Raw genomic sequence first — 288,358 nt, 5'->3', positions numbered from 1 at the left:
GCATAGGGATCCTAAACCTGGAGCTGCCAGGAGATTAGTGATTCCTCAGGAGTACAGAAAGTTCCTCCTAACACTGGCACATGACATTCCCTTAGTTGGGCACCTGGGTCAAATGAAAACTTGGGACAGATTGGTACCATTGTTTCATTGGCCTAGGATGTCTGAGGACACAAAGGAATTTTGTAAGTCCTGTGAAACCTGTCAAGCCAGTGGCAAGACAGGTGGCACCCCAAAGGCACCCCTTATCCCACTGCCTGTGGTTGGGGTTCCCTTTGAAAGGGTAGGGGTTGACATAGTTGCCCCCCTTGACCCTCCTACTGCTTCAGGCAATAGGTTTATCTTGGTGGTAGTGGACCATGCCACAAGATATCCTGAAGCTATTCCTTTAAGGACCACTATAGCTCCTGCAGTGGCAAAGGCCCTCCTGGGAATATTTTCCAGGGTGGGCTTCCCAAAGGAAGTAGTATCAGACAGAGGAAGCAATTTCATGTCTGCATACTTAAAGGCCATGTGGAAGGAGTGTGGTGTAACTTACAAGTTCACAACACCCTATCATCCACAAACAAATGGACTGGTGGAGAGATTTAATAAAACTCTCAAAGGCATGATTATGGGTCTCCCTGAAAAACTCCGCAGGAGATGGGATATCCTTCTACCATGCCTCCTTTTTGCCTACAGGGAGGTACCCCAGAAAGGAGTGGGCTTCAGCCCCTTTGAACTTCTTTTTGGACACCCTGTTAGGGGTCCACTCACACTTGTAAAGGAGGGTTGGGAACAACCTTTAAAAGCTCCTAAGCAGGATATTGTGGATTATGTACTTGGCCTCAGATCAAGGATGGCTGAGTACATGAAAAAGGCCAGTAAAAACCTTCAGGCCAGCCAAGAGCTCCAGAAGCAATGGCATGACCAGAAGGCTGTTTTGGTTCAGTACCAACCAGGGCAGAAAGTGTGGGTCTTGGAGCCTGTGGCCCCAAGAGCACTCCAAGATAAATGGAGTGGTCCCCACACAATTGTTGAAAAGAAGGGTGAAGTCACCTACTTGGTTGACTTAGGCACTGCCAGGAGTCCCCTTAGGGTGCTCCATGTCAACCGCCTGAAACCCTACTATGACAGGGCTGATCTCACCCTGCTCATGGCAACAGATGAGGGACAGGAAGAAGACAGTGATCCTCTACCTGATCTCTTCTCTTCCACAGATCAAGATGCTCTTGTGGAAGGTGTAGTTTTGGCTGATTGTCTTACTGCTGAGCAGAAAGACAATTGCATAAACCTCCTAGGACAATTTTCAGAACTCTTCTCCACTGTGCCAGGCACCACTTCTTGGTGTGAGCACACTATAGATACTGGAGACAGTTTACCTGTCAAAAGTAAGATCTATAGGCAGCCTGACCATGTCAGGGACTGCATAAAGCAAGAAGTTCAGAAAATGTTGGAACTAGGAGTAGTTGAGCACTCTGACAGTCCATGGGCTTCTCCTGTGGTACTGGTACCAAAACCCAATTCTAAAGATGGAAAGAAAGAAATGCGGTTTTGTGTAGACTATAGAGGTCTCAACTTGGTAACCAAAACTGATGCTCACCTATACCCAGGGCAGATGAGCTTATAGATACACTGGCATCTGCCAAGTATCTAAGCACTTTTGATTTGACTGCAGGGTATTGGCAGATCAAATTGTCAGAAGATGCTAAACCTAAGACTGCATTTTCTACCATTGGAGGACATTACCAGTTTACTGTAATGCCTTTTGGTTTGAAAAATGCACCTGCCACTTTTCAGAGGTTGGTGAACACAGTCCTGCAAGGGCTGGAAGCTTTCAGTGCAGCATATTTGGACGATATAGCTGTCTTTAGCTCCAGCTGGGATGATCACCTGGTCCACCTATGGAAAGTTTTGGAGGCTCTGCAAAAGGCAGGCCTCACTATCAAGGCTTCAAAGTGCCAGATAGGGCAGGGTAAGGTGGTTTATCTGGGACACCTTGTTGGTGGGGAACAGATTGCACCACTTCAGGGGAAAATCCAAACTATTATTGATTGGGTTCCCCCTACCACTCAGACTCAGGTGAGAGCCTTCCTAGGCCTCACTGGGTATTACAGGAGGTTCATTAAGAACTATGGCTCCATTGCAGCCCCTCTTAATGACCTCACATCCAAGAAAATGCCTAAAAAGGTATTATGGACAGCAAGCTGTCAGAAAGCTTTTGAGGAGCTGAAGCAGGCCATGTGCTCTGCACCTGTCCTGAAAAGCCCTTGTTACTCTAAAAAATTCTATGTCCAAACTGATGCATCTGAATTAGGAGTAGGGGCAGTCCTATCACAACTTAATTCTGAGGGCCAGGATCAACCTGTTGCTTTTATTAGTAGAAGGTTGACCCCTAGAGAAAAGCGTTGGTCTGCCATTGAGAGGGAGGCCTTTGCTGTGGTCTGGGCTCTGAAGAAGTTGAGGCCATACCTGTTTGGCACTCACTTCATTGTTCAGACAGACCACAAACCTCTACTTTGGCTAAAACAAATGAAAGGTGAAAATCCAAAATTGTTGAGGTGGTCCATATCCCTACAGGGAATGGACTATACAGTGGAACATAGACCTGGGAGTAGCCACTCCAATGCAGATGGACTCTCCAGATATTTCCACTTAGACAATGAAGACTCGTCAGGTCATGGCTAGTCTTATTGTCCTTCGTTTGGGGGGGGGTTGTGTAGGAAAGTACCATCTTGCCTGGCATGTTACCCCCATTTTTCACTGTATATATGTTGTTTTAGTTGTATGTGTCACTGGGACCCTGGTAACCCAGGGCCCCAGTGCTCATAAGTGTGCCTGAATGTGTTACCTGTGTAGTGACTAACTGTCTCACTGAGGCTCTGCTAATCAGAACCTCAGTGGTTATGCTCTCTCATTTCTTTCCAAATTGTCACTGACAGGCTAGTGACCATTTTTACCAATTTACATTGGCTTACTGGAACACCCTTATAATTCCCTAGTATATGGTACTGAGGTACCCAGGGTATTGGGGTTCCAGGAGATCCCTATGGGCTGCAGCATTTCTTTTGCCACCCATAGGGAGCTCTGACAATTCTTACACAGGCCTGCCACAGCAGCCTGAGTGAAATAACGTCCACGTTATTTCACAGCCATTTTACACTGCACTTAAGTAACTTATAAGTCACCTATATGTCTAACCTTTACCTGGTAAAGGTTAGGTGCAAAGTTACTTAGTGTGAGGGCACCCTGACACTAGCCAAGGTGCCCCCACATTGTTCAGAGCCAATTCCCTGAACTTTGTGAGTGCGGGGACACCATTACACTCGTGCACTACATATAGGTCACTACCTATGTGTAGCTTCACCATGGTAACTCCGAATATGGCCATGTAACATGTCTATGATCATGGAATTGCCCCCTCTATGCCATCCTGGCATTGTTGGTACAATTCCATGATCCCAGTGGTCTGTAGCACAGACCCTGGTACTGCCAAACTGACCTTCCTGGGGTTTCACTGCAGCTGCTGCTGCTGCCAACCCCTCAGACAGGCATCTGCCCTCCTGGCCCAGGATGGCAGAACAAAGAACTTCCTCTGAGAGGGGGTGTGACACCCTCTCCCTTTGGAAAATGGTGTGAAGGCAGGGGAGGAGTAGCCTCCCCCAGCCTCTGGAAATGCTTTCTTGGGCACAGATGTGCCCAATTCTGCATAAGCCAGTCTACACCGGTTCAGGGACCCCTTAGCCCCTGCTCTGGCGCGAAACTGGACAAAGGAAAGGGGAGTGACCACTCCCCTGACCTGCACCTCCCCTGGGAGGTGTCCAGAGCTCCTCCAGTGTGCTCCAGACCTCTGCCATCTTGGAAACAGAGGTGCTGCTGGCACACTGGACTGCTCTGAGTGGCCAGTGCCACCAGGTGACGTCAGAGACTCCTGCTGATAGGCTCCTTCAGGTGTTAGTAGCCTATCCTCTCTCCTAGGTAGCCAAACCCTCTTTTCTGGCTATTTAGGGTCTCTGTCTCTGGGGAAACTTTAGATAACGAATGCATGAGCTCAGCCGAGTTCCTCTGCATCTCTCTCTTCACCTTCTGATAAGGAAACGACCGCTGACCGCGCTGGAAGCCTGCAAACCTGCAACATAGTAGCAAAGACGACTACTGCAACTCTGTAACGCTGATCCTGCCGCCTTCTCGACTGTTTTCCTGCTTGTGCATGCTGTGGGGGTAGCCTGCCTCCTCTCTGCACCAGAAGCTCCGAAGAAATCTCCCGTGGGTCGACGGAATCTTCCCCCTGCAACCGCAGGCACCAAAAAGCTGCATTACCGGTCCCTTGGGTCTCCTCTCAGCACGACGAGCGAGGTCCCTCGAATCCAGCGACTCTGTCCAAGTGACCCCCACAGTCCAGTGACTCTTCAGCCCAAGTTTGGTGGAGGTAAGTCCTTGCCTCACCTCGCTGGGCTGCATTGCTGGGAACCGCGACTTTGCAGCTACTCCAGCCCCTGTGCACTTCCGGCGGAAATCCTTCGTGCACAGCCAAGCCTGGGTCCACGGCACTCTAACCTGCATTGCACGACTTTCTAAGTTGGTCTCCGGCGACGTGGGACTCCTTTGTGCAGCTTCGGCGAGCACCGTTTCACGCATCCTCATAGTGCCTGTTTCTGGCACTTCTCCGGGTGCTACCTGCTTCAGTGAGGGCTCTTTGTCTTGCTCGACGTCCCCTCTCTCTGCAGGTCCAATTTGCGACCTCCTGGGCCCCAGCAGCGTCCAAAAACGCCAAACGCACGATTTGCGTGTAGCAAGGCTTGTTGGCGTCCTTCCGGCGGGAAAACACTTCTGCACGACTCTCCAAGGCGAGAGGGATCCGTCCACCAAAGGGGAAGTCTCTAGCCCTTTTCGTTCCTGCAGAAACCTCAGCTTCTTCTGTCCAGTCGAAGCTTCTTTGCACCCGCAGCTGGCATTTCCTGGGCATCTGCCCATCTCCGACTTGCTTGTGACTTTTGGACTTGGTCCCCTTGTTCCACAGGTACCCTAGATTGGAAATCCACAGTTATTGCATTGCTGGTTTGTGTCTTTCCTGCATTATTCCTCTAACACGACTATTTTGTCCTTAGGGGAACTTTAGTGCACTTTGCACTCACTTTTCAGGGTCTTGGGGAGGGTTATTTTTCTAACTCTCACTATTTTCTAATAGTCCCAGCGACCCTCTACAAGGTCACATAGGTTTGGGGTCCATTCGTGGTTCGCATTCCACTTTTGGAGTATATGGTTTGTGTTGCCCCTATCCCTATGTTTCCCCATTGCATCCTATTGTAACTATACATTGTTTGCACTGTTTTCTAAGACTATACTGCATATTTTTGCTATTGTGTATATATATCTTGTGTATATTTCCTATCCTCTCACTGAGGGTACACTTGAAGATACTTTGGCATATTGTCATAAAAATAAAGTACCTTTATTTTTAGTATAACTGTGTATTGTGTTTTCTTATGATATTGTGCATATGACACTAAGTGGTACTGTAGTAGCTTCACACGTCTCCTAGTTCAGCCTAAGCTGCTCTGCTAAGCTACCATTATCTATCAGCCTAAGCTGCTAGACACCCTATACACTAATAAGGGATAACTGGGCCTGGTGCAAGGTGCAAGTACCCCTTGGTACTCACTACAAGCCAGTCCAGCCTCCTACAGTACGGGCAACTCGCAGAGGGGCTACTGGGAGGGCGGTGCTGGTACGTGGGGTGACACCTGTACCTGCAGCTGGAGTGGTCACAGAGATGTCTGCCACCACCAGGGAGCTTCCATCGGAGAAGGTATCTGAGTCAGTGTTGTCACCTCCAGTCTCTGCTGTGGTGCTCCCCTTGCTCTCCGTCCCACTGGTTCCCTCGGTGTCTGTGGACTCTGCCTCCTGGACCCTGTGGGATGCAGCTCCCTCTGTCGCCGGTGCGCCTGCTCCTCCGTCAGATGATGCTAATGCAAACATGGAGAGGATGACAGAAGAAAAAAGGGGGAAGAGAGAGAAAAGGAACACTGGGTCAAAAACCACACCAACACTACAGTTGGCATACACAGCACCGTCATACACAGGGATCAGGATTGAGCACTATGCATTGCACCGCCATTGATTTAGCTAAATGCCACAGCAAGATGAGGGCCAAACACCTCCAACTGCAAACCTCCTGGGATCCACAAAGCCCTGACCGACATGGAATGTAAATGAGCTAGGTTACCTGCATTTGCCATACACCCATTACCCTTGAGCTGGATCACGCTGCAATGTCTGACCTGGCATTAAGGGGCACCCACTAACTCACACGTACCACTCAGATCCCATGCCACCTACCAATTATTGTAGTAACGCCCACTGTACTCACCCCCTTGTGGCTGCTGTGATGCCCTCAAGTGCCCATCCAGCTCTGGGTAGGCCACCGCCGGTATGCGGGCCATCAGGGGGGTCAGGTTCCGACAGGCACCCCTTCCTCTTTGGGAGGCCATCCCCAGATGGGCCTCCGTGGTCTTCCGTGCTCAGCGTCTCAGGCCCTACCACCATTTCCTGCAGTGGGTCATCCACCTGCTGTAGACCCCCACGGTCCACACGTCCTTGGTGATGGCACACCACAATCCCTTCTTTTGATGGGCGCTGACCTGCAGAGGGAATGCAGACAGGAGGACACCATTACACATACAATCCAGCCTGTCACACATATGGCCCACCAATGTTTCCATCACCATTGGAACACACATCGTCTGGCACCCACCATGTACACTACCACCAGACATTCCCCCCTGATGACATGATGCTTGCACACACATCTTCATGCATCCTTCCCACATGCATTATGCCCAAGGTGTACTCACTTGTTGGTCTGGAGGCCCATACAGAAATCCATACTGGGGTAGGACCCCATCCATCAGTCGCTCCAAGTCCTCTGAAGTGAAGGCAGGGTCCTTTCTCCCGTTACACGGGCCATGGTAGGTTCCAGGCACAGGTCACAGCAGCACAGGCATTGTAGGTGTTGTCCTGTGAAAAGTCAGGTAATAAGTGAGGATTTAGATAGAAAATGGCTGTCATGTCCGCAGCGGTGTACACCGTCACCACCTGCGCTGATCCCCATTAGCCACTGTACACCAGATAGCCCCATATTAGCCAATGAGGAATTGCACAGTGACCAGTACATCTCACACATCACAGCCAAGTATCCTGGGTCAGTGCATGACGCCTTTGTCCTGAGGAATAGCAGCATCCCAAATGTGATGGCCCAACTACAGAGGCACAGGGTGTGGCTAATAGGTGGACCAGAGTCCCCACCCACTGTATGTCAGTGTATGCCTTCCGGTGTTATCCCCATAGCATTGTGTTAGGCTAATGTTTTTCCCTCAATACTTGCAGTTGACTTTGGCTACCCAAACCTATTGTGTCTCCTGACCCCAGTGAGGATGCCAGGACAGGGGCTGAGAACTGTTATAAACAGGCACATGGGCGAACCAGAAGAATAATCGAAAGGACCTTCGGCCTCCTGAAGGCCAGGTTCAGGTGCCTCCATCTGACAGGTGGATCCCTGTGCTACTCACACACAAAGGTCAGCCAGATATTAGTAGCATGCTGCATGTTGCACAACCTTGTCCTGAGACGCCATGTGCCTTTTCTGCAGGAGGAGGAGGGTGAAGATGCCTGTGTGGCAGTAGTGGACCCTGAGGACAGTGAGGATATTTAGGGCTTACCCTAGGGGTGACTTATATGTATTAAAAAGGAAAGTTGAGGCCTTGTGTTAGATCTTGCATCCTTGGCGTGGTTTCCCCTATCTTTTTGCTTCTACTGCCTGTGTTTTAGACTGTGTGCTGGACTTCGTTTTTGCTAGCCTGGTACTCTGGGCACTTCACCACTGCTGACCAGTGTTAAAGTGCAAGTGCTCTCTGTGTAAACTGGATGTGTAATTGGCTTTTCCATGACTGCCATATTTGATTTACTAGTAAGTCCCTAGTAAAGTGCACTAGAGGTGCACTTTACAGGCCAGGGCCTGTAAATTAAATGGTACAATTGGGCCTGCAGTACTGATTGTGCCATCCACATGAATAGCCCTGTAAACATGTCTCAGACCTGTCACTGCAGTGTCTGTGTGTGCAATTTTAAACTACCAATTTGACCTGGCAAGTGCACTCACTTGCCAGGCCTAAACCTTACCTTTTTGTACATGTAAGGCACCCCCTAAGATAGGTCCTAGTTAACCCCATGGGCAGGGTGCAGTGCATGTTAAAGGTAGGACATGCACTGTGTTGTTTTACATGTCCAAATTCGTTTTTCACTATTGCAAGGCCTTTGTATCTTATAGGTTAACATGGGGACTGCCTTTAATGTATTTTAAGTACAGTTTCCCATTGGGAGCAGATAGAGATATGGAATTTGGGGTCTCTGTACTCACAATTTATAAAAACATCTTGTGGCCAAGTTGGATTTTAGATTGTCAATTTGAAAATGCCACTTTTAGAAAATGGGCATTTTCTAGCTTAACCATTCTGTGCCTCTGCCTGCTTGTGGAATCCAGGTTTGGGTCAGACTGACAGTTGGGCTTTTTGTGGAAGTGACACAAAAGGAGCTCAGGAGTGTCCTGAATATCCTGATATGTTTCTTGGGCTAAAGAGGGGAGGAAGGAGCTGACACTTACACCTGAAAGGGCTGTGCCTGCCCTCACACAATGCAGTCTCCAACCCCCTTGTGTGTGTCTGGGGCCAGGCCTAGGCAAGGCAGGATCTTGTGAACAACATAGACTTTCCTTTGAAGTATGCCTACTTCAAACGCAGAAATGGGTATAAGTAGTTGACCCCAAACCCCAGACTTTTAGATTACTTCTGGATCTAGAGGAACCTCTGCCAAGCAGAAGAGCTGGAGGAGGACTACTGCCCCTTTGTCTGTGAGTGCGCTTTGCTGGGTAGGCCTGCAGTTGCTGCTTATACCTTAGAGAGGGCAAAGACTGGAGTTTGCTATGGTTTCTTGCATGTGAAGTGACTCCAAGGGCTTAGACTGAGCTTGCCCCCTGTTTTAAAGTTTCAGGCCCATCAAAGGCTTCCTCTGCCAGCACATGGACTCTCTTGCTGAGACTCCTACCCAGCCAAATGGTACCCTATCCAGTCCCTGGGCCCTTGAAAGGTGAAGCTGATGGAACCAAGACTGAAATCCATGCACAGGAGCCAAGCGGAAGAAAGATTTACGCAGCACCTGCCTCGTGGATGAAAAATCGATGCACCACCAGCATCGGGCTGGAAAATCGCCGCAACACCAGCATGGCTCTTCACCACCATGAGTCAGGATTTTGTATGCATCATCACTGGGCGTCAAAACCACAGTCAACCTGCACGGACCCGAGGCTGCTCCCATGGAAATCGAGGCATTGCTCATTGCAGGAGAGAGAAACAACACCTCGCCAACCCAACCGGAGAAGAATCTACGCACAACCTCACTTGCAAGTCAGTTATTGACGTATTGCTTACTTTTCTGATGCACACTTGTCCGTGCAGCTTTATTTTTTATACATACCAGGTACTTTGTGTAAAAACAAGACATTAATTGGTTTCTATGGATTTAGACTCATATTTCTGCTTGTGTATGTTGGATTTTTATTGATTTGGGCTTGTCTGATTTAGATAAATGTTGGCTATTTTTTTTAACTGGTGTGTTCCTTTTCTAGTGTTTTCACTGTATTACTGTGAGTGTTGGTACAAATCCTTTACACATTGCCCTGAGATAAGCTTGACTGCTTGTGCCAAACTACCATAGGGGTGAGCAGGGGCTATCCCAGCTGTGTATTTCCCTTACCCTGATTGGAGTTACGGTCCCTCCTTGGACAGAGTGCAAACTGGCTGCCAGCCAGAGACCCCACTTCTAACACTGGTGATCAGTGGTGAGGATGGGACTTGTATTTGTACTTGACATACAGTGATTGGTGTACACTACTGTTTCAGGGCAGACCATTACGTGACCACATACTTATTGTTTTTCTTCTTGTGGATTTTTTTCTTCTTCCTTTTTGTTCTTTTTTTCCCTTGGGATCTCTCTGCCTTTTTGGAACTCTCACATCTTTATTGAACCTCACCCACAAGCATGTCTCAATTTGGGGATGCACCAGCTGTTGCTACAAAAGATGTGTTTGAGTTGGAGAAACTGGAGTGTATATAGTGGCTCGGCTTAAACAGTTTTGCAAAGAACTCTCCTACCCAATCAAAAGCTCCACTAGGAAGGATGAGCTGCTAAAGGTGCAGAGGGCCTGGTTGGTAGCTAAGGGGGCAGGAGGTACACAGAGGAGGAGAATGTGGATGGGGAGGTGCAGGACATACATGATGTTGTGTTGGGTATTCATGATCTGCATGGGGGGAGGGCCTTCAGGGCAGGCGGAAGTGTTTCTTCCAAAGATCTGACCCCAGAGGAGCTTCAGGACAGACTAGCAGGGAGAATGCACCAATTCGAGTTAGAGAAGCTTAAAATGGAAATGGAAGAGACAAGATTAGCCATGGAAGAGGATAAGATGCTTTTGGCTCATGAGTTAGGTTTGAGAGAGCTGGACCAAATGAGCCAGTCCAGCAGAGATGGTGGCAACAATATCACAGTCCAGCCTGAAAGAAGGGTACACATTCCAAAGGATTTAGTGAAGGATTACAAAAAGGAGGATTATATATACCTGTGGTTCATGGGGTACGAGCCAGATCTCCAAATGAACATGGTCTCTGGGTGGCGGGTCTCTGGAGACACATTGAGGTAGAGGGGAGGGACACCCTGACATCCTTAGGGGATCCCCAGGGACTCACCTATTCTATCAAGAAAGGACGCCCTAATCACTAGGTATGATCAAACCCCTGAGCAGTACAAAGAAAAGTGTAGATCCTATAAGAAAAAGAAATACCAAACTTGGTTGGAATGTGTAGATTCTTTCTATAGGTCAGTGGATGGTTTGGTGAAGGGCAGTAATGTAACAACTTATCGAGGCTGTACAATTTGATTGTATGGGAGCACTTGTGTAGTCTTTCTTCTCCAGAGCTGCGCCAGCACCTAATTGACAGCAAGCTGACTGACCCAAAAAAGCTTGCCAAGGAAGCGGACCAGTGGGAGGGCACTAGGGTCCAAAGTGGTATGGGGAGACTCTGCCAAGGGTGGGCAGGGTCCCAATCAGAAGAAGTGGGGGGTAAGGGTAAACATGGGGAGTTCTCTAAAGGGCCCCAACTTAATTCCTAGGGAAAGGATTCCCAGCCCCCAAGCGAGAAGAAACCATGGGTCTCTACAGGGAAACCTGCAAAGAAGGGTCCCCACAAGTGTTTTGCATGTGATCAGATGGGACACATGAACGGGGGCCCAAATGTCCCAAGTGGACACCAGCACCCACTGGTGTTCAGTCACAGGGTTAATCCAGTGTAGCTTTGGGAAGGAGTTGGTTCCAGGAGAAGGTTGGGAGCCATCTGAGATTACCCTTGTCTCACTAGGGGACAGTGAGATCGCCAGAGCACCCTTGTGCCTGAGAACACTAAGAAGTACAGGCAGTGGGTGACTATCAGTGGACAGAGGGTGGAGGCTCTGAGAGACACAGGAGTCAGTGGGACTATTGTGAGGTGTCACCTGGTGCCTGAAGAGCAAGTAGTTCCTCATGTACTTCATCAAGTAGTTGCGGTAGACAACTCAGAGTGTCTGTGTATGGTGGCACAGGTTCCCTTTGAATGGGGTGGTCTCAGGTTCATTGAGGGTAGCTTTGAGTCCAACCATGCCCGTTGATTGTCTGCTAGGCAATGACCTGGAGGATTCCCCATAGAGTGAGGTGGAACGCCGGTCACACCTGGTGATCTTGGGTCTGCCTGGCTGGGCGTGTGTGACCACTCCAGGGCCACCTGATCATCCCGTCAGGGTGATCAGATGGCCTTGCAACTTGAAAGAGTGACCCAGGTGCCTGCCAGGAACAGGAAGGGCAAGGGGCACGGGAAACCCACCCCGAAGTTCCCCTCAGTCTGGGAAGAGGCTGAACTTGAGGGGGAAGCCATGGAGCCTACAAGGGAACACGTGGCTGAACTGGGAGAGTTGCCCGAGCTGAACCATTGGCAGCACAAAGGGGTTCCACCAGGGAAGAATTCTTTTGAGGCACAGAAGTCATGCCCTACTCTTGAGGGTCTGCAGTGACAGGTTGCAGACCAGGCATCTGGCAAGGAGTCTGGATCACAGTGGATCTATTGGGAGGATGGCCTCCTGTCTAGTGAGCCTAAGGTTGGTGAGCCTGGGGCAGCCCATGTGCTGGTGATACCCCAGCACTTCAGAGCCTTGCAATTGGGTCTGGCTCATGATGTGCCTTTAGCAGGACATTTGGGGCAGGACAAGACCTTTGTAAGGCTTGTCACCCACTTTTACTGGTCCCAAATGCACACCCACTATGACGCACCTTGCAGGGCTTGCCAAACTTGTCACACAAGTGGCAAGGGTGGGAGGAAGTGCAAGGCCCCCTCCAACCTTTTCACGTCGTGAGCACCCCTTTTGAGCTGGTAGGCATTGACATTGTGGGGCCTCTGGATCCCAAGACATCCATGGGCAACAGGTTTATCCTGGTCTTGGTAGACCACCAGGTACCTGGAGGCCATCCCTCTGAGGTCAATGGCAGCCTCTGTGGTGGACCGGGAATTGATGGGGATTTTTACCCGCATGGTGTTTCACAAAGAGATGGTATCTGACCGGGGTACCAACTTCATACCTATATGAAGTCTCTTACCACCCACAATGAAATGGATTGGTTGAAAGATTTTACCACACCCTGAAGTGCATGATTATGGGTCTGTCAGAACCCCTGAGGCGTAAGAGGACGTCCTCTTGCCATGCCCTCTCTTTGCTTACAGGGAGGTACCACAGAAGGGACTTGAATTTAGCCACTTTGAGTTGCTGTATGCCACCCTGTGAGGGGACCTTTGAGTCTGGTAATGGAGGGCTTGGAGAAAACCTCCAGTAAGCCCCTCAGGACATGTTTAGCTACGTACTCATCTTTAGAAACTAGACTTCACTCCAGAAAACTCGCTCAGGCGAAACTAGAAGCTAGCCAGGAGGGCGTGAAGCATTGGTACGACCAGAATGCCACTCTGATCAAGTTTCAGCCTGCCCAGAATGTGTGAGTCATGGCCCCAGTGGAGCCCCGTGCTCTCCAGGACAAGTGGACTGGGCCTTTTGAGGTGGTGAAGCACAAGAGTGGTGTCACCTATCTGATAAACTGGCAAACTCCCAGGAACCCTTTGAGGGTCCTGCATGAGAACCGCCTCAAAACTCACTTTGAGAGGTCTGAACTGACTATGCTCTTGGCAACAGATGATGGGGTGGATGAGGAGAGTGAGCCTTGTTCTGACCTCCTGTCTGCCCATGAGAAAGATGGGTCTTGTCAGGAATCTCCAAGGTGCCTCCTGCATTATCTGTCAGCACACCCTGGGATTAGGGTTAAATCATATCTCTGTTCTTGGTTAAACCTTCATGTTTCTAGGTAAACAAGATGTGCTGTGTTACACAATTGGCTTGATCAATGCTTGTTTTACCAATGCTTGTTTGCTAATGTGAGCGGGTGTAGACATGTGCTTCTTATTGGTTGTGGTGTAGACATGTGCTTCTAATTGGGTGTGGTGACTCATCCACATGTGGAAACTCATCTGCTTTCCTGATTGGCTATAAATAGCAGAGTGAAGCATGCCTCCCTGCTTGGCTTTGTTTTGCTTCCTGAGCTCAGCATCTGATTTGGCAGTCCAGCCCCTGCTGTCATCCTCTTATTCAGGACTTTTGAGGCAATTATTTTCTTCGTTCCTGTACCAGCTGACACCAGGCATTCCTCCAGCACTCCGGAAAAGACTGCAGCTAAGTGACTAGTATTCTCCAGGGAGTTTGTTCTTTGAATGCCGTGCTTTCCTAGAACAGCTGGTGTATTTCAGCCCTCGTATTTTGGCAGAGTGCTTATCTTGAAGAGACAAATGCATTTCTGAACATTCTACATTATTATTGTAGTTACTTGCCTAAATGTGCTTCAGGAAATCTGTTGAGCTCAAGTACTACAAAAAGTGACAGTGCAATTTTAAAAGAGCATCTACGTGACTTTACTTTCTCTAATAGCATAACTCTTGGATTTAAATTGTGTCATTCATGCTTGTGTTTCAGGTTTGAGGAATTTGCTTTTGAAGGGTTTATTATACACACAGTAAAACCAAACCAAACTGTGCCACCCTAACTGTTTGAACCCAGAGTGGACATTTGTATTTCTTGGATTGTTTTTGTTCCTTTTAGTTTAACCCTATGCATGCAGGAAAGTTGTACGTGATATAATTAATGCCTTTGTTTGTCTTTCTTGTACATGATAAGTGCAACCACAGTTCTAATTGTAGTGTGCAACAGTGAATCTCTGTGAAGCCAGCCCTAGTGTTGCAGTACTTATTGTTATGGTACTCAGTTTCGGTTTTTGGTAATGCAGTGTTAGTAATTGTGCCAACAGTTATTATTGTTATCCAAGAAAAGTGCTGGAGCATCCCAGTGTTCTTCTACCGCTCCCGTGCCCATATCAGAAAGAGAGATTCAGTTTCAAGGAAGTTGAGTGCACTAACTCTACTATCACTCTGTCAACAACGACCTGCCCCCCGAAGATACAGGGTGCCTGGCTGGACCGGCAAGATGTGGCAGTGTTTTGTCTCTTTCTCTTCCACTCACCCTTTCATTTTGGGACACCTGCCGGGGTTTCTGTGTCCACCAGGAAGTGCCGAGAGGTGTTCCAGGAGGTCGGGACATACCATCGCCTCTGCAGACATCCTGCTTTTCAGGTGAGTGGCCCCATTGCGACATAGGTTTAGCACAGGCTTTACCAGCTGATCAGGGTGCTCCATCTTTATTAGATTTAACTAGGGCCCTAGTGGGATTACAGAAGGAAATTATTTCCTTAAAGCAAGAGAACCTGGAGTTGCACACTGAACTACAGCGGTATAAACCACAAGACACCCCCTGGGGAGGAGTCAAACTAAAACAAAGATCTCCAGTACTACAGGCTCCTCGGTTTGACCCGTTTATTTATGTTCCTAGACCCGATTCAGGCCCAACAACTTCTACCACACAACCCATGCAGGTAATGGTCACACCACCAACCCCTGTGCCCTTAGCTCCTCCAGAAAGGTTTTTTTGGAGATAGTGCCAAGTTCACAATTTTTCTTAACCAGTGCTAGCTACAGTTTTTGTGTCGGGCAGCTGCATTCCCCAACGATGCTGCAAAGGTAGCTTTTAATATCTCTTGTTTGGGAGGAAATGCAGCTAATTGGTCTTTTCCGCTGGTGGAGCGCAATGACCCTATACTGTATAATTTCAACCGGTTCAAGGAAGCCTTGCGGAAACTGTTCGCCAAACACCTCTTCGTGCAAGCCAGTGACAATGAGTTGCTGAATTTGCACCAGGGAAACATGGATCTACTGTCCTATATCACCTCTTTCAATCGGTTGGTGGCAGAGACTGAGTGGCTGGAGGAGGAGAAGACCTCCCTCTTCTATTGTGGCCTTCGGGACGATCTCAAGGATGTTCTAGCCCAAATTGTGGAACCTCCTACGGAGTGTTCCGAGTAAATTGACCTGGTAGTACGATTGGATCACCGCTTGAGTGAAGGTAAGGGAGAAAAATTCTGGGGTGACACACGCTTAGTGGTGCTCAAAACTGAGAAGAAGGAGTCCACCATTCCCACTCATGATACACCTGATCCCATGCAAATTGGCAGTGTGCGGGGCCCACTATCAAAGGAAGAGAAAGAATGTAGGAAAAAATTGAAACTGTGTTTATACTGCGGTAAGGCAGGGCATTTTGCTCAGGAATGTCCTACCAAACCTACTGCTCCAAAGAAAGCCATCGGAGCGCTATCAGGGCCTGAATTCTCTCTTCCTGACCAGGCGGAAAACGAACAGGCTCGATAACTTCTGAGACTATTTTATCGAGCGCTACTTTCAACATGGTCTCACATCTTCCGGCTAATACCACCAGTCCAGTACCTCGACATCTAATTCTTATTGTTAAGTTAGTGTTGTCCCCTCAGGTTTGTAAGGTCATTCCCATATTGTTTGACTCTGGGGCTACCAGAAACTTTTTAGACTTGGGTTTGGCTAAAACCCTAAGTCTTGCGACTGTCAGAAAAGATGTCCCTGAATCAGTCAGAGCCGTGGATGGCTCAGAATTGTCATCCGGGCTTATCATTCATCAAACAACACCCTTGTCCATGCTTTGTGCAAATAACCATACAGAATAAATTCAGTTTGACCTCATAGACACCCCAGTATTTGGAGCCATTTTGGGGATACCCTGGCTTCAGTTACACAATCCCAAAATTGACTGGGCAGCAAGGAAAGTGACATTAGACTCTAAACATTGGTGGCACTCCTGTTACCAAGACAAACCATTACTAGTGACACCCTTGCATTGTGGGTCCACACATAGTTCAGCTATCAAGCTGGACAACACACTGGCCATTCCTGCACCGTATGAAGACTTCCATGATGTCTTTAGTGAACAGAAGGCCACCCAGCTGCAGCCACATAAGTCATACGATTGTCGTATAGACTTGATTGCAGGGGCAACGCTACCATGTAGTAGGGAGTATGCTCTTTCTGAGCCTGAGAATCGATACCTGCAAGACTACCTGGATGATCTATTGGCTAAGGGTTTCATTCGTCATTCAATGCCACCAGTATCATTGTCTTTGTTCTTCATGCCCAAGAAGAATCTAGAGTTGCGCTCCTGTATAGATTATCGCGCAGTGAACAAATTGACCATAAAAAATCGATATCCACCTCTGTCGGTACTTTTAGATCAGGTACGTCAGTCGACCATTTATACTAAACTCGACCTCCTGGGCGCCAACTACTTGATCTGAGTGATGAAGGGGGATGAGTGGAAGATGGTGTTCTGAACTAAATTCGGACTCTTCGAGTACACAGTTATGCCCTTCCGGTTGTGTAACGCTCCTGCAGCATTTACATTTTTCATGAAGAACTGCAGGAGTTTCTGGATATCTGGGTAGTGGATTACATAGATGACATTTTGATCTATTCGTCTTCCACTGAGGAACATACAGGGCATGTAAGAGCGGTTTTACAATGGCTTCATGAGCATCACCTCTTCGCCAAGCTGGAAAAATGTGTTTTTCACGCTACAACAGTAGAATTCCTGGGATATGAGATCACTCCCGATGGAATTGCCATAGATAGGTCCAAGGTACAGGCCATCCTGGATTGGGTAGCCCCAAGATCCATCAAGGAAGTGAAACAGTTTTTGGGCTTCGCAAATTTTTATCAGAGATTTATACCCCACTTTTCTACTGTGGTATCTCCCGTAACCAGTCTTCTATGAAAGGGGGTTAATTTCCTCTGGGATGCAGAAGCTGAGAAAGCCTTCCAACATCTTAAAAACACATTCACTGAAGCACCCATTCTCCACTATCCCGACCAGACTCAGCCATTTTTCATGGAAGCAGACGCTTCCCAAATGGCAGTGGGTGGTGTCTTGTCCCAACGAGATGCTGAGTCTTGGCATTTCCATCCAGTATCTTACTTCTCAAAGAAATTGCTACCCGCAGAGCAAAATTACATGGTGGCGGAGCGGGAACTTCTGGCCATCAAGCTTGCATTGCAGGAATGGCGTCACCACCTATTAGGAGCTAGACACACCGTAACTATTTACACAGATCACCGTAATTTACAGTTTTTTCAAGTGACCAAGGCCCCGACACCTCGTCAATTATGCTGGCTTCTATACTATAAAGAGTTTGACTTTGTAATCACCTATAGGCCCGGTACTACACAACAAAAGGCAGACACATTGTCTAGGATGGGTTTCTCCTTTGATCTTGCACTAGAACAGGTCAGAATCATTATACCCCCAGAAAAAACTGTGGCTGTGTGCACTTCTCAAGAGTTCCTTGAGAAAATACGAGTAGCCCAACATAAGGTTCAACTTATGTGTATGAAAAAGAGGGTTTACTATACCATGCTGATCAGTTGTACTTCCCTTCCAAAGAATTATGGGATACAGTGTTACATTGGGGACATGATTCTGTCCTCGCAAGTCACCCGGGTGAGAAAAAGATGTTAGATCTCTGTCAAAGATGGTTTTGGTGGCCCACACTTGTGCAGGATGTCAGAAGCTACGTCCAGACTTGTTCCACCTGTGTTCGGGCTAAAACCCCACATACTCCAGCCACAGGATTGTTATTTCCCATGCCAATTCTGGTGGCCGCATGGCATACCATAAGTATAGATTTTATTTCTGATCTCCCAGCTTCCAATGGGCAAACTGTCACATGGGTGGTTGTCGATTACCTAACTAAAATGGCTCATTTTGTTCCATTAAAATGCCTCCCTATGGCTTCCAAACTCTCTGATTTGTTTGTCCAACACATTGTACAGCTTCATGGGTTGCCCACCACAATTGTTTCCGATCATGGACCCCAAATTATTTCACAGTTTTGGTGTAGCTTCTTTTCCTCTGTTGGTATGGCTGTCCACTTGTCCTCTGCATATCATCCACAAATGGATGAGCAGACGGAACATGCCAACCAATCGCTGAAGCAAATCCTGAGATGTTACATTGACACATGGTCTACTGAGTGGGCTTTACCTCTTGTTGAATTTGTATATAACAACAGTGTCCACATGGCTACAGGAGTATCTCCATTTTACTGTTTGTTTGGTCTGCACCCAAGAATGCTACCTATAACTGGGTCCCAAACATCCACAAGAGTCCCATCAGTACAGAAACACCTTAAAGAGTTACAGAAGATTCAAAAACAAGTACAACACCATTTAAAACTCTACCAAGCTCAAGTAAAAAAAACAAGCAGACAAAAGAAGGAGACCTGCTCCCTCTTATCAGATAGGAGATCAAGTGTGGCTCTCATCAAAAAATCTCCATCTTGCAGGATCCATTAAATTAAACCCCCGATTTCTAGGCCCCTTTCCTATTGCCAAAATCATCAATCCTGTGGTAGTAGAACTGACATTGCCAGATGATTTCAAGGTGCACCCCGTGTTTCATGTGTCGTTACTCCATCCCTATTCCCCTAATACCTGCAATGCCCCACCACCTCCCCCAGTAAAAGTAACCGGGCAATGGGAATTTTAAGTGGCCAAAATTCTTGACTCCAGGCATGTCCGTGGTGTTCTACACTATTTATTGGCTTGGAAAGGCTATGGGCCGGAGGACAATTCCTGGGAACCCGCATTCCCAGTTCATGCTCCACGTCTTACTAGAAAATTCTATCTCCTGCACCCTTCCAAGCCCCGCCATTTCAGAAGGTCCTTGGTGGGGAAGACTGTCAGGAATCCCCAAGGTGCCTCCTGCGTTATCTGTCAGCATCCCCAGGGATTAGGGTTAAATCATATCTCTGTTCTTGGTTAAACCTTCATCTTTCTAAGTAAACATAATGTGCTGTGTTACACAATTGGTTTTACCAATGCTTGTTTTACCAATGCTTGTTTGCTAATGTGAGCAGGCTTCTAATTGGGTGTGCTGTAGACATGTGCTTCTAATTGGGTGTGGTGACTCATCCACATGTGGATACTCAACTGCTTTCCTGACTGGCTATAAATCGCAGAGTGAAGCATGCCTCTCTGCTTGGCTTTGTTTTGCTTCCTGATCTTAGCATCTGATTTGGCAGTCAAGCCCCTAGTGTCATCCTCGTATTCAGGACTTTTGAGGCAATTCTTTTCTGCATTCCTGTACCAGCTGACACCAGGCATTCCTCCAGCACTCCAGAAAAGACTGCAGCTAAGTGACTAGTATTCTCCAGGGAGTTTGTTCTTTGAGCGCCACACTTTTCTAGAACAGCTGGTGTATTTCAGACCTCGTATTTTGGCAGAGTGCTTATCTTGAAGAGACAAATGCATTTCTGAACATTCTACATTATTATTGTAGTTACTTGCCTAAATGTGCTTCAGGAAATCTGCTTGAGTTCAAGTACTACAAAACGTACCAGTGCAATTTTAAAAGACCATTTATATGACTTTTCTTTCTCTAATAGCATAACTCTTGGATTTAAATTGTGCCATTCATGTCTGTGTTTCAGGTTTGAGGAATTTGCTCTTGAAGGGTTTTTCACACACAGAGTGAAACCAAACCAAACTGCGCCACTCTAACTGTTGAAACCCAGAGTTGACCCTTGTATTTCTTGGATTGTTTTCGTTCCTTTTAGTTTAACCCTATGCATGCAGGAAAGTTATATGTGCTATAATTAATGCCCTTGTTTGTCTTTCTTGTACATGATAAGTGCAACCACAGTTCTAATTGTAGTGTGTAACAGTGAATCTCTGTGAAGCCAGCCCTAATGTTGCAGTACTTATTGTTATGGTATTCAGTTTGGGTTTTTGGTAATGCAGTGTTAGTAATTGTGCCCACAGTTATTATTATCCAAGAAAAGTGCTGGAGCATCCCTGTGTTCTTCTTAAAAATCGCAAATGCTATTACCAAATCGCAAATTGCGATACCGGCCCCATTCGCACCTATGGGCCTGTATGGCCCATATTTGTGAATTTTTTACATTTCTAAAATTGCGAATTCAGAACTGGAATTCGCAATTTTGGAAATGCAAAACCCCAGGGTGCTGGGGGCCTAAGGCCCCCTCTGCTGCACCCCAAAACGTTTTTTTGGACATGTTAGGCGCACACATGCCAAAGGGGCATGTGTGCGTTACATGTCAATTTTAAAAATGCAGTCTTAATGCATTTTTTAATTTTGCACATGGTTACCACCAAGGTTTACTTGGTGGTAATAGCGATTCCTTAATGCCCAATTCGCATTTAGGAAAAGCTTGATACATGTGCTTAAGAAATCGCAAATAAGGATTCCTTATTTACGATTTCTTATTTAGAGAGTCGCAATTTGCGACTCTCTAAACAGGGTCGCAATTTTAAGGAATCACTATTTTAGCGATTCCTTAAAATTGCATTAAGAATGCCCTTGATACATTCTGAAATGGCTTTTTGCATTCGCAAACGGGCATTCGCACCGTTTGTGAAAGCAAAAAGCTTTGATACATCTGGCCCCAAGTCTTTTTAGTGTGTGCAGAGTGAGAAGAAGATGAAGAAGATGATTTATCCCCACCCCCTGAGGAGTGTTTTGAACCTGAAGAAGGATCTTTGTGCTTACTTTTATCCCCATGCTTGTCATGAGATTTTTCACCATCCTATTATTTGCTATCCTTGTCACCCCCTGTATGAGCTTTTCCACTCACCCTTGTTCTGACCCATTTGTCTGCCTTCTTTCCCAATTCTTGGGGAGAGTTCAGATCTGTGTCCACAAGATACTGCTGCAACAAATCACACACACAACTGTTCAATATGTGCTCTCTAAGGATTACGTTATATGGGCTTTCATAGTCGAAGGGGTCCACCGCCTGTGTTCCAGGGAGCACGCGCGTCCTCAGGAGAGGAGTCCCAGAGAACCAGTTGTCGTCTTAGAAGGTTCCTGCTGGAGCAGGGAAGTGACCCTGTCACTCCACAGGAGATTTCTTCGGTCCTTCTGGTGCAGGGTGATGACAGGGAGTTCGCCACAAAAGTGGAGGGGCACTTCAGTACAGCCCAGAAACAACCTGTAGGATAGTGGCGACATGTGCGATCTTGCACAATATAGCTACCACCAGGGGCATAGCTGTGGAACTATTGGAGCCAGACTCTGATGAGGATGATGATCCTATACCACCCCTACAGCCAGCAGACAGGACCAGTGCAGCAAAGGGCAGGAAAAGGCGTGCTGACATCACGCACAACCATTTCAGATGTAAGTAATGACAACACAACCTCATTGACATGTGTTCTGGTAGTTAGCACCTTTATTACCTTAACTTCAGGTAACATACGTGTCACTAGGAAAAAAAAATAAACAGGCGTCATTAATGAGCCATTTACAGTGTCGCACTATTGTCTTCATAGTTTACTGTAAATCAACATGTGCAGTCAGTCCCCTGTGGCCATCAAAGTCACTTTTTACGGCCACGCATTCCACTCGAGTGCCCAGTGGCCTCACCGCCACCTCTTGTATTTGCCTCAGTGGCAGTGCTGTGCCTAGCACTGCGACGCCTAGGGTCCGTCATGGGAACTGCAAGGCTGCTGAGGCTAGATGACTCCTCATTATCCCCTAGTCCAAGTTCACTGGGTGTAGCACTGCGATTATCCAGCATAGTATCCAGAACGTTTGTAATCTGGACCAGTCCCTGGGCTACATCCCGACTGCTGTGTGCTGCTTCCACCTGTGCGGCCACAGCACGCTGTGAAATGAGGGCAGTAGATGTCTCAAGGCGATTGACTGATCTACAAAAGCCACTAAACATCCCCAAGAATTGCCTTTCATGCCTGCGGTGGCTGACTCTCTCATACCTGATCTCTGTACAGAGTTCCTTCACTGCATTGGTCAGTTCCCTGGTGTTCTCTGCAGGTGTAAGCTGTCCCTCATGCTGCTTGCAAATGTTTGTATTAAGGCACTCCAACTGCTTCTGCAGCCCCCCCATGTTGGCATTGTGTGCCTGCATCTGCCTGTGCATTGCCCTAATGTTCTTGTTTTGCAGGTGCTGCACTTTAAGCATTGATGATTCCAGGCCACCAAAGAATGATGGGCCCTCACCTACTTCCACGTGCTGTGTGCCTGCATCGTGCGGCCTTCTGCGGGGTGTTGAGTGACGTTGGGGCAGGGACTGCTGCCTTACGGTGGATCTGGCTTCTGGGGATGGAGTGTGACCTTCATCCCACATGTCATCCGGCTCAAATCGGGGAGAGGTACAACCCTTGCCCTGCGTCTGATTGGCACAATACGCTGGTGTTGGAGTCTGATGGAGGCTGTGTTTCAGCATCCCCCACAATGGCACATTCTGCTGCTGCTGGGCCTGGGCTATCTGCAACAACAATGTGCAGCATGTCATTTATGTATGTATCACCAAATGTTGCAAAATGGTAATAAATGTACAGTTACATCGTATCACTATGTAGTAGGTGTTGTGTTCTTCTGGATGTCGCTCTACTTAATTACATGCTATGTGCTACTTTCAGCTCTGGGTTGTGGACTACCACTCCCATAAGGCATTGTTGTGCCGCTTCTAAGATGTGGAATGGACTACTTATCACAATGCTTTGCACTACTTACTAATCCCTAAGGGGCCTTTGTACATACACATATGGGGTTACATTTCATTATTGGACTTACCTTTACTGGTGCTGGGTTTGCCAGATCTGTCTATGTCAGTGACCCAACTGACAGCTTCTGGGAGCAGTGTCGACTCCACCGGGTCTTCCATGGGGTGGAGGGAGTCTTGGTGGATGGTCCGCCTCCTGTGCTCCTTGCCTCCTGTAGTGTGCTGGCCACCCTCTCCTTGGCAGGGAACGCAGGTCGTACCACCTCTTTCTTATCTCCTCCACTGAGCGCTGCGCAACCCCCACTGCGCAGATTTTGGTCTGTATGTCAGCCCAGAGTTTGCGCTTCACACTCTCTGGGACCTGGAGTGAACTCTTCCCAAAAAGCCAGTCATGGCTCCTCACCACCTTCTCAGTGAGCACCTCCAGTTCCTGCTCACTGAACTTCAGTTTTCTCTTCCTCTCTCCCTTCTCCATCCCATTAGCAGCATTGGCCATGGTGATATAAAGTCCTGGCTTGCTCACAGACTAGCTCCCTGGGGCTGGCCTGTGTCTCTCTCACTGCTCCTTTGGGTGTGGCACCTAGAAACAGCCTGGGCTGACTCACTTCCTGCTTGTGATGTCATCAGGCTGTGCCGGGTGTGCGTTTTCGCAATTTGCGATTTTCAAATACCGAATTGCAATTTTTTTGTGATTCAGTATTCGGGCCTCGCATTTTTTAAGAAATCACTATTTCCGATTTGCAATTTTGTTACATTGCATTTTGCGACTCAGAAATAGCGATTTCTTAAAAATCGCTATTTCCGATTCGCAAATGGTTTTTTTTCATACATCTGGCCCCTAGTTAGGTTCTGAGGTAAGTAGGATAAGGTCACAAAGATTTCTGGAATAGAGCAAGTAGGTGTCAGTATCATAAAGACTACAGTAGAAGTCTCCAGAAATAAAGCAACTGATGTTAGCATGAAGCTATGAAGGCAGCAGGGTGCTAAGAGATCTCTACCTCTCAAAGTCTAAAGGAAACTGATGTAGCTCTTCCAAAGGGAACACTAACTTAAAGTGGAAAGTTTAATGAGCAACTGTATCTCCCAATAAGTCACCAGAAACCCAGTTATTTCTCTTTCTCATGGAGCACAGGCACAACATCGGATGAATCTCCCATCTCACAGAGCTCCAACGACCAGGTTAACCTTGAATGTTTTCAAACCAGATATTCGATGAATAGGAGGCGTTTTTGCTCAATAAATCGTCCAGTCCATGTCAAGACTTCTCTTCTCAAGCCCCTCTATCTCTAATAAATAATACTCTTTTCTCTAGCTAAAAAATCACGAATGTGCACCTGCAAAAGAAAAACATGCAGAGCATGGAAAAATACATCTCATGTTATGTTAAGACCTAGTTAGGCCAACTTTAGAAATCATTGCCAGCATGCTCTTTTAATACACCATTACACGCACTAGCATCATGTCAGAATAAATGAAAAACATTAATAAATTAATTTTTGATTACATATACAATGTGCTTTTCAATAAAGGAAACATTTCAAAACACAAGTGTAGGAAGATGGCTCTGTATGTACTATTTCAAAGTAAGAAATAGCATGCACAGAGTCCAAGGGTTCCCCTTAGAGGTAAGATAGTGGCAAAAAGAGATTATTCTAATGCTCTATTTTGTGGTAGTGCGGTCGAGCAGTAGGCTTATCAGAGGGTCGTGTTAAGCATTTGCTGTACACACACAGGCAATAAATGAGGAACACACACTCAAAGACAATTCCAGGCCAATAGTTTTTTTTATAGAAAAATATATTTTCTTACTTTATTTTAAGAACCACAGGTTCAAGATTTACAATCAATACTTCAAATGAAAGGTACTTCACTTAGGTATCATAGGAACTTTGAATCAGCAAAATAGCATGTACGGTTTTGGCAAAAATGGCAATAAGCTATTTTAAAACTAGACAGTGCAAATTTCAACAGTTTCTGGGGGAGGTAAGTATTTGTTAGTTTTGCAGGTAAGTAAACCACTTACAGGGTTCAAAGTTGGGTCCAAGGTAGCCCACCGTTGGGGGTTCAGTGCAACCCCAAAGTTACCACACCAGCAGCTCAGGGCATGTCAGGTGCAGAGGTCAAAGTGGTGCCCAAAACGCATAGGCTTCAATGGAGAAGGGGGTGCCCCGGTTCCAGTCTGCCAGCAGGTAGGTACCCGCGACTTCGGAGGGCAGACCAGGGGGGTTTTGTAGGGCACCGGGGGGGACACAAGTCAGCACAAAAAGTACACCCTCAGCGGCACGGGGGCGGCCGGGTGCAGAGTGCAAACAGGTGTCGGGTTTGCAATGGAGTTCAATGGGAAACCCAGGGGTCTCTTCAGCGAAGCAGGCAGGCAAGGGGGGGCTCCTCGGGGTAGCCACCACCTGGGAGAGGGCCACCTGGGGGTCACTCCTGCACTGGAGGTCGGATCCTTCAGGTGCTGGGGCTGCGGGTGCAGTGTCTTTACCAGGCGTCGTCGGGTTCTTAGAAGCAGGCAGTCGCGGTCAGGGGGAGCCTCAGGATCCCCTCTGCAGGCGTCGCTGGGGGGCTCAGGGGGGTCAACTTTGGCTACTCACAGGGTTGCAGTCGCCGGGGAGTCCTCCCTGTAGTGTTGGTTCTCCGTAGGTCGAGCCAGGGGGCATCGGGTGCAGAGTGGAAAGTCTCACGCTTCTGGCAGGAAACATGCAGTCCTTTAAAGTTTGTTTCTTTGTTTCAAAGTTGTGTCTTCTTTGGAGCAGAGCCGCTGTCCTCAGGAGTTCTTGGCCCTTTTAGATGCAGGGTAGTCCTCTGAGGCTTCAGAGGTCGCTGGACCCTGGGGGCGCGTCGCTGTTGCAATTTTTCTTGAAGTGGGAAGACAGGCCGGTGGGCTGGGGCCAAAGCAGTTGGTGTCTCCGTCTTCTCTGCAGGGCTTCAGGTCAGCAGTCCTTCTTCGTCTTCAGGTTGCAGGAATCCAGTTTCCTAGGTTCTGGGGAGCCCCTAAATACTGAATTTAGGGGTGTGTTTAGGTCTGGGAGGGCAGTAGGCAATGGCTACTGTCCTTGAGGGTGGCTCAAACCTGAGGGGAGGGGGGCACATCCCTATTGCTATTGGGGGAATCCTCCAAAATCAAGATGGAGGATTTCTAAAGGCAGGGGTCACCTCAGCTCAGGACACCTAAGGGGCTGTCCTGACTGGTGGGTGACTCCTCCTTGTTTTTCTCATTATCTCCCCTGGACTTGCCGCCAAAAGTGGGGGCTGTGTCCAGGGGGCAGGCATCTCCACTAGCTGGAGTGCCCTGGGGCATTGTAACACGAATCCTGAGCCTTTGAGGCTCACTGCTAGGTGTTACAGTTCCTGAAGGGGGGATGTGTGAAGCACCTCCACCCAGAGCAGGCTTTTGTTTCTGTCCTCAGAGAGCACAAAGGCCCTCGCCACATGGGGTCAGAAACTCGTCGCTCAGCAGCAGGCTGGCACAGACCAGTCAGTCCTGCACAGAAGGATTGGGTAAAATACAGGGGGCATCTCTAAGATGCCCTCTGTGTGCATTTTTTAATAAATCCAACACTGGTATCAGTGTGGGTTTATTATTCTGAGAATTTTGATACCAAATTTCCCAGTATTCGATGTAGCCATTATGGAGCTGTGGAGTTTGTTTTTGACAAACTCCCAGACCATATACTTAATATGGCCACACTGTACTTACAATGTCTAAGAATAGACTTAGACACTGTAGGGGCATATTGCTCATGCAGCTATGCCCTCACCTGTGATATAGTGCACCCTGCCTTAGGGCTGCAAGGCCTGCTAGAGGGGTGACTTACCTATGCCACAGGCAGCATTTTGTGGGCATGGCATCCTGAGGGGGCTGCCATGTCGACTTTGCCTTTTTCTCCCCACCAACACACACAATCTACAATGGCAGTGTGCATGTGTTAGGTGAGGGGTTTCTAAGGGTGGCAACAAATGTGCTGCAGCCCTTAGGGACCTTCCTTGGTCACAGGGCCCTTGATACCACTGGTACCTTTTACAAGGGACTTATCTGTGTGCCAGGGGTGTGCCAGTTGTGGAAACAGTGGTATATTTTAGGTGAAAGAACACTGGTGCTGGGGCCTGGTTAGCAGGATCCCAGCACACTTCTCAGTCAAGTCAGCATCAGTATAAGGCAAAAAGTGGGGGGTAACTGCAACAGGGAGCCATTTCCGTAAAACAAGTGTAAATGTGGATGGGAACTACAAGTCATGTTGAGACTAAACCTTAGAACGCACACGCATATATGAAAACCCTGGTTTCGACAGTGAATGCACCTTCAATGGTATGTTTTGATGCTTCACTTTATATTAATAATGTTAAGGCACTCAGGATATATGATGTTGATTACATAATTGTATTACTCCGTTAAAGTGTAGGGGAGCAGCCACAATTACGCTGCTCCTGATGAATCACATTGGGCCTGTAGATGACCATTTCTTTAACTGATACGATATTAGTGGCACCTAGATCCAAAAATCATGGCAGTCATTAGGCAGCCAGCTGCAAGTGGTTATGTCACCCAAAACAAAAGATATCAGGTCAGTAATGCAGTGCTTAATTGGTGCCTGTGGTTGCAGGTGAAGGGTACTGATACACATTTTGGAGAAACAGTGCTTACTTTTCATCATTAGACTTTGACCTAGAGCAGGAGAGAGAAAGGCAGAAAGATGAAATAGACAGGGAACAATACTATAGAAAAACAGCAGCAAGGAAAGTGGGGCTGGAAAAGAATCAGCAAGAGGAAGATAAAGAAACAAGAAAAGTAGGGTTGTGGGAACAAGACACATGAGATTGAAACAAATCTATGCAGCCTTGGTGTTCAGCAACTACAGCCATCGGAATCACCAACAGCAGGCTATGAAAAACATCGGACCCTTTCGCTGATATATAGTTTTTTTCTACACATGAAAAACGGGGAGCTGGGTAATCATATCAAAGTCTAATGCCAGCACTGCTGCTGGGGTATGCTTCTTTACCCAGCTACTTAGGAATTTGCCAAGGCAGCCTAGAATTAAAAGTTAGGGAGATCTGGTTCAGAAAGTGGCCTGTAGTATCATAAAATATGTAAGAGTAACGTGCAATGTAAAATGCTTTGAAATCACAAAACTGCGGCACCACCTGCCATTTAACAATAAGTTGATCTTACACAAAACGCATGCTTGTTCACGTGGTGCCACAGAATTGTGATTGTTCAATTTCCGGAAGATGTACCTGCGAGCTATGTTTGCTCTGAACGCCTGCAAAGGAAGTAGCGTATTGAGACCCTTCCCCCACCCCAAAAAAGAAGAAAAATCTTGAAAAGCTTAAACTGGGGGTTGCTACCGGTTAGGGTGACCATGCGTCATGGATTTGCCGGGACAGTCCCTGCTTTTCACTTGCGCTGTCCCGGCAGATTTTGGCAAATTTGGCTTATATCCCAGTTTTTCAAGGGGAGTCGACCGAAAACAGTGAAAGGCACTTTTTTGATGTACGAAAGATGTGGTAATTAGCAGATTTTATAATTAAGCAATGTAATTAACAGGTATGATGCTGGTTTTCAAAATTACTTATTATTTATTTTCCTAGTGCCTCTCCTGTGTTCTTAAATTGATGAGAGCTGTCATTCAGGGGTGCTCCATTGACGTAAAATTGTAGTCCTTCTTCTATTTTTGCAAAATGTCCCGGTTTTTCGTTCTCAAGATCTGGTCACCCTACTACCGGTGCCAGTGTCCGAGGAGCTAACTAGGATGATGGAAACAAGGAGAGAGCACTGTTGAACATTCTAACGAGACAGAGTCAAAAATAGAGAATGACGGAAAACGAAAAGAAACAACGACAAACCAAGGACACAAAAAGAACAGTGAGAAGAAAGAGGGAGATCTAGAAAGGGGAACGGAAGTACGCACGCCATAACCCCAACTCCTCCGTGGTGGGGTAGTCTCAGCACATTGGCCGTGCTTTGATATTTTCCTAATATTTCATGAGTGTCGCATTCAAAACCGGTTTGAAGACAGTTCGCTCTTAGGTCAAATGTTTTTAAGAAATTGTATGATAATATATCATTTTCTGGATTCTTCCTTGTGCAATGGTGAAGAACCAGTATTTGCTTTCCATCTCCCGGAGAGGAAGGAGTCTCAGCGGAGCTCACCCGCTGCCAGCTGCTCTTCCATCACCAGCTGAAACTGAACACCCACTGCCCCCCGCTATCCCCGCTCGCCTCTCAAAGTGACTTTGTGTTCCTTAAATGCAGAACAAACCTTTTTTACCGATCTGGCACAGTGCTAAAAAGCCGCCTCTTAAGAGCCGTCACCGCCGCTAAAAACAAATTTACTTAAAGTATTAATTACACCTACAGTTGCGAAAAGTGGGATCGATAGACAGCTCCGACCCTGAGCGGAGGAAGGAGGGGGCACTGCGTGGTAAATTATTAATCTAAGGGCAGATGCGCGATGCGTCAGTGTACGGCCTCTGACTGTATTCTCAGCCATGAGGGCAGAGAAGTAAGATGGACGGCCTAGTGACAGTAAATGTCCGTCTGCCAGGCAGTGAGGAATACGAGTAGAAACTGTATGCCTTTCAAACACGGGGGCCGAGGAAGTCTTACAGCAATTTATACTCAAGGAGAAGTAAAACAAATACACGAGGAAAGACTGGTGCCATTCAAAGGTGAAATGGTCCGTGGAATACGGGATGAACACAGTGGAGAGAATGGGGCCTTCTTTAGTAAGCAGGAGAGACTATATGGTAAATACGACATAGAACGTGTGGACGGGGCCTTCCTTGGCAGGACAGAGAGACTGTGTCACAAATAGGACACATGGCCACAGAATGAGGCCTTTCTTAGGCGTCAGGGCAATGTCGAGTAGGGCACGTTCTTAGGGGAGAGAATAAGTGGTAGTGCAACACTGTATCACGGTCAGTAAAGTCGGTGTACAGTTATTGCACACCCGGTACATCGCCCATTGCTACATGGTAGGCATATTATTATTTCTCCCCACATCATATACATATCCCTGTTAGCTATTTTATTCTTCTATTATTATACTTATCAATACTTACCTTGCAATGCTGTGGTCAGGTCGTTATATTAAATGCAATAAAGAGATATAATATATGAAATGTGGTGGTGGGTGTATCCTATGAGGCTTCCCTGAGCAAATGGGAGAGACTCTATGGGAACACATGGGGAAGGAATGATGCCATCTTTGGGTAGCAGAGTCCTCTGGAATATGGGTATGTTTAGGGAAGAGGCAGGAGGGAGACAGACTATGGTGAAAAGTCCATACAGGAAGAGAATGAGGTCTTCCCTAGGCAACAGGAAGCATTTTGTGGGAAACAGGAGAGATGGCCAGAGTAGGGCCTTTACTAGCCACTGCATAGATTTGAGTATGGTAATGGCACGAGAACAAGGCCTTCTTTAGGTAGGAGGGAGGAACTCTGTTGTGAATGTGGCAATAAGGGTGAGATTGAGGCCTTCTTTAGACTTCAAGGAACTATGGAATCCGAGGTCATCATAGTGAAGGGAATGAGGTCTGCCTTAGGCAGTAGGAAAAAGCTGTATTGTGAATTGGACACATGGGGACAGAATGAGGCAAGGGATGGATGCTATGGTCAATATGACACACGGGGAGAGAATGGGGTCTTTATTGGGCAGGAAACAGATGGTTTATGGTGAACAGGTCACATATGGGAGAACGAGAGACATATCCATTTGACTGGTAAATATTTCTAGTCCATAAAAAAGCATGCTTAGGCATGCAGTTCAGGCCAGATTGCCGAGGGGGAAGAATCTTGGGAATTGTCAGCTAGGAACTGCAGAGACCAGGAAGCAATTCTCTGGAGCACACAAGCCGTCTGTGCATCTATTGCTCTACAAGGCACTGGCTGCAGACGCCCAGTATGTAATTAGTTCACCGTATTTAGTTCATGAGAGATGAGCAGTGATCCTACTTTCAACTACTACTTAATTTGTTACACAGACTGTTGGCAGCAGGTCGAAGGGTGTCATATTCAAGGGGGGAGGAGTAGGAACAATGAAAGCACGTACCCATCAAGTAGGAATATCATCTATACCGTGAGGCTATTGTACTGTAGTCGGACAAAGCTCAAGTTAAGAGGCCAGATTTAGAAAATGGCTTTTAAATACATGGGGGTTATTAGAACTTTGGAGGAGGTGTTAATCCATCCCAAAAGTGACGGTAAAGTGACGGATATACCACCAGCCAACGAGTTCCATAGGATATAATGGACTCGTAATACGGCTGGTGGTATATCCGTCACTTTACCGTCACTTTTGGGACAGATTAACACCTCCTCCAAAGTTGTAATAACCCCCAAAATGTTTATACCGGGACCTTCTTGATAATTTTAGTTAACTATATGTGAATGTTTTCATGTTGTTGTCCTGGAAACCGTCATGACGCCATCCCTCTTGACCCACGATGGACACCCTTGTTCTTTGTGAAACCAGATCAGGGACGTCAGTAAGGGGTGTCAGGGGTTATCCATGGCTCAGGCTTCGGTACCAACGGCTCTGCCCGTGTTACCTCTGGTCTCGGGTCATACGACGATGACTGGTATAGAAAGTAGCAGGAACTACACGAGCCCTTATACTTTTTGTTGATGTTATTCCTTCGTGTGCCATCGTCTCTAAATAGTAAAGAGGAGGCTCGATGTTATTTATGTGAAAATAGTAGTCAGCCCTGAAAGGGGTCAAAGGGTGTATGATGACACTTCAGCTACCACTCGCATTTTGGCGGATTGATGCTCACACAATCAATTATTTGTTTTTTTTCCCCAGCTTTCTTGGTTGATTAGTTAGCTTCCTGTTTGTTTTGTCATTTTCAAATGGTTGTGTTATATCTTTACACCTCTTTACTGTTAAATGTTTAGACGCTGGCTCTTGAGTCCGAGCCCAACCCCCTGACTCACTGACTTCTCATTCATTACCAATTGAACCACCGCTACAAGTGGCCAGAGGAGCAGCACAGATTCGCTAAGGGATATTAAAAGACTGCGAGGAGGCAGGGATAAGCGTGCACGACGGGCGAGACATCTGCGCCAGCCATCGGCAACGCGCCACTGGATACTGGGGAAGCGCCGCCGGCTCGACAGCCTGGTGAGGCAGGCGGTGACTGACGACAGTACATTTCCTCAGTCGTTCAGCCCCACACCTGCCTCCTTACCCCACTGTGCAGCTTGGACTGAGGTCCCCACGGAAAAGAGCAATTGCTAAAAAATCTCTAATTGGCCTGTTTGTTAGAGCAAATCCTTTTCTGTAAGAGATACCCTCTGGGGGCGTGAAGGCTGACACCACGACCCCTCTCAATGAAAATGATTCCAGAACAAGGTTGCATTAATTGCTTTCCCGGAAACTTGAAATGGACCAATCACTGCTAGGGGAAGTCGCAGGCCATTCTGGTGTGCGCATTTTAAAATGCAGTCATATGTCTGTCTAAGACCGAAAGAGGGAAAACAAATCTGAATTAATATAATAATGTGCACAACCGAAGAAACAAGCATTGGCAAAGCCAATATGTCTGGTGTTGGCTGCCTTTGGCTTCGTTATTGCTTGTGTTTTTATGTCATGGTTTCTGCAAAACTTAATTGTTGGAGAAGCTGCCGGGTCCAAATTTATCTACCAAAAAAAGGAAAAATTAGCTGATGCCCAAAAATATTTTTGGTCTGAAAAAAACACATCGCACTGGCGCTTAAGAGAACTACTTTGTGTGCCTCTTGTGAAAGGGCGGAATAACCTCTCTCACTGGGAAATTAGTTATTGCCGGAAATGCAGCTGACCATTTGCCCCAGGCTTTATGCTGTAGTGGGCAGATGAAGAATGTGAAGGACATAATAGACCAATGGCTGAAGCAGGCTGGATGAAAGGATCTATATGTAAGTATATCATACAAATACATTTAGTAAAATCAAAACTTCTTGTCAGGCCTAAAAAGATAGCTTTTTCTCTGGTCATACATCAGAAGAGTCTCTAACTTGGGAAAAAATGATGGGTAGAATTAATCTCAGCCACTGGTAATTAGATAGCTGCAATCCAAGTCCATCATTGTTTGCCCACTAAGGAAAACAGAGACCAGTCATATGGAAATCAGACTTAAGGTCTGATATAGATATTATTGGACGGGTTACTACGTCACAACGGTGATGGATATCCCGTCCGCCGAAATATAAATCCCATTATGTCCTATGGGATCTAGATTTCAGCGGAGAGGATATCCGTTACCACTGTGACAGAGCAACCCATCTGCTGATATCTAAATAAGGACCTTAGCCTGGCTATGCATGGTTTCATCGCCTCTTAATAGGAATAAAAGCAACCCTAGACTAGTTTTGGTATTTTTGGAATTACGAGCTAGCACGGGACATTGTGTTTCAGGCTTTGGATCTTTTTAACAGCTGGGTCCCTAAAATATGTTTTTATTGTTAAAATGTTTACTAGCAGTGTTGCACTCCAAATATTGTGATACTGCCGTAGTTCTGCCAGGAATCTTTGTTCCAGGTTGTATCAGGGTACTATTTCTGTACAAAGAGGGACCCCAGGACGGAGGCGATGTAGTCTAGGGCTCACTGAAATCATGAATATCTGTTTTTAATCAGAGCATTAACACTCTTTTCTTCTTCTTTGTCCTTTCATTATGAGAACTTACCAAATAGTTAGAAGTTTTCAATTGACATCCTTTGGCAACCAGTCATGTTTAGGCCCCAGACTCTGGCAGAATGGCTAAGGAAAGCTGTGTCATACAAATGACTGAAGCATCCAGAAGATCACATTTGCTGTCCTTGGATAGTCTACCCAATCTGGTGTGGTGCTGAACAAATAAAAGCATTATGGACAGGGCCATTGGAATAATGCAACAGGGGAGCATCAAATTATGCAGCAGTGTTGACTACGTTATGCAGTAAGAAAAGGCTAAATATGCAGCATAATGCTGCACATTTTTTTATAGTATTATTTCTCTATTTTGTAATTTTTAAACATAGATATACTGTCCGGGCAAAGATTTCTTCTCATTAGTACCAGTTTAATAAACAAATACATAAATAAACAACTGAAAGATGACCAGTTAACCTTTATCCTTCCATCGAATGCAAACAAATATCATCATGTTTTTAATAACTTTTGATCTGTTTGAGCTAGAACCAATTTGTTTCCTAAAACCTGCAGATTCTGCTGCAGATGATTAATTATGTGGCAAATGCATCAAATCCTTAAATATGTAAACATGCAAACAAAAAAAGTGAAAAAAGCAGCTGCTGCAGAATCAAATAATCCCAGTGACCCTGATCATAGATGACTAAACCGAGACTACTGCCAAACAAAGGCACATAAAGATAGCTAGAGGAGTCTACCATGTACAGATCACTTCTGAGCTGGCTCAGGCTCGTGCACACTGAAGATGGAAAGGAAAATAAAAGACTCCCAGGAAAGCAAAAGAAATCCTCAAAAACAAAGACCGAATTCTCCGAGAGTTACAAGCTGAGCAACCCAGCAAATAATAGATGCTACAGAACATAGATGTACCTCAGACTAGAGGAGGGACTGGATGGCAAATATCAAAACCTATGAGATGAAGTCGGTATAATTAACCAGTAGAGAATTAAGGGAGAAAACGTATAAATTGACTGTCGCCCACACCATCGGGCACATAAAATCATTCTGGTAACATGCCTCCTGTTGTCGCACTGTGAACATGAACCTCTTAGAGGCAAAAAAGCTGAAAAAGTTTACCTACTATCCTAGGAAGACCTCTGTGCTCTGCAAACATGTCACAGAATGCATTACACCAAAAAAAATACCTTGAGGAACTATGACAGTATGTGACAAACTGGACATGCTAGTAAGCATTCTCAGACCTGTAGCCAAAACTCAGTTAAGTAAAAGAGGTTACGGATCAGACCTGGACCATCGTTTGAATCCCAAACCTGCTCTTACACAGTCTAGGAACATTGATCTTGAGAGAACTCTGTTTACTCCAGTACATTTGTTTTCTTACTTGCCTCATGTTAACTCAGATGGGAAGTCATACTACATAGTCTCAGTTTTGGGAAGGGTTTTGGAGGTGCTATGCCTCCATTTTTATATTACTGTGGATTTGTAACAGGTGTGTTCTCTTGCTGTTGGACGTTAATGAAAAGCTTCCTCAAGTGTTGATGGTTCCTGGGTATGGCATATGGTAGATGGTCCAGATCTGGTGCAAGGATAAAGGCCATCAATGCAGAGTGCAACTGTGGTATTTTGCCATTCCCCTGTCCATGAAATGTTTTTTCCTTTTGTGTGTCTCATTCACGCTCATGGCGGCCGTCAGCTAGCTTATGTGAAACTGTTTTACTTTTAATTTTATGTGGCAAGAAAAGTCTGGTTAGGAGTTTACAACGCTAAGAGCTCTAACTCAAGCAAATGCAAGACCTAACGCATTGCAAATGCTTGTTTGTTTTGTGGCCACAGGTTAAGGGACCCTTGACCCAGAGGGACTCCTCAAACTGCCAATTGGCAGATTAGGCCTCTTCGTTTTTTTTTTTTTTTGTGTGATGTTTGCAAACTTTATGTCATAAAGTTTTGCACTATTCTTGTAATTAATAGAACGTGTGCAAACAGTAAATGCATCAAAAATACTATTACAGTAATGCAACTATTTTTGGATTTACTTGTAGCTATTCACAAATATTGGCTTCAATAAGAAGGAAGGCTGCCCCACACGCCGAACGGTCCCATCCCCCACTTCTTCCAATGGTTCTTTGTTTTGAGGCCTGGCTGGAAGGAATAAAGAACCCCCCTGGGAGATGTAACTGGTCATCTGCATCTAAGCAGTGAAGGCTGCAAACAGTTTTAAGGACAGGACGTTCACTATTCTCTGAGGAGGGAAACTGCGCTACAGCCTAGTTGGCTAGACACTATGCCTTGCAGATGCACTATTATTAGCAGGGGGTTGTTGCTCAACTGCCTATACTTGGACATATGAGCTCCAGATTCCCTGCAGCTGGTGGAACACCTCTTGGGTACTGACCTGCATGGATCCTGCTGCTCTTGGTGCTTCCAGGGCATGGAGTTCAGTGCTGCTGTGATGAGCCGCTCACAATTTGTGCCGACTGACACCCCTAACCCTTAATAAAGGATTTAGGGGTGTCTTCTTGGAGCCTGTAAGTGCACTTTCCGAACTCGGAAGCATAATCCACTTCTTTTTCTTTTCTCTAGTTAGTGCCATACATTTTTCTTTGTTTATGATTGTTTTAGGTGTTCTTGAATACTGGTATTGCGAACAGCACACATTTCTGACTCGTAGCAAATCAGTTTTAGAATTTGAGGTTTGTGATTCTCCATTTTGGAGCCTATTGAGCGTGGTGAACTAATGGTTGCAATCATTCATTGTTTCACACTCTTGCTTAACCTTACCAACGGTTCCCTAACCACATTGCTATCCGACTGAGCTCTTGAAGTCTTTGGGCTAATCTTTAAGTGATTACAACCAGCGTAACCCGGAGACTAGGGCCAGCCTTTAGCATGCTTGGCCCAAGCCCGGGACGCCGATCTCGGGGGGGGTTCTGGAGCTCCCTGAAGCTGTCTCCCTACGACTTACGTCAGAAGAAAGGGGTATTTAATCAAGTCTTCTGAAGGCTGCAGGAGCCCTTGTCTGCTTGTATTTATTGTCATGGCGCTCCCTGATCTTTCATACCTCACCCTTCTCCTACTCCTCCCAAACTTTCAATTAACAGACAACAGAGGACGTGTGGGAGAAGGTGTCAAATTTGTTTTTACACTCTCTGGGCAAAGGTTAGCCCTGCCCAGGTCCCTCTTTTTTTACTAATACATTGTGTTATACCCATCTTTAATTGTGTTTTTGTGGTTTCTCAACTTTGAATTTTCATTGTTACTGTACAAATATTTATATTTTCTGGAATGATTACCATAATGTTATGTACTAACAACTCTGGTTGGATGTTTTTACTGACACTGTGGTGATTTTGCCGTAGTGCAGCTGCCCACCTCCACTTCATGGTGGCCTTGACTGCGCACTACGTCTACTCACAGGGTCACCGAGTCTTGAGGTTCACTTTCCACTGCAGACCGAGTCCTCGGTGCCATGTTTATCAGGAATCCGTAGCATTTTCACTTCTAGATTGGCAGTTGGCTCTTCCAACCGTCTGACCCTCAGAAAAGCCCGACTTCTGGGCAAAAACCTCCTGTGCTGAAATCTAAGAACATGTACCCAGGAGCCACAACCTTGGTGCGAAGGGGGCAGAGAACGAAAAGGCTGGAGTCAGGAAGATGTGAGGCAGTGCAATTGTTTGGCAACGTTTATGGGTCACAAAAGTTACTTTAAAGCATCTGCATCAGAGATCTATGCAGATTGGGTGCGTTTCAGGGAATAAAACTGGTACGATAGTTCTGATGGTTACTGCACTTGCTGCAGAGCTCTGGGCCTAGGAGGAAGAGCGAAGAGCACAGACCGAACAAGGGGTGGTAGCAGGTTTTCGCACTTTTTGAAGGCACAGCTTTTGGTTCTCAGTCCGACCTTGAATATACAATGAATGTGCCAACTTCAGCCCCACAACTGTGTCACAATAACGGCGTATGATATTGTGCCCTGACACAGTTGCGACACTCAGGGGCATATTTATACTCCGTTTGCCCCGAATTTGTGTCATTTTTTTCGACGCAATTTCGGCGCAAAACTAACGCCATATTTATACTTTGGCGTTAGACGCGTCTAGCGCCAAAGTATGAGGAATGAGCGTCATTTTTTTGCGTGAACGCCTTCCTTGCGTTAATGAGATGCAAGGTAGGCGTTCCGTCTAAAAAAATGACTGCGACGCAAATGCGTCGTATTTATACTCCCGGGCAAAAATCACGCCCGGGAGTGGGCGGGGCAAAACCCCCCGCATTTGCGCCTCTTTTTAACGCCTGGGTCAGGGCAGGCGTTAAGGGACCTGTGGGCTCAAAATGAGCCCACAGCTGCCCTCCCATGCCCCCAGAGACCCCCCCTGCCACCCTTGCCCACCCCAGGAGGACACCCAAGGATGGAGGGACCCATCCCAGGGACATTCAGGTAAGTTCAGGTAAGTCAATTTTTTTTTTTTTTTAATATTTTTTTGGGGCATAGGGGGGCCTGATTTGTGCCCCCCTACATGCCACAATGCACAATGACCATGCCCAGGGGACATAAGTCCCCTGGGCATGGCCATTGGGCAAGGGGGCATGACTCCTGTCTTTACTAAGACAGGAGTCATGTAATTGGCGTCTGGGCGTCGTTAAAAATGGCGCAAATCGGGTGGAGGCGATTTTTTTGCCTCAACCTGACTTGCCCCATTTTAAGACGCCCTAACGCCATTTTCCCCAACGCCGGCGCTGCCTGGTGTACGTGGTTTTTTTCCACGCACACCAGGCAGTGCCGGACTGCTAGCGCCGGCTAACGCCATTCAATAAATACGGCGCCCGCATGGCGCTTCAGAATGGCGTTAGCCGGCGCTAATTTTTTTGGCGCAAAACTGCGATAGCGCAGTTTTGCGTCAAAAAGTATAAATATGGCCCTCAGTACCTGCGGGTTCTCACCCTATGCCAGCATCAACTGTTGCCAGGAAGGAGAACAAAATACCAGTGCTCTGACTGAGTCCACCCTTAACCTGCAAATCTCTGAGAGCAGTCAGTGCTATACACTGCCGGCTCCCTAGCACGCTGGGAGTGGCGCTACGCAAAATGGCGGGGGCCCCTGCGGAAAGTGAACGCAAAACACGGGGCCCTTCTGCCGAATGTTACGGGGGCCCCTGAGTCTGCTATTTCGCAGAGATATTCATTGATCTACCGCTGAATGGGGTCCTTTGAGGGGCTGGGAGACCCCTGGATGCTTGCGAGATCGCCTGCGTCTCAGCGCCGGCATTACCCCCCCCCCCACCCCCCACCGCATGCTGGTGCACACGCTTCGAGAACATTCGTCGCTGAATGCGGAATCCTCATCACATATCAGCTTTTCAGAAGCGAACATCCCCTCCCTAAGGTCTATAGAGAGATTCCAGAAAGACCTACAGCAAGGGCACCTCGGCAAAATAAATAAGGGTCTTAAGTCTTGTATGTCTTTCATGAACAGACTGGAAAGTGCTTATTTGAGCTGGTGTATGAAGGAGGGGCCCACCATCATTCGTGTTTGGGAGGCAGCACTTATTTTTCTCCTTGAGACTTTAACGTAAAGCAAAAGCTGAAAAAACAGAAACGGAAAACAAGGAGGAAGAAAAAGAAGGGAAAACTGTGACAAAGAAAGCAGGGGTGAAACGACTTGAAGGATTGAGACAAAGGTGCTTGGTGCGTTACAGAGACATGAGATGGACGCGAAACGCAGTCTTGGAATTCGTCGCCCCCGACATTTAACCCAGGTCTCTGGTTTCTGCGCGAAACTTTGGGTACCAGCATTTATTGCCACGAAACTCCTCTGTAACTTAAAAAACCCTCAAACTGTAAGACATGGGTACTTTTGTCCCATGTCTAAAGACCACATCTTCTGTTTTTATTTCATTTTCGTTGCTAGTATTGGGCAGTAAAGGAGAGAACATTGTGTTACAATTTTGGCTGTGAAGTTAGTAGGTTTGGGGACAGGTTGCAGGCGATTTATCTTTAGGCAGACCATTTATATAGTAACTCTTTTTAGCACACTCCTGCAAGCTCAAAGCCCCGATTACAGCGGTGGATTTCTTTATTAAGATGTTAATCATTTAGGGCCATATTTATACTCTTTGACGCAAAACTGCGCTAACGCAGTTTAGCGCCCAAAAAATTAGCGCCGGCTAACGCCATTCTGAAGCGCCATGCGGGCGCCGTATTTATTGAATGGCGTTAGCCGGCGTTAGCCGACCGGCGCTGCCTGGTGTGCGTGAAAAAAAAACACGTACACCAGGCAGCGCCGGCGTAGGGAAAAATGGCGTTTGGGCGTCCAAAAATGGGGCAAGTCAGGCTGAGGCAAAAAAATCGTCTTAACCCGATTTGCGCCATTTTTTTTGGGCGCCCAGACGCCATTAACATGACAAAGACAGGAGTCATGCCCCCTTGCCCAATGGCCGTGCCCAGGGGACTTCTGTACCCTGGGCATGGTCATTGGGCATAGTGGCATATAGGGGGGCACAAATCAGGCCCCCCTATGCCACAAAAAAAAAAAAAATAAATACTTACCACAACTTACCTTTTCTTCCCTGGGATGGGTCCCTCCATCCTTGGGTGTCCTCCTGGGGTGGGCAAGGGTGCAGGGGGTGTCCCTGGGGGCTTGGGAGGGCACCTCTGGGCTCATTCTGAGCCCACAGGTCCCTTGACGCCTGCCCTGACCCAGGCGCTAAAATCCGGCGCAAATGCGGGTTTTTTTGTCCCGCCCACTCCCGGGTGTCATTTTTGCCCGGGAGTATAAATACGACGCATATGCATCGCAGTCATTTTTTAAGACGGGAACGCCTACCTTGCATCTCATTAACGCAAGGAAGGTGTTCACGCAAAAAAATGACGCTAACTCCACGAACTTTGGCGCTAGACGCGTCTAACGGCAAAGTATAAATATGGAGTTAGTTTTGCGTCGAATTTGCGTCGAAAAAAACGACGCAAATTCGGCGCAAACGGAGTATAAATATGCCCCTTAATCTCTTCAGACACTTTAAGCACACCATCACAGCTATTATTAAGCTTTTTTCTTTGAGGACCGAAGCCTTTAAAAATGCTTTTTGATGTTTTTATCACAAGTAAACCCGCGCAGTTCATATGGAAAGGCATGCCTCTGAGGTGTGCGAACAACAGATTTTGCAACATAATACACCACATTCAGAATCAGGAATGACGGACTGGTTGTTTTTCGTGGGCCCCCATCTGTGAATTTGGAGTATTTTCCTCTGGTCTGCTTGCAGGTCTGTAGTCTGCAATGCAACTCCCAGCTGTCATTTCCAACTGTCTTTCCCTTATTCATCAATGCGCTAGAGTTATGAGAGGGCCTTTACACTGAAAGCTGTGTCCAACGTGAAATTTAGATATGAGTTGAGAAAGTGAAGATCGCAGTGAAGAAATTCCGAGGTATTAAGAAACGATTAGGCAGACATTAGAGCTAGATCATAGTGGACCAATTACAAATACTTTTTATGTTACCTAGCTGCATGGATTTTTGGACATTGGCCTACATAACCAATAGAACATACAATAGGAAGTAAATATACTTGATGAAAATACCAGCCCTCATTGGGCACCAATGAAAAGATTTATGTTAGGAACTAGTTAAAATGCGCAACAAGAAACAACTAGAGTAGTCCTCTAGGTTATATTTTCTATTTAATTAATATTTGTTTTTGTCTCTTTAGTGCTTTGGAATATTTCAGATTATATTTCAGGTTATATATAGAGTGCGTGACAGCAAGGCCCATCTGAGAATAATAGTGTTTTCTGCTTCAGCACAGAGAGTTTCTGTTGAGGGGACACTGTGCCATTGCTGGCGGTGACCGGGCCAAAATTCTCAGCGTCTTCCAAGAACGTAAGCGTGGCCCAGCTGTTGTCACTCTTCCTTTCTGTTCACAGGCGTTGAGCCATGTTGCCAGGTGCCCTAGAAAGTGGAGAAGGTACGTAGTGGACCCAAAGCATGCCCCACCCCCGCCACACAAGTCCACCCCCTCGAGAGAGTAAACTACCAATCCAAAAGTGATCATTTTCGAGGAGATTTGGCAACAAGGCTGAGCAACTCAGTGACCAGTCTGAAGATCTGTTGAAATGTATTTTGTATCTTTTTCAAGACAGTAACAACACACCAACAGCTTGCAATACTTGTCAGCAACAAGTGACAGGTCCTTGAAAATTGATATACTTGTTGGCCCCTCATTTCAGCTGTGGGTCACACATAGTATTTTGTTGGATAATGCCAGGATCTGTATTCCTGTGGACTATGCGGAATATGGACAAGAGCATTTGTTTCATTGCATCAGAAGAGAATTAGCCATCTAGTTTCCATGACCTCACCTTTTATGGTAAAACTATCATCTCTTAAAAGGCTCTGATGTAATTTAGAGAAACTGGATATCTCTGCTGACTCAATGCTTGGGCATTGTACATGGCGGGTTGGGACATCTTGTTGGGAAAGGGAAACCGGCAGATGCAGCTCGGGCCGATGCCAGGGAAATGGAGTGGTCGAATGGTAGTTGTGGAGAAGGGAGAGGGGGGAGGGTGGTGAAGACTTTGAACAAACAGTAACCTTTATATAGAAATTGCATTCACGGTCACTTGGCGTAGAGTGAGATCTTATAGCTAGTCTACAGGAGGGATATCCGAGGTGTTAGGATGAAAAATGAACTGTTGAGAGGAAAAATTATGATTCCCAGTTTCAGTATGTTACGTCACACCAGGGGTGGCTCATTCGCTATGGCAAAGGAGCATCGTCCCCTGGCTAAGAGCCAGCAGCTGAAAAATAAAACAATATTAAAATATTGTTTTATTTTTCAGCTTCTGGCCCAGCCAGCAGGTGCAGGAAGGGGTGGGGCTGGTCCAGGGGAGGGGGGATGAGGGTGAGTGGAGTGACATGCACACTTAGGTTCTCCAACCCGGCTGCGTTACACAGCCGGGGTGGCGAAACTGTACAGACTCCCATGCAGTGTCTGAGTGGCAGAACAAGCCGCTCAGACCAATCCTGGCACTCCTGTCATGCTAGGCATAGCATTAGAGCAGCACCAGGATTGCATGGGCAGGCAGTGTTGGTGTCCCAGGGGCTGCTGGGACACCAGGAGAGAAGAGGAGCAATGCAGCAGGAGGCGTTGGAAAGGTATGTTTTAAAAAACATTTTTTTTTGTTCCCCTGTCCACCCCACCCCTCTCCTGACCCTCCCCTTGAGATTTGCAGTGGCCGCTGCTGCGTTACACGATTTTTAAATAGCACACATCCAGCAATTATTTGGTCCCTCAATGATTTTGCATGCAGATGTATGTGTCTGTAGTTGCGGTTTGATCTGGAGGGATTCTCCATTGGTGTGCCAAGGACCCCATGTGATTCCTGTGGTGTTTTGATAATGTTGGACTTTTTATTTAGTTGTGTCACCCCAATAACGTAAATGGGGTCACTGGGACTCACCAAGAGTGGACTGTGCACTACAATGGAAGCAAGGCTTTCTCAAAATGCCTAGATACTGCGACAATCATTAGCTCTTTCACCCTAAATGAAGACGATCTGACTTTTCTCCTAAGAAGCAGTGCACATGTCAAAACCTTCCCTCAGGATGTTGCAATACTCAGATACAAGACCTAGTTAAAGACAATATATGCATACATCACTCACCTATGTATGGGCACTTGTAAAATAGGAGCATTCAAGGTAATACAATGTCCACTTTGTACGTGTAACATTTTCCAGATGTAGGTGGTACATTGCCAAGTGTGGACAGCTTTCACGACTTACAAACTAAACTAAGAAGCAGATTACAAAGCAAGCTGCCCATAGAAAGGAGCCAGCATGAGGGACAATTATTATTTATTAATTTATTAATTAATTAGTGAAAATTTTGAGCACCAACCCATACCAATCAGTTGATTAAGCAGATCACTGTGAAATATTATGCCATCAACACTGTTATTGATAATACACGTGCATGTGTGTGAATATTGTGTGTATAAGGTCCTTTTTAGTGTCCTCAGCCGTGATTGTGATGTATCATTTGAAAGCACTCTCTTTTACCACTGATTATACCAGGTATGTAATATTATTCCATTCCAACTGGAAATCCAAATTGTGCCCTTCCCTTGTCCACTCTATCGGGTTCTGCTGGCTGAAGAGAAGTTTCAATGAGTGAAAGGCAGGGAGTGGAATATGTTTCCAGAATTTTAGATATTCTTGTTCTTGGCACTGGGAAAAAAATGCCCAATGATAAAGACCACAGGAAAACAGCAGAATAAAACAAAGGAATGATAAGGTGAGTGGAATATTGGCATTGGCCTGGCCAAGTGAGGAGCTAAAAGGGAGGAAAGACATTGGCTATCATAAACACTGTAGTTTCGTAGAACTATGTGTGCTAGAACCCTCATGATTGTAGGCAGACTCAATATAGGAATTATGTAACTCATTTGGACATGTTAAGGTGTGGTTATTAGCGGTTATGACATAATCAGAGTGCAGTGTGTGATCGTATGCTGAGAAATAAAGACGTCCACTGCAGAGCTCTGTCAACTGTGAGAAAAAGAGCATTTACTCACAATCAAGAAGGACGACGATGATCTACGACCTCCGATCAAACATGTTGACCCACGTGTGAGCTCACGGCTGGTTCCTGCAAAGGTTACCATTCCAGGTAAACAGCAGTAGTCATCTGAACAGTGTGTGCTCTCAAGGGTAGTAGAAAAGAGCATGAGGTACAATATAGCTGTGTTTCTGAAACCACCACCACCATTGGACACTGCCAAAAACAAAATATTGGCACGAGATAGACTGCATGGATCGAGGCGTTCGATGACTACATAGATGTCCTAGAAAAAGTAGATGACAAGAAAATCATTGAGTAATTAAAGTATATTCCTGTGCCATGTCCTAATTGATCAAACACGAAGGTATACACCTGGGCTGCTTCTAAACCATTGCAGAGTCAAGAGTCATTCATAGCGCCATTGCAACATAAAGCAGTATCAGTGCAAGGGCCAATATGTATTCTTCAAGGAACTTCACCGAGCGCATGCCTATTCAGTATTGCCGCTGCTGCTGACATTGGACTGATATCTCTCAATTACAGCCTTCACACTCAATCTGAAATTGTTAGACAGTTTCCTTCATTGTTTCATAGCTTAGGAAGGCTCAACACAATAAAAGTGCCACTTCACATTAAGGAGGACATTTACCCTGTTGCCCGATGGCACTGCGGAGTCACTTTTCACTTGAAAGAAGCTGTTGAGAAAGAACTAGACATGCTGTTGCAGCATGACATCATTGAGTGCTCCACCAGTCCTACACCATAGGTTTTGCTCTTAGTGGTGGTGCCAATAAAGGACAGTGGAGGTGCAGTGTGCATCTGTGTTGATATGCACCAGGCCAACAAAGCAATCAAAAGAGAAAGACATCTTGGTCCACACACAGCGAACATGATCACTCAACTGAACAGTGTAAAATACTTCTCCCTTCTTAACCTGAGCAAGGGGTACCACAACTCGATTTGGAGAGAACTGAAGGTGCATCAGTACTTTTTCAATTCATGTTGGTTTATTCAGATACAAAAGATTAAGTGTAAGAGTGTCGTCAGCTGCAGAAATATTTCACGACGTTATACGTTGAATAATTCAACCTGTCACACATGCTTTTAATTAGAGCGATGACTTACTGGTATTTAAGCAACTCAAGAGGAGCATGACAATGCTCTTATACAAGTGTGCCAGTTACTTGCTGATGCAGGTATCACTCTGAATGCAGCAAAGTGTGAGTTTCACAAGATCAATTTGGGCACATATTCTCTTATGGCACAATGATGCCTGACCCAGATAAAGAGCAAGCACTGTCACCTACTAGCTCCCCCACAAGATGTCACCATGCTGCAATCCTTCTTCAGTTATTGCCTCTTGTCTTTGCTACAGTGTGTGCCCATTTAAGATGCTTGAAAAAACAAAATGTCCCTTTCTAGTGGTCTGCTGAGTGTGAGCAAAGCTTCATAAGAATAAAACAAGCAATTGAGAATGCAACAGATTTGGCCTATTTTTACCCCAAGTTACATACTGAGATTAGAGTAGCTGCGAGCCCAGTGGGGATGAGAGCAATCCATGCTCAACATAATGGTCATCCGAATCCTCAGAGACACATTGTGGCCTGTGCCATTCGAAGGCTGACATAGAATATGCAAATTCTCAGCCAGAGAAGGAGAGTTTGGCTGTAGTGTGGGCCTGTGGACATTTTCATGTGTTTCTATACAAAAAACGTTTCACTATTGTAAGGAAATACCTCCTTGGCATGGTTACCCCCTGACTTTTTGCCTTTGCTGATGCCAAGTTATGATTTGAAAGTGTGCTGAGGCCTGCTAATCAGGCCCCAGTACCGGTGTTCTTTCACTAACCTGTACTGCACACCCTGGCATCCAGCTTAGTACCTTGTAACTGGTACCCCTGGTACCAAGGGCCCTGATGCCAGGGAAGGTCTCTAAGGGCTGCAGCATATCTTATGCCACCCTGGGGACCCCTCACTCAGCACAGACACACTGCTTGCCAGCTTGTGTGTGCTAGTGGGGATAAAAAGACTAAGTCGACAAGGCACTCCCCTCAGGGTGCCATGCCAACCTCACACTGCCTATAGGTATAGATAAGTCACACCTCTAGCAGGCCTTACAGCCCTAAGGCAGGGTGCACTATACCCTAGGTGAGGGCATAAGTGCATGAGCCCTATGCCCCTACAGTGTCTAAGCAAAACCTTAGACATTGTAAGTGCAGGGTAGCCATAAGAGTATATGGTCTGGGAGTCTGCCATGCACGAACTCCACAGCACCATAATGGCTACACTGAAAACTGTGAAGTTTGGTATGAAACTTCTCAGCACAATAAGTGCACACTGATGCCAGTGTACATTTTATTATAACATACACCCCAGAAGGCACCTTAGAGGTGCCCCCGAAACCTTAACCGACTACCCGTGTAGGCTGACTGGTTTTAGCAGCCTGCCACACACCAGACATGTTACTGGCCACATGGGGAGAGTGCCTTTGTCACTCTGTGGCTAGTAACAAAGCCTGTACTGGGTGGAGATGCTTATCACCTCCCCCTGCAGGAACTGTAACACCTGGCGGTGAGCCTCAAAAGCTCACCCCCTTTGTTACAGCACCCCAGGGCACTCCAGCTAGTGGAATTGCCCACTCCCTCCGGTCACGGCCCCACTTTTGGCGGCAAGATAATGAGAAAAACAAGGAGGAGTCACTGGCCAGTCAGGACAGCCCCTAAGGTGCCCTGAGCTGAAGTGACGCTGACTTTTAGAAATCCTCCATCTTGCAGATGGAGGATTCCCGCAATAGGGATAGGAATGTGCCCCCCTCCCCACAGGGAGGAGGCACAAAGAGGGTGTAGCCACCCTCAAGGACAGTAGCCATTGGCTACTGCCCTCCCAGACCTAAACACACCCTTAAATTTAGTATTTAAGGGCTCCCCAGAACCTAGGAAACTAGATTCCTGCAACCTAAGAAGAAGAGGACTGCTGAACTGAAAACCTGCAGAGAAGACGGAGACACAAACTGCTTTGGCCCCAGCTCTACCGGCCTGTCTCCCCACTTCTAAAGACACTGCTCCAGCGACACGTTCCACAGGGACCAGCGACCTCTGAAGCCTCAGAGGACTGCCCTGCATCTAGAAGGACCAAGAACTCCTGAGGACAGCGGCTCTGTTCCACAAAGACTGCAACTTTGCAACAAACAAGCAACTTTGAAACAACACACGTTTCCCGCCTGAAGCGTGAGACTTTGCACTCTGCACCCGACGCCCCCGGCTCGACTTGTGGAGAACAAACACCACAGGGAGGACTCCCCGGCGACTACGAGACCGTGCATAGCCAGAGTTGACCCCCCTGAGCCCACACAGCGACGTCTGCAGAGGGAATCCCGAGGCCCCCCTGACCGTGACTGCCTGCTTCAAAGACCCGACACCTGGTAAAGACACTGCACCCGCAGCCCCCAGGACCTGAAGGATCCGACCTCCAGTGCAGGAGCGACCCCCAGGTGACCCTCTCCCTTGCCCAGGTGGTGGCTACCCCGAGGAGTCCCCCCTTGCCTGCCTGCATCGCTGAAGAGACCCCTTGGTCTCCCAATGAATCCTATTGCGAACCCGACTCTTGTTTGCACACTGCACCTGGCCGCCCCCGTGCCGCTGAGGGTGTACTTTCTGTGTGGACTTGTGTCCCCCCCGGTGCCCTACAAAACCCCCCTGGTCTGCCCTCCGAAGATGCGAGTACTTACCTGCTGGCAGACTGGAACCGGGGCACCCCCTTCTCCATTGAAGCCTATGCGTTTTGGGCACCACTTTGACCTCTGCACCCGACCGGCCCTGAGCTGCTGGTGTGGTAACTTTGGGGTTGCTCTGAACCCCCAACGGTGGGCTACCTTGGACCCAAGTTTGAACCCCGTAGGTGGTTTACTTACCTGCAAAAACTAACAAACACTTACCTCCCCCAGGAACTGTTGAAAATTGCACTGTCTAGTTTTAAAATAGCTATATGTCATTTATGTGAAAACTGTATATGCTATTTTGCTAATTCAAAGTTCCTAAAGTTCCTAAGTGAAGTACCTTTCATTTAAAGCATTTCTTGTAAATCTTGAACCTGTTCTTAAAATAAACTAAGAAAATATATTTTTCTATACAAAAACCTATTGGCCTGGAATTGTCTCTGAGTGTGTGTTCCTCATTTATTGCCTGTGTGTGTACAACAAATGCTTAACACTACCCTCTGATAAGCCTACTGCTCGACCACACTATCACAAAATAGAGCATTAGAATTATCTCTTTTTACCACTATCTTACCTCTAAGGGGAACCCTTGGACTCTGTGCATGCTATTTCTTACTTTGAAATAATACATAAAGAGCCAACTTCCTACATTGGAGGATCATCAGTGGGGTACAAGACTTTGCATTTGCTGGACTACTCAGCCAATACCTGATCACACAAATAAATTCCAAAACTTGTCATTAGAAACAGATTTTTGAAATTTGAGCTATTTTTTTAAATTTTTAAAAGTCCTGCTAGGGCCTTGTGTTAGTCCCTGTTAGCATTTCTTTTAGAGTTTAAAAGTTTTGTAAAAGTTAGAATTAAGTTCTAGAGATAGTTTTAGATTCTTAAAAAGTATTCCAACTTTTAGAAACATGGGGGGTGATTCTGACCGCGGCGGACGGCGGTCGCCGCCCGCCACGCGGTTCCCGCCGAAAGACCGCTCCGCGGTCAAAAGACCGCGGCGGTCATTCTGGCTTTCCCACTGTGCTGGCGGGCGACCGCCGAAAGTCCGCCCGCCAGCCCAGCGGGAAACACCCTTCCCACGAGGACGCCGGCTCAGAATTGAGCCGGCGGAGTGGGAAGGTGCGACGGGTGCAGTTGCACCCGTCGCGAATTTCAGTGTCTGCTAGGCAGACACTGAAATTCTTTTTTGGGCCCTCTTACGGGGGCCCCTGCAGTGCCCATGCCATTGGCATGGGCACTGCAGGGGCCCCCAGGGGCCCCGCGGCACCCCCTACCGCCATCCTGTTCCCGGCGGGAGAACCGCCAGGAACTGGATGGCGGTAGGGGGTGTCAGAATCCCCATGGCGGCGGAGCGCGCTCCGCCGCCATGGAGGATTCTCAAGGGCAGCGGAAAGTCGGCGGTCAGAATGCCCAGCGGTGCACCGCCAGCCTGTTGGCGGTGCTACCGCCGACCTCCGCCATGGCGGTAATTACCACCAGGGTCAGAATGACCCCCATAATGTCTAATGCAGAAGAGAATGTGATGGAACTCAACATCACCCCTTACCTGAATCTTAGGATGAAAGAGTTAAGGTCTCTCTGCAAAACAAAAAAGATTAGAACTGGTTCAAACCCTACCAAAATACAGCTCCAGGAGCTTTTGGCAGAGTTTGCCAAGAACAACCCCTCTGAGGATGACCTCACAGAGGAGGAAGCTAGTGATGTGGAGGAAGTCCCACCTCCAGTCCTAGTTAGGGAGACCAGGGCTCCTAAAGCCCTGACTCCAAATGTGATAGTCAGAGATACTGGTTCTCTCAAAGGAGAGTCCAGCAACTCTGGAAACATTGAGGACAGCCTCAATGAAGAGGACCTCCTGCTAGCCAGATGGCCAAAAGATTGGCTTTAGAGAGACAGCTCCTAGCCATAGAAAGGGAAAGACAAGAGATGGGTTTTGGTCCCATCAATGGTGGCAGCAACATAAATAGGGTCAGAGATTCTCCTGACATGTTGAAAATCCCTAAAGGGATTGTGACTAAATATGAAGATGGTGATGACATCACCAAATGGTTCACAGCTTTTGAGAGGGCTTGTGCAACCAGAAAAGTGAACAGATCTCACTGGGGTGCTCTCCTTTGGGAAATGTTCACTGGAAAGTGTAGGGATAGACTCCTCACACTATCTGGAAAAGATGCAGAATCCTATGACCTCATGAAGGCTACCCTGATTGAGGGCTTTGGATTCTCCACTGAGGAGTATAGAATTAGGTTAAGGGGGGGCTCAAAAATCCTCGAGCCAGACCTGGGTTGATTTTGTTGACTACTCAGTGAAAACACTGGATGGTTGGATTCAAGGCAGTGGTGTAAATGATTATGATGGGCTGTACAATGTATTTGTGAAAGAACACCTGTTAAGTAATTGTTTCAATGATAAACTGCATCAGCCCCTGGTTGACCTAGGACCAATTTCTCCCCAAGAATTGGGAAAGAAGGCAGACCATTGGGTCAAGACTAGGGTGACCAAGACTTCCACAGGGGGTGACCAAAAGAAAGGGGTCACAAAGACTCCCCAGGGGAAGAGTGTTGAGACATCCAAAGGGAAAAATAGTAAAGAGTCTTCTACAGGGCCCCAAAAACCTGCTAAGGAGGGAGGGCCCAGAACCTCTTCACAATCCAATTTTGGGTACAAGAGTAAAAACTTTGATCCCAAAAAGGCCTGGTGTCGTAGCTGTAATCAGCCAGGACACCAAACTGGAGACAAGGCCTGTCCCAAGAAAGGTTCTACTTCTAACTCTACTCCAGCTAACACTGGAATGGCCATTCTCCAAGTGGGGTCAACAGTGTGCCCAGAGCAAATCAGGGTTCACACTGAAGCTACATTAGTCTCTGAGGGTGGGGTGGATTTAGCCACACTGGCTGCCTGGCCCCCTAACATGCAAAATTACAGGCAGCAGCTCTTAATTAATGGGAAAAGTGTAGAAGGCCTGAGGGATACAGGTGCCAGTGTCACCATGGTGACAGAGAAACTGGTTTCCCCTGGTCAATACCTGGCTGGACAAACTTATCCAGTCACCAACGCTGACAATCAGACTAAAGTACATCCCATGGCTATGGTAACTTTAGAGTGGGGAGGGGTTAATAGCCTGAAACAGGTGGTGGTCTCCTCAAATATACCTGTAGACTGTTTGCTTGGAAATGACCTGGAGTCCTCAGCATAGGCTGAGGTAGAACTCAAAACCCATGCAGCCATGCTGGGTATCCCTGAACTGGTGTGTGTCAAGACAAGGGCACAGTGCAAGGCTCAGGGTGAAAAAGTGGTGTTGGAGGCTGGAAAAAGGGCCCAACCCTCCAAGAGAAAAGGAAAGACAATTGGGGAACCAGTTGCAACACAACAAGAAAAAGAAAACCTCTCTTCTCAGGAAGAAGTTCTGCCCTCTGAGGGAACTGAGCCCATTGAGTTAGAACCTTATCAGGTTGAGCTCCTGGGCCCAGGGGGACCCTCAAGGGAACAGTTGTGTAAAGGGCAAGAAACCTGTCCCTCTCTTGAAGGCCTTAGGCAGCAAGCTGCTAAAGAGTCCAATGGAAAAATAACAGGAACAAATAGAGTCTATTGGGAAGATGGACTCCTTTACACTGAGGCAAGATATCCCAAACCTGGTGCCACTAGGAGAGTGGTAGTGCCTCTGGAGTTTAGGGAGTTCATTCTGACCTTAGCTCATGATATTCCTCTTGCTGGGCATTTGGGACAGACCAAGACGTGGGAGAGACTAGTCAACCACTTCTATTGGCCCAACATGTCCCAGAAGGTCAAGGAGTTTTGTGTCTCCTGTGCCACCTGTCAAGCCAGTGGTAAGACAGGTGGACACCCAAAGGCCCCCCTCATTCCACTTCCAGTGGTGGGGGTCCCCTTTGAAAGAGTGGGTGTGGACATAGTGGGTCCACTTGAACCTCCCACAGCCTCAGGGAACCAAACATACTAGTAGTAGTGGATCATGCTACTAGATACCCTGAAGCAATTCCCCTTAGGCCGACTACTGCCCCTGCAGTAGCCAAAGCACTCATTGGTATTTTTACCAGAGTGGGATTTCCTAAGGAGGTGGTGTCTGACAGAGGTACCAACTTTATGTCAGCATACCTAAAACACATGTGGAATGAGTGTGGGGTGACTTACAAATTCACCACACCATACCATCCACAGACCAATGGTCTTGTTGAAAGGTTTAACAAGACATTGAAAGGCATGATCATGGGGCTCTCTGAAAAACTCAAAAGGAGATGGGATGTCCTCGTGCCATGTCTGCTTTTCGCCTACAGAGAGGTGCCTCAGAAGGGAGTAGGGTTTTCCCCCTTTGAACTTCTGTTTGGCCATCCTGTAAGGGGACCACTGGCTCTTGTGAAAGAAGGCTGGGAGAGACCTCTTCATGAGCCTAAGCAAGATATAGTGGACTATGTACTAGGCCTACGTTCAAGGATGGCAGAGTATATGGAAAAGGCAAGTAAAAACTTTGAGGCCAGCCAACAGCTCCAGAAGTTTTGGTATGACCAAAAGGCTGCTATGGTTGAATTTCAGCCAGGACAGAAAGTCTGGGTTTTGGAGCCTGTGGCTCCCAGGGCACTTCAGGACAGATGGAGTGGCCCTTACCCAGTGTTATAAAAAAAGAGTCAGGTCACCTACCTGGTGGACCTAGGCACTAGCAGGGCCCCCAAAAGGGTGATCCATGTGAACCGCCTTAAGCTCTTCCACAACAGGGCAGATGTGAATCTGTTGATGGTAACAGATGAGGACCAGGAAGCTGAGAGTGAACCTCTCCCTGATCTCCTCTCCACAGACCCTAAAGATGGCTCAGTTGATGAAGTGATCTATTCAGACACCCTCTCTGGCCAACAGCAATCTGACTGTAGGAAGGTCCTGCAACAGTTTGCTGAGCTCTTTTCCCTAACCCCTGGTCAGACACACCTGTGTACCCATGATGTGGACACAGGAGACAGCATGCCTGTCAAAAACAAAATATTCAGACAGTCTGACCAAGTTAAGGAAAGCATCAAGGTGGAAGTCCACAAGATGCTGGAATTGGGAGTCATTGAGCACTCTGACAGCCCCTGGGCTAGCCCAGTGGTCTTAGTCCCCAAACCTCACACCAAAGATGGAAAGAGAGAGATGAGGTTTTGTGTGGACTACAGAGGACTTAATTCTGTCACCAAGACAGATGCCCATCCCATTCCAAGGGCAGATGAACTGATTGACAAACTAGGTGCTGCCAAATTCTTAAGTACCTTTGACTTAACAGCAGGGTACTGGCAAATCAAAATGGCACCAGGAGCAAAAGAAAAGACAGCCTTCTCCACACCTGATGGGCATTATCAGTTTACTGTTATGCCCTTTGGTTTAAAGAATGCCCCTGCCACCTTCCAAAGGTTGGTGAATCAAGTCCTTGCTGGCTTGGAGTCCTTTAGTGTAGCTTATCTTGATGATATTGCTGTCTTTAGCTCCAGCTGGCAGGATCATCTGGTCCACCTGAAGAAGGTTTTGAAGGCTCTGCAAGCAGCAGGCCTCTCTATCAAGGCCTCCAAATGCCAGATAGGGCAGGGAACTGTGGTTTAATTGGGACACCTTATAGGTGGAGGCCAAGTTCAGCCACTCCACCCTAAGATCCAGACTATTCTGGACTGGGCAGCTCCAAAAACCCAGACTCAAGTCAGGGCATTGCTTGGCTTGACTGGGTACTACAGGAGGTTTGTGAAGGGATATGGATCCATAGTGACAGCCCTCACAGAACTTACCTCCAAGAAAATGCCCAAGAAGGTAAACTGGACTGTAGATTGCCAACAGGCCTTTGACACCCTGAAACAAGCAATGTGCACAGCACCAGTTCTCAAAGCTCCAGATTACTCCAAGCAGTTCATTGTGCAGACTGATGCCACTGAATATGGGATAGGGGCAGTTTTGTCCCAAACAAATGATGATGGCCTTGACCAGCCTGTTGTTTTCATTAGCAGGAGGTTACTCCCCAGGGAGCAGCGTTGGAGTGCCATTGAGAGGGAGGCCTTTGCTGTGGTTTGGTCCCTGAAGAAGCTGAGACCATACCTCTTTGGTACTCACTTTGTAGTTCAGACTGACCACAGACCTCTCAGATGGCTAATGCAAATGAAAGGTGAAAATCCAAAACTGTTGAGGTGGTCCATCTCCCTACAGGGAATGGACTTTATAGTGGAACACAGGCCTGGGGCTGCCCATGCCAATGCAGATGGCCTTTCCAGGTTCTTCCACTTAGAAAATGAAGACTCTCTTGGGAAAGGTTACTCTCATCCTCTTTCGTTTGGGGAGGGGGGTTGTGTAAGGAAATGCCTCCTTGGCATGGTTACCCCCTGACTTTTTGCCTTTGCTGATGCCAAGTTATGATTTGAAAGTGTGCTGAGGCCTGCTAATCAGGCCCCAGCACCAGAGTTCTTTCCCTAACCTGTACTTTTGTTTCCACAATTGGCACACCCTGGCATCCAGGTAAGTCCCTTGTAACTGGTACCCCTGGTACCAAGGGTCCTGATGCCAGGGAAGGTCTCTAAGGGCTGCTGCATATCTTATGCCACCCTGGGGACCCCTCACTCAGCACAGACACACTGCTTGCCAGCTTGTGTGTGCTAGTGGCGATAAAAAGAATAAGTCGACATGGCACTCCCCTCAGGGTGCCATGCCAACCTCATACTGCCTACAGGTACAGATAAGTCACCCCTCTAGCAGGCCTTACAGCCCTAAGGCAGGGTGCACTATACCCTAGGTGAGGGCATAAGTGCATGAGCACTATGCCCCTACAGTGTCTAAGCACAACCTTAGACATTGTAAGTGCAGGGTAGCCATAAGAGTATATGGTCTGGGAGTCTGTCATGCACGAACTCCACAGCACCATAATGGCTACACTGAAAACTGTGAAGTTTGGTATCAAACTTCTCAGCACAATAAGTGCACACTGATGCCAGTGTACATTTTATTGTAACATACACCCCAGAGGGCACCTTAGAGGTGCCCCCTGAAACCTTAACCGACTACCCGTGTAGGCTGACTGGTTTTAGCAGCCTGCCACACACCAGACATGTTGCTGGCCACATGGGGAGAGTGCCTTTGTCACTCTGTGGCCAGTAACAAAGCCTGTAATGGGTAGAGATGCTTATCACCTCCCCCTACAGGAACTGTAACACCTGGCGGTGAGCCTCAAAGGCTCACCCCCTTTGTTCCAGCACCTCAGGGCACTCCAGCTAGTGCAGTTGCCCGCCCTCTCCGGCCACGGCCCCACTTTTGGCGGCAAGGCCGGAGGAGATAATGAGAAAAACAAGGAGGAGTGTAGGAAAGTACCATCTTGCCTGGCATGTTACCCCCATTTTTCACTGTATATATGTTGTTTTAGTTGTATGTGTCACTGGGACCCTGCCAGACAGGGCCCCAGTACTCATAAGTGTGCCTGAATGTGTTACCTGTGTTATGACTAACTGTCTCACTGAGGCTCTGCTAATCAGAACCTCAGTGGTTATGCTCTCTCATTTCTTTCAAATTGTCACTAACAGGCTAGTGACCAATTTTACCAATTTATATTGGCTTACTGGAACACCCTTATAATTCCCTAGTATATGGTACTGAGGTACCCAGGGTATTGGGGTTCCAGGAGATCCCTATGGGCTGCAGCATTTCTTTTGCCACCCATAGGGAGCTCTGACAATTCTTACACAGGCCTGCCACTGCAGCCTGAGTGAAATAACGTCCACGTTATTTCACAGCCATTTTACACTGCACTTAAGTAACTTATAAGTCACCTATATGTCTAACCTTTACCTGGTAAAGGTTAGGTGCAAAGTTACTTAGTGTGAGGGCACCCTGGCACTAGCCAAGGTGCCCCCACATTGTTCAGGGCCAATTCCCCGGACTTTGTGAGTGCGGGGACACCATTACATGCGTGCACTACATATAGGTCACTACCTATATGTAGCTTCACAATGGTAACTCCGAATATGGCCATGTAACATGTCTATGATCATGGAATTGCCCCCTCTATGCCATCCTGGCATAGTTGGCACAATCCCATGATCCCAGTGGTCTGTAGCACAGACCCTGGTACTGCCAAACTGCCTTTCCCGGGGTTTCACTGCAGCTGCTGCCAACCCCTCAGACAGGCTTCTGCCCTCCTGGGGTCCAGCCAGGCCTGGCCCAGGAAGGCAGAACAAAGAACTTCCTCTGAGAGAGGGTGTTACACCCTCTCCCTTTGGAAAATGGTGTGTAGGCAGCGGAGGAGTAGCCTCCCCCAGCCTCTGGAAATGCTTTCATGGGCACACATGGTGCCCATTTCTGCATAAGCCAGTCTACACCGGTTCAGGGACCCCTCAGCCCTGCTCTGGCGCGAAACTGGACAAAGGAAAGGGGAGTGACCACTCCCCTGACCTGCACCTCCCCTGGGAGGTGCCCAGAGCTCCTCCAGTGTGCTCCAGACCTCTGCCATCTTGGAAACAGAGGTGCTGCTGGCACACTGGACTGCTCTGAGTGGCCAGGGCCAGCAGGTGACGTCAGAGACTCCTTCTGATAGGCTCCTTCAGGTGTTGCTAGCCTATCTTCTCTCCTTAGTAGCCAAACCCTCTTTTCTGGCTATTTAGGGTCTCTGCTTTGGGGATTTCCTTAGATAACGAATGCAAGAGCTCATCCGAGTTCCTCTGCATCTCTCTCTTCACCTTCTGCCAAGGAATCGACTGCTGACCGCGCTGGAAGCCTGCAAAACTGCAACAAAGTAGCGAAGACGACTACTGCAACTCTGTAACGCTGATCCTGCCGCCTTCTCGACTGCTTTCCTGGTGGTGCATGCTGTGGGGGTAGTTTGCCTCCTCTCTGCACTAGAAGCTCTGAAGAAATCTCCTGTGGGTCGATGGAATCATCCCCCTGCAACCGCAGGCACCAAAGAACTGCATCACCGGTACCCTGGGTCTCCTCTCAGCACGACAAGCGAGGTCCCTTGAATCCAGCAACTCTGTCCAAGTGACTCCCACAGTCCAGTGACTCTTCAGTCCAAGTTTGGTGGAGGTAAGTCCTTGCCTCCCCACACCAGACTGCATTGCTAGGAACCGCGACTTTTGCAGCTACTCCGGCCTCCGTGCACTTCCGGCGGAAATCCTTTGTGCACAGTCCAGCCTGGGTCCACGGCACTCTAACCTGCATTGCACGACCTCCTAAGTTGTCCTCCGGCGGCGTGGGACTCCTTTGTGCAACTTCGGGTGAGCACCGTTTCACTCCACTTCGTAGTGCCTGTTCTGGCACTTCTGCGGGTGCTGCCTGCTTCTGAGAGGGCTCCTTGTCTTGCTCGACACCCTCTCTGTCCCCAGACGCAATTGGCGACATCCTGGTCCCTCCTGGGCCACAGCAGCATCCAAAAACCCTAACCGCACGATCTGCAGCTAGCATGGCTTGTTGGCAGTCTTTCTTCAGGAAAACACTTTTGCACGACTCTCCACGGCGTGGGGGATCCATCCTCCAAAGGGGAAGTCTCTAGCCCTTGTCGTTCCTGCAGAACCTTCAGCTTCTACTGTCCAGTAGCAGCTTCTTTGCATCCACAGCTGGCATTTCCTGGGCATCTGCCCATCTCCGACTTGCTTGTGACTTTTGGACTTGGTCCCCTTGTTCCACAGGTACCCTCGACTGGAAATCCATCGTTGTTGCATTGCTGGTTGGGGCCTTCCTGCAGAATTCCCCTATCACGACTTCTATGTCATTTGGGGAACTTTAGTGCACTTTGCACTCACTTTGCAGGGTCTTGGGGTGGGCTATTTTTCTAACCCTAACTGTTTTCATACAGTCCCAGCGACCCTCTACAAGGTCACATAGGTTTGGGGTCCATTCGTGGTTCGCATTCCACTTTTGGAGTATATGGTTTGTGTTGCCCCTATCCCTATGTGTCCCCATTGCATCCTATTGTAACTATACATTGTTTGCACTGTTTTCTAATACTATTACTGCATATTTTGGTATTGTGTACATATATCTTGTGTATATTTGCTATCCTCATACTGAGGGTACTCACTGAGATACTTTTGGCATATTGTCATAAAAATAAAGTACCTTTATTTTTAGTATATCTGTGTATTGTGTTTTCTTATGATATTGTGCATATGACACGAGTGGTACTGTAGGAGCTTCACTCGTCTCCTAGTTCAGCCTAAGCTGCTCTGCTAAGCTACCATTATCTATCAGCCTAAGCTGCTAGACACCCTATACACTAATAAGGGATAACTGGGCCTGGTGCAAGGTGTAAAGTACCCCTTGGTACTCACTACAAGCCAGTCCAGCCTCCTACAAGGAGTCACTGGCCAGTCAGGACAGCCCCTAAAGGGCCCTGAGCTGAAGTGACTCTGACTTTTAGAAATCCTCCATCTTGCAGATGGAGGATTCCCCCAATAGGGATAGGAATGTGCCCCCCTCCCCACAGGGAGGAGGCACAAAGAGGGTGTAGCCACCCTCAAGGACAGTAGCCATTGGCTACTGCCCTCCCAGACCTAAACACACCCTCAAATGTAGTATTTAAGGGCTCCCCAGAACCTAGGAAACTAGATTCCTGCAACCTAAGAAGAAGAGGACTGCTGAACTGAAAACCTGCAGAGAAGACGGAGACACAAACTGCTTCGGCCCCAGCTCTACTGGCCTGTCTCCCCACTTCTAAAGACACTGCTCCAGCGACGCGTTCCACAGGGACCAGCGACCTCTGAAGCCTCAGAGGACTGCCCTGCATCTAGAAGGACCAAGAACTCCAGAGGACAGCGGCTCTGTTCCACAAAGACTGCAACTTTGCAACAAAGAAGCAACTTTGACACAACACACGTTTCCCGCCTGAAGCGTGAGACTTTGCACTCTGCACCCGATGCCCCCGGCTCGACTTGTGGAGAACAAACACCACAGGGAGGACTCCCTGGCGACTACGAGACCGTGAGTAGCCAGAGTTGACCCCCCTGAGCCCCCACAGCGACACCTGCAGAGGGAATCCCGAGACTCCCCCTGACCGCGACTGCCTGCTTCAAAGACCCGACACCTGGTAAAGACACTGCACCCGCAGCCCCCAGGACCTGAAGGATCCGACCTCCAGTGCAGTAGTGACCCCCAGGTGGCCCTCTCCCTTGCCCAGGTGGTGGCTACCCCGTGGAGCCCCCCCCTTGCCTGCCTGCATCGCTGAAGAGACCCTTTGGTCTCCCATTGAATCCTATTGCGAACCCGACGCTTGTTTGCACACTGCACCCGGCCGCCCCGTGCCGCTGATGGTGTACTTTCTGTGTTGACTTGTGTCCCCCCCGGTGCCCTACAAAACCCCCCTGGTCTGCCCTCCGAAGACACAGGTACTTACCTGCTGGCAGACTGGAACCGGGGCACCCCCTTCTCCATTCAAGCCTATGCGTTTTGGGCACCACTTTGACCTCTGCACCTGACCTGCCCTGAGCTGCTGTTGTGGTAACTTTGGGGTTGCTCTGAACCCCCAACGGTGGGCTACCTTGGACCCAAGTTTGAACCCCGTAGGTGGTTTACTTACCTGCAAAAACTAACAAACACTTACCTCCCCCAGGAACTGTTGAAAATTGCGCTGTCTAGTTTTAAAATAGCTAAATGTCATTTATGTGAAAACTGTATATGCTATTTTGCTAATTCAAAGTTCCTAAAGTTCCTAAGTGAAGTACCTTTCATTTAAATTATTTCTTGTAAATCTTGAACCTGTGGTTCTTAAAATAAACTAAGAAAATATATTTTTCTATACAAAAACCTATTGGCCTGGAATTGTCTCGGAGTGTGTGTTCCACATTTATTGCCTGTGTGTGTACAACAAATGCTTAACACTACCCTCTGATAAGCCTACTGCTCGACCACACTACCACAAAATAGAGCATTAGAATTATCTCTTTTTGCCACTATCTTACCTCTAAGGGGAACCCTTGGACTCTGTGCATGCCATTTCTTACTTTGAAATAGTACATACAGAGCCAACTTCCTACAACTATCATTACAGATCAACCAATCACTTCTCACTATTTTTGGAAACCCAAAACTCAAAATGCCCCCTAGCATTGACAGATGGGGACTGCGACTGCAAGAGTATAACTATGCCAATGTACACAAGCTGGGTAAAGATCAGAACCCTGCTGATTACTTTTCATGAGTATCAATACATCGTCACAGTGCAACTTCCAAAATGGCTGAGGAGTACATTAACTTCATTTTGAGGTCCAGCATGCTAACAGTCCTGTTCATTGAACAAATTATTGCTGCTACTAATGCCCATAAGAACATGCTTGTCCTCAAATATATCATTTCAACTCAATCATCGAATGAAGCACTAGACTTATTGCTGATGATGTTGAATTTCAAAAATTTAAAAAATGTACAGGATTAACTATTTGTGACCAAGAAAGTTGTTGTATTGATCGGCTTGAGAATCGTCATACCTGAGAGCCTAAGACAGATAGTAATTGAACTAGCCCATGAAAGACATCATGACATTGTAGCCACCAAAAGAGCCCTTGGAGACCGAGTGTGGTTCCCACACTTAGATGAGCGAGTTGGGAGGGAACTAAAAGAGCGTCATCTTTGCAACTGTCTTTCCCCAAAATATCTTCTTGCACAGGTTTGGGAAAGAGTTGCAATTCATTTATTTGGGCCCTTTGGAAACAGATGTCATCTCATGGTAGTCATTGATGAGTATTCACTCTTTCCTTTAGTAGGGGAACTATCATTAACAGCCCATGACAAGGTCATCAAGCAGCAGGACTACATTTTTGTAGCATGGGGTATCCCCGCCATTCTCAAATATGACAGCAGTCCGCTGGTAAATAGCAAAGAATTCAAGGAGTTTCTGATGAGACTGAGGCCCTCATTACAACATTGGCGGGCAGCTGAGGCCGCCCGCCAAGGTTGAACCGCCGGGCGCCCGCCAATGCGGCCGCACTCCCGCGGGGTCTATTGTGAGATCCCCGCTGGCAGGCGGGTGGAAACCTGGTTTCCGGCTGCCGGCCCGGCGGGGATCTCGGCCGCAACACGGGAGCCGGCTCCAAATGGGGCCGGCAGTGTTGCGGCCCGTCGCACTTTTCACTGTCTGCATAGCAGACAGTGAAAAGCTCCATGGGGCCCCCAGGGGCCATACGACTCCACTTTCCGCCAGCCTTTTCATGGTGGTTCAAACCGCCATGAAAAGGCTGGCGGGAAGGGGACTCGTAATCCCCTGGGCAGCGCTGCCCTGGAGGATTAAATCCGCCGGGACTAAAGTGGCGGTAAACCGACAGACCCGGCAGAGCGACCGCAGCGCTTCCGCCGCGTCGTAATCCTTCTGGAAGCACCGCCAGCCTGTTGGCGGTGCTTCCTCCAAAACAGCCCTGGCGGTCTTTTGACCCCCTAAATGTCAAGCATCAAAAGAGTACACCTCTCTGGCCCCAAGCCAATCGTGTTGTGGAACGATTCATGGGTACCCTCAAAAGAGTCATTCAAGGAGCATCGCTGGAAAGAATCCAGTTAAACCAGGACCTGTACCAAGCCCTCTGTGCCTATCTTCAACTCTTCACTCTGTGACTTGGGAGAGTCCTGCCACCTTGATATTTAGAAGCACCATTGGAACCAAACTGCCACAGTGGACAGGCCTTTAAATTCTGATACGGTTCATGTTACAGACACTTCTTGAAAGTGCAAAATGAAAACATATGCAGACCAGCATCGACTAGCTCAGGTAAGTATTCAATGAAGGTGGCTGGGTGCTGGTCAAACAGAAATGAAAGTGGAAAACAGACACTCTGTTTGCTGTCCATTCTTTGAGGGTGCTGACATGCTAAGGACACATGGGGACAGGACAGTCCATCACACCGGACTCATCACATTTTAAGTACCTACCTTGACATTTGTCAGCTCTTGCAGCTATGAATGAGATAACCCTGCCTAACAGTGCAGATCTAGCATCAGAACAGGTGCCATTGGCGCACACCAGAGTGCATCTCAACTACCTCGCATCACTCGATCTGGCTGACTAGTGCGAGCACCTTGACGACTTATTGAATAAATATAATGTAACTGTTGTTTATACTTTCTATTGAACAAAGGGGTAGATATAGTGTTGTGGGACTATGTGCGATTGGACCCTCGCGGTTCTAGCAGACTCAGTAGAGGAATTATGTAATTTGCTGGGAGGTGTTAAGGTGTGAGCATTAATGGTTATGATGCAATCAGAGTGCAGTGTGTGATTGCATGCTGAGAAATAAAGACATCTGCTACAGAGCTCTGTATGTGGCATGGTTCTTTTCATACTCTTGGGCTGGGAAAGATGCCGCAAACACAAAAGGCACAATGACATTAGACATGTAGTCTGCGAAAATATGATACACTTACCTCTATGGGTCCACAAGTTGGGATAGCAATTCAAGAGAGATTGTCTTTCTGCAGCCACAATGCAGGAAAGAAATGGTGGAGAGAATTCCCAAGAAGTGGGAACTTGTGGGAGGAAAGTGAGGAAAACTACAAAGGTGCACAACAAGGTGAAAGAACCACTTGTAACACGAGTAAAACCAAGAAAAAATGCTGTTGCCATAGACTGACCGAATGAGCATATCAGCTTCTTATACAGCTCAGATTCACATGACCCAGAAGAAGTGATTCTGTTTTTCTTCTGCTTGATAGTACTTGTTTGGGGCCATATTATAGTGGAGTTTGAACATCGTATGACGTATTCTTCAAGATGTAAACTTGTACAATTTAAGATGGCCTGCCCCAATGATACTGCACTTGTTATTTATGTGGCGTTTCTCATACAACAGTTGCCATGCTTTCTCTGGCCTCCAGATTCACCATGCCTCCAATAAGTAGAGTTGTTGATACGTGGTTACACTTTCATTGAGGAACAAGTTTAGAGTAACCTCTGGCACTATCCTTTCAGTGTGACATAAAAGGAGTCTGTGAGGCCCAAGCCGTAACACAGTTTTTGACACCTCAAAAGTGGATATGAAGAGGCACCTCCCTACTCCTAAAGAGACCCCTCACAGCAAAATCAACAGTGAAAAGCACCTCCCATGAATGGTGAAACTGACAGCAGTGTCACTGAAGGAGCTGAAATGAGACAAGGACAAGAATCACGAAGAAGTCCCTATGATTTGGACAATGGATCCAATCCTGGATGGGGCAGAAGATCTGTCCCCATGTTTCATTTTTGAAAGGGCCCACAGATCTCTGGCCATGAAGCCGACCCCGGTTGCTCCCCCAAGGTTGATGATAGAAAAATTCTTGAATTACAGAGACAGAGGAAGTACTGAGGGTGTACAGCCAAAGAGGTAGTTAATATTCCATTCAGGCCACATCCTGATATTCCCTGACTACACTTGACAGGTCCAGACAAGATGCAAATTTTATGAACATGTGAAGCAAAAACTATGGGCAATGCAGATAACCTAAATGCTCCTCTACCCTGCCAGACTGCACGTAATCCATAACCCCAAATCCTTCTTTTTTGACAACCTGGAGGAGGTTTGGACCTGGCTCACTAAGCAGCGCACCCTGACTGTGAACCAACCTCTGCAGTGGCAGTCCGCCACCCAGTCCAAGGCTAGTAAGTGCAGAAATGATGGAATAAAAGTGGACCGATGGAGTAAACATTCCCAGAAGAGGCGAGAAGGTGTGTTGGAAGTGGACACCTCTGCAGAATCGGATGGGGAGCAGCAAGACTCGGCCAAAACCGGGGGTGACGATGGTCAGGAAGGACCCTTGATTAATCAACTTATTGTGGAGGGAGGAGGTGTAGGCCAGGGTCCACTTGATGCCTGATGTTTCTACATAACCTCCTGGGAGTGGGGGGACTGTAATTCTTTACTTCTCTCCTTTTACCACACATGCACCACTGTATCCTTATAACAGACTTTCACAGACATGAGTCTACAGAAGCAGCTGTTGGATGCACCATCCCGACCATTAGATAACATTACTCACAAGTTGGTTCTGTATTGAGTTTGGGATGGGCGGCAGATGCTTCTTCAGTGTGGGAAGTATAGGGTGGGGGAGTTGGAGTTTGGAGGTTATGTGTTTAGTTGTTATATTATGCTCTTGGTTAACTATTTGTCTTGGTCACACATTAAGGCTAGATACACGGTTCACCCCTCACCTGCTTTACTGTGGCACTTGACTCCATGGCCTTACGGGCCCTTAGTACAGGAGATGATACCTAGCATCACACTCACACAGTTAATATGAGGGCCCACTCGGTCAAGTTGAGGACCGTTAATAGGCTGTTGGACCCAATTTAAAGGGGAGTTGTCCTACAATTCAACCACAGACATAAACCAGCCATCCTGTTTTTCCAGGAGACACATCCGCAGGGTCACAATAGTCCATTCCTGGTCTGAACAGAGTATACCACAAGGGTTATTCCCAAGGCTCATGGTGGTGCCATCCTGACCACCCTCCTGCATAAGTCCTAACCACAATTGGTCACAAATGTGACGAGGAATGCTCAGGGTTGATACATAGTTGTTGAGGGCAGTAACCATCAGCATGTACATTCCGCAGCCTTGCACCAACCCACACTCTCGGCCCTTTGAGACTTGGTCAGTGTTTTGCCACCCGGGGTCACTATCGTAGGGGGTGATTTCAGTGATTTTATGGAACCACAAGACCGTCACAAATTGAAAGACGGACCGCCGAGACACCGGAAGAGCCTGGCAGACAGGGTAGGGGAGCTTGGGATGAGTGACTCATGGCACATTTGGAATCCTGGGAAACGGGATTGCATCCACACATCTGTGCCACATGGCTCAATAGCCCACACTGATTATTTGTTTTTGCCAGCACAAACCTACTGTACACAACAGGGTCCCATATTTTACCCCTGGGCATATTGGATCACAACACAGTCATAACTCATTTTGGAACTCCAATGGCCGGAGACCATTCTGTGTGGAGACTCATTGCCTGGCTCCTCACTGATCCATTGGTTTGTTATTATGTGATTCACATTTTAATTCCACCTCCTACAGCATACAGAAAAAGGCCGTGGGTAAGCCCAATTCAGCCATAGGCAGCATACACTTTGAGTGATGGCATTGTGCTCTTTCATGTGGAGCACATCCACATAAAAAGTAGATCCCTTAAGTGCCAGGAACTGCTAGGGAAAGTGTGCTTTTTAAGACTCTCAAAATGTTTTGCTTTTGGCCAATTTTTTTTTTTTTTTTTTAATTGATGAGATCCCAGCAGCTTTCCCTAATATTAAGGTTTTGCAAAAACCACGACAAAAGAAAATATGCATTGACAAATCCAAAAGCTTGAACCGCATATGCTCTCAAGGGTAGTAGAAAAGAGCATGGGGTACTATATAGCTCTGTTTCTGAAACCACCATTCGACACCGCCAAAAAACAAAATATTGGCACCAGATAGACTGCATGGATCGAAGCAGTCGACCAGGTGCACACTTACTTTTTTGGGCTTGCTTTTCACTTTTTAAAAAAGTATATTTTAATTTAACATGAGTGTCAGCCTATTTGGAATGGTAAATTAAAAAAGGATCATCATGTGTCACAACCATGGACGTCGATTCACCAAAATCCCAGGGGAAGAGGATGTGACATGACCTGCCCTTTGACCACCCATACTTAAATCACAGGAAGTGACATCATACAAACTTTCATCTAATATCCTAGGAAGTGATGTTACATGACAATTTACTTTGTTGACACTGAGAAAAAGGACAGCACTACAGTTACAAACCATGCAATAAGCTCAAAGATAAAGAGGTTAGGTACTGCCTTGATGATCTCCCTCTTACCTGCGTCCCTCTCATTCAGCTGTCTCTTTCTCATCCATCTGCCTGTTTATCAAAGCACTCATATCTTCCCCTCAGCTCTCTCTCTCAACTTGTTACATTTCTGTTTCTGTTCTCTCGTCCCTCCCCTCTCCTGCAGCTGTCTGTCATCTGCATGTCACCTGACAATCTACTCTCTCAGCTCATTGTATCTAAACTGCTATCTCATTATCAGCCCTCACTCTCTCACTTGTCTACTTCTCTCTAAGTTATCACATCTGACTCTCTTTTCTGTTTCATCTATGCCATACTATTTCTCTTAATTAAGTCTTTCCCACCTGTTTCTTCCCTTTCACCCCATCTCCGAAATCTCTTTCTCACCTATCTCTCTCACCTGATTTCTTAGTACTTTTCCCACTGTTCTCACACCTCTCACTTCTACACTCATCTCTTTCCCTTTCTCACCTCTCTCTATCTACTAGCTTGCACCAGTAACTTTACCCACCCCTCTCTCATCTGCCTGTTACCTATCTATCACTTCTCTCGATTAAGTTCCACTCTCTCAGTGGTCTCCTTAGAAAATATTTCTCACCTGTCAATTCCCTCTCCGCTCAGATGTTTCTCTACCCTCCTTCTCACCTATACCCAATTTTTCTCTCTGCCTCTCTCTGAGCTTTCTCACACCAGTATTTCTAAATACCCTTTCTTACACCTACCTCCTACCCTCCAGCTCTGTCTCTTTATACTGCTTCCTACTCATCTGTTTGTCACCTATGTCTTAGTTGTCTCTTCTTCACCTAGTGCCCTCTCTGCAGTGCGTTTGTGGCCTCTCTCTTTTTTGGCCCTTTCCCCACACCTGTCTGCCTTCTATATATCAATTGCAGCTTTCTTATCTATATGCCTGTCACAACTCTTTCTTTCCCTCAGTCTGTCAGCTGTCTCTTTTTCACCACTCTGTCATAAACTTCTCTCTTTCTGTCATACCTGTCTGTCTTTATCTTTCCAAGTATATGTCTTTGTCTCTGTTGTATCTTTTTCATCTGTCTGTCACATTTCTGTCTTTCCCTCTGTCAGCTGTCTCAAAGTTCTCTCTTGTCTCTCCCTCTCTGTCACACCTGTCTGCCTCTCTCTCCAACATATACCTCTTTGTCTCTATTGTATCTTTCTCATCTGTCTTTCACATCTCGGTCTTTCCCTCTGTCAGCTTAACAATAAGCACTGTTTGTTATCGTTTCCTTGTAAAGGTTTTGCAGCCGTCGCTGCTGGCGGCGGGGACTGACGCCCCTCCGCTCTCATGGAGGAGCCGCCACTGCTAATCACTCCAACATATATCTCTTAATCTTCCCATGTCTCTCACTCTCTCTCTCTCTCTCACACACACACACATACACAAGCACACACATACATTGACCTTTGCTCCTGGACACCTATCTGTTGTGTCATCTTTATCTCCTCTGGTCCCTCTGCTGCTTCTTAGTTCCTCTCGTAACACTTCTTTTCCCTCTACTCTCTGCTGTATTTCCCCTTGTATTCCTCCTCTCCCCTGATATGTCCAGAGACAGCAAGAGATACATAGGCACCTTTTGCCGGGCCTTCTCAATCGGCATCAATACAGTATGTTGTAAGTTTTGTTATTTTCAGTTTAACACTGTTCTGGGTTCTTGCTGGAGATGGCATATAAGCAGCTCAGCCCATGTCCCAAAGGTCACAAATAGTAACATTTTGTTTCAGTGAGGTGTAGTTTCACTGCTGAATGATTTTATGGCATGCAACATGTTAATGTTGGCTGCGAGTTAAACATAATTAAAAGAAAAAAGCTCAGGAAAGCCCGTTTAGCATTCCCGACACTACATTAGTGATCTCCTAAGACAGGGGTCGCCAGGGTAGTACTAGGGGTCGCATAGGGCAAGCTATGGGTTGCAACTGCGACCCCTAGCAACCCCTAAATGATGCCCATGATCATAACATATGCAAATGCATATGTCACGTCGCATTCGCACATATGCATCTCAAGATAAATAGGTGCCTGACTCATCATGCATGCATAAGCTGTGGTAGCTACCTTGCAATATGTTTTCTTTAATACAAAACCCATTGCAAGATTGTAAGTTATACATCCACACGTCCCTTTATGCATGTATTTTGCATGCTCCTGCAAAAACCATTGGGGAAGTCAATACCATGGCCATTTAGAGCAGAAACCTATTGTATTTGTCATTATTTGTTGACCATGTGATGAGTACAACTCATGAAACATAAATACTAGATATAAGTGAGGGGATCCTAACAAAGTAAGCTCCTGCTCAAGGTAACCTGTTGAGTTCCTTGAAAGAAACACCGGACGGAATCATTTTAAAACACAAGGACCATTTAGAAGACATGCACAAACACCTTTGCTTCTAAAGCAAATAATATGCAATAGTAGAAATTCAATTTAAGAGAGATTTTACAACTTGGAAATTGTGTCACTAGTAAACATTTCTATACTAAAAATTCAAAAAAAGCCAGAAGATTACAATGCTAGACTTTATGACAACAGATGAGGGAGGCAGGCAACTTTAGTGCATTGGAAATCTCTACCATTTTTGAAGGTCCTACTTAGATAAGCACATGTATGTCTATGAAATCAAATTCTAGGTTTGGGCATAGTGGTTTGCAGTTCCATTATTGGCAAACTAAACTAGGTTTCTCTGTAACAGCCTCTGGCAAGCCAAACAGCGGATCTAAGCCACTGCCAAGAAAACCAAAGTACAGTTGCCATGCATGGCCCAAAAATCCATTGTGAAGGAGCCCCCTCCCTAACCCTCTCATTATCTGGCACTCCAGTGGAGATTGCTCCCTTCCCCTCCGAAACGCACTCGGGAACACCTAAAAGAAAGGACAACAACGGTGAGGCCAGGAAATTGACTAGTGTCAGGTTAAAGAAGAATTGGTTAATCAAGTGCCTGGAAAATAGGTCAGCCATTATGGGTTTCTTAACTTGACAAGTGAATACTTAAATCTCAGATTTAATGACAAGGGATTCCACAAGAAGAAGCCTTGAGTATGAAGAGCTCAGCCTCCAAATCTCTTGTGTCTAGTCGGTCAGGTAGTGAAGAAACATCTGTTAGCAAATCTGAGGCGGGTCAGTAGGTCAGGGATGAACTGTTCATTGAGGCTGCTTGATGATTGGCAATGGAACTTCTGATGTAGTAATCAGACAGGTTTGAAGGACACTATAGGCCTCATTATGAGTTTGGCGGGCGGCCTCTGCCGCCCGCCAAACTGTTCCTGCCATCAGGCCGCCTGTGTGGTCTGAACCCCGCCGGCCCTATTAGGAGTTCACCGCAGGTCCGGCTGTTTCCACCCACCGGCCCTGCAGGGAACAGGGCCTTAACACTGCAGCGGGCTCCTTATGGAGCCGGCTGCAATGGGGCGGTGCAGAGGGTGCAGCAGCACCCATCGTGCATTCCACTGCCCGTAATTCGAGCACTGGAATGGTGACTGGGCTGTGCATGGGGGGCCCTGCACTGCACATGCCAAGGGCATTGGCAGTGCAGGGCCCCCCAGGGGCCCACAGAGTCCCCCATTCCACAAGCCTTTCCATTGCAGTGTAAACTGCCATGGGCAGCCTGGAGGATGGGGACTCGTAGTCCCCAGGGCAGCACTGCTTGCAGCGCTGCCCTGGCTGATTACAACCGCTGGGACCTTCCCGGGACCGCCAGGCTGCAGACTGGCGGAACCCTGGTGGTGTTGGCAGTTGGACCGTAGGGCCTCAGCCACGGTCATAATGTTGTGGTCAGACCACCACTTTGACGGCGGTCCGACCATGACCCTGGCAGTCTGGTGACCGCCAGGGTCATAATGAGACCCTATATCTTTTGCTGGGAGTAAATTTAAAAATCTCAGAGCTCGAATGAGGTGGTCATGTCCGTCCAATACAAATAACAGGAGCAATGGTTGCACAGATTTGAACTCTCAGGAGTTTTGAGAGAATATGATTGTGGGGTGGCTGTGTATAAACTGTTGCAGTTGTCCAGACACAGCAACCATTAATGTGTGTTTCTGAGGACAGTAGGCCAATGGCAGGACCCAATGCAGCAGGTGCATTTAATGGAATGCAGTTTTGAAAACGGTGTTAAGATTGGCGGATAAATGATAAATCACTGTTAAATAGTAATTCTGAGCTGCAGGCTTTATCTACGAGGCTTGGTGAATTACTAATTTCTTCAGGCCAAGATAAAGGAAAGGTGGTTTATTGGAGGGGCCGAGGAGCAGGATTTCAGTTTTATCAACAGTGAAGCAAAGCCACTTATATGGTATTTGATGTTAAATCAATGTGAGGAAATGAGATAAATTGAGGACATTGCCAGGTTGATCATCAAGTTTGAGATGAAACTGTATGTTTTCAGCAAGGTGTGATTGCTCACTTTATAGGAGTTTGGAATAACAGCAAGGGGGTCATGTAAACAATAAATAGCACTGTAGGAAAGTACCATCTTGCCTGGCATGTTACCCCCATTTTTCACTGTATATATGTTGTTTTAGTTGTATGTGTCACTGGGACCCTGGTAACCCAGGGCCCCAGTGCTCATAAGTGTGCCTGTATGTGTTACCTGTGTAGTGACTAACTGTCTCACTGAGGCTCTGCTAATCAGAACCTCAGTGGTTATGCTCTCTCATTGCTTTCCAAATTGTCACTGACAGGCTAGTGACCATTTTTACCAATTTACATTGGCTTACTGGAACACCCTTATAATCCCCTAGTATATGGTACTGAGGTACCCAGGGTATTGGGGTTCCAGGAGATCCCTATGGGCTGCAGCATTTCTTTTGCCACCCATAGGGAGCTCTGACAATTCTTACACAGGCCTGCCACTGCAGCCTGAGTGAAATAACGTCCACGTTATTTCACAGCCATTTTACACTGCACTTAAGTAACTTATAAGTCACCTATATGTCTAACCTTTACCTGGTAAAGGTTAGGTGCAAAGTTACTTAGTGTGAGGGCACCCTGGCACTAGCCAAGGTGCCCCCACATTGTTCAGAGCCAATTCACTGAACTTTGTGAGTGCGGGGACACCATTACACGCGTGCACTACATATAGGTCACTACCTATATGTAGCTTCACCATGGTAACTCCGAATATGGCCATGTAACATGTCTATGATCATGGAATTGCCCCCTCTATGCCATCCTGGCATAGTTGGCACAATCCCATGATCCCAGTGGTCTGTAGCACAGACCCTGGTACTGCCAAACTGCCCTTCCTGGGGTTTCACTGCAGCTGCTGCTGCTGCCAACCCCTCAGACAGGCAGCTGCCCTCCTGGGGTCCAGCCAGGCCTGGCCCAGGATGGCAGAACAAAGAACTTCCTCTGAGAGAGGGTGTGACACCCTCTCCCTTTGGAAAATGGTGTGAAGGCAGGGGAGGAGTAGCCTCCCCCAGCCTCTGGAAATGCTTTGTTGGGCACAGAGGTGCCCAATTCTGCATAAGCCAGTCTACACCGGTTCAGGGACCCCTTAGCCCCTGCTCTGGCGCGAAACTGGACAAAGGAAAGGGGAGTGACCACTCCCCTGACCTGCACCTCCCCTGGGAGGTGTCCAGAGCTCCTCCAGTGTGCTCCAGACCTCTGCCATCTTGGAAACAGAGGTGCTGCTGGCACACTGGACTGCTCTGAGTGGCCAGTGCCACCAGGTGACGTCAGAGACTCCTTGTGATAGGCTCCTTCAGGTGTTAGTAGCCTTTCCTCTCTCCTAGGTAGCCAAACCCTCTTTTCTGGCTATTTAGGGTCTCTGTCTCTGGGGAAACTTTAGATAACGAATGCATGAGCTCAGCCGAGTTCCTCTGCATCTCCCTCTTCACCTTCTGATAAGGAATCGACCGCTGACCGCGCTGGAAGCCTGCAAACCTGCAACATAGTAGCAAAGACGACTACTGCAACTCTGTAACGCTGATCCTGCCGCCTTCTCGACTGTTTTCCTGCTTGTGCATGCTGTGGGGGTAGTCTGCCTCCTCTCTGCACCAGAAGCTCCGAAGAAATCTCCCGTGGGTCGACGGAATCTTCCCCCTGCAACCGCAGGCACCAAAAAGCTGCATCTCCGGTCCCTTGGGTCTCCTCTCAGCACGACGAGCGAGGTCCCTCGAATCCAGCGACACCGTCCAAGTGACCCCCACAGTCCAGTGACTCTTCAGCCCAAGTTTGGTGGAGGTAAGTCCTTGCCTCACCTCGCTGGGCTGCATTGCTGGGAACCGCGACTTTGCAAGCTTCTCCGGCCCCTGTGCACTTCCGGCGGAAATCCTTCGTGCACAGCCAAGCCTGGGTCCACGGCACTCTAACCTGCATTGCACGACTTTCTAAGTTGGTCTCCGGCGACGTGGGACTCCTTTGTGCAACTTCGGCGAGCACCGTTTCACGCATCCTCGTAGTGCCTGTTTCTGGCACTTCTCCGGGTGCTACCTGCTCCAGTGAGGGCTCTTTGTCTTGCTCGACGTCCCCTCTCTCTGCAGGTCCAATTTGCGACCTTCTGGTCCCTCCTGGGCCCCAGCAGCGTCCAAAAACGCCAAACGCACGATTTGCGTGTAGCAAGGCTTGTTGGCGTCCATCCGGCGGGAAAACACTTCTGCACGACTCTCCAAGGCGTGGGGGATCCATCCTCCAAAGGGGAAGTCTCTAGCCCTTGTCGTTCCTGCAGTATTCACAGTTCTTCAGCCTAGTAAGAGCTTCTTTGCACCAACCGCTGGCATTTCTTGGGCATCTGCCCATCTCCAAGCTGCTTGTGACTTTTGGACTTGGTCCCCTTGCTCCACAGGTACCTTCAGACAGGAATCCATCGTTGTTGCATTGCTGATTTGTGTTTTCCTTGCATTTTCCCTCTAACACGACTATTTTGTCCTTAGGGGAACTTTGGTGCACTTTGCACTCACTTTTCAGGGTCTTGGGGAGGGTTATTTTTCTAACTCTCACTATTTTCTAATAGTCCCAGCGACCCTCTACAAGGTCACATAGGTTTGGGGTCCATTCGTGGTTCACATTCCACTTTTGGAGTATATGGTTTGTGTTGCCCCTATCCCTATGTTTCCCCATTGCATCCTATTGTAATTATACATTGTTTGCACTGTTTTCTAAGACTATACTGCATATTTTTGCTATTGTGTATATATATCTTGTGTATATTTCCTATCCTCTCACTGAGGGTACACTCTAAGATACTTTGGCATATTGTCATAAAAATAAAGTACCTTTATTTTTAGTATAACTGTGTATTGTGTTTTCTTATGATATTGTGCATATGACACTAAGTGGTACTGTAGTAGCTTCACACGTCTCCTAGTTCAGCCTGAGCTGCTTTGCTAAGCTACCATTATCTATCAGCCTAAGCTGCTAGACACCCTATACACTAATAAGGGATAACTGGGCCTGGTGCAAGGTGCAAGTACCCCTTGGTACTCACTACAAGCCAGTCCAGCCTCCTACATTGGTTGTGCAGTGGTGGGATAAGTGCTTGAGACTACTTACCACTCTTGTCATTGTACTTTTCATAAGAGAAAAATATACAAAACAAGGTCAGTGTATATACACATAGCCAAAAAGTTTTGCATTTCCTCTTTTCACTCTTTTCTAAGTGCTGAAAAGTACTTCTAAACTTTCAAAAAGTTCTTAAAAAGTTTAAAAAGTTTTTTTCTGTCTTTCCAAAAAGTTCTGAAAACTTTTTTCTCTTTGTCTATCACTTTAACTCTCTCTAAAAAATGTCTGGCACAGGCCAAAAAGTTGAACTGTCCAAACTTGCATATGATCACCTTAGCTGGAAAGGAGCAAGGAGTCTCTGCATAGAGAGAGGTTTGAGTGTAGGGAAGAATCCTTCCTTAGAACTGTTAATTAATATGCTTAGAGTACAGGATAAGGCCATAAGTGCCCAATCTGTAGAAAAAGTAGCTAATGGTTCTCAATCTGATCCAGGGACTCCCCCAGGAAAAGGTTCTGGAAAGAAAATTCTCAGCCTGCCCATTACTAGACAGTCTAGCATAGTTGGTACAGAGGTTGAATCACATCATACTGATGATGTGCTCTCACATTATACTGGTAGCCAAGCTGTTAGGGTGCCCTCTGTAAGGGACAGGTCTCCTTCTGTTCATTCCCATCATACCTCTGTATCTAGAAATGTCCCTCCCACCCACCCTGATGACAGATTGTTGGAAAGGGAGCTCAATAGATTGAGAGTGGAGCAAACCAGACTGAAGCTCAAGAAGCAACAGCTGGATTTGGATAGACAATCTTTAGAAATAGAGAGGGAAAGACAGAAAATGGGTTTAGATACCCATGGTGGCAGCAGCAGTATTCCCCATAGTCATCCTGCAAAAGAGCATGATTCCAGGAATCTGCATAAGATAGTTCCCCCTTACAAGGAGGGGGATGACATTAACAAGTGGTTTGCTGCACTTGAGAGGGCCTGTGCTGTACAGGATGTCCCTCAAAGGCAGTGGGCTGCTATCCTATGGCTATCATTTACTGGAAAAGGTAGGGATAGGCTCCTTACTGTAAAAGAAAATGATGCTAACAATTTCCAAGTTCTTAAGAATGCACTCCAGGATGGTTATGGCTTAACCACTGAACAGTACAGGATCAAGTTCAGAGATACCAAAAAGGAGTCTTCACAAGACTGGGTTGATTTCATTGACCAGGCAGTGAAGGCCTTGGAGGGGTGGTTACATGGCAGTAAAGTTACTGATTATGACAGCCTGTATAACTTAATCCTGAGAGAGCATATTCTTAATAATTGTGTGTCTGATTTGTTGCACCAGTACTTGGTGGACTCTGATCTGACCTCTCCCCAAGAATTGGGAAAGAAGGCAGACAAATGGGTCAGAACAAGAGTGAACAGAAAAGTTCATACAGGGGGTGACAAAGATGGCAACAAAAAGAAGGATGGTAAGTCTTCTGACAAGGGTGGGGACAAATCTAAAAATGAGTCTTCATCAGGCCCACAAAAACACTCTGGTGGGGGTGGTGGGCCCAAACCCTCCTCTAATCAGAACAAGGAAAAGAAACCATGGTGCTATTTATGTAAGATAAAAGGCCATTGGACAACAGATCCCAGTTGTCCAAAGAAAGGCACCACAGCTCCTACCACTACAACCCCTACTGCTACACCTAGTGTCCCTACTAATAGCAGTGGTGGTGGGAGCAAACCTACTAATAGCCAATCCAAGGGAGTAGCTGGGCTCACTGTTGGTAATTTAGTTGGGGTTGGTCTGATTAGGGAGACCACAGAGGCTACTTTAGTCTCTGAAGGGGCTATTGACTTAGCCACTTTGGTTGCTTGCCCCCATAACTTGGAGAAGTACAAGCAACTAACCCTAATAAATGGTGTTGAGGTCCAGGCCTACAGGGACACAGGTGCCAGTGTCACAATGGTGATTGAGAAACTGGTGCACCCTGAACAACACATACTTGGACACCAGTACCAAGTAACCGATGCTCACAACATAACACAAAGCCACCCCATGGCTGTTGTAAATCTCAACTGGGGGGGGGTATCTGGTCCAAAGAAAGTTGTGGTAGCTTCAGATTTACCTGTAGACTGTCTATTAGGGAACGATTTGGAGACATCAGCTTGGTCAGATGTGGAGTTGGAGGCCCATGCAGCAATGCTGGGCATCCCAGGGCATATTTTTGCTTTGACAAGGGCTCAGGCCAAAAAGCAAAAAGGACAGGGAAGCTTGGATCCTGGAACAATGGACCAAGTGCTCCCTAAAGCTAGGGCTAGTAGAAGCAAACCACTTCCTACTATCCCTCCCTCTACAGTGGATTCTAATTCTGAGGAAGAAGAATTCCCTCCCTGTGCAGAACCTACACCAGAGGAGCTGGAAGCAGACACTGCTGAGCTTTTGGGTGAAGGGGGGCCTGCCAGAGAGGAGCTGAGTGTGGCACAGCAAACCTGTCCCACATTAGAGGGTCTCAGACAGCAAGCTGTCAAACAGGCTAATGGGGATGTCAGTGACTCACACAGAGTTTACTGGGAGGACAACCTCTTGTACACTGAGCAAAGGGATCCTAAACCTGGAGCTGCCAGGAGATTAGTGATTCCTCAGGAGTACAGAAAGTTCCTCCTAACACTGGCACATGACATTCCCTTAGCTGGGCACCTGGGTCAAATGAAAACTTGGGACAGATTGGTACCACTGTTTCATTGGCCTAGGATGTCTGAGGACACAAAAGATTTTTGTAAGTCCTGTGAAACCTGTCAAGCCAGTGGCAAGACAGGTAGCACTCCAAAGGCACCCCTTATCCCACTGCCTGTGGTTGGGGTTCCCTTTGAAAGGGTAGGGGTTGACATAGTTGGCCCCCTTGACCCTCCTACTGCTTCAGGCAATAGGTTTATCTTAGTGGTAGTGGACCATGCCACAAGGTATCCTGAAGCTATTCCTTTAAGGACCACTACAGCTCCTGCAGTGGCAAAGGCCCTCCTGGGAATATTTTCCAGGGTGGGCTTCCCAAAGGAAGTAGTATCAGACAGAGGAAGCAATTTCATGTCTGCATACTTAAAGGCCATGTGGAAGGAGTGTGGTGTAACTTACAAGTTCACAACACCCTATCATCCACAAACAAATGGACTGGTGGAGAGATTTAATAAAACTCTCAAAGGCATGATTATGGGACTCCCTGAAAAACTCCGCAGGAGATGGGATATCCTTCTACCATGCCTCCTTTTTGCCTACAGGGAGGTACCCCAGAAAGGAGTGGGCTTCAGCCCCTTTGAACTTCTTTTTGGACACCCTGTTAGGGGTCCACTCACACTTGTAAAGGAGGGTTGGGAACAACCTTTAAAAGCTCCTAAGCAGGATATTGTGGACTATGTACTTGGCCTCAGATCAAGGATGGCTGAGTACATGAAAAAGGCCAGTAAAAACCTTCAGGCCAGCCAAGAGCTCCAGAAGCAATGGCATGATCAGAAGGCTGTTTTGGTTCAGTACCAACCAGGGCAGAAAGTGTGGGTCTTGGAGCCTGTGGCCCCAAGAGCACTCCAAGATAAATGGAGTGGTCCACACACAATTGTTGAAAAGAAGGGTGAAGTCACCTACTTGGTTGACTTAGGCACTGCCAGGAGTCCCCTTAGGGTGCTCCATGTCAACCGCCTGAAACCCTACTATGACAGGGCTGATCTCACCCTGCTCATGGCAACAGATGAGGGACAGGAAGAAGACAGTGATCCTCTACCTGATCTCTTCTCTTCCACAGAACAAGATGCTCTTGTGGAAGGGGTAGTTTTGGCTGATTGTCTTACTGCTGAGCAGAAAGATAATTGCATAAATCTCCTAGGACAATTTTCAGAACTCTTCTCCATTGTGCCAGGCACCACTTCTTGGTGTGAGCACACTATAGATACTGGAGACAGTTTACCTGTCAAAAGTAAGATCTATAGGCAGCCTGACCATGTCAGGGACTGCATAAAGCAAGAAGTTCAGAAGATGTTGGAACTAGGAGTGGTTGAGCACTCTGACAGTCCATGGGCTTCTCCTGTGGTACTGGTACCAAAACCCAATTCTAAAGATGGAAAGAAGGAAATGAGGTTTTGTGTAGACTATAGAGGTCTCAACTTGGTAACCAAAACAGATGCTCACCCTATACCCAGGGCAGATGAGCTAATAGATACACTGGCATCTGCCAAGTATCTAAGCACTCTTGATTTGACTGCAGGGTATTGGCAGATCAAAATGTCAGAAGATGCTAAACCTAAGACTGCATTTTCTACCATTGGAGGACATTACCAGTTTACTGTAATGCCTTTTGGTTTGAAAAATGCACCTGCCACTTTTCAGAGGTTGGTGAACACAGTCCTGCAAGGGCTGGAAGCTTTCAGTGCAGCATATTTGGATGATATAGCTGTCTTTAGCTCCAGCTGGGATGATCACCTGGTCCACCTTTGGAAAGTTTTGGAGGCCCTGCAAAAGGCAGGCCTCACTATCAAGGCTTCAAAGTGCCAGATAGGGCAGGGTAAGGTGGTTTATCTGGGGCACCTTGTTGGTGGGGAACAGATTGCACCACTTCAGGGGAAAATCCAAACTATTATTGATTGGATTCCCCCTACCACTCAGACTCAGGTGAGAGCCTTCCTAGGCCTCACTGGGTATTACAGGAGGTTCATTAAGAACTATGGCTCCATTGCAGCCCCTCTTAATGACCTCACATCCAAGAAAATGCCTAAAAAGGTATTATGGACAGCAAACTGTCAGAAAGCTTTTGAGGAGCTGAAGCAGGCCATGTGCTCTGCACCTGTCCTGAAAAGCCCTTGTTACTCTAAAAAATTCTATGTCCAAACTGATGCATCTGAATTAGGAGTAGGGGCAGTCCTATCACAACTTAATTCTGAGGGCCAGGATCAACCTGTTGCTTTTATTAGTAGAAGGTTGACCCCTAGAGAAAAGCGTTGGTCTGCCATTGAGAGGGAGGCCTTTGCTGTGGTCTGGGCTCTGAAGAAGTTGAGGCCATACCTGTTTGGCACTCACTTCATTGTTCAGACAGACCACAAACCTCTACTTTGGCTAAAACAAATGAAAGGTGAAAATCCTAAATTGTTGAGGTGGTCCATATCCCTACAGGGAATGGACTATACAGTGGAACATAGACCTGGGAGTAGCCACTCCAATGCAGATGGACTCTCCAGATATTTCCACTTAGACAATGAAGACTCATCAGGTAATGGCTAGTCTTATTGTCCTTCGTTTGGGGGGGGGTTGTGTAGGAAAGTACCATCTTGCCTGGCATGTTACCCCCATTTTTCACTGTATATATGTTGTTTTAGTTGTATGTGTCACTGGGACCCTGGTAACCCAGGGCCCCAGTGCTCATAAGTGTGCCTGTATGTGTTACCTGTGTAGTGACTAACTGTCTCACTGAGGCTCTGCTAATCAGAACCTCAGTGGTTATGCTCTCTCATTGCTTTCCAAATTGTCACTGACAGGCTAGTGACCATTTTTACCAATTTACATTGGCTTACTGGAACACCCTTATAATCCCCTAGTATATGGTACTGAGGTACCCAGGGTATTGGGGTTCCAGGAGATCCCTATGGGCTGCAGCATTTCTTTTGCCACCCATAGGGAGCTCTGACAATTCTTACACAGGCCTGCCACTGCAGCCTGAGTGAAATAACGTCCACGTTATTTCACAGCCATTTTACACTGCACTTAAGTAACTTATAAGTCACCTATATGTCTAACCTTTACCTGGTAAAGGTTAGGTGCAAAGTTACTTAGTGTGAGGGCACCCTGGCACTAGCCAAGGTGCCCCCACATTGTTCAGAGCCAATTCACTGAACTTTGTGAGTGCGGGGACACCATTACACGCGTGCACTACATATAGGTCACTACCTATATGTAGCTTCACCATGGTAACTCCGAATATGGCCATGTAACATGTCTATGATCATGGAATTGCCCCCTCTATGCCATCCTGGCATAGTTGGCACAATCCCATGATCCCAGTGGTCTGTAGCACAGACCCTGGTACTGCCAAACTGCCCTTCCTGGGGTTTCACTGCAGCTGCTGCTGCTGCCAACCCCTCAGACAGGCAGCTGCCCTCCTGGGGTCCAGCCAGGCCTGGCCCAGGATGGCAGAACAAAGAACTTCCTCTGAGAGAGGGTGTGACACCCTCTCCCTTTGGAAAATGGTGTGAAGGCAGGGGAGGAGTAGCCTCCCCCAGCCTCTGGAAATGCTTTGTTGGGCACAGAGGTGCCCAATTCTGCATAAGCCAGTCTACACCGGTTCAGGGACCCCTTAGCCCCTGCTCTGGCGCGAAACTGGACAAAGGAAAGGGGAGTGACCACTCCCCTGACCTGCACCTCCCCTGGGAGGTGTCCAGAGCTCCTCCAGTGTGCTCCAGACCTCTGCCATCTTGGAAACAGAGGTGCTGCTGGCACACTGGACTGCTCTGAGTGGCCAGTGCCACCAGGTGACGTCAGAGACTCCTTGTGATAGGCTCCTTCAGGTGTTAGTAGCCTTTCCTCTCTCCTAGGTAGCCAAACCCTCTTTTCTGGCTATTTAGGGTCTCTGTCTCTGGGGAAACTTTAGATAACGAATGCATGAGCTCAGCCGAGTTCCTCTGCATCTCCCTCTTCACCTTCTGATAAGGAATCGACCGCTGACCGCGCTGGAAGCCTGCAAACCTGCAACATAGTAGCAAAGACGACTACTGCAACTCTGTAACGCTGATCCTGCCGCCTTCTCGACTGTTTTCCTGCTTGTGCATGCTGTGGGGGTAGTCTGCCTCCTCTCTGCACCAGAAGCTCCGAAGAAATCTCCCGTGGGTCGACGGAATCTTCCCCCTGCAACCGCAGGCACCAAAAAGCTGCATCTCCGGTCCCTTGGGTCTCCTCTCAGCACGACGAGCGAGGTCCCTCGAATCCAGCGACACCGTCCAAGTGACCCCCACAGTCCAGTGACTCTTCAGCCCAAGTTTGGTGGAGGTAAGTCCTTGCCTCACCTCGCTGGGCTGCATTGCTGGGAACCGCGACTTTGCAAGCTTCTCCGGCCCCTGTGCACTTCCGGCGGAAATCCTTCGTGCACAGCCAAGCCTGGGTCCACGGCACTCTAACCTGCATTGCACGACTTTCTAAGTTGGTCTCCGGCGACGTGGGACTCCTTTGTGCAACTTCGGCGAGCACCGTTTCACGCATCCTCGTAGTGCCTGTTTCTGGCACTTCTCCGGGTGCTACCTGCTCCAGTGAGGGCTCTTTGTCTTGCTCGACGTCCCCTCTCTCTGCAGGTCCAATTTGCGACCTTCTGGTCCCTCCTGGGCCCCAGCAGCGTCCAAAAACGCCAAACGCACGATTTGCGTGTAGCAAGGCTTGTTGGCGTCCATCCGGCGGGAAAACACTTCTGCACGACTCTCCAAGGCGTGGGGGATCCATCCTCCAAAGGGGAAGTCTCTAGCCCTTGTCGTTCCTGCAGTATTCACAGTTCTTCAGCCTAGTAAGAGCTTCTTTGCACCAACCGCTGGCATTTCTTGGGCATCTGCCCATCTCCAAGCTGCTTGTGACTTTTGGACTTGGTCCCCTTGCTCCACAGGTACCTTCAGACAGGAATCCATCGTTGTTGCATTGCTGATTTGTGTTTTCCTTGCATTTTCCCTCTAACACGACTATTTTGTCCTTAGGGGAACTTTGGTGCACTTTGCACTCACTTTTCAGGGTCTTGGGGAGGGTTATTTTTCTAACTCTCACTATTTTCTAATAGTCCCAGCGACCCTCTACAAGGTCACATAGGTTTGGGGTCCATTCGTGGTTCACATTCCACTTTTGGAGTATATGGTTTGTGTTGCCCCTATCCCTATGTTTCCCCATTGCATCCTATTGTAATTATACATTGTTTGCACTGTTTTCTAAGACTATACTGCATATTTTTGCTATTGTGTATATATATCTTGTGTATATTTCCTATCCTCTCACTGAGGGTACACTCTAAGATACTTTGGCATATTGTCATAAAAATAAAGTACCTTTATTTTTAGTATAACTGTGTATTGTGTTTTCTTATGATATTGTGCATATGACACTAAGTGGTACTGTAGTAGCTTCACACGTCTCCTAGTTCAGCCTGAGCTGCTTTGCTAAGCTACCATTATCTATCAGCCTAAGCTGCTAGACACCCTATACACTAATAAGGGATAACTGGGCCTGGTGCAAGGTGCAAGTACCCCTTGGTACTCACTACAAGCCAGTCCAGCCTCCTACAAGCACTGGTAACAACGCACAGCTCTTTGGAATGCTGCAATTGATGGGCTTTTGTGAAGATAAAGAAGCCCAGTTGGACTTGTTAGAAGTGTTTTTTTTCAGAACGACACAAACCATTACATTGCAGTTCTACTTAAGTGGGCTGAACATGGGCCACCTTTAGACTAGTAACCGATGGTGAAAGGGCCATCATAATCAATGCACATGAGTGGCCCTGGTCACAGGAGTTGAGTAGCTCCACCCTTAAAGTTGTAAAGGGTGGTTTTGTGCCCAGACCTGGTCTGAAGCCTCACCGAAAGTCACTCACTGGGCTATTTGTAGGGGGGTCAGTTGTTGAGTAAAGACTGCGACATTGCAGCTTTTCCAAGGAGGAGAAGCTTTTGTGAAAAAAGTCGAAAGGATGCAAATGTAAATTTCAGAGAATGGTACTAGTGCGGAAATGGGATCCATAGGTGCGTGTAAAAAGAGCTGGAGTCTGATCCATCACTCGAGGGGTAATGGGCGTGCTAGATGAAGAGCTGGAGAACATCTCTTAATAGATCTGGAACAGTTCCTTGGTTTAGTTTAATAATCATCGATGGGTGATTGAAAAAAGTCACATTTGGCTCAAAAGCCTTTTATATACAGTAAATAAAGTTTGATTTATGTATACCAAAAAACGCAGTTATGATAAAAACAATAAAAGATAGCTGTCATATTGAATCAAATGCAAATTCATTGACTAATAATACAATGCAGGAAACTAAAGGTGAAATCGGAGAAATTGGAAGTAATCAAAACAACTAATGCCATTCACTGCAAAAATTACGCTAGGATCTCCTTCTCGGCTGTGCCAATGAAAGTCAGATCTTGACTTGCAGGTCCAGATAAAGGAAACATGGGCAGTGGTATTGCAAGGTTGCCCTGAGCCTGGCTGCAACCGATGCAAACGGGCCATTTTACTGGTGGACAGCTCGTAAAATACAGCAGTAAATGGGTTCAATAGACTCCTCATACACGGGACCCCGGTGCCACTGCATCTGCTACATCAGTGGTAGCCACGCCCCTCAAAATAGACTGGTGTTATTTTATAGTGAGACACCTTTCTCCCCATCAATTAATTCTACCATGAAGAGAAAGTTTTCTGTGCCCGTGGACGATAAGGATGCAGTCATTATTAACTTCACACTCGGATATGGATTCTGTTAGGAGTGTTGAAGTATCTTGTCCAGACCAAGCCTGACCCTTCCCTCTCCTTCCAGGCCATCGCCCGTACTGTGCAAGGCCTGCCATGCTTCATGCCTTAACATCTTTATACATATAATGTTCTTATCGTGAATAGTAGATGACAACTCTGAATTTGCCATCAAGGGCAAGTTTCTTACGAATTTAAGAATTCTCCCTGAGTCTTGATTATCATTGAAGAGGAAAAGTTGGGAGCAGTTCATTGAGGTTGTTCTTATATTTATCGGCATCTGATATGGCTCTGCTAGAATTGACTTCGTAGATATCATGAGAAGAGAAATTTCCAGTAGATCGACAAAAAAGTGCAGGGAATAATCACTGGGTCCCCGCATCTACATGCTCGGTGTTTGAAAGTGTTCACACAGGTTGTGTAGCTGGCTAACCCCGCAATTGAGATTTTTCAAGTAACACCAAAGATGTCCCTTACCTTTTTAGGGACATGTATCAGCATAGCCTGGATATACTTAAGTGACAATTGGGCTTGTGTCTGGAATAATAATTGTTTCTGTGATTAATTTCCTTTGTGCTTCATGCCCCCGAGTTGCTTCTTGAGCATCCACTGTCCTCAAAAATGTCATCATGACCAGTCGTCTCCTACCTATTTTCCCTTCGTGCTTGCATGTTATTTTTCACTATTTTTATGCTGGGGACGCGTAGCGAGAGGTTTTTTGAGTTCGGCAAGTTTGTTTATTTAGACGCGCTCGTGGTCAGCGCGGTATGCTAAACAGTTGCTTCCCGGGATTGTAGCAAGCCGAGTCGCGCTCAAGCTAGAGGTATGTTCTTTTACTAATTATGCGCTCGTGTTAATGAGCGTTTTTTCAACTGGTGGTGCTCTGAGGATATCTTGCAGCTTACAGTATTGTTTCATACTTTTTGTGCTTTAATCAACAGCACACTAGTTTTGAATTAATTTTCACCGCCTCTGCAGTTGATGCATTTGTGCATCCATTGATTTAAGGTCAGTTCCTCTCTCTACGCTCTCCGCATATTCATAGATACATTTAAATATAATGATGCATAATTTTCTTTTAAAGGCTTATGTATTAGCATTGCACCTTATGGTTGCTTTAACATTATTTGTTGTTCTATCTCTGGGTTTGTTTTAGTTCATTTCCACTATATCTCTACTTTTAATTTATAGGGCTTTACATGCAATTCAGTCTTCTGTATTGGGCTAATAATACACTGTTTTCGCGCACTGGGTATTTTATGGTGAACAGGTGTGGTGTTCACTGCATCTGGTAGTGTATTTAGTGGTTGTATGTCACAATGGCTTTAAGTAACTTGCTGTTGCTGTATATACAGGCACCTCTTCCATTGTCCTGAGGAGGCCGGATTCTTTAAGGGCGAAACGCATCGACAGACAGTTACTTCAAAGGAGTGACCATTGGAATGTTTGAATTGTTGGACTTATATTTTGCAGATTGTATCGGATTTCTCTTCAGCGATTGGTTCCTCTCACTGAGGCCAGATACTTCCCTTGGACTATAGTCATTACCTTCTTTTGTGACTGCTTGCCACTGGATGGTTGTAGCAGCCTATGCTTTATGTATTATGGTGCCCGAATGGAATTGTTGGTTGTCTCTTTATGTATAGTATTTGTATATATTTTTGATTTTATTCTGTGTATTAGTTTTTGTTAGGAGCACAGGTCATTTGTTGACACTATGATTGAATTACTTTAACAATATTAAAGAAATTATATTTCAGTGAAAAATTGAGGTTTTCCCTTGGATAGTTGGGAAATTATTATTTCCTTCTGGAGATCTTGTTTGTAGTATTTAAGGCAATCTTGGCCACCCATAAAGCACTTTATGGCCCTTCAACATAGTACTTGTGACTGCTTGGACCCATATTGCCCTGTTACTGTTTTAAGATCTACATGCAAACATCTACTACTACCACCAACTTTTCAAAGAAAAGCCAGTGGACATCTGGTCATATCATTCTACATGATTGCCAACTGTAGCACAGCTTGTCACTAGATCTAAGAATCCAGCTACAGCGGCTGTCTTTCAAAAGACATAGGTATCTGAATAATTGAGCTTACTCATTAAACTGCAGGGCGTATAGTTGCCCTATTGTGGTTTTGCACTATATAAATGTGATTTTGAGTTTGAGTTGATATGAGCAAGCAGTTGATTACAGAATCGTGTCAATGCTGAGAAGTCAAACTGGGATGACATTTGGTCAAAACAAGGCAACTTAACTACTTCATCTCCATTCCTGGGGCATGCAGACAGGAACTCTCCAATGGCCATGTAACATATGGGGCTACATCCAAGCATACATCCTTCGTACAGCAGGGACCTGGATTAACAGTGACACACTCTAAAGGAATGGGGGCATACTAACACAGTCATTTATTAAATATGGTCCCCATGGGGTGTGCTGACCAAGGTGAAGTGGGAGTGTGACTAGTGCCTGTATAGGTGAGTTTAGGTTACCCTACGGTTTATAAGTCATTGATACAGTGTTGTGCCTTTCAATTAAAATACAGTAAATTGGAGTACTACACCCTCCTAGAAATATGTCTCCAGTACTCTCTAATCACTATGTGTCAGTGTGGCAGTCTATAGGCCAAACTATTCTGCATTCTGATCAATGGTTAATCAGCTTTCAATTGCCCCCCCAACACATACACACACACCACCAATCTTACAGACCAAGCTACGCCCGACCACTTTCTGTCCTGGTAAAAAATACAGTTTTTGGCTTGGATTTTTTTTTAGTGCGTGTGTGTCCGTTAAGCACACGTGGTGTATCTTACATGTGCATTACACCCTGCTACAGCTGTAGGAAAGTAGCCTCTTTCTAGCATGGTTACCCCCACTGTTGGCCTGTTTGTGAGTGTGTGTCAGTGTGTTTTTACTGGGTCACTGGGATCCTGCTAGCCAGGGGTGTTGCCCAGAGCTCCTCCAGTGTGTCCCAGACTTCAGCCATCTTGCTTTGCAAGGTGTGGGGCACTCTGGAGTCCTCTGAGTGACCAGTGCCAGCAGGTGACATCAAAGACTCCTCCTGATAGGTCCTTAGATGGTAAGGTAGCCAATCCCCCTCTCAGGGCTATTTAGGGTATCTCCTGTGGGTTCTCTTCAGATTGTGCTTGCAAGTTTCCTTCAGGAATCTTCTGCAACAACTTCAGACTCTTCTGACCTCGGATCAACCGCAGCCTGCTCCAAGAAACACTGTAACTACAACAAAGTGTCTACAAGAGACACTTTTCTTCAGCAACCTCGGCTCCAAGTCAGCAAAAGCAACAGTTTCCCCAGTGTGTATGCTCTGGGGACTCCCTGTCTTCATCCTGCACCAGAAGGACCAAAGAAATCTCCTGTTGAGTGACGGCGTCACTCCCCTGCTCCAAGCAGGCACCTTCAAAGGAGACGACCCGTACCCTGGGACTCCTCTCACAACGACGAGCGTGCTCCTAAGGACACAAAGGGTGGACATCATTGACTGTCCTGAGGTCCTGCTGATGCAATTTGGAGGAGGTAAGACCTTGTCTTCCCCGAGAGTGATGGTACTCCTGTGTATTGTGTCTTCCTCGCCTCCTGAGGCCTCTGTGCACTCTTTGCAAAATTCTTTCATGCACAGTCTGGCCCAGGTTCCCAGCACTCCATCCTGTGATGCTCAACTCGCTGCGTTGTTCTCCGGCAGTGTGGGACCTTCATTTGTTGTGCTGCATCAACTGCATTTTTCACCTCCTTTAAACCTGGATCCTGCAGCTTCTGGGGGTGTTGGCTGGCATCCGGAGGGCTCTCTAAAGTGCTAAGAGCCCTCTCTTCCTCCTCACACAGAATTGAGGCCCCCCAGGTCCCTCCTGGGTCCATCCAGTGCCATTTTGACACAAAACGCACTTTTGTCATAGCCAAGGCTTGTTGGCGCCTTCTAACATAGAATCTCATCTGCAACAATCTTCACGCCGTGGGACATCTTTTCCATTATGCAGAAACCCGCTGCATCTTCCTAGGGTGAATTTCTGCAGTCTTGGACTAACCAGGGACTCTTCTTTTGCACCCTCTTCTGGGTTGGCAGGGGCTCCTGTCCTTCCTGGAACTTGTTTCGACTTCTGGACTAGGTCCCCTTCCTTTGCAGGTCTTCAGGTCCAATAATCCAGCAGTTGCTCTTTGCAGACTTGGTTGGCTGCTGCAAAATCCCCAAAACGAGGTGTAGTCTGTCCTAAGGAAACTTGCAGTACTTTACTCCTGCTTTTCTGGGCTCTGGGGTGGGGTAATTTACTTACCTTTACTGTATTCTTACTCTCCCAGCGATTCTGCACACACTACACTTGTCAACAGGGTAATTCGTGATTCGCATTCCACTTTCTTAGTATATGGTTTGTGTTGCCCCTAGACCTATTTTCTCCCATTGCATTCGATAGAATTTCCTACTGTTTGCATGTGTTCTATGACTATTTACTTGTCTAATTTTGGTGTCTAGTGTATATATTGTGTATAATACTTACCTCCAGGAGGAGTATTGTCTCTAAGATATTTTGGTACTGTGTCACCCCAAATAAATACCTTTATTTTTGGTAACACTGAGTATTGTCTTTACTTGTGTATAAGTACTGTGTAACTATAAGTGGTATTGCATGAGCTTTGCATGTCTCCTAGTTCAGCCTAAGCTGCTCTGCTATAGCTACCTCTATCAGCCTAAGCTGCCAGAACATTACTACATTTCACTAATAAGAGATAACTGGACCTGGTGTAAGGTGTAAGTAGCCAAGGTACCCACTACAAACCAGGCCAGCCTCCTACAACAGCCCAACTCAATCAATTCACATAAGTGCATTGGGTGTTGTAATCCTGGCTTGCCTCCGTTGACTAGGTTGAAAAATTACCAGGTTTCAGTAGTTTGCAGACTAACGATCCCAGGCTGGCATTTTGCACACCTGATGTCATGTAGTCATGTGATAATTTGACCAATGAATTAGCTGAAAATCCAATCTTATCTCTAGTGGTGAAACAGAGAGGCTTTTTTGGGGGCGGGAATAAATTACTTTACTACAGTTCGCAAGATGACTCCATACCACCAGGGATACCATTTGCCACTAATGAGCATTTTTTTTCTTTTTTTTTAACAGCGAAGCATTCTGGGAGTTCTAGTTTTGCGCCGTCTTTTTTCAACTGAACCAACAGGGCGGACACACCGGAAAATAATGATCTGCAAATGGAAAGCCCATGATTGGAACATGGTGTCACTGATGACCTGGTGGCATATGGTAACCATATTGCTTCCTAGTACCATGTTTCCAATTTCGACATAAGAGATTTTCCGGTATCCGAGCTTTTGAGTTTTCTATGTCTACGCGTGAGAAGCTCGGCCAGTTCAGGTTTTTTCTGTGCCCTGTGAGGGTTCTAGTACTGATTTTATTATGAAACCAAACAAGACTACAAATTCCAAAATGCAAAGAAAAACCTGGCCTGGATGAGCGACAAGGGCACGGAGTGAAAAACTTGAGAGCCCCAGCTGTAAGGTGGTGATTATCAAACAGAAGCAAAGGATTGGTAACACGGCGTCGACAAGGAGTAAGGTGGAGCCCCTAAGGCCTTTCTGAGTCATTCTGTACCGGCTGTGATGGAACGTGAGGGTGCAGCCGCCCCGTGGGAAGCTGTGCCGGCAGGTAAGGCCTCACCTGCACTTCACCCTGCATGAAAGCAGCTGTTGTGGTGTCTGGACGAGACACCCTGAAGGAAGGAACGCGCTTGGGGATACCTGGAGTGAGATTTCAAAGAAAGTGCGGGGGGAGTCGAGAAGAGGGAGGCCTAGCGAAATGTAAGAGCTAACTAGTCTTTTATTATTTCACTTTATCACAATCAAATCTCAATTACAACTACGGCAGGTGATTTATGACACACGGGAGCGAGTTGAGGCACTGAGCCGTTTCTTCCTCACAGAAAGATGTTTAACTTTGCAAAATATAAAGCGTTTTAATGCCGCGGCAATAAGTAGGCAGCACGCGTTCCTGTTGATTTATCCCTTGGATATATACGAGTTGGAAAATCATAAACCTGATTCTGAATATAATTTGCAATCCTAAAGCTAGTGCAGCTTATTTTGTAACTACAAATTCCGAACTCGCGCTGCTCAAAAGTGCTTCGCGATTCGCCGCTTGCGATTCGCTAGGTAAAAGCAGAAGATAATGGTTGTCCACTCCTATGGTATTAAAAAAGGAACAGGCAGAAGCGTTTTCTGATCCCTTTGTACCGGCAAAGCATGGTGTGATCTGCGACTGCAAGTGGGAGGTGCATGGCTGCCAAGTTTCATAATCACAGCGTGTCACTTGTTGCGGTGTTGTGGCCATGTCCCTAGAAGAGAGCCCATACATTACAACTGTGTGGGTTGGGATGAAAGAGTGCTGTCCAATGCAGGCCACCATCACAGCACTCACAGGCGGTGACAAGAATCGCAAGCGAATTCCTACCACTTTCACATTAATCCTTTGTGCTGATCGCAGTGCAATGTCTGAAATCAAGGGAGTAGCCAGAAAATGAAAATACCCTCCACTTCAAACCAAAGCTCTTGTGGCACCAAGCAAATAAAGCAAGTCAACACAGCCCTCCTCAGAAGAGCTCTCTAGTCTCTTTCATCCAAGCATCTCACTATCCATCCTTTCATTCTTCCATCCACCTATCTACCATTTCGACCTTACATTCTGTCATCCATTCATTCCTACAACCATCATTCAGTCTTTCACCATTACATCCATCCTCTCAATCATATACAAACCTATCAATCCATCTCCAACTCTAAGCAGTAAACCTATCAACTCATCGTTTCACCTGTCTCCATCCACACTTTGTCATTCATCCCTCCTTTTGCTCATCCAGCCATTTACCCTTTCACTCCATTCATTCATCCACTTTCACTGAGCCATCCACCCTTTCACTAATCCATCCACCCACCCCTTCGCTCATCCATCCTTTCAATCACCTGTCCATTCATCCTCCCTTTAACTTATCCATCCTTTCATCTATCATTCCATCAACCCCCCTTTGACTCATCAATCCATTCGTTCACTCTTCCTTTCTATTATCCATCTATCGACCCTTTCACTCCGTCTATTCTCCCTTTTACTCTATCCATTATTTCTCTCCTCCATTATCCACCCTCCATTTCACTCATCCATCTATCCACCCTTTCACTTCGGCCATTCATACACCCTTTTACTCCATCCATCCTTTCACTCATACATCCATACTTTCACTCACTCATACATCCATCCTTTCAACATCCATTCACCCTTTCACTCATCCATCCTTTCATCCATCCACCCTCCCTTTCAGTCATCCATCCATTCACTTGTCCATCCACCCTTTATCCATCCATCCTCTTTAAGTCATCCACCATTCTTCCATTCATCTTTCCTTTCATCCACCCTTTCACTCACCCATACATCCACATCACGCACCCATCCTTTCACATTATTTATGAGCCTTTGTCTGCTGAGTTGCAGACAGAGAAGTACCATCAAGAACTCTACCCCTGCTGTAGCCGCTAAAGCGGGGTTTTCGATGCCCCTGTCTGAAATGTGAATATTGCGTTGTAACTACTCTTTTGAGAATCAAGACCCAGATGCAAAATTAACGGTAAACAGCACTTTAATTCTGGGAATGCTTAGTTTCGGTTTCCCCATTATTGGTTCTCTCAGCTGCTATGTAGGTGCTAATACTATCGGGCTCGTACTTTATCACCACAGATGATCTTTATTTAGTGTGATTTCGTTAGAATCTGTGGCTCCTTGACATAGCTTATAGCAGAGGTGCTATGTCTATAGCACATGAAAGCCCTCACCCAGTCCTAGCTTAGTAACCACCAGCACTTTATTTACTGCTGTTCTTTAAACCATACTTTTTTGTTTTTCAAACTACTTCAAAATAAAAAAAAGTGTTGGTACTCAGTACGAGACAAAACCGGCCCATTTAAAGCACTGATTATTATTATTATTAAGTATATATTGAATTTCTAAACTGATGTGCTCTGCTGAAAATAGGCAGACAGCACCACCACGAGGTGGACTGTCATAAACAAGTGCTAGTGTTAAGAATAACGTGCCAGTGCTAATTACCGGCAAACTCGGGCACAAATTAAGCCCTACTTAAAATGTAACCCCACTAACACAACACTGTTGGCAAAAGAGCAGGCTGGATGAAGACATCTCACTCATAGCGGCTTTGCTCATAAAGATTGATTTTAACCGTAGGTTGACTCACTATTTTCTTGAAATAATGTACATATTGAATCTGTGTATTAACATATCAGCAATGATTCAGGAACCTCAGATTGACAATTTTATGTTTTATAAGGTCATACAGCGTGGCTTCTCTTGATGTGCACCTTCATATGTTTGTCTGTGCTTAACTGCGTAAGGACAAAAAAGGATGAGAAGATACTTGCGTTAAGAGCGGTTTACAGCCCAAACATTGTCAAGATTGGAGGAGGAGATGTGGCCTAACGGCTAGAGCTGCCTAATTTGAACCTGTGGAATCAGGTTCGACTCCCAGCAATGGCTCAATGTCTTGATTCTAGGCAAATCCCTTAATCTCACTGTGCTGACAAAAATAACATTCAAACATGGCACTCATGCTCTGTGTCCACAGTTGGAGACATGACAGTACATCCTATAACTGATGGTCCTGCTACTAGATGGTTGTACAGATAAGGCATGAGTGGACTGAATACGAATGACGTTAGTTATAGCCAGCCTGTGGGGAACATAATGCAGAAGCACCGTTCCAAGTACAGTGTGGATATTATGCCAGTGGAACAAGTCACACTTTTGTTAAGAGGTTCTCTTGGAAAAAAATATCAGACTTAAATTAGCCCAATTCTTAAAAAGACAATAGGGGTTTGTGTTATACGGCACTTCACTCATTTGTATAACAGAATAATAATGGTGAAAAGTACAATGATTTCTTTCAGCATGAGGGATTCTGTGGGGGCTTTACACAGATACGTCACAAATGTGATGACACTTAAAGTTTTTTTTTACAATAGGAGCAATATGCCTGAACACTCGTCTCAGTTCAGAGTGAATGGGTTGCCTAATCCATATTTTGTCAGACGGAGGGGTGAATTACTCGCGAAGGCGGTGCAGGTGATGACACATTTTTCATCCTTTGCAGGAATCAAATGCACAATGAGGTTGACAGACCTTTGGACCCAGAAAGATGTCCGGTGAACCATTAACAATTACTTCAACACCACCCCAACAATTTAGACCTCAACCAATGTGACCACAGAAGGAAAACTCCAATCAGCAATATAGTTTAAAGGTTTATTACAAACACAAGCTCAAAGTCATATAGACAATGTGCAAAACCAAGATATCTAGATACATAATCAACAAGGTTTGTCCAAGGCAATGAAATAAGTTCAGACGTACTAACATCAGTAAAACCAAGCATTCAAGAAGAATAGTACAGAAAGTCAATAGTAATATTTGAGTCACAGAAATCACAGGATGCTCAGATTGCACAATCATTTAGTCAATTCAAGTTTAATAAATTAATCTATGGCTGGGCACAGGTCAATCCTAGCGCTAACCAAAACATGCAGTGCATGTGTGGGGCGAAGCACAAGCAGGCAAAATACATAAAAGGACAAAAGATATTTGGAAAAGAATAACTGGGGCTACAGAACACTAACTAAGAGGAAAAATAAAATAAGCATCTGCATAGTGGAGTTTTTAACCTTAAAGGGAATTTCAAGAGGCAATGGCAAACGGCAGAGAGGAAGATACTTCTCCAAGGGAGAGGATGTGGTAAAACGTCCAGAGCTGCCGACTTTGGAGTTGGGCAACCATGTTAGAGTCTTAGCGTTGGCTCAACATCCTGTGATTCTAGGCAAATCACTTAATCTCCCTGTGCCTACAAAAAACGAATGTCTCCTTGTGTAGCATAACTGGTGCTCATGTAAATGCTCCAATATCTTAGGGTTGAGTTTGCTCTACATAAAACCACAAAAAAATACAACATTCAGAGAATTTTCATCAGCAAAACATCTGGTCAGCAAGGCATCTGCAAGCATCAGGAAAGTGTCTGCCTCTGATCAAGACAAGACTGCTTTGAGCAAAGTTTGAAAAACCAATGCTATGTTATTCCACCTGAAACATTCTGATTTGTCCAAGGTGTTGGTCCATTGTGCATTGAAGGGGCATCATCCGATTAAAATCGATCTCCAGACTTCAGGTCGTAACAGTTCAACATTTTCCCAAGTCTGTATTGGGAACATCTCCTTTCCATGTGACTCCAAACAGGTTGAAACATTTGTATATAATCTCGGTCCGTATTCCTGTACTACAAACTTTCAAGGCCAAATGGGTACAGTTCTACTACAGTTAAACAATAGACTTTTTACAAATGGGACTTTGCTTCTCATGGGAACAAATTCTGAAAGAAGACCACACGTTATGAAAAAATAATGCACCACTTTTACATGACTGAGCAATGTAAGCTTTGTGGGCCTCAGTTATGCTGACAGAAGAAAATATAAAATGCGGTTGATTTAATACTTGTTAATAAAACACACAATATGCAAACTTATAAATTCATCATTAATAATATTTCATCAGTATAAGAAAACATTCTATTATAAATGGAAAATCTTTGTTATTGCATTTCAATAAGTATATCTGAGAACTTCATTTTTCTCAATTTGCTCTTGTTTTCAAAGTCATTTATCTTTCACTAAACACAAAATCCAACTTCGTTTCGACATGAGCTATTAGTTTGGAAACTAAATTATATTTTAACTTTCTAGCATAGGATTTACTTGAAAAAGCATCTATGTTAAACTGTGAAATTCAAGCAAATTGCACATTTAAAATGTGTGTCAGTGGAGCATTCTACTTTAGTTTTTCTCTCATTTTGCATTCATAAACCTAAACTTGTAACAATCTGCTGACTTTAGTGACACGAGAGACAGAGCTAAAATTTACATTATGACTAGGAATCGAGTCACTACAGATGCAAGACACAAACTCGAAGGGGGGCATGAGGGGCTCGGGGGCTGAGAGCGCAGCAGAGGACCCCAATTCTCTGTGCGATTTTGCCATCGCAGAGCAGTGTCTGCGGCAGCAAAACAGCAAGGCTGTGCTACTGCCCCTCTAGCTCAATACTTTACAGTTTGCAACCAAAACCTGAGCAGTCCATGCAGCTCAACCCACTCTCTTAAGGCCTGCAGAGGGCCAATGACCTGCTGCCTGCAGAGGAAGCTGCTCAAAGATCGCCAAAGACTACCTAAGGAAAAAGAATGGTGAGCTACATGCCTATCAGTCCTCTAACTACTCGCTGCTTGCTGCTCTCTTTGTCAGTGGACTAGTGAATCAGTGATTCAGCTAGCTGCACTAACTTACAGTCCTTCAGGTTGCAACCTGGTTTCTTGGTGTCTTTTACGTCTATCCTTAACTACTGGATTAATAGGCGAGTGAGACAGGTTGGCTTCTGCAGTTGCAGTTGCAGCATGCAGACTCAAGTCTGCTCGCAAAGTATATTGACTGATTATACTGACTTTAGACGCCAGACCATAACACTGTGAGTGACATATATACCACCGAACAGCTGAGGTCCGAAATAGGCAGAGCTGACAGCGGTGAAGCGCTGCAGAGAGGTTTAGCCCGGTAGACGTGGAGGCAGCCAGTCTAGCTCCGGTGCAGCTTGCATTCAATGGGTGTGCTCCCCCGACTGCCTGAGCATCCCCAGCTTTTTCTTTCTAAGGACATTGAAGACCAACACAGGGTCCCAGAAAAAGGTGAAGCTGGACTGTGGTGTTAGAATCGGAAAGAAAACAGAGAGACCCGCAGATCCTACTGCTTGCCCCCACCTCCAGTGCTGACTCCTTAGGTGAAAAGGAAAGAACCTTAGGTGGTAAGGAAATGACCCAAGCTCTAATAATGAGAACTCACAACTCAGAAAGTGTTATATGCTCCCAACAAGTATCTGGGGCCTCTTCCCTGAAAGTGGAAAAGAAGTATATCATCCCCCAAGATCTCTAGTCAATGAATAAGCAGGAATTGTCCAAAAATCCTGATAAGGTCCAGTAGCTCTCCCCAAGCACCAAGCAAAGCAAAAAAGAAGGGCACGCAAGAAGGGAGTTTTTCCCTACATTTGGCCACCAAACTAATAAGTCTGCCATGATAAGCCGGGGACTTCAACACTAACAACATCCTGAGAAGCCTGAAGGGGGCAGAATGTGGTCAAGGAGTGAAGGATGATTAAATGTGAAATGTGCAAATACGAGCCCTGTGGCGGCTAAAGTTCAAGATGGCCCGAATCATCAACCATTTAAACAAACCTCACCATTACTGCTAGGGGGATCCCACTAGTGACCTGCCAGGAGAACATTAAAAGTATTTGTTGGAAATGGCCCTTTTTACAGGGTCATCCCCAAACGTTTCGCTTCTGGCCTCCTGTTTTTGATCCTGTGCTGAATTTCGTTTTCGCTGCTTTTAGGACTCTGTACACTTTACCACTGCTGACCAGTGCTACAGTGCAATAACTCTCTGTCTAAATTGTATTGGTGATTGGTTTTTCCATGAATGGCATATTTGATTTACTCATAAGTCCCTAGTATAGTGCACCATGTGTGCCCAGGGCCTGTAAATCAAATGCTACTAGTGGGCCTGCAGCAGTGGTTGTGCCACCCACATGAGTAGCCCTGTAAACATGTACCAGACCTGCCACTGTAGTGTCTGTGTGTGCAGTTTTAAACTGCCATGTCGAATTGTGGCAGGAAATTTGTGAAATGCTAGAGAAAACTACAGTTATTGTGTATCATGTAGATGCCCAGTGTCCCACCGATTCACTAGTATGCTTGTTCAATTCCCTTGCAAATGACAAAGCCAACATTTCAGCGGCAGAGGTGGCAACAACGGATTCTGACTTGGTGGGGATACCTAAATGGGCGCACCAAAAATTTGGACATCTGGGAGAGAACGCCACTTACAGATCATACTACAAGGTGTCTATGGGCTGACTGCTGTGTGGTCTCCTTTCGGGCATGTGCGTGTGGAATCAGGAGGGACCAAAAAAACCCAACTCCAACCTGATTGATTGACCACATCGAGCGACACATTTACTGCACTTGACTGAAACTATTTGGACCCACCTGGCATGAGTCGTGCTCGAAAGGTCAGACGTTTGCATTGGATCCATGCAAAGTACAGTGGGTGTCCTATCTACATGTTTGATTGCAATACCCACACCTGCTAGTTTCATACTGGATATTTTTAATGCCACCAACCAGGATGGAGATGTTCAGGCACTTGATGCAATATCCCATTTCTGCCCCTACGATTATTGTAGGTCTTGCCAAGAGACCACCATCGAAAAATGGGACAATCATACACAAATAATTACTTAAAATATCCCTACTGGCGACGTTTGTTATCGGATGACTTGTAATTTTTATGCCATTGGGAAATGCGTTCAACTGCGTCTATAGGCAAAAACGAGGTCTCCTCAAGAGATACCGTGGGAACACCAAACTTTGTGTTATCATCGACCAGATAAACATTAAAAAAACATGACAAATAGCATGGCTTGCTTTCACATTGTAACTGCCGCTAGTCACATCAAACATGTGAAACTCCCAGTCGGATGGTTATTTTCCTGTGGAAACATCACTTGCACATACATTCCTGCTAATATAACCAGTGGACCGTGGACCTTTACACGGTTAGGGCTCATGATGTTTCCATTTTATTCTGTACATACTCACTATCCAAGTGACACTGTTCAATTAGATAAAGAATGTAATTCCGAAATTCAATTATTAATATATATATATATATATATATATATATATATATATATATATATTTATTTAAAATTGTATTTATTCGTTTCGAAAGAGCAAACAAAAAGCAGTGCCGTACAATCAGAAAAACACTGCGACAAGCAGATAGTAGACCAGCAATACAAATCATAAGTATTATTACTGTTGCCCGACAACAAACATACAGGCAATGGCTGGTAAATAACATTTAGACTGGGACAGATATTGTGACATCAATGGGGAGGATTTAACCCCAACTTGTGCTGTTCGAAGACTGTGATGTCGGCAGAGATGTGGCCAGTGTATTCAAATAATCCCGTAACGATTGCCAGATGTCTTTAGGCCTAGATGCCACAGGCTGTAGTGAAGCATAAAGCTCACTGTTAATCAATCAAATAATTTTTTAAGTGCACAACTCACCCGGTAGGGTCTCAAGGCGCTGGGGGGGGGGGGCAGTTACTGCTCGAAATCCATGTTTTTAGATGCTTTCTAAAGGTTAGGAGGTCCTGGGTCTTGCATAAGTTGGTGGGGAGGGAGTTCCAGGTCTTGGTGGCGAGGTGGGAGAAGGATCTGCTGCTGGAGGTGGTGCGTTGGATGCGGGGGACTGTAGCGAGGGCAGGGTCGGTGGAGCGGAGTTGGTATGTGGAAGTTGACTTGTTCGTTGAGGTAGGCCGGTCGAGTGTCGTGAAGGGCTTTGTGAGCGTGGACAAGGATTTTGAAAATTATCCTTTTGTTGATGGGCAGCCAGTGTAGGGATCTGAGGTGGGTGGATATGTGTTCGTGGCGAGGGAGGTTGAGAATGAGACATGCGGCTGCGTTCTGGATTCACTGGAGTTTTCTTTGAAGCTTGGCTATCGTCCCTGCATAGAGGGTGTTGCTTTAGTCCAGTCTGCTGCTTATGAGGGGGTGGGTGACTGTTCTTCTTGTTTCTAAAGGGATCCATTTGAAAGTCTTGCATAGCATGCGAAGGGTGTTGAAGCAGGAGGATGATATGGCGTTGATTTGCTGGGTCATGGAGAGAGACAAGTCCAGTATGATGCCAAGGTTGTGTGCGTGCTGGGTTCCTAGTGAGGGAGATGAGCTGGGTGTCATCAGCGTATGTAATGATGGTGATGCCGTGGGGGTGGAGGATGTTGGCGAGAGGAGCCATGTAGATGTTGAAGAGGGTGGGGTTGAGGTAGGATCCATGGGGGAGGGACCCGATAGATGATCTTGGTGGCTGTAGACTGGAAAGGAGGGAGGCAAACTTTGGGTTCTTTCGGAAGGGAAGGAGGTGAGCCAGTCCAGGGCTTTGTGGCGAATTCCAGCGTCGAAAAGGCACGCGCGGAGGGTTTGGTGGCATACAGTGTCAAAAGCTGCAGAGAGGTCTAGGAGGATGAGGGCGACGGTCTCGCCCTTGTCCAATCTGGTTCTGATGTCGTCTGTGAAGGCGATGAGGGCGGTTTCAGTGCTGTGGTTTTTGCGGAATCCAGACTGGGAGAATTCAAGTATGTTGTTGTCTTCTAGGAAGCGAGACAGTTGTATGTTTACTATCTTCTCCATGACCTTTGCGGGGAAGGGGAGAAGAGAAATGGGTTGGTAGTTTGTGAGGCCTTCAGGGTCTGCTTTGGGTTTTTTGAGAAGAGCGTTGACTTCGGCGTGCTTCCAAATATCTGGGAAGGTTGGGGTGTCAAAGGAACTGTTGATGACAGCCTGGAGCTGGGGAGCGATGATTTGGCTGGCTTTGTTATAGATGTGGTGGGGGCAAGGGTCTGTTGGGGAGCCTGAGTGGATGGAGCTCATGGTTTTGCCGATTTCTTCATCGTTGGTGGGGCTCCAGGTGTTCAGTAGGTTGGTGCGGCAGGGTGTTGGTTGTATCAGTAGTGGTGATGGTGGGTGCTGATGATGTGAAGCTGTTGTGTATGTCTGCGATTTTGTGGTGGAAGAAGTTGGAGAGGGAGTTGCAGAGGTCTTGGGATTGTTGAGGGTCGATGGTGCAGGTTATGGGTTTGGTGAGTTCTTTGATGGCAAAGAGTTCCTTGCTGTTGTGCGTGTTGTTGTCTATGCGTTCTTTGTAGAAGGACAGTTTGGTGGTCCGGATGAGTTGGTGGTGTTTGCGCATGGCTGTTTTGAGGGCGGAGAAGTTGCTCATTGAGGGTTCTTGGCCCCAGGCTTTCTCAATTTTTCGGCATTCTCGTTTGGAAGACTGAAGTTCTGTGGTGAACCAGGGGGCGGTCTTGATGGTGCGGGTGTTGTTTGTTTTCAAAGAGGCGAGGGAGACTGTGCAAGATTCTAGCCATCGTGTGAGGTTGAGGGCGGCCGTGTTGGGGTCGTTGGTGTGCGAGGTTGAAGATCAGGTGTTCTTTGGAGATCTTGTTCCACTTGCAGTAAAGTGTAGTGTGTTGTTGGTGGTGGGTTTCATGAAGAAGAAGTGGAAGCAGTGGTGTTCAGTCCAGTAGAGTTTGCTGGTGTAAGTGAAGGTGATGTGGCTGCTGGAGGTGAAGATGGCATCTAGCGTGTGTCCCGCGGAGTGGGTGGGTGAGGTGACCAGTTGCTTGAGCCTGAGGTCCACGAGGTTGTCCAGCAGGGCTGTGGAGTTGCAGTCGTGGGTGCTTTCCAGGTGAAAGTTAAGGTCACCAAAGAGTATGTAGTCTGTGGAGGTGAGGGCGTGGGAGCTGATGGTATCGGCGATGGTGTCACAGAATGGGGTGCGGGGTCCTGGTGGTCTGTATATGAGGGTTCCTCTAAGGAGGGTGTTGGCGTTGATGTGTACTTGAAAGTGTAGGTGTTCTGCGTTGTCTAGGGTGTTGTTGGTGGAAATTTTGATGGAGTTTTTGTGTATTATAGCGAAACCTCCTCCTGGTTTGTTGGTGCAGTCTCTACGAGCGATTTTGTAACCTTCTGGGATGGCTATGGCTACTGGTTCTGATGAGGAGTTCATCCATGTTTCAGTGAGGAAGGCGATGTCAGGAGACTTTGTGGTGAGCAGGTCCCAAAGCTTGATGGGGTGCTTGTGGACAGGGCGGGTGTTAAGGAGGATGCAGTTAAGGTGATTGCGGGGTTTGGTGTTGTTGCAGTGCTTGTTGGTGTTGCTTGTGTTGGTGTGAGTGCAGGAGAAATGGCATGAGTGGCATGTGAAAGGTCCATGTGTGTGTTTGGGGTTGACCTAGGCGCAGGCGGGGTGCTGGCCTGGGTTGAGAGCAAGGAGTTCTGTGGAGGAGTAGTGGCGCTTGGGGGGTCGGAAGAGCGTGTACCAGGGGGACGGGCACTGGGCGCGGTCCAGGCGAGGACAGGCACAGACGGGCTTTCCTATGGCGCACTAGCGGTGCGGCTGCCATTAAGAAGAGGAGGTGTAAGGGAGGAGCAGCTGGGAAGCGGAAAGTGGGAGGGAGTGTCCAATGGGGGCGCGAGGTGACGCAGCTACTGGGTTAGAGGAACAGGCAAGAGCCAGAAAAGAAAACGGGCACAATTATAAAGCGCAAATACAAAGCGGAGCACAAAATGGGCACAGTTTAGGGTAAAAACAGTATGAAAAATGAAAAACCAAATACAAGAAACGAAATACGAGCTATGGAACGAAATACACGGTATACTAGACACCCCTACCACTAGGCACCAGGGATGAGGCGCAGGCAGGTTTCTCCGGGTGGTGGAAGGCCTCATACTTCTTTTGCAGCAAAAACGGCGGGGTCAGGGGCACGGAGGCAGGCTGGTGGAGCTGAAGTTTACTCCTGGCCCAAAGCAGGTCAGGGGGGCGCACTAGGCACCGTGCAGCGGCCGCCATTAGGAAGGGGAGGTGGGAGGGAGGAGCAGCTGGGAGGTGGGAGGGAGTGTCCAATGGGGGTGTGAGGGGGGGTGGGCCATAGGGGACGCAGCGGGTGGGTTAGAGGAACCAGCGAAAGCCGGAAAAGAAAACTGGCACATTTATAAAGCGCAAATACAAAGGGGAGCACAAAATGGGCACAGTTTAGGGTAAAAACAGTATGAAAAACGAAAACCCAAATATAAGAAGTGAAATACGAGCTATGGAATGAAATACACAGTATACTAGACACGCCTACCACTAGGCACCAAGGATGAGGCGCAGATGGGTGCCTGCGGGTGGTGGAGGCCTCGACCTTCTTTGTCAGCAAAAACGGCGGGGTCAGCGGCACGGAGGCAGGCTGGTGGAGCCGAAGAGTACTCCTGGCCCAAAGCAGTTCATGGGGTCACACTAGGCGCCGCGCACGGGCCGCCATTAAGAACGGTAGATGGGAGGGAGGAGCAGGTGGGAGGGAGCGTCCAATGGGGGCGCAAGGGGGCGGGGCCGCAGGGGCCGCAGCTGCTGGATTAGAGGAACCGGCTAGAGCCGAAAAGAAAACGGGCACAATTATAAAGCGCAAATACAAAGCCGAGCACAAAATGGGCACAGTTTAGTGTAAAAACAGTATGAAAAACGAAAAAACAAATACAAGAAACAAAATACGAGCTATGGAACAAAATACACGGTATACTAGACACGCCTACCACTAGGCACCAGGGATGAGGCGCAGGCAGGTGCCTGCGGGTGGTGGAGGGCCTCGAACTTCTTTTGCAGCAAAAACGGCAGGGTCAGGGGCACGGAGGCAGGTTGGTGGAGTCGAAGTGTACTCCTGTCCCAAAGCAGGTCAGGGGGTCACTGTTAGTGTCACAATATGCAAGGCTAGCTATCCAGGAAGTGCAGTTTGTGCATTTTTGGACCCCCACCGGAGCGCTATATCTGTTAGCCAACAGGAGCAAAATCACAGTAAGGCATTTAATGGATTTCAGCAGATCACCAGTGTAGCCGAGAAGGGCCATAAGTGGGTCAGGACGCAGAGGCCAACTAACAATAACTGACAACCGGGCACACACCTCATTCCAGAATCAACTAACACTGGGACATGTCCAAGTCATGTGTGAAAAGTCAGCAATCGGTTCACAACATTTGGGGCATGTGGAGGAACGGCTAGGATCAATGTGGGCCCTGTCCCTAGGGGTGAAATAGGCCCTACTTAGGAATTTAAATGTAATCAGTTTGTGTCGCTGATTGAGTGAAACAAGCCGGCTCTGTGCACAACATGCCTCCCAAATGTTTTGTGACAGTGTACGACCCAGATCCCTTTCCCAGGATTCCCAGAGCTCAGCATCTGAAACGGAAAAAGCCTTAATACAAGCTTGATACATTTTGGACACCAAACGAGCCCCTGAGTCCATTGTAGTGACCAAGGTGAGTGGTGCAAACTCAGGAGGAGCCAGCAGAAATGTGCCAAAGCATATTGTAATCAACATAATACGAAGTGTTGCATATGTGAAGCATCAGTAAAACAAGCGTCTGTGGTACGGGAAAATATGTGGTCATCCGGGAAGACATCCCCGAGAATATGAAGCTGAAAAGTTCAAAATGTACACTGAACCAGTGTCTCCTGCACAATGTGTATAGAAGGATTGTTAATGTCCGTGCTGGGGAGTATAATGTGTCGCAGTGGAGAAGACAAGTCAGTTTACGCCAAGCCCAATTAGTTGTGGACAGAGTTTGGATATCTTTGCTATGCCCTGGAACACCCCAAAGCAAGAGGGCATTCAATGGGATGGGAGCCAACAGATCCCACTCGGGGATGGAGTAAGGAAGGATGGTTCCAGCTATGTGTATACTGACACTGTGCCACTAGGTAATAAAGCTGAAAGTGGGGGACCCCAAAACCTCCCTGCTCATAAGGGAGGATCGTGACCTCCTAGTGAATGCGTGGATGTCCATCTGCCCATACCAACCGAATGATAAGGGCTCTAAGTGTTGTAAATGAGGAGTGAGTAAGCGGCATCGGAATATTCATAAAAAGATACAATAATTGTGGGAGAACCACCATTTTAATGAGCGACATCCGACCCACCATGGAGAGCGGCAGCTTCACCCATCTGTCCACAAGGGCAGTGAGCTTCTCCACCACTGGACCATAGTTTAGCCATAGCACCTGTTCTGTGTCTCTGTGTATTTGAATACCTAAATATTTCGTAGAGTCGGAGCACCAGGGTAACGGGAACTCGATCACGGGCGGAAAAAGTTAACTTGTTCCAATTTATATGAAGCCCGGAGAATTCGCCAAAGCGAGTCACTTCCTCCAGTATGGGTGCAAGATTAGTGTCTGGGTGGCGAATAACCACCAATATATCATCTGCATATAGTGACACCAGGAACGGCCCACTGGTAAATTGCAGTCCCCTGTGTATGTGTCCGCTACGTAGGTGGTGCACCAGCGGGTCCATTGCTAGTATGAAGAGCAAAAGGGGCGACTCACGGGTGAGTAGTGCGCTTTACAAATCCCTGATTGATTGATTGACTGACTGACAACAGGCACCCCTGTTGTGTACCACGTATTATGGGGAAAAAGCTCACCATTGTCGTATAGCAGCAGTAGGGAGATCACATTAGTAAAGGTACGGGGGAGCCCGAGCTTACCCAAGACAGCATGCAAAAAGGGCCACTCAAGTGAATCAAATGCCTTTTCATCCAACAGGGCAATCGCCGCAGGAACCTCGGGGGACACTCTGTTAAGCACTGCAAAAGCAGTGAGAAGGTTGATGGAGGTGGAGAGGTGTGGAACAAAAACGGTCCGAGCGGAAGATATGATCACTTCTAACAAAAGGGAGAGGCGTGAAGCGACCATTTTGGTGAGAACCTTATTGTCAAAATTTAATAGTGAAAGGGGTTGATATGATCCACAATATTGAGGGTCCTTATCAGGTTTCAGCAAAAGTGTGATAACCGCCTCACACATTGACTCGGGGAGAACTCCAGCCTCCAAAGCCTCCGCATACAACTATACAGGGCAAGGGCTGAGTATATCCTTCTATTTCTTTTAGAATGCTCTGGTAAATCCATCCAGCCCCGAAGCACAAAAGACCGGTGGGCCAATATCGCCACAGAATAAGCGCCCCGCAATACTATTGCTGCAACTCCTTCTTAAAAATATCAATCATACTTCTATTGCTTTAGCTGAATTATTACTAAATGTACGAGGTACTAGGAAAGCTGCATTGCAAAACAGAGCTGCTATTGATTATCTATTGCTAAAGCATGATCATGGTTGCGCTGAATTTGAGGGTCTATGTTCTTTTTATCTGTCACACCAGTCTAAATCCATCCAGTCCCATATTGACACTTTACATGAATTGGTGAAAGGAGTAGAACAAAATGTGGATAAAGGGTGGTGGGATTGGGTATTCTAGTGGTTGCCTGATTTTGGACAATTATGTAATGTTTTGGGTGGGATATTTGTGGTAATTTCTATAGTTATAGCATTGTTGCTGTAGGAGGCTGGCCTAGTTTGTAGTGGGTACCACGGGTACTTACACCTTATACCAGGTCCAGTTATCCTTTATTAGTGAAATGTAGTAGTGTTCTAACAGCTTAGGCTGATCGAGGTAGCTATAGCAGAGCAGAGCAGCTTAGGCTGAACTAGGAGACACGCAAAGCTCCTGCAATACCACTAGAATTACACAGTAGTTATACACAATAAAAGGCAATACTCAGTGTTACCAAAACTAAAAGTGCTTTATTTTAGTGACACTAGACCAAAAATATCTTAGAGGCAATACTCCTTCTGGTGGTAAGTATTAAACACAATATATACACTAGAAACAGAAATCAGGCAAGTAAATAGTCACAGAATAGTGTAAACAGTAGAAAATACCATATAATGTAATAGGAAGAAATAGGCCTATTGGCAACAAGTGGAATGTGGATCACGAATCCCCCCCCCTAGGCAAGTGTAGTGTGTAGAGCGTCGCTGGGAATGTATGAAAACCACAAAGGTGAGTAAAATACCCACACCAGAGCCCATGAAAGTAGGAGTAAAGTACTTCAAGTTTCCCCAAGACACACTACAAGTCGTGATAAGAGTTATTGCAAGAACCAAGCAAGACTGCAAGCAACAAATGGTGGATTCTTGGACCTGAAGACCTGTGAAGAGAGGAGACCAAGTCCAGAAGTTGCAGTAGATTCCAGGAAGGACAGGAGCCCCTGCCAACCTAGAAGATGGTGCAAAAGAGGATTCTCCATTTGGAAGAAGTCTGCAGAAGAGCACCAAAGAAGATGGCTGCGGGTTCCTGCATGATGTAAAGGATGTCCCACGTCGCGATGTTGGATGCAGGCAAGTTGCAGCACTGGATTAGTCCAACAAGCCTTGGTTCAAGGAATGTCGCGGTTTGCATCAAAATGGCGCTGCCTGGACTCAGGAGGGACCTGGGTGCCTCAACTCAGACTGAGGAGGAGGCAGAGGGGGCTGCCAACACTGGAGGGAACCCACAAATGACCAGGCAGCACCCACGGGAGTTCCCGGACACGGGGAAAAAGAAGGTGCAAATTGCGGTTGCTGCAGCACTACTAAAGAAGGCCCCACGCTGCTAGAGAACAACTCAGCGAGTTGAGCATCACAGGATAGAGTGCTAGAGACCTGTGCCCGGCTGTGCATGAAGGATTCTTGCAAATAGTGCACAGAGGCCCCAGGAGGTAGAGAAGACACAGGGGTACTGTCAGAAACCGGAAAGGCACGCTCTTACGTCCTCCAAATTTGGATAGTTGGACCTTAAGACACTCTGGGTCGAAGGGGTCCACCACCTGTGTTCCAGGGAGCAAGCTTGTCCTCAGGAGAGGAGTCCCAGAGAACTAGATGTCGTCTTAGAAGGAGCCTGCTGGAGCAGGGAAGTGACCCTGTCACTCCACAGGAGATTTCTTCGGTCCTTCTGGTGCAGGGTGAAGACAGGGAGTCCTCCGAGCGTGCTCCCGTTGGAAACTGTTGCAGTTGCTGGCTGGAGCTGAAGGTGCAGTGTCATAGTAGCCTTCTTGGATACTTTGTTGCAGCAAAAACAGCGGGGTCAGGGACAAAGAGGCAGGCTGTGTCAGATCAGGATCAGATGTAGGATCAGGCTGAGATCTAGGGAGCTGCAGGGTCTCAAAGTTAAGGCGCGGTTGATGCTTATCTGCTTTCTGCATGATGAGAGGACACAGGCAATGTCCAGTTGGGGGCCCAGCACACAGATGTCACAGTAAATAAGACCAGGTGCAGAAATGAGTGGGCATCCCCACAACTACACCCCCACATCACCTGGTCCGCCCTAGTACTTCACTTATCCTCGAGACTGCAGCGATGATGTTTCAGGTGGTGATAATGTCGATCACCTTTTGAAGGACCTCACTTAGATGTGTACTCCAGAAAGGGTACGCGTCTGAGCGGCAACTTCTCAAACCCTCCACACAAAGCAGGCTTCCCAATAGAAATGAGACAGTCGCATTCAAGGGGCCACAGCAGGCCCGACTGGGCAGAGGCTCCGCACCCAGCCATGCCGCCAGCGTCATACAGCACCTCAAGCTGCATACCGTGAGTCAGACGGTTTCTCGAAAGATAGGTGACACACACATCCCAGCACTATGGCAAGCAGTGCAGTGTGGCCTAGCAGAGTATCGGGACATGGAGGGCCCAGCAGCAAGGTCAAGGTAGGTAGTTGGCGGGGGCCAACAAGAGACCGCACCGCCGGCCAGGCCCTGCACAGCATTGCATAGGCTGTAGGCTCCGCCAGCCCCCACAGCAGGCTGTGACTCACCTCCCTGCAGCTGCTGCCTCGTCTGCGCTCCCTAGGATCTTCCTCGCATGTGCCCTCCACTCCCAACTCCTCAGGGCTGTGCACTCCTCTTTCCAGTTCCAAACAGCAGAGGTCTCAAGTCTGTGGCAACAGTTAGCGCCATGCCAGCCAGTAAATCATACAGCACCTTCACCTCCACCAGGGCTCCTGCTTTCACCCGATGCAGTGCCCCATGGCGAAAGCGCAAGGATGTCAAACAGCAGTCGTACAGCCCACCTTCTGTACCGTGCCAAGCAAGAACCCACCAGTAGTTTGAGCGCGATCCCTGGCAGGTTACTTAACCGCCATCTTAGGCCTCACTCAGCAGCTGCTCAGGGCCAGTTATGGCATTCAGTTACTCCATTCTTTGGCTCTGAGGAGTGAGCAAAGCCGCGGGTGCCTCCCGCCTGTTGGGTATCAGTTTACTCAGTGAATATGTGCTGAATTCTAGGATATTAAGCAGATTTAGAATCTCCGCCAGCAAAGCTGCACTAGAGTGCGACCATCTTTTCGTGGGCTCACTAGCACCCCCCTTTACAAGGAGTCTTAAGTAAAAGTGCCAAAATGCCCAAAGCGTCTACTAGGAGTATCTGATTGCACCAGGCGCGGACAAAGTCACAAGTTCAGGCTGACCATGACAGAGCACAGCCAGACACAGGACTGAGTTTGGCCTTCTAGAAAGTGTACCAGGTTGTACTTGGGCTGAGAAGTGAGGTCCTGTGTCATGGTGTGTTGAGTTGCACAGCTCTCAGGCTTTCCCGAGGAGGCTGCTGATCAGGAGCTGTGAAGCACTGCAATGCAAGGTCCTACATTGAGTTTTGTTGATTTTCAGGGAAACCTCAGTTGCACAAGAAGGAGTACACCCTGATGGAAGCCAAGGGTGCAGGACCTGGAAGGCACCTCTTTGGTATCCAAACTAACTCCAGCAGAGGCCAGCAGTAGGGCACAGGTAGGTCCAGTTAAGTCTTGTCAGCTAGGCAAAAGCTGGACAGGTCTCTGGAACCTTTTATATCCCTGCTGATCCTGGATTCAAGGAGTATGTCCAATCTTCCTTCCACAGGCAACAGGGTATTTGTTCCAGCAGTAGGGCAGTCCATTTTCTGAAGCTTCCACGGGTCAGGAAGTGATTTAATGACTGGCTCAGGTGGTATACCTGTTGCCAGCCTTTGAAGTAGGTGTACTCCTTATATTATCCCCGCATCTGGTTCTGAAGAGTAATTCCCTTTGACTGTCAAGGCTCCACGAAATCTGGACAAAAGCATAGTGTCAGGATCCTTTGTGTATGCAGGAGTCAACGACCTTCGAAATGTAAATGAGGTTGGGTTCAGCTCTGCCCCAACCATCCTGTACTCACCTAAACAGCTTGCAGCCAGTGGAAACTCTTCAGGGTTACCACGCCCATGGTGTCCCGTGGTCTTGGGCACAGCAGCCTGGCAATTCTTCCCCATACCAAATGTGCTGCCTTCTCATCTGATAAGGAGCCAGATGACCATGCCACCACTTCTGATGCACCAAGGTCGCTCTCCAGTGAGTTATGTCTGTAGATGCAACATCGCAATGTAAATTATAATCCAATTTACTCTAACCTATCATACATAATTTACTAATCCGACCTATCATACATAACCTACCGTACCTATCATACCTATCTACTATAAGTATCACAACTACCACTTTTTAATAATTGTTTCTTGTTACATCTATGCTCCATCCCTTGTGCCATACCTGATCTACCATATCCACCATTTCTACCATAACTACTTCCCTGTCTACTCATCCTACCTATTTACCATATTTAATCTATCATGCCTGATCGTACCTACCTGCCTCCCTACCATAGCTAGCCTACGAAATATTCTACTGTACTTAGTTACTTACTACACATACCACACCTACATGCTTACTATAAATAACCTACCATATCTACCTACAAAGGTATAGGTTACACTTAATCTTCTTACAGCAGCTTCTTACAACATCTTACCACACCTTCTTTCCACATCAAACCTAAAATACCTAATCGGTCGTATCTACCACTGTACCATACTTAATGTAGCTAGCAGATCTTGATAAAGGTGACTCCTGTCTCCTCTTGATCTGTTGACTGCTTTTGACATGGTACATCACTCCTCAAGAATGGGATGGGGTTAAATTATCCTCCGGGGGAATTCTCAATTTACCGTGAAAACGGGTGTCAGCATGTAAACCTATTCATCACTCTCTCTTGTAAGCCACAGCTACAACACACTGCTCATAGTTTTCATCCCCCCTCCAATCTCTTTAATGTCTATATATAGAACAACTTGCCATTTCCCTCAAAACCTCACCCAACGGTCACCTCTTTAATGATGATGACATTCAGTACTTCCTGAAAAGTTCATTCCCCCTCAGACATTAAAACCTTTTGTCAAACTCAAACATACATCCAAGTCCTAATCCAAACCCGGCTCATCTTCTGCTCCTTGCTGATCTGTTAGCTTACCATTGATATTGCTGTTTTTGTGAATTGTAATGCCTTATGGCAATGAAAACTTGTATTTTTGCTAACACAAGACAAACTAGGCCTCGGACTCTATCTTTACTGTGTTGTCGTCTTCTATCACATGAAAAGATCTGTGTTTTCATGTCTCGCTAGAATACAAATTAAATGTATCCCACAGAGAAGCACAAATACTTTCACAGACCGTTCTGTATAAAGTGTACTTTTAGAGTCCCATGTGCCGGTGTTGCTCATCAGCAGCTCGATTTAGTAGAATAATGAGAATTTTGTTGAATGTATTCAGTTGTAAATGTTTAATTTTTTGTTTCATTCTGATTGGTTAAGAACCTATGAACCATGTACTACTGCAGTGAATGTATGAAATCCTTTGTTTGGAATCCTGTGTAAGAGTGTGGTTTCTTGATATAACAGGTATGCCCATTCCACTGACTTTAGAAATGTAATCTGTGCTGGAGCTCTTCCCACCTTATAGCCTGCATTTTGCTCATCTGAACTTTACTGAGATCTTGGTTGATTCAGTACTTTAACTGAGTTTGCACTCTGATTTATTGACTAATTGATTTTGACTACATTGAACTTGTTTGACTAAAAATCTTAAAATAAAGCCTTTTAGGTCAAAACTTCATTGTTTGTCATTTTTGTAGGATCAAATGTGTTCTATATTACTGCCATTTGAAATTGCCACCTGTTAAATTTCAAAGTTGAGACAAGTCTAGCGGGGGCACCAAAGTCCATCTAGGGCCAACACTTCTCTCGATCCATAAAGGTGTACTTCGGGGCAAGTTTAAATGGGTTTTGCGCACCGGCAGTCGCAACCTATGATAGAAAACAAGCTCAGATTTGATTTGTCTCAAAGGAATAAATTACAAAACAATTTCAGAACAACCATAAGCGATAAGGATTTGAAGGCAGTCAAGCTGCGAGGACTGAAAATCCATGTTAAGGAGTTGGTAAAGTGTACCAGAGAATGGAATGACTTGGAAAAGTACTGTTATTAGTGGTCCAAGAAAGAGAGGTTAAAGTAGATGACCGAATGTGTTGCAAAATTAATTCTAATGCAACCTGAATATTTGCTTTTTGATAACTGGGTTTTGGACTTTTTTGCTGTGGTTGTGTCTCACCCACGGTAATCTCATTGCAAGTGGACTGTGAATGTGTGCCACCAGTGTCGTCCTTCTAAGATAAGGCCTCTGCGACATAGGTAGGTTAAGGGGGCGCGTGGCTGGTAACAAGCACGCAAATTTGTGCGCACACGTGTGCGGGCTGCACATGTGAGACTACTTTGGGATGCAGCTCTGTAACAATGCATGTGTCCTGGTGAAATGGGAACTCTTCAAGGTTCAATAATGACCTGAAGTAGACCTTATAATATTAGTAGGCACTCATAGGGAAAGTCAGTATGGTTTACTGTTTGCCTGCAGTGAGCCTTTATAATACATAAAGTGAAATCTGCCTTAGAGTGCAATTTTGCTTCCTTTTGGCCTAGAAAGTCCATGACCATATCAAAATGGGGTGAAACATGCACTAAAATGCACTATGCAAATCCCAAGAAGATATATATGTACATCTTGTAGGTCACCCAGATTTGCCATTTTTCTCTAGCTCAGGTCTGGATCAGAGCCTAGGCCTTTTATCACCCTGCCGGGCCAAGTTATATACATTTTTCCCCGGCAGAAGGAACAAAGACTGCCTCACGCAAAAGAAGAAATTAACAGTGCTTCCATCAGCTCGATCAGCACCCTAGAATTGACCAGGAGTACCCAACGTCTAGAACCTTCCACCCTCCTTCAAAAACTCTTGCACAAGGGAGAGAAAGAGCAGTTGGAGCTTTTAGCTGCTGGACTCTGGGATTGCGACAGCCATAGGCAACTGGAAGAACAAGCCCTAAGATGCCCAAGAGGACCAAGGACTCTGCCGCAGTTGAACCCAGGACTAGTGAATCTCTTCAAAGGCCATTGAGGCTGCCCCCCTTGCATCCCCTGAGGATGAGTGGAGGAAAGATCTAGACTTCTGCACCCAGAGACACAGAAAGCTTGTGCGGGGAGCCATTGGAACCAGCTCCCTGCAAAGTACACTGCCTTGTAGGATGGAGGTCTGTCAAAACTGCTCCTGATGGGCAGATCTCACCACCATGAGTAAAATGAACTCAAGAACTTCAAATGTGGCCCATAGGGGCCTGACTCATGGTCATTTTAAGGTTGGTGATCTTTGGTCCACCTCAGGAAGATGAGCGCGTCCTGCTCCACTGATTTTTACTAAAATTACCCTTGGAGTGGGCAAGGATGTGGTGGTCAACATGAGGAGCATTCTTTGATTTTGAACCATTGGAAGAGGTGTACTTTGGACTCTCTACAGGGCCGTTTTTTGGATCAAAGGGGGCCTGGACCCCATCTCTGGGCTCCTGCCACCAAAAGGTGAATGGGGGAGCACTGTAACACCCTCCAAAGAAGCACAAGTGGAGCCCCAGACCTTAACGCAGATAGCAGCGGTGACACACTACTATGCTCCTCTGTGAGGAGAAGGAGGGGCCTGGGACCCCATCTCCGAGCCTTGGCAGTTGATGGAGAAGGGTGGGCACAACTGCACTTCCTCAAGTGGTGGTGGGCCTGTCCCCCGATACCATGCCTATGTCTGGGGGAGCAGGGTGGCCACCATAAAGGAGCCTCATGCCTGCCAGAGTGGGCAGGCGAGAAGAGCACTGTCTGCTCCCACACCGGCAGCAAAGGAGACCGGTGGGTGAGGAGCCTGTCGGACAGCCTGGGGTAGGCACCCTAGATGCCGAAAACAAATGGAGGCATGCTGGCTCCAAGTGGGACCGGGCTTCCCAAGAAAAAGGAAGAAAAGCCCTAAAAAATAAAAGTTGTGTGGCATGATGCGTGCAGTAGCTTGAAAAGAATGCTTCTGGAGCTGCTAGTTCAATATTTATCCCATCTTCTGCTGAAGCACCCCAGAGCACCCTGTGGGGCTAATATGGCCATGCTTACTTCTCTTATGGTGGCCCAAGAAAGAAAGGGGCATCACCAATAAAGCTAAAAGGTGTTGTGGAAGATGTATAAGTTACAGCAGCCTTGCCCACAATTAAGTTGAAAACTGACCCTACTTTTGGGAGGGGGGATTTCTAGGAAATTATGATGTCCCCTAGGATTTTCATCATTATGTAAGCACTGCCAAGGCTGGAGCACTTACTGTACAGATGGTAGTACAGTGCCCTCTATAGGTCAGTTCTTTGGCTGCATTTTGTGTGGCATAAAACTGATTAATGAAGACACAGGTATATGTTTAATTTGAATTCATTATTACCGATTTAATGCTGACAGTGACTGTTGAAATACTTTATTAACAATTATTGCATTTCCACATGATTATTATTGATTACACTGAAACAACGCTTTTGAACATGTGGATTACTTGCCTTTTAAAGTGATGACTCCATGATAAAGCGAATAGGCCTGTATTATTTAAAGTGATACCCACCTTAGAGTGTGATTTCTGTATGGTATATGTGGGAAGGGGTACTGTGATTTTGGAGATCATGACCCTTTAGGGGTCAAATATGATTACAGAAAGTCAACTAAGGTGTTTTTTATTTGCCTTACCTATATTTATTAGTTAATGCTTAGTATTTGGTAATGTGTGTGTGTATAATAAATGTACTTTCCCTTTTTATTAAAAGAAAAAGCACTGACTGGACACTCCTTTATTGAATTTATTATTACTTGCCACTGAATGGTGATGACTAGCTCACACCACCTCCCTGGAGTAGGCCTTGGACTGCTCTGCTTCTTTATCCTTAGTCAGCCAAGCGCTACAGTAGGATGCATGATTCACAGTAAGGGGAAAATGTAGACCTATTACTTGTACAGGCCTCACACCCTACACTAATTATAAACCAATTTCCTACAGAGGCAGAGAAGTGTGAAAACACTGAGACAGGTGCAAGATAATACCCCTTGAGAGAGGTGCAGGGAGAAGCATATGTGAATGTGTTATGGATTCGAGCCAGCCTTTTTCATTTCACAAACAGTCTACCGGATCTGAGACAACCCAGATAAATGGTACATCCGGGATGATCAAATTGTGACCATTTCAGAGGTTTTATGGGAACACTCACAGATGTTCGTTGAGGTGGTGGTTCCGAAAGTTTTGTGGGCTGAGTGGAAGCGAGTTGTGGACTAGCCCAATCAAGAGCCCCCAAGGGTATTGAACACTAATGCTGCTTCTCCTGTGGGAAGAGTCGGGTATGATGCAGTCCCTGCACATCTAAAAAGCAAAGGTGCTGCAGAAGAAGATGAATTGGCCCAAGTTTTTCAGGATGACACAAGAGCCAAACGAATAAGTGCATGCCTTCCTTGAGCAGTTGATGTAAGTGTACTCCAAACATAGTGGAATGAATGACCTGATTGGTGATAATATCGGAGGGTTCATCTAATCCTTTGTCTTTAGTTTGCATCCAGAGAGTCGATCTCCGGTACAGCAGAATGTGATTTGCTGGTAGACTAAGCCCCTTGACAAAATGTTACATAATGCAAAATACTATAGTGGCACTGTAGAGCTGAAAAAGAAGAGATTGAAAGAGACATTCATGATCGCACAGACCAAGTCTGTGCAGAATGGAGATGCAAAGGTCCAGCCATGATGGATTCAGTTTTGGATCTTACTGATGGGCCAGGTTTAAACATGCAGGGACCTGCCATGCAGTATGTGCAAGGAGGGAATGTAGTTCCGCAAGGGAGAGGTAGAGGAAATATAGGTGGCACAAATATTGATGCCTTAAGGAATTAACTAATTACCACATTTTTAACGTGGTCAGACGCTGGAAGACTAAATATGGCTCCAATGATACAGCCACAATTGCAGATTGGAGATTCTAATTCAAGTCCCATCCCAGAGTCCATCAGAACCCATTTGCAGTTATGTTCCAGGTCCCCAGGATGTTCGTGAGCACCATTTGACTTGATAAGTCACAATGATGGTGCCTGAAGGGGGTGAGGATTGCATGTTTGGCACTATTCTGGAAGAAGATCAGAGTGCCCCATATGTAGACGGTGAAATGAATGAGCACCCCCGTTTAATTTTTTTATTGATACAGGAGCCACTCGTTCAACTGTTAGGATGTTTGAGGTCCTGGACTCACCCCTCTCCGGAAGAGAAATCCAAGTTGTAGTTGTAACAAACCAGCAGTGCACAAATAAAGTTTCAGCCACAGTTCTGGTCAAAATAGTCCCAATCTGAGACAATCATCAGTTTGTGATTTGCGTTTTGAGTCCAGTGAACCTACTGGGAAGGGATCTGCTTAGAAAACTCAACTGCATGATTTGCTTTATGCTGGGAGGTGTGCAGATAGAGATACAGTCAGCCAAGGCAGAATTCATAATAAAATCCAAAGAATCCGTAACTAGGCTGTACCCTGTTCTCAACAAAGATCTACTTCCAGATTTAAACGAAATAATGAAAGAGGAAGTGCGATTATACTGACAAAGAGACCGGTCTGCTCAAAATTGCTCAATACCTCTAGATTACCTTAAGAACATATGCCGTTTACCCTCATACACCCCCATACAAGCTCTCACCAGAAGCAACAGCTGGTATAACCCCAACACTGAAAACATGATAGAGCAGAGCACTCTGAAAGAAGTCATTCGGATCTCATGCAACTCCCCTATTATGGTTTTGTAGAAATTAAAAAAATGGCAAAGAGTACATGATCGGAGGGCAATTAATAGGTTGTTCTATGCTACCCAGTGTTACCAAACCTCGCTGAAATCCATTTTCAAATTCCCCCTGAGACTAACTGGTTTACAGTCATTGACCTGTGTCAGGCATTTGTTTCGATTCTTCTTGACGAAGACAGACAGTATCTCTTTGCGTTGAAATTCCAAGATGAGACTCTAATGGGGTTTTGAGCTCCACAAAGGTATACAAAATGTCCCTCGTACATTATCCGATACTGTAGAGATCTTTAGAGATCCTACAGTTGTCTTGCAGTTCGACAGTGGTGCAATACACTGATGAGCAGGTTGTGGCATCAATGACAAAAGAGGCATGCAGGACTCAGTTGCCCTGCTCAAACACCTTGGTGAGAATGGGCACATAATCTCCCCAGAAAAATTGCAGTATTGCCAGTGAGAAGTTGGGTATTTAGAACATCAAATTTCAATAGCAGCAAAGAGATGTCACATAACCGAATCACAACAGTTCTGAAGATGAAATGGAGAGAGAGAGAGAGAGCAAGAGAGAAATGTTCTTGGGAATGGTGCCTACATTAGTCCATAGATTATCACTTTTTACCTTTTGGTGTAGCCCCTACAGAGCTCACACACAATAATTAAATGACCCGGTATCATTGGAGGAAGAAAGCGTGGAAGTGTTCCAAGAGCTCAAAAATGTTCTCTCAGTGCATCCGTTTGGAATACCAGACTACAACAAGGCATTTGTGCTATTTCATCATGAGCATGATGGTTGTGCGTTGTCTGTCTTGATGCAAACACAAGGGGAGGGGAAGTGACCTGTGGCTTATTCCTCAGCCACATCTTCTGCACTTCCAAGTTCTCTTAAAGCATTTACAGCAGTCTAAGTACACAGCAGAGTGAGGGTATTGAAATCGGCCAAACTCCTTGCAAGGGTCCACCACTCAATTGAGATTCTCATGAGTGGTACTTTAACTCAACACTTGGCAAATAGCTATCTCACACATTATCAAAGAGTCATTTTGGCTACTGAGTATGCCTCACTGCTGTGATGCAATATACTGAACCCTGTAACTCTATTGCCCACCCTTGAAGGAGGTGATGAGTATGAGTTTGACCTCAGTTGTAATGATGTGACCAAGTAATGCATGAAACTGAGACCAGATATTTTGGATGTACCCCTTTTGGAATCTGATCACACATTATTTCTTGATGGTTTTTGCTTCAGAAACAAATGTGGTATTTTAAGAGCAGCTGACGCCATCTGTACATCAAAAGGGGTTATGGAGACATTCTACTTGTGCCATGTAACCTCTGCACAAGTGGCAGAGCTGATGGTTTTAGAAGGGCATGCTAGTATCTGGCTCGTTGAGAGTTATCATTTACACCGACGGCCAGTGTGGATCAATGTTGTCCCTGACTTCAGACAATTATGATCACGAGATGGTTTCGGTCCTCCTCTGGTTTCCCTATTTGCAACAGTCTGTACATTATGAAATTGTTAAATGTACTCCAGTTGCAAAGGAAATAGCTGTTGTGAAGTGTGCTGCCCACAGGAGTGGCAATGATTTTGTTACCACAGGCAACATTTATGCAGACTGTTGGAAATTGGACTATTAGTTGTGTAGCCATCTGTTATACTTGGTATCCTTGGCATGGCCTACCCTAACATTTTGCCTCTGTTTCACAGGTTGTTGATGTATGCTGGACTCTGTTTTTGTTACTCTGGGCACTTTACCACTGCTATCCAGTGCGAAAGTGCAAGGGAGGAGTGTAAAATGTATATGTGATTGACTTTCCATGTTAGGCATCTTTGATTTACTAATAGTACAGTGTACTAGATGTGCCCAGGGCCTGTCAATCAAATGCTACTAGTGGGCCTGCAGAACTGGTTGTGCCACCCCCATTAGTAGCCCTGTAAACATGGCTCAGACCTGCCACTGTAGTGGCTGTGTGTGCAGTTTTAAACTGCCAATTCGACTTGGGAAGTGTACCCACTTGCCAGGCCTGAACCTTCCCTTTTTATACATGTAAGGCACTCCTAAGGTAGGCCCTAGGTAGCCCCATGGGCATGGGTAAGTAAAAAAATGGGTATGTAAAAGGTGTAAAAGGTAGATATGTACTTATGTGTTTTACACATCCTAAAAGTGAAATACTGGCAAATTCATTTTTCAATGTTGCAAGGCCTATCTCTCTCATAGGTTAACATGGAGGCTGCCTTTAAATATGATTGAAGTGCAGATTCCCTTTGGGAGCAGATAGAAATATGGAGTTTAGGGTCTCTGAGCTCACAATTAAAAAATATATATTTTAGTGAAGTTGGTTTATAGATTGTGTGTTTGAAAATGCCATTTTTAGAAAGTAGGCATTTTATTGCCTAAACCATTCTGTGACTCTGCCTGTTTGTAGATTCCCTGTCTGGGTCAGTTTGACAATTGGGCTGTTTGCACCTCTCTCTAGACAGTGACACAAAGGGAGCTGGGGTGTAGCCTGCATATCCTGACGAGCCATCTGTGCTGGGAGGGAGGGGAGGAGTGGTCACTTACACCTGCAAGGGATCTGCCTGCCCTCACACAATGCAGTCTCCAACCTATGGTGTGTGTCTGGGACCTATCCTGGGCAAGGCAGAATCTTGAAAACAACAGATATTTCTTTTTGAAGTATGCCTACTTCAAAGGCAGAAAGGGGTTTACGAAGGGCACCCAAAACCCCTGAGAATTAGATCACTTCTGGAATCAAGAGGAACCTCAGCCAAGGAGAAGAGCTGAGGAGAAGTGCTGCCCCTGCCTGTGCTTTGTTGGGCTATCCTGCAGTTGCTGCTTCTGCCTATGAAAGGGGACACAGACTGGGCTTTGTTGTGCATTCCTGCTTGAGAAGGATCTCCAAGAGCTTTGAACTGAGTTTGCCTCCTGTTGTTGAAGTCTCAGGGCCATCAGAGACTTCCCCTGCCAGCACCTGGATTCTCTGCTGAGACTCCTGCACCTGCCCAGTGGTGCCCTATCCAGTTCCTGGGTCCTTGAAAGAAGAAGTTGGCAGACAAGAACTGAAAATCCACGCACCAACCGCCATGGGGGAAATATTCGAAGCACTTTCCATGATAAAAGACATGACGCCGGCTTTGTGGCTGAAATCAACTCTCTACCTGCATTGCGGCTGGAGAAACGACACGCAACACCCACTAACGGAGGCTGATAACGATGCAAACCCCATGCAGCGTGGTTTTCTGATACTGTGCGACCGGATTTTCCACGCGTCGTCCCTGGGCGTCAAAGTCCACCCGACTCTGCACGGAACCAAAGTGCCCCTTCTGGAAATCGGCGCATCGCCAACCCGACTGGAGAAGGAAACGACGCACAGCCTCACTTGCGAGGAAGGAATCGACGCATTGCGACCCTTTTCCGACGCACACTCTCCCATGTGGCTTTATTTTTTACGTTAAGCAGGTAAATTGTGTAACAATAGCATTCTCACTGTTTTCTAAGTATTAAGACTCTTTTTTCTTTAGAAAATTCATATCTTGACTTGTGTAAGTTGGATTTTTGTTGTTTTTATATTTTTAGTTTTGATAAATATTGCCTATTTTCCTAAACCTGTGTTCTCATTTTATAGTGTTTTCACTGAGTTACTGTGTGTGTTGGTAAAAATACTTTACACATTGCTTCTGAAGTTAAGCCTGCCTGCCCATGCCAAGCTACCAAGGGAGTGAGCAGGGATTAACTAAGGGTGATTCTCCTTTACCCTGGCTAGAGTGAGGGTCCTTGCTTGGACAGTGAGTAACCTGACTGCCAACCAAAGACCCCATTTCTAACACCATCACAAGTAATAAATCCACAATTGTCCTCACCGGGAACCAAACATTCTACTGTAGCACTTGAATCTCACAGGGTAACGGAGCTGTCTAAGGCCTACTTAAGGGAGGTGGTGTGGGCTAGTAATCACCAATAACTGGCACACAATAATAATACTCAATAAATAAATGTCCAGTCAGTACTTTTCTCTTCCAAAAAAGGACAAGTACATTCTTTACACACACTACTGAATGCTACGCAGTAATTTATATAAATATATACATTGGGAGATGTAAAATACTTTAGATGACATTGTGTAGTCACTGTTGACCCCCTAGAGGGGTCACCCAATCATATCAAGTGAGTTCAGTCATTTGTGTTGCAATAAACACAGTACTTTTGCTGAAGTCATTGTCAATGTTGCGATAATGATGAACCAATAAAACCTGTTCAAGCGTTATGATAACCCAATAAAACATTTATCAGGAATTAACCTTGTGTTTGTGCATTCTTTCTCGTATTTTGACATTAAACTGTAATTGTCAAAACAGCCCCTAGAGGGTATCACATTGAAAAAGCATTGCATTGCAACCATTCAATAAGCCTCTAGAAGGCACAACAACATGAACATTATATTTCTCTGTTTTCAGGCCATCCTGAATGTTACCATACACATGGCCTCTAGAGGGCAAAACACTCCCGACTGCAGAGCAAAAGCACCAGTCATTGGAGAGCTTGAAAAGGCATTGAAATTCAGGTGAGGTGATCATTTTGGAGTTACCCCACTAACTTAGGCTGAGGACTCTGAAACTAACCTTCAAAGAAAGGCTGCATTGTGCTGAGTTGACTGGTGGTGGTCCAATTGTCCTGGGATCACCACAGTCAGAGATATGGGTGAAATGTGTTGAAATCAAAAGGCTCCACAAGGTATTATGGGGAGTTTCGTATAGAAGGTGGATTTCATAGTAGCGGCTCTCTCGCAGTGCCAGGTAGAACCACACTTTGTGTTTGCCCTTGTTTTGCTTTCGTTTAAGCAGCCTTGCGCCACGCTTTCTTTTGCCAACGGGGTGCCCGGTCACACCCAAGCACCCTATTTGCAGTTCTCATTGGAGGGCAGCTAAGGGGGCCGACTCCTGGCTACCCTCTCCTGCTCCCCCTGTTGGCAGCACGATCACGTGCCCCACCTCCATTGATGCCTGTCCGCTGGCAGGCATGCAGGGTGTGTCACTGCCTCCTGCTTCCCCCCCCCCCCCCCAGACACAGGTAGGTAAGACCATCTTTGGGGGGGGTGAGCGACGGCATGCCTCCTGTCCTCATTGTGAGTAACTGGGCCTTGGGATTGGGTCCTGGGCCACTCCCACCTCCTGCAGGGGGAGTGTGTTGGCACCCCCCCTGCATCTCCAGCACTTTGGGGAAGCACGATGGCGCTGATCCAGCACATGGAGATCTGGGGATGGGATCTTAGCCCCTGGAATTGGAATTTACCTGGAGGTTGGGGTCCCCGGGTGGAATAGAGGAATAGGGAGGGGGCCCCATTTACACCCGTCCCCCTGGAAAACAACAAAAAAAGCTTCTTTGTGCACGCCGCCAGGCCCTGGCCCACCCATGCCAAATTTACCTGCCGTACAGCAGAGGCTCATGCCCTTCAAGACGCGAAAGGGGTCAAAGGCCGCCAAACTTTCAGTTGCAATATTTCGGACCCTGTTGGGCAGATTTGGACAATCCAGGGCTTGTTATGATTCTGTGATGAGCTCTGTCCACCAATGGCAGTTGAAACAACCCTTCTCATCTCCAAAGTGGTGCAGTCCTCAAAAAGCTGATTTTCCTGGTCCCCTGCACCAGTTCTCCTTTGGTTCTTTGTTGGTGGGTGGAGAAAGGTCCAGAGCTTTCCCCCAACTGGTCCTCTGGGTGAAGGGGCCCAGCCTCACTAGCCCTTTGGGAGACCCACTGGTTTCCCTGTGTGGATGTGCTCAAATAGATGCTTGGTCCTCATCCCGGAAGAGGAAGATAACACGAAGAACGCAGAGGAAAAGTGTGTGCTGTCTATCAAGCCTGCTTTGCTTCACAGCGTTTTTCACTGTGCTTGGTCTTCGGGGTGGACCTAGCAGGAGGACCCCTTTGGCTTGCCTGACTGGAGCGAAATGGTGCTGCATCGCCGTGCCGCCAAAGATCAAGGCGGCGGCGAGGATGCTGGCAGTTCTGGAAACTCTTTGGATTTTCCAGAATCCCTCTCCCCATGCCTAGAAGGAGCACGCTGGGAGTTGGGAGGGCAGACGCAGGCAATTTAGCACTTTGGCACTTGGGCACCTAGTGGTTTCAGCGTTCCCTGGCAGCTGGTGGACCAGTGTACCAGCAGAGTGCAGGTCAGGCTAATGGGGGCTATCTGAAGGCTTTTGGGGACACTGTACTGGGAGACTCAAGGAATTCCAGCCAGCGACAGGCTGTTGGCAAGCCCATCAGGCAATCGCGCTTCAGTTACACCCGCTTCCCTCACTTCCTGTCCAACGAGTAACTTCCTCCAGACTGCACTGCATACAAATCAGCAAGTGAAGCCTTGCCATCACCTGCCGCCTCCTCCTGAGTGTACTTGACTCTTGCACTTCGGCACTCTTCTCCATCCTTTTGCGTTCTTTTGCTGCTACTAGTTGCTTCCTTGGAAAAAGTAGAATCGGTGAAGGGTGGGTGGCGAAGGGAAATAGTGGGCATTCCGATTGCTTTGATGGATAGAACAGCTTGGTCAGCCTATGGAAAGCTACTGGGCAGCAGGCTTCAAAGGCTTCCAGACTTTAGGCAGCACAGAGGCCATTTGGGCACCTGATGCCAGAGAAGGCAGTGGGGAGCGTCAGAAGCTGTTGCACTAGGTTGCGGTGAGGTTAGCAGCTCCTGCATCTCAATGGCAGATAGCCTTGCTAGCCAAAATTCGGCTGGCCAATGCCACCAAGCAGGAGGCTTGATAAACTGAGACAAGAACAGAAAGCCACAGCAGCCTAAGGAACAGGGTTTCTGGGCACGAAGGCCACGGGAGCTACCACTGGAAGAAACTATAATAAAGGAAACTTTACTGCACATTCATCTAATTATTACTTGGATCAGTTGCAACTGCAACTCAATTTCAGCATCCTGCAGCAGTAGATAATGGTGTCCTCCTCTTTCAGCTCTGCCACATTGGTCCTATTCACTTTCAGCAAACAGGAAAAGAGGAAATAGTAAATAGCCCCATAGGTGGTCACCATTAGGTCGGGAAAAGTAAGAGGATGGGTCCCCACAAGATCTACCAAAAGAAAACCCTCCTGTCAAAGCCTCAAAACTGCCAACCTAACAAGGTCCTGCAATGGTGAGGAGCTTGCAGCCATCGTTAAGCTGGAGACTGTGGCTCAGTATAATGAAGCCTCAATATCAGCTGAGGGCATCACTCTAATGGCAACGTTTCAACTCCAGACAAAAATACACTCAAAATGTACCCTTTTAAAGGATGCAGGGTCAGTTCTTTACTCAAGTAATGAGGGGATAGCTGATCTACCATCACCACTACAACCAGAATTTATCAATCCCTCTATGGAGGAGAGCTAGGATCCAGAACCTCCATCTACCGCCTCCACCTCCTCCGATATCAAAAATTGAGGTTAATAGAATACATAGCAAAGGAATGACAGAAAGAAATATAGAGGATATGGCTGATCAGGACCTTGAGCGCCCTCCAAGTCTAAGCTCCCCTAGCATGCCAACTGGCTCGGATGAGGCAGGAAAAGCACTCGCCAGTACTCATTACCTTAACAGTCCTTCCTCTGGAGAAGCACCTTCTGAAAACAATGCCTGCTTAGGCGCAGCCGATCCCTGGAGCTGGGAACGGCAAACACCAATACACGGGGCATTACTGTCAGGAAAACGCATTAGGCAAGAGAGAAGAGACCCACTCTCCTTGATGCCAAAAGGCACCAAGCATACCAATCCCCCGGAGGCCAGTGAATTCTGTGACCGTCAACAAAAGGAAGAGCACTGGGGGGGCAAACTGCGACATCTCATTCCTTGGAACTCCGGAATGGGAGGAGTTAATAGCCTCATGCACAGAAGTCACCCCTAGACGCAGCACATTAAATCCCAAAAATGATCTTAGGCAGGAGAAAGAACAGAAGACTGATACCAACCTGTCATCTTTTTTTAAATACTATGCAACTTTCAGTGAATGCTTTACAATATCATTCTGATAAAATGCACATTCAGCTATTGCATCTCAATACCCTAGCAGTATTGTCTCTGGTTTAGATGGTAAACTCGCTGACTAAAACAGCTTGATCAAGCGTACCCAATCCGGCTCTCAACTGACACACGTAGGCTGCGCTTGTGCCCAGTATTAGAAAAGCTATCTGCTCTTCCCACTATGCTGGGAGATTTATTAACTGACGTAAAACAAACCTCCCAAGCCTGTAAATGGTGCACAGTCGGTCCCTCAGGACCCTCTCTGGTTGCTTTTGACTCTGGCCTCGACACACTCCAACTGGTGATCCATGCAATGGAGGACAGGGGCAATCGGGGCCAGGCAACAACTGTAACATCTAACAGGCCACAGATCTCGCCTTTAACCGAGCAGGCGACAATAGCAAGGTACTCTGAGCCAAATCTACAAATAGCTTCACCATCGACAGAGCAATGGAACAATGCACAAACCTGTTGTAAACAGAGAAGGAAATGCAGAAATAAAAGGAATGTCGTCAACACCGGGCAAACTCCATAACTCAAGTAGCTTCAAGACCCACAAAGGAAAATCATATTGGAATGACAACTCATCTGCAAGATATCCTCGCAATTGCACCGCTGGATATACATCCCGCAGTAGCAGAAGGAGATGGTGGGACGACCAGCAGGAAGGCAGTCAATGGCGGTGCAATGGAGCCTCGTATGGGTGCCAAGCCTATGGCAACAGGAAACCTGACAACGCTGGCTGAACTCTCAAGCACAGATATGGGAGAGGCCTTCTAAACAAACACAGAAGACAAACAACCAGGTGGTGCCAACCTAGGGACCAATTTAGTAATAGAGGGGCTACCAACTACAGGCCGGCCAGCTGATACAATGCCAGCCATGCCTCGTCCAGGCCAGTCAGATCTTTCAAGTAGTGAGCTAAATAACATAGAATTTCCCTCATTAAAAGCCCATCAACGCTACAGATCACAAGACACCCTTAAAGCTCTGCCCAACAAGCAATTAGACACAAATAATATAATGTTCCTACCTGAATATAAATCACAAGGGAGTGGTGATATTCTAAACAGGAGGAATATATTACACCTTTTAACATCAACTGATAGCTTGGAGAATCTTGAAGTTCACCGGAGAACGAGGTGACAAAGGCCACATGGGTGACAACGGAGATAGCCAGGAAGATACTGAATGAACAGGCACAGGTGGATAAGATTGACACTGTACTATAAATCTGGCTATCCTCTACCCCAGCTAGCCTCCAACCAGCTCAGGAAAGGTGCTCAACACTCCAAGACTTACTTAGTTCTCCAAGGTGCCCGAGGCACATCTCCACAAGGAAGAGCTATATTGAGGACTCAATTAGTGCCAAACTCACAAATAGAGGAAGCTCCAGGACCGAACTGGCGACGACTCGCATGCACAGTAAATCATTCAAACTGCACCCTCTGACAAAGCCCAAAAAGCATTAAGCATCCGATGGACAGGCCAAGATCCTTACACCTATGTTCTTGGAACATTAACAGCCTCGGAAATAAAACAGCAGACTCTCAGTTGCTACTATCTACAATCTTTTGATAACATTCTCTTCCAGGAAACATGGCTTGAGGACCCATGTTAAGCCCCGGGCTTCATGAATCATCACGTTTCAGCTTGCTAAGAAGCTAGATATGGCCACCTCAATGGCGGCTTGGTAATTTATACATCAATCGCAAGCATAGGCACTGTCAATAAATTTAATGTGAAGTCCACAGCACTAAACCCAATCAGAGCAACAGTCAGCTGCGAAAGAACCGAGTTGGTGGTTGTGATAATTAATGTATATTTACACCCCAAAGATAGGGCAAAGGCCTCAAAACTATTGATCAGCAAAATCATAAGTCTTCTAGAAGAACAAACCTCAAATATTGTAGTATCAGGAGACTTCAATTCACATCTTTTTGGAACCTTAAATGATGAAGGCCTCATAGTCACCCAGTCTTCACAATGGGACACCCCACTGCAGGGGGACAATAGAACAGGTAAACCAAATAAAATTGGCAGGCATCTCTTGAGGGATTTGGAGAATCTCAGCTTTGGGAAATAAACAGACAGTTCTCGGAGGACAATCCACCAGGAGCAGCGTTTCATTCAAAGACGGCCAGTTCAACACTTGACTATACATTTGTCACTATTCCTTTGTTCCATAAAATCTCTTCATACCATCTGGGTGAGAGGGATAACGGCAAATGCCTCCCACAAGAAGTTTTGTTCATTGCTGCTCTGTCATCTGGCCGAGGTACTAGGCTTAATATATATTATGAACAACGAAAGGATCAAATACTCTCCTTCATCTATAGACGTCTTGAATCATCAAAGGGCCTGCTACATTAATGAGAGGATTTCACATAGGAGTTTGGTGATACATTTTCAACTTTTAACAAAAACAAGACATACAACTCATGGAACTAGGTGCCAGGGCTACATTGCCCCCCGTTAGAGCTACTGAAGTTGCTCAAGAAGACTATAAATAAAGCCCTCAGAGAGCTTCAGCAGAGTTCTGTGACCCAAATCTACAATGATTGTTGAGACACAACAAAATGGCACTGAAAAGGCTAAATTGGACTTTGAAAGGCAACAAGAAGACTCGCTTTGGGCGAAATTGCTCTGTGACATATAAAGCAAAAACAACATGCAGTTTAGGTGCATGGTAAACAAGCTCCAACCCCCTTAACCACCTAGGAATCTGCTCCGACTTAACAGACGAAGCATGGCCTATATTTTTGCCTGATCACTTTAACCAGTAATCGGAGGGTGCAGCCCCGATAAGGGCTGTAGAAGAAAATCCACTAGGGGCCATATTATAGAAGTGCCCGGATGGCTCAACAGGCCAGTGCGCCCACTTTGTGTGCCCCCGGAGCACTTAAGTATTACAGAAAGGGCCGCAGACAATTGTGCGGCCCTTTCTGTAATACAGATGGCGCTGGTGCACATATAGTATCAGCGATATCACCAAAGGGTGTTCCCTCATTTACATGGGGGCGTGGCCCCACGCGAATTAATGAATGCCTTTGCCTCTGCACCCTCGCCGTGTTATGGATGCAGGCGCAGAGGCAAAAAAAAGCTCCAGACGCGCACTGACAGTGAGCCACCTAAAAGGCGGTGCACTTAGTGCAGGCTCTGATGGCACCCCTATGGACCCCCAAAACATCCCCTTGCTGACGGGTGCAGTCCCCCACTGTACCCGCCTACAAGGTGGATCTCTAATCTCCCTTAAAAATGCAGATGGGTTGCCGCCTGCACAGAGAACCACAAAGCGTCTTTAAAGTAGTTGCTCAGTTTTTCCCTTGAATGCACTACTCTCAGGGCAGTGCGAGTTTGCAGCTGCCCTGGGAGCAGGGCATTCAATATAATAATGTGCATTCTCCTTGTCTGCTCTGGGCACATCTTTTGAAATGTTTACCCAGAGCAAACAAGGACAATGCCCAGCATTCTGTTATACAGCACCAGATTGCATTAATAACAAGGACACAAGGGAAGAAGGTCAACCAGCATTTTGGCCAGCAGTTAATACAAGGCTCTCCCATGGCAATTCCCCCTATAACCAAGGGGCAAATTAGGTGACAGATAGCCAAAGCAAGGTGTGAGGGGCCTTGGGGCCCAAATGAGATTCCCCCAGCCTTGTTCAAACAAGACACAAGATATTGGGCTGAAAACCTACAGCCTGAATTTCAGCAGATATGAGTGGAGAGATCAATCCCTGCCTCATGGAGAGGGTGTGTAATCTCCCCCATCTATAAAAGTTGTGACAAAATGATTGCAAAAAACTACTGAATGGAGCCCATATTGATAATGAGGCCAAGTACTTTGCTGGCACTATCTTAGAGGAATTAATTTCTCCAAACCAGACTGGAGTCTCCACACACATGGGGACAACAACTAACATATTGGCCCTATCCTAATTGATAGATGCAGCAAAAGGGCTAAGGTTGCCTCTGTACATATGCTTTATCAACTACTGGTTCACTTTTGATCACATCGACTGAGGCAAATTCTGGCACAAACTAGCCAACTGGAACATCCCAACTGCCCTTTTGAAACAACTCATACAGGTCAAGCTGGGAGCAGGGACACACCTCTCTACGTATTGTAACAACCAAAGGGCTGAAGTATGGGTGTATTCTCACTCCCACTCTGTTCAATCTTTTCTAGGCTGACCTAACATCAAAACTGAACATCTGTCATTCCCACGCCCCCAAACCAGGAGGCATGATACTCCTCAGCTTCCTTTACACTGATGATTTGGCTTTAGTAAGCCGCTCCCCAGTAGTGCTACAGCACCTACTTGATATTACTGAGGCCTATTCATCAGAAAATGGTATGATCCTCAATTTAGAAAAATACAAAAACAATGTCAATCAACAGTGCAAAAAGAAGAGCTCCTAGCTAGTGATAACGCATCAGAACCTTGAAAAGTAAACTTACAAGGAGACACGTCTAGGCCAATGAACCTTTTGACCACGTTTGAAAACTTCCCAGAACGAGATATCCTTTTAGCATCAAAACCAATATGTCAATAACTCCTTCAATATTCACAATAACTAATCATTAAGCTAATCAATAACATTCAATATAGCTCATTACAGCGAACGCACCATGACCTTTCAGCCATGAATAACCACACAAACCTAGTTATGTGTTAGGATATTTATTCCCTATTAGTTACAATCTAATATCATATTTATTAGTTTCAACATCAACAAGCACGTCAAAACCACTATAACATGGCAATCTGAGCAAAACTTTATCAAAGCATAGATCATGAACATTTAGAATGAGGCACGACGTTAACCTCTTTGTTGCGGGCGTCGGCCACTGGCCGACGCCCACACACCCTCCCTGGTGCGGGTCACGACCAGTGGCCGACACCAGGAAGGGTATCAATAAATCCTCGGGTGCGTTGCACCCGAGGATTTTTTTTTTTTTTTAAACCCCCCCCGGGAGACACGGAAGCTTCCGTGTCTCCCCCCGGCCCCCCACCCGCCCCTTTGTGACGTCAGCGCGCCTCGCGGCGCGCTGACGTTGCAAAGGTGTTTTCCCCATCAAAGCAGGAAGCAGCCTTGCAGGAAACCTGAAAGTGTTTCCTGGCCCCCGATCGCAGCACAGCTGCGATCGGGGGCCAGGAAACACTTTCAGGAAGGCCTCGTAAGAAAGGGGAGACACTCCCCTTTCTTACGAGGCCTTCCTGAAAGTGTTTCCTGGCCCCCGGTCGCAGCTGTGCTGCGATCGGGGGCCAGGAAACACTTTCAGGTTTCCTGGCCCCCCGATCGCAGCACAGCTGCGATCGGGGGGCCAGGAAACACTTTGAAAAGGCCTCGTAAGAAAGGGGAGACTCTCCCCTTTCTTACGAGGCCTTCTCAAACTGTTTCTGGGGGGCCAGGAAACACTTTGAAAAGGCCTCGTAAGAAAGGGGAGACTCTCCCCTTTCTTACGAGGCCTTCTCAAAGTGTTTCCTGGCCCCCGATCGCAGCACAGCTGCGATCGGGGGCCAGGAAACACCACTAGACGCCAGGGATTTCACTTTGGGGGGGCGGCCCCCTCGGAAAACGGGCCGCCCCCCCCCCCCCGGGGGCATAATTAATAAAAAAAAAAAAAAGGTAGGTGCCCCCTGGGGGGGGGGGGGGGGGGAGGCGCGATCGCGTCCCTCCCCCCCCCCCCCCCAGGGGATTGTTTTTAAAAAAAAAAAATACAAAATAAATAAAATGACAGGGGGTCGCCCGTGGGCAGGGTGACCCCCTGTGGGGGCAATTTTTTTTTTTAGATGTTGTAGGGTTTCCCTGGGGGCCATTTTGGCCCCCAAGGAAACCATACAACAACTAAAAAAAATAGATCTATATATAGATCTATATTTATATATCTATGTAGATAGATATATCTATGTACATGGATATATCTATAGATATATCTATGTACATAGATATATATATATATATATATATATATATATATAGAGGTAGATCTATATATACCAAAGAGATTTATAAAGTGTGCTACTCACCTGTGAGGGTCTCAAGGCGCTTGGGGGGGGGGGGGCGGGGGGAGGGAAAGGGGCTGGGAGGTTCACTGTTCGAAAAGCCAGGTTTTGAGGCCCTTCCTGAAAAGAAGTAGGTTTTGGGTCTTGCGAAGGTGGGTTGTGAGGGCGTTCCAGGTTTTGGGTGCAAGGTAGGAGAAGGATCTGCCCCCGGTGGTGGTGTGTTTGATGCGGGGGACAGAGGCGAGAGAGAGGTCAGCTGAGCGGACGTTTCGTGTGGGGGTGTGGAAGGTGACTCTCGTTGAGGTAGGCAGGGCCTGTGTTGTGGAGTGATTTGTGTGCGAGGATGAGGATCTTGAAGGTGATCCTTTTGTCAATGGGGAGCCAGTGGAGGGATTTGAGGTGTGGAGAGATGTGTTCGTGTCGGCGGAGGTCGAGGATGAGTCGTGCTGCTGAGTTCTAGATGCGTGTAGTTTGCGCTTGAGTTTTAGAGTGGTGCCGGCGTAGAGGGCGTTTCCGTAATCAAGCCTGCTGCTGATGTGTGCGTGAGTGACAGTTTTTCTGGTCTCTGTGGGGATCCATTTGAATGTTTTTCAGTATACGGAGTGTGTTGAAGCATGAGGAGGTGAGAGCGTTGATTTGTTGGGTCATCGAGAGGGAGGAGTCTAGGATGATGCTGAGGTTGCGTGCGTGGTTGGCGGGGGTGGGTGCAGGGCCTAGCGTGGTGGGCCACCATGAGGGGTCCCAGGTGTTTTTGTGTGGGCCAAAGAGGATTATTTCGGTTTTGCTTGAGTTGAGTTTCAGGTGATTGGCTGTCATATATATATCACTTTTGTCAATATGTGTGTGGTTTCCCTGGGGGGAAAAGGGTCCGACTTGTCTAGTGGCAGTTTTAGTGCCATAAAGAAGCGCAGAAGGTTTATATGCCTACTGCAAAGAGCAAATCTGTATTTTATGTAAATAGCTGAGTACATTAGCAAAGTCTATGGAGAGATGAAGGGCACTTTTGCTGGGTGGTAATGAGGGAATCCGAGGAGGAGGGAGTGGGAGCACCAATAATGATTGTTGGACTGGGCGCAGGAGGTGCTAAAGACTGTGACGAATGGTATGTGACAAGGTGTTTTTTGAGTGTCTTGAAAGTACGTGCTGATTGAGGGAAGAAGCGCAGGTAAGGTGGCCTCTACTGTTGCACGTATCTCACACACCATCGATTTTGTGACTGTCTACGTAGGCTAGTGTTTTAGAGCAACAGTTTAGCCAATAGCAGAGATGGCATCTTGATGGATGACTGCTGCCTGCACTCAGGTTATAGAGGACCGCTCTGACATAGGATCAGAGACTGAGACATCAGATACTGAGACAGCATCTGAGGGATAGGACAATGGCGCAGACTCTGGGAGTGATTTTTCAGTCAGAGGAGTCCCATTCGATAACTCCTCTTCCAGTACATTATGAGGGAGGTGATGAGGACAGTCCTGCTGTCCCTTCGCAAGCTGTTTGTGCAACTGGGTAATAGTGGGTTAGGCCAACCCAGAGAGCAGGTGAATGCGGCGGCAAGCAGAGAGAGAGTGCTCTCTTGGGAGCTCCCCAATTTAGTTCAGCCCCAAATTCCACCACCCAAATCATATTGTGGAGACATCAAAATTATCCATGGCAAAACAAACTGGTTTTGTAAGGCAGGCACCTGTGTTTTTGGTCCTGGATTCGGCGGCCATATAGAGAAGCACACTAAACCCAAACATTTATGGAAACTAGACATTCGGGGGAGTCCACAGAGGTGTGACTTGTGTGGCTTCCCCAAAGTTTTCTTACCCAGAATACCCTGCAAAGCTGAAATGTTGAAAAAAAATCAATTTTTCTCGCATTTCTGTCACACAAACTACAGGAATATGCTGGGATCCACAATATTCCTACCACCCAGTGACTCCTCACCTGTCCTGATAAAAACACTACCCCACTTGAGTGCCTACACCTAGTGTCTGTGTCAGGAATGAATCACCCCAGGGTCAACAGCTGCCTCACGTAAGGACCAACATTGACCGTTGTGTGATCTATTCCTGTCGCAGGCACCAGGCCTAACCACACAAGTGAGGTATCATTTTTATCGGGAGGCTTGGGGGAACGCTGGGTGGAAGGAAATTTGTGGCTCCTCTCAGATTCCAGAACTTTCTGTCACCGAAATGTGAGGAAAACTTGTTTTTTTAGCCACTTTTTGAGGTTTGCAAAGGATTCTGGGTAACAGAACCTGGTTCGAGCCCCGCAAGTCACCCCTCCTTGGATTCCCCTAGGTCTCTAGTTTTCAGAAATGTACAGGTTGGGTAGGTTTCCCTAGGTGCTGGCTGAGCTAGAGGCCAAAATCTACAGGTAGGCACTTTGCAAAAAACAGCTCTGTTTTCTGTGATGTGTCCACGTTGTGTTTTGGGGCATTTCCTGTCGCGGGCGCTAGGCCTACCCACACAAGTGAGGTATCATTTTTATCGGGAGACTTGGGGGGACGCTGGGTGGAAGGAAATTTGAGGCTCCTCTCCGATTCCAGAACTTTCTGTCACCGAAATGTGAGGAAAACTTGTTTTTTTTGCCACTTTTTGAGGTTTGCAAAGGATTCTGGGTAACAGAACCTGGTCAGAGCCCCGCGAGTCACCCCATCTTGGATTCCCCTAGGTCTCTAGTTTTCAAAAATGTACAGGTTTGGTAGGTTTCCCTAGGTGCCGGCTGAGCTAGAGGCCAAAATCTACAGGTAGGCACTTTGCAAAAAACAGCTCTGTTTTCTGTGATGTGTCCAGGTTGTGTTTTGGGGCATTTCCTGTCGCGGGCGCTAGGCCTACCCACACAAGGGAGGTATCATTTTTATCGGGAGACTTGGGGGGACGCTGGGTGGAAGGAAATTTGAGGCTCCTCTCAGATTCCAGAACTTTCTGTCACCGAAATGTGAGGAAAACTTGTTTTTTTAGCCACTTTTTGAGGTTTGCAAAGGATTCTGGGTAACAGAACCTGGTCAGAGCCCCGCGAGTCACCCCATCTTGGATTCCCCTAGGTCTCTAGTTTTTAAAAATGTACAGGTTTGGTAGGTTTCCCTAGGTGCCGGCTGAGCTAGAGGCCAAAATCTACAGGTAGGCACTTTGCAAAAAACAGCTCTGTTTTCTGTGATGTGTCCAGGTTGTGTTTTGGGGCATTTCCTGTCGCGGGCGCTAGGCCTACCCACACAAGGGAAGTATCATTTTTATCGGGAGACTTGGGGGGACGCTGGGTGGAAGGAAATTTGAGGCTCCTCTCAGATTCCAGAACTTTCTGTCACCGAAATGTGAGGAAAACTTGTTTTTTTAGCCACTTTTTGAGGTTTGCAAAGGATTCTGGGTAACAGAACCTGGTCAGAGCCCCGCGAGTCACCCCATCTTGGATTCCCCTAGGTCTCTAGTTTTTAAAAATGTACAGGTTTGGTAGGTTTCCCTATGTGCCGGCTGAGCTAGAGGCCATAATCTACAGGTAGGCACTTTGCAAAAAAACAGCTCTGTATTTTGTGAAAAAATGGGATGTGTCCACGTTGTGTTTTGGGGCATTTCCTGTCGCGGGCGCTAGGCCTACCCACACAAGTGAGGTATCATTTTTATCGGGAGACTTGGGGGAACATAGAATAGCAAAACAAGTGTTATTGCCCCTTATCTTTCTCTACATTTTTTCCTTCCAAATATAAGAGAGTGTGTAAAAAAGACGTCTATTTGAGAAATGCCCTGCAATTCACATGCTAGTATGGGCACCTCGGAATTCAAAGATGTGCAAATAACCACTGCTCCTCAAAACCTTATCTTGATCCCATTTTGGAAATGCAAAGGCTTTCTTGATACCTCTTTTTCACTCCTCATATTTCAGCAAATGAATTGCTGTATACCCAGTATAGAATGAAAACCAACTGCAGGGTGCACCTCATTTATTGGCTCTGGGTACCTAGGGTTCTTGATGAACCTATAAGCCCTTTATATCCCCGCAACCAGAAGAGTCCAGCAGACAAAACGGTATATTGCTTTCAGAAATCTGACATCGCAGGAAAAAGTTACAGAGTAAAACATAAAGAAAAATGGCTGTTGTTTTCAGCTCAATTTCAATATTTTTTTATTTCAGCTGTTATTTTCTGTAGGAAAACCTTGTAGGATCTACACAAATGACCCCTTTCTGAATTCAGAATTTTGTCTAGTTTTCAGAAATGTTTAGCTTTCCGGGATCCAGCATTGGTTTCACACCCATTCCTGTCACTAACTGGAAGGAGGTTGAAAGCACCAAAAATAGTAAAAATGGGGTATGTCCCAGTAAAATGCCAAATTTGTGTTGGAAAATGTGGTTTTCTGATTCAAGTCTGCCCGTTCCTGAAAGGTGGGAAGATAGTGATTTCAGCACCAGAAACCCTTTGTTGATGGCATTTTCAGGGAAAAAACCACAAGCCTTCTTCGCGGCCCTTTTTTCCAATTTTTTTGAAAAAAACAAAATTTTCACTGTATTTTGGCTATTTTCTTGGTCTCCTCCAGGGTAAACCACAAACTCTGGGTACCATTAGAATCCCTAGGATGTTGGAAAAAAAGGACGCAAATTTGGCGTGGTTAGCTTATGTGGACAAAAAGTTATGAAGCCCTAAGCGCGAACTACCCCAAATAGCCAAAAAAGGGCTCAGCACTGGGGGGGAAAAGGCCCAGCAGCTAAGGGGTTAATATGAATCAACTTTAGTAGAGTAACATTAGTACATTATTCAATAAAGCAAGAATTCAGTCATTTGTCTATTTGCATCCGATATTAGTGAATTCCTTAACTAACTTCGAATTAGCATCAGCATGTTGGGCTTCATGCAAAACAATTTAGCAAACACAAATTTGGAAAAACATCTAACTATGGCCTCTATCAAAAGAGCAGTTGGTACCTAGAAAGAAAAGGCAAACACACAATTACAATTTCATTAGATTGTTACCCATCCGAATGAATCAGCAAACAGCATCAGTCTTTGTCCTCAGGACATCAGTCGATTCACCATCAGCAAGGATAGGATAGGGCAGTGTCTCAGTATGGCATAGCTAAGAATAGGGCTCTTCCCTCATAAAGAGGAGAAGTAAGTATCGGGCAAGAACGAACAGAGGATGGCTTAAAGTATTAGGACAGCAAAGTCTCAAAGTATAATGGCAAGGAATGGTGAAGGATGGCGGGGAATGTCCCAGTAATGGCTGGCTTCTCCTTGAGTCATTCGATTATATTAAACCAGTCAGACTAGTCCTTAATTTCCAATTGGATCAATTTTGGTGCATCTTTTTCTCTGTCCAATAATTCTCCACACACCTTACTAGAATCTTCCACAAAACACAGTTCTCATGCAGTCGATTGACTCCTGTGATTGACGTCTTCATCGGTTGGAATGTCAGGTAAGGAAAGTTACACTTTACGCTCCAGTCAGTAGTTTCATTGTCTTCTCCTAGTCCAGGCAGCCTTGCACCTGTTGCGAATTACACTGTTGCATTAGGCAAAAATGTCTCCTTGAGCAAGTCAGGTCCCATGAGAAAGAATTTACTAGGGCTACACACACATCTCTAGCTTCTGGAAAAGTACAGCTCAGTGTCCTTCAGGAAAACAGCACATTGCACGTTAATATGAGACCAGGTAGCTAGGCCTAGACCTTCGCTAACTAAGGCCTTGTGATTAATTTAGCAAAACCCCAATACATGACTCTAATTATAATATGCTAATACAAATCCATACATTATTAATTCAGCATTAATCAGTTTCATTAATCATCGTATACATTGGTGGCCACTCCCAGTGGGCTCATTTCAAACTTGTGTATTATTTTCTATGTTAACACATTTCTATGCAGTTTCACTACACATTATATTGCAAGCTTTTCATGTTAATATTAATTTTAAAGGTCAGACTCCAACACTAGTACCTGGCCAGCTAGCAGCTGGAATCGGTAGAGGGATATAAATATTTGGAGGGGTTACTATAGATAATAATGGATCATTCAAACATCAGAAAAAAGCCTTGAGGAGGAAAGGCAATGCACTGGCCACAGCTCAAAAAAATAAATTTAAGAAAATTTGGTAGCCCTACACTTACTCCATTGATCCGGGAGAACCAAGCAAAACTCCTACCAACAATAACATATGTGAGTGAACCTCTGCAAGGAAGAGATGCACCCATCTTGGATGGAATTACGGTTGGGGCATAAAGAGTGATTTTTAGCCCCCTAAATATACATCTCCAGCACATATAAGGCACAGATTTGGCCTCCAGATTCAGGGGGTCATTCTAACCCTGGGGGTCGGCGACCGCCAGGGCTAAAATTACGGAAGCACCGCCAACAGGCTGGCGGTGCTTCCTTGGCCATTCTGACCGCGGCGGTAAAGCCGCGGTCAGAAAAGGGCAACCGGCGGTTTCCCGCCGGTTTACCCCTGGCCCAGGGAATCCTCCATGGCGGCGCTGCTTGCAGCGCCGCCATGGGGATTCCGACCCCCTTACCGCCATCCTGTTCCTGACGGTTTTCACCGCCAGGAACAGGATGGCGGTAATGGGTATCGTGGGGCCCCCTAACAGGGCCCCACTAAGGTTTTCAGTGTCTGCAAAGCAGACACTGAAAATCGCGACAGGTGCCACTGCACCCGTCGCACCCCTTCGACTCCGCCGGCTCCATTCGGAGCCGGCATCCTCGTAGAAGGGGGTTTCCCGCTGGGCCGGCGGGCGGCCTTCTGGCGGTCGCCCGCCGGCCCAGCGGGAAAGCCAGAATGGCCGCCGCGGTCTTTTGACCGCGGTGCGGTCATTCGGCGGTTCCCGCTTGGCGGGCGTAGGAATGACCCCCTCAGTCTCTGGACAGATGTGGGGGTGTATATGAACTACTGGCACAAAATCTGGAGGACAGAGCCGAATTCCTTGAAATCACATCTCTGGCAGAAGCTGCAGTGCAGGGACAACTCTCCCTCAAGAGTCTACCTCCAATAACCAATTTAGGGCTACAGGATCTTTGGGAAACTCCCATAACCCATGCTAGCTTTAAAAAAGCTGGTAAACCAAACCATCAAATTCATGTCACTAATTAAGGATAAGGTAGCATTGGGAGGTAGAGCTGGTTTGTTTTGAAGAGTTACGGGACAGAAAATTCACAACCCTACTTTCACTTTGGGTTCACCAACTCAGTTAAGGCGAAATTCTTGAAATATTGTCGTAGAATACTTCCATCGCTATTACATCAACTGCCCTGGAAGCGCAATCCATCCAGGATCTACTGCCGCCTGTATGGAATGGACAAATAAGATCTGCCACACTTCTTGTGCACCTGACGGGAGCTACTGGCAGAAAGAAGAACAAGGTTAAAACCACTCATTAACCAAACAGGAATCTGCACACACAGGCAGGTGGTGCTGGCCTGCTTTGCTCCAAGATATCTTCAGCTAAATTACCACCTTTCAAGGTTCCTTAAAAGGTAGAAAGAAAAATGGCAGCAGTGACAAGTCTAGGTGGCTATTCTGATGGCAACCAATAACACTGGGCTTCTTGAACCACCAGGCTCTACTGCATGCATGACAGATTTATATTGTTCATGCAGCTGTTGGTGATAGACTTATAATCTGCAAGCAGGCCAGCTGGTGTGCACAGCATGAACTTTACTCCTGGCTTTTTATGACTGGCAAGCACATGGGACTGCCAGTCATGTACTTTCTAAATGGTTTTGCTTTTCTGTGAACATATGTCAGAATGATCTTTACTGTAACGCTAATAACAATGCCGACTTCAAAACTTCGTACTGTAGACTCTTGAGACCCTCACGGGTGAGTAGCTGCGCTTTACAAATCCCTCATTGATTCATTGATTAGAATGGTTACTAGTCTCATTGAACTGTATTTCACAATTTTTTATGTTTCAATGATTTTAGTTAACCGAGTAATATCAATAAACTGAAAACCTGAAACCCACTGGTCCTAAGCTCAACTGGACGGAGTCCTTGGTCCTGAGTGGGTGTCAGGAAGTTCCTCCTTCCAGTTCTCCGTGGTATACCCAGGATCCAACAATGAAGTTTATAAAAATCTAAAGGCAAGAGTCTTTCAAGGAGAGAAGATGTTTCCAGAAGACAGGCACCCCCAGCCAATCCTGTGGTGCCAAATCACCTCTCCCCCCCCCCCCCCCCACATCTCAACCCTCCTAAACATCATGCTGGGACAATAAAAAATGGCGTCATTCAGGAGCCACTGGGAGAAGTGCTGCTAATTGCGCCTTTTGTGTGGGGGTGGCCTTTGTTCCTGCTGCTGGAGAAAATGTAATTTGTTGGCAAGAGCAGGGTTACACAAGGCCTGGGCTCTGATCCTGTGCTGAGCCAGGAAAATATGGAAACACCGGACAGTTATAATTTTGGCGGTTACATATTTGGTTTTCTCGCACAGGTTAAATGCCAAGACATCATTGGTCTCTGTAGGCCAAGAGGGAGTGAAACTTCTCTCTAAGGCAGTTCCCTTCCGATGTCTATAATGGGGTGCCACTACAGATAAAACAGAAAAGCACATTGACTTTATCATATAGTGTACACTAACCGCAAAATCTCTATCACAAGAGAACACCTAATCCTGCAGAGTCCCCACTGTGCCAAGCTACCTGTGACCTGTTACCGGGCTGTGCACGACAGTAGCGTCTCATGCACAGCCCGTACACGTGTGTGCATATGTGTAACCAGCCAAGTGCCCCTTAAACCTTTGCTGTGTCCTTCTCTTAGAAGGAGGACACTGGCGGTAAGCATGCGTAGTCTGTTTGCCATGTGATTACCATGGGTAAGGCACCGGTAGTGATACTCACCCATAGTAAGTAGATAAAAAATCAGGTGATCAGAAAAGCAAAAAAATCCGGGCTTACAGCAGGGGCAGCACCCAGTGCAACACAGACTGATCGCCAGAATTTGCCCTCTTGAAACCAACACATTTCACTTTTATGAACCATGCAGTGAGAGAGCTGTTACAGTCTTGAATATGTTGGTGAACACTTTACAGACCTTCAATGAGCTAAGAATTACAGCATGAGGGTCCCTGGATTGAAAAGGCAAAATGGGAGAAAACAGGATTTGTGAAGGATTCCAAAGGTATATGGGCATCAGATGAGGACATTTCATGTTGGTTCAGATGGGATGGTGCAGACCTTCAAATGGTATTGGCATAATCCTCATTTCCATGTTGCAGTCCAGAGTATATGCCGGAGGTGCATTGTTTGTCAAACCATGAATGCAGGATGAAAAGTTGTTGTGACAATGACTTACATAGGAGAGTCAGATGGTCCTTTCAATTGACTCTAGAAATACCCCGCTGTAAACCAGCTATGGTATATATTGGTTATTGTATGTTTATTTTCCAGATGGGTTGAGGCATATTCCATAAGATGATGCGACAGTCCAACAGCGGGGAAACTACTTTTGCAGGAGTTGATCCCCAAGTTTGGAATGCTGGTTTATCTTGAATTGGGTTAAGGGAGTCATTTCAAGTACAAGGAGATAGAGCTACTGTGCACAGCCTTAGGTGTTAACCAGAGATTTTACTGCAGTTACAAATCATAAGCATCAAGAGAAGTAGAGAGTGTCAACATGACGAACTGAGCAAAGTTAGCAAAAGCATGTGCCTCCACAGCTCTGAAGTGGCAAGATGCACTCCCACTGGTTCTCATGAGCATTTGAAGCACTCCATGCACGACAAATCAACTCTACCCCACGATACTATGGGGAGAGCCATGTGAAATCCTACTGTTCCTTTAGATGCAGTTGTGAATACATACTTTTTGACTATTACAAAGGATTGGCTGATGTGGTGGTGCTGTCTATCTCTCACCAGGTTGATTTGGCAACCCCCATCTGTGAGATCTGCTCCATGTCATGGTTTGAACTTTGGAGACTAGGTTCACCTGATAGGTATGCACGCAAGTGATGCTTAGTGGAGCATCCCATACAAGGTCACTCTCATAACCAACACCACTGTGAAATGTGTGGGCTTGCCAAACTGGATTCATGCTTTGGCCATGAAGTGAGTGCAACGAGCACAGGAAGAAGTAGTCAATATCCTCCAATTGTTCATGTTCAGCTCGATTGGACGTTTTGATTCATGTACCTAATTTAAGCCAAAGTAGGCCTCATACTCCATCTTTACTGTGATGTCTTATTATACCATGTGAATAGACCTGTATTTTCATGTATCTCTAGAATAAAAATCAAATGTGTCCCACCAACTTTCAAACGCTGTTCTAGATAAAGTATACACATTCATGGTTAATCCTAGGTGTTTCAGATAGAATCACACACTACATAACTTTACCATTCCAAGTGCAGATGTAGCTCGTGAGAAGCTCAATGTAGTAGAATCATGAGAATCTTTTTGGATGTGTTCAGTTGTGCATGTTTCTTTTGTTTTGGTTTTGTTGGTTAAGAACCCATGAACCATGTGCTAATGTAATGAATGTATTAATTAAATCCTTTGTTTGGAAGTGTGATTTCTTGATGTAACAGAGAGCCTTTTCCACTTACTTTAGAAGATAAATCTATGTTGGAACTCTCCCTACCTTATACCCTGCATTTTGCTGGTTTAAATTTAACTGAGCTTTGCACTCTTATTTATTGACTAATTGATTTTGATCACATTAAACTAATTCTTGTTTGTCTGTCATTCCTGTATGACCAATTGTGTTTTACATTCCTGATATTTCAAATTGCCATCTTTAACTTCTCAAATTGAGACAGATCCAGCTGGAAGAACAAAAGTCCATCTGGGGCTAAACCACTTCTGATCCATCAAGGTGCACTTTGGGGCAAGATAAATAAGCTTTGCGTGCCGTCACTAGTGAGAAATCAATAGACTACTTCATGGACAAAATTTAAACCTGCAACATCACATCAACTCTCAAGATAAAGGAGAACCACTTCAGCTCCTATCGGAATCAAACTTTTTATCCCGCTAGATGATTTTCAACAAACGTTGTCAAGGTAGAATACGGCATTTCAATATTTGTAGGAATCTCTGAACTGCACCTTGACTCTCTTGAAGTAGCACTGCACATAGTGGTTAGTATGGTCACAAGTGCCACCAAGTTTAATCACACCTCTCTAATGCTAACCGCACTGAGCTGAGTCCCACTTAGGCAATTATCTAATAATCAGCAGCATTAACCCCGAAGCACTTTACTCGAGGACCCCAAATTTTGTAGCTGTTTTGTTGCGGAACATTTTGCTCTACTTATTTTCAATGTAAGTTATTTTACAATATGTAACCTCTTATCACTTGTAATTGAGTGTTAAGTGAAGTGCTCTGTCGGTCGCCCTCTGGATAGTGTTCTCACTGTGGAAAACTGCTAATAAACCAAGAAACACAACGTCCAGCATGTTCCTTGCTGTGTCCTGCAACCCTTGCCTTAACTCCTTCTGCTGCACGGAGGAGACGCACAGATCTTGGTCCTGCTGAAGCAAGACAGGCAGTTTTCAAAGCTAGAAACCTTCCTGGCCACCAAATGCACAGTTAAGCGGGACGCTTCAGGCCTTGAAGCTATGCCCAATGGACTGATGAAGCAGGAAGCGTCCCCAGAACCATAATCGGAATACTTATTGTACAAATATTTAAAATAATTACAACATTGTGCAAGCTGTAGTTTTTAATTGTGCTACAATTTTAAGTGAGAAAGTGTGCTCAGTGCACGTCGCTGTTATGGCTGCCCCACTTTCCATGTGTGATATAGTACATTTTGGCATGTTGGAGTCTCAAGCAGCTGCCTCGTGTGCCAGCCTATGTTTGTTTTTCCAGCTTAATGAAGTACTAGAGCAGTTACGTGCAGAGTGGTTTCAAATGATAGTGGCTCTGTACTTATGTGGCTCCTGAAGACATCTGAATATTCAAGATGTGGTCATCTAACCGGCCAACTCAAGTACTGTTGTGCTGGTTGTTTGGGGTCCTTTTAGCGCTGCTAGAGTTACTGAGGTTGCCCTCCACCCTGTCTTTATTGCTCCTGATTTTAGCTCAACTTCCATCGTCGTCATGAATTGCACAAATCGGTAGTTCAGGCTTGTGTCCTTCGGCTCGCAGCAAGCTTGTATTGTTTACCTGCAGAAGCGAGTACTCCGCTCTGTAAGCACCTGGAGCAGGAAGGCCCTCCAAGTACTCATCAATTCTTTGCAGGTACAGACTAGGTGGGTTAAGTCCTCTCTTCTCGACCCACAGAGCCTGCAAGCTACATTTCCAGTTGGATTTAAACAGACCATCGTGTGGTCGAGTGCAGGGAGGTTTCCAAACCTTACGTTTCAGTGTTTCAAGTAACTTCTTGCTCGTGAGTTTGGTGCTCCATTGGTTATTCCTTGCCACAAGTATTGATTGAAGGTGTTAACGCGTCCTTCTATGTTAATTTATTACAGATTAGGACTCGTTTTAGGCCAATGAATCTTGTGACCCAGTGGAGAGACAATGTAGGACGAGATACTGATCAATATGTCAAGTAATATATCAATAATGTCATCAATATTCACCACCACAATGCACTTTACTTTGGATAAAGACATTAATCAAATTGTCAACGCGACCATGACCTTTCAGTCATGAATAACCACACCTTTAATAGAATTATATGAATTTTATTCCCTATTGATTTCAAAAACTACGAGCAGAAGAGTTAATCTCAATACCAGGAAGCATAAGAGCATAGTCACGATATGACAATTGTGATAAGATTTCATTAATACAAGAATCACAAACATAAGAACATAGCACGGCATGAACATAGATCAGAATACAGCAAATGTCACATACGTCTCAGTTCAGCATAGCGTAACGTCAGTTATTTGTCTATTGCGTCAGTTGAAGTGAACTCCTATCCTAACCACTAATTAGCATCAGCATGTGGGGCTTCATGCAAAACAATTTAGAACACCAATTTGGAAAAGATCTAGCTATGGCCTCTATCAAAATGAGCAGTTGGTACCTAGAAAGGAAAAGCAAATAGACAGATTGCATTGTCATAATTACCCTCCAAGGATTAGGTCAGCACACAGGATCAGTCTTCATCTTCAGGACATCAGCCAAAACGCCATCAGTCTAAACTAGTATAAAGGACAGGGGACACTTCCCTCATAAGGAGGAGAAGTGTAAGGGGCAGTCTATGGGCGAGGATGATTTATTAAGTCTCAAAGTCACCAGACAGAGTGACAAAGTTTCTGGATAAAATCAATAGCATTCCCTACCTAGTTCTGACGACCCTTCTGTGAAATGGGTTTTTATCCCTTTTTCGTAATACCTTCCCCCAAAATTCTATTGGACATTTACTATACCCCACTATATTTAACCTATCAAATTATACATTAGGTAATTCTAATTGTCACCCCACGATAATTCATAACATTTTGATTGGGCTTCATAAATGACGTCTTCGGAGGTGGCACATCCGGGGTTACTTCACATCTTGGCACGTCTTCTCGGGTCATGAGTTCCTTTGTTCATGGTTTAAACGTCCTTGTACATTACATTAATCTGCATTTGTTTCATCTTTCGTGTATAAAATTTATATTAAAGCAGCAAGCATGCGGATGAGAACAGGATTGTAATGATACATTGAGTTGAAGAAAAAGAACATTTGCAGGGTCATGGCCCTTTGCGAGTCAGCACGCTGAAAAACAGAAAAAATGCTTTTAATATGAGAGCCAGGCGGCTAAAACCCACAGCTCACGCTAACTTAAGGCCTACAAGATTTTTTAATGCAATATCATAAACGCTAATATAAACTTGATTAACCATAACATGAACAATTTTACTCATTATTATTAGTTTGAATACACATTGGTGGCCACATTTACCATAGTCCTAATCCTAATGCACGCTTAAGCAAAATCACTATTATTGTCGTTTTCCATGCAACATCGTTGAGCATTGATATAAGCATTTTATTTTTGTATATGTGTTATTTAACTACGCTCTCTCAAAGGATTTCTCAGTTGTGTTTTTAGTCTGCAGCAAGCGCTCACAAATGCGCACTGCCTGGCTACGATTTGTTTCATAAGGCCAAATTCCATTCTTATCATTGGGTGTAGAGGATCCCTTCAATGTTTTGGAATGCTGCTATTAGTGCCTTTCCCTTTGTACTGCGTTGATGTCTGTGTGCTGTAAACAATCCTTTGTGGTCGACCAGAACCCCTAGGTATCTGAATCTTTTCACGGATTCCATCTGGGTCTCTTCCAGGTCCCATTTGTGTGAGTCTTTATTTTGTTGCCCACTGTCATCACCCGCTCAGGTTTATTTCCATTCCCTTTTCATGGGAGGGATCACGTCATCAGCATTGAGAGGACTGGACTGCTGGTATGTGGCTAGTTTTGGTAAGTGGGAGTTGATAATATTCAGTTGCGATGTCAGATCAGCTAAGCAGAAGCTGAAGACTTTGGGTGCCAACACGCAATCCTGTTTCAGGCTTATGTATGTGTTAATTTTCCTTGTTAGTCATGTCCCATCTCCAATTTTAATCCTTGTCCATGTTTTTGTGTACAGCAGTTGGAGTTTTCTTAGTAACAACAATAGAATTTTTCAGCTGACTAGGTTTTCCCCTAGTTTCTCTCACTGTACCTTATCCAATGCAGCTATGAAGTCTACAAAAGAGAAACAAGGTTGAATGGTTCATGAGCTGTTGATCTATGACTAGTGAAACTGCTGGGATGTTTGGCGACATCTACACCTTGATTGAAGCCTGTTTTAATTTAGTGGAATTATCTCTTGTTTTTTTGTTTTAGCCCAGGTTGATAATATTTGCCTCAATAGGGCTGAGAAATATCTGGCTTCCTTATCCAGAAAGGAACTCAATCTGTAATTCTTTGGTGATGCCCTATCATCTCGTTTGTGTACTGGAATAATCACTGACCTTTTCCATGAGTCTAGAAACACATCATTTTGAAGGGTAAAATTATAAACTGTGGTCAATTGCATTGCCCAGAACTCTGGATTTGTCTTAAAGATTGTTTGCGGCATACTATTTGATCCTGGTGCTCCATCACACTGGCCTCACTCAAAGATTTTACTACTGGGGTAGGGGTTAGTACTGCTTTGAACATAGGTGCAACTTATCATTCTAGACTGTTTCTAGTCCTGTGGTTCCCAAGCACATTAACTGCCCTGCTCACTTTGATCTTGCATGCACTTTTGTATACCAAAGTGTTTCCTCAGGAACTATATCCAACAGTCCTCTGGAATATTTGAGCTGTTAATACTTTGGAGGCACTGGCCTATGGTTTTTAAATTACTCTGTTGACTGTCTGCCAGAATATTTCTGAATTTGCTTTTTGCTTTACTAAATTGAAGCTAATTTCCTCAGAATGTATCTTCATTCTGTTTTCTTTATTCCCAAATGATTTTCCTATATTTATTCCTGGAAGTGTTTTTTAGTGCTATGTTTTGTGGGTTCTTTTTTAGGCATCCCTGTGAGAACGGGCCTCTTTTGACATTGTAGCTCTCCACTCTTTGCCTGGAAAATGATGTGGTTTCAAACTGTAAGTGCCATGGGCCTCTGCTAAACAGGTTCCCAGGGCCAGATCTCTTCCTTAAGACTGCACTATGTTTGGCATTCTAGCTACACTTGTAAGTCCCTAGTAAACGGTACCCCTGGTACCTAGGGTATAGGTACTGAAGAGGGCTCCCAGAGCTTCAGCACCAGCTGTGCCACTCTGTGCAGCCCCACCCCAGCCTCAGGCATATTGCTTTTGCAAGTGCATGACAGTGTATTTAAAAGTTGCAAACTCAATATGGCACTCAACAAAAGTGCTATGTCCACTAACACTGCAAGCAATATGGGTAAGTCACCCCTCTGGCAGGCCTTACAGCACTAAGGCAGGGGGCACAATAATGCATGTGAGGGGATATGTGTGCATGAGCAAATATGCCCCTACTGTATCTTTGCAAAACCTTAAGACATAGTATGTGTAAAGGGAAGCCATAACAAACACATGAGCTGGACACTGGTGATTACCAGTTACCTAGCTACATGATGGCCTCTGAATACTGTGTTGTTTGGTATCAAACAACTCAGAATAATAAACCCACAATGCTACCAGTGTTGTATTTATTACATCATGTACCCAGAGGGCACCTTAGAGGTACCCCCTGCAAAACCTGCCCTGGCATGGTTGCTGACTGGTCTTAGCCTGCCACCACCAGAAAGAAGACTTGGACTCCTGGGGTGAGAGCTTCTGCTCTCAGAAGCCAGAACACAAAGCCTTTCCTGGGTGGAGATGTTACATCTCCTCCCCCAGGGAGGCACCATGCACCAGCGGTCTGCTTCAAAGGCTTTTCCACCTTTGAAATCTGACCCTCGCCTCTGATGCTAGCAGCAGATGGCTGCCCAATCGTTTTTACTCCACTTTGAATGGGAAAAGCAGTTGGAAAACATAGCCAGAGTAGGAGGAGTGACCCCCCATCAGCCTGCACCACCTTTCAGGTGTGGCAGGCGAAGTGACCACTCCTTTTCATTTTTCTCTATCTTGGATGGTTGAAAAATAGGTAATCAGGATTAGGGATGTGACCTCTTCCCACAGGAAGTGGTCACTTAGTGGGTGTAGACACCCTAAGGTAGATGTCCCATTGGCCACTACCAGGTACTCCCACGAATGCAGTATTAAGTGGGCGCCCCTAGACCTGCAGATTAAATTCAATGGACACAAGAAGACCAGGAACAAAGAAGACCCGAGGGACGAGAACAGACGTCCTGCTGCACTAAGAGAAAGGCACCAAACTCTGTCCTGTCTGCTGCTCCTAGGACTCAACAATTGCTGCTGAGGTGTCACCCGGAAACCTGAAGGGCTCTACAAAACCCCAGAGTACCTCCAGCCTTTTGAAAATCACCAATAACCTCCCTCAGAGTGAAAGTATCACTCACCTGCAAGCAAATAACCAGCAAAGTTCAGTTCACTGACTGGCCACTGACAGATGAACTGGACCCAACAGTCTAACCAAAATCCACACGACTGACTCGAAGAATAAAACCTGCCAGTTGGCCAAGTTTGGTGGTACTTCCACTTTCAGGGCCTGAGATGTACCATTGTCTGTGGTTCTGGAATCCCAATGTTGGACCCCAAGAATGTAAGTCAACTCTGGACTCTCAAAGGCCCAGAAGCAAACACCACTGGGGGACTTCAGGACACGCAAGAACTACTCCCCAGAGTGGCCCTGCTAACCTGCAATCTACCCTCCAAGTGACATGCTCCTGGCTCCAAGGACCCCTAATCGGCTGACTTATCTGCACTATACCAGGCCTCCCTGACCCCTGCATAGGAAATCCAGCTGTGCTCTAGTGGTCCCTTACCTCTTGCAACCTCTAAACTCCAAGGGGACCCACTAGACTTAACTTTAAGTTCATCTGTGCAGTATGTTTCAAAGTGATCCCCTTCTCCGTTGTGCACCAGCTCCAAAGCTTTCAGTCAGTACTCCTGCTTGAACCAGGAACTGCTTGAACTTCTCTGGCTGGCCCACAGGACATCTTGACGACCTCAACCAAGAAATAGAAGGTGACATTTGTGAGAGCATTGCCTGATTTGATATGCATTTTATGAGATTTTCTCATTCTTTCCTATGGTGCACAATTATGCACATAAACAGAATATCTTCTAAAATTTAAAAATCATAACTAAAAAAGTTTTTACTGTATATTGATGATCTTGGGCTTACAATTTTTCTAAAAATCTGTATTATTTTTGGAAATGGGTTTTGAGTTATTCTTCTGAGTGTGTGTCCACATTTGTTGATACGGTGAGTACAACAAATGCTTAGCACATCTCCAAGATAAGCCTAAGTGCTTCCTCACACTGCCACAAAACCAGAGCATTAAGTGTTCTGCTTTTTACCTCTGGAGACCAAGGTGGAGTTGCTTGGACACTCTGCACAGTGCATGTCTTTTTCGTACACCATATAGAGAGCCAGCCTCCTACAATCCTCATGCCCCATTTACTTATTTTTTTGGCTGATTGTCAAGCTCTTGATAAGACTTTGTTAGTTTTTACAAGGACTGATTTTGTCTCTGTAGTTGATGTGGATGAGAGTGTCGGTAAAGTTAATAGCTTCCTATCGTCCTCCAAGTTCTCTAATGGATTATGCTCTTTATTCTGGTACTCTAGTGGTAATTTTCTGCTGCTTTCTCTAATGAGAACCATATTCTTAGACCATTTTAGTAATTTATAATCAATTGTATATGTAGTTCTGATCAGAAAGGTTGGTTTGGCAAGATAGATGCATCAGTCTGCAGTTCTTTTCTCTGGGCAATGTGGTCACTTTCACATCTTTGTTGTTTCAATAATGATTTGCTGGACCTGTAGAGGGATAAAGATGTAATCGTGTAGTATGTTATTGAGGTTCAGGTAGTTCTATAATGAGTTGAAAGCAATTATTGTCTGTTGGAAGTCTGCAATTCAATATTCTTGTTCTCAGTTGAGCTACCTCCATGGCAAACATTCTGCTTTCTTATCTGTTAAAGTTGGATTGTATTTTCCCTGTGGTTGCACATTCCACATTTGGTCTTTGATAAGCTGTAGTTCATCTTTCATTGGTGTGTAGAATAGATTAATTTTGAAATTTTCTGAGATTACAAGGTCTGTCAAACCCAGCTGCTTTTTTCAGCTTAGTTATTTGTGTTTTTAATTTCTCTCTCATTTTGTATTCTGATTTCGATGTGTGTGTGTATTTAACAGTGCAAGAACAGACTTATGTTCCTAGTTCCAGTTTTCCATTAAAACCACCAGGACTTCTGGATCCTCCAGGCCTCACTTCACATTTTGCCTGGATTGATGCACTAATATAGGTAGTCAAGCCCTTCTCTGGGTGTCCACTTAGTCGTGATTTTTGGGCTGGATTTGTAAATTCTGTGAACCCTGGTATTGATATCAGTGCAGCTTACCATGTTTCTTGATGCATAATGATATCATGTCTTACCCAGTAGCTTATTGCCTCTGTATTATGGAATTCGCTCGAGAAACCATCTGTGTTTCATAAGCATATTAGGAACTGAGGTTTCCAGGCATCTGTACTTTTGCTGATTCTTTATGCTCGATAGTAGGTTCTGGATTGACCCAAAGAGCTGATCCCATTGCTCCTTTTTTAGACTGTATTTGTAGCACGACTTTGTGTAAGTCAGGGTTGGTAGAGAGGGAGAGAGGTAAGTATCCGCTGCATCTATATTGCAGCATATTTCTGTTTCCCTGCCGCCCTGAACATTTCTGGCCTCTATCTAGGACAGGATCATGTACCCGAAGGTACTGCCTGGACACTTTTGTTTCTCAGGTTAATGCAGGCTACTAGTGACTATGGTGGAAAAAAATGCTGTTACCTCGGCCATTGCAAGTTCACCATCTAGAACTAGAAAAACTATCAGCAAATTCTATGTGAGGGCCATAGATATAATCTCGAATGAGATAAAATTAGTGGAGCGACGTCTCTCTGTGACAGCCTAGGAATTCACCCTGCTTTCGTTTTGTTGATTTAACTTTTATAACAACTTATTTAACCAAGAAGCAAGTAAAGGAATTGATTTACATGAATTCTTAGATGATTTTTTCCTTCTCTTGACGAAGAAAGTAATTCTAAACATGGCTTGGGGATTTGAATATTACCTTGTGTCTTAAAAGAGATAGCTGCGTGTGTGGTATTGCAGTGGATGAATGTGTGGATAGGGTACATTTCAAATGCACTGGGGTGGAGGAACATGCTGAATACGTTGGTTCTGAAACACAATTTAGTAATTTTGAGTGAGGCTCAGTAAAATTCCAGAGTTGATTCCAGCGTTCTCGGGAGGGGGTCACACGGAGTGTCATAGATTTCATATTGATATCATCAGGTGCCGCCCCCTTTGCTTCGAACCATGTGAGTATTACACTTGCAATAAAAACAAGTAAAAATCCTTGAGGGAAAGAATGCAATCCGTCTTTTACACAGAATAAATGTCTGCAGATTAAATGGACAAAAGTGAGCCCTTTAAGATTTACTCAGAAAACTGTCCAAAATTGGAGCCTGTTAGGTCCAAATAATTGTCCAATATTGGAGTCTATCATGGTGTGCCTAGAAGAAAAACCTAGTCATTCTTCCGTCTTAACAGAATTCAAAAGATTATGTGAGTCTATCTCACGCTATCTGGTCACCCATAGACCCCATGTTAATGGTTTAACGCAGCCTGCTTCCGTGGCTCATAGACAACTAAAAGCAGTACTTAAACTAACACCACACAATGCTAAGAATATCCAAAAGGTTAGATGTGATTACCAAAGTGTTGTGGAGGAAAGAAAGGGGGAAATAAGGGAAGAGGAATGGGAAGATTTGACAGCGTCCGCCTCTTTAAGAGATAGCACTAGGTTCTGGGAGTTTGTAATTCATCCTTTTTTTCTCTGATCACGACACTCCTAACGTAGAAGTCATAATCCTGGAAGCTCAGTGGGTGTCCCATTTCACGGGTGCTTTCCAACCTACTGAAAGAGAGCACTGCAAATGGGAGATTGAAATAGATTATCTCGGATAGAACTAGCCCCAGCACCTCTTGATACCCCTATTGAGGTAACCAAGGTAGTGATGGGTTCCCAGTTGATCTTTTAAAATTATATACTGATTTGTGAGGCCCCATGTTAACATTATCCTTAGTAAATATATAAAGGCAAGAAGGGCGGGCATTCGTTATGCATGTATTGATCTTTCAAGTGCCTTTTATTGAGTCAATAGGAACACATTATGGGAAATAAACAGAAAATGGGGGAGGAACCAAATTTACTTACCCTAATAAAACGTTTGCATCGCATCCTCAAAGATCCGGTCCAATATGATCTACAAGAGGAATTATTACCTCAAATAGAGTCCTGGAGAGGCGTAAGACAGGGATGCATCTTAGCCCCTTTTTTGCTCCTGATCTATATTAATGGCATTACAGAATACTTATTACAGACAGGTGTGGATGTCCCAAAGATAGGGGATCAATCTGTGCCCATACTCTTATATGAGGATGACGCAGTTTTGATTGCTCGCACCCCGAATGCATTGCAGAAGCTGTTAGATCATTTTACAGAGTACATGTAGGGCCTGGATTTTAAAGTGAACTATTCAAAATCATAACTGACACATGGCCCATTATACACAAAACCTAAGCACTTTAGAATGGGGGTGTACACTTTTAAAAATAACAAATGATTTTAGCTATTTAGGAATTGTTTTTAGCTCATCCCTAAAATGGAAGTCACACCTCCATATGAAATCGCAACAAATGGGAAGGAATGTGGAGACAATTTTCTGTTTTGCAAGGACGCTTAAACATAAACCTTTGACAGAGGTATGGGGGCTACCAAAAAGTGGACATGCTCCAACACATAGAAAACGGATTTATATGCAGGATGCTTGCAGTCCCAAATAATACTGAAATTGTATATGCCATAAAGAGTAGGGCCTAACTTATGTAGGTGCCCAGATAAATATTGCACCACTCCTTTTATGGCTCAAGAGCTGGCAAAATCCAGAGGCAGAATTGGTGAGTGCATGCATGTCAGGCTGTTTATCCCTAGATAATATAAGATACCCTGGCTGATGCATGTAAAATCCAGTTTCGACAAACTGGGCCTTTTAAAAATGGTTGTCTCCTAATAATATTTTGCCAAATCCTAAGGCTATCGTGAAATCTCACCATGTGGATTATTGTTTGAAGGAGAGGTTACATTGCGCTTTGAATATGAAAACAGCTGAGTACTACTTGCAAATTTCAACAGTTAAATCCATTGAACCATATTTGGGATGGACTGAGAATGTAAATTATTGGCTTTATTTAACATATTTTAGATTAAGGGGGTCATTCCGACTCTGGCGGTCCATGACCGCCAGGGCCGGGGACCGCGGAAGCACCGCCATCAGGCTGCCGGTGCTTCCTGGGCCATTCTGACCGCGGCGGTAAAGCCGCGGTCAGAAAAGGGCAACTGGCGGTTTCCCGCCGGTTTACCCCTGGCCCAGGGAATCCTCCATGGCGGCGCTGCTTGCAGCGCCGCCATGGGGATTCCGACCCCCTTCCCGCCATCCTGTTCCTGGCGGTTTTTACCGCCAGGAACAGGATGGCGGGAACGGGTGTCGTGGGGCCCCTGGGGGCCCCTGCACTGCCCATGCCACTGGCATGGGCAGTGCAGGGGCCCCCTAACAGGGCCCCATAGTGATTTTCAGTGTCTGCTTTGCAGACACTGAAAATCGCGACGGGTGCCACTGCACCCGTCGCACCCCTACAACTCCGCCGGCTCCATTCGGAGCCGGCTTCATTGTTGAGGGGGGGGTTTCCCGCCGGCCCAGCGGGAAAGCCAGAATGGCCGCCGAGGTCTTTTGACCGCGGTGCGGTCGTTCGGCGGTTCCCGCCGGGATCAGAATGACCCCCTAAATGTAATCCATTTTAAAGTAGCTTTTCTGACAGTGTGCTTCGCAGCGTGACCTGCCCCATGTCACTGTGATAATGCCACAAAACAGAGCGCATGTCATTTTATTCTATTTTGCCCACTATATTCAGGACCAAGAAGTACTTTCTTGATTCCTTTGTTGCACCAGGCACGGATTAAGCAATATCGGTTAGCAATGGGATTCTAACAAAACATTTACTACGGCAGACATGTGCTACGCAGTTTTAAATTTTATTAGAGTTGCGTTGGTGATTAGAAACTGCTATGAGAATGTAATCTTTTAATGGATGTTTTATTTTTATTGATAATTTCTGTTTTTTAAAATCGTCTACGCTGGACATTTTTAGGATGTCACTTAATGTAGACTCTTTATAGTTTCTTATTGATCAAAATTGCTTCCTTATGTTCAAGTGTTTTTATGTTTATAAATGTGACTTTTACATGATTTTTTGGCGTTCTCCCAAAATAAAGATGCTTATGATGATGATAACACATGAGGAGAAAGAGAAATACAAGAACAAGGCTAAAAGAGCTGTGCAGAATTACACAGATGCTTAATAGTACGAGGGACAGCAAAAGTGGAGGATAATGTTGTTGTCAAGGTAGCTAGAATGTACCAAGCCATAACTACAGAGAAGACTAAATGGAACAAGACACAGGGAAATGATGACAAGGGAGCTGCAAAGAAATCCAGTACTGATAGTGATTCATAGGACAATATTTTGGATGCATTATTGGCTGTACTTCCACCACTATATGTGGCCCCTGCAACAAATAATGAGTGCTTCAACTTCTGGTGCTACATTGGCTACACCCTGTTAATCCAAATGAGGTTAAAGTTGAGGGACCATTGCAGGTGACACAGCCTGTTGTACAACTCTTGTGTCAGATATTGTGCCAGCACAATTTGTTGCTGTTCCTATAGTGATACCTTCAGATATCATTGCTTCTATTGTGACCATACCTGCACTCATTACTAGAGTAATAACTGCTAAGCCTTTAGAGATTCGAACAGCAACTGCACCTGTAAACATTGTCCCAGATAATGGGGTTCAAGGAGCTGTTGGAGGAGCACCTGCGACAGGGTACATCTGTACATCACAGAATTCCAAATTGTTGCTTGGACCTCACCACAAACAATTCAATTGTTGAGATAAGGGAGAAGAATTGTCTTTACAATACCAATAACGCAGGGAGAGACACATTTATTTGAAGATGGAATTTTTCACTCCATGGTTTTCAGGAACCACAAGACGAGACATAACAGATGAACCTTTGGAAGAGCCTGATTATATAGTTCTTGTGTACCACTTATGTCTGAGAACAATGAGGGTACCCTAAGAGCAGCATACACTGTCTTTATGATTCAAGAAGTTGTGGAAGCTTCAGGCATTGAGGTGTTACCTCATCAAAAGTGGCATAAGTGATTGCCCTTGCAAGAGCTTGTAGTATATCAGCACAACCAAGAATGACTATATTTACAGATAGTCAGTATGGCTTTTTGTGTGGTCCATGACTTGTGACAGTTATAGTCACAGCAAGGTTTCATGAACTCATCTGGCACCCTATATGTAATAGTGAACATGCAAGAATACTCTTGATGCTCTTCAATTGACTACAGAAGTTGTTGTAGTAAACTGCATGGCTCACCAAAGTGACAATGTTTATGTGACAGTTGGAAACCGATTTGCGGATGAAGTTGCACGATATTGTGCACTTGTGAGATGTACATTCAATGGGGTGTATACAAATGAATCTGTAAAGGACAGTGCTTTTTCAATGTTGTTGTCAGCGGCTGATACTTGGGAAGAACTAAAGAGATTGCAGGAAGAGGTTTCAGAAGCAGAACAGCAGGTTTGGATTAGAACAGGATGTGGCAAAAATGCAGATGACATTTGGATTTCAGCAGATGGAATACCAGTGTTGCCAGACAGTTTACTGTTTTACATGCCATAACACTTTCATGGTCCTACACATCTTGGGACAGATGCAATGGTGAGATTGCTCATACCAAATTTGTTTAATCCCAGATTTAGGGTGCTTGCAGAAGAATTGTACTTTTGATGTGTGACATGCCAACAGATAAATGTAGGGAAAAGAACACCAGTGATATTGAGTCACATAGGATGATTAGGTGTTCCTTTCAACAGAATGCAGATGGACTGTGTATAGTGTGCATTTTCCCTCGACTGGTGGACGTCAACCCTGTAAGGAGAAATGACAGTCTCTCTGTAGCTTAACAGTTAGTTCAAGAATTGATACCCAGGTTTGGCTTGCCAGTTTATTTGGAGTCCGATCACAGGACTGATTTCAACAATAAAGTCCTTAATGCTATGTGCAGCCCTACAGGCTGAACAGAGGCTACATTGTTTCTATCGATCGGCATCCTCTAGAATTGTTGAACTGCTCAATGGAACCATAAGGTACCAGTTGGTGAGAGTTTGTGCATCCCCTTTATTGAAATGGCCAGATGCTTTGCCTTTGCTACTGATTAGACTCCAAAGTACTTGTGACAGGAGGACAGGATTGTCACCACATGGGATCCCAATGGGGTCCTGCTGTACCTGTGAATGGACTTGTGAACATCACAGATTACTTGATACTCAATTACTGCAAAGGATTAGCTGATGAGGTGTGTCCTGTCTCTCACCAGGTCGTAGCTGCTACCTCAAATCTGTATCAGGAACACTGTGATGACCTCCATCCCAGCGACTGGGTGTTAATCAAGAAGCACATGCAAAAGTCTTGTACTCAGAAAATGAGGGGTCCCTAGGAAGAGATAGTGTACTACAAACCAGAACCAAGGGCATGTGTAACTGTACCGTCAGAAAGAGCACCACTGCATGGAGCAAAGAGAGGCAAAGAATCTCAGACTGTCACACCAGTCCAAGTTCCTGTAATATTGCTAAGTGGCGTGAAATTTCCTGAAGAAGAAACAAGAGCTCAACATGAGACAGAAGTTGAGAAATCACCAGAACAAGTAGATGATTCAGGTGAAATAACAAGTACTGGATCAAGCAGACTCACACATGACGCAGAATGGCCACAACGCTGTGGTCGATTAAAAACTGAGATCAAATGTGTCAGCTGAATGCATACCGCCAACTATTGCTTAGTAGATAGACTAGTGGTATAAGTGACACAGAAGAAGATCAACAGACACCAAGACAGTCGAAAAGAGCAAGAGTGCCTTGTCGAAGGTATTCTGCACCTGAATGAACATGCTACACAAATTAAATGCTAAATGCATTGGTGGAGGATTTGATTGATTTGAGATCTGAACTATTTGAGCATCTATGATGTCACAGTAAAAACTGTATTGGGGAAAAAGCAGCAAAAAATTCTAAAAGGAACAGAAAGATTGAAAGTCACTATAGAATAGAAAAGTGCAAAAGACTTAAAATAAAAACTGATCAGTTGTTAAATACTGTAAAAAGAATTAAGAAGATTTCCCTAGGCCCAAGACTGCAATAGAAGAGTAGAAATAATACATTTAGAAGAAAACAGGACTAGGGTTACGGATAACTATACAAAGACTGCTGTAAATTAAGCCGAAAGAACTAAAAGAAAGAAAAATTCTGCTTCGTGTAAAAGTCTGAAAGCGATCTAATAACTTTATTTTGCTGCTATAATTTAACAATCTGACTGAAGACAAAAGTGTGTTTCCTAACCAAGCCTAGATCCAAGATTTTTATGGGTGTTACATTATTAGTAGTAGTGATGGTAGTCATAACAATTCTAATGGGGATTTATTTCACACCAGAGATGGAAATAGGTTTCTCTAAACTTACTCCTGTGACAGGTACACAAATAAGATGAGGTAAAACTGAAAACTTGTTTTGTAGATTACATGAAAGAAAATTACACAACAAATGTTTATTCTAGGTCAGTTCAGGAATACATCATCATAATACTTTATTCGGTAATTTGCCATAAAAGCATAAACATAATGCAACATGTTAAAACCTTAGAGATAAACATATAAATATATAATAAAACAGATAAAAATGGTTCCAGACATTACTTCAATGGGAGTCACAATTGCAAAGTCAGGGCACAGAATCACCCTCCAGCAGGAAGTGCAACTAATGTCATCTAAGTGCAGGTCCTTACACGGCAGAGGCGTCTGAGTTATCTAACGTCGAGCATACATTTTGCCTGAATCTCCACATTAATAGTATATAGCGAGATACTGCAAAGACTGTACTTTGCCTGGTATCTGATTTTAAGATGTGCAGGGCCTCAGCAAATCTCCTTGTCCCAAGATTCCGACAAACTTATGCACGTCATTTTCTTCTGCCCGTCTTGTAGGCTGGGTAAAAGAACAGGTCATGCTCTTCCGTTTCCTTTGATGCCCCACGTATGAGGCAAGCACATCTGTCTGGCTCAGGCATGCTACCCCATTTGGCAGTGAAAGGGGTGAGTGTTAGTGTGCTGTACCTAAACTGTAAATGCAGCTTCCTAGCTTGGGGTGGGGCTTAGTCTCATTGAGAAACTGCACCAATTTAAAGTCATCCTTAAACTAAAGGAATGAGTCAGAGTGCCTCAGGTGACATGCACCTGTGATTGGCATGTTATAGAATGCCTATATTTCCCCTTTAGAAATGGTTTGCTAAATGTCGAGGCTCCCAGTGGATCATCCCAAAGATTGCCACACCCCATCTTAATCAGGGTACACACAGGCATTCAATGTGAAGGACTGCTACAACTGTGCACACTTACCTTCGTCAGCTGAGGAGGAGGTGACGTAACATCGCATACCTTTTCATAGGCAATCACATGTAAATTTACTTAGTTTAGTATAGTTGCAGGAACGCTTTTTTTTTAAAAATTATTATTCCAATTTTGACACAGTTCTTTCAAAAGTTCCTTTACAGAGAATCATAAATATACATCCACTGGCCAAAGAGATGGATACAGTTTTGGATTAGTTTAGACCATCTACATCCATTGACACAGTTAAGACAAACAAGACAAACTGACCTGTTTAATGAGACCTTTAGAGAAGACATTATTCATGCAATTAGAAGAAAGCAGGGCACACATTTCTTATAGTAAAAACAAAGAGTAAGACATTTTGAAAAGTGCTTCCAAGAAGGAAGATGATGAATACAGACAAAAATTATTTATTTTAAATTGAAATCAGACAGAAGATAAAAGGGAAAAATGTGTTTACAAAACAAGTCCATTTAGAAAGAGACCTGTAGGAATTATCAGTTGTGAACACACATTTGAAATTATGTGAGGTTCATGGCAAATTTTGCAAGGAGAAGAAGCAGTAATTCCAGTAGTTTATTTTGTTTGAGGACAGGATGCTTATTTTCAGTTAACAGTCGATTGGGAGGTTACTTGATATTGTTGCTCGAATTAGGATACACCTTAAACAAGAGATAAGAGGCGTCTGGCAAAAGAGAAAATAGTTTAATTAAACATAGCAGAGAGCAGTTACAACTCCGGGATCTGAGGACTGTCTCGCATAGTACATGGAAATGAAGCGTGTTTTATACATTTTGCTGGGAGCAATAAAGTCGTAAAACATTCTTTCCCTGGTAAAAAAATTAGAACAGTGGACAAAGTCATGTCTATTATTTCCGGATAGGGAATGCAAGTGGACACTATGGCGGTCATTACAACATTGGTGGTAAAAGCCACTTACTGCCGTGCAGAAGACCGCCAACACACCACCGTGGATTTCTGCTACAGCTATTATGACCCACATTTCAGAATCCGCCAAAATTCAGACACCCATACAAGTCCGCCACACCTAAGGTCAGTGATAAACTGGCGAGAACAAAACCTCCACCGTCATGCCAAGAGGAATACGCCCACATTATCACGGCACACGAATCCACGCGGCGGTCTTTTAACTGCCATATTCCATTGGCGGTACACACCGCTGCGCTCAAAATACACACACATCTCCAAAACACAGCCACATTGGACAATTCAAAATACACACACTTGATACACATACACACACCACTCCCACACACCCATTACAATATAAAACACACACCCACATCACCCACAGACCCCCACGACCAAAAATTCAGAAAGAAGGCCAGAGAGAGACAGCACCAGCAAGAACAACAGCATCCACAGGCACACAGCACCATCACCCACAGAACTTCCACGCACCTCACACAACACACCACTACATATCAGCACACTTATCACCACACACTCTACCCCTCACATCACCTACACCACCCCATGGCACGTCAAAGACACCCCAGGTTCTCGGAGGAGGAGCTCAGGGTCATGGTGGAGGAAATCGTCCGGGTAGAGCCACAGCTATTCGGAGCACAGGTGCAGCACACCTCAATTGCAAGGAAGATGGAGCTATGACGAAGAATATGGACAGGGTCAACACAGTGGGACAGCACCCAAGAAATCGGGAGGACACCAGGAAGAGGTGGAACGACCTACGGGGGAAGGTGCGTTCCGTGGTCTCAAGACACCACCAGGCGGTTCAGCGGACTGGTGGCGGACCCCCACCTCCTCCCCCAGAACTAACAACATGGGAGGAGCAGGTCTTGGCGATTCTGCATCCTGAGGGCCTCGCAGGAGTAGCTGGAGGAATGCACTCTGGTAAGACAAATCTTAATTATTACATCCCCCACTCTACCTGCATGCTATCACATACCCCCACCCTCACCCCCAGCCCCCAGCTCCTCACATATGTCCCAACATCACAAACCACCCATCCCAACACCAAGCCCTGCATGCAACAACAAAGCACGGACACCCATCACTAAAGGATGCCCACTGCACATACCCATACAACCCCCAAAACCATCATCACACAAGGTCCCACACAGGAATGCAAGCAATGGGGTACACGGTCACCCATCCATTGCACACCATGACACACACAGATGTAATAACCATCCTTTTATACCCCTGCAGGACCCCTACCCAACGTCACCGGACAGGAGGGTCCACACATGTCCACACCACCAACAGAAGAGGCCCACAGTGATGACAGCAGCTCTGTCCAACTGGATGTAGATGACCAGCCTGGCCCATCGGGGACCTCGGGACAGTTGGTTCCCCTCACCCAGTCACAGGCCACCACAGACCTTCCCCCCCCCCTCTGGAAACACCAGCACAGCACCCACCCAGCGGGCCCATCCCTCCGTCCCAGGACACGTCAATCAGCAGTGTGTCCACCACTACAGGGAACCCAGGATAACCCACCACCCCAACAACAACAGGGACCTGGGGGCAGTGGTAGTGGGCACACGGTCCAGGGGACGGAGGCCCAGGAACACAGGGGAACTGGGAGGGCTGCTGTGCGACAGGGGGGCGGACAGGCCAAGGGAACCCACTCTCCACGAGGCCCTCTCCTCCATCATGGGATCCTACCACCACTCCCAGGAGACGATGGCAACGGTATTGGCCAAGTTTCAGGAGACCCAGCGCCTGCAGGAGGAACAGTATATGGGTTTCAGGGAGGAACTCAGAACCATCTGCTCCCCCCTGGGCACCATCGTAGGGGTGCTGAAGGAAGTACTCAACACCGGGAGGGACACTGTGGCACTACAAGGGGCCCCTGACACTAGCATGGACGATGAACTGCCCACCACCTCCGCCGGCGCTAGTGGACAGGACGCCCCACCACAGGACCACACCAGCAGCACCCCACCCCCTGCAGAGGGAGAACCACCCCGCAAACGGTCCCTGAGATCCAGGACAAAGACAGAGCACGATGCCAAGACCCCGCCAAGAAATGAGACCACCCTGATTGTCATCCTACTGTCCCTCTTTGTCACCCTGTCCATCCTTAAACTGCCCCAGCTCCACTTCCAATGCCCATTTGGGCAATGCACCTGTGAGACTAATAGACTGGACTCTGCCATGGACATTCCTCCGCCATCACCCCTCACAATTTCACTACCCCCTCCAATATTGAGCACCTAAATAAACACACTTAAAGCACAAAACAATCTGGAGTCTGTCTGTGATTTCAAAATAGTGTATTAGCAATTACAGTGACAAAATGCTCTTTCAATTGTAATGTCAACATACCTATGTCACCCAGCTCTAGTCCATGAGGAATCTAAGCAGATGTCACATAGTGGGACCCACATCTGTGAAATCGTAAGGGAAAGTGACAACTCAGTGACCATACACTGGGTGAAAACGACAGACAATAGAGAGGTAGTAGTGTTAAAGTACATGTAGTAGGCAGGGCTGTGCTCTTATCTGTGTCTCACTGGAAATATTGCTGGATCACGGAGTCCCTGTTGTTCATGTTTTCTTCCTCTGCTTCCGCGTCTTCACTGTCCACAGGCTCCACAGCTGCAACAACACCGCCATCTGGACCATCCTCCTGCAGAAAAGGCACCTGTTGTCGCAATGCCAAGTTATGAAACATTCAGCAGGCCACGATGATCTGGCACACCTTCTTTGGTGAGCAGAATAGGGATCCACCTGTCATATGGAGGCACCGGAACCTGGCCTTCAGGAGGCCGAAGGTCCGCTCGATCACCCTCCTAGTTTGCCCATGGGCCTCATTGTAGCGTTCCTCTTCCCTTGTCCTGGGATTCCTCACTGGGGTCAGTAGCCGTGACAGGTTGGGGTAACCAGAGTCTCTAAACCAAATAAGTACACTGTTCCAGACAAGGTGAACACAGGGGACTGGAGAGGACTGCAGTGAAATTGTTGTAGGAGTGCCCTCAAGCATCACATTAGGATGTCAAGCATCATCATTGGGCTAACCCCTCGCCAGACTGGCACTGCAATGTCCGACGGGCCTCCAACCGAAGGATGGGGGCTCTTCAACCAAGAAGATGTTTAATCAAAGGCTGCAGCCCATAATGACAGGGGAAATAAAGGAGAGACAAGAATCTAAAATTAGCTCTAAACCTCTTAATAATTTTAATAATTTCAATAGGGATTAGGCCAAGGTTAAAAACACAACTCGGAGTATACAGGAAAACGATGTTCCCAATACTGCTTCAAAGCTAGAGAGGAGGCAAGTAGTTTGCTCCTAACATATGGTCGACATGTTTCGCGCCCTCACGGTCACACATGGATCCACTGGCGCTTCATCAGGACCGCTAACATTTTACTTCTCCTTGTAAAAACAAGACAATAAATGCTGGAAGGTCACTTACAGTCTGCCGATCTATTGTGTATGTCAGTCAAATGATAAGTCGCCCTGTGTCAAAAACAAAGAAACAAAATCAGAAAAAAGACAAATCTATATATGTCTAAATGACGAGACATTCATTATTGTCACGGTCAAATGGGAGCCGCACGCATGTTAATACTTGTCGTGTACTCACACAAACAAGGTACTCAGGTAAAGAAGAAAAAGAAAACAAAAGACGTTGCTTACCATCCCATGTAGGTAACGGGCATCATAGGGACGCGTAAACCTCTTACCCAAGGAGAGTATTCTACATTTGGAACAAAGAATTAACAATGAAAAGGTATTTGCACGTATCCGAAGCCACAATCTTTAGCGCACATAGTTTCTGTGAGTCGTCCATTCAAGATGTCTAGAAACATATGCTTGTCATAACTCAATGGACTTTGTACATGTATTAATAATCAGATTCAGTCAAAAAGACTGCGAGACTTAACCAAAAATAGAAATCAGTCGTAGCTGTTCAAATGTGTTATATTCTTCTGTCACAAGTGAATACAATAACTACACAAACATGAGAAACAGCCTTTGCAAATTTGAGCCATTAATGGCTGTGAAGACTAATGTTTAAAAACAGACCGCGGTCATAATTCAGTAGGGCTCGATGAGCTACAGAGTATTATTAACTGAGCAGATTGTTGTTAGCTGAGCAAGTCGGCAACCGTTAGCTCCCCAGATATTTAATACAAAATAATTCTTGGCGCGTGGTACACGGTCCCTTATTGGTACTGTTTTACCTCCATATGGTGTGTACTCGATTTCAGCCGCTATTGATATTAAATTGTAATCATGTCCTACCCTCTTGTAAAGTACAATGACACATCTTAGTTGCGAAAGCCCGTTACCCTAGTTGATCGAGCTATCGCACTGTGTAATCTCCGTGGACCAGATTACAACCCTGGCTATGAGCCGGCTCGTGCAGGATCGACTTGGACTGTTTGTCAAATGGATGAGAAAAAAGGTTTCTATAGAAGCGTCTCAGAACGCGTGTACCTACTTCCACTTCTCCCCGAGGTCCGTCTTGAACCTGCCCGAGGTCGCGTTCCTGAAAAACAAACGCGGCGCACGTCCGAATCGTTTATATAAAGATCAAGGAAGTCTTCCGAGGAAATTAACCTGTGACGTCAACTCTGCAGTCACAGGAGACTCAACATTGAAAAGGGAATAGTCCACAGCTAATCGTTGGTAAAAGCGGCGGCCATATTGGATGTGCAAACTACATGTATGGAGATAAGACTAACTCGAAGCTTGAAGGCTCCGGTGGTCAACTCCGATGTGTCAACCCATTGTGTTAGTGGAGGGGATCGCTCACTACCTTACCAAAGTGTCTACCCCAAATCTATATACCCGGTGGTAGAGCCACCACGATATTGTATTCGTATCGAACTCACATGGGGAAGGTATCAAGGTCCTCTACCTTACAAGTCTTGGACTCGTGGTACTTGAATAGTTTAATAGGAGAGGGTCCACCAAGGAATTTCGTCATTTAGGCCCTCATTGGCTGTTTTTAATCTGAAGACCCAACGCTGTTCAATCCTAAACAGGGATTTAGGGTCATCTGCTTTGTGTTTTGGTGCTTGTATAACTGTCCACGTGAGATCATTAGGACCGTGTTTGGCAGCTAGAAAATGTGCACTTAGTTTAGTTGTTATCCGTAAACATCTGATATTGCTGCGGTGTTCGTTTATTCGTAGTTTCACTGGTCTGGTTGTCATGCCTACATACTGTAAGTCACACGGGCAAGTTATCAAGTAAATGCAATGTCGCGTGTTACAATTAGTGTGATTCCTTAAGTGCCAAGTCCCGAAATGTTTAAGAACTAGGCTGTTTGCATGTTTAGTTAAGGAACAAACATTGCAAGAACCACACGGATAGTGACCGGCGACTGGAGGTAAATTCCAAAGTGTGGATTGAACTTCACCGACTGCCTGTCTATGTGGTCGAGTGTGGATAACTAGATCCCTGATATTAGTGGATCTCTTGAATGCAAATAATGGTTTTGAAATCTGCGTCCCCCCACTAAGTAGGATTTGCCACCTCTTGTTGATTAATCTTTTAACCGTATTGGACATGGGAGAGTACGTAGTTACACAAGTGATTCGTGCTTGCTCTTCCCTCACTACTGGTGCTAGGAGGGCTTCTCTGTGATTGTTACGGGCTCTCTTGCAAGCAGGATTGATCACCTTTAAAGGATATTGCCGAGATTGGAGTTTCCTTTGAAGTTCTCGTGCCTGGTTGTCAAACAGCAATTTTGAAGAGCAATTTCTGCGTAATCTTAAAAATTTACCAAAAGGTAGATTATCGCGTAGAGCTTTTGGATGGTAACTGTCATATCGCAATAAGCTATTCCGATCTGTAGTCTTGTGATACGTGTCTGTCACTAATTTCCCATCCACGATGTGGATCAGAAGGTCCAAAAACGGTATATGGGTGGTTGAAACATGGGCTGTGTATCTCAAAAAGGGATCTAATGTGTTGATCCAGCTAGTGAACAGATCTACTGTCACAAGAGATCCTTGCCATATGATAAGAATATCATCTATGTACCGTCGCCATAGTTTGATGTGCTTAAAGAAAGGACATGTTGCTGCCAAGATAAAAAAAAAATCAAATTGGTACATGTATAGACAAGCCAAGCTAGGGGCAAAAGTACTTCCCATGGATGTCCCTTGGATCTGATGGTAAAGGACATCCTCAAATTGAAAAAAACTCTGTGTCATTGCCAGCGATGCACAATGCATAACAAAGTGAACTGGCGTTGGTGAAGTCCATTGTTGCTGAAGAAGAGCGGATTCCACGACCTCCAAAGTGGCTGTCTGTGGAATATTAGTGTATAGGGACTCTACGTCTAGTGTGATAAGGACTTCTACCCGGATAGTGGAATTGATGGTCTCTATAAGGTTCAGGACATCCTTAGTGTCCTTAAGATAAGTAGTGGAACTCTTTACTAGTGGTTGGAAGAAAGAGTCACAAAAAATCGATAATGGTTCCAAAATTGACCCAATTCCTGAGACTATGGGGCGGCCAGGCGGAGGTAGAGTGCCTTTATGGATTTTCGGGAGGCAGTAAAAATATGGTGTTCTCGGATGGATACTCTCCAAGAATTCGGCCTCATTGGGAGAAATCCAGCTGTTGCTTTTGGCTTCATGAACCAAACTCTTAATCTTGTGTTGTAACTTGTTAGTGGGGTCCTGGTTCAGAAGCGTGTAATGAGTTCTGTCACTTAAAAGGCGGAGGCATTCCTGTCTGTAATCTGATGCATCCATGATAACTATTGCTCCTCCTTTATCCGCCGGTTTGATAACTATAGAGGAATCATTGGATAGACTCTTAAGTGCATTCCACTCAGAGGTGGGTAGATTGACAAACGGACGTCTAGGTACAGTTTGTTCAAGATCTGACAGGACTGCCTTTTCGAAGGCTAAAACCTCACATGGAAGTGAATGTGTGGGAGGCATAAAGGTAGATGGTTTCTTTAAGCCTGTGTCACAGCTACTAGAGGGTTCTGGTTGGTTTTTAAAGAAAAAATGTAAACTAACCTTTCGAAAGAATTGAGACAACTCACAGTGAAGGCGGAAGGGGTCTTCAGAGGGGGTGGGAACAAAGCCTAGACCTCTATTTAGAACTCGCGATTCATCCCTGGATAGTTGTCTGTGGGACAGATTGACAACTAGATCTTCTGTGGAGTGGTCTTGTTCTGGCTCCTCGTGATCATCTGGGGTTCTTCTCGACCCCAGTGAACTCTTCTCCCTCTTCCTCTCCTTCTGCCTCTTCCTCTGCCCGGACCTCGGCCTAAAAAAGGCCCGTAAGGTGGCATCGGGCGGGGTTGAAAAAAAGGATAAGGAGGTTGCCAGTAAAGTTGTTGGTTATGGGCATAATGGGGGAAGTTGTAGTAAGGTTGAGGTGTACTCTCATCAGTGCTCCATCCATCTGAGGAGGAGCTACTGCTATAGTTACGAGATTTTCTGTTGGAATAGGAGGAGTCGTCTGATGACCGTGATTGTGTGTCGGTCTCATAAACCTCTTTGATATATGGGTAGATTTTCTCCCTGTCAAATTTATTAATATCTTTTTGTAGTTTTGAGATTTTTTGTTGTGTCAGGAACTCTTTGGTTTCATTGAGTTCCGTGTTAATCTCCAGGAGACGACTCTTGAAGGCTGCTATCGTAACTGTTGTTTTAATCGAGCTTTCCATGCAGTTAATTTGGATAGCAATGGACTCGGCTAGTCTCTTTGAGGTGTTAATAATCAATACTAGCCAGTCACGGGTGCATTTCCATGCTATCTGTGCCCAGTCTTTCCTGAAAGCCAGGTCCTGCAGGAAAATTCTTGGTACATTGGAGACAAGAAGACCGTTAGGCGCGATATTCGCTCTTAGGTATTCGGTCATGATTGTCCCATGCATGATAGTCTTAATTAAATCACGTTTCAGGGAGGAAAGCTTGTCCCAGTCTTCTTTAAGGCTACCTGAAGGGGCTGCACCATCGTTAGAAAGTATGGATGGTGTTTGTAAAATGGCAGAAACAACATCATCGTCGAAACTAAGACCCTGGAAATTATCCATGGTCTTATCTATCACTAATTGGTCCCACAGCAAAACTGCTGTTCTATAACTTCAAAAAACAGGAGCGACAGGGAGTTTAATGGTCCAGTGTACTATCTCCCTTAACATGAAACTCTAAACCAAATAAGTACACTGTTCCAGACAAGGTGAACACAGGGGACTGGAGAGGACTGCAGTGAAATTGTTGTAGGAGTGCCCTCAAGCATCACATTAGGATGTCAAGCATCATCATTGGGCTAACCCCTCGCCAGACTGGCACTGCAATGTCCAACGGGCCTCCAACCGAAGGATGGGGGCTCTTCAACCAAGAAGATGTTTAATCAAAGGCTGCAGCCCATAATGACAGGGGAAATAAAGGAGAGACAAGAATCTAAAATTAGCTCTAAACCTCTTAATAATTTTAATAATTTCAATAGGGATTAGGCCAAGGTTAAAAACACAACTCAGAGTATACAGGAAAACGATGTTCCCAATACTCCTTCAAAGCTAGAGAGGAGGCAAGTAGTTTGCTCCTAACATATGGTCGACATGTTTCGCGCCCTCACAGTCACACATGGATCCACTGGCGCTTCATCAGGACCGCTAACATTTTACTTCTCCTTGTAAAAACAAGACAATAAATGCTGGAAGGTCACTTACATTCTGCCGATCTATTGTGTATGTCAGTCAAATGATAAGTCGCCCTGTGTCAAAAACAAAGAAACAAAATCAGAAAAAAGACAAATCTATATATGTCTAAATGACGAGACATTCATTATTGTCACGGTCAAATGGGAGCCGCACGCATGTTAATACTTGTCGTGTACTCACACAAACAAGGTACTCGGGTAAAGAAGAAAAAGAAAACAAAAGACGTTGCTTACCATCCCATGTAGGTAACGGGCATCATAGGGACGCGTAAACCTCTTACCCAAGGAGAGTATTCTACATTTGGAACAAAGAATTAACAATGAAAAGGTATTTGCACGTATCCGAAGCCACAATCTTTAGCGCACATAGTTTCTGTGAGTCGTCCATTCCAGAGTCACCTGCAAATGGTGAGGGACAACTGTTAGACCCACACTAACCTGTAGGGATATCCCCAGACAACCATTCCCACTGACTTGCTTCCAGGTGCTCACCTAATAGCCACACACGGTGCCTCTGGAGCTGACCCATCACATACGGGATGCTGCTATTCCGCAGGATGTAGGCGTCATGCACTGAGCCAGGGAACTTGGCATTCACATGGGAGATGTACTGGTCTGCCAAACATACCATCTGTACATTCATAGAATGATTACTCATCCGGTTTCTGTACACCTGTTCACTCCTGTGGGGGGGGGACCAAAGCCACATGGGTCCCATCAATGGCACCTATGATGTTAGGGATATGTCCCAGGGCATAGAAATCACCTTTCACTGTAGGCAAATCCTCCACCTGAGGGAAAACAATGTAGCTCTGCATGGGTTTCAGAAGGGCAGGCAACACTCTGGACAATACGTTGGAAAACATAGGCTGCGACATTCCTGGTGCTGTGGCCCCTGTTGTTTGAAATGACCCACTTGCAAGGAAATGGAGCGCTGACAGCATCTGCACTTGAGGGGGGATTCCTGTGAGATGGCAAATTGCTGACATCAGGTCTGGCTCCAACTGGGTACACAGTTCCTGGATTGTGGCACGGTCAAGCCTGTATGTGATAATCACATGTTGCTCCTCCATTGTCGACAGGTCACCAACGGTCAGTACAGCGGAGGATGCCGCCATCTCCTCACATGTCCCAGCGGACGGTGCCTATGAAGGACAACATCGAGCACAGAGTCAAACAACTCCGAGGTACGTACCCACAGTTTACCTAGAACACCATTCATACACAAAAGATGGCCTGTATGTGTGTAGAGTCTAGGCCTAGGTATGTGTGACGCAGTTGGAAATGAAGCCATGTGGGCCCCTGAAATGGCGGCTGCCTGACCTCTAAAGTGGGACAATGGGATGTGAGGTAACTGCGCTGGCGTTGTACACCGTCGCGGTAGGCGGTCGAAGTCCGCGGCGCAATGCTGCATTGGTTAACATGGGACCCTATAAGTCCCAGGAGCCAATGACGATGTCATGCCACGGACGTGACCGTCATTTTCTATCTGTTCAATCACTCGATACCTGATCTTCGACAGGAGAGGACCTACACTGCAAGTGCTGCTGTGACCTCGGTCTGGAAGAGACAATGGCTCGAGTGTCTGGGGAAAGGGCCCCTGCCTTCACATCGGAGGAGTTGGAGAAGCTTGTGGATGGGGTCCTCCCCAAGTACACGCTACTCTACGGTCCTCCAGACAAACAGGTAAGTACACAGGGAGCATGTTGTATGGGCTATGCCTGTGTGGAGAGGGCTGGATGTAAGAAGGAAGGGGGCAGAGTGCTGCGTGCATGAAAGACGGTGAATGCATGTGCCACATGGCAAGGGTAGGGATGGGGGCCAATCAATTTGACGGTGCAGTTGGTAATAACTTCTCTTTTTCCCCTGTACATTTCATGTAGGTCAGCGCCCACCAGAAAAAATATATTTGGCATGCCATCGCCAAGGACGTCCGGACCCTGGGGGTCTACCACAGACGGAGCACCCACTGCCGTAAAAGATGGGAGGACATTCGCCGCTGGAGCAAGAAGACGGTGGAGGCTCAGCTGGGGATGGCCTCCCAACGTGGGAGGGGTGCCCGTCGCACCATGACCCCCCTGATGTTCAGGATCCTGGCGGTGGCCTACCCGAAGTTGGATGGGCGCTTGAGGGCATCACAGCAGCCACAAGGGGGTGAGTACACTCTCATTCTGCTGACTTTGCGTGCAGTGGAGGGTTCTGGGTGGGGGAGGTGTGCTGTGGGTTTCTCTAGGCAAGGGCTAGTTCAGTAGACAAGGCCCCTCCGTAAGGCAGGCCATGTGGCACCCCACCCCACCTCTGTAGAGTGACAACTACACCTAGTCATGCCCCTGTGTCATCTATGTGTGCAGATGTCGTCCATAGCCTTGTAGGCCATTTCCCAGGAATTGAATAGTGGAGCCCAAGAGTGCGGCGTAGTGCAGGGGGATTCTGTGTCTGTCGTGTCCGCCAACGGTAGCGGTGATGCATGCCCTCAACATGTCTTTCTTCTGTCTTCCCCCCCCCCCTTTTTGTGGTCTCCCTGTTCTTGTGTGCATTAGCATCATCAGGCGGAGGAGCAGTGGCACTGGAGCACGAGGGAGCTGCATCCCACATGGCCCATGGAGGGCGACACTACAGAGTCTGAATTCACCAGTGGGACGGAGGGCGAGGGGAGCTCCACGGCGGGGACAGGAAGTGACACGGACTCGTCCTCTGATGGGAGCTCCCTTGTGGTGGTGGCAACATCTGTGCCCCCGCATTTACAGGTACAGCCGCCACTCCCCTACCAGCACCGCCCTCCCAGCAGCGCCTCAGCCTTTGCCCCATGCCCGCTCACCCAGGAGGATGGGCATCACCTTCGCCCCAGGCACCTCAGGCCCTCCCCCAGTCACCCCTGCTGCCCTCAGTGAGGAGGCCATTGACCTCCTCAGGTCCCTCACTGTTGGGCAGTCTACCATTTTGAATGCCATCCAGGGTGTAGAGAGGCAGTTGCAACAAACCAATGCGTTCCTGGAGGGCATTCATTTTGGTCAGGCGGACCTTCAGCAAGCTTTTCAGACTCTGGCTTCAGCACTGATGGCAGCCATTGTCCCCGTCTCTAGCCTCCCCCCTCCAACTTCCTCCACCCCGACCCAATCCCCTGTACCTCAGCCTATCCCAAGCACACCTACAGACCAACATGCACACACGTCAACACCCAAGGGAAGCTCAGGTAAACATAAGCACCACATATCCCACAGGCATTCACGCAAGCATCACACACATGCAGACACACCAACATCCACTGCCTCCACGGTGTCCCCCTCCTCTTCATCTCCCTACTCCCTCCCAGTCTCGTCTACACTCACACCTGCATGCACTACCTCTACAGCCACCACGTCCCTCCCCAGCACACCCGCCACCATACCCCACTCACGTGCAGTCACCACCCCCACTACCATTCACACGTCCCCTGTGTCCTCTCCCAGTGTGTCTGTGACGCCCCTCCCAAGATTCACAAACGCAGGCACACACCCACCCAAAATGTTTCCTGTCCAACCTTGACCTCTTTCCCACACCTCCCCAACCCCGTCCATCCCATAGGTCCCGAACTAGCACCTCAGCCACAACATCTCCGGGGCCAGTGGTGCCTGTAGTCACCGGAATCTGGAGTGCACCGGCCACCAGGGCAGCCAGTGTGGCACGGAGCCACAGCACAGACAGTCCCCCACCTGTGAAGCATCAGAAGTTGGCCAGTGCCCAGCGGGAGAGGGGGAAGACTCCAGCCACCAAAGCTGCTCCCAGGGGTACAGGTGGGAGTGTGGAGTCGGCTGTGACACCTTCCAAGGTGGGGAAGGGCCACAAGAAACCCGGCAAGTCTGGGAAAAGCAGCACAGCGGAGAAGACCGCCATCATCCCCGATGCCCAGGAGGCCACGGCCAGCTGCCCAGGAGGCCAGCACCAGCACCAGCCCAGCTGCCCAGGAGGCCACCGCCTGCACCAGCCCAGCTGTCCAGGAGGCCACCGCCAGCACCAGCCCAGGAGGCCACCGCCAGCACCAGCCCACCAGCCCAGGAGGCCACCACCAGCACCAGCCCACCTGCCCAGGAGGCCACCGCCAGCACCATCCCACCTGCCCAGGAGGCCACCGCCAGCACCATCCCACCTGGCCAGGAGGCCACCAGCAGCACTAGCCCCGCTGGGCCATGAAGGACCGACAGCAAAAGCCCTGCTGGGCCATGAAGGACCGACAGCAAAAGCCCCGCTGGGCTATGAAGGACCGCCAGAAAAAGCCTTGCTGGGCCATGAAGGACCGCCAGCAGCTGTGACCCTGCAATGGGGACTGCCATCTCAAGCACCGCTGCACAGGTCACCGCCATCTCAAGCACCGCTGCACAGGTCACTGCCGCCTCAAGCACCGCTGCACAGGGCACCGCCATCTCAAGCACCGCTGCACAGGGCACCGCCGCCTCAAGCACCGCTGAACAGGGCACCGCCATCTCAAGCACGCTGAACAGGGCACCGCCATCTCAAGCACCGCTGGCCCATGAGCGGCAAGGGCACGGACGCAACTGAGTCCGTCACGGGGTGAATGATGCACTCTGGGCACCATGCCCCTCCAGAACCAGTGGAGAAAGGCATCCACTCCCTCTGTCCTTAGCAGGATGAAGCACTCTGGGCACAAAGCCCCCTCCAGAACCAGTGGAGAGATACATCCACTACCTCAGTCCTTGGCAGGATGAAGCACTCTGGGCACAAAGCCCCCTCCAGAACCAGTGGAGAGATACATCCACTACCTCAGTCCTTGGCAGGATGAAGCACTCTGGGCGCAAAGCCCCCTCCAGAACCAGTGGAGACTGTCATCCACTCCCTCTGTCCTTAGCAGGATGAAGCACTCTGGGCACCAAGCCGCCGCCAAAAACAATTGGAGACTGTTATTCGCTAAAGAGACTGTGGCTTTGCACTCCACAGGATTGAACAGTGGCCAAACCACCCACTGTAGAGGCTTGAGAGACTGTGGCTTTGCACTCCCGAGGATTGAACAGTGGGCAAACCACCCACTGTAGAGACTTGAGAGACTGTGGCTTTGCACTCCCCAGGATTGAACAGTGGGCAAACCACCCACTGTAGAGACTTGAGAGACTGTGGCTTTGCACTCCCCAGGATTGAACAGTGGGCATCCCACCCACTGTAGAGACTTGAGAGACTGTGGCTTTGCACTCCCCAGGAATTGAACAGTGGGCAAGTGGCCCCCTCGTGGATTTGGCATCGTGCACTCAAGTGGCTGAGGTGCCCCCCCTTTCCCTCCCCCTGAGGTGCCTGTTTAGTTGCTGTCTGATGCCCCTGCAGTGTTCTTTCCGTCATGGTTGGGGATCTTGTGTGGGCCTCGCCCATACCGTGTGGTCCCAGTGTTCCACGGACTTTCTTAGAGCACTACCTGGACTACTATGCTTGGTATATATTATGTACATGGTGTATATATATATTTCTGCCTACTTGCTTTTAATATATTACAATGGTTACACTAATTTTCTATTGTCTTTGCATTCTTCCGGGGGGTTTGGGGGGTGTAACTGTGATGTATTGATATGCATTAGTGTGTGTGTTGTAGTGGGTGAGGGTGGGGGTTGGGGTGGGGGTGTTGCATGTATGTGTCCCTGTTTTTTGCTTCCCCCTCCCCTTTGTCGTAGGTGCAGTACCCACTGTGGAGGAGCAGGAAGACTATTGCAGGTAGAATTTGGAGTTCCGGGTCCATGGCGTCCTCGTTCCTCGTGGAGTGTGTAGAAGTGAGCGTTTTTCCTTCGGGATTCCTGTTTCCGCTCTGTTTTTATCCGCGGTGAATCCACCCCGGAAAAGGTGGCGGATTGGCCTGTCATTATAGTGTGGGGGGTACATTGTCTCCCGCCTGTCTGTTGGTGGTGACTGCTGCGCTGCTTGTTTGTACCGCCGTGGCGGTCGGAGTGTTAAAGGGGCTGTCTTTGTTGGCGGTTTCTGCCACGGCCGTAATTGCAATTTTTTTTACCGCCGGCCTGTTGGCGGTCTTACCGCCGCTTTAACACCGACCGCCAGGTTTGTAATGACCACCTATGTGGGCCAGCGAGTATGTGTCCAGATGTCTGGCTGAGAGGCGTGCTGTTACTGCCTGTGCTGTGTCCTGAATGATTAAGTGTACCTAACTACATGTGGCATCTTACTTTATGGTGTTTTAGGAAAGCATGCATCCTTCTGACCATTTGTGCTTTATTGGGGCTAATCTCCGGGGACCATTGTAGTGTTGCTGCCTATCAGTGGGATCTGATCTAAGCTTGTGTGTTTGACAGTCGGCTAAGTGTTACCTGACTTGTGACCTGTCAGTCATTAACTTCCAGGCCTGGGTCTCGGATCCTGCCTGATCACGTACCTACATGTGTGTGTGTGATGGAGAGTCCATGAGGAGGGAATCCAATAGGGTTGATGGGACTTCATTTGTGCATGAAAATGTATTCTTCGTGTATGAAGGTGTCTTGTTGTCGTGCACATTGATTACTCCAATATCGGCATTCCCCCTTTGGTTGAATTTTCAACTAAGCCATCAAACCCATAAGTCATGATGGTCACAGTGTTTGACACGTTGTTGTTTCACCTCCCTTGCTACCCCTACCAAATTTGGGGACTGTGTTTTTACAGCAGGATACCCCAAATTATAGGAAACCACACAAAAACAGTAATGCAACAAAAATGAGCAATAATGACGTGCACAAACGAGTCAAACACCAGGGAAGCCGGAAGAACCAGTTTGGGTACCATTCGGCTCAGGGGGTACCTCCCTCTTCACATATGTCCTGTCTGTGCAACGCTTGAATGGCAAGTGTCAAAGTTCCATTGTCCATGTCATTGCCAGGTATGAAAGTGCAGCACGATGCACGATCTTGGTTCACACCCCACCCTCCAATGCAGACATCAAGTCTGAGACATACCGATGGCGCATCTCCATGAGGCGGATGGCTCTCAGTTCTTCTATAGTTGTACGAAGGCCGAGCTTGGTACTGTTCATCTTTTTGAGCATTTCCCACCGTGTTATTTGGAACCAACTGACATTTGCTTTTGTCTGCAGGCTGAAGAAGGGTATGGACCCTCCCGCCCATACTTGGGTCCTGGTGAACAGTCTAAACTCTTCTGGGATGTTCTTGTATTGAGCCCAGTCAAAATAACCAGCAGTTCTTTACCTTCGACTCTGATGCAACAGTGTTGCTTTATTCCTCAGCAGCTGTTGGTACAGTTCAGGCAGATCTTCTCCCGGGATGACCAGGTGGGGTGTGTATGGTGGCGAGGAAGCAGAGGCTATGTCATCCAGGGATGAGATGGGCGTAAGCAAACTTGCTGCACTGGCAATAGGTGTCCATCAGTGTGGAGGTGCCCCATTGCAGGCCTGGAATTTGCAGTATTGTGCCACAATTCTTGTTTGTACCCAGTGGAATGGTTCCTTTGCCTTTGAAACATTAGGAATACAATGTAAGTTTTCATACAATTAGGGGTTGCCCTTTTCCTTCTAACCATGTGTAACTGTCTACCTCCGTATCCTAGATCTACTGACATGGGGTAAATACGCTGTCATTTAACTTTCCCCCAGAGACCCATTTCCCTTCATGTCATCAAGGTGGTTAGCCCTACACTGAAATTCAACATCTGGGGGCCATTTTTCATTAACACAGACCGCCCCAGACAGGCTAAGGGTACCCTGGGCCCTCAGGTGAAAGTGGGAGCAGACAAGTTTGTGCACTGGTTTGGTTTTTGTTACCTCCAAAATCTCTTCTTGTGAATATCTCAGGGCCAAATAGTGTTCTCCCCTATAACTCCCTTCTTGTACATCCTATCTAGTGCAGTTTGGATGTTGATAGGCTCGGTAAGAAGGGACAGTGCTGTAGGATTGGTCTAGTAGTGGGTCAGATTTACTACTACCTTATTGGGCTCCAGTTTATTAGGCTTTATCTTGACCCTAGGTCTACACAGCTACAGATGAAGGAGGCATTTTGCTTTTTCAGGGGCTACCTCTTGAGGTAAGTACAATCTATCTGCACCTACTGCGTGTGGTATCAGTGAACAGACATAACATGACCCAGTGTGGAGCCCACGGTAAGAGTGTGCTGTGTAGTGCGTGTGGGATGTTAGTGTTGGGTGCGGTGTAATTAAAGGTGACCTGTGAGGTCCCTATGCAAATGTTGTAATTGACTCCATTAAATCAGACTGTTCTTTGGAAATACCTGGATACTGTAGCATCCCTAGCTACCAGAGAATGTATAAAGACATGAAAACAAATAACTTAAGTAGAGCTTGAGGTAATTCCAGCTGAGTTGTCAAGCATTTTCTTGGTGACAGGAGTTTCTGGGACAACAAAAACAGGACTAAAAGTCTTTGGGGAAAGTTGTGGTTCGGGATCCCTTTGGGGGTACGGATGTGAAAAGTCCTTGGAGTGTATTGTGGCTCTTGATCCTGTTGGATGGGAGAGTTCTTTGGAATAATCTGTGGGTCTTGATATTTCTGGGGATTCTGGTGCAGTCGCTGAGAAGCCGATGATCCATTGTAGAGATGGTACACTTATCATCTCGACTGTAGACCTGTTGGACAATCGCTATGTTTGGTCATTATAAACGAAAGAAAAAAACATTGCATCTCTGTACTCTATACTTAAGAATTTCTGTGTTTTCAATGAATTTTGGTGAGGCAACAGAGAGTGGACCCCAATCGGGATACCAGGTTGTGGAAAAAATAAGTTATGTTTATAAACATTTCATTTTTACACATCATCGGCTTTCTTCCACATGCTTAGCCAAATGTGTTTGAGTGGTATGCTTTACGGGGTAAATCTTGTGTAAACAGGTCGTTTTTAACCTTTAGTTTGCGCTATGTTGGTGTTGCCAGCCCTTCAGTGCCCTGGTGTGTGTAGTGGGCAGTGTGATTGGCAGGGTTGGTCTTTCTAGCCTACATGTGTGGGGGGGATGCAAAAGAGGATGCAATTCACCTTGAATGTTGGTTGGTGAAAACAACATACCCAGAGGTGACGTGTACACCCCTCCGGTCTTCACACAAGGTACACCCCATGATCCTCCCAAGTGGTGCCAGGTGTCCTAACTATGCCCTTTTTCTTGAGGCTTCCTTAGGGCTAGCTTTGGGCTTCTTTGTTTTGTTCTTGGGCATTTCCCCAGACCTCTGAATTTTATTGTTGTGTACTGGTGGGGGTCGGAATGTACTTCCGTGGCTCAGTATCTCTGATTTGTGGAGCTTAATATATAGAATTGCTGCTTCCTTCAAGCATTGTGTTTGAAGCTTTGCGTGCTGCCCGATTGCTAAACCTGTTGCAGGAAGTGAGCTGCTAGGAGCTGTGGTGGATTTTTTTGTAACTCACTTCCCTGACACTCCCCCTTCTCTCCCTCAGTCCTCAGACCATATATTCTTGGGCGTACTTTTTCCAGCTATTGTATGTGCACCCTGAGGGTAGGGAGGAGGAGGTAAAAGATATTGCAGTGTGGAGAGTTTGGGGCAAGGCCAGGAGCTCTGAGTTTTTCCTGCATTATGGGAATGGACTGGGGTGACTGGATGTCCTAGTGAACCCCCCCTTTCTACTGTCTTGATGCTGTATCATGCCTCATTGGAACATGTGTGTGTGCTGTGAGCATTATGGTCTCTTTGACTAGGGGGCTGCTGAAGGCACGATTGCTGCTGGGGCTAGACAACAAAGACATTTCAGTCCCAGCTGGGGCCTGAGAATGGGGACCTTTGAATTTGGTAATTGGAGCCTGTCCCATTTGGTTGTGGGCTTGGGGACCTGGGGTGCCTGCCTCTTAAGCGGCTGTTGGTGAGCCACCCTGCCCCACTCAATCAGACTGCACTTTCTCTGGAATGTCACCAGCTTGCCCCGCCCTGGGGGACCAGCAGTAGAGTGGGACCCAGACTCTTGTGGGCACCCTAAATGACTAACTCAGGTGAGGATTCCCGCTCAACAGCCACATGGCAGCCCAGGATGGCGGAGTTTTGCGGAGACACACGGTCAACAGGCACACAACAATCCTGTATGTCCCCAAGTATTAGTAAATGTTGAAATCATTAATGTTACCCTCATTTTGTCTTTTTATTTTGTATTCTACTGCAGTGAAATTTTAAGATGTGCTCAAAATGTATACTTTTCTACTGGGGGCACTAAGGCGTACTGCTCATTTGGGTTCTGGGTCTGTGTGAAATAAGGGCTTCCCCAAATGGCTACCCATCCATGTCGTGTCTGTGGCCCCAGTCTATGTTGGGCCTGGTTCTCCAGCTGTAGCTGCTGATGCCTTGTGCTGCTCCAATTACCTGACCCCTGCTGCGGTGGTGCAGCAGTGGCCTAATTTCCCGGCAGCTAATAAAAAGGTGCGGCTAGGTTTCCCTAGGCCTGATTCTGTGGATGGGAGTTCTGCGGGCCTGGCTTCGGCTCATTGACTTCTGCACATGGCGTGCCTTTAGTCGGCACCGATCGGCCATGTTGCCCATTCTATGGCAATAATAGCATTGTATGGGGTTTGGCTGCTGCCAACCTCCATGGTATCCATCACTGTAGCCGTTTTGGAACCCTCAAGGTCCTTCGGCAGTGTTGCCTTCATAACCGGTGCCACTTGCATGCTTGCGGCCTACGTGCTCCCTCATGGGCAGTGTTCCTTAGATTATGTTGGATCAATTAATCATTGTGCCTCTGGGCCAGTTCCTGCCTCTCCTTATCCCTTACTTGCTTCCTCTTGTGGAAGTGTAGTATATCCGCTTGTATCTCCGACCAGAGAATGATGTGCAGCCATGCCACACTGTCCAAACCGCTTTGTATTTCGGTAGGCAGCCTCTTCTTGAGGATGTTGTAAAAGAAGATGACTTGAGGGCCCGTGTCTGTCCAGGGTTGTCCTGTCTCCTGTCCCCACCATTTTCTCATCTTGTCTAGGAAGTCTACTATGGTTTCCCCTGGTTTCATGGTTTCCACCATCAACCCACCTACATCTTGACAGTCAGGGAATATTTCCCTCTGGGCTGTCCGTATTTGGTGCCGGTATGAATTAAATGTGGCCCTGTCGTTGTCTAAGTTGGTCAGCGTAACCGCTGGGATGTGAGTGCAGGCAAACACCGCGTTGGTCTGTTCACAGATAATGCTGCTTAGCAGACTCTTGCCATTGCCTGTCACTAGTGTGATCTGCACGGTATTCTTCTCAAAGCATGAGATCCACTTCCCGGCCCCATCCAACAATGGCAGCAGCTATGTTCTTAGCCCCTCTTTCTCCATCTGAGCCCATGGCACATAGATGATCCCTGAAATGCCCTTCTGTAACAATGGGCATATCCTTGTTTTGGACATCTCCACTGGTTTTCCCTCTACATAGAGCTACCATCTCCTCAGGCACTCCTGCATGTAAGGGACGTTCCCCTTGTGATCTTCCCTTTCATGCCAGATGCAGTCTTCCGCAGCCTCCCTGTCCTCTGGTTCGAAAGGTCCCTCTTCCTGCCAGTGCTTATCATATTGGTCACTCCTCTCGGTCCAGCTGGCTTGCAGGTAGCAAAAGTGTTGGAAGAAGATTTTGGGGGAGTAGTGGGTGTCCTCGTTGCTGCTCTCCTCCTGTGCACACAGTGGTGCCATTTTGGTCCTCCTGTTTCTAAGCTGGGTCTGCACCCACCTGCCTTGGCCCCTAATTTCCTGGTCAGCCCCTCTCCTTCGCTGGTGCTCAGGTGAGGCACAGACCCCAGTTAAAAGCTTCCCTTCACCTTGCTTACTGATGGTGGGTCAAGGCGGCAATCGAGCATCGGCCGATGGGCCTGTGCCTCAGGCCAGTTAATGGGCCGGTTTTTCGATCTGTTAAACAGTGCAACCTGTGTTGGCCCCCTCAGACGCCACCAAGTGCACAACATGAAAGCCTGTTATACTAGCTTTTATATGCAAATACTGAACCTGTCTCCATCAAATGACGTCAGGTCAGCCAGCTAATTGTCAGAGGCAGAATGACAATGGGCTGCTCCGGCTGTCACAGCATGCCCCCTCCGACTCTCTCCAGGTGTGACAAAGCTCCAGATGGTAAGCAGTTACCACTTGCTTTGCAGAGGACTGGGGCAGGGGAGAGGACCTGAGAGTTGGGTAGTGGGGGTTGGTAAGAGGCAGAGGGAACTCTGCAGTTGATTTGTGTCCCCTCCCCTCCCCTCCATGGAACAGGGTGGGATAAATTAGTCTCTGCTGTTCTTTGCCTGCCCCATATCCTCCTGCAGTCAACAGGGAGAGGTTGTGGCCTTACCAGACTTTAAAACTGAGAAACCATGTTTAAGTCCCAGCATCAGCTCAGCATTCTGTGATCCTGGGCAAATCACATAATTCACCTGAGCCTCCAAAGAAATTAATCTGACCTTCTGTATTGTTATCTGGTGCTCTTGTAAAGCTCCCCAACTCTCTTGTGTCAAATTTATGCTATATAAAACTGTGAGGAAAGTGACACTATGCATATTTATTTTTGCATTTATACACTAGCATCATTCCATGTTTTAGAACTTACGCATGATGCTACCTGCAAGTAAAAAAAACAATAACTATGCGCCTTTTGCCAGTCTCTGAACACTACACTACAGGACCTCTCTTAAGTAGTGTAAAAGTACTGCACATATCTAAAAGCCGTGGGTTAGTGTAAAAAGGCCTAAGGATGGAGAGGAATCTCAGGGTCAGAAATATTCTAAGAACACCCAAGAGAATTATGTGGAAAACTTTTGTTTTCAGTCTTGACAAAAGTTACAGGCCCTATAAGGTTTAAAATACTTTTAGTACTGCAAATGTTTATGAACATTAGGTCCATGCTCCTAACTAAACAGTGTTTTGCGAAAGGTTGCGATCTTCGAATGTGGGCTACTTTTTTTTCGACTACCCGGGCCTAATTGTGGCCCCAGTCCAACCCTGGGTCAAGGTCATCGGCCTGGACATACTCAAATGGCCCAGAACTCTAACAATGTTTCCTTTTTGTCCTTAATTTTCCCTGTATATTGTGTTTGTATGTAGGTCCTTGTGTGTGAAATTATATTCGTGTCGAAGGCCCCCTTGTTTGACCAATGGAATATGTGTTCATATGTAACTTGTGGCAGAACTTGCAAAGCTTTTTAGCCTGAATGAGAAACTTACTCTGCATGTGCTCTAAAGATCATCCCATGGTGGTATTTGGGTAGTCTTTTCAGGGGATAGTTGCTCTGCTAGGTTTATATTCTTTACGGGATTTTTACGTTGCGGTCATTCTACCTTTCTATTTTTCTATTTTTCTTTTTCTAGTTAGTACTTTTCTGTTTTTATAGATTCTTAAATTTTTACTCTGGTGATGGGAAATATGTATAAGGCAACTACTGGATCACTCCGGTAGTGGGAAATAAATACACAAGGGGTTTACCAAATCTAATCTGGGAGGGAGGATATACACAGGGAAATGAGCTCAACTTTTTTCACAGAAGCATCAAAATCAACATTACACAAACAAATGCATGAAGATTGCCGATCCTAGGAAAACTGCATTGTTAATTCACAGCAGCCTGCAATCTGACAAAATAGCGAGCCTTACTTAGGCATCAAACAACAATTAGTGCAAATCAACAATATCTTCATTTATATATTAAACATTGACTTGGCATGGGCAGTGCAAGGGCCCCCGTGCAGTGCCCCGTCGCTCAGGTCACTGCCCGATTTACGGGCAGTGATCTGTGTGACGGGTGCTTGCTGCTGCACCCGCCGCACTGAGGCGTTGACGACGGCTCCATGTGGAGCCGTCGGCAATGTCTCGGCCCAGCAGAATGTCCTTTATGCAGCCGGCGGGGTTTCATGGGGGCTGGCGGTCTATAGAAAGACCGCCAGCATGAACAGTGCAGTGTTTACCGTTGTTTTCATAATGACCGCCAGTCTCTCATAGTACATTAAAATGAAGCACAATTTAAACATTTCTCCGAGAGCAACAAAGTCAGAAAGCATTCTTTCCCTGGTGAAATATGTGAACAGTGAACAAGGAGTTGTGGATAGAATTTCCAGATGTGGAATGCAGGTGGGCCTCAACCTGGCGTGGACACTGTGGGCCAGCAAGTACATGTCCATATATCTGGCCTGAGGGGCGTGTGGTCACTGCATGTGCTGCATGTACTGAATGTTGCTGCGTCCTGATTGGGTAAGTGTACCTAACTACATGTGGCATGTAACTTTATGGTGTTTTGGGAATGCGTGCATTCCTCTAAACATTTTATTGGGGCCAGTCTCTGGGGACTATTGTGGTGTTGCTGCCGATCTGTGGGATCTGATCTAAGCTTGTGTGTTTGGCTGTGGGCTAAGTGTTACCCCACGTGAGCTGTCCGTCATTAACCTTCAGGCCTGGCTCGCAGAGCCTGTCTGAACACATATCTAAATGCTCGGGTTGAGAGTGGAATCCAACGGGGGTGATGCAACTTTGTGTATGAAAATGTATTATTCGTGTATAAAGGTGTTTTGTTGTTGTGTGCATTGATTAACCCAATATCAATTTATTTAGTTTTGTTGTTTCCTAGGGTGTATCATGTAAATAGCATGGATGCTTTGACAATTACATCATCACATAGACATAGTCGTAGTATAAGTGATAGTATACAATTTGTGGAGACCACTGTAAATTGTTTTAAATGACCAGTAAATTAGAACACTTTAAACAGTACTTGACAAATTGGCAACTAGTACTTCTGGAACTTTTTTTAGTTGTTAACATAGAATTAGTGGCTGTTAGATCAATGGATTTACAATATCACGTAGCTTTACACATTTTACTTGCAGAAAAAGGAAGAGTTTGCAAGATGCTGAAAGCTCAGCATTGTTGCTCATACATACCTGACAAGAGAAAGACAATTTTAGAATTCACAAATAACATGTATGACTTAAAACCTGAGTCAGAATCATTAGAAACCATTAATGTTTTTGAACATTTGGAGTTTCTAAAATTAGCAACGTGGTTTGCTACCACTGAAATAGGAGTTTTTAGAGCTATAATTGGGCCAGTACTAATAGTTGGCTTTTGCGTATTAACCTTGTTTGCTTTTTTAATGAGTTATAAATGTTATTTTTATAAGAAAAATAACAGTGAAAGAAACAAGCAGGTTAAAAAAGATATAGAAAAAGCTAATAGTAATGCAAAAGATTGAAAGGATCTGAAATTTTGAAAAGAAAGAGCAAAGACTCAGAGGATGAAAGTGAAATCTAATTATTAATTTGTGAAGAAAATGTGATGGTTTGATAACCATTTGAGCGTGGGTTTGGGGAAGCCTTTTAAAATTGTCAAGAAAAAGGAAAAATATAATGCTGAAAGCATGTGCAAAGCTAATGATGCTTAAAAGTGTGTTTAAAGTACAAAAATAGTAGTAGGGAATCATACTTAAATGTACTAGGCCTGAAACGCAAAGACACTTACATGTAATAGTTAACTAACCTAAGAAATTGTAGAGTTAGCATAAAGCTTGATTCTTACCTTTTGAAAAACTTGTGCAAAATGTTTACTTTTCGTTTATACAGATATTTCTAGTTCTAAAAAGGCCACTGTTCACTAATGAATAGACTTGTTATTTAGAACGTTATATATGAAAGTTCACACATGGGAATGCAGTCTTTTATAGGTGGATGAATGATGAGAACTTAGACAAAATAGTTACGCAATAAAACATCATTGGTTTTAGAAGTTGCTGTCTGAAGAATATTTTGTACCTGTGAGAAGACGGAGGGAATGAATTCCCGTGGGTGCATCAAAAGCTGATTAGTCTACTGAAGAAAGAAGCCGCCACATGAAGTTGTAACATTGATTTTGTCTGTCTATAATAGTACGTGCTCCTAGAGAAGGGTTACCTTCTTACTCCTTAGTCCCCTTATGATCCCTTTCATGCTCGTGTTAGCACGTTGCTTAGAGAGACTACTGAGTTTCTTGAACTTCCCTTTATGAGAAGTTCTGCTTTGATTGATGCTGAAGCTTTCTGCTTTGATTTCTCTTGAATTCAAAGCTCTTTATGGTTTTTCGAGACTAACACCTTATTTCCTTCTCATATTAGAATAGGGATTCATTCCTTTGTGGAATGTACCTAATACATTCATTAAGATTTGTTTGTTATTTATATTTATTATTGACAAAACTGGTGACTGACTTTGATGAATTTATATGATGGTCCTATTAAAGATGAACTATAAAACATGTGATTAATAAAACCCTTTAAGTCATACCAAACTGTTATTACTGACTGAAACAGACTAAAAAGTGTAATGATAATTTAATGTGATGTAATGCTCCAGATTAATCTCAGCCAACCTCAGGCCTGAACGAAAATAAGGCAGGTGTTTTTCCCTGATGAATGTAAACCAAGACTTTAATTGAAATAAGTTCTTTGCCAGCACTAACTATGCTCCCTGGGAAAGTCCTGAAGCTGTCTGGCTTGGCTCCTTAGGGCTTTTGGCGTTTGGTAATGAACTCCTGTTTTGGCAGTGTTAGTGTGCTGCCTGGCCTCTTGCTAACCAAGCGATGCTCTATGCTTCTGTGGCCCTTCTGTTCATGCCGGCCTAACCTGTCTCCTCTTCGCTCCTTCACTGCCTCAACCACTTCTTACTTGTTCTTGTCATGACGTGTGATGCATGGGCAAGGGCTATGATGGTCAGTGGTGATGTCTGTTGCTTCTAGGCCCATCTTGACCCTATTCTGCCCAGTCTTTTTTACAACTTGACTGCACCTGCAGTCTGCAGCAGTCTGAACTGAGTTTTTTGACAGCACCCAGAATGCCTTGCCTAGGCTTGCTCTGGTGAGTGCCTCTGGGCACCTTCTGGGCTCTCAAGACCCTCCAGACACAAAGGGGCATATTTATACTCTGTTTGCGCCGATTGTGCGTCAAAAGATTTGACGCACAGTCAGTGCAAACGTTGCCCTGTATTTAAACTCTGACGCCCGAGCCCGCGGATGACAAAATTCCACCGTGTGCGCCATTTCTTGGATGCGGCAACCCACCGTGCGTTAATGATATGCAGGGTAGGCGTTCCCTTCCAAAAAATGACGCAAACAGCCGTGCGTCGTATTTATGCTTTCGGGCAAAAATGACGCACGGCCGGGAGGCGGAGCCAGAAAATGACGCACAGCCCGATTTGCGTCAAAATTTAACGCCTGGGTCAGGGCAGGCGTTAAAATGGGGCAAACACACCTGCATTTAATCAGAACACACAGAACAAACAGCAGAGCAGCAAAAGGGAGACATGGAGGTGATTCTTATCCAGCGTGCACGCAGACGCAGAGCCCAGCAGCAACAACAGCAGCAGCTACCACAACACCAGCAGGGACCCCAAAGGCAGTGCAGAAGGCAGGAGAGGATATTCCGCCCAAGAACAACCCTTCAGGGCCTCAGGGATCACGACATCATACAGAGGTACCGGTTGAACTGGCAGGCCATTCAGCACCCCACACCATACCAACAGAAACAAAGCTGCTTGCCGTACTTCACATGCTGGCAAGTGGCTCATTTCAAACAACTGGTGCCCTGGTTGGCGGAATATCACAACCATCATTCTCTGCATTTCTGCCCAAAGTACTGGATGCCATCATTCGCCTGACACCCCGCCACATCTGCTTCCCTAACACACTGCAGAAGCAGTAGGAAACTAAACAGGGGTTCTACGCCATCAGTGGCTTCCCACACGTCCTTGGTGCAATCGACTGCACACATGTACGCCTTGTGCCACCTGCTGCAACTGAACACCTCTACCGCAACAGGAAGCACACACATTCAATCAATGTGCAGGCCTTAGTCGATCACCAAGGAATGTTCACCAACATCGTGGCTAAATATCCTGGAAGTGTCCATGACTCTTTCATCTTCCGTCACTCTACCATCAACCAACACTTCCAGGATGGACGGTATGGCAATGGACTACTTGTTGGTAAGTACAAAACCTACTTATTTACACACTGCACAGCAACCCTCTAGGACACACAACACATACACCACAACAGCAACATCTAGACAGGAACACACTGAGGTCCTGACATCACTAGCCATGTTTCTTAAGTCACCATTGAACCTGTCACACATCGGAATTTACTGTACAGCCTAATGTGAAGACATTAATGAGTGTGGTAGCCGAAATGTCACCTTGCAAATTGTAAGTGTCACAATGACCTTTACATTAATACACTGCCTAAGTCTAAAGGTATGGGATGTCCAGGGTACTTTCATATGAACGTGCTAACAACACTTCTAAATTAAACTCTACATTGAACTATCTACTCACCCCAAGTGAAGACACAAGGACACCTGTATCACAAGTCACAATGTTAGGGAGGGCACACTGCACTGAAAATCACAAAACATACTGATGACAAACTGTTAGCAGACAAACACATGCTCAGCCAAGGTAAAAACACAATGCAGATGGTATAGCCTACAAGTATAGGATGTCACATTAGTACACTAAATAGTCACAGACAACACAAGACAACTACTGCTATAGAAGGTCTTTTCAATAGTGCAAGCTACATTAACATGATCCCATTCTTTTTTTCTTTCAGCTGATCAGGGGTATGGCATCCAGCCATGGCTAATGACCCCATTTGGCAACCCGAGTACTGCTGCAGAGCAGGCATACAACGACGCCCATAAGAGGACACGCAGCATTGTCGAGCGGACCTTCGGCATCCTCAAGTCAAGGTTCCGCTGCCTCAACATCACTGGTGGTAGCCTACTATATTCCCCCGAGAAGGTCTGTAGGATCATACTAACGTGCAATATTGCACAACATTTGTGTCAAAAGCAACATTCCCCTCCTCGAACCAGACCCATACATGCCTGAAGACGAGGAAGAGGAGGATGCTGGCCTGCAACAGGAGGGGGGAACAACCAAACACGGCTGCTGGAGTGTGTAGGCGCCAACACATTGTGAACAATTTATTTTCATAATTATCACCATCACCACTTAATGAACTATTGTAAATAAACACTGATAACAAACACCACATCATGGTCTGGCCTATTCATTTCTGCACACCTTTAGCTTTAAATATCAGAAGAAGAATGTCGTCTCATGGAGTAATAATGATATAACAATCAGGACACAGAAAAACACACAACAAATGTAATGCCTATCATACAACGGTAACATACACACACAATGTAAATGACTGACATCCTGTACAGTTCACCTTTGAAGGGCAATAGCTGAGGACCACACATATTACACACATATTACACACATATTACACACATACATGTAGGAAACATGGTTCATCGCAGCAGATGGCACACAACTAAAACACCATCACTCAACTAGGGGAAAACAGGCCTCATACATCAGGCAGTTGACATGCTTATGCTTCAGGAACAGGAATGTATTACCAGACTCTTGGCAGCAGTAATTCCAACTACTTACAATCTTTGCAATGACTCTCTGTCACTAGAGTTACACATAAGCAGAACATACACAGCACAAGTGCCACACATATGACAAGCATCCAGCACATCACATCCCATCTACATGTCAGCCCTTTTCTAAAAACCTTACACACCCATGCGGCTGGTCACACCCCACCTGTCTGAAGAGGTCCCTGGAATGCTGATATGTGTACCCTGAGATTCCCTCATCTACATAGACACACTCACAAGAGTCATCCAGTGTGCCACACCCTTTCCTATGCCTACCATTGTCATAGTACCATCTCACTGCATGGAACTCCGCTCATATAATACACTGGCTTGGAGTTTTGAAGGCCTGGTTTCACCTGTAGATAGATCCTCGTGTGAAAGGTACTGTAGGCCATTTTAAGCTAATCTCATCCGACAGGACTTGTGAGACACTGATGGAGGCCACACCAGTGATCCCCTCCATGCACGCCACCCAAAGTTACATGCCCCATCCCTGCTGATGCCTCCTACAGCATAGATGTTGACATTTGGGCAATCACACCATTACGCATTGCTACTAATGTTGCTGTGTAACACTTTATCAGGGTTCATGTGTCACCTTCAAGACAACACAGGACATACACAGTGTGACATGTCAACAGTCTACTCCTCCCTCTGACCAGTCCTAGTCAGACCACTGATCATGTAATTTGTGAAAGAGCTGGCTCCTAATTGACCCAGCATCCTGTCAGCCTGACTTGCACCTGGCCGTGGGTCACCCTAAAGATACCCGGTGTCCACCTATGGACCACACTTGCTGTCCAAAACCTCTCGTACCTCAGAGGCTAATTTGTCATTTGCCTCATCAATGTATACTCAAATACATTGTATTGCATCATCTGACTGTTATTTGTATCATATTTTTGACAGTGCCCTTGAATAGCTAAATCATGGCCCTTCCGTTGTCTGGGCCTCATTAATGCCTAAACTACAAAGTGTGACAGTGGACCTGGCCCATAGCGTTTAATGGTGTACGTGGCCTCCAGCAGAACCAGCAACCTCAGATAATGTCCATGAAAAGTCAACACATATGAGGACCCTGACAGGTCACACGCTGAGTAACATTGTTCAAATAATAGAGATGAGTCGTGTGTGCTGAAAACCAGCCATTTACTTCTGCACAGAGGCTATGATGTTTCCTGATGCATTTCCATCCACAGAGGCCAACTTCAGTACAAATGTTGCAATGACACATGCCGGATCTAGACACCTGAGACATTCTCTCACTCAGCACACCACGGTTGCCCAGTTGAAAGTCTCATTACACGTCTTCAGTGACAGGGTGGGACCATCCACGTGTAGGTTACCATGTCCTGACTTTTGTCACATTTAGCTACAAACGATACTCATTAGATACACAATTAGCTGCCAAGAACTCATGATGAGACGTGGACGTTACAGTGACAACATACACCTTAACACTTGATACTGGATCAACATTGGACCACACACATGTACAAGTACCATCCAATCAACAAAATGGTTGCAAGCAGCCTATGACAGTGGTGTCCCAGTTGTAACCTAGCAAGAAGAATGAAACATGCCACTAAACCAGGTAATGCATAAAGGGCTACATACATCAAAAACCTATTTGCTAACATGACATAAGGTACGTTGAGATTTTGCTATTAAATCAATGCTAAATGGTATGTCAGAATTCTCCAAAGAATCAATAGGGCAAACATCAAATGGGCAAATGGGATTACAGATTAGCAAACTGAGAATCATACTCAATTTGCTTCCATGGGCCTGCTGCAAATGGTTTAGCATTACTGAATTTGGGAAAAGCCTGGATAAAGTTGCAAGTCAGGAACAGCAAAGCTCAGGGTGCTGGGGGCCTAAGTCCCACTCTGCTGCACCACAAATATAATTTTTTTATGCACATGTGAAGCACACACATGCATAAGGCGCATGTGTGCCCTACATGTCAATAGTGAAACACATTTTAGATACATCAACTCGTAATTAGGACATGGTTACCCCCAAAAAAGGTTTAGGAAACAATTGCATTACCTAATTGGCCTTAATGCAATTTGGAATAGCTTGATACATGTGCTCACAATTTTGCTAAGGAATACATCCAGGTATCTCTTTAATATTTAGAAATTTACAATCAGCAATTACCTACATATGTGCACAATTATGAGTAATATCCATTCTGGCCAATCATTACTATTGCACTGTGAATACCTTCTATACATCCTATAAGGGACATTTGCTATAGCTAACCCCAAAGTTTATCACTTAGCACCATTTGGTCATGCAAAATTACATTACTCAATTGGACAAAGGAAATACATAATTTTCATAATGCGTCCTATTTTCACGCATACAGCTTGTGCGTCAATATTTTTGATGCACAGGAGTGCAAATAATGCAGAGTCAACGTTTTTTTTCATAAATAGATATCATGTTTGGCTGCTTCTTAATTTTCACCTCTAGAACTGTAAATTATGCCGCAAACAAATAGTATTTACCAAATATGAAAAGTATTTTGACTCTGCATTATCTGCACTCCTGTGCGTCAAAAAATATGACGCACAACCTGTATGCGTGAAAATATGACGCATAATGGAAAAAAACGGCGGCCATTTTATGCAGGATGTGATGTAATAGGATATCCTGTTTACAGAATCTGTACAGTGGGTGTACTTTCACTTTGCAGTCTCTGATTATTCTAGACTGTGTGGCTGTGTGAAAAGTGTTGTCCTGTGTATTAGTGCTTTTGTGTCCAGTGTGCCATCTCACTTGTTGTTTTGTCATCATTATCTTGTTGTAGAATACTGTCTGAGTCTGTGTTGTATAAATTTGTCAAGTCCAGTGTTGTATATATTGTCTGTGGGAGTCTGTTGTGGGTACTGTGATATAGGGGATAGTTGGGCTCTTCTATTTGTTACGTTTTCTTTGTATTTCCCCACTCTAACTTTCCCCATTTCCCCCTTTTCTTTTTTTCTACTACTTTTTCAACATTTTCAGTGCTTAAATGTCTGGTAGGCTACGGCTTTCCAGGATGGGTGAGGAGGAATTGGGGGGGTTATATGGCTTGTTTGCCATTTCCTCCCACTTATGCTGGAGGCTGGGGGTAGGGTGATACAGGGGTATCACACGGAGGCCCGAAAAGTCCAGTTGGTGAAGGTGCGCCATCACTTGGTGCGTCTCTATGGGAGCCAACAGAATGACCATCAATTGAAGCACCACTGGCCTGACCTGATCTCCAGGGAGCAAGATCTGCTGGACCACCTGGGAATCAGGATTGGTGGCCATGTTGGTGAGTACAGATCATGTAAATGTGCACAATTTAAAGCTGTGTTGTGACATGTGATGATTGTTACCCAATCTGCCAGATAAGTAGCTGACTGTGTGTAATGCTAGGGAAACATACAGGGTAATTGATGCACTATGTGAAGGATGACAAATGCTAGCAGTCAGGCAGCTCATGTTTTCTACACATACAGGTTGCTTGTAGCAGAATGTAATGTAGTGCCGCCTTTGTGTCAGACAAGCGACACATTAATGACGCAATCAGGACTCTACAGGTCACAATAGCCAGTGAAGTATGGATGTAGTAACATCATACCTACATATGTTGACGCTATAGCTAGACTGACATTTGAAACCCTACATGATGCTGAAAATGAGTGCTGCCTTCACGTCAATTGAAGTTAGCAATGTGGCCCACACATATGTCACGTGTGTCTGGTTAGTGTGTAGGGAAAATGTTCACGGAAGTGCCATGCCTTGTCGTGATAAATGTGCTCCTTCACATTTTATTGTTACATGCGAGATCTGAGCATGAACCATATTTGTAAAGGACTCAGGTGCCCTCAGCTAACATATTAGACAAGTATTTATTATCACTTGTGCCAAAATCAGAATTGGGATCGCAGTCCAAAGGTATGGACTAGGGTACAAACATCTATGTTTGGTGCCAATCACCATTGTTTGGACACATCAGTTTATGAAACTGTAACAACATGGGGTATTGCCAAAGTACCTGGCCCTCTGTACCATGTACCTATCTGTCACAAATGTGTCATGACCACATAGGCTGTTTGACAGGTCATGCAGTCCTCAAGTAACCAGCTTTTGGATGTCTCTCTTGGATGCACTTGATGAGATGAATGCACACCTATATTGTTGCTGCATACTAATGGAGGTGCATCTTTGCCACCACATGACAGTCCGGGCCACTGCATGTGTGTAGAAGTGTGTGTAACTGTAGCAGGACACCCATCCTATGTAAATGTTGCACATGAATAATTCCATGCAGTATGATCATGTGTGAAAGTGTTTCATTACTCATGCCATATTATCACATTGTGTTTGTATTTGAAATTGTTTGTCAGTGCACGGATTCTGAGTATATTCTTCCTTTCATGCTTTACAGGTGGACCTGCACCGTACACAGTGGGAGAGGTGGCTCATTTTGAGGACCCCGACACCTACAGTGAGTGTTGCATGTGTGGTATGTTTTGTGTTTGCTGGTGATGTGTGATGGACTACTGTGTGTTAAACACATTGCAAGGTTTGATGCGCTGCCCAATCATTAGTCTTGTTCCATTAGTGGGATTTCAGTTATCACTTCATTTTGAGCTGACCTATGCTCATCCATTTGTCTGATTTTGGGTCAGTAGGCCATTCCTGTAGGGCCCGCTATGGGAAATGGGGTGAGTCATGTGGAATATACTAGTTAATGTAAGAGTTGCACTGGGACTCGTCTCGGACTGAGTCTGCATGTCAGACTGACATTCTCCCAGATAGCTTCTGCAAATGGCTTGTCTAAAATCTGTTGCTTCCCTAGTAACCGATGTACTGAGTACACTGTAGGTTGCATCTTCCGGGTGCATGTACTTCCACAGGTTGTACTAGACATGTGTGGGACTAGAGTGCAACGGCCTAGGTGTGCATGCTATTCATGATCATGGGTGTTCTTGCTCCTCTGTGTCTGTAGAAAAATATGCCTCACTGTAAGTATGTGATGTTGGCCTAGGTCAGTACATTTTGACATGTGTGGACCTTGGATAGGACAAGGTTTAGCTGACTCCAATTTGTTGATAGCCCTTACTGGTGGTGTGTGTGTGGAGGCAAAAACCTGTTGAGGTTTCTATCCACTCCTGGGTGTGCATCTATTTTGGGATTGTTGGTTGTTCTTCCCACCCCCCCTCAAAGACAGGCATGTGTTTGGGAATAGGGTACCGAGGACTGAAGCAACCAGTATGTTACACATACTTGTGACCATTTGAAACTTTGTTTTGAACCTAGTGTACACACTCGGTTATGGCACATGAGTTCTATACTAGCAAATCCCATTACAAATTGCAGATCTTGAGGTTTGTGATTGTTATCACATACACTGACATATGTAGTCCAGGCAATAGGCGGAGGAGGTGCAGCATGATTGTTGGCTGCAATTGTAATTTTTTTGATGACAAGTTATTGGCAGTTGTTACCCATCATGTAGATTATTGTATATGCTATGTGTGAGATGACCTTTGTATGCAGGCTTCCCATGTACTTCCTCTGAGACTTTCAATGATCTATATGGTGATATGAGCTGTTACAAGTACAGTAAATGTATTGTCAGATTGACCACTTGTGCTATTCCACACAATGCAGTTCCTATGGTAAATAGTTGCCCTTTGTCTTCACAGCTGCAAACATGAGTGCCGCACAGAGGCATGAATTTGAGAGGCGGGCCCATGAGGTACCGACACATCCTGCAGGTGCAGTCGGGGTTCCGACGGATGGCCCATAAATACCAGTCGGATCGGGCCTCCGGAGCATGGTGGGCTTCACCACAGGGTGGCCCAACGTTGCCCACTGCAGCCACCACCACCACAACCACCGGTTCTCCCCAAGTGGCCCCAGCCACAGCAGGGACAGTTGTCCCTGCCTCTGCAGCACAACCAGGACCCAGCATTATGACCGCTGCAGGACAGTCCAGTGGGCTAGGCTCAACACCCACACAGAGCACCTCTGCCGGGACCCAGACAGCAGCAGCACCTCCAGTTGACCCTGCGGCATTCCGGGCTTTGGAACGCAAAATGGACAAATTTATGAGGAAGGTGGACAAGCTGAGCCAGGATGTGGCCTACATCAAGAAGCGGGTCAGGTCTATCAGGCGGACCCTCCGGAGGGCCATCCTCTAGGACTGATATGGTCAATGTACATAATTCCCTCCCCTCCCTCCCCTCCCTCCTCTTTCCTTGTTATCATGATTAGTGGGCTTGGGGGATTAGTGTTAGGTTAGTATAGGTTGTTAGCTTAGTTAGTGTTAGGGAGGAGGGTGGGGGGTCCTGATTCTTTCTACTTTTCATTATTAAGTGGGTGGGTGGGTGGGGGGCAATGTTGGGGTTCCTGTGTGTTTAAAAAATAAAGATTTGTTTTAAAAAAATTAATAAAATTAAAAAAAACTTACAAAAAAATATGATTGTTTAGGATAGTATAGTATGTGTGTAGGTTAGTATGTGTTGTCCTGCATGTGTCCTGTCTCATAATGGTGGGTGGGGGGTTGATGTTTAGATCGATTTGTTATATGTGTAGAGTAAGTTTAGCTTAGGTTAGTTAGGGACAGTTGTGGGCAAGACGTAGTCAGGTTAGATTAGTGTAGGTATGACTTTTCCCTTAGTTGCCTCTGGTGTGATTACTTATGAATAAATATATATTTAACCCTTTGCATTATGTGTTAACTGCTACTTGATCATGGCCTTGCCATCAGTGTAGGTGATTGTTGTTATGACATTTGTATCCTATGCTACAAACCAAAACAAACTGAGCTTTAAAATGGCAGCTACCCCTGTGCTACCTTGGTAAGTATCCACCATTTGATAGAACCACCAATTGGAATTTACATGGATCACAAGGGATTTGTGTCGATGAGTATGTTTTCTACGTCACAAAGTGTGCTTCCAGACTTGGTATTGTGGGGAAATTTTTAGGTCGGACTGCAGTGTGATGTTCAGGGACATCTTTGAAGTTGAGGTCTTGTTAACACTCTTGTCTTCTTGTCTTCATAACTGACATAGATCATTTGTGCAAAAATTCAGCATGATTACCTATTTGGATCCTTACTCAGAAAGGTTGATTGATGCTGTGTTTAGTTGTGTTTGCTTAGATTAGACTGCATAATTCAATGGGTTAGTATTGCATGGTGACAACATTTATCAGCCACCATTAGTTGACTTTGATTTCTCTTGATGAAGCATTATTCTGTTCAACACAGCATGATTGTGTGTGGTTTCTCACTCCATCAGTTATTCTCCTCAGGATGGGCAGGCTATGATGCAATCCTGGCCACTGCACGGATGTATCTGACTACATGATGTCAGGACAGTTGTATTGACAAGCAACATTGTTTGTCACACAGGCCCTTTTGTGTTATCTACTGCACAGTTGATGTGTCAAATTACACAGACATATTTGGTGTGCAAGTGCTATTTATTGATAGGTGCTGTAGTGAAATATCTACATTGTCCATGTTTGCTGAGTCCGTTCTAGTTCAATCTTACATGGTGATCCTACAGAAGGGGTGTGGATAATGCTCCTGACATGCTGGGGTGATGTTAAAGACAGTGCAGAGGGACAGGATTTGCCAGTTAGTAAGAGAGAGACATTCACTGGCAATGCTGACAAGTTATAGAGTGGTTAGCAGAACAGTCATTGAGTATAGTTGTAGTGAGACTGGCATTTGACAATACGTACGACCTTGGTCGAAGTAGGCCATGGTGCAGGGACTAGTGCTTCCGGGTACTCTTCCTTGTGAATGTGATCTGTTCCATGTCTTCATCTTCTGATGTGTGTGTTGCCTGCTTCGTCCTTGTTGTTGGTTGTGAAGGGGCAACACACGCCTCAGTGTTAGAAGACGTGGAGTCAGACATCCCGGTGGCTGCTCCGTGTGAAGTTCTTAAGGGCAGTACTGCAGCAAGGAGGGTCTGCTGGTTTTTGAGAATAGCAGCCACATCACGATGGTAGGCAGCCAGGTCGGCCCTGAGGGAGTCATGATTGCATTTGTGCATGCAGTGGAAAGTTTGGGGTGCGAGGTGTTGTGGCAACTCCCTTACTGCAGTGGTGAATTCCTTGACAGTTTCTTGTAGTCCTTGCAGTATGGATGTTAGGGCTTGCATAGCTGCTGCCTGATCTGCAGATGACATCATGCACGAGTGCACCCCCTTAAGGCTGGCTGCCATAGTTTGCATCCCCACCCGCACCTCCTTGGCCAGCTCCCACTGCACTCCAACTACAGTTCTTTCAAAGCTGGTGCCAGTGTCGTCAGAGTCCTCAGCTGTATAGGAGCTGGCAGGTCTTGCAATTGGGGTGGTGGGTGGTTCTTCTGTGATGGCTGCTTGTTCTGTGCTCCTCCTTGTGACTGAAGGTGGGGTCTGGAGGGTTTCTAGGACCTTTTGGATGGTCTCCTGGGGAATGTTTATGGGCTTGTCATCCATGTCATCAGGGAAATCTGGGACAGGCATATCGGCAGGAGATCCATCTTCCTCTGCAATGAAACAGGGTACAATTAGTGTGTCTGTGTTGTGACAATTTTGACGTAACGTGCCTGCCTTTTGATGAATTCACTTTGTGATCTTGTTTGGTATTGGTATCTGCTGTCCTTCAGATGGGCATTGTTATAGGCCTATGGCCCACCTGTGTGTCACATGTATGATATTGAGTTATCAGACTTGTCTGCCTAATCGCCTCTAGGTGTTGCTTTATACCAAATAGAGAATAGCCACCTTTTTGTCCTACTCGACCCTCCGTGTATATCCATTCTCATGGTGAGACCTTTCACTGGCTGTGGGTGTTCTGATGGTCCTGGCAGCACAATTGCCTCTCAGGACCTGTCCCAATCCCTGATTGTTCACATTGACTTAAATGTAATTGACATGTAGCATATCCTATGCATGGCAATGTTATGATGTGATATGGATGTTGATATTGTTAATGTGTCCTGCTGATGTTGGGTAATATGTGTTACATTGGATTGCCCTGATTATCGTATCAGTGTCCTATTTTACCCTCTGACTGTGCAGGTGTATTTCAGTGACCAGTTCCATGTGTCCCCTACTCAATGCTGTTGTCTGAGCAGTATGACTTTTGTGATGTTGCCTTGTTTGCCAGGCACAGGATGGACCCTGGCATATGCAGCATGGGTGTGTCCTTAGTGCTGTGTCGCTCCTATTGCTGTTTACATTGGCTGATGTTTGCGGCAACTATGGGCATTGACATTTGAGTGTACTGGGGGCTTTGTCTTGTTTCTGGAGATTGTTGCAGATGTCATCCTCACCCCCTAATTTAGGTATGTATGTTCCATGGGGAGGTTACTGCCATTGGCTACTTAAGCTGCACACAGATCAGAGGTGGTGGTGTCAACTGTTGTGGCAGTTACATTGCAGTTGTCGTTTTGGCTAGAGGATTGCTGATAGGGCCCTAGTTAATGTAGGAGATATGTTGGCTGACGAGTGCCAGGATGTAAGTTTGACGTAGTGGCCTTCCCTCCTGTTGAGGCTTTCCCTTTGCTCCATTGTTGGGATGACAGCATGCCCCCAAAGGACTGTTGTTGGTGTAGTGTAATGTTGTGCCCCAGCTTCTGTTTGTGCAGGCCATGCCCCCCTGCAGTACCCCTTTACCCATGCCACTCCATGTATATGATGACTTACATGCAATGTGTAGTAGGTATTCCCCCCCCTGCTTACAGTCAACATTATTGTATTTTAATTCCCCATGCGACTTACCCTGCATGTGCGTTGTCTCGTGGTAGTCTGCGCTGTCCTGTCCTTGAATCCCTGTGACGATCTCCTCAGGGATGACGGCTGCGACCATCTCCTCCATGTGGTCCAGGGCCTCCTGGTGCGCTGGACTCCCACCTCCAGTCTGCAGTGCTGCCTTCCTGTTCCTGGACATTTTTTCCTTTGTCCTACGTTTGCAGTCATGCCAGCGTTTCTTACACTCGGTGACTGTCCTGCGTACTTCAGCCACACTGTTGATTTTGTCAACAATTTGTTGCCATATGGCCTCACTCCTACTGATTGGCAACTTAGAGGTGATAAACAGTTGGTGCTGGTGTTCCATCACATCTTTAACCAGGATTTCCTGCTCCTCTGCACTGAAGCAACACTTTCTTTTCTTTCTATAAATGTCCTGGTTCTTGTATGGATCGTCCTGGCTGGTTCCTGGTCTGCTGTCATCTTCTTGGGGTCTGTAATGGCATCTGGGATCTATTTTGGCTCTCCTCTGCTGAAATGGCAGAGTTCGTGGGTATTTTCGACGCTATTGCATAAAAAAAAACGGCGCATATCCGGGTTGCGGTGTCGTAAATCGACCCACAGTCATTTACGCCGCGTTAACGTCATTTTCCTTTACGACTTGATGCCGCGATGTGCATCAAAAATAATGACTCCCACCTGTTGATTGCGCCGCCGTGCGTCAAAATTTTAATTTGACGCCCGCATGGCGCTACGAAATGGCGTTAGCCGGCGGTAAATTTTTTGACGTAAAACTGCAGCGGCGCAGTATTGCGTCAAAAAGTATAAATATGGCCCAAAGTGCACTGTCACACACCACTTGGGTGGCAAGGACAGCATGGGCAGCAAGGGTGGAGGTGAAGGCCAACCAGTGGGAGGGGTTGCGAGGGCTACGGCTAAGGTGGAAGAGTCCAACAGCACAAGCCACATCAGTCTCTAAACCGTCCTCTTCCACGCTTGCTGGGACTTCACCCTCCTCCACAGCACCACCCGTACTGCAGCTCATCACTCCAAGCCGTTCCATCCTCTCCTGGGCTCTGCCAACGTCCTCCTCACGCCACCATGTTTGCTTGCCGAACTCTGGACTTTGCCGCAGTGCTTCCATTTCCGGATAAGGCTCAGGGTAATTTGCAGTCCCAGGCAGAAACAAAATATATAAAAAAATATTATTTGATTACTTACTTGCCCGACTGAGCCATGTTTTGTGGAACCAAAAAATGGGTGTCCAACCGAAGACCAATCAAACAGGGAGGGGGCTGTGAGCTTCTTAAAACAAAGTGAGGTGGAATCAAACCAAGAAGGTTAACATTTGGCGACTGTGACAAGGAAGATGGGCGAGGTGGTAATGTTAAGAAAATGAACAAGGGCTTAGGGCAGCACGCAAGAAAGAAAATGGCAGCACGGTAAATACTCGGAAAGATAGAAATGTAATTAGGAAGCATGTAGGTAAACGAGAAATTAGCTACTGGAGGATGGAGTGTGGGAAATTACTTTTTTTCAAGAATAATGTTAAAATTGCTGCTTTAAATGTTCTCTATTTGGGGAAGTAAACAAACCAGCAGCTAGATAGAAGTGTGATGATCACATGCGGAGCGGATCAATGGCTCCCAGTTCTCTGGAGGGCTCGGTTGTCAGTCACTTGACTTTTGATTGAGCTAAACGTATTGATGTCGCAGCTTATCCTGTTAAGCAGACTTGCTCTTATCTACAAAAACCACATCTTCTTCCTCCTTTTGCATTAATCATAGGGGATTTGCTTTCCTCTCAGCTCCCAGACCAACCCTCTTTTCCACTGACACTGTACACAGCTAAAAGCGTTGCGCTGCTTGAAATCCAACCCCAGACCGTTTAGAAAACTTGAGCTCGAATATTGAGCTGCTTCACGCCTTGCCTCATCAATTTGAAGTGCTTTGAAATCAAAGAGACCGAGCCAGCACACATTGAGCAAGAGAGTGCATCCCACTGAGATGGTTTGTTCATCAAACGTGTTCAAGTGAGGTACAGCATGTGTTACTTTCAATTCATGGTATGTACATGTATCTCAAGTGGATATCTCGAAAATCTCGCTTGGATCGGGTCATCCTGGATTCGTTTTAGACATACTTGTCCAATTAACAGTCTGATAAATGCCTAAAGAAATAGGCATATACAGAAAGTCAATAAAGGAGGACGTGCCTGACTTACAAATGTTAGCTTTAAAAAATGTTGGGACTCCACACTTGAATGTTTCCAGCTACATTTCAGTGAAGCAAGTCGGATTTAAATTTGAAAGGGGGGAAATAAAACTTTGGGTGAGGATCTAATGAAGCACGGGCGAGGCTGGCACGGCTACTTAATTTGTATTTACACAAAGTACATTTTGCAGTACAAAATACAGTACAGTACAAAATAAAGTACTTATTGCAGATTGAAACGAGTATCCCTTTCTGTTGCAGTGCAAGTGTCCTTATGGTACATCTGAACTATCGATCATTTATGAGAGGACATCAGAACTTTGCATTCGGTTAGTATGCATTTATTACATTTTCTTGTCTAGTGCACACTGCAAATTTAACCTCTTCCAAGCATTCTCAAAATGTTGGCAAGCATGGGATCTAAACTGCTTTGCCTACGATCACACAGTTTAATAAATCGGGAAGATTGAAATCTTGCTTCCTGATTTCACAGTGTATAAATTTGCCTCTACATCTCTTCCAAAGCAACCCCAAGTAAACCTCTCAAAGATTCATTATGCCAATCCAAATACTTAAACCTTCTACGTACCTTCTCGAAATCTGGTTAGAATCATAGCCAGAAGGATGAATGCACCATTTTTAGGTTGAGCATAGCAGGACGAAAGTCCTGCTTTTCCAACGTGTTAGTATTTATTTGGGCTTTAAACCACGCCCTCCTCATGCCCATCCCTGTCACTCGTTGGAGGGCTTGCCTTTCAAAAATCCTTTGACATTGGTGAATGCTTTACGTTTGTCCCTCCTAGGGGCGGTTTTGGTACACCTTGGAGACTGACCCTGTTATATGGATAATTGCACTTTTGCAGATATGTTTGACTGTGAGCAAACTTCTTTTCCTTTTGCGTCTCTCCTTCACGCTCGTGGTGGCTGTCATGCTTTGAATCAGCTTGGTTACGTCAACTGTTTTACTTTCATTTTCAATTTCTGTGTTCGAAATGGGGTCTCTGGTTGGCAGTCAGTTTGCACTCTGTCCATGCCGGGACCCTCCATTCTAGCCAGGGTAATGGAGATGCACACTTGGATAACCTCTGCATACCCCCTTGGTAGTTTGGCTCCAGCAGTCAGCCTTATCTCAAAGTCAATATGGAAAGTATTTGTCCAAATAAACACAGTAATAAGGTGAAAACACTTCAAAATGTACACCACACCAGTTTAGAAAAACAGGTAATATTTATCTAAATCAAACAAGACCAAAATAACAAAAATCCAACATTAACAAGTCAAGATATGAATCTTCAAAAGAATGAGTATTACTCCATAGAAAACAATGGAAACATTTATTTTACACAAAGTACCTGGTTTGCGTCAAAAATAAAGCCGCACAGGTGATCGTGCGTCAGAAAAGTCAGCGATGCGTCGATTCCTTACTCAGAAGTGAGGCCATGCGTCATTTCTTCTCTGGTCGACGATGCTTCGTTTTTCTCTCTCGCAAGAGAGTAATGCGTTGATTTCCGGACGGGCATCTTGCATCCACGCAGGATTCTGTTGATTTTTGATGCCCAGTGACGATGCGTAAGAAATCCAGCCGCACGGTGTTGGAAAACCACGCTGAGTGGGGTTTGCATCATTATCAGCAGCCACAAGTGGGTGTTGCATCGTTTCTCTAGCTGCTATGTGTTGATCTCCCAGCCGCGATGCAGGTGAAGTGTCTATTTTAGCCGCAAAGCAGGTGGAGCGTCGAAATTTCCCCTCACGGTGTTCTGTGCGTGGATTTCAGTCCTTGTTCTGCCAAATTCACCTCTCAAAGGCCCAGGGACTGGATAGGGCACCACTTTGCAGGGCAGGAGCCTCAGCAGAGAGTCCAGGTGCTGGCAGAGGAAGTATTTGTTGGCCCTGAGACTTCAAAACAGGAGGCAATCTCAGTCCAAGTCCTTGGAGATTCCTCACAAGCAGGAATATACCACAAAGTCCAGTCTTTATCCTCTTTCCGGCAGAAGCAGCAACTGCAGACCAGCCCAGCAAAGCAGTCATATGCAAAGGGGCAGTACTCTTCCAGCTCGTCAGCTCTTCTCCTTGGTAGAGGTTCCTCTTGGTTCCAGAAGTAATCAAAAAATCTGGGATTTTGGGTTCACTACTTATAACCCTTTCTGGCTTTGAAGTAGGCAAACATCAAAGGAAAGTTTCTGTTGTTCACAATATCCTGCCTTGTGCAGGCCTGGCCCCAGACACAAACCAGGGGGGTGGAGACTGCATTGTGTGAGGGCAGGCACAGCCCATTCAGGTACAAGTGACCACTCCTCCCTCCACTCTAGCTCACATGGCTCATCATGATATGCAGGTGTCACCCAGCTCCCTTTGTGTCACTGTCTAGAGGGGATTCATAGATAGCTCAACTGTCAGTCTGACCCAGGCAGGGAATACACAAGCAGGCAGAGTCATAGAATGGTTTAAACAAGAAATAGCCCACTTTCTAAAAGTGGCATTTTCAAACTGACAATTTTAAAAACAACTTTACTAAAGATGTATTTTTAAATTGTGAGTTCAGAGACCTCAAACTCCATATTTCTATCTGCTCCCAAAGGGTAACTACATTTTTAAATCATATTTAAAGGCAGCCCCCATGTTAACCTATAAGAGAGATAGGCCTTGCAATGGTGAAAACCTAATTTGGCAGTATTTCACTGTAAGGTTATGTATACACATCAGTACATGTCCCACCTTTGACATACACTGCACCCTGCCCATGGGGCTACTAAGGCCTACCTTAGGGGTGCCGTACATGTGTAAAAAGGGAAGGTTTGGGCCTGGCAAGTGGATACACTTGCCAGGTTGAATTGGCAGGTTAAAAATGCACACACAGACACTGCAGTGGCAGGTCTGATTCATGTTTACAGGTCTACTCATATGGGTGGAACAATCAGTGCTGCAGGCCCTCTAGTAGCATTTGATTTACAGGCCCTAGGCACCTCTAGTGCACTCTACTAGGGACTTGCTGGTAAATCAGATGTGCCAATCATGGAAAAGCCAATTACACATACACTTTACACAGGGAGCACTTGCACTTTAGCACTAGTCAACAGTGGTAAAGTGCCCAGAGTACCAAAAACAGCAACAATAGGGTAAAGCACTCAGTCAAAACATGGGAAGCAGTGGCAAAAAAGACATGGGAGACCACGTCAAGGATGTCAGGTCTAAAAATGTGGCAAGAAAAGCCCAGTTAGCAATTTACAACGCTAATATCTCTAACTTGAGCAAACGCTCGACCCATTGCATTGCAAATGCTTGTTATTTGGAAGCACTCTTTTTAAAAAATATTTAAATTCTGTAAAACACATGGTGATGCACAACAGGGGATTCTGTCTTGGGAGCAAATTGTAACCTTGTGACCTTTTTTGTCTACTGTATACCTCATTAATAAGGGTCTTTGATGGGTTATTAGGTTATTTTTTTAAATGTCAACGAGAGCCCTTGAAGCTTTAGGCCTCTGTTTTACTGTGTGTACCTGTAATAAAGCAAATAACTTGTTGTCCGGGGGTTATATCTCCTATATACAATTAATTTTTTGCCAATATTCAAAGCACACTGCCTTTTTTGTAGCACCTTAGAAAGCAAAGCAAAATGGCTTATTTTTTTTTTAATTAAGAAAACAACAACTTTATTTTCATTTTGCTTGGTAACCAGGCAATATCAGATAATTTACAGCACAGGCAAGTTGCAATGAACATGTACGTAATTATTAAATTTCTTCAGGAAGCATGACAGGAGCTTAGGTAGGATACACAGGATGGCGAATGCAAGGTTATCCAGTGCAATGATATACACTACCCCCTAGCCCACCTCCCAGGGGCTCTCGCGCTTTCTCCAAACATACACATATCAGGAGCAGCTATAACAGTCCAGTAGATCGTCAAGCTAAGTCATCTTGTATCATCTATTGTGCTATGCCCCTCACCTCCCCGTTCTCACCTACTTTGTGTCCTGTACACGCCAAGTATGTCCGAGATAGACGCCATATATCCCTGGGGCTGTTAAGAGGTGGCATGAGATTGTGGTAAGCACCTGTTGGAGTGTTGCAATAGGTCATGTCAGTGCGTCACTCTCGCAAAGTGGGGAGGGACCATTCATCCAGCACATCACTCTCCTCTGCTGCACTACAGAAGACCCAATGCCAATAGCCCCGGTTGGTCTTCAGAACATCTCTGTTATTGCCCAGTAGGGCCATGAGAAGTGTACAGTTTAGCACTCCTTCCGTGATCTCCCGTAGCTCCTGTTAGATCTCCAGCCAGAAGCACTGTATTGCCGGGCTGAATGACACCACATGCACCAAGCCATCATCTTCAACACCACAACGTGGACAAACTGAGTCATCTCGCAGTCCCTACCGATACAAATGAGTTGGATTGTAATACACCCATTTGAGTTACTTGAAATGCAAAAGTCGGAAGCAACCATTCATAGATACAGCACGAACCCCTGAGCAACAGTAAGTCCACTGCTGATTACTAATGGTTATGTCTTAAGCCCTCTTGCCAGTCACTTCAAACCTGGTTATTCTCTGGGCGCCAGGTCTCCTGCATGAAGGCATACAGCTTAGCAATCATCTGACACAGCGATGCCCCCTGCAATAAGTACATCAAAGCTGGTATCTCTAGTGGTTCCGCTAGTGATTCATCCAACAAGGCCCACATCATGAGGCACACCCTATAGTAATGATATTATGCAAGCACTGTCGGCTCTGCCCATTGTGTGCTGACTTTGGCCCAGGAATAAAGAGTCCCGTTTTCAAAGAATTCACCCATACGTTGTATCACAAGCCCTTGGAGCACCGTCACGTCACCTCGTCCTGCACCAAGGGAAACCACGTGCACCACCTCAGCGGGAGCCATGGGGAATAAAGCAAGGAACCGACCTGCAGAGAAATCAGTTTCCTCCAAAAGCTTTTCATGGTGTCTATAAGGTCCACTATACGGAACCTCCGCACAGGCGTACTGAATAAGAATTGTGGGAGCAACAGAGGCATTGCAGAGTCTCGCTCCAGCCAGAGATGTGGCAAGTCTGCCAGGCTTTGGAGCCCAACGTGGGCAAACCTGCACTGTGCAGCTCTCTAATAAGCCTATAAATTTGGGGTGTTTAGTCCCCCCATCACATACGGAAGGGTAAGCATGTCCCACCTCACATTAGGTTGCTTGGCGGCGCAGGCCTGGCGCATCAACAGAGTTCGTAAGGTACATAAGACCACACTGGGTAGCAACAATGGGAAGTTTGCAAATAGGAACAAGAATTTAGGTAGAACCACCATCTTCTTGGTGGCTATACTGCCACTGAGAGAGAGATAAACAGATCCATTGGTCAGTCGCCTATTGTCAGTTTGTGTACTGCCTTACCATAATTCTCGTGCATCACTACTTCAGTGTGAGTATGTACCTGATAGCCCAAATATCACACTAGGTTCATCGGCCTCTTCAGAGCGTACTCTAGTTGCATCTGTGTCATGGCAGCGATAAGGTAGAATTTAAGGGACTTGTCCCAATTTATACATAGACCAGAATACCCCCCAAAAGGACAACCTCCCTAAGGACTGGAGATAGATTATGTTGGGATCTCGAACATATAGGAATGTATTGTCAATGTAGAAGGATACCATCAGTCTATGATGCCAATGATTCTGCAACAATTGTATATAACAGAGGACACAAGGGGGACCCCGGCTTCATGCCTCTTGTGATAGTAATTGGAGCTGATATTTGACCACTGATGCTGCCCGCTATGCAGAACTTGGATGAGTTTCAGGAAAATGTCACCTACCCCACATGTTGCAGAACAGAAAGCATAAATCACCACTCCATAGAGTCAAATGCTTTCTCTGCATCTAAAGAAATCACTACGACAGGGACGTTGGGATCAACATGGGAGATCGTGCCAAATATGGTCCACAGATTGTATATGAGGGACTGGCCAGACACAAAGCCAAAATGTCCAGGTCCCACAATGCCAGGGATCAGTGGCGCCAAGCAGTTAGCCAAAACCTTTGCAAATATTTTTATATCTTTATTTAGAAGAGACAGTCTGTAGAATGAGTAGTGGTAGACCAGTTTACCTGGTTTAGCAAGGGCAATTAAGAGAGCCTCATGCATAGTTGGGGCATACGAACATCTCCTCAAACAAGCTAACCAGGTGGGGTACAAGTTTATCTTAGTAGGCCTTATAGAAGGCTACCTTTAGTGCATCCATGCCCGGCATCTTCCTTCACAGACTGTCTTTCAGGGCAGCTGCCACCTCAGTGGGGCAGAGCAGCGCCATGAGTCATTCCCTGTGCTCATTCGTCAGCCACTTCATGGTAATGTGAGATACGTAATCAGTTGATGCCTGCATATTGTATGTAAGTCGGAAGGTGTATGAGTCTGAGCAGTAGCAGGGAAATCGATCTGCCCCTTGTTCAGAGTCAGGAAGAGGCATCCCTGGCTCATCCAGAATAGTGAGCACTTCACAGTCCTCATGGTTCAGATGGAGAAAGGCCACCAGGGCTGTGCACGGTCTTTAGTCCTCACCACATATCCACGCCGTGGTATACCTGCCTAAGTACATGATCTCACTCTACGTCTGCTCATTATTTTCATCAAGTTTGGCTCTATTAGCGCCCCGCCCAGAAGTGTCCTCGTGGGCGTGTTCCAGGTCAGCCAAGACCGCCTTCAGCCGTGCGTGCCGGCCCCAAATTGAGCAAAGCATGCTTGCATGCTTTGAGCTGGTAACACTGCAAAAGTAGACCTTGGATACCACCCAGATGGTGTCAAATTTCTCCCCAACCCTATATTAGTGTGAAAATATTATTTGATCTGTTGTGCCAGTTCCTTACGGAACACAGCATCTGTCAAGGAGTACTGTGGAAAGCTCCAGGAAAAAGCAGTTACTATGCAAGCCCTCAAGATCCAGGACCAATATTACCAGGGAGTGGTCTGAGTACGTGCGCGGCAAGTGGTCATAGTGCCTAATTCTAGACAGCAAGCTACGCAATATAAGCCAGTAGTCCATTCTTGTGTGTTCGTCATGAGCCAACGAGCAATGTGTATAACCCCTGTCCTGTAGGTAACGATAGCAACACACATCAATCCCTCAGGCCACAACCCTCCACTACTGCCATGATATCACGAGCCGCAGTGGACCCTGGGAGCGATCTAGCTCGGGGACAAGACACAATAGGAATCCCCAGCAATAGATTGGGCAGGTCACCATAGTGCACTAGTTTATCGTGCACTGTATGGTAAAATTGGGGGTCTTCGTAATTTGGGCTGTAGAACCCAACAAGCAGTACAGCAAAGTGTTTCTTGTGGCAGCATGCTATCACAAATCGATCCCCGGGGTCCACGTGAACATCCTGCAATTTAATGGTGGAGCCCTGCCTGACCCAAATCAGTACGTCACCTGCGTGAGTAGTGAAACCCGTGGCATGGCAAGTCCCCTTTATACATCACTGTGTCCTTAACCCACTGTTAAATGTTGCATTACTGGAGTCACACTTGGACACAATTATATGATGTTGCAAATATAATACAACTGTGTGGATTTTTCTGTAATCATTTAAGCCTGGTACATTCCACGTTAGAAACATCAAAAGGGGTTTGGGCTCCCATCCAAGGCCGCATCTGCCTCACCATCAAGTACCCCAGCGCCCTGCAACACTTAGCCACTATTGCCATTGCAAGCCTTGCAACCATGTCGGCTGCCACCTGTGCCAAATAACCTGTTAACGCATCCCAGTATGACTAATTTACTCACTTTGGAACTCGTTTTAGGCCAATAAATCTTTTGACCCTGATTGAAGACACCTTAGGACGAGATAGCTAATCAGCATGTCACTCAATATGTCAATAATGTAATCAAAGTTCACAGTAATACGACAATTCAAATTAATCAAAGACATTTAATAGAACTTGCAAACCACCATGACCTTTCAGTCATGAATAACCACACCTGTTTAATATGATTTTGTGAAGTTTATTCCCTATTAATTACAATTCTACTAATAAGTTTATTAGTCTCAAAACCAAGAAACACATCAGCATAGTAACAATATGGCAACTCTGATAAGATTTCATCAAAGCAAGAATCACGAACATTAGAACATAACACGGCGTCAGCATAAGTTATCCTTAGCAGAATATCATCATCACGTTATTCAACAAAGCATAGATTTAGTCATTTATCTATTTGCGTCAGTTTAGTGAATCCCTTTCCTAACCTTGAATAAACATTGGCATGTTGGGCTTCATGCAAAGCAATTTAGTAACACCAATTTAGAAAACATCTATGGGCTCTGTCAAAAGAAGCAGTTGGTACCTAGAAAGGAAAAGCAAACAGTCAATTACAATTTCATTGTCATATAGTTACCCTCCGTATTTGGGTCAGCCCTAAGGTTCGTTCATCGTCCTCAGGACATCAGTTGATTCGCCATCAGCCAGGAATTCAGCAATCGGGTAAAAGGGGCACTTCCCTCATAAGGAGGTAAAGTGTAAATGGGCAATATAAGGCAAGAATGGTTTTAAGAACCAAACAGCAAAGTCTCTATGCAAAGTGCCAAAGTGTCTGGGTCATAGCAAATCGCTTCAGCATCTCCCTAATTCTCTCCTAGTCTCCTATTCTCTCCTGTTCTGATTTACTTCCTGGTGTCAAGGGTTTTTATCCCATTTTTGTTGTACATTCCCCTAAAATTTGGTTGGATAAGGGGTTGCACCCCACTATCTCCCTCCAATAGAATTCCGATTACTTCATCAAATTTGTCACCCCAAAACAGTTCTCACGTATTTTATTGGTCCTTATGATTGGTTCATAAACATTTCATGTAAATATTGATTATATAAGCTACGCTCGCTCAGTCCCTCCTCTGATGACACTTGTCATCACACAAAACCTTTCCCTTCTTAACCTTAGCAATATTACTGGAGTTACACTTGGACACAAATATATGACGTTGCAAATATAATACAACTGTGTGGATTTTTCTGTAATCATTTAAGCCTGGTACATTCCACGTTAGAAACATCAAAAGGGGTTTGGGCTCCCATCCAAAGCCGCATCTGCCTCACCATCAGGTACCCCAGCGCCCTGCAGCAATTAGCCAGTATTGCCATTGCAAGCCTTGCAACCATGTCGGCTGCCACCTGTGCCAAATAACCTATCGAACATGCCTGAACCCTCCCACGTGATGCCCCCCAAGAGTTGCCTCAGCAGTACCCATCCCACTCCTATGCCACCCACTACTCCCAATAAAGAACCCCCAGACAAACAGTGTGGTGCACACATGGAGACAGATGCTGCCCTCTGAGCACCCCGGCAATAGTGAGTCGCAGGAGGGCTGCAACAAAAGTGTCCCATGTTTCAATTGTGCAGCAAACAGACAGAATCATATAGTTACTCTCCGCATCTATACGTGAGAGTCGTGTCGCACGCCCAGCCCCAGCCATCTTCACTGTTTCAAAATGTCCCCATTGTTAAAGATTTTGGTGCAGGAGTTTGAAGTCACTGAAAATCCTGTTTTTCCATCCACAGTCACTCACAAGTGAGCCCGTTACAGCATAACGCAGTCAAGCTTCAAATCCTGCAGCCTACGTTGGGCAGGTAGAAACTGTTTCCTCACCTTCCTGGATGTGAGATGTGAAGACTGGAAAAATGAAAAGTTCAGAGCCCTCATAGTAGAGTGTCTGTAGTTCTCGGGATCGGCGAAGCACCGCAATTGTGGTAATTGAGCAGCCTTGCAATACTCGGACGGGCCTGCTCTCCAGCAGCAGCTGCAAGGGAGTGATGAGCTCGCCCCTCACAAACCTGATCAAAAAAGTCGCACTCTAGCAGTTCTATAAGTAGGCGTTCCACAAAAGCCTCGATTTTCCCGACATTGGTGGATACTACCAGGCCCACTATGCTTGGTTATTTCACGTGGAGCGGGCTTCCAGATCTTTGGCCTTGCCTTGTAGTTTTGACAGTGTCTTCTCAAGATGTTTCTGTGTTCCTGCAATCAAGATATGCTCATCCTCAGCCTTCGACACACGTCTCTTCACCATATCTAGACATTCTGCGTAGTTGTAAACATGTTCCAACAACTTAACCATGCGATATGTGAGGGCATTGATCTTCCCAACGATCTTAGTGAGGCTAAGTTGCATGGGTGTCAAATTTTGATGGAGCTCATCTCCCAGCTCTGGTCCTGAGATGCCTGGTCCAGTTTCTCTTTGTGTGGTTAAGTAAGTTTCCACACATCAAATTGTAACTTGTACTGTGCCTTGTCAGGCTTGCCTATTGCATCTGATAATGCTCAGAAGGTGTCAACAATGCCCCAAGGCATCCCGCAGGCAGTCTCTTACTGTGGGGAGTTCACAGCGGGAGCAATAATCCAGCATGGACTCCAAGTGCAGCAGTGTCAATCGAGGCCTCCCCTCTCACAGCGCGGGCCTCTGATCATCAGCCAGTACTGCGGGTGCCAAGTACAGCAACTACAGGCAAATCCAGTTGGGCAGCCAGGCAATGGGCCTTGGTGTTGGGGTCTCTTTAGCTGTGACCCTTAAGTGCCGCCCTCTGTGCTAGTGTCCTGCTCCTCAGCTCTCCCAGGAGGCTCCATAGCTGCACAGCCAGTAGACATCAGAACACTACTGTGAGGCCTCGCACAGGCACATCCCTAGTCCTAGGGCCAAAGCAGGTTCTACTGTACAAGGTGGGTCTGTGCCAAGGTCCTTTGTCACTCAGGGAGCCCCCCCCCGTCCGGTGCCTAGCCTCCTCACCACAATTTAATTGGGGGAACCCCTCGATTAGGCCCATCTGCGCCCCCAGTGTTGTGAGTCTTTGCAGTGTTGGGGGTGCCCTAGACAGCACAGCCTTTAAACGCCCATCAGCGCCTATCGGGAATCAAGTAGGGTTCCTCTCTAGGCACCTAATAGATGCAGGGTTTCGCACCACAGGAAGGTTTCACTCCCTACAGTGCTGCAGTGCACACAGTCCATACCTTAAGAGGGCTCTCGGTGAGCCCTCACCCCGCAGCAGGTTTTTAGCAACCGTGTTGAGGGCTGTGTTGAATCAGCTGGTCCAGCATTAGCAGGTAGTCCCAATGCTCGCAAAGGAGTGCCCAGGCCAGAAAGAGACCGGTCCATCTGCTGCACGCATCTGCAGACAGAGGGACACTGGTCTTGCGTACCCCGATTCTGCACAGCGGACTGCGCCACAATGATGCAGAGCCCCCTCACAGTCACCGAAGGCTCCAGCTCGACGCAGCTGCAGGTCCCCAATCAAGCAGGCGGGCACAGGTGGCCCCCTGTGCAACAAGTTGCTACAACTATGTGACATGCAGTGGCTCCGGTATTTGTCATGAATTTTGGCAACTACTGGGGTGCCATGGCATCGGGCGCATTGGGCTTCATTGTGAAGTGCTTTGTTCTGCATGATGGTGGAGGATGAAGAAGGATAATGAAAGTGGACAAAGAAGCTTGGCTAACAGGTGGCCATCTTCAGACTAGCATGTTCAGGCAAGCTCCTCCCCCCACCTCCCATAATGCCTTTTCTAAATGAGTGTAATGTTCACTTTGAATGATGTCCGTTTGTTCTATGGTGTTAGTTATCTCGTTTTCTTTGTCTTCCATGTCCGTAGTGCTCCTTCACCATTCTACCTTTTTCTATTGCTTCTATTGGTTTCCATATATGTGTTTGGAGAAGGTTCTTTTGTCTTCTCCATTTGTAACCCTGTGAGATGAATGTTCCAGGGATCTGTTAAGGTAGTTGACGGAGGCACTAGATATTATGTAGGCCCTTAAGGAGGAATAACAACTTTTTCTTTTGGTTGAAGCCTATTTGTGCTTGCACTGTCTGTTGCGACATTTAATTTACAGTGGGCATAGATGTCGCCCTTTGTTTGCCATTGGTTGGCTATATGGTCACTCCCATTTAATTTTTTCCTATTTGTTTGCACGTGTGGCCTTTCCTTACTCTACTTGTGTTTGTTCTCCTCTGCAGCCCACATGTACTATCTTGTCATTGCACTGCTGGCTTCTTTCAGGCACTACGTTTTTCTTATTTTTGTTAAGCGCTCTACAAGAGTGCATGTTTTCCATCAGTCCCCCTCATTTAATTCGCCCAATCTGCTGCAATCTTGTTGCACTTTCTTTGATCTTGTGATTGTCCCCCACCACATCTGTGTGCAGAGGTATTAGTGGTGATGCCTGTATACATTGTTCAATATGATTTGGTGGGATTCTGGCAACATACAAAAGAGAACACTGCATACATAGTACAGAGAAACATGGTACCGTATGTAAGGAAATGCCTTTTTTACATGTTCACCTCACATTTTTGGACTGATGCTGTTAACCAGACCTCAGTGCCAGTGTTCTGACCCTGTACAAATTGCATGTCAAATTGGATACACCCAATTGGCAAAGACGGACTTCCTTGTAAGTTCCTAGTACATGGCACCTGGCGTATCCAGGGCATGTAAGGCTGAGTGTCCACTCAGGGCTGCAGCACTATTTGCGCCACCCTGTGTGTGACAAAGAACAATGGCTCCCCGCCCGCCTCTGCAGCCTGGAAGGACAGTGTTTTCACAACAGTTCGACTTTGCCTTTCACAGCAATGGCAAAGCCACCCTTCCCTAAACAATATATATGTCTCCTGTGAGGAAGGCCTATAGAGCCCTATGGCAGGGTGCTGTTTTTTTGTTAAGTTGGACAATTAATTTTTTTATATGTCTTAACAGCAGCACTTCCAAATTGTTGTTTTGCTGTAGGTAACACTAGTAGCCCCATTGGCTAAAACAGGATACCGATTGGCACCTCAACCCGACTAACTCCTGAATAGGGCTACCTAACTGAGGCTCATAAGGTACCAAATTAAACTAGGCATTAAACCTGACCTGATGCCAAGGTCCAATTTACTAAACAATTAAAGTAAAGCATCTTTTAGAAAGTTGTCGCTTTGTATTCCAGCTATCTCAGTGACCTCACAAAGGCCCTGGCATACAGGCAGCTTTCTGACTACCTGAGGGGATGTCTGAACAACTCCTCAGCACAGAAACAAAGGCAGTTGCCAAAGAGTGAGGTGTCACTTCCTCTTCCAGGATGGCCACTCAGGGTGTTAGCCCAAAGGGGGAGCTTCAAGGGTGAAGCCTCCTTTGTGAAGGAAGTAGCTCAAACACCCCTCAGCAAGATGCCTTTTGCTCCTGCAGACAAAGTGGAGACAGGGTCAAGGAGGGAAAGCTCGCCCCAAACTGGTTCTACAGTGGGTAGATAGCCATCTGGTAGCCACACCTCTAGGGTGGACAGCCAAGCTCCTGACGACTGAGGAACGTTTTTGCCATCTTGAAAGGGGTAAGAATGTGGCACTCTGGGATAGCCAGATGCCACACATCACAGGATCTTCATCACTATGGTAGGAAAGTTGATTCCCAGCCCTAACCTACAGCAGTGAATCTAAGGATCAGTCTGCTAATCTCCTGGAACCAGCTCCGGGGACACTAGAGCTGGAGTAGCATAAAAACGACAAGTTGATAGCTACCTCAGAGGTTTTGCTACTACCAGTTGCTAGGTACCCAAGAGGACAAATCCAAGATAGGCAACAGTGGCACCAGAGTTTGCCTGGCCCGGCAATGCTATCTAAGTCCTGATTCGTTGCATCCAAGGCACACTAGCCCCCAACTAAGGATCCCTGCAAAGAGTGGAGGAATTGGAGAGAGGGGTGTGTGTCTATGTATGGCCGGCCTGCATTATGTTAACTATACTGAACGTGTTCTGAATTTCTGATTCACATGCATCTACTATAGCATTTGTTTGTTTGAGAAGCTTCCTATCCCTCTGTCATTGCTGAACCTGATTAGTGTGCACAAGTGAAGTAAGTATTGTTGCTTTTTCCTGCTGCACCTTTTCTGAGCATGGAGGATATTTGCTGGGCTTCTGTCAATGCGGTTCTTGTGTATGATGGAAGAAGCTGCAAATCACCTCCCAATGTTTTCTTTGTTCATTTTGTTCAAACTAACTGTGTGTGCATGCACACGTGTGTGTGTGTGTGTGTGTGTGTTTGTGTGTGTGTCTATGACCTGACATATTCCACAGTTTAATGACGAGTTTAGAATACTGTGATTGTCAGATTAATTTACCAGGTGAAAAAGACCATCATTGCACTAATCTCAGTCTTCTGCTCCTCATTCTCTAGACACCTAGCAGTGGTAAATAAAGCCTGTAGGTCTGCCATTGATACACACGCTCATGAAAATGCCTTTTGTGCATACCTGTGTTTGTATGTGTTAGGTGATTAATTCCAATCCTTGTTAGGTTTCCATAGGCCGCAGACTATTAAAAAAAAAAAAAAAAAAAAGAACTAATATGGGCTTTGTCCAGCAGCCTTAATTTATTGGTCTTTTGTAATGCACACATTACTTCCACCCACCACAGTACACTGCGTATACAGTTGGCCAGCCCATATCAGTTACTAGCTCCCTTTATTGTGAGTGTTGGCATTCTGCCTGTGCATATTGTGGCGGTACATGCAAAAAGTAGTCCCAGTGGGCTTGTGTTTCAATGTTGTGTTTTCCTTCCTATTCTTTTCAGTTTTTTAGGTTTGGTGCTAACCAAGACCTTTTCACTTTTGCCAACATTATATGTACAATATACTTTACTTAAAATGGCTTTCAGTCACCTCTCTTCATCCACTGGTCTGTTGTTGTGTCATTCACATGTTGTTTCCACCCACTACAGCACACAACATAAGGCAATGGGTAAGTCTACTTCAGTCACTAGCTAACTTCAATTTCAGTGACTGCTTTTTCTCTTTCACACAGAGCACATGCACACACAATGTAGTTCCCTTCTGTGTCACTGTTGTTTATATTTTTAATTGTATTATTATTTTAGTGTTGCCTTTGTGTTTAGAGCCTGATATGATAGCAGGACATTTGTCATAGCTGTTTTCCTTTAGGCAGCATCCATTAGTCTGTTATTGTAACATTCACGTTTTATTTTCATCCACTACAGCATGCATCATGTGGCAGTAGGTGAACTCACTTAATCTATTAGCTGACTTCACACTGAGGTATGGCATGTTGTTCTTTCACAAGACGCAGATCCACACAGGAATTAGTTCCCTTTAGTACTAGGGTCTACTAAGGTAATGAATGCTTTTTGAGACCAAAACTATCTTTGCCTTTAGCCATACTTTTTAGATGGATGAGGGTCCAGCAGTTTACCCAACAGTAAAGGTTTGTCAAAAACCATGACAGAACAATGTAAAAATTGCAAAGCTGAAAGTCTGGTGACCAGCAGCAGACCTGTTGGGTTTGCCAATCCTTGCTTTCAGTAGCAGCCCACCTGTTATTAATGTAATCCATAGTTTGGGTTGCCTACTGTCAAGAACGGGTGAACCCTTTCCCCTTGGTCTGGTTGAAGACAGGAGCTACGTGGTCTTGAAAGCTGGCATCCTATATGTTTTATTTCCTAATTTAAGTACTTTCTAAAGATTTGTGCTTTTGCAATAAAAAAAACTCTCTGCCCCTAAAAATTAGTACCAGTGCCTATTATCTGCATCCACTGGACTAAATTAAACACTGAAATAAAAATGTTTCCCTTGAGCAGAATCCATTTTTCAGATAGTTGATGGTGTTCTCTTCCCATTTCACACAAAAATAACAATCCATTCACATCCTTAAAATATGGTAACTTCAACCTTTTTAGGAGCAACTTTGAGTTATTCCTCCATACCTCCACTGTCTGAGCTTCTCTGTGAGGAAGGAACGAAGGTGTAACATGAGTCAATCCAAAAGTGACTGCGAAATACAGTGGCTCGCCATCTACTCGCAGGGCAAGCTTCCACAATCTTACCTTTGGGATTTGCTGTTCATATTTGACCATAATTTCAATAGCCTTTTCATCCTTTGCGCTTTTACTTCACACACCTATTTTTAAGTAGATTGAAATCCTCTAAAGGGCGGTGGAGCCTGGTTCCATTCAAGATGGGGTCTCTTTGTTAGAGCTCAGGAAGACAGAAATGGGAAGCGAGCCATTCCGGGCTTTTCCGATCTCCTCGTAGATCTTTAAACAAAGAATGTGGCATCGGAAAGGGTGAGGACACAGAGTTCCCTTGATTTTACTCTTCCAAACTCCCTGCAAGTACTTTAGAGGCTCTAGATGTGACTGGTCAGAAAAGCAGAAAAGGGCAGCGTGTGGATGCATCTAAAGCGTCAGTCTGTGATAGCGGTATGTTTTTTTTTTTCTTGCCCCGCTTTAACAATGGAGTGAAGTGATATTGCATGGGGTATTACCGTGGATACAATTGATGTGCTTTCCACACGATTCATAAACTTGGTATTTGGAAGTTTTATTTCTATGCAGGACCTGAACTTTGTGAATTCTTATGTGCAATAATTTTACTGGACCACTCGATATGACTGTTGAATTACTCGAGGTATGGAAGGCACATTATGACTGTTAAATGGCTAAAAATCTGTGGAGCTTTGATTTCTGTGCTTGGGAACATTCTCTGATTGAAACACAATAATATCATTTATCTCTCATTTTCCTTCAATATGATTACCCTTTGTGTTACTGAAGCATTATTAAAGAAAATATTTGGAAATCAAAGGAAAAGTTAGAGAGTAGAAAATTACAGACTGAATGACTGTCAAGATTGTCTTTTGTGCTTTAAATTACATAATTATTCAGATTTGATACTTAAAGAAGACAAGGGTACAAAACGACATTTCTCATGTCCGATCCTAAACATGTTAGACGATTATCATATAGTACGGCCTTGAAGTCTAATCCCATCATTGACGAACCAAAGTGTACGATTGCTGAATCTCCAGAACTACTTTCCTTAGCCAATGACACAATACTGAAAGAATTATTGGATATTAAATCTACACTTAAGTCCGTAATTAAAGCAGTTTCTGAAAATACTATAGAAGTTCAAGGTTTAAGAGGTGAAGATAATAAATTTCAATCTCCTATGCAGATAATGGATTACTGATATTGAATCTCGTCTTAATAAGACTCCTGATACAAGTCATGACATCTGGTATTTACAACAGAAAGTGATTGATTTGGAAGATTGTTGGTGAAGGAATAACATAAGAGCAACTTGAAAAAGACAATATGTTAGGTTTCCTGACAAATTTAATTCCAACTTTGATGAACATCACCATCACTGTACCGCTTGAGTTTCAGCATGCCCATCGTGTTCGCTCTCGAACTTCCGATCGTTCATCACAGCCTTGTCATATATCAGCCTGCTGTTTGCGACATCAACAGGCCAGTCAAATTATCACTGATGCAAGGAAACGTGGTCCCTATACGTATGACAAGTCATCAGTGATCATTACAGCAGACTTTTCAGCATCCATTAATCCTAAAAGGGAGCAATTTCTTGCATTACGCTCCAGACCGAAGAAGAGAGAAATGAAATATGGTCTTTTGATCCTCATGACTTGGAGCCCTTTTTAAATGACTTAGATGAGAAAAGAATCAGAGATGGAACATAAAGTTCTTCACCACCACCTGCATGAGGTCCATCAACGACTTCTAATTCAAATGCTGAAGATCGAGGAAGACTGTTCAACAAAACTGGAGCCATGGTGATAAATTAAAAGCATGGAAGAAATATCAACCTAGAGACAAATCTAGATCGCCCTTTAAATCTTGATCATGACTGATATCTATTATTTTTAATTTCTTTGCTCCTCCTTTCCTTTTGTATCAACAATATGTGACTTGTTAAATAATATGTGCAACTAAATCATTTGGTTCTCTCTCTCTCTTCTTCCCATTCTCTTTTTAGTTGTTGTCATTGTCTCTGTCCCTCACTCTATGGTGTCTATTGTTTACTCCCTCAGTTAAAAAGTTTAGTTTATTAAGTGTGCGTTGTTGTCTTATCACCTTGTATTGGACAATTTAATTTATTTTGTTTGTCATAATATGATATGTAATCTTTTCCTATTTACTTTTCTATTTGATCTCTATTCTTCTTACTTTGCCTCTCTTTATTTAAAATTGTTTCTGTTCTTCTAACAGATTATATTTCAATTAATATACTTTCATTTTCTACATACTCATGTTAGAGAGGATAGTGGATGGGGGATGGGGTTCACTTTTCCTAACCTTATTATATTGTTATTGTCTCATTTATAGACCAACTTAAATCTTTAATATTTTCATACTCAGATTTGTATTATTGCAATTAGGATTATTTTTTGTTTATCTTATACTTTTACCCACTCTCTTCCTGTTTTCTATCTTTTCTTTACATTAAGACATTCTTTTTTACCTTTTCTAAATTTATTTTAGTGTACTGGGTATTTTCTACAGCTTACATATTTTCTATCTTCATTCTTCTACTTAGATTTTTTTTACAGTTCTTTTTTCTATGCCCTGCACTGTCTTTGTTGTTACTCTCTTTACTATGTAATCCTCTAAGACAAAATCTTTGAAGATCATTTGATTGAATGTTAATGGTTTAACACATTTTATCAAGCAAAAGAAAATACTTACTTTTCTTGGACAGCAAAAGCCTGATATTGCACTGTTGCGAGAAACACATCTTACTGGGTTAGAACATGAAAAATTGAAGAGAGAGTGGACTAACAATATTTTATAAGCAAGTATAATTTCTAAGCACCTTTCTAGAGATAATACCCCTATTTGTAAACATGATGTTGGCATCCTTTTTCATAAAAATTTGCCATACAAAGTTATTCAAACATGGACCGATGGCAGATATGTTTTCGCCAAAATTCGTATTTGAAACTCTCTTGTGATTGTTGGTTAAATTTATGTACCACTCAGCTTAGTAGATTGTTGGCTCCTTTTGGGTCTGCACGATTAATAATAGGGGTAGACTGGGATGTAACTATTGATCCATTCATAGATAGATCAGGTAAACCAGATACTCACCATACCAGTGATAGACATATTTTAACTGATCTTATTAAAGACGTTGCGTTACAAGAACTGTTGAGATTACTACACCCAGACGAAAGGGAATATACTTTCACATCACACTCCCATCTAATTCGATCAAGAATAGATTTCTACTTGACCTCTCCCTCACTGCTACAAAAAGTATCACGTACTGGAATTATCCCTTGTAGCCTTTCTGATCATGGTCTAATAGATATTCATATACATGTAGGATTATCACAAACTCCAAAACATACTTGGATGTTTAATATTTCTTTATATAATTATATTTATGCCAAGATGTTGAGCAATTTCTTAAAGAAAAGGAGAACTCTGTAATTAAGGCCAGTACATTATGGGGTGCTGGCAAAGCTGTAGAGGTATGATTATGAAAGATTTGGCCCTTCTCAGAAAACAATTAAACATGATAGGATAACTCTAGAACGAGAAGTCTCAAAGCTTAAAGACAGTTATAATCAAACTGAACCCCCAGAGATAGTAAAGAAACAACTTTCTGTAAATTCAAACTTAACAATCTTTATAACTCTCATGCTGAAAAATGTCTCTTATTTGCCAGCATCATTATGAAAGAGGAGAGAAAGCTGGAAGACTTTTAGCGTACCAATTGCATCCGCAAGAGTCCTCTAGAACTATTCCTGCCATTAAAAGCTCAAATGGTAACTTACTCATACTCTTTTCTGAAATGTTGTCACAATTTCAGACTTATTTTGAAACACTTTATTCTTCACTAAGTTGTGTAGACACCAAAGATGAAGATGATTTCTTTGCAGATATAACTACTCCAAAATTATCTCAAGACCAAACAGACAGCTTTGAAGGGGGAATTACAAAACCTAGAGATTGTTCTGGCACTGGCAAGGCCTCAGGGGAAGATGGTTTCCCCATTACAAAATCTCACACAATCCCATTATTGCAAACTTTCTTTAATGAAGCATTAAAATTAGGGCATCTTCCTTCTGACTTTTTACACGCTCGTACGACTGTCATTCCTAAACCTGGTAAAGACCCACTTGAATGTTCCACTTACAGACCCATTTCATTAATAAACTCTGATGTTAAAATCCTGGCAAAAAATGTAGCTAATCGACTAAATTCAATTACTACATCATTATTCATCTGTCTCAAGTTGGTTTTGTTCCATCCCGTTCCTCGAATTATCTTCGTACAATTGTACATTTATTATGGCATCAATGAAACAAAAAAGAAGAAAGTGTTTTATTGTCTTTAGATGCAGAAAAAACCTTTTGATAGAGTGGAATAGGGATATTTGTTTTGAACTATGGAAAGAATGGGTTTTGGAGAAGACTTTATTACTTTAGCTAAAGGAATGTATCATTCTCCAACTGCTGCAATTACATGTAATGGTATTACATCTTCTAATTTTAAGGTTCACAGTGGCACAATACAAGGGTGCCCACTATCTCCTTTGTTATTTCTCCTTACTTTAGAACCATTGGCTATTGTCATTAGACAGAATACTTACATCAAGGGGTATTGTATATCCTACTGGTGAACTGAAAGCATTTTATTATGCTGACAATATTTTACTGACTCTTTCAACTCCTGAATTTTCAAGTGCCTCTTTAATTTCTCTTCTAAATAATGTTTCCGCTTTTTCAGGATACAATATTAATTGGTCTAAATGTGGAGCTTTACCAAAGAATGCTAGTACCATTATAACTTATCAGGGCAATCTGCCATTTAAGTGGATAGTTTCAATCCTATTACTGAAAAACTTAAACTAGATTTTTAATGTTGGTCCCAATGAAACTTGTCACTGTGAGGAGTTCAAATTATAAAAATGAATAACATTTCTAAGTTAAACTATGTATTAGGTATGTTATTGTTACCTGTAACTGCCACTTTCTTTAAAAGTACATCCACTATAATATCTTGTTTTATGTGGGGAGAAAGTATACATAGTTTGAAGTTTGTCCTCATTAAAAGGAGGTTTACGCTTTCCTCATTTAGAAAATAACTGGTTAGCTCAAAAATTGGCACACTCCATATATATGCTTGCCACACGTCGGAATACCCCATTATCGGTTTATTTTAAACAATCTTTACTAAAAACAACTACCCCTCTGGCTATTTACTATACTAAAAATCCAAAATACACACAATCTTCAAATCCAATCATATATTCTTCTCAATTAGCTTGGCAAAAAGGTCACAAAATTATTAAATCTCATGCACCTTTACATTTTTGAACCCCAATTTGGAATAATTCTGCAATTACCCACAAGGAAAAAGAACATAACTGGCATGTATGGAGTAATCATAAAATAAATACTTTATTGAATTTGTTTATGCAACAAAATTCTTTAAAATAATTTTCAGAATTACAAGAAGAATATAACCTCCCTAAATCGCAGATAAATAATTGCACTCTGTTATCCTCTACTTTGGAGTCCATAATAAATACATACCCAGATTTAGTTACACATTCACCCATAGCTAACTACATTCATATATGGAAAAGTTTTGAAAGAACAGTATCGGGTATTTATTTAATATTAATTGATAGATCCTTTTCTATTGATACATCCAATAACTTGAAAATATGGTGGTCTTTGCAACTTAATACTAATTTTTTGGATAAAAAAAATGCTCTTTTAGAATATTATGACAAAGGCTTTCAAAATTCTAACTTGACATTTCGGGGCACATGTACATACCATTTTTCCTGTCGCAAATGGCCCGATTCGCAGAATCGGACCGTTTGGGATCGGATTTTTTTTTTTTATGTACACAGCCTATTCTGAGATTCAGTAACCTATTTATCGAATCGCAAAATAGGTTTGGGAGTCGCAATTAGGAAGTGGCGATCCCTTCCTAATTGCGAGTCGCAGCGTGATGTAGCATAATTTTGTGACCATGAATGCGGTCCCAAAACAATCGCAGTTAGCACCAGTTTCAAACTGATGCTAACCCATTCGCAAATGGGAAGGGGTTCCGCTTTGTGAATGGCAGCAAAAATTATTTTTCAGAGCAGGCACTGGTCCCACGAACCACTACCTGCTCTGAAAAATTGAAAAGAAAACTTTTCATTTGTGTTTTTGAAATGCACCTCGTTTTCCTCTAAGGAAAACGGGCTGCATTTAAAAAAAAAAAACTGCTTTATTTAAAAGCAGTCGCAGGCATGGTGGTCTGCTGTCTCCAGCTGGCCACCATCCCTATGGGGGCGGCCATTCCCAATGGGGTCGCAAATTGCGACCTACCTCATGAATATTAAAGGAAGGCCATGTCCGCATAGGCCTAAATTCCATTAAGGTTATCTAAATATTTGTATATGGACAAATTAATGATTTGTATTTTTATTTTTACTATTTATTCTTTTATCATTTTATCTATTTATTGTGTTTTATATACATAGATGTTTTTTATTTGATACTTTTATGACTTGTTGAAAGTCAAATAAAGTTTGTTTGATGATGAGGTAGGTCATTTGCGACCCAATTTGGAATCACAAACACTGTAAAGTACACTGTCGTACATCCGTTTTTGACACCCACAAACTGCAAGTCACAAAGACTCGCAGTCTGCAAGTCGCCAAACCGGATCTTTGTAAATGTGGCCCTTCATTACTTTAAAATACTACACCGTTGGCATTGGTCTCCACCAAATTTATTTCTGCTAATCTTAGTCCTAACTCTAACTGTTGGAGATGTCATGAACAAGATTGTGATATTGTTCATATTTTATGGGAATGTTCCTTTTTGGTTACAAATTGAAGATTACTTAGCAAAGTCTTCATCTGTTTGTATTTCCCTTACAACCAGTTTATCTTTATTGCATGATATCCCTGAGAAACATTTCTACACGTTTCTAGATGATTGTCTACAGCTCTTGGTCTGGCTATAATTAATATTTGACGGTATTGGAAGTCAAATGTTATACCAATTATTTAATCTTGGCTGAAAGATATATTCGAAGTAGCACACTTCGAGAAAGTGATGCAAAAACTGAATGATAATTTACCTCAATTTGAGGCTATCTGGGGTCCTTTTCAAGAATTGTACAAAATGTTTTTCCATATTTTCTACAATAAGAATATTTTTATATTTATTATGATAAATTTGGATGGGTACCTGTTTGTATTAATATTGTGAACACAGTTGATGTCTGATTATAAGTTTCAAATGTTTGTTGTTTATGTAGAAATTATTTTTCTATATTTGTTGTAACTATTTTTTGTTTATCACTATTTTTTATATTCTGAAATGATTATGTTCACTAATAATCTGTACACTCTTTATTTGTGTATTTTATGTAATGTTTTCATCTGTGATTTTGTTCCTATTTGTTTATGAAAAAAGAATACAAAATTGAAATTCAAAAAAGAAATCCTCTGAAGAGGGCTGCGTGGTCATATGAATGTTGGTGCCAGTATCATCCAGTGCCTCTGGGTGTAGAGTGAACAGCATGTTAAAGTTGGTACAGAAAAAGGAAGTTTAGCAAAAGTCAAAATTCTCCCCATAAGCTAATGCACTCCTTATGACAACCTCCACATCGCTGAGCCCCTAGCTTCTCAAAATATCTACGTCGCTCAGTACTCAGCTTCTTACAACCTCCTGTTGCAAACACTGTGAAAGTTTAATTTAAGCTTCTGTAATTTTCATCCTATATTTGCTTTCAGATTAATTTACCTCTTTTTTGAAAACGTGAAGTTTATTAACCCCTTCGCTGCTTTGCCTTTTCCCCCTCCTGTGCTGAGCCTTTTTTGGGCTATTTGGGGCAGTTCGCGCTTAGGCCCTCATAACTTTTTGTTCACATAAGATAACCACGCCAAACATGTGTCCTTTTTTTCCAACATCATAGGGATTATAGAGGTACCCAGACTTTGTGGGTTCCCCTCAAGGAGACCAAGAAATTAGCCAAAATACAGTGAATTTTTTTTATTTTTTTTTAAATGGGGAAAAAAGGCTGCAGAAGGCAGCTCGTGGTATTTTCCCTGAAAACGGCACCAACAAATGGTTTGCGGTGGCAAGATCACCATCTTCCCAGCTTTCACGAACAGGCAGACTTGAATTGGAAAACCCAATTTTTCAATACAATTTTGACATTTTACTGGGACATACCCCATTTTTACTATTTTTTGTGCTTTCAGCCTCCTTCCATTTAGTGACCAAAATGGGTGAGAAACCAGTGCTGGATCCCAGAAAGCTAAATATTTCTGAAAAGTAGATACAATTTTGAATTCAGCAAGGGGTCATTTGTGTAGATCCTACAAGTGTTTCCTACAGAAAATAACAGCTGAAATAAAAAAAATATTGAAATTGAGGTGAAAAAAACAGCTATTTTTCTCCACGTTTTACTCTGTAACTTTTTCCTGCGATGTCAGATTTTTGAAAGCAATATACCGTTACGTCAGCTGGACTCTTCTGGTTGCTGGGATATATAGGGCTTGTAGGTTCATCAAGAACTCTAGGTACCCAGAGCCAATAAATGAGCTGCACCTTGCAATGGATTTGTATTCTATACTGGGTATACAGCAATTCATTTGCTGAAATATAAAAAGTGAAAAATAGGTATCAAGAAAACCTTTGTATTTCCAAAATGGCCACAAGATAAGGTGTTGAGAAGCAGTGCTTATTTGCACATCTCTGAATTCCGGGGTGCCCATACTAGCATGTGATTTACAGGGCATTTCTCAAATAGACGTCTTTTTTTATACACTGCCTTACATTTGGAAGGAAAAAATGTAGAGAAAGACATGGGGAAATAACACTTGTTTTGATATTTTGTGTTCCCCCAAGTCTCCCGATAAAAATGGTACCTCACTTGTGTGGGTAGGCCTAGCGCCCACGAAAGGAAATGGCTCAAAACACAACGTGGACACATCACATTTTTTCACAGAAAACAGTTGCAAAGTGCCTACCTGTGGATTTTGGCCTCTAGCTCAGTCGGCACCTGGGGAAACCTAGCAAACCAGCACATGTTTGAAAACTAGACACCTAGGGGAATCCAAGATGGGGTGACTTGTGAGGATCTGACCAGGTTCTGTTACCCAGAATCCTTTGCAAACCTCAAAATATGACCAAAAAAAACACTTTTTCCTCTCATTTCGGTGAAAGAAAGTTCTGGAATCTGAGAGGAGCCACAAATTTCCTTCCACTCAGCGTTCCCCCAAGTCTCCCGATAAAAATGGTACCTCACTTGTGTGGGTAGGCCTAGCGCCCACGAAAGGAAATGGCCCAAAACACAACGTGGACACATCACATTTTTTCACAGAAAACAGAGGTGTTTTTTTTACAAAGTGCCTACCTGTGGATTTTGGCCTCTAGCTCAGCCGGCCCCAGGGGGTGCAGAAATGGGCTAAAATAAATTTGCCCCCCAGGGGCGCGACCCTTGCCTAAGGTGTCGCTCCCCTTGCGTGAAATTCACGAGAAAAAAAAACTCCCCGGTGTCTAGTGGTTTCTGTCCCCCTTGGGGGCAGATTGGCCTCATAAAAATAGGCCAATCTACCCCCAAGGGTGCCAGAAATGGCCTAAATACAATTTGCCCCCCCCCCCGGGGAGCGACCCTTGCCTAATGGGTCGCTCCCCATCTCTAAAAAACCAAACAAACAAAAAAAAAAACACCAATTTTTTTTAATCCCTGGTACCTAGAGGTTTCTGCCCCCCCCCCCCGGGGGCAGAAAAGGCCTTAAAAAAAAATGCCCCCCCTGGGTGAGACCCTTGTCCAAGGTGTCGCTCCCCTCATGCCAATTTCATTTAAAAAATAAATCCCTGGTGTCTAGTGGGCGTTTCAAAGCATTTCTCTTCCGATCGCGCTGGAAGCTGAGCTTCCAGCGTGAAGGAGGCCTCTGTGACAATCAGTGCGCGATTTCGCGCTGACGTCACAGGGGTGGGTGAGGGGGTCGGGGGTGGAAGGGGAAGGTCTTCCCCTTCCATCCCTGCCTTGGAGAGGTTGGGGGGGGAACCCCACAGAGGGAGCGCTAGCGCTCCCTCTGGGCTCTGTGCACAGGACGTAATGGTTACGTCCTGGGCACACAAGCACTGTGCCTCAGGACGTAACCATTACGTCCTGGGCACAGAAGGGGTTAACACGCTTTTTATTTAGGCTTATCTATTTTATTGTTTTCTGTTATGGACACTGCCATAACATTATGTGCACTCACTGCATGAGCCGACATGTTTGAATTGTTTTAGTTATAGGAACGCAATATGTGAATTGAGATGACACATTTATTGCCATGTTTGTTTAGTCTTGTTGCTGCTTTAGTGTCTGCAAGTTCAATTTTGTTTCCTAAATAGACTACGAGACAAGTTGAAAGTTGTAGGGTCCGGGAGGCTTCTGACACATCCATTCTGCATGACAAGATGTCTGTTATGTAGATGATTAAGAAAAATAACCCCTTGGGGGAAATATGATAATATCCACCACTCAATTCTCTTCTCATACACTCATTCACTCCAATGATCACTCTTAAAAAAGGAATATCAGAAATTGATATTTATTAAATAATCCCACACACAATGAGAATATAAAGCAATTATTAAAAATCTAGCAGGCTCCTCTGGGGATCTCTAAGCAATCTCTAGTCTAAAATATATACATTGGGAGACAAAACACAAGACACCCTCCCTAGTCTATACGCAGGAACCACCGCTAAACTCCAGAAACGTCTGCAGCGAATTCAAAACGCCTCCGCCCGCCTCGTCCTCGACCTCGACATACCCCGCAACAGCCACATCTCCGCCCACCTGAGACACCTGCACCCGTCAACAAAAGGATCACCTTCCGACTCCTCACCCACGCACACAAAGCCCTCCACAACAAGGGACCCGAATACCTCAACCGTCGCCTCAGTTTCTACACACCCACCCATCAACTTCGCTCCGCCAACCTCGCTCTCGCCGCCGTCTCTCGCATCCGCCGCACCACGGCAGGTGGGAAATCCTTCTCCTACCTGGCGGCCAAGACATGGAATTCCCTCCCCACCAACCTCAGGACCACCTCGCATTCCGGAGGCAACTCAAGACCTGGCTCTTCGAGCAGCAGTAACCCCATCCCCCTAGCGCCTTGAGACCCTCACGGGTGAGTAGCGCGCTTTATAAATGTTTATGATTTATGATTTAGTCTATCGTCTCTTGCTGCCCCAAATAGGTATACCATGGTCAATTGATTTGTGCACCCAATTTATCTTCTATTTTTGGCCAGTCCCAATGGGGTCAGTAATCAAGCTGTGTTTTTTCTAAGTGGGGGTCTATCCAGACAACCGATAGATGGAGCCAAGGCTTCCTGCAGTCAACCTTGAATGCTGTGTGAGTAACTATTGTTGGCGAGAACGGGCAATTAAACATGAGATCCATCTATTTCAGGACAAAGATTTGTTTTATGAACACTCAATCTCCTATTTGCACGGCTTGGAGGTCGACCTCAGCAGTAGTTCCTGATAGAGCGGTCCGTAGTAATAATTTACCTGTGTTCGGACGCTCTTTAGGCCGATGAATCTTTTGACTAAGTGGGAACTCTCTGTACTCTTAATCGATCAATTGCATCAAATCAATAATCAATAACGAACATAAGCAATACCTTGTTCGACATAACACTTAACAATTAATCCAGAATACATTTCGGCGAACCCTGACCTTTCAGTCAGGAATAACCACACCAGTTTATTGCAAAGTTAGTGAATTTTATTTCCCTATATTAACAAAGCTAGCACGATATAAATGTGTCTCAACACCAAATGATAAACATATATGAACATTAATAGCTGTCCATAACGTCGAAACAAGTGCAATCTATGAAGCATTTGAATCACGAGGCATTCGATAATGGCAATGCAAATCACTAATACGATAATCTGTAATGAACTAATGGCATACATTTAGTCAGCATAACAAGATCTCAAATTGCATCGTGCGACATATGGAATCCTCGTCTAACCTCAAATTAGCATCGGCATGTGGGACTTCATGCAAAAACAATTTAGCAACATTAATTTAGAAAACTCCTAGCTAGGGCCCTTATCAAAATCAGCAGTTGGTTACCTAAAAGAAACACAATGCAATTTTACAATTTCCTTTCATATTTACCAATTACGATCACCAATCAAGGAAGTCTTCGTCTCACAGGTACCGTTCTTCGGTCAGCATGGGTACCGTTTCTTGATCAGCATGGGACGGGACAAAGGGGCAGGGGTGAACGGGGCAATTGCCTCACGGCGACAAGGTAAAACTACTACTTCATGCAAAGGGATCAAAGTTAAAGTCTCTAGGGCAAGAATCATTAAAAGCCTCTTTCTCTCGATTAGAGAAAGAATCAAAGTCTCTCAAAATGGCGTCGCAGCAAAGTGGGCCATAATAGCTACGAAGTCAAAATGGCGGGATGTCCGATGATAGAGAGAGATTCCTCTCGTGCACCTGGGTTTTATAGACAACAGTTCAAATCCAGTAGGGTCTTCCATTGGAGGGTTCATAGGTTAGCTTCAAATTGACCAATCAAAAACGACAGTTCTCAAGCTTTTACTTAAGCATACATTATCCTTGGAGATGGGTACGCAAATCGCAACATTGTCTCCCAATTAGCTCACTTTCAGAGCCTCCATTGTCCGCACCTGCAAGTCGACCTTGAATTAAAGAGAAAATATGCCAGGCTGGCACTAACTTTAAGATAAGCATGTGAACAGTTTCTGTGGAAAAGTACAGCTTCAAGCAGAAATACACGTTTAATAGCACAGTGGAAAAATACGAGCATCTAAACCGTGAGACCGGGCAACTAGGCCAAAGCCTCCGCTAAAGTAATGCTAAGCTAAAGCATTTAAAACAAGCAAATCGTAGCACACGTTTATGATTATGTCGGATTAGTGCAATTCTAATACACCATGTTATATGAAGCACGCATATAAACGTTGGCAAACTACTCTGAGGGCACATTTTGTCCCCGTACAATCTTTATTAGTTCGGTTAAAGTCACACATGATTATTTCAGCACTACGTTTAAGTGTTAATAAATCGAAACCTTCATTTTCTGCTTCATCAATCCCTCCTCTGATGACTACTTGTCATCACACCAAACCACGCCCACAAATTTTATTTCATTAAAATTCTGTCAGTTCCCTTTTCCTTTTAGTTCCCCTATTTTGCGCTTTGTATTCTTCTGCCATTCTTTTCATAATTTTCTCTTCTTTTCTTCTTTTAATTCTCTCCATAATCATTATTATTCCCCTTTTTATTCCCCAAATTCCAAATACACAAATTATTACTATTAATATTCCTTCTATTATTTTCAATAATATTCCATTCCAAATTCCCCCAATCCAATGTCTCACTGAAGCAAGTCCCTTTCCAACCTTCTCCCACACTCCTGGTTCTTTCAATTCCTTCAAATCTGCACTTTCTTTTGTTAGATTAGCAAGCATAGTTTTAATTTTCACACTATTATCGGGTATATAGGTACAACAGTGTCGGGCACCAATCATTTTGCAAACGCCTCCATCCTTTGCTAAAAGAATGTCTAAAGCAAGCCTATTTTGAAGAGTCATGGCTCTTTCCGCTGCAAGTTCGGCATCTATCAGGATTATAGCACCTGAAAACTTTGTCAACATGTTATCCACTATAGTAGACAACTTTCTTATTTTGATGGAATTCAACACAACTCCCAATGAAGGAATCATGGCTCCAAATATATCACCTACCACAGCAGCTGCGGTCTCTCTTTTCTGGATACGATGGGATCCAGATGTCTTTTGAATCATCGATACGTCATCCAGTTGATAAACCTTTGGGAACACTATACCCAAATAACATCTCCCCCACCATCCCTTTGGAAGACGATAATAGGCATTATGCCCACAAATGTAATATACACCTGGAATGACAGGGTCAAGTCCGTTCATCATGAATGTCCATTTGGCCTTAAAAATAAACGTATGTTTACACTCACTCGCTCCTACAAAAATATTGTCATAATAAGATTCACCTCGATATATACAAAATTTCCCTACATGCCAAGCATCTAAAGCTATTTTCCCTTGTGTCTTTATAGCAGCAAAATCATAATTATCTACTGAAGTCCTCTTATGCAACTCTTTTTCTAATTTCGCCTTCATTTGTGCCCTTCTATCATCTGTGCGATCTAAAAAGCTTATTTCTACAGCAGAGACTGAGCAAGTAAGGTTCTCCCTATGAGCATGAGCCGTTTCAAAAGGTTGCATTGGCTCGAAAAATTCCCTCATTATTTTAGCATCCCAATCTTTAGCAATCTGGCTTAGCTGCGCTATTATAGGAACATAAGCAAAGGTAACATCATAATTCGAGTAAAAATACTGTATGTTAGTTTGACCATAAAACCTAGACATCACTATACTACATGTAATCCCATATGTAAGAGGCATGTGGTGATAAGTTACCCCTTCCTTTACTGATGTCGGTATCTGTGTACACACATAACAATCTTTCGCATCCATAGTCTCAACATACTCTGTTAGCAAGCGATAGAAAACGTTATACGAAAGCTCTTTCTTATCGTGCAAGAGCCTCTCATCCAATGCTAGTCTTTTCAATGGGGTTAGTTCAGTGACAGTAACAGGAGCAATAGTAGAAGCCTCGATATTCTCACTTTCACCCTTCCCATGCATTCCTTTTTTTTTTTTTTTTTTTAATTTTTATTTTATTTTAATATGTCGGAGGGAGGGGGTTACATGAGAAAAAAAAAGAAGAAGACATAATATATCCGTGCGAAGAAAGTAAAGTAAATAAAACAACGGGAGAAAGAAGACCTTTAAAAAAACCTCAGTTATATATATCACATATCGAAACAATTAGCATTTTTTTTTGTTTAAACTGTGTCTTGATATTCCAACCATCTAGTCAGTGGTGCCCACATTCGTTCTCCTCTATGTCTCTTCTTATGACCCTTTAACTTATAAAGACTTAATTCAGTATTATAGATGGTAAGTAATCTAGAGCGCCAATTCTCAAACGTGGGGGGTTCTTTTTTGAGCCAATCTGTAGCAATACATAAGCGGTATATTGCCATGGACAAAAATAAAAATCGCCTTATTTTATACAGTGCAGGTTCCGTACTTTCAGGTGAGTCCACGACTCCCAATACTACCAGCATAACAGTAACCTGAATATTGCAATGCGTGATCTTCTTAAGGAATACCTCTATCTCATTTAATATTCCCTGCAACATTGGGCATACAAAAAACATATGCATTATCTCAGCTTCAACTTCCCCACATCGATTGCAGCTTCCAGAGGATATCCCCCACTTTTTCAGTTTTGCTGGAGTATAATATAAGTCCATCAGTGTTTTGTAATGCTGGGTTTTCAAATTAGCTGATAAAAATGTTGTCTCAGCCATGGCTAAGGATTGGTCCACCCACTCTCCAGCCACCCCAAATCGTGCAATCCATCTCTCATTCTGTTGTGCCATATCATCTACTTGTAACTCTGTTAGTAACTTATATAACTTGCCAATCTTTGCCCCATTTTTAACAGCCTCAACTACCGGGATCTCCGACAACTGTACTGTAACGCACTTCTGAGACTGTAAAAAATTTCGTATTTGCAAAAATTTAAAAAAATGGGTCTTGGGTAAGCCAAATTGAGACTGCAGATCCGTAAATGATTTATAACCGGATTTACAATACAAGTCTCCGACTTTATTTATTCCCCTAGAACGCCAAAAATCTAGTATTGGATCCCTAAAGATATGATTTGGGATAGCTGAAAATTTCATTGGTGTATAAGCCGTAATCTTTCCCAGTCCCATACTCCGTTTTATCTGAGCCCAAACCTTGAAGGCGGACAAAAAAGGCTTAAATCTTACTTTTTTAAAGTAACTTGGTTCCTCAAATTTTGATAACCAACCACTTGCCTCCCCACCCGCCATCATAGTATAAATAGGGGTTGATTTTACTTCTTCATTACCCTTAAAACTTCCCCTTATAAGTTCATCCATATGTTGAAGGCAACAGGCGTAGTAATACAGTGTAAAATTAGGGACTGACCACCCGCCTCGATCTTTGGGAAGTGTCATATACTTCATTGCCCTTCTCGTTTTAGCATATCCCCATAAAAAATTATTCCCCATCTTTTCCAATCTTTTAAGCCATTTTTTATCAACCTCAAGGGGAATAGCCCGAAATAAATATAGGATTTTTGGCAGAACCATCATTTTCAATACATTGCAACGACCCTCTAGCGATAAGTGCAAATTATGCATTCGGTCTAAATCCCTCTTTATTTTATTTAATAATGGGATAAAATTAATTTCCACCAACCGATTAACCACTGATGTAATCTTCACCCCCAAATACACTGCTTCAGATACCAATCGTCTATCTACTAGTGAAACGTGCCCAGAACATACTATTTGTGTTTTATCTGAGTTCAGCTTATATCCGGAGTATTTTCCGAACTCTCTTGCCTCTATTTCTATTGCCTTAATAGCTTCCTCCGTGTTGCTTGTCACTATAGCTACATCATCAGCATATGCAAACACCTTATATGTTTCTCCATGATATAATAGAGGTTGAATATTTTTGCATTCTTCTAATCTCAGCAAGAAAGAATCAATATATAGAGCAAAGAGCAAGGGGGAACATGGACACCCTTGTCTAGTCCCCCTAGAGATTAAGATAGTATCTGATTCCAAACCAGCAATGCAAATTCTAGCTTTTGGGGCTACATATAAAGTTTTTATAGCTGTGATATATCCACTCCCTATACCTTTCCAGCGCATGACTTCCCATAGAAACTTCCACGATACACGATCAAATGCCTTCTCGGCATCCAAAAGTAATAATCCTAAATTTGTTTGATATAGTTCTGCAAGATCAAACATGGCTATTATTCTTCTTATATGATCTATTGTATCTCTACCCGGAATAAACCCATGTTGTTGTTTTCTAACCAGCCTGACTATCACATTTGCCAATCTACTGGCCAAAATCTTTGCATAAATCTTTCCATCTACGTTTAACAAAGATATGGGTCTATATGAACTGGGGAACTCTGTTGATTTATCCTTTTTTTTTAGCACTATAATACTTACACATTCCCACGATAAGGGTGCCTGACCTGCCTGCGCTATACAAAAAATGCTATGCATATCCTTTTTAATGTCTATCAGGAAGGTCTTGTAAAATTCAAGTGGTATTGCATCCGGTCCAGCAGCTTTCCCTGTTGCCAGGGAGCTTACTGCCTCAATTATCTCATCAATACGAATTGGTGCGTCTAATGTAATTTGTTCCTCAGAAGAGAGCCTTGTACTCTTTAATCCCCCCAGAAATTCACTAACCTTTTTTTGTAGCTGTTCAGAATACACTATATCTTCACTATACAGCTCCTGATAGTAACCCTTAAAAACCTCTAGAATTCCTTCTAACTCTGTATGTTTCCGCCCATTACCATCAATTATATTCAAAACATTCTGTTTAACTGCCTTTTGTCTGACCCGTCTAGCTAAGACTTTTCCTGTGGATTCACCATATTCATAACACTCCAATCGGTGACTTTGATAGACGGCTGCCACTGTTTTATTCAAGTAAGCATTTATTTTAGCCTTAAGAATCACCATTTGGGTCTGAGTGAGAGTAATGTCTTCTCTACTAGTAATTTTACTAGCTAATTCCCTCTCTTTTGTTATTAATCTTTCTTGAAGTTCTACAATTTCCTTCCCCCTAATTTTCTGTATTCCCAAACTATAGCTAAGAGTTTCACCTCTCACTGCAGCTTTAAATGAATCCCATACCATCCCCGGATCTGCCGTATTCCTATTGATATCAAGAAAGTGGTGAATCCACTCTTTCATATGGAATATATATCCTGGGTCAACCAACAATTTCCTATCAAATGTCCATACACGACGCGGATTAGATGGTCCCTTAATTGTTATGGACAATATTAATGGATTATGATCTGATAAGAATCTGGATTTGCATTCTATTTCAGCCCCATGGATTAAGTTTTGTGATACGAAAAAATAATCCAACCTTACCAATTTAGCATGTGGGAACGAGTAATAGGTATACCCTGGATCTACAGTTTTAATATTTTCCCAGACATCTCTCAACCCATGTTCCCTTACTAACCTCCTTAGAGCTTTCCATACTTTAGGCTTTCGTCCCTGATATAAACTCTGGGTGTCCATGCTCCTGCTACCTACCTCTAAATGAATATTTAAGTCGCCACAAATAATTATTGGTAAGGGCCATCCAACTAGTTCCATATTCAACGTATCCAGAGGCTCAGCCTCGTCCAAAACTGATCCATATATAGTGCAGAGGGTAAATTTAAATGCATTCACGGATAATTCTAAGAGAGCCCACCGCCCATCGTTACTTGCTCGAGATCTACAAACTTGTACATTGTTATTTCTGGCAAGTATCGTCACCCCACGTGTCGAAACCTCCTGTCTGGTACAAACAAGAGGCGTCAACCCAAGCTCTCGTATGAGCTCTCGCTTACTCCATGCAATGTGTGTTTCCTGCAAGCAATATAAATCTGATTTAATTAGTTTAAGACCAGCTGCCACTCTTTTCCTTTTCTGGGGGCTATTTAGACCGCAAATATTCAGTGTACAAATCCTTAATCTATTTGCCATATCACTCAGTTTGATGTACCAAACTCACGTCAATACTTTCTCCCTTAAAGAAACCAACTTGTTGATATTGAATCCTATACATCCTCTTCTTTTGATATGTCTTCATTAAATTGTTCTGAACATTTCTACCTATATTAGTGCCCCCCCCACTCCCCACCACCCTCTCCCCCCTCTCCCCCCTCTCCCATCCTCCCACCCCTTGTGCCCCAACCCTGCTACCAACCACCCCCCCCACCCCCCTACACCCCTTACCCCTACCCTTACACCCAATTTATGGAGAGTATGGGATCTCACTGTCCCTAATGATGGTAAAGCTTCCGCTCCGACCGTCCCTACCCAGTGCATGATTTTCTTTTTCTTTTTTTTCTTTTACCTTTTCTCCCTTTCTTTGTCTTTATCTCTCTCTATCTAACCCTGTTTCAGCCAAAACAATATCTTACCCCCGGCTCGACTTCTCAGGGCTTAACTCCTAACCCTCTCTACTTTACCCCCACCCCTATGTCCCAATCCAGAAAATCTATCTTAGGGAACCGGACCGTTAAGTCCACCCAAAAAAGCCCTTGCTTTCTCCTCTGTCGTGAAGAAGTAAGTCCTATTATCCATTACTACTTTCAGTTTAGCCGGATTTAATAAAAAAACCTGTGCCCCCTTACTTTGAAGTGGCTGAATTAACTGCCGGAGCCTCCACCTTTTTTCAACAGTAATATGGCAATAGTCTGGTCTCACAAAAAACTCACATCCCTTAGCCTTACATCTAGCATTGGGTCGAGCTCGGTCGTATATAGCCTGCCTTGCCTGATAATTAAGCAAAGAGATTAATATTGCTCTAGGTCTACCACTTCCTCCTTCTGAGTTTGGTCCTATTTTGCTAAAAGGAAATCGATGGGCTCTTTGAACCTCTTTGTCCCAGTCCCACTGGTGTAAGTCCGGAAAAGCTTCCTTAAAAAGTGCGACCATAAAGCTATGTATATCTGATCCTTCAAGTCCTTCTGGTACACCCAGGACGCGCAGATTATTCCTCCTCATTCTGTCCTCTAAATCTGTCAGTTTCCACTGAGTGTCCTCAAGTTGTTTCTCCATCATTTCTCGAGATGACTGGCGAGCTCCAGCCTCATCCTCCAGACGCGAGATCCGGGTCTCTGCTTCTTCCATCCGTGTAGTAAACTCTGAACATGTCTTAGCTACTCGACGAATTTGGATTTGCATCTTGCGGCAAGCCATTTGAGTCCTACGGCTCTCTAATTTAGATTCCTCTCGATGTTCCATAATGCTTTGATATATGGTTTCCAGTGACACAGGATTAGGCTGTTTTTCACCATTATCATATAGAGTTAAATCATCCTTGGAATACTCCCACTGAAGCCCCTGAAGACCCTTAGTGTCCAATGGGTTAGTGGAGTGCTTATTAGGTCCTACTTGCTCACTTCTCTTCCTCTGTTTTTTCCTAACAGTGGCACTCCTGCCACTCTCCTGTAATTCCTTTCCCAGTGCCAAAGAGGACACCTCAGATTCGAATTCAGAAGAAGTTTTATCCGCCTCCAAATCCAGCTGCTCGTTGCTTGACCAACTTGAATGATCTGATAGTGAGAAAAACTTGTCTCCTTGTATTGTCTCATTATCGCGTAATTCCACTGGCCTCCGCTCCACCTGTAATAATGACCTAGCGCCTTGTGCGCCCTCCCTCTGCTCCATCTGACTCCCGGTAGCTTGTTTTTGTAAAGTTGCCACATCTTCAGCATCACTCTGCCCACCTTCATGCGGGGGGGGCACATCTATAGCCGTCTTCTCTTCGTTTACTAGAGGATCAGCCTCCTCCACGGCGGCGGGGGGGGTATCTATGCCCCCCACCAGTATGTCCTTCCCTTTCTCAAAATACCTGTCCAGTGAAGCACTCTTGTTTTTGGAGACAACCTTCTCACCTAAGCCTTGTTTTATATCCGTACCCCCCCCCTGCCGTGCCGACAGGCTTACTCTTACCGGCTTGCCTCGTCCAGACAGAGTCACATTTTTCACTCCTTTAGGTGGCATTTTTACCTTTTTTTTGTGCTTTTTAATGCAAAATGCGTTATTATAATATACGCCCAGTGTCAAATACTTGTAATAAAATAAAGAAACTCTGACCGTTTTTTGAGTCCACGTCGAAAATTGCCCCCAATTGGGACCCGTGAGCACAGACCTGTAGTTGTCTTCAGGTAGGAGCAGGAGCAGTCCAGACCGCATCCCGGGAAAACACTTTGCAATCCTTTTAGCCTCCGTCAGCAAATCCACGTAGTTTTACTTCTCCCAGGGGAAAAACAAAAAAAAAAAAGGGGCCCGCAGAAACCAAGAGCCAAGTAGCCTAGAGCAATCCTCACATGAAAAGCAGTCCTTCAAAAAGCAATGTCACCCGCAATATTTCCCCTGTGCCGCCCCTCCTGAGAGTCCTGGGACAGTCATCCCCAAAAAAAGAGGGAGCAGGTGAAGCAACGCGAGTCAGCACAATGTTGCTAAAATGCCGCTACATTGTTTTCCTCTAAGCGCGACTGCCGAAGGAAGCTCCGACCCGCGGGAGAGCTGCCGCAACACTGGGAGGTTTCCTTGGTCGGAGCAGACGCTTCGCGGCTGCGTTACGCGGCCGCCATCTTGCTCTCCGTTTTCGCCCCCCTTCCCATGCATTCCAAACACAATTGCCATTATTATTAGTACACATGTAATTACCAAGCCTATACACGCATATTTAAAATATCTCTATTATTTTGCGTAGCGTACCTAGTCATGATCTGTATAGAATCAGAGAGCTAGAAGCACCTATAAATGAAACTACTTAGCAATTCAGTTACAAAGCTGAACAAGCGCAATGTTCACACCGTCTTCTTCAAAAGGCCAGTCACTTATCGGTTAGCAGCATTTGTCTCAATTCGGCAATAACTCAGTCTTTATCAGTTTAGCAAGTCTCATCCGGTTTAACAATGTCTCAGCTGGTTGTTTCTTTCACATTAGATTGTAGCAAGCAATATCATTTACTACTCTTTCAATCGACAGAGTTTATGAAACTTTTCTTTTCTATTGGTATCTCTTCTTCTTCTTCGTTCTCGATGCTTAGAGATACAAACTCGTCAGTCCAATCATCATTGACTGCATATGCCCATTCAGGACCGGAATATCTCCTGTTTGGTATCCTTTTCCTTTTCAATTTTGCTTCCCTTTTCGACTCTGCTTCACTGGCACTTTCCTCTTTTGTCAAGTCTTTTTCTTCACTTGACGATTGTTCCACAACAGTCACTTCCTTTCTTTTCTCTTTCACTTTCGGCCTTCCTCCTTCGTTCAAACTTTCTTTACCCCTTTCTTTTATTGGTGAGATACTTAGTCTTCTCTTTGCACCATGTCCATTTGATGGACCTGCTGTCTTTTCTGTGGAAGCTTGAACCTTTTCGTTCTGTTCTGCCTCGTTCCCTCCTTCTGGGGAATCAATCACGTTCTCTTTTTCTTTTTCTGTATCGTCTGCTTTTGGGAAAGCCCTCCTCTGATCAGGCTCTCCTGCTTTTTCACCTTTTTCGAGCCCTTCGTCACCGTTACTTTCTTCAGGCTCTTTATCACTTTCAGCTGCTTCAGGCTCTTTGTCACCTTCAGCTGCTTCAGGCTTTTTGCTACCCTCAGCTGCTTCAGGCTCTTTGTCACCTGCAGCTTCTTCGTCGCTGTCTGAACTTTCTCCTTGGTCTTCCCCAAGTGAGTCGGACTCTTCGCCCTCCAATAATATCTCTTTCTCTCCTGCTTCTGCCTGTTCGCTTTCAGTTCGCTTTTGTTCTGTCTCAGCACTCGGCACTGTTTTATCAGGCACTGGTAGTTTCAGTGCTTCAACTTCCTCATCTGTGGGACACAACACCTTCTTTGTGTGACTGGCGTGAATCCAGTTGGGAACCCCCGCACACTTCACAGCGGTAGTTGTCGTCAGGATCACTTGGAAAGGGCCTTTCCAACGGGGTTCCAGACACGACTTTCTCACGTGCTTCTTTACCACGACCCAGTCACCTGCTTTCAGTGCGTGTCCTGGACCTTGGATCGGTGGCAAGGTGGTCGCTTCCACCTGGTGAGAGAAAGAGCGAACCACGTCAGCCAGTCCTTTGCAGTAGTCTAACACCATATCATCTGTAATATTCAAAAGCATGTTTGCGGGAACTGCAGGAAGTCTCATAGCCCTGCCCATGAGAATTTCATGCGGAGACAATCCAGTTTTTCTATCAGGAGTGTTTCTCATTGACATTAGCGCTAAGGGCAATGCGTCAGGCCATTTCAAATTTGTCGATGCACATATTTTTGCCATTCTCGATTTCAGCGTACCATTCATCTGCTCCACCAGTCCTGAGGCTTCAGGGCGATAGCTACAGTGCAGCTTTTGCTCAATGTTCAGCGCTTCGCAAAGTAACTTTATCACCTCGTTATTGAAGTGACTTCCCCTATCTGATTCTAAAGAGATCGGGAATCCGAAACGTGGTATCAACTCCCTCAACAATAGCTTGGCAACTGTAAGGCTGTCGTTTCTACGTGTAGGGTATGCTTCAATCCAGTGACTAAAAATGCACACAATCACCAACACATATTTCAGACCCCCATGCACAGGCATCTCAATGAAATCCATCTGCATTCGACTAAAAGGCCCGCTTGCCCTACCAATGTGACTCGCGCTCACAACCGTACCCTTTCCTGGGTTCATCTGCTGGCAAGTGACACATCGATGGCAAACTGCTTCGGCAGCTTGACGAAATCTGGGGTTAAACCAATCAGTTTTGAACAATCTTATCATGGCATCTCTCCCTAGGTGAGCTTGCCCATGATAGAACCGCGCAAGCTGTGATAAGAGACTATTTGGCAAAACAAACTTTCCCTCATGTGAAACCCATAACTCATCTGGTCTCTTTATACATTGTGATTTAATCCAGGAATCTCTTTCATCCTCCCTGACCTTATTTTGTAATACTTTTAGTTCATCTATTGGATCTACAACCTTCAAGGCAAATGCTTCAGCTGGTTCGAGTTCTGGCTCATTTATCGTATTCCATTCGTCTCTCAGTAATATACAGTTCAAGGCACAAAATCTTGCGACTTGATCCGCATATGCATTTCCCAGCGAAACATAGTCCTGTCCTTTCGTGTGAGCACTGCACTTTACCACTGCAACTTCGGCTGGCACTTGAATAGCATGTAACAATTCCCTTATTCTCTCCCCGTTTTTCACTGGGGATCCTGAAGAAGTCAGGAAACCTCTCTGTGACCATAGTTGTCCAAAGTCATGCACAATCCCAAACCCGTATTGACTATCAGTGTAAATGGTGACTTTCATCAATGCAGACAGTTGACATGCTCTGGTAAGGGCTACAAGTTCTGCTACTTGTGCAGAATAGACTCCTTGAAGCCATCCCGCTTCCAAGACCCCTGTTACAGTACATACAGCATATCCTGCTTTCAAAATCCCCATCCCGTCTCTTAGACATGAACCATCAACAAAAAGAATTTGGTCGTTTTCATCAAGCTTAGTATCCTTGATGTCCGGTCGAGGTTTTGTGCAAAATTCAGTCACCTGAAGGCAATCATGCTCGACGTCTTCAGCGTTCTCAATTTCGGCATTTTCTCCAGGAAGCAAGGTTGCTGGATTCAACGTAGTGCACCTTTTCAGCTGCACATTCGGTGAGCCCAGAATTATCGTTTATACCTTGTGAGTCTTGCTCCTGTCATGTGCTGCGTTCGGGAGCGGGTCAAAAGTATCTCAACTGAGTGAGGGACCATGACTGTTACTGGGTGTCCCATCACTATTCCTTCACTCTGAGTGAGGCTGATACCAACTGCTGCTACGGCGCGCAAACACCCTGGGAGTGCTGCTGCAACCGGATCCAGAGTAGCTGAAAAATACGCTACTGGTCTGTTTACGCCACCATGGGCTTGGGTCAAGACAGACAAAGAACATGCATCACGTTCATGGCAAAACAATGTGAAAGGCTTCGTGTAATCAGGCATACCTAAAGCTGGAGCCCTACACATGCATTCCTTTAATTCAACAAAAGCATCCATCTCATCTCCTTTCAGTTCAATTTGATCCAAGGCATCCTTCTGGGTCAGTTTCAGTAGGGGCTTTGCTAGAGTCGAGAAGTTGGGGATCCACTGGCGACAGTATCCCACCATTCCCAAAAATTTCCTCACCTCCCTCCTTGTCTTTGGTGGACTCATTTGTAGTACGCTTCTTATTCTTTCCTTCATTATTCTCCGTGACCCTTTCTCTATCTGGTGACCCAAGTATTTCACTTTCTTCTGACAGAACTGCAACTTGGAGGGGGACACTTTATGTCCATTCCTTCCCAAATGATTCAACAGAGCAATGGTATCGGCTGTGCAGCCACTTTCTGTCTTTGATGCAACCAGTAAGTCATCAATGTACTGTACTAGGGTTGACTCGAATGGCAATTCTAATGCTTCCAAATCTTTCTTTAGAATCTGATTGAATATCGACGGTGACTCAGAAAACCCTTGAGGAATTCGACACCAACTGTATACTCTGTCTAGGAATTTGAAACAAAAGAGGAATTGGCTGTCCTCATGAAGAGGCACAGAAAAGAATGCTTGTGACAAATCGATGACTGAGAACCATTCGGCATCGCAAGGAATTTGAAACATTATCACAGCTGGATTCGGTACGACAGGGCAGCACTTGACTATGATGTCATTTATTTTCCTCAAATCCTGCACGAGTCGGACCTTTCCACTCGGCTTTATTAGTCCCATTATTGGTGAATTACATGGACTGCTTAACACTTCTTTCAGTACCCCTTGTTTTACAAATTCGTCAATGAGTTGAGCAACTTTCATGAGGGTATCTTGTGGCATGTGGTATTGTGGGGTCTGGGGAAAGATTGCATTGGGCTTTACAGCCACTTTCACTGGCTCTACTCCTTTCATCAATCCCACCTCTTTCCCTGTCATGTCCCACACTTCCTTTCCGACTGTCTCCCGTAATTCGGCTGGGATATCTTCTTCAGTTATCATCGGGAAAAGACAAATCAGAGGATACTCTTCATCTACAGTTTCCATCTCATCCCCCTCTACACTGTCCTCTTCTTCCCCATCACTGCTCGTCTGTATTGTTATCCCTTCGTTTGAACACATGATCGAACAACCCAATTTGCACAACAGGTCTCTCCCTAACAGTGCTATCGGGCTTGAGTCACATACCACAAACTGATGTACCCCTTGATAGTTACCGATGCTGACTGGCACCGGATCTGTTATTGGGTTCGTCAGGTGTCTATTTGCTACTCCCACCACTTGAACTGTGCTCCCTGAGAGTGGCAAATTTGGTACTTCACTGCTCTTAACAGTTGAACGCGTGGCTCCCGTGTCAACCAAGAATGAGACACGATGACCCATTACTCTTCCCTCTACGTACGGACCCCTTTGGTCAACTTCCAAGGATGCCGCAAGCACACAATCTCCTTCTTCTCCTGAACTTTCACTCTCCCATACGTTGTTTATTCCACTCTCACTGTGTAATGGGAACTGTTGTACGGTGCCATTTGTACTCATTACCTGACCCGAGACCTGTGGAGGAACCATCACTTGCTGCTGACTCATTGGTGCCAATGGTATTTGCATTTGCTGATTAGGTACCATAGGTAACTGCTGTTGCATTGGCTGCATTTGCGTCATCTGCATACGAGGCATCTGCATCTGCTGCGGCTGCATAGGTTGCAATCCCTGCAATTGATTTACGGTCTGAAAATTTGGGCTTGGACCTCTCAGTTTCGGTCCCCTCATTGTCTGAAATGCATTGACATCATTGTTTTGCTGACCAACACCTGCACCTGCACCCGCACCTTCCTGCACCACCATCGGGCACTCGCGTTTCCAATGACCTACAATTCCGCACACGTGACACGGCATCACTTTCTTCATTGCCTGCACACCCGTCACATCAGTGTTCAAATCCGGACCATTATTCACAAAACCTCCTCTACCTCTGCCTCTGGCCTGTGGCTGAAACGCCATGTTTCCCTGCAACTGCAGCTGCTGTTGCGGTACCTGCTGTTGGAACCCTTGCATCCCTTGCAAACCCTGCAGACCTGTCTGAGCTGCCTTAAGCTGCATCATCATCACCTTCTCTTTCAGCCTTTTCTGTTTCACTTCAATTTCGTCGCTACAGTATTTCGCATAAGTCAAGACTTCGTCAATCGGTTTAGACTGCCAACAAATCAAATGTGACTTTATCATTTGACTTATTTCTGGTCTCAGCCCTTCCACAAATCTGAACACAAAATGGAGCATGTCCTTCGCCTCAATTGTTTCCGTGCCACTGTAATTCTTGAACGCCTTCAACAACCTCTCATAGTAACTATGAATCGATTCTTTGGCCTCTTGGGCAGTTCGATCAATCTTCTGCCAATCCACATTCTTCGCGGGTACCTTAGTCTTCAAATGCTCAATCACCTTATAGTACAAGCTCATCACCATAGGTGATGGTGCACCCGTCTCCCTGTTTCTCTCTGGTTCACTTGTCGGCCAACCTACAGCTCTTTTGCAATCCTCCCACAAATCTGCCGGAACCACAATCTCAAAGAGTGTGTTCAGGTCTTCCCAAAGACATTTTGCAAGCTTCACAAACCTATCAGTCTGTTGGTACCATTCAATTGGTTTCTCTCTCAGTTTGGGAAAATCGTCCGTAAAAGACTGAGGCCCTGATTCTAACCCCGGCGGTCTTCGACCGCCGGGGCGAGGGTCGGCGGGAGCACCGCCGACAGACCGGCGGTGCCCCGCAGGGCATTCTGACCGCGACGCTTTGGCCGCGGTCAGAAAGGGTAAACCGGCGGTCTCCCGCCGGTTTACCGCTGCCCTCAGAATCCCCCATGGCGGCGCAGCTTGCTGCGCCGCCATGGGGGATTCTGACCCCCCCTACCGCCATCCTGTTCATGGCGGGAAAGCCGCCATGAACAGGATGGCGGTAGGGGGGGTCGCGGGGCCCCTGGGGGCCCCTGCCGTGCCCATGCCAATGGCATGGGCACGGCAGGGGCCCCCGTAAGAGGGCCCCGCAAGGTATTTCAGTGTCTGCCTTGCAGACACTGAAATACGCGACGGGTGCTACTGCACCCGTCGCACCTTCCCACTCCGCCGGCTCGATTACGAGCCGGCATCCTCGTGGGAAGGGAGTTTTTCCCTGGGCTGGCGGGCGGTCTTTTGGAGACCGCCCGCCAGCCCAGGGAAAAACTCATAATACCCTCCGCGGTCTTCTGACCGCGGAGCGGTATTATGGGGGCGGAATTCTGGCGGGCGGCCTCCGCCGCCCGCCAGAATTAGAATGACCCCCTGAATGTCGCTTCTGTGCCATGGTACATGTACTAATTTTCCCCCTGCTGTCTCCCTCATTGGTAACATTGTTACTGTATCACTACTCTGCGGTCTTTTCTCATTGTGCTCTGTAGCACTGTCCCTCCTCTTTTCCTTCCTCTTTACCCACCTGCTTTCCCATTTGTCTAAGCACCTCCACACTTGTGCACTCTGCAGCAATTCTCTAAGGTGGGTCTTCATGCCTGCTGACCTCATGTGTTCAAAATCTGTGGTCCCAAAATCTAACCTGTAGCTCCTGCTCAAGTGTTTCATCTTGTCTATGTCAACCCCGTTTCTGTCAGCTGCTTCCTGCAAGCTCTTATGTATCTTGTTCACTTCCTTCGTAATCCTGGGACATAGATACCTCAGCTCTTCTTCCGTGTAGGACTCTAACCTGTTCACACCCATGGTCCCTTCCACCAATTCTTGTGCTTCCATGTTCAACCTGACCCTATTCATATAGTCTTCTCCTTTCCCACTAGCTGAATTTTGTGTGGAATTCAAACTGTTGAACCACTGTGTCAGCTGTTGCGCATTCACCCCCATCAGGGTAGCGTTCACATCGACTGCCATCGATGGCTGCGGCAACTTTTCAGTGTTCGATGTTAGGGGTATTATCAGTGGGGTGCTCGACCTCACCAGTGTTGACTGAGCACATATGGGACTAAACTCCATCAAGGACCCAGACCCAGTTGGCTGAGCCGCTATCGGAGTTATCCCTGGGGTGTTTTCTATGCACCTCCTTTCTGTCCCATTCTGCGGCATTGATCCCTGACTGCTCAGACCCAAGTTAGGCTGACTATACAGAGGTACCGGTGGACCTACAGTAATGGGTAGTGATATCGCGTCTGGGTTCTGTCCATTCCCCATGTTCTGAGGCATGTTCATTCCCACACCATGGGTCATCATTGCCGGCATGCCCATCTGGCTCCCCGTCATTTGAGCATGCGCGTTTCCTCCCTGCATCTGCTTTTGAGGCATCAAAAACTGAGTTGATTCAGCTTGTGCCATCGTTTGGTTGTAACCATTCTGTACTCCCCTTACGGTTGGATCTAGAATCATTCCTGCACTGTTATCACTGTTGTAGTACCCTGGCATCTGCGGCTGATAATTTTCTGCTGGTTTCAACACGGGCACATCTGGATATATTCTCCTAACCTGCGGTATCTGCGGGGTGAACAGCAGACTCGGGTCCTTAGATCCCGATGACGCTCCTGAACTCTGGGTTTCACTGTTCTGTACCGGTGCCGGAGGGGCAGAACTGCTACTTGGACCTTGTCCATTCTCTGCATAAGGCGGTGGACGGTCGTTCAGCAATTGCATTATCAACTCCTCATCCTCTAACTCTTCTTCTCTTCTCAACTTTTCCTCGTCCTCTCTATCCTTGGAACACTTCCTGTCTGTCTTACAGGTAGCTTTCTTCCCTGTCTCCTCTCCTTCCTTAGTAATTGCTGGAAACAATTTTATCCCCTGTAATACATCTGATCTCCACACCTTCTGTGCATTATCCCACCTAGCATCCGCTAGTGTCTTTTCTACCTTCCTCATTCTGGTCTCGAACTTCTTTTGCTGTTTCTGTCTGGCCATTAGTTCCCAAATTGCTAGAGCCTCAAACTGTGCTGGCCTTGGAGGCACCTTCATGTCATACATCGTGAATCTCAAATTCTCTAAAATCTTTATATTGAATGTCCCATATATCGGGAACGCTACGCTCCCATGTTTCTCTGTCAACTTGTGCCATTGCTTTAGCCAAAGACACGGAGATACCCCCTTCTCTTCCATTACAATGTAAGCTGGTGTACCCTCGGGCGGCGTCTCCTCTCCTACGCTCGCTTTAATGTAAGACTCCCCCTTCATCGCGCTCCTGAATGCTTTAAAGAATTTCATTTTTCTCGTCTTTTATTTAGCCAAGTTTATAATCAATAGGTGACTTTAATTCCACAAAAACTGTAATCAATAGGTGACTTTAATTCCCGGAATACTCTTCACCTGCCTTTCCCCTTCCAATCGAGTCCCACGGACTGCGTCCAATCCGTGCGCGACCCTTCTCTGCAACCAACCTATCCCAGCGCGGCTCCTAGTGACGTCACACTCACACACACTGCGGCTGACAAAGCCTCGCGGCTAGTCCTCCTTCACTCACCTCCTCTCGTAACAACTTCTGCATGTATCGCGAGCTACCAAAAAATAAAACAGATCTGTCGGTTTACTACAGGAAGGGTAACAGTCGCTTCAGGACCTTAGGGACCTTTCACTAGCCTCGGGACCTTTCACTAGCCTCCGGCCGCTATTCCGTCTTTCTCAGTCCCCACATTCGCAAGCAAATCTGACCCGCAGACCTACTCTCAACTTGTCAATGATCTGTTCTAGTGCACTTAGAATCTTGTCAAAGCCCGAAGTCGAAGTTTCTTTCGCTCCCTAACACACGTACCGACTTGTTGACCACGCCCGATCAACCTACTAAACCGCCCAGACCACAACATGGATCAACATACTCCGGAGTCTCTTGACCTCGCAGGGCCCGTCTCAACAACAACAACCACGTGGACCTTTTTATGCACAAAGCGCCACACGCACATGAAGTTCGACGACTTCCCTACTCTCACACTCGGAGCCGCACCTCCGCTATCCCTATGAAGTTCGACGACTTCTCTACTTCTACACTCGGAGTCGCACCTCCGCTATCTTCAAAAAAGAAAAAAAATCCTCGCAACCTTTTCACACACCCTGCGGCAATAAGCTGTGCAAGCGCAAAACCCTAACTTCACTCATACCATCACTAGTACCGCCAACGCTGATTCCACACCTCCGTTCTCTCCATTCGCAAGCTCCGAGATCCCGGGAAAGTCGCGGTGGACCTAGCCCATCATCATCTTGTCAATCCGTTTTATCCAAAAAAAATCTAATTCAACTTCTCGAATGGGGTCTCAAGATGCGTAACCGTTAATTCAGCACCATGTACTTTAAGAGTACAAGGTCCCAAAAGACGTAACCATCCTCTGCTACCATCCACTGATAGAGCGGTCCGTAGTAATAATTTACCTGTGTTCGGACGCTCTTTAGGCCGATGAATCTTTTGACTAAGTGGGAACTCTCTGTACTCTTAATCGATCAATTGCATCAAATCAATAATCAATAACGAACATAAGCAATACCTTGTTCGACATAACACTTAACAATTAATCCAGAATACATTTCGGCGAACCCTGACCTTTCAGTCAGGAATAACCACACCAGTTTATTGCAAAGTTAGTGAATTTTATTTCCCTATATTAACAAAGCTAGCACGATATAAATGTGTCTCAACACCAAATGATAAACATATATGAACATTAATAGCTGTCCATAACGTCGAAACAAGTGCAATCTATGAAGCATTTGAATCACGAGGCATTCGATAATGGCAATGCAAATCACTAATACGATAATCTGTAATGAACTAATGGCATACATTTAGTCAGCATAACAAGATCTCAAATTGCATCGTGCGACATATGGAATCCTCGTCTAACCTCAAATTAGCATCGGCATGTGGGACTTCATGCAAAAACAATTTAGCAACATTAATTTAGAAAACTCCTAGCTAGGGCCCTTATCAAAATCAGCAGTTGGTTACCTAAAAGAAACACAATGCAATTTTACAATTTCCTTTCATATTTACCAATTACGATCACCAATCAAGGAAGTCTTCGTCTCACAGGTACCGTTCTTTGGTCAGCATGGGTACCGTTTCTTGATCAGCATGGGACGGGACAAAGGGGCAGGGGTGAACGGGGCAATTGCCTCACGGCGACAAGGTAAAACTACTACTTCATGCAAAGGGATCAAAGTTAAAGTCTCTAGGGCAAGAATCATTAAAAGCCTCTTTCTCTCGATTAGAGAAAGAATCAAAGTCTCTCAAAATGGCGTCGCAGCAAAGTGGGCCATAATAGCTACGAAGTCAAAATGGCGGGATGTCCGATGATAGAGAGAGATTCCTCTCGTGCACCTGGGTTTTATAGACAACAGTTCAAATCCAGTAGGGTCTTCCATTGGAGGGTTCATAGGTTAGCTTCAAATTGACCAATCATAAACGACAGTTCTCAAGCTTTTACTTAAGCATACATTATCCTTGGAGATGGGTACGCAAATCGCAACATTGTCTCCCAATTAGCTCACTTTCAGAGCCTCCATTGTCCGCACCTGCAAGTCGACCTTGAATTAAAGAGAAAATATGCCAGGCTGGCACTAACTTTAAGATAAGCATGTGAACAGTTTCTGTGGAAAAGTACAGCTTCAAGCAGAAATACACGTTTAATAGCACAGTGGAAAAATACGAGCATCTAAACCGTGAGACCGGGCAACTAGGCCAAAGCCTCCGCTAAAGTAATGCTAAGCTAAAGCATTTCAAACAAGCAAATCGTAGCACACGTTTATGATTATGTCGGATTAGTGCAATTCTAATACACCATGTTATATGAAGCACGCATATAAACGTTGGCAAACTACTCTGAGGGCACATTTTGTCCCCGTACAATCTTTATTAGTTCGGTTAAAGTCACACATGATTATTTCAGCACTACGTTTAAGCGTTAATAAATCAAAACCTTCATTTTCTGCTTCATCATTCCCTTCTCCTTTCCTCTGGTTGCCTGTTTAGAAAGGAACTTCGCAGCCTTAATTAATTAAGAGAGATAAACATGGATTTCACCATTCAGAATTTCAGCTGTACTTTCCGCCTGCACCTTACATCTAGTGGCAGGTATTTGCATGTTCCTGAGCATTCCTGTCACTCTCTGATTGGGAATCAAATGGTTGTCACAACTTGGTGTGTTCCTAAGAGGAAAAAAAGTGCTAGTGGTAAACAATGCATCAATTTTTTGCGCAATGTGGCCCATAATTTGCTTATCGTATTTTTCAGCAAGCCGTTAAGATGCTCAACTATACAGTTACTCTGGGGGTGGTAAAGAGAAGATAGTTTATATCTTATCCCCAGCATTGTTGTGAAAATGGAGTTGACAAAGTGTGCCGTTATCTGTTTTTATCCCTTCAGGAATTCCCTAGCGGGGACTCACCTCCTGGATCAGGAAATGAGCAGCTGACTTGGCATCACAGTGGCCACAGAATTCTGCTTCAGCTCACCGGGAATAAGAACAAACCACAACTATGAGGTAGCTGTGGTTAAATGGATCAATCATATCAATATAATCAGTATGAAGAGCATTAAGGGTACATTGCTGTTGTGGTATGGTGGAAGTTTTTACCTTCAATGTGGGGCTTGGGGAGAATTGTTTGCAAATGGTCCAATTATGAATGTACATAGTAAGCATATCATGCAGGTTTTAAAGAACCAATTATTTTTATATCTGCATAGACAAATGATCTCTCGAGAGGTGAACTGTTAAGTACAAATGACCAAGGGCTATTATGAGTAAGGCTTGAGGCATCAGTGGTTTACTTGTGGTTTTTGTCTATAGATCTAATCATCCCCCGACTGGGAGCACCCTTTAGCCTAACATAATTGTTTCTGATGCAGTGGAGCAGTATCCAGTAGTTCTCGTAGATGTAAACGTGCTGTCTCAGGTGTAATAATAGCTGTGGTAGTGTTTGACTTGGACTAATGTAGCAGGTGACCTGGACCTCTAAGACTGAGGTATATAATGAACCATATGGTATGGGCGGGGAGGGGTGCGCCTAGCTGCGTCTTTAGCTGCCCAATCTGCTAATGCATTCCCCCATGATACAAAGTCCTGTCCATTTGTGCATGCTGCACACTTCACAACTTCCAGTTCCTCTATTAATGCCTGCAAGAGATTCTTATGCAGGCAGGGCTCGCATCTGACTTGAGGAAGCCCCTTCTGCTCAATCGCATGATGCTTGAATGTACTTTAGTAGTTACATAAGCTGAATAGATCGTGATACATTTTCTTATTCCATGTGTAAGGGCCGCTATCAGGGCTATCAATTCTGCTGCTTGTGCACAATAATGTCCTGGCAGTGTTAGTTGCTCAAATATGTGAAGTTTGTCTGAGGAATCAAGCAGATGTGCTCTAACCCCCGCCACACCTGTGTCGCTTATTTCTGTGTCATGTTCGATGGTTGTTCTAATGCGAGCCACTCACCTGAACTCCAGTGATTCCACTTGGGAGATGACTGGACTGCGTGTAGTGTCTTGCATCAGGACATCTGGCTTCACAAATACTAGATTTTAGTTTTAGAGATTCAGGTCTACAAAAGAATTACTGCATTAGTACCTTGGGTCAATGTAAACTACAGCCAATGCATAATACACCCTTTACATATTTTTTAAAATGATGAACAACTCCCTCTCTCTTTAGTCTGCTTTTAACAATTCTTGCTTTTCTGAATTAAGGGCCAGATGTAGAAAGAAAAACGCCGTTTGCGAGGTGCAAAAGCCTCTCCGGTATGCAGAAATGCATTTCGCGAGTCGGATCCGACTCGCAAAATGCATTTCCGACTCGCAATAGGAAGGGGTGTTCCCTTCCTATTTGCGACTCGCAATGCAATTCAATTCCATTTGCGACCGCGAAAGCGGTCACAAATGGAATCGCAGTTACCATCCACTTGAAGTGGATGGTAACCCAGTCGCAAACGGGAAGGGGTCTTGTGACTGGGAAAAAAAAAAAAAATTCAGAGCAGGCAGTGGTCCAATGGACCACTACCTGCCCTGAAAAAATCAGAAACTAAAGGTTTCGTTTTTTTTTTCCAAAGTGCAGCTCGTTTTCCTTTAAGGAAAACGGGCTGCACTTAGAAAAAAAAAAAACTGCTTTATTAAAAAGCAGTCACGGACATGGTGGTCTGCTGTCTCCAGCAGGCCACCATCCCCATGAGTGCCCATACTCGCAATGGGGTCGCAAACTGCGACCCACCTCATTAATATTAATGAGGTGGGTCTTTGCGACCCCATTGTGAGTTGCAGAAGGTGTCTGAGACACCTTTCTGCATATCAAATTGCAAGTCGCAATTTGGATTTTTGCTACATCTGGCCCTTAGTCTCTGAACAGTATCCAAAACTCAAACAAAATTAATTTGCTGCTTTCAAGTTATACAGAGTCTGTGGAGTCCTTTCAAAAGTTATGGTGCACTCGCTTGCTGGATAGTTCTGAATTACTTGTTCTTCTGACTCTCTAGGGAGCATTTAATATCGGAAATACATCTTTTCTTTAATATCCCTTTTATTGTATCTTGCATTTCACAAAAATCATTATTTCACACGTTTCTATCATAGCAAAGTGCTTAAATGAAAGAGTTATTTTTTGTAGTTAGGCGCGGGTAAGCAATTAATTTCTCTCTACCTTGTAACGGAGTTCATTGCCTGAAAACTGCAGAAAAACCTCAACTGGGTTTTTCAACGTTCTTATTTTCTCTCTTTTACAGGAAATACAGGATTTCCAGCAGGAGGCTGAAGCAGAAGATACAGAACCAGCTGAATTCGACCAGTGACCCGAGGAAGGTTTCTGCTGGAAGACGAGAAACAGGAGCTCAGCTTGAGCCTGGTAAGCAGAGCAGCAACGATGCAGCCAAGCAAAACTCAGACACACAGGAAGCTTTAAATATACAAGTGTGCACATGTGATTCTGACACTTAGTTTGAATGTTAGGGAAATAAGCAAATATCCTCCTGACAATCTTGCACATGTTCATCACAGATCGTGCATCTTAACAATGGCATGTTTTTATTTGAAGAATTACACTTGACACAAGTTCAGCAGGTGGTTTGTACAGTCATAATCAACAAACATTGGTTATTGCAACTTGACATTTACCACACCATGGATTACAAGCATCGATTATTGCAAACTTGACATTTAATGAAACAATGTATGTATGAGTGATTAAGGGCATCAGTATATTTGTCTGAGTGTTGCGATCAATATGACAATTTTCTGTAGCTGAGCCATGGCACACGAGAGCGTGCACACAACAATGGTGGAAGATCTGTCAACAAAATATTCAGTTCTACTGGGAATAGGATCCTCTGTTGATTGGCTGGATTTAGTAGGAACATATGTTGCAAAGTCATGTGCATCATTCTCAGAGTCCAATACAGGGTGAGCAAAGGATTTTGCAGGGTTCACTGTATGGCATTTTCAAACTTTCAAGGATGGGAGTGAAAATATTACCTTGTACGCTGAAACTCTGTGTGGTTAGGGTAGTCTTTGCCTTTTGAATGATGGGAAACATTGCATGTTCCACATAGAACATCAGAGGTGCCCCAATGACAATGGGGGTGCTTTTCTGTACCGCAAAGGCTGCAGTGAGGAGAGCTTGTTTACAAGGGTGATGTCCCTTAACTACTAAGTCCAACAGACTAGTGAAGTATGCAGTGGGATTGTGTCCTAAAGGATATTTTTGTGTGAGGACAGCCGTCGTCACTTGACCATTGCAGTGGCAGAAGAGGTAAAACTCTGGTGTAGTCAGAGGTCCTCAGAACTTGGGCATTTGTTATCTCAGTTTTCAGTCTTTGCAAAATGTCCCTCATTTCTGATGTCCATGTTATTTTATCACATCTGCCTTTTGCTGGCTTAATAAAGGTCAGCAGGGGTGCTATTAAGTGCTTTAGCCAAAGACCAACTTCCTCACATAGTTGTAGAGGCCAAGGAACTTCTGCATTCCCTTAACAGTCTCTTGTTTAGTCATTTGGCAAATAGATGCTGCCCTGCCAGAGGTCACTAGCTGCCCAGAAGCTGACAGTAGTTGCGCTAGATAGTAGACCTCCTTCTGATAGTACTGAACTTTGTCTTTCCCCACTTTGTATCCTCTCTGTGCGAGAGTGATCAGAAGGAACACTGTATCTTTCCTACAATGGTGTTCTGTGGGGCTGCAGACTAGTATATCAACAACATATTGCAGCTGAGTACTGTCACACTGAAAGTTTGACAGATCAGTTTTCAACACCCTGTTGACGATACTTAGGGATTTGCATTACCCTTAAGGCAAATGAGAGTATAAATACTGACTCTTGCGATAGGAGAATGCTGTCAAATACTGAATGTCTGGGTGAAAAGGGATGCTGAAGACAACGTCTTAAGATCTATGACAGAGATAAATTTGGCATCCTAAGGGGTGTTTCTTAAAATAATAGAAGAGTCGGAAACAACTGGGAATTCTATTACCATTACATCATTCAGTGGGCGCAAGACTTGAGCCATATGTCCAGTATTACTCTGATTTACCCAGTTAAGAAATCTAAGGGTGTTACAAAGGGACACTCAAGGGCATGATGCTCCATACTCTAGTAAAGCCTGTATGATGGAGTGATTCCCTCATCTGCTTCTTTGAAGAGGGGAAACTGCCTTACCATAGGTAGAATAGCAACTTCCTCTAATGTTATTCTGAATGAGGTGGCAGTGCAGATAAGGCCTACATCATAAGGACCCTTGTTCCACAGAGAATCTGTTACTTTAGAAAGATCTGCATCCCCAACAGAATCAAAGGTTCTACCTGGTGTATGCGTCCTTACTTCCAATACTGACCTCAATGGTATGTCATCCTGAAAAACTAAAATCGTTTTCTTAGGATCATCATCAGATGCATGCCTAAAGGGCGTGGTTATGATCACAGACTTTGAGTGCCATAGGTTGGTGTTATTTCTAAGGCCTCTATTTTTAATATCAATTCACCATCAGGTATAAAAGAATCCTGTCCCTGCCGTCAGAAAAGGTACTACTTGGATAACTGGACATCCCTTCTAATAGCTCAGGTGTTTCTGCTACTATTGTAGATATCACTGTGGTAAATGCCTCTGTCAGTGGGTTGAGCTCTTGTTTGGTCTCCAGTAGAAAAACCTACTGTTACAGCCATTGTCTTGGAAGGAGGGACTCCCGGGTTAGAACAAATCATAGTATCATCAGGCTCTAAATGGATAGTTATGTTTAGTTTAGCCATAAGATCTATCCACAATAAATTGCGTGGAGTGGACAAAGAAAATAGTAAGCGGCCATCAATATACCTCCTTCCTATCTCCACCTGCTTAGTGAATGGAACCCTCATTACTGCCCCATAGAGTCCTTGTGTGTCCATTGATCTGCTAGGAATTGGGAGATCTCCCTCTCAGAGAAATGTTTGGGTTGCTCTCAGATCTATGAGGAATGCACACCTCTTACTATTAATAGCTACCATCACAGTGTATTTCTTGTCTGGCTTGTGTGCCACTGACAATACTGGACACATGGGACTACACTGTGGGCATGTTCATTGCATGTAGCCTGCTATGTAATTTGCTTGGAAGGGGTTTCCTCCTCCTACAATCATGCCTCCTTGTCCACCTAGGTGTAGAGTCGCTATTGGTGGGAGTACTTGGTAGCTTTGCTGTGATGGCATTTTTTTTATCTGAGGCATTACTGGGTGCTGTGTATTTTGTTGTGGTGGCTTGGGTACATATGTTATTTGTGGGGATGCTTGTGGCTGCATTACTGCATTCCCTGGCTGGTTATAAACCCTTGTCTTTCCACCTTGTTCATCCTGTATTTTGGTCCTGCATTCTCCAATAAAATGTCCATATCTGTGACAATAATGACAGGTCTGTACCATCCTCTGTTCGCCTATCCTGTCCCTTCCTATACCTCCTAGTCCCCCTCTGGTACTTCCTTATACCCTTGCATTATTTTGCTGTTGCTGGTTTGTGGTTGGGCAGTCTCTATGACCGGCCTCAGATGTCGAAGTCATCTGAGTGGTGGCGGCTGTAACTGCTCCTTCCATTGATCCCTTTTTTGCCAGATTTTGCTGCTCTAACTTGGCTGCTGCTCTCTTGGTTACCTCCTGCTTGTTCCTTTCTCTCTCTCTCTCTCTTTCGCTCTCTCGCTCTGATTTCTTCTACAAAAGTGTATTATATGTGCCCGTATTACAGTCCAGAGTTTGGCCTCCAATTGCACTATATTGTTGAGATTATCCTGCACATTGGGGGGGGGTAAATCTTTCTTTACTACATTATAGAACAATACAGCATTGCCCTCTGCTACTTCCCAATCCTGGCCTACTTCTTTACTTCTGTATTTGTCAGGGTCCTCATTGGGCTGCATTGATTGGGCCATGAGTGACCCGATATCTGGCCTATCTGGATAGATTTCCCTCAGCTGGCCCCAGACTACTGTCCGAAACAAGTTAATGGGAGACCCATCATACCTGGTTTCAGTAAGAGTGTCCTTTTTCACTTCAGCCTTCTGGAAGATAGAATTGGTCTCATCCCCTATAAGGGCGCTAAGTAGATTCTTTATGTACCCTAGTGACAGGGTTACTCCTGAAGTGTGTTTTTCTAAGGTCCTAATCCACTTCCCTGCTCTTTCTGTAAGTGGTGGTGACAACTTTTGGAGGTTTTCCTTATCCATTTGTGGCCAGGGAACATAATCCCAGGTCCCTTACTTATCAGGCCATCTTGTGTACGGTCATAAAGGCATGTTGGCAATTATGCTGCCTGGCATACTTTTGCCACATGCACTGATTCCCCATATAGGGATAGTCACAGCCTGGATCTCCCGCACCATCGAAAATAGAATCCTCAGCGTTTGACATGTCACATGGATCAAAGGACCGTTCTCTTGCTCATGGGCTCATCTGCTGGACTAAACCTTCAGTCCACCCTGCTAAATTGTCTGTATGACATTACACCAACTGTTTTCCCTTGGGCAACTATCTCACTGGGGGTGAGAATCATTGCAGCTTGAAGCCAATTGAACACTCATCTGTTGTATCAACCACTTTCATAGTGTAAATCCCCCGGTAACCTCATAAGATCCCATTCTGGGATGTGGCTGACCATGTGTTCCATGGAACCGTAACTGCTCGAGCTCTGTCCCTTGGGGCCTCCTGGTATTAGATGAAGTGCCCTGTTCTCCTTCTCTAGTAGTTTCTATAAACATGTTAGTGTGGCTGGGGGACCCCATTGATCCATCCACATGGTCAAAGTTGATGAGGGGCATCTCTCGGGTACTATTGTTGTAAGATGGGCATCTAGCCTCTGGTGATTGAAGCATTTGACCCATGTTATCTACGTGCCTATGTATTGATTCCTTTTCTGTCTGCTATCCTCCTGAAAATTCCCTGAATTTGTTCTGATATATTATTGCGATGTCCTTCTCTCACTACGTCCCTCTTTCTGCGTCCCTTCTGTCTTCACTTTGTGACAACCTTCATAAATGCTGTCTGGTGGAACTAGAACACTTCCCTTCTTCTTCTGCCAAGATGCCATACTAACCGCCCTATCTACATAATCAGTTTGCTTTGCATCTTCTGCATCTATCCGTGGTGGAGTGGGCACCTGTTCCTTGACTACCCTTCTTGTTATGTCTCTTTATTGTAATAAGTATGATGTTGCTAGTGAGATGAGCAACTGGTCATAATTGTCCCCTGGACTCCGCCCTTCGTCTCCAACCTCCTTTGGAAAAACCTGATCTAAATGTTACATAAACTATGCTTCCAATTGTCCTAAAAACAGAGTTACCCACCTTCGTTTGTTGCTGGGGAGTGCTTGTGTGTTGTGGCTTTGGTGTCTGTAGGGGGTCCCTTCAGAGATCGAGGAGTCTCAACCTCGGGATTCTCAAATTCCACTAAAGCATCCTCTAACTGCACTAGTGGATAAATGCTGGATACCTTGGGAGAGATATTTGTAGGGTCATATAGAGGTGGAAGAGCAGATGAGATAGAAGATGTGCAGAAATTTGAAGAGTCTTTAGACTCCTCACAAAAGACTCACCACAGGGCTAAAGTGGCCTCTCTCTTCTGCAACTTAACTCCTGTATATTTGCTTTTGAGGCCTGTGGCAGTATGATGTAATATCTGATCTGCAAATGTCCCTTCCTATGGCCAGGGATTTGTATATCTCTGGCTAGCCTCAAACCATTCTTTTCAGTGTTTCTGTAACCTTTTCTAATCACCAGGAAAGGTCTTCTGCATGTGTTCTAAGGGAGTCTCCATAGTCCTCTGTGTTTCTGGTAACTTTTGTCATTTGGCCTTTTATCTGTTTACTCATTGGCCTTTCGCCATACCTTTTGGTAAAATGTCGGAACACACAATGAATCACATATAGGGGGTCATTCCAACTCTGGCGGTCGGTGTGAAACGAGTGGCCAAACCGCAAACAGGCTGGCGGGTAACCGCCAACAGAGACCGCCACATTACCACACCGCCCGCCACGGCGGCACAAACAAACAGCGTGGCGGTCACCGCCAACAGACAGGCGGAAGACAATGTACCGCCCACCCTATCACAACCTACCAATCCGCCACCTTTTCCGGGGCGGTAGCCCCGCCGATAAAAACACGGCGGAAACAGGACTTCGAAGGGAAAACGCTCACCTCCATACAGCCCACGAGGAATCAGGACAGCATGGAACCCGAACTCCACATACTCCCAGCAATTGTGTTCCTACTCCTCTACTAGGAGCACAAACGCCGGCGCAGAAGACAACGGTGAGTACTGCACCTACGACACAGGGGAGGGGGGTGGAGAAAATATTACGGGTACACACATACGCAACACACCCACCCTCACCCTCACCCACTACAACACACACATCAATGCGTATCAACACATCAGAGTGACACCCCCCAACCACCCCGGAAGAATGCAAACACAAAATGAAATGACTCTAAACATGGGAATATATTGTATTACTGGCTTAAAAATATAATTCTACATCAAAAACTGTTATATACATAAATGTACAAGTCCGAGCATTGTAGCATGTATTGTCCGTGGACCACTGGGCCCAAATCACATGGGCAAAGCCCACACAAGATACCTGACTCCAATGGAGAGAACACTGCAGGGGCATCAGATAGCAAAACTACAGGCACCTCAGGGGGAAGGGAAGGAGGGGCACCTCAGCCAGATGAGTCCACGACACCAGATCCACGAGGGGCCTCCATGGCCACTGTTCAATCCTGGGGAGTGCAAAGCCACAGTCTCTCAAGTCTCTACAGTGGGTGGGTTGCCCACTGTTCAATCCTGGGGAGTGCAAAGCCACAGTCTCTCAAGTCTCTACAGTGGGTGGGTTGCCCACTGTGCCATCCCGGGAGTGCAAAGCCACAGTCTCTCAAGTCTCTACAGTGGGTGGCTTGCCCACTGTTACATCCTGGCGAGTGCAAAGCCACAGTCTCTCAAGTCTCTACAGTGGGTGGGTTGCCCACTATGCAATCCTGGGGAGTAAAAAGCCACAGTCTCTCAAGTTTCACAAGTCGGTGGGTTGCCCACTGTTCAATCCTGGCGAGTGCAAAGCCACAGTCTCACAAGTGGATAACAGTCTCCACTGGTTCTGGGTGGGGCCTGGTGCCCAGACTTGTACGCGCAGCCCTGCCCGACTAAGATGCGGGCCAGCCCCTGGCGCTCATGGTTCAGCGGTGCTTGAGCTGAAGGGCCCTGTTCAGCGGTGCTTGAGATGGCGGTGCCCAGTTTATCGGTGCTTGAGATTAAGGGCCCAGTTCAGCGGTGCTTGAGATGAGGGGCCCAGTTCAGCAGTGCTTGAGACGGCAGTGCCCAGTTCAGCGGTGCTTGAGATGAAGGGCCCAGTTCAGCGGTGCTTGAGACGGCGGTGCCCAGTTCAGCGGTGCCTGAGATGAAGGGCCCAGTTCAGCGGTGCCTGAGATGAAGGGCCCAGTTCAGCGGTGCCTGAGATGAAGGGCCCAGTTCAGCGGTGCCTGAGATGAAGGGCCCAGTTCAGCGGTGCTTGAGATGAAGGGCCCAGTTCAGCGGTGCTTGAGATGAAGGGTCCAGTTCAGCGGTGCTTGAGACGGCGGTGCCCTGTTCAGCAGTGCTTGAGACGGCGGTGACCAGTTCAGCGGTGCTTGAGATGAAGGGCCCAGTTTAGCGGTGCTTGAGACGGCGGTGCCCTGTTCAGCGGTGCTTGAGACGGCGGTGCCCTGTTCAGCGGTGCTTGAGACGGCGGTGCCCTGTTCAGCGGTGCTTGAGACGGCGGTGCCCTGTTCAGCGGTGCTTGAGACGGCGGTGCCCAGTTCAGCGGTGCTTGAGACGGCGGTGCCCAGTTCAGCGGTGCTTGAGACGGCGGTGCCCAGTTCAGCGGTGCTTGAGACGGCGGTGCCCAGTTCAGCGGTGCTTGAGACGGCGGTGCCCAGTTCAGCGGTGCTTGAGACGGCGGTGCCCAGTTCAGCGGTGCTTGAGACGGCGGTGCCCAGTTCAGCGGTGCTTGAGACGGCGGTGCCCAGTTCAGCGGTGCTTGAGACGAAGGGCCCAGTTCAGCGGTGCTTGAGACGAAGGGCCCAGTTCAGCGGTGCTTGAGACGAAGGGCCCAGTTCAGCGGTGCTTGAGACGAAGGGCCCAGTTCAGCGGTGCTTGAGACGAAGGGCCCAGTTCAGCGGTGCTTGAGACGAAGGGCCCAGTTCAGCGGTGCTTGAGACGAAGGGCCCAGTTCAGCGGTGCTTGAGACGAAGGGCCCAGTTCAGCGGTGCTTGAGACGAAGGGCCCAGTTCAGCGGTGCTTGAGACGAAGGGCCCAGTTCAGCGGTGCTTGAGACGGCGGGGCCCTGTTCAGCGGTGCTTGAGACGGCGGGGCCCTGTTCAGCGGTGCTTGAGACGGCGGGGCCCTGTTCAGCGGTGCTTGAGACGGCGGGGCCCTGTTCAGCGGTGCTTGAGACGGCGGGGCCCTGTTCAGCGGTGCTTGAGAGGGCCCCGGGGCCCAGTTCAGCGGTGCTTGAGATAAAGGGCCCAGTTCAGCGGTGCTTGAGACGGCGGTGCCCAGTTCAGCGGTGCTTGACATGAAGGGCCCAGTTCAGCGGATCTGGCCATGGCGTTGAGCTCATTTGCCACCTGTCCTGTGGCTGGCGGTGCCTTCCTGCCCATCTGTCCTGTGGCTGGCGGGGCCCTCCTGGGCTGCAGTGCCAGGAATGTTGGTGGCCTCCTGCCCACCTGGGATGGGGCTGGCGGGGCCCTCCTGGCCAGCTGGGCTGATGGCGGTCTTGTCGGGCGTGCTGCCCTTCCCAGCCTTCCCTGATCGCCTGTGGCCCTTCCCCACCTTGGGCGGTGTGACTGCTGTCTCCACACCTCCTGCCGGAGCCATGGTAGGGGTTTTTGTGCCTGGTGTCTTGACCCTCTCGCGCCGGCCACTGCCTATCTTTGATTGTTTCTCCGGGGGTGGGCTGCCCGTGCCTTGGCTACGTACTGAACTGGCTGCCCTGGAGGGTGGGGGACTCCATAGTCCATGGCAGACTGTCATGACAGGGCACGGTTTTGTGGTGGCTGAGGTGCTTACTGGAGTCCGATTACCTGGACGGGGTGGGGGAGTTGGTGGAAAGAGGTCAAGTTTGGACAGGAAAAGCTTTTTAGGAGCAATGACAGGGGTAGGTGTAGTGGGTATGGGAGTGGAGGAAGAGAATGTGGTTGTAGGAGTTTGAAGTCTGGTGTCTTTGGGTGCAGGTGCTTGGGCTGGAGGCTGTTGTGAGGTGGATGGCTGTTGGGTGGGTGGCTGCCTGCGTTTGTGTATCTTGGAAGAGGGGGTCACAGACACACTGGGAGAGGATACAGGGGACGTGTAAATGGCAGTGGGGGTGGTGACTGCACGTGTGCGGGGGTGCTAGTGTTTGTGCTGGTGATGGACGTAGTGGCTGAAGATGTAGTGCATGCAGGTGTGAGTGGAGACGTGACAGGGAGGGAGGAGGGAGACGAGGAGGAGGGGAACACAGTGGAGGCAGTGGGTGTTATGTCTGTATGTGGATGTTGCTTGTGTGAATGCTTGTGTGATGTGTGGTGCTTATGTCTGCCTGAGCTTCCCTTGGGTGTTGAGGTGTGTGCAGGCTGGTCTGATGGTGTGTCTGGGATAGGCAGAGGTACAGGTGATAGGGTCTGGGTGGAGGAAGTTGGAGGGGGGAGGCTAGAGACAGGGACAATGGCTGCCATCAGTGCTGAGGCCAGAGTGTTGAACGTTTGCTGAAGGGCAGCCTGACCAGAATGAATGCCCTCCAGGTATGTATTACTCTGGTGCACCTCTCTTTCGACACCCTGGATGGCATTCAATATGGTAGACTGCCCAACAGTGAGCGTCCTTAGGAGGTCAATGATCTCCTCACTGAGGGCAGCAGGGGTGACTGGGGCAGGGCCTGAGGTGCCTGGGGCGAAGGAGATGCCCACCTTCCTGGGTGAGCGGGCACGTGGCAAACGCTGAGGGGCTGCTGGGAGGGCGGTGCTGGTGCGATGGGTGGCGGCTGTACCTGTTGTTGCGGGGGGCACAGATGTTGCCGCCACCACAAGGGAGCTCCCTTCAGAGGACGAGTCCGTGTCACTTATGTCAGCCCGAGTCCCCGCTGTGGAGCTTCCCTCGCCCTCCGTCCCACTGGTGAAATCGGAATCCGTTGCACGGCCCTCCATGGCCATGTGGGATGCAGCTCCCTCGTGCTCCGATGCCACTTCTCCTCCGCCTGATGATGCTAATGCACACATGAACAGGAAAAATACAAAAAAGGGGAGGGGGAGAAAATAAAGACATGTTGAGTGCATGCATTGGCGACACCGTTGGCGGACAGGACGGACACAGAAGCCCCCTGCACTACGCCGTGCACTTGGGGTCCACTACTCAATCCGTGGGACATGGCCTACAAGCCTATGGACGACATCTGCACACATAGATGACACAGGGCCATGAATAGCTGTACTTGGCACCCGACAGAGGTGGGGGGCGGGGGCACAGGGCCATGCCTTACAGAGGGGCCTAGCCTACAGAACTCGCCCTGGCCTAGGGAGACCCACAGCCCTCCTCCCCCACCCAGACACCTCCACTGCGCGCAAAGTCACCAGAATAAGAGTGTACTCACCCCCTTGTGTCTGCTGTGATGTCCTCACGCGCCCATCCAAATCGGGGTAGGCCACCGCCAGGATCCGGAACATCAGGGGGGTCAAAGTCCGACTGGCACCCCTCCCACGTTGGGAGGCCATCCCCAGCTGAGCCTCCGCCGTCTTCCTGCTCCAGCATCGGATGTCCTCCCATCTCTTCCGGCAGTGGGTGCCCCGTCTCTGGTGGACCCCCAGGGTCCGGACGTCCTTGGCGATGGCACGCCAAATATCAATCTTCTGGTGGGCGCTGACCTATGTGAAATGTACAGGGGGAGAAAAAGAGTCATCACCTTCTGCACCCTCAATGTGACTGGCCCCCTATCCCTACCCTTGCCATGTGGTACATGGTCTCATCCGTCGTTTGATGCATGCCTCAATCGCTCCCCTCCCCACCATCTTTCATCCACCCCACTCAACACAGGCATTGGCCACTAAGCATGGCCTCAGTGTACTTACCTGTTGGTCTGGAGGACCGTAGAGTAGCGCATATTGGGGGAGGACCCCATCCACGAGTTTCTCCAACTCCTGAGCTGTGAAGGCAGGGGCCCTTTCCCCAGTCGCATGAGCCATCGTTGCTTCCAGACCGAGGTCACAGCAGCACTTGCAGTGTAGGTCCTCTCCTGTCGAAGATCAGGTATCGAGTGATTAAGCTGATAGAAAATGGCGGTCACGCCTGCGGCGGTGCGTACCGCGGCGGTGCGTACCGCGACCGCCGGCGCACATCGTCATTGGCTCCTGAGACCCATAGGGCTCAATGTTAACCAATGCTGCTTTGCGCCGCGGTCTTTGACCGCCTACCGCCACGGTGTGCCACGCCAGCGCATTTACCTCACATCCCATTGTCGCACTTCACAGGTCAGGCATCCGCCATTTCAAGGGCCCACATGGCTTACTTTTTACTGCGTCACACATACCTAGGCATTGCATCAACACTCATACAAGCCATTCAATGCATTGGGAATCGTGTTTAGTGCAAGCTGTGGTTACGTACCTGTGGGTTGATTGACTCTGTGCTCGCTGTTGTCCTTCATAGGCACCGTCCGCCGGTACAATGAGGCCCATGGGCGAACTAGGAGGGTGATCGAGCGGACCTTCGGCCTCCTGAAGGCCAGGTTCAGGTGCCTCCATATGACAGGTGGATCCCTATTCTACTCACCAAAGAAGGTGTGCCAGATCATCGTGGCCTGCTGTATGCTTCACAACCTGGCTTTGCAACGCCAGGTGCCTTTTCTGCAGGAGGATGGTCCAGATGGTGGTGTTGTAGCAGCTGTAGAGCCTGTGGAGAGTGAAGACAAGGAAGCCGAAGAGGACGACATAGACAACAGGAACGCAGTAATACAGCAGTATTTCAATGACACACAGGTAAGATTCCAACCCGGCATATTACATATACTTAACCCCTACTACCTCTCTCCTGTCTGACCTTTTCCCCCAGTGTATGGTAACTGAGTTGTGACTTTCCCTTCCAATTTCAGAGATGTGGGCCCCACTGCGTGACATCTGCTTTGTTTCCCCATGGACTACAGCTGTGTGACAGTGGTATGTTGGCATCACAATGTAAATATGCATTTTTGGCACGGTACTGTCTAATACATTTGTACAAACTCACAGCCAGACTCCTGATTGTTTTGTGCAATAACTGTGTTTATTTCAGTGCTCTATATTGGTGGGTGATTGCAAATCGGTGAGGGGTAATGGTGGAGGATTGTCCATGGCAGAGTCCAGACTATTAGTATCACAGGTGCATTGTCCAAATGCCTGTTGAAAGTGGAGCATGGGCAGTATAAGGATGGAGAGGGTGTCAATGTGGGACAGTGGGATGACAATCAGGAGGTATCCTTTCCTGGCGGGGGTCTTGGCATCTTACTCTGTCTTCTTCCTGGATCTCAGAGCCCGCTTGCGGGGTGGTTCTCCTTCTGCGGGGGGTGGGGTGCTGGTGGCCTGTTGGTCCTGTGGCGGGGCCTCCTGTCCACTATCGCCGGCAGAGATGGTAGGCAGTTCTTGATCCATGCTAGTGTCAGGGGCCCTTTGTGGGGCCACAGTGTCCGCAATGTGGTGACTACCTGATTCAGAGCCCCTACAATGGTGCCCAGGGCGGAACTGATGTTTCGTAGTTCCTCCCTGAAGCCCAAATACTGTTCCTCCTGCAGAAGCTGGATCTCCTGAAACCTGGCCAGGACCGTCGCCATCGTCTCCTGGGAGTGGTGGTAGGCTCCCATGATGGAGGAGAGGGCCTCGTGGAGAGTGGGTTCCCTGGGCCTGTCCCCCCCCCCTGTCGCACAGCAGCCCTCCCAGTTCCCCTGTTTCCCTGTGCCTCTGTCCCCTGGACCGTGTGCCCACTACCACTGCCCCCAGGTCCCTGTTGTTGTTGGGGTGGTGGGTTAACCTGGGTGCCCTGTAGTGGTGGACACACCACTGCTTGACGTGTCCTGGGGACAGAGGGATGGGTCCTCTGGGTGGGTGCTGTGCTGGTGTTACCAGAGGGGGGAAGGTCTGCTATGGGCTGTGGCTGTCTGAGGGGAACCGACTGTCCAGAGGTCCCCGATGGGCCGGGCTGGTCATCTAGATCCAGGTTGACAGAGGTGCTGTCCTCACTGTGGGCCTCTTCTGGGGGTGGAGTGGACATTTGTGGACCATCCTGTGCGGTGACGTGGCGTTCGGGTCCTGCAGGGGTATAAAAGTATGGTTATTGCATTTGTGTGTGCCATTGCGTGTAATGGGTGGGTACCCGTGTACCCCAGTGCTGGCATTCCCGTGTATGGGCTTTTGTGACAGTGGTTTGGGGGGGGATGGGTATGTGCAGTGTCCATGCTTTGTGGTCACATGCAGGGCTTGGGGTTGGGATGGGTGGGCTGTGATGGGGAGACATTTGCAAGGAGCAGGATGTGATGGGGGTGAGGGTGGGGGTATGAGTTGGCATGCTGTTGGGGTGGGGGGGATGAAGTAGTTAAGATTTGACTTACCAGAGTCCATTCCTCCAGATACTCCTGCGAGGCCCTCAGGATGCAGGATTGCCAAGACCTGCTCCTCCCATGTTGTGAATTCTGGGGGAGGAGGTGGGGGTCCGCCGCCAGTCCGCTGCACCGCGATGTTGTGCCTGGATACCAGTGAACGCACCTTCCCCCGTAGGTCGTTCCACCGCTTCCTGATGTCGTCCCTATTTCTTGTGTGCTGTCCCACAGCGTTGACCCTATCAACTATTCTGCTCCATAGCTCCATCTTCCTGGCAATGGTGGTGTGCTGCACCTGTGTCCCGAAGAGCTGTGGCTCTACCCGTACAATTTCCTCCACCATGACCCTGAGTTCATCCTCCGAGAACCTGGGGTGTCTTTGTGGTGCCATGGTGATGGTGGATTGTGTGGTGATGTGTATTGGTGTGTTGTGTGAAGTGCGTGGAAATATTGCTGGGTGAAAGTAAAATGCGCGTCTGGGTGCTCAGATCTCTATTTCTCAGTGCGTGGTCCCGATTCTGTAGCAGTGGGGGTTTGTGTGTGATGTGGTTGTGTGTTTTATATTGTGTTGGGTGTGTGGGAGTGGTGTGTGTATGTGTCTCAGGTGTGTGTATTTGGAATTGTCCAATGTGGCTGTGTTTTGTAAGTGTGTGTGTATTATGAGCGCGCCAGTGTGTACCGCCAATGGTATACAGCTGTTGAAAGACCGCTGCGTGGATTCGTGTGTTGTGATAGTGTGGGCGTATTTCTGTTGGCGTGACGGTGTAGGTTTGGTCATCGCCAGTTTCTCGCTGCCCTTTGGTGTTGCGGACTTTTGTGGATGCCTGTATTTTGGTGGTTTGCCTGTTGTGGGTCAGAATGATCGTGGCGGTTTACCGCGGCCGCGGCGCTATGTTGGCGGTCTTCTGACAGCGGTAAGCTGATTTTACCGCCAATGTTGGAATGACCCCCATAGTGTCTTTACCACTTCCAACATTAAGTTAGGACTGACTGCCTACCGACTATACATTGCACTTAACTAATATTGTCCTCTATTACATACACGATCTGGCATGGAATTACACATTACATTTCATCCGCGTTTTCCATTCCCAAAGAGAAGGTCATATAATATACAAACATGGAAAGGAGTCCACATTGCCTCACCTTAAAGAAGGCAACTCTGGGTCCTACTCACCTCCATGAATAGGCAGAATGTTAGAGAACACAGTGTCTGCTTACCTTTTTGTGAATGCACAATTGTCTATGCAGTGTGGGTAGGGGGTATTCTAGTGGCAGCAGACAGTTGAGGACAAACTGGACTCTTGGCTGACTCACCAAATGTTAGGAAAACTGCAATAAAGAGTTTAGAGGAAAGTTTACCCCATCCACAGTATTACAAGTGCATTTTATCTTGTAATACAGTGGATTAGATATCCATCAGATTGACTTTGTAACTTGTCTACCAAATTCAAAATCAAGCACTCTGTCTTCCTGGCCAATGTCCTGGTTTTTAGTGAACATTGCAAAGCATGGTTCTCTCATTTTCTAAGTACCAAATCACTGAGGCTGTCCATTGTAGTCCATTGTAGCAGAGGCAATGCAAAAAAGAAAAATTAGATGAGTATTGTAGAATTACCAAGGAATTAGTGGTGCAGGTAATTCACATTCAGCCAGCTTATGTTGCAGTTGAACAAGTTGCAAAGATTGTGATCATAGTTCAGCTTCACCTGCGTGTGACTTTCAAACAAAATGTTACAGGGGAAATATCCTGCAAAAAGGTGCATGTTGCAGATACTGTCCTCAAAGAAAAAAACATGTTTTTGATGTGTTTTTCCCCCAAAGAATCATTCTTTTATGAAATTTCCCAAAGCCCTGCCCTTCAGTTTGAAAGACCATTGTCAGAAACATCTATGACCAATTTTGCCAAAAAGGAATCCAATTGAATTCAATTCTATACATTAGGGGTCGGGTTTGGAACCATTCCCACATGGAAACCAAATCCGACTTCATAATTATACAATAGATGTAATCTCTCAAACAAAATAGCTAAAATCCTTATTCATTCAGTTTTATATTTTCATACCTAATCGGTACCACATCTAAGTTAGAAGTTCTTGTGTTTCCTCTCTTCTCTCATGCCTTGTAGTATTATTAAGCAGTTTATTAACTCCCTGAAGGAATGTATTTGGTGCCACATTTAGAGGGTTTACAGCTGAACTGCAATATCTTTTGCTTCAGAAAACGCTTTTTCATATCCAGGCAAATTAGGGCTCATAAATAATGTATTTGTCGCCTCTAGAAAGAGACCTGAATAGAAGCGTTCTTTGAATCATTAAAATGTATGTTAAATCTTTAGATTTTTGCTATTGTAAGTCATCATATTGAGTCTTCATAATTCAGGCATTCACCATCTGTCTTTGATTTATATCTGGTATTTCCAAATTTGTTGCATGGGTTTATTTTCATCAAAATAGATTGTGAACATATTCTGCTTTATGCATTTTATGCTCTGAATGGTGCTTCATCAGGAGAAATCTCAATCCTTTTAAATATTTTAATTTTTCATTCAGTTAATTCTTGTGGAAAGCAGTAGCCAAGCAGTGGGGTCAGCAACTCACTTGGGGCCAGATGTACGAAATGTTTTGCATGGCGCAAACAGCGAATTTCGCTGTTTGCGACATGCAAAAAGCACATCGCGTTGCCCATTCCCATTTTGCAAGTCGGTAACCTGGTTACCGACTCGCAAAATGGGAATGCGATTCGCATCGCAATGCAGAATTGCTTTGTGACCGAGGTCGCAAAGCAATTTGCAGTTGCCACCAGTGTCACACTGGTGGTAACTCATTCACAAAAGGGAAGGGGTCCCATGGGCCTGAAAACAAAATGTTTCATTTTTTCATTTGTATTGCAACTCGTTTTCCTTTAAGGAAAATGGGCTGCAATACAAAAACAAAAAACTGCTTTATTTAAAAGCAGTCACATACATGGTGGCCTGCTGTCCCCAGCAGGCCACCATCCCTGTGAGAGCTGCGAATCGCAAGGGGTTTGCAAATTGAGACTTAATATTAATGAGGTGGATCTTTGCGACCCCCTTGCGATTCGCAGATGGTGTCGGGGACACCATCCTGCATCCGGGTTTGCGACTCGGAAATTGCGAGTCGCTCAGACTCGCAATTTGCGAGTCGCAAACTCGGAATTTCGTACATCTGGCCCTTGGTCACAGGCAGCATTCTACCTCACTGTGAGAACATTTTTTTTAGCAGTGAGATACACTTTGCCGAGCATAGAATACCAGGATGATGAACCATACACAAATTTCCCTCAAAGCGTTACGCGTCTTGTTCCTTAGTTGACAACTCAGGACTCGACTAAACTATCCAAGGGAGGGTGGCATTGCATAGATTGCCCCTACCGCCACATGATGCATGCTGTAGTGGGTGAAAATAAAATGTTAATGTTACAATAACAGACTAATGGATGCGCCTATGCAAGCATGAACCACAGTTCTCGTCAGGCTTAAGACACAAGCAAACCTTAAATTGACCTGTGCTCAAATTTCAGGTAGCTTGGCACAAAACATTCAGGCATAGCTTAGAGGCAATGTGTAAAGTATTTGTGCAACGCTTCAAACAATAACAAAGTGAAAACACACAGCACAAAGAATCCCACACCTGTGGGACAAATAAAGTACATTTTACTTTAATAAATAAAACAAGATCAAAACAACAAAAATCCAATCAGTTGAACCAGCAATATGCAATTTTAAAGATTTAAGTGAAAATAGAACCAAAAAACACACGCCACCAACTGTGGTATCACATCACACCAGACTAGGGCAAAGGGCCTAAAGAGGAGTTTGGCAGACAGGAACACCCTTCTACTAAACTCCCAACAGGGTGGCTGCCACTGTAGTGGCGACCTCCATGCCCGCCCCTTTATGACTTTCCTGCTGGTCTGAAGGGCGAAAACCAAGGTTTGCGCCCGTCAGCCCATCAGGAAAGTGGTGGCAGCATTGTCACTGGCTTGTAAGAGAGCCAGCGGCAATGCTGCCCCTCGCAGGGTGCACCAGCACCCTCATAATGCGCACTGTCTAAACAGCAGACTGTGAGTATTATGAGGGTGCTGGGCAGGGGGAGCCCTGCACCTGTTCTCTGCAGCCTTTTCATGGCCTATTTCACCGCCATGAAAAGTCTGGCAGAGAACCAGGTTGTAATCAGCAAAGGCAGCGCTGCGTGCAGAGCTGCCCTGGCTGATTGCAACCTGCACTCACGGTCAGCCTGTCGGGAACACTGATCCCAGTGGAGAACTGTCGGACCACCAGGGAGGGTCGTAATGTGGCAGTCGGACTACCACAGCAGCGGCAGTCCAGACCGCCACAGCACATCTGGCGGTCTACTGACCCTCAGACTCATAATTAGGCCCTAAGTTACAACTTCAGACTGACTGTGATGGCTATAGTGATCCAGTTAGGCCCGCTGAACAACAGTACCTTATATTTTGTTTGCAGAGCATTAAGAGATCCCATATTGAGGATGTGTCACGCAGCCGTGGCAATGCATCAGTTCTGGGGAGCTGTGGGGCTGCGATGCGAGGTCATGCATCATTTTCAAGGAGGCTATTGATGAGGGAGGCTTGCGATGCAAAGCCATGCATCTATGATGAATTGGACACTGGGTGGTTCCTAAGAGACAGCAGGGCTTTGGATAAACAGTCCTGCATTATCATCAATGTTGTCGTCGACAAGAGGTTTACAAAGTGAGGTCCTGCGTTAGGGATGCATTGTACAGCAGCAGTTCTGATGCAGCTTCATTATCATCGACAAGAAGTTCGCAAAGTGAGGGCCTACATTAGGGATGCATTGCACAGCAGCAGTTCTTATGCAGCTCCAGCCTGCAAAGTCGATGTGGAGTCGTTGCACTGGAAGAACCCTGGCAACAGAAGGGATGCCTTGGGTCTTGTTCAGGCTTGTGCTGTGTAGCAGGGTTAATGCATCGGTTCTGCTGGATCCACAGATGGTCTGGCAAAACACCTTCAGGCCCACTTACAAGGGTTCAGGACTGGCGTGGAACCACTTGTCAGGGAAGGACTCACAGTTGCAGAATCCAAGTGCATGTTACAACAGACTACCCTTTGGAGTCACTCTGGTGGTCCTGGGTTCAGGTTAGAGGTCAAGTCCTTCTGTCCCAGACAAGACAGCAGGAGGTCAGCACAGCAGGCAGCAGTTCTTCAGGGTAGAAGTCCAGCAGATTGACAGTCCTTTCAGCAGCACAACAGCCCTTCTTCCTGGCACAGTCTTCCATAGATTCAGACAGGTATTAAAGAGTTGGTGTCTAAGGTCCAATATTTATACCTGGTGCCTCCTTCGAAGTGAATCTTCTAGAGGTTTCACTTTGAAGTGCACAGTTTCCTGCCTGTATTGCCCTGGCTCCAGACTAACGGCAGGGGGTATGCAATCACTTGTGTGAAGGCAGGACACAGCCTATTCAGGCATTAGTGGGACTGTGCCAAACTCAGCCCTTCCATCTTACCAGTGATGGCCGAACCAGGCACACATAAGTCCTCTATGGAGTGTTGCTGTCTAGGAGAAATACAAAAAGGCTAACAGTCAACTACACTAAGTCATGTGATCAAGAGGCAGGCTGAACTCACTAAATGGCTAAGACAGGAAAATGCCAACTTTCTAAAGGTGGCATTTTCAAAGTTGTAACCAAAAATCCCCCCTCACCATTAAAAGAGGACGTTTCATTACAATTCCAAAGAGACCAAACAAACTATTTACCTGTTCCCTTTTGGAAGTTACAAAGTATTAAATGTAATAAAATAACTCCAATGTTATCCTATGGGAGAAGCAGGCCTTGCAATACTGAAAAATGAATCTAAGAGTTTTCACTATCAGGACATGTAAAACTTAAAAGTATATGTCCTACCTTTTATATACATTGCGTCCTGCCCTGTGGGCTGTTTAGGGCGTATATGTGTATGTATTAAATAGGAAGGTGCATGCCTGGCAAGAGGTTTATTTTGCCAGATTGAAATGGCAGTTTAAAACTGCACACACAGGGTACAATGGCAGATCTGAGGCAAGTTTGCAAGACTATATAAGTGGGTGCGCAATCAGTGCTACAGGCCCACTTTAGCATATAATATACAGGCCGTGGGTACATGTAGCACCACTTTACTGAGGACTTATAAGTGAGTTAAATATGCCAATTGGGTGTAAGCCAATTCAACCATGTTTTAAAGAGTGCACACACACACACACTTTAGCACTGGTTAGAACTGTAGAGTGCACACAGTCCTACGGCCAACAAAAATAAAATCAGAGAAATATGGAGAAGTAAGGCAAAACATTTGGGGGAAGACAACCCTAAAGTTGAAATATCTAACCTCCCCTTCCTGTTCAACTTTACTCTTCAAATGAGCAATTACCTAGTTATACTTGTACATGACAGTGGGAGAAAACGCATGCATCTGAGCACTCCATGCGGCTCATTGCCAGGCAAACCCATAACCACCTTGCATTCTCTCAACATATCCTTGGGGACCACAATTTAAGAAAACATATTCTAGTCTCCCCAAAGCACTTTTGAGATTTTTGCAATTATGTTGACTTCAGAATTTGTCAGTCTCAAATTAAATGACTAATGGTTTCCAGCAAATCGCAATGCAGTACAAAGTGACACAAACATTCAATCCCAATACAACTCCATGAAATCAACCAGTTGCAGTGCAACACCAAATGAAGTAATGACCAATCCCAGCGTGGTAAACATCCTAAACAACAAATCTCGGTGCAACACATAATGACATACCTCACAGCACTACTGACAATGATTCTCATCTCAATTTGATCTGCTTTGCACAAAAAATAGGAAAAGTACAACTATCTTTGTCTGCTTTACCTAAAGAAAATTTGAATCTTCAATTGCTCTAGGGGAAATAGGGAAACAGAAGCCTCCTGGTACTACCAAACAAAAAACTAAGGTGGTCATTACAACCCTGGCGGGAGGTGTTAAAGCAGCGGTAAGACCGCCAACAGGCTGGCGGTAAAAAAGTTGGAATTACGTCCGTGGCGGAAACCGCCAACAAAGACAGCCACTTTAACACTCCGACCGCCATGGCGGTACAAACAAACAGCGCAGCGGAGGACAATGTACCGCCCACAGTATCACAACCTACCAATCCGCCACCTTTTCCAGGGCAGATTCACTGCGAACAAAAAGACGGCGGAAACAGGACTTCGAAGGGAAAACGCTCACCTCTACACACCCCACGAGGAACCAGGAAGCCATGGAGCCAGAGCTTCACATTTTCCCAGCCATTATCTTCTTGCTCCTCTACCAGGAGCATGAACTCCGGCGGCGAAGACCGCGGTGAGTACTGCACCTACTACACAGGGGAGGGGGGAGGGAAAAAACAGGGCCACACACACGCAACACCCCCACCCTCACCCACTACAACACACACACAAGTACATGTTGATACATTACAGTTACATCCCCCAAGCCCCCCGGAAGAATGCAAAGACAAAAGGAAATGAGTGCAACCATTGTAATCTATTAAAATCAAGTATGCAAAAATATATATACACTATTAACAAATATATACACCAAGAACAGAAGTCCAGGTATTGCTCCATTTAAGTCCGTAGAACACTGGGCCCACACTGCATGGTCGAGGCCCACACAAGGTACCCGAACATGACGGAGAGAACACTGCAGGGGCCTCAGATAGAAATAAAACAGGCACCTCAGGGGGAAGGGAAAGGGGGGCACCTCAGCCACTTAACAATCATGGGGAGTGCAAAGCCACATTCTCTCAAGTCTCTACATTGGGTGGTTTGCCCACTGTTCAATCCTGGGGAGTGCAAAGCCACAGTCTCTCAAGTCTCTACAGTGGGTGGTTTGCCCACTGTTCAATCCTGGGGAGTGCAAAGCCACAGTCTCTCAAGTCGATAACAGTCTCTACTGGTTCTGGAGAGGGCTTGGTGCCCAGTGTGCTTCATCCTGCCAAGGATAGGGTGACTGGATGCCTTTCTCCACTGGTTCTGGAGGGGGCTTTGTGCCCAGAGTGTTTCATCCTGCCAAGGACTGAGGTAGTGGATGTGATACTCCACTGGTTCTGGAGGGGGCTTTGTGCCCAGAGTGCCTCATCCTGCTAAGGGCTGAGGTAGTGGATGTGATACTCCACTGGTTCTGGAGGGGGCTTTGTGCCCAGAGTGCTTCATCCTGCCAAGGACAGAGGTAGTGGATGCCTTTCTCCACTGGTTCTGGAGGGGGCTGGGTGCCCAGAGTGCTTCATCCTGCCAAGGACAGAGGTAGTGGATGCCTTTCTCCGCTGGTTCTGGAGGGGGCTTGGTGCCCAGAGTGCTTCATCCCGCTCGTGGCGGAGTCAGTAGCGTTAGTGCTCGTGGCAGCGGTGTCCTTTGCAGCGGTGCTTGTGGCGGCGGTGTCCTTTGCAGCTGTGCTTGTGGCAGTGGTGTCCTTTGCAGCGGTGCTTGTGGCGGCGGTGTCCTTGGCAGCGACTCAGCTGCTGGCGGTCCTTTCTGGGCCAGCAGGGCTGGTGCTGGCGGTCCTGTCTGGGCCTGCGGGGATGGTGCTGGCGATCCTGTCTGGACCTGCGGGGCTTGTGCTGGCGGTCCTGTCTGGGCCAGCAGGGCTGGTGCTGGTGGTCCTGTCTGGGCCAGCGGGGCTGGTGCTGGCGGTCCTGTCTGGGCCAGCGGGGCTGATGGAGGTCACCTCCTGGGCAGCGGGGCTGATGGAGGTCACCTCCTGGGCAGCGGGGCTGATGGAGGTCGCCTCCTGGGCAGCGGGGCTGATGGCGGTCGCCTCCTGGGCAGCGGGGCTGATGGCGGTCGCCTCCTGGGCAGCGGGGCTGATGGCGGTCGCCTCCTGGGCAGCGGGGCTGATGGCGGTCGCCTCCTGGGCAGCGGGGCTGATGGCGGTCGCCTCCTGGGCAGCGGGGCTGGTGGCGGTCGCCTCCTGGGCAGAGGGTCGCCTCCTGGGCAGCGGGGCTGATGGCGGTCGCCTCCTGGGCAGCGGGGCTGATGGCGGTCGCCTCCTGGGCAGCGGGGCTGATGGCGGTCGCCTCCTGGGCAGCGGGGCTGATGGCGGTCGCCTCCTGGGCAGCGGGGCTGATGGCGGTCGCCTCCTGGGCAGCGGGGCTGATGGCGGTCACCTCCTGGGCAGCGGGGCTGATGGCGGTTGCCTCCTGGGCAGTAGGGCTGATGGCGGTCTTGTCTGCCGTGCCTATCTTCCCAGACTTGCCAGGTTTCTTGTGCCCCTTTCCCACCTTGGAAGGTGTCGCAGCTGACTCCACACTCCCACCTGTACCCCTGGGAGCGGCTTTGGTGGCTGGTGTCTTCCCCCTCTCCTGCCGGGCACTGGCCAACTTTTGATGCTTGACAGGTGGGGGACTGTCCGTGCTGTGTCTCCTTGCCACACTGGCTGCCCTGCTGCGTGGTGCACTCCAGAATCCGGTGACTACTGGCACCACTGATCCCGCCGATGTTGTGGCTGAGGTGCTAGGTTGGGACCTGGAGAGTCTGGCCCTAGGAGACTGGGGTGGGGGAGGTGAGGGAAAGAGGTCAAGGGTGGACAGGAAAAGTTTCTTGGGAACACTGGGACGGGCAGCTGGAGGGGGTTTGGGAGTGGAGGAAAAGGTTGTGGTTGTGGGAGGTGTACGTTTGGTGACTTTGGGTGAAGGTGCATGAGCTGGAGGCTGTCGTGAGGTGGATGGCTGTTGGGTGGGTATGTGCCTGCTTTTGTGTACCTTGGGAGGTGGCGTCATAGACACACTGGGAGAGGACACAGGGGATGTGTGAATGGTAGTGGGGTGGTGACTGCACGTGAGCAGGGTGTGGTGGTGTGTGTGCTGGTGATGGAAGTAGTGGCTGTAGATGTAGTGCATGCAGGTGTGAGTAGAGACGAGACTGGGAGGGAGGAGGGAGACGAGGAGGACTGGGATGCAGTGGAGGCAGTGGATGTTGCTATGTCAGCATGTGTGTGATGTTTGCGTGAGTGCCTGTGGGATGTGTGGTGCTTATGTTTGTCTGAGCTTCCTTTGTGTGTTGGGGTGTGTGCATGCTGGTCTGATGGTGTGCTTGGGGTAGGCTGAGGTACAGGGGTGTGGGTCTAGGTGGAGGAAGTTGGAGGGGGGAGGCTAGAAACAGGGACAATGGCTGCCATCAGTGCCGAGGCCAGAGTCTGAAAAGCTCGCTGGAGGGCTGCCTGATCAGAATGAATGCCCTCCAGGAATGCATTAGTTTGTTGCAACTGCCTCTCTACATCCTGGATGCCATTCAAAATAGTAGACTGCCCAACAGTGAGGGACCTGAGGAGGTCAATGGCCTCCTCACTCAGGGCAGCAGGGGTGCCTGGGGCGAAGGAGATGCCCACCCTCCTGGGTGAGCAGGCATGGGGCAAAGGCTGAGGGGCTGCTGGGAGGGCGGTGCTGGAAGGGGGGTGGCGGCTGTACCTGTAGATGGGGGGGGCACAGATGGGCCCGCCACCACAAGGGAGCTCCCATCAGAGGACGAGTCCGTGTCACTGGTGTCAGCTCCTGTCCCCGCCGTGGAGCTCCCCTCGCCCTCTGTCCCACTGGTGAAATCAGACTCCGTAGTGTCACCTTCCAGGGCCATGTGGGATGCAGCTCCCTCCTGCTCCGGTGCCACTGCTCCTCTGCCTGATGATGCTAATGCACACAAACAGGGAGACCACAAAAAGGGGGGAGGATGACAGAAGAAACACATGTTGAGTGCATGCATTACCTCTACCGTTGGCGGACACGACAGACACAGAAGCCCCCAGCACTACGCACACTTGGGGTCCACTATGCAATCCCTGGGACATGGCCTACAAGGCTATGGCCGACATCTGGACACATGGATGTCACAGGAGCCTGACTAGGTGTAGTTGGCACTGTACCCAGGTGGGGTGGGGTGCCACAGGGCCAGCCTGAAAAAGGGGACCTAACTAGCACACTAGCCCTGGCCTAAGGGAACCCACAGCCCACCTCCCCCACCCAGACACCTCCACTGCGCAATGAATCAGAAGAATGAGAGTGTACTCACCCCTTGTTGCTGCTGAGATGCCCCCAAGCGCCCATCCAACTCCGGGTACGCCACCGCCAGGATCCTGAACATCAGGGGGGTCATGGTGCGACGGGCACCCCTCCCATGTTGGGAGGCCATCCCCAGCTGGGCCACCGCCGTCTTCTTGCTCCAGCGACGAATGTCCTCCCATCTCTTACGGCAGTGGGTGCTCCGTCTGTGATAGACCCCCAGGGTCCAGACATCCTTTGCGATGGCACGCCAAATATCCTTCTTCTGGTGGGTGCTGACCTACAGGAATTGTACATGGGAAAATGAGAAGTTATTACCAACTGCACCGTCACAGTCATTGGCCTGCATCCTTACCCTTGCCATGTGGCACGTGCACTCACCGTTGTTTCTTGCACGCCTCATTCTTCCCCCCCAATCTTTAATCCACCCCACTCCACACAGGCATGGCCCATACAGCATGCTCCCAGTGTACTTACCTGTTTGTCTGGAGGACCATAGAGTAGCGTGTACTGGGGGAGGACCCCATCCACGAGTTTCTCCAACTACTCCGATGTGAAGGCAGGGGCCCTTTCCCCAGATGCACGAGCTATTGTCTCTTCCAGACTGAGGTCACAGCAGCACTTGCAGTGTAGGTCCTCTCCTGTTGAAGATCAGGTATCGAGTGATTGAATAGATAGAAAATGGCGGTCACGTCCGCGGCGGTGCGTACCATCACCGCCGGCGTACATCGTCATTGGCTCCTGGGACCCATAGGGTCCAATGTTAACCAATGCAGAATTGCAACGCGGTCTTCGACCGCCTACCGCAACGGTGTACAACGCCTGCGCAGTTACCTCATATCCCCCTGTCCCACTACACAGGTCAGGCAGCCGCCATTTCAGGGGCCCACATGGCTCAATTTTTAACTGCGTCACACATACCTAGGCCTTGCCTCAACACTCATACATGCTAATTTCGGATTATGAATCGTGTTCTGTGTAAGCTGTGTGTACGTACCTCTGAGTTGGTTGACTCTGTGCTTGCTGTTGTCCTTCATAGGCACCGTCCGCTGGGACATGTGAGAAGATGGCAGCATCCTCCGGTGTACAGACCGCTGGTGGAACTGTTGACAATGGAGGAAAGACGTGTAATCATCACCTACAGGCTTGATCGTGCCACAATCCTGGAACTGTGTGCCCAGTTGGAGCCAGACCTGATGTCAGCTATCCGCCATCCGACAGGAATCACCCCTCAAGTGCAGGTGCTGTCAGTACTCCATTTCCTTGCAAGTGGGTCTTTTCAAACAACAGTGGCCATGGCATCAGGGATGTCCCAGCCTATGTTTTCCAACGTGTTGTCCAGAGTGTTGTCTGCCCTGCTGAAACACATGCGGAGCTACATAGTTTTCCCTCAGGTGGAGGATTTACCTACAGTGAAAGGTGATTTCTATGCCCTGGGACAAATCCCCAACATCATAGGTGCCATTGAGGGGACACATGTGTCCTTGGTCCCCACCGCAGGAGTGAACAGGTGTACAGAAACCGGAAGAGCTACCATTCGATGAATGTGCAGATGCTGTGTTTGGCAGACCAGTACATCTCCCATGTGAATGCCAAATTACCTGGCTCAGTGCATGACGCTTACATCCTGCGGAATAGCAGCATCCCTTATGTGATGGGGCAACTCCAGAGGCACCGTGTGGGGCTATTAGGTGAGCACCTGGAACCAAATCAGTGGGAATAGTTGTCTCGGTCTGGGGATATCCCTACAGGTTAGTGTGTGTCTAACAGTTGTCCCTCGCCTTTTTCAGGTGACTCTAGTTACCCCAACCTGTCATGGCTACTGACCCCAGTGAGGAGTCCCAGGACAAGGGCAGAGGAACGCTACAATGAGGCCCATGGGTGAACTAGGAGCATTATAGAGCGGACCTTAGGCCTCCTAAAGACCAGGTTGCGGTGACTCCATATGGCAGGTGGTTCCCAATTCTACTCACCAAAGAAGGTGTGCCAGATCATTGTGGCCTGCTGTATGCTTCACAACTTAGCTTTGCGACGACAGGTGCCTTTTCTGTAGGAGGATGGTCCAGATGGAAGTGTTGCGGCAGCTGTGGAGCCTGTGGACAGTGAAGACGAGGAAGCAGAAGTAGAGGATATCGACAACAGGAACTCGGTTATCCTGCAATACTTCCAGTGAGACACAGGTAAGAAGACAAACCTGCCTACTACATGTAATTTAACACTACTTCCTCTCTACTGTCTGTCCTTTTCACCTAGTGTATGGTCACTGAGTTTTCACTTTCCCTTACGATTTCACAGATGTGGGTCCCACTGTGTGACATCTGCTTTGTTTCCTCATAGACTAGAGCCGTGTGACATAGGTATGTTGACATTACAATTGAAAGAGCATTTTGTCACTGTAATTGCTAATACACTATTTGGAAATCACAGACAGACTCCAGATTGTTTTGTGCTTTAAGGGTGTTTATTTTAGTGCTCAATATTGGAGAATGCTGTAAAATGGTGAGGGGTGATGGTGGAGAAATATCCATGGAAGAATCCAGTCTATTTGTTTCACAGGTTCATTGCCCAAAGGGGCATAGGAAGTGGAGCTGGGGCAGTTTGAGGATGGACAGGGTGACAAGGTGGGACAAAAGGATGACATTCAGGGCGGTCTCATTTCTTGGTGGGGGTCTTGGCATCATTCTCTGTCTTTGTCCTGGATCTCAGGGACCATTTACGGGGTGGTTCTCCATCTGCAGGGGGTGGGGTGCTGGTGTGGTGGTCCTGTGGCGGTGCCTCCTGTCCACTAGCGCTGGCAGAGGTGGTGGGCAGTTCATTGTCCAGGCTAGTGTCAGGGGCCCCTTGTTGTGCCACAGTGTCCCTCCTGGTGTTGAGGACTTCCTTCAGCACCCCTACGATGGTGCCCAGGGTGGAATTGATGGATCTGATTTCCTCCCTGAAGCCCAAATACTGTTCCTCCTGAAGCCACTGGGTCTCCTGAAACTTGGCCAGTACCGTTGCCATCGTCTCCTGGGAATGGTGGTATGCTCCCATGATGCTGGAGAGGGCCTCGTGGTTCCCTGGGTCTGTCATCCCCCTGTCGCACAGCAGCCCTCCCAGTTCCCCTGTGTTCCTGTGCCTCTGTCCCCTGAACGGTGTGCCCACTACCACTGCCCCCAGGTCCCTGTTGTTGTTGGGGTGGTGGGTTAGCCTGGGTTCCCTGTAGTGGTGGACACACTGCTGATTGATGTGTCCTGGGGACAGAGGTATGGGCCCGCTAGGTGGGTTCTGTGCTGATGTTTCCAGAGGGGGGAAGCTCTGTGGTGGCCTGTGACTGTGTGAGGGGAACCGACTGTCCCGAGGTCCCAGATGGGCTGGGCTGGTCATCTAGATCCAGTTGGACAGAGCTGCTGTGATCACTGTGGGCCTCTTCTGTTAGTGGTGTGGACATGTCTGGACCCTCATGTTCGGTGACGTTGGGTAGGGGTCCTTCAGGGGTGTAAAACAATGATTATTGCATCTGTACGTGCCATGGTGTGCAATGGGTGGGTGACCCTGTATCCCAGTGCTTGCATTCCTGTGTGGGACCTTGTGTGATGATGGTTTAGGGGGGTGTATGGGTATGTGCAGTGCCATGCATTGGTGATGGGTGTCCATGCTTTGGTGTTGCTTGCAGGGCTTGGTGTTAGGATGTGTGGTTTGTTATATTGGGACATTTGTGAGGAGTAGGAGTGATTGGGTGAGGGCGAGGGAGGGGGTATGTGATGGCATGCAGGTAGGGTGGGGGTTATAGTAGTTAAAGTTTTACTTACCAGAGTCCATTCCTCCAGCTACTCCTTCGAGGCCCTCAGGATGCAGAATCGCCAAGACTTGCTCCTCCCATGTTGTTAGCTGTGGGGGAGGAGGTGGGGGTCCGCCGCCAGTCCTCTGTACTGCAAGGTGATGTCTGGATACCACGGAACGTACCTTCCCCCGTTTGTCGTTCCACCTCTTCCTGATGTCATCCCTATTTCTTGGGTGCTGTCCCACTGCGTTGACCCTGTCCACTATTTTTCGCCGTAGCTCCATCTTCCTAGCTATGGAGGTGTCCTGCACCTGTGATCCGAATAGCTGTGTCTCTACCCGGATGATTTCCTCCACCATGACCCTGAGCTCCTCCGCAGAGAACCTGGGGTGTCTCTGCCGTGCCATGGGGTGGTGTGGGTGATGTGTGGGGTGGTGTGTGTTGTGATATGTGGGGTGATATTTAGTGATGTGTTGTGTGGGGTGCGTGGATGTTATGTGGGGTGATATTTAGTGATGTGTTGTGTGGGGTGCGTGGATGTTATGTGGGGTGATATTTAGTGATGTGTTGTGTGGGGTGCGTGGATGTTATGTGGGTGATGGTGTTGTGTGCCTGTGGATGCTTGTTTGTAGATTGTAGTGTCTCTCTCTGTGCTTCGGTCTCAATTTTTGGTCGTATGGGTTTGTGGGTGATGTGGGTGTGTGTTTTATATTGTATTGGATGTGTGGGAGAGGTGTGTGTATGTGTATCAGGTGTGTGTATTTGGAATTGTCCAATGTGACTGTGTTTTGTAAATATGTGTATTTTGAGCGCGGCTGTGTGTACCGCCAATGGATTACCGAGGTTGAAAGACCGCCGCGTGGATTCGTGGGTCGTGATAGTGTGGGCGTATTCCTGTTGGCGTGACTGTGGAGGTTTTGTTTTCGCCAGTTTATCACTGACCTTTGGTGTGGCGGACTTGTGTGGGTGTCTGGATTTTGGCGGATTCCGGGCTGTGGGTCATAATGACCGTGGTGGAATGCAGCGGCGGTGTGTTGGCGGTCTTCTGCGCGGCTGTAAGCAGCTTTTACCGCCAATGTTGTAATGACCCCCTAAGTTCTCAAACTGCATGACCTCACCCAGACTAGTGTGATCTACTCCTGTGAACAAAGGATCAAACAAAAACTGATCTAGGTTGTTATAATCTCACAGAAGAATATTAATAAGTCCCTATCTTCGGCGACGCAACACCTCAATCTTAACAGGCAAGTGAAATACCTATTAAATGTATCTATTTTGGCATCTTGGATTTTGACTTATCGGATAAACAAAATCTCAACTCTGATCAATAAGAGCATTAATCACAATGATAAACATCAAAAGACACCCAAAATGTTAAATTCAACATAAAATCTTCTTGGGCACAATTAGACACTGCAGCTCAAACTTAAAGCAAATCATCAAAATTGCAAAAGTTCTGACTCATAGGAACTTGCAAATAAAACTGCATGACGTAGAACACACTATCCTACTTATACTCCCAATGCTAGGATTCTTCAACCTCTTTCAGGAATGCTGGAACACCATCAGTAATCTTGAAGAGATCATGGGAGATCAGGTATGAACATCTAATCAGGGCAATTGTTTAGGTTCAGGAGTGAATTTCAAATCATCCAGTTCAAGTTGGCGAGTATGCTCTGCTACCAGACTTGTTTGCGCTTTACTAAGTGATTATTTCAAGAACAATAAAGCACTTGTCTTGATGGACAGGGCGCATATTAATCCTATAAGGATGATGGAGCTCCACTACTCAGTCTGGTCACCAATTCAAAATATTCAATACATGTGAAACACATTAGGCTCCACAAGAAAGACAGAGTATTTTGTTTCAAATCATGATGGTTTATTCAAGATTAGTGGGTTATAAGGCTAAATTAGATTAACATCAATGAATAATTAAAATGACTAATTTTATTAATATGCAGTTTAAATTAGGTCAATATCTTATAACTCAGAGGACAAACCAACATGGGATCACCTCAATTGGAAAAACAAAATAAATTCAATCCTCTGCCTCTGAGAGAGTACTCTAAAGCTCCTGCTCTATTATCCTCATCACCTGAAAATGAACTAAAACACACAAGCTTTAACAGTTACACGCATACATGTAGTTCTCGTAAGACTGGACAGTCGGGTTAAAGCGAGATGATACAATTAGGTGCTCATTAGGTTCTTGTAGGAGGCTGGCCTGGTGTGTGGTGGGTACCTATGGTACTTACACCTTCTATCAGGCCCAGGTATCCCATATTATTATAGTATAGTCAGTGTCTAGAAGCCAAGCTCTCTAGAAGTAGCTGTGGTTAGTAGCCAAGGCTTATCTAGGAGACATGCAAAGCGTATGCAATACCACTATAGTAACACAGTACTTACACACATGAAAGAAAACACTCAGTGGAACAAAAATAAAGGTACTTTATTTTGGTGACACAAATACCGAAAATACCATAGAGACTATGCTACCTTAGGTGGTAAGTAATACACAAATTATATACACTAGTTTGCATAAATAGGCATAAAAACAGTTTGAAAACAGTGCAATTAATGAAAATCACAATAGAGGGAAATAGTCCTAGGGGAGCACAAACCATATACCAAAAAAATGGAATGCGTAAGTGTAGTGTGTAGAGGGGAGCTGGGAGTACTAGGAAAGCCCAAAGGTAAGTACCATAGCCCTCCCCAGTGACCACGAAAGCAGGAGTAAATCACTGTAAGTTCCCCAGATCATACACAGAGAAGGACAGAAGAATAATGCAAAACCCAGAAGAGACTCCAAGGCACCAACAGTGGATTCCTGGACAAGAGGACCTGTGGAAGAAGGGGACCAAGTCAAAGAACACAGCTGATTCCAGGAAGGCAGGAGCCCCTACCCAGTAGACTGAAGGTGCAAGAGGTGAGTCGACGGTGAAGGAGGAGAGTCAGCACTGTACCTAAGAAGATGAAGTCGAGTTCCTGAAGGATGCAGGTGATGTCACTAGCCGGAAGGAGGATTGCAGTCAATTTTGGGTCTTTGGATTGTGCCAACAAGCCTTGCCACCCGTAAAACTTGCAGAAAGTGGAGCTGCCGGGGAGCAGGAAATACCAGTCGGACTCTACCCAAAGGGAGAGTCAGAGGGGGGCCTTCAGCAACACAGAGAGCCCACCGAAGATAAGGCAGCACCCACAGGAGTCTCACAGGATGGGGACACAAAAGTCGATGAAGAGGCCCCTGCAGCACGGCAAAAAAGATTCCCACGCCGCCGGAGAACCACTCTGGAAGCTGTGCATCACAGGATAGAAAGCTGGGAGATGGAGCTTCAGGATGCCTGAAGATCTCGTGGAAAAGATGCTAACAAGCCTTGGCAACTGCAAAGGAAGTAGTGCACGGGGCTCTGTCCTCCATGGGCAGGCAAGGGCTTACCTCCACCCAAGTTGGACAGCTGAAAAAGAGAGGACCATTGGCACCACTTCAATCCACCACTTTTGATGCAGGATCCATGCTGCTCAGCAGGAGAGAGGATCTACGCAGCCGGTCGTCGTTGCAGTTGGTGTCTTCAAAAGCAGGGGAGTGACTCTTTCACCCCAAGGGAGATTCCTTCTTTCTTCTAATGCAGGCTGAAGACGGGCTGTCCTCCGAGGATGCACGACGGGGGGAATTTTGCAGTTGCTGGAAGGAGCCAGAGATACAATGTTGCAGGAGGTGTATTGCTTATTTGTTTCAGCTTGTAGGGTCCTGAAGAGTCCAGATGCAGTTTCTTCAGTCAGAAGTCAAAGTGGAGGGTGCAGAGGATTCCTGCTGGAGTCTTGCAATCTGAATCTGAGGAACCACCCAGGAGAGAGACCCTAAATAGCCCTGAAAGGGGAATAGGTCACCTCGCTGGGTGGCCACCTATCAGGAGGGGGCTCTGACTTCACCTGCTGGCACTGGCCACTCAGATGCTCCCAGAGTTCCCTGCCAACCTTGAATCCAAGATGGCAAAACCCTGGGACCCTCTGGAGGAACTCTGAGCACCACCCCTGGGGTGGCGATGGACAAGAGAGCGGACACTCCCCTTTCATTAGTCCATTTTCGCACCCGCGAAGGGACTGGGGGAGTTCTGAACTGGTGTAGACTGGTTTATGCAAGGACGACACCAAATGTGCCCTTCAAAGCATTGCCAGTGGCTTGGGGAGGCTACCCGTCCCAAGCCTGTTACAACTGTTTCCAAAGGGAGAGGGTGTAACACCACTCTCCCAAAGGAAATCCTCTGTTCTGCCTTCTTGGGCTTGGGCTTCTCAAGCAGCAGGAGGGCAGAAACCTGTCAGGGAGGTGGCAGCAGCTTGGGCTGCCTGGAAGCCCTCAGAAGGCTGTAATTACAAAACTGGGGGTCCACTAAAGAGCCCCCCAGAGTGCATGGAATCATACAACCAATGCTTGCAAAAGCATTGGGGTATGATTCTAACATGTTTTATACTAGGCATGCCTATGTTCGGAGTTACCGTTATGTTGCTGGACATAGGTATTGACCTCTGCCCAGTACATGCATAAAATGGCATCACCGCACTCACGAAGTCCGGGAAAATGGGCCTGGAGTTCTTGGGGACACCCCTACTAGTGCATGGGTGCCCTCACACACAGTTAGTTACTTTTGCACCCTGCCCTCTGGGCTAGAAGGCCTGCCATAGGGGTGACTTATAAGTGAAGTGCAGTGAAAAGTGGCAGTGAAAGGGTGCTTGCACCTTTTCAAGCAGGCTGCAATGGCAGTCCTGCAGAACCTTTTGCTTGGGCTCCCTGTGGGAGGCAAACTATAAGCTGCAGCCCATATGGATCCCCTGGAACCCCAATGCCCTGGGTAGCTAGGTACCATATGCTAGGGACTTATAATGGGGCACCAGTTATAATTGTGGGATAAAATACAGTGATACAGTTACCAACAAGTAAATTTAGGTGGGAGCTCATAACTACTAGGGTCCTGGTTATCAGGATCCCAGTAGATACAGTCAAACACACAGACAAACATGCCAAAAGTGGGGGTAACCATGCTAGAAAGAGACTACTTTCCTGTAGTTCTCACAATACTCAGTTTCTCACAGTGCAAGCTTTTTCTTTCCATCCTTCATCTGTAACAGGATAAGATACATGGACCAGGCTACACTCTGCAGGTGTTGTTGTGGAATGTTTTAATGAATAGCACATTCACAATCATTACAAAGAAAAGAAAACATTTTTTTACATGGGAAAGAAGGAAAAAGAACATCACGTTTATGAATTATAACTCCAGTTCACTAGAAATAAAATGTACACGTCACAAAGCAAGGTGGCAAACAATGTTAGCCATTTTATTAATTAGGTCTTCATTGGCTATAGTCAATCTAAATATGATTAAACATAATTTCTCTCTAGAAATAGCGTTTGTGTGTCCATGCACCAGACACCAAACTGGGTCTGACATCGATGACATGCATTCTACCAAAAGATAATGCATAGCGGGCTTGGTAGAACAGAGAGCAAACTGGTGAGCCATGACCCATGCTTTCAGGCAGGTCACTTCATGGTAGAGGAAGGACATGTTGTAACTTTAAGAGTACTTGGAGTTGCATGTGCAAGCCCTGCAACAAAAGCAATTACATCAATTGATCAGCTCTCAGATGCATCCACCAGCCACAACCAGCAGCAGCCATTCTCCACCCCCTTCTGCCTTTTCCCATCTCATTTTTTCCAATCACTGTCTACCATAATGCCTCGGAGGAGGTCTGCCCATTCACTGCAGACTCATAATTCATAACCGGCTAAAAAAGCTGCCCCTTGAAGTTGCTGGTAGCCTTCCTTCATTGTTCATGTTTTTTTAGTTTCTTATGGTTTCACATGTCTTTAATGTTGTTTAGGAGGTTTTGTTGGATTGTGGTTTGGGGTGCAATGCAGCTGCCCAGGATAGGTCTCAGAGAATGGGTAGGGAGTGTGTTTTGTAGTTGTCATTGGGTATAGAATTATAGTTTCAGGACACAAGGGTGAGTGGTTGGAGGTGCGATTGACTCAGGGTCTTAATTGTGTGGTTTTAGTGTAGAGGTCTTAGGTAAGTGAATGGGGTGGGAGTTTTGCTTGTTGTAGGTCATATGGCTATCATACAGCTCGTAAGTGAAGCTTGATTTTTTCCTTATGCAGATTTACAGCTGTTTAATTTCTGGCATTTTTTACATACCTTTGTTCTGCATATTGATTTCATGAATGGCAAACCGCTTGTTATCACCTGGGTGGACATTAATGTATGAAAACATGACAAAATTTAGCTCTGCATGGTTTGTCATTACATCTGTATTCTGAAATTTTTTAGCGTTAGATCTACAACATTTCCTGCACCCCCTTAACAGAGTCCTGTGCACATAATCAGGTTGAGACGGTGCTATAAGTGGAGGTCAAGGTGTGGCAGAGGAAAGAGGGTGGAGTTAAGAGGAGAAGAGCTAGACAAGCAGAGTCTGACAGTCACCTTATACATTTTTTTTTTTTTAATCTGCTAAAAGAAATTGGGAGCCAAGAGAAATTTGACAGCAAATCTGTTATACTTTTTCTTAATAGGTCACGGTGAGACTGCATTTTAAAATATCTTGCTGGGTTCGGAATCCTTCTGCAGAGATATTGTGTGCCCAACAATTTTTAGTGAATTATAATGTCTACAAGTATCAAAGATATGTGATTCCTACAACTTATAACCCTCGTTGTGTTACGTAGCATTTGCTGTACATTAATTTTCACTCTTACATGATTTATTGTGTCTCTATGTGTGATATAAAGCAGCCTCACATCCTACACGGGGATGATTAGTTCTAGAAAATAATTAAATTAAATTAAATTAAACAAATATTACATGGGGCATTTAACAGAGTAAAAAACATGTCTTCAAGTCATAGTTTCTCTAAAGTACTTGTAAAGTAATAAGCTGAGTGCCTTTGTTTTCTTCCATTGCATTGGCAACTATGTGTTAGGTTCGGGAAGGCTCCCAGCAGGGTCATATTGTAGGAAAAGAAAGACTGATGACCTTTTAATTCAGCCTTTGTTTTAGGCCCACCTGAAAGTAGGAAAAAAGACCCCTTGCTGCCTGCAGATTGCTGCTCTGAAAGGAGTGCAGACATCGTGCAGGAGTCAGTGGTGCTGTAACAATTTTCGGAGTGTCAATATATAGTTTATTAGCTAATTAAAACCATGAACAACAATCACAAAAAAGTAGAAAAAATAAATGCAGCATAACTAATCAAGCAATTCTCATTACTAAGTGCTTGCATACTCTGTTAATCCATAAAACATTTAAAAGCGTGATTACCCCCAGGTCCCTTCAGTCTTCGTCCCATTCATCACTAATTGGAGACAACTATCTCCATGACAGAAAAAAAGAACAAAAGGAATGCTGTGATATCCCCTCCCTGCCCCTCCGCCTGGTAGTACATACTCTGTACTCCCCCACCATTCCGCCTGTTCTTTCTTTGTCTTCTGACAGGACGAGGACTTGGGGATGTCATCCCTACCGGGCATGGATGACTGCTGTCTTGCATGTTTCCCTGTGGTCTGCTGGGCTTATGGTGGGGGCACTGCCACTTTTTTCCCTCTGGCTGTGGTTTCTATGACTGTGGCCGCTGGGCGGACCCTTGTTGCCCTGGGTGTTGGCTTCCGGGACTCCATGGTGGGATGGCAGGTTGCCGCTTGGGGCCTGCACTTCCCCGAGGTGTTGTGGTTTTCAGTGCAGTCTGCTTGCAAGGTCTCCCGGCCAGCTTGACAGCTGGGAGTCTTGCGGTGGCCGCAGGCAGCCGGACGCTTGCCTGACTTCCTGCTTGGGATGCTATGTTGCCGAACATGCGCGGAAAGCATGTTTTCGGCTTAGCTGCTGGCGTCTTCCTGGGGTGAGTGCCGCTTGGCGGTTTCTTCCTTTTTCTATAGCCCGTGCTCCTGTTGGTGTCTTCTGCGCCCCAGCTATGCTGCTGCACTGTAACGACACCTCTTCTCTGGTGCCTAGGAGGCCAATGTTGTCGCTTGCTCTTTTGTGCCTGCCTTCTCCATGGTGGTACGGCTCTGGTGGAGTTGCATTTTTTCCCGTTCTTTTCCATTTCCTTTTACGTTCTGTTAGACTGCCGATTGTGCTTTGGGCTGGACGGCAGAAGTGGCTTCCCCGCAGCAGCACCCACCTCCCCCACGGGGCTCGGAGGGTGGTTCGGGTCAGACTCGTCCTCCAGGTGCTTCATTTACATAGTTGTGGACTCCACCTCTACCACATCTCATTACCGTTCTCCAGATGCATTGCTTCCGCGCGCCAATGGTAGTTCCATCGGCCATGCCTGTTGGGTCTGTTGTGGTGCCACCCTGTTATTTGTTTTGGCAGGGTTGCACTGCGTGTTGCGCTGGCCTTGAGCCATCCCACTTGGGTGTGTGGGATCTGTTACCGCAACCCCCCTCTTTTTTCGGGCTGGCAGTTCTTTGTGGTGGTTTTGGCTGGCTCTTCCGGTTGGTGTCTGCTGCACTGAGCTCTTCACAGTTTTTGAGGGTCAGGTGGACTGGATTCGGGTTTATCCCTATATTTGTGCATGCCTTGGGCTCTTGGCCTGCCACAGCATTTTTGGTCCTGTGCCCTGCTGTCTTAACTGCTTTGGTGCTGGTTTTGCAAGCGCTGCTTTGGTTCGCGATGGTTTTTTGTGGTGGCTGGTGTGCCTGTTGTGGTGCCCCTCCATTTTTCTTTCTTTTTCGGCTTTCCTCACGTCCCTCTGGGTTAGTGTGACTCCTGGCCTGGAGTTGGCACTCTGTGTGGCATGGGTCCTGGCTTTTCCATCAGTGTCCCCTCCTGTTCCTTTTAAGGACTGTCTCTCCTTCTGGGTCCCTGTTCCCTGCTATTGGAGTGACAGGATTTTGTTTCCTTGCCTTTCTGTCTTTCCCCGGGAGTGGTTCCTTTTTCGGGTATTTGCACCAAGGACTGTGGCTTCTGTTTGGGGGGTGTTTGTCTCCTTTCCCCTCTTGTCGGGCCTTCGCAGGGCACGCCCTTTTTTTCCGCATAGGTGGCGCTGCCTCTTTTTTTGTCCCATGGTATTGTGGCCTTGGTTCTGCTGTGTGTCTTCTGTCCTGGTCTGTTCCAGTTGTGCTCCCTCCTGGTATGTGGTTGGGGCTGGTTGGCCTGTGACTGTTTTTGGTTACGGTTCCTTGCTGGGCTGTTTGTTCTTTTTGGTGTGCTGCCTTGTTGTCCTAGTTCCTGACTCTTTGGCCGTGCCCTGGGGTTCACCTCTGGTGATGGCTGTTGTTTTGTCTCTCTCTGCTTCAGTCTCCTTCTTGGGCCAGTCCTTTCTCATGGCAGGTTGTGCTCTGTGGGACACTTGTGCTCCCGCTTAGTGTTTGTTTTCTGGCTGGTTCTTTCGTGGCCAGGGTGGTGGGTCTGCTTCTGGGTCTTCATGGAGATGGCGGACCCTTTTCTTTGGCGACCTACCCTCCGGGGCGTGCAACCGCTTTTGTTTGCGGTTGCACGCCCCGGAGGGTAGGTCTAATACTTTGGACCAGTGCGACATAACTGTTAGCCGAGCCCTTGGGACGTGCTTACCAAGGAGCCTGTTCCCGACTTGGGGGTGGGCGACCTGACTGTGACCTAGCCTAGTGGACTTCAATGTAAGTTACCGGCCTATATTAATTATTGGTGTGATTTCCATATCATTCATTGTTGTTTATTTGGAGAGGAGCCCACATATCGATTATTTTGGTCCTGATGAAGCGTCATTGGATCCGTTAGGACCACACGACGCGAAACATGTTGACCCTGTCTGAGGAAGTTTTGTAAATGGTCAGACCTCCTTTCTTACTGCTCTTTGAAAGTAATTGAGCATTGACACTCATTTTATTACTATCCTGTGTTTTTAACCTTGGTTTCATCCCTGACTATTGATTAAAATGATGATATATGCAGTGATGTTTAACCAATTTTATCCTTCATTTTCTTTGTTCTCTCCTTTTATACGGGTGCTTGAGTGTAGGCATGTCCAATTAAACAGCTGTAAATCTGCATAAGGAAAAAATCAAGCTTCACTTACGAGCTGTAAGCATGTCCATTTAGATGGTGCAACTTCTTTAGCTACCATCGGTACAACACGGCTTAGTGCCCCCCCTATGTGGGGAGCCCGTCAGGCGTTGCACTGCCGGCTTGGCGAGGAGCATTACCCGATGATGATGCTAGTCATCCATTGTGATGCTTGAGGGCACTCGCTCCTGATGATTCAGGTCTCCCTAGTTTTCTTTTCTTCTCTTTGTATGGAACAGTGTACTTTTGGTTTTTCGTACTATTATTGGGAGAATGTACACTGGACCAAGTAATCTCCCGGTCCCTCTTCTTCTTCTTTCATATGCAGGGTAAAAGCAGTCACAGGCCGACTTTGCATGCCATAGATAATTTAGAATGACGAATACACACAGGAGAGTCTTAGCCACTTTCTGATACCAGGGTTAGGAGAAGGGGTAAATCATGACAGGCTGAAAGGGAGACACCTTACTAGATGTTTGTGTTTCAAGGTTGGCAGTAAGTAGGGGGCAGACCGTAAAAGGCTGGTGAACGTGCATGGAGGACATACTGATAGAGTTCAAAGGGTAGATCGAAGGTCACTGTGCATGTGGAAAGATGTATGTATTCTGTTATAACTGTATTTTTGTAACAAGCAGTCAGCGTTTAAAGAATGATGGTCTTTTGTTAATTGTAAAGGTATGAAGGAGGTGGAACTTAGATGTCCATCAAGTGTATAAAAATCGTTGTTTCTAAGAGCTGAGTTGTGTGGTTTCAGTTACAAAACTGTGCTGTACTCCCAGCCTTATTTTATTTACTTATAAATTTGCTCAATTATTATTAGAATTGTGTCACTTCTTTATTTCTGATAAAAACTCGACTACATTTTGCCGAGCCAGCCAGGAGCCCACTACTTCCTCAAGTCCCTGGACGCGGCTGATGGAACCACCGCTGGTGATGCTTGAATAGAACATTGCGCGCAGAGGGGTGAGGAGGGGTTGGGCTTCAAACTCTGATAGTTAAAAGTGCATAATTCTGTAGTAATTGTAGTATGGGGAAGTAAGTGCATGCAGGATTTGTGTGGGTTTTTAAAAATATAATATTGATGGAGAAATTAAATGTGATATCCCAACCAGGCTGGAAGACACATTAAGTGTATTTGTGGATAACCTAGGAGAATAGCTCCTGGAAGACACATTAGGTGTATAAGTGGATAACCTCGGAGAACAGCTCCTGAAAGACACTTTAGGTATGATAGTGGATAACCTAGGAGAATAGCTCCTGGATGACATAGGTGTTTATTAGTGGATAACCTAGGAAATAGTTCCTGGAAGGGACAGTTAGTGTCCAGTAGGTATCTTGATTAGGTTCGAAAGGTGAGAGTACAGAGTGGAATGAATCAGGTAATGTGTAAAGTCTGACAGGAGGCAAAGGGACGACCAAGTGGTCGGTGTCCACTGACCTTACCTGGAGCTTAGTCAGACCTTTTGTTGAAAACGTGAAAAGTGTAATGATAATGACTAAAATATGTGATGTTAACAGTGTGTAATAAGGATGATAAAAAGAATGTGATTTTTCATAATCATGGTGGGCAAATTGTAGAGAAAAGGTAAGGATTCTCGCCCGAGGTAATAAAATCTGAAATAAGTGAGGAAGAGAGAGTGAAAGATCTTTGTCATATTTTTGATATCCCGATAGAACAACCTGAAGTGTCCTGGGAGGGGGGAAACGTTAGTCCGAATAAAACTGGAGAATTAAAATTAGATGATATCAAGATTAGCGGAGATAAATAAAAAAGCCTCATGAGTGAGTTTGATAATTCTCTGTGGCAGGAAGTAGGTACTGTCAATCTAGTTTTAACATTTCAATGGGCCCACGGCCATCCCCCATGTCCATGTGACACTCCTCGGTTTCATATAATAACGGGGGAAATTATTGTGTTAGAAGCCCTCCTAGATGCATTTTTCACAGATGTATATGAGTCTGAGATTTTAAATGAAGAAAGGGACGTTATGTCCCCAAGTGCCACTGTTGATAATTCTCATCCACAATAGGGTGGAACCTGTATTGTGTTAAGTAACAATCTATTTCATCCCCTATAAATGCACCCACACTTGACATTGAGATATAAGAAGTGCTATAGATTAGCAAAATTGAGAAAAGAACACATACAGAGGAGAGAAAGGACATAAGGAGAGGGTGGTAATAAAGAGTATATACACATATAGGAAGTGTATGTCCTGGGGAAAATCATAGATGCTCCCCTGGAACATATGATAAAAACAATTTCGTCTGACAGAAAAAAAATACAGAAATATTGTAAGCAATGGTATAGAGATACCAAAGACCATGATCAGCCATGGCCGAAGGAAGGGACATTTGATGAGGATATAGTTGAACATACATTGACTTTCATAAAATCTAAATATCAGATGAAAAAGAGAAAGAAAAGGGAAGCTATTTTGTCATTCTGGTGGGTTTTCTGCGATACAAAGATAAACATACCATCGACAATGTTAGAAAGGACGGGAACACGAGCACAAGAAACATTCACAGAAGGGGCTCCAAAGGGACGCCCACCGTATGGTCTCTATCCTATTCGGCCAATGGCCGGATATCAAGATCCATTTTGGGTGGAATCTGAGGAAGGTGAGAGAGAGGTGCAGGAGCCGGAGAGAACACCTAACCTAGTCCCGACAGCTCCTCGG

General features: G+C 46.1%; 1 long non-coding RNA gene across 2 annotated transcripts; it reads left to right on the top strand.

Annotated features, from left to right (window-relative positions):
- Positions 1 to 88,222: 88,222 nt before the first annotated feature.
- On the top strand, positions 88,223 to 247,584 carry LOC138258690 (uncharacterized). 2 transcript variants are annotated; one of them, XR_011198505.1, is made up of 4 exons: positions 88,223 to 88,302; positions 102,947 to 103,100; positions 245,146 to 245,263; positions 247,491 to 247,584. It is a non-coding gene; the product is annotated as an uncharacterized lncRNA (long non-coding RNA). The 2 variants fall into 2 exon arrangements; XR_011198504.1 differs by lacking the exon at positions 88,223 to 88,302 and adding an exon at positions 88,320 to 88,454.
- The last annotated feature ends 40,774 nt before the right edge of the window (positions 247,585 to 288,358 follow it).

The sequence above is a fragment of the Pleurodeles waltl genome, chromosome 9 (genome assembly GCF_031143425.1).
Source record: "Pleurodeles waltl isolate 20211129_DDA chromosome 9, aPleWal1.hap1.20221129, whole genome shotgun sequence".
Classification (NCBI taxonomy): Eukaryota; Metazoa; Chordata; class Amphibia; order Caudata; family Salamandridae; genus Pleurodeles; species Pleurodeles waltl.
This window is presented reverse-complemented; position numbering and strand designations above follow the sequence as displayed.